This window comes from Polypterus senegalus, chromosome 17 (genome assembly GCF_016835505.1).
Source record: "Polypterus senegalus isolate Bchr_013 chromosome 17, ASM1683550v1, whole genome shotgun sequence".
Taxonomy (NCBI): Eukaryota; Metazoa; Chordata; class Cladistia; order Polypteriformes; family Polypteridae; genus Polypterus; species Polypterus senegalus.
Window position 1 is genome coordinate 96,128,509 of NC_053170.1, and position 247,229 is coordinate 96,375,737.

Genomic DNA, 247,229 nt, shown 5'->3' on the forward strand with positions numbered 1-247,229 from the left:
TCAAACACTCTGGGCGTTTGGGGAGGGCAGACTGACTTTTCAATGCTACAGGATACACAAGTACAGATTAAAGGTATCCTTACATTTGTTATTGTAATGTCTGCCAGCAGACTGCCTTTGAGAGGGAACCAGGAGAAACGACAAGAGCCAAAAGCAGATCACTAGGAGGAGATCAACATGTATGAGCATCAAAGCCAAAACGGGAGACAAAAATAACGTGGCCAAGAAGTCGAGAGATAAAAAAATCTTTAGCAAAAAAGTGAATAGAAATAGTAACACATACAAATAAAGCAAAAAAGTACAACAAAGAATCAAAACAAGCATTTGAACCCCAGCCTGGGACGGAACCCTGGCTGAAAATTAACACTTAATATGGCATTCGTAAAAGCAGGCTTAATGCTTGTGATGCGCCATCTGTTGGAATGACAGAGAAATTGCAACCAGACGAATGCACAGACTCTTACCCTTTAATTAAGGTGGACGGCTGTGCTATCCGTCTAAGATGAGTTAAAACTGGGAAATGACGACATCCCTGCTAAAGTAGGGGAAATGCAGCCAACCCCGTTCAATGAAGTCTCAAACGTATAATAATTCATAGCAGCACGCTGTTGTTATAACACGCATGAGAGAATAATTCAGAGGCAACCATAACAAAGTATTTTGGTTTGCAGTGAGTATCGATATATAAGAACTGGGTCAAATAAACAAAGGATGTGCCAGGATGAAAGGTTGATGTAATACCCAAAATGTACTGAAAGAACACTAAGAGACGACTAAGAAATCAGCAGATGTCCCGTAGACAACTAAAAGGGGCAGGTGTTACATACACAGAAATTTCAACGTTGGTGGCTCAACCCGAAGGGTGAGAGAAGAGAGCGAAGGTTAGTGATACAGTGCATTGTCGTACCCACCACACTATGACCCACCTCAGGATCCCCAGATTAGGACCCGAGCGCAGCCACGCAGCAGGTGACACCTCAGCACCACACCACTGCAAATGAAGTGGAACAGTGGAAGTTGCTGTTTTTATTCCCAATGCCTGGAGTGCCAATCCTGCCACCAACAGCCAAGTTCTCCCTGCGAGTTGGACGACCTGCTTGCACACTGGATGCAGATTATCGTCATACCCAGGACGGAGCCAATTGCAGGTTAAGGGCGTTGCTCTAGGACCCAATGGAGTGAAATCACTTCTGGCGGGTTACAGGATTCGAAATTAGCAGAATAAGAATAACATAAAATAGACTTATATGAGTCATTTGGGTGTAAACCAATAAACCAGCCAGAGTTAAACGTATGCATTGATTGACACTGTATGTAAATTCAGTAGCTTATAAAATTAATGTCTGTCCTTTGTTTCTCCAACCGTTGTCATCATGCCGTAATGGACTGCTGTGAGAGATGCTCCCTCCTCAGCACAGTGCTGCAGGTGAAACTAAATGACACAGATGAATAAACTAATCTACTGCCTGATTAGCGACTCAAAAATGTTTTATCAGACTTGTCCTGTTAGAGGATCAGTTTCTTTCTTCAATTAATATCTTTGGTTTCTTCCACACATGACAAACATATTACACCCTCAAATTGCTGAATATGATGTAGAGGCTGTATTACAGATCCACTTTAAGGGGGCTGATTCTGCGTATTTGCATTGAAGAACTTTTTTTGGTTATTTGTCAGTTTATATCTGCAACCTGTCATCAGGTCAGGGATATCTCAGCCAAGCTTCACTCCGTCATGCCTGCTGTGCTGGAAGCCATTACCCGACCAGAGAGGCACTACACCCAGTTTTCGTATGGTGTGGTTGTACATACTGTGGACCAGCTCCCCAAACCCGGACACAGACAGGCACAGAGACACAAGTCCAAGGCAACACATGTTTATTTCTAATGGGGCAACACTTTTCTGTGCTCCCCACTACAAAAGCACCAGCAGTAATGCTCAGTCAGTCCTTCTTCCTCCCTCCTCCCTCTTCCTCCTAGCAAGCTTTGTCCTCCACCACCCGACTTTGGCTCCCAGCGTGGCGGGAGGTGGCTCCTTTTATTCTGCACCTGGGAGTGGGCCAGGTGGTTCATCAGGATTACCTGGAATCTCTCCCAGGTGTGGTGGAAGTCCATGATAGGGATCTGCAGCTCCCCCGGCTGCCTCCATGGAATCCAACAGGGCTGCACCAAACTCCCAACTCCCAGTGTACCCAGTGAGAATCCCTGGTGCCACAGCCACCCTATAGCGTCCCAGGGGAGGTACTTCCTCAGCGATCCGCTCTCCCCTTGGTCCTTCCATTCCATTGACATCCCAGCCAGGTAATGGCTGTCACCGCCAGTCACAACACATAAAACATAACATGATTTTTTCCAAAATAAAAAGGCAATTTGCAGCTGGGTCCTGGTCTCCTAACATAATCGGAACAATTGACTGCACTGATATTGCAATAAGGGCACCAAGCAACAATGAAGCAGATTTTGTTAACTGTGAGCAGTGACATTGCATTAAGGCACAATTCACCTGTGATGCCAAGATGGCAATGACAAACGCTGTGTCTCAGTCCCCTGGGTCAACCTGTGATTCATTGATTTTGAGGCAAAGTAGCTTTGGCAGACATGGTGGCTGGCTTGTTGATGAGGTAACTCAGTGATCCATCAGTGTTTCATGTGGCCTCTATCATTTATCGAAACATCAATCACATCACTCTGAGACTCTGGTGCCTTTCCTTGACCCCCAGAACTAAGAGGAGAGGCACTATAGTGGGACGCATGATCTTGCCATCTCAGTAGTGGGAGTGTAGACAGACACTCTTGAATGCACATGACGGGGTCTAGATAAGTCAGGTGGGAGGCTGCTCTACCAGCCGGTGACATTCATCACGACTGCATATGTATGAGGCTGATTAGCATGCTCCATATATGGATGTTTCAGAGCAGCATTTGGGGTGTATTCACATGTGCACATTTACAAGAGGATTGTGGTTTTTAACAGTAAATTGTATAGAAAGGTGTGTACACCAGGATTTATAAATTGGATTCTTTTCTAGCATACACATTTTCCCGTTTTTTTTTTTTTGGCTCAAGCATATTTTCATGCTCTGATCCATGCAGGTCAGTGTGCTTCTATCTAAAAGCTAGTAGGTTTACAACTGGCCTCCTACCAGGCATTACTAGGAAACGTATGCTGCCCCCTACTGGTCAACACTCTTCACTGATGTTGAAACAAAAAGGTCATAGTGGGGTAACTGAAGAGGATTGTTGTCCTTTAGACTCTACAGCCCCCATCTTCACGTTCAGATATTTGTTGTTTATTTGGTTTCCAGCCTTTTGGTTGACAGCTTCACATCTGATCTGTATCAGTCCCCCAGGCATCAGCATCACACAGCACAGTGACAGACACGATGATCGACAGAAGTCTGCATTGCTGGGAAAACCAAAAGTAGCCCGACACCACATTTTCACCTTTACAGTTCATCTTCGTCACAGGGGAGTTTGTTTCACGAGTTACTTCCTCTTGATTGGACTTCATTTAAGTGGCCGTCTGTATTTTACACTTCCAGTGTGAATTGATATGCAGTACAGCCCGGGGCTTGATGCCGCAGAAATGTCAGATCTCCACCAAAGCACACAAGGGGTGATCCATGTCAGCCTCCTCTAGCAATCAGACATCAGCAATTAAAGTGAAGGGAAAACTGAAATGACAGCTCTGCACCACATAGTCCTGGAGCCATAAAGTGAAGAGGCTGAAGGAAGCATTTTCAAAAAAGGGACATTCTGGGATTGGCTGAGAGCCTGCAATCTTTTTTAGGTTATTCTTCCATATCTCTGCTGAATCTACTGGTATATGGATTCACCTTAATAAAAGGACAAGTGTTTGTGTGTCTGTCATGTTGCTATGTGACTGCCATTCCAACAGATGGTGCATTACAAATATTGACACTGCCTTTACGAATCCCATACCAAATTGCATATAACAGATATATGCATAACATTTGTCATTCCAACAGATGGTGCATCACAAACATTAACACTGCTTTGACAAACCCCATACCAAATGGTATATAATAGAGACAACTCCAAGAAATCACCTGCACAGTTTAGAGTCAGCATTATGTCAAGGCACAGACTGATTTAACGAAAGCTGCAAAAACATTTTCACAGCACTGAAGGTTCACCAAGCACTATGGTCTACATAATTCTTAAATAGAAGATGTTTGGAACAACCACAACTTTTCCTAGAGCTGGTCATCCAGCCAAACTGAACAATCTGGAGTGAAGGGTCTTGGTAAGAGACGTGAACAAGAACCAATGGTCACACTGGCTGAGCTCCAGAGAATCTGCATGGAGATGGGGGAATCTTCCAGAAAAACAACCACCACTGCAACACTCTGGGCTTCATGACAGAGCAACCGGACAGAAGCCTCTCCTTGGTGAGAGGATACATGGAAATTGGAAAAATGTAACTGAAGGACACTCAGAAACTCTCAGAAAGGAAGATTCTCTGGTGTGATGAAACCAAGATTACCATCATTTTTGGAGGATACCAGGCAGCAATCAGTAACCAATAATGACCATAAAACCTGTTTGCAGATTCATAATAATCAAAAACTGAAATCTCTCATTATTCGAAGTATTCAGTCAAAATAAATAAATAAAAAGACAGCATAATTTAAAAAAATCTCTTCACCTCTCTACACCCCACTTCACAAATGCATACATTCCACACCCATTCAGTTGGCCCTTTCTGTACAATGGAAACTCAATTGCAGATTAGTCCTCTTCATCACCCTCACGCTATGAAGGCACCCATTCCTGAATAATTAAACACAATTTTTGGGTCTGCCCCTTAATGCATTTTTGTTCAAAGATGGCACTTAACCGTCCAGACGCATTTTTCCGTTCGTCCTGATCCAACCTAATTATTTCCAGCTCTTCATGTCCGTGCAGGCACTTACAGCTTAAAGCTTTTTTGTGAACCTGAAGTGTTAGGACAGCGTGTCATGGGCAGAGCATTGGTTTGCAGCGCTTCAAATGCTAAGCAACACTCCTGGTCCATTTTTTTAAAATAATTGCCATGTCCGCTTAATTTGACACTTTGCGTAATGTAATATTCTATGCCGGTTCATCAGTAAGTTATAGCGGTCGCCATGGCGCTCAAGTTCTCACGGTTTTTAAACTGGGATTTGTTTATTTGATTTTTTTGAGCGCACCCAGCCTTGACATGGCTGGCACACTCCCACACAGAGACACATAAAAAGCCACAAATGAATCGGTGAAAGTATAAACTTAAAAAAAAAAAAAAACAGCTACTAAATAATCAAACCCTATGCAAAAGCATTCCCAGATTCAAACTCTGCACAAATGAAACGAACGATACTCGAGGCACTAGATGATAAACAATCAACACAAAACACAGTCCAGCAGGTTCGGATGATGGCGAGAATAAACCGAGAGGCCAAGTGAACAGTTATATGAATGTTACGAAATTTTTGTCCTACCTTGTTCCATTTGTTGTGTGAGGATCTGTGGAAGGTCCCTTGGAGAGTTTTAAAAACTCAGACGAAACCGCACGAACAAGCAGGCAAATTGCTAACACATAAAACCAGAAAGAAACTGTAATCCAGCGGTGATCTTACTCCAGATGTTGGAGCGCGACGCGTAAAAACGAAAAAAAAAAAAACACGGATAATCGTGATTTCCCCACCGCGTGTTTTCGGCGTCCATTTTCCAAAAAGAGCGGCAAAATATCCATATTCCCAGCAACCCTCGCGCCACTCAGAAGTTGGGCAATGATGTAATACAACAGAGGCTGTTGGGATTTGTATGCCATTTAAGTAGCGCGGCTTAAGCAGGTGAATTTAGTTATTATGTAAGCAGGAGTTAATGTCGGGAAGTTTTAATAAAGTTTATTGGTGGATTATTTAAGGGAGGAGAAATTCGGTGGGTGGAGTACAGACAAAAAAAAAAAAAGAAGTGTTTTTGGGGTAGCTCTTTGCTGTATCTCCACCGTTGTGTTATAAATGAAATAAAAATACAATTGTCAAATAGTCCACAAACTGCGGTGACCATCTCTGTGTGCCTTTCCACACATCGAGGACTCAGTCTACTACGCTTCCGAGGACGCCAGCAAGCCAAAATGAACAGACGCCGAATTCTGGTAAGAAGTGTAGCGGACTCTCAACACCCGCTCTTACAATTAGACTGGTTATGTTGAGCATTTTTGTAAATCGCTTTAGATAAAAGCGTCTGCTTAATTAAATACATGTAGACTGTCTGGAGTTGGGCTGTTTAAACTCCAGAGAGAACACGCTAATTACAAATACACCCGAAAAACACGATTTAAATTTCAAGTACAAATGCATTGTTACAGTATGTTTGAATAGCACACTGGAATTCTTATTTGTGCCCGTGCCCGTGCCCGTGCCACATACAACACAAAACTCCGCCATTAACGCAACGGCACACAACAGATAGAAATGAGTGAAACAGGCAAGCTTTCATTCGCTTCAATAGACTCCGTCAAGGTTGTCGCTTTATATTTCACGTCATACATGAGAACACCTGGGGCCAGGGGCGGACTGGCCATTAGGGCATTTGGGCAATGCCTGTTGGGCCGCGGACTCTGGTCTGGTCATGAGCCAGCCGTTTCATTAAATACATTTTATGTACTGGTTACTGTTTGACATTAAAATTAATTTTCTAAACCACTGATCTTCTAAACATTATCGGTCCGGTACTGCGATTTCTATAGTCCTATATAATATACCGTATTACGTCATCAAGTTGTTTTAGTTGTCAGTACACAACGTTGCAGCGAAAGATTTGGTCAGAACTGCCTTTTGCCGATTCCTGTTTCGATACCGCTACATTTCAGTTAGCATAAACATTATTGCAATTTATTTTATCTCATATCTAGTATTTAAATTGTTCCGTACTAATAATTAGTTTAGATTATGTATTATGCATTTAATTGTTCTCTGGTTTTCAGCTGCGATTATTAGTTTGATGAAATAAAGTTATAGGCTAAAACACATACATTTTATTTCTAAGCATGTTGTCAAATTTTAAGTTGTGTCTAAACAACAGTGTAAAGATTAAGTTTTGCAACAGTTTAGATAGAGTTCATATCATAGGCGCATAGCAAGCAGCGAGCCGCGTACTCGTCACAAATTTTAAGAAAATTACAATGAATAATGGACCGAGTGGGTCGACCTCTTCACCTCACTCATTGAAGGATGCCCACTCTGCTCCTGCCTGGGGCCTCATGTATGAACTAAAAATGTTACATACATCCGCTTCCACGCACACACTTCGCGATATATAAAAACACAACCTGGCGTAAAGCCACGCACATTTTCACGCCAGCTCAATCCATTGCCTTCGCAAGTTTCCGGCTCGCTTTTGCAGACTGGCGGCACCCAGTGTCTGAGCAGTGCTACTGTTTCTGTGTGGTTTCCTTTTATTTTTTGTGCTCCCTTCCGTGATGCGGATTTATCAAATACACTGAAATTAACCGTTGTGATAAAGGCGCTATATAGCGCCCGACCCGGCACAGAATACGCAGAGGCACGTGTTCACACTCACAGGTATTTATTTTGTTGCTCTTCAGCTGTGGGCACACGTCTTCCCCGTGTCCCACCGGCCCAACACAGTCCCAAGCACCAAACCTCCACAAACCCACACTTTCCTGCTCCACCACTCCTCCCAGGCAACCTCGTCCTCTTCCTCCCGATTCTGGCCTCGAGTGGAGGTGGCTGGCCCTTTTTATACCCCACCCGGAAGAGTTCCAGGTGGCTGACCACCTGGTCCTAATTGCCCTTCCAGGTGGGGCTGAGAATTCAAGCAGCTGGGCTGCGGAGTCCATACAGCTCCCCCTAGCTGCCACCCAAACCCCCAACCAGGCTGTGGAGGACTCCATCTCCCATGGAGCCCTGCGGGTGGTTGGGGAATCACTGTCCGCCATGTAGGCTGCCACCAAGCGCCCCAGGGAAGGTACTGAGGTGTCCATGGTGGCTCCCCCGGAATATACACAGCAGGGGCGTCCCGGCCGGGCATGGGACCCGGCTGTCCGTCACACCGTATATCGTTTATTAGCTCAACCTGTAACAATATAATGGTCCACGGAATGGCCAAACTATTCCAAATTCCACAGCTGCTTTAGCGTTGTTACTCTCCGTGCACCACTCAGAGTATTTCAGCCCACTGTATCTGAATGTGGAATTACAGCTCAACAGCAGCTGATCGGAAAGAGAATTATCGGTATACAGCGTCAAGCACATGCTGCCTCAGCCATGCACACAGTCTGTTTGAACATCTCTGATATGGCAAACGCCTCAGAGCCTTTCCTGTAGGGACCTCGCGGTTCAGAAACAGTTTCATCCTAAGAGCTCTAAACGCACTCAATCAGTCCATCAACTGCTCCCGTTAGAACTGTTTGTACGTACTTATAAGTACAATGACCTCACTGTAAACTTGCACTACAGTTATAATATTGCACAACCTGAGACGCTTTATGATCCATTTGCACGGTCTACACTATGCATATATGTATATTGTACTTATGCTTTCATATTGTATATTATTATTATTGTTATCATTTTATATATAAAAAGTTTATGGAGGATTTGCATATTGAATTTCATTGTACCATACAATAACAATAAACGAATTCAGTTCCGTAGAAGAGAGCGCATATTTACAGATGATGACGACTGGCTTCTAAGTTGACTTAGATTTCTAAGCGCTAACTTCTTGGGGCTCTTGATATCATTTTGAAGATGAAATGCAGTAAAGTATGTATATTACATTATACAGATACATTTTTAACTTCATTTAAATAATGTATACTGTTAATAATTAAACCTGTGGGCACAGTGGCGCAGCAGTAGCAATGAGCTAGCACCCCGTTCAGGGATTATTCCTGCCTTGCACTGTATGCTTGCTGCTACTGGCGTGACCCTGCCATATACCTTTTCCTGAAGAGTGAGTTTAATGCTACTTGACCATGAACGCCCAATTGATGGAGTGCTGCCGGGATGGTCATCCTTCAGACAGGTTGTCCTGCGTCAGCAGAGGACTGAAGGTGTGTGACCATTGGGTTCATAACTTTAAGGCCCCTTTTTGCCTGGTTACTCATTTCTTCCATTTCACAGTTCTTGAGGTCACTGAGCTCTTGGGTACACTCAAAGCTTTCCCATTGTCCTGATCTATGCCTCACCATAATGTGATCATGGAGGACTACAGGGAAGTCTTTGGACTTCATGGCTTGGGTTTGGCCCAGACATGCAGTGTGAACTGTTGGACCTTCTACACACAGCAGGTCCAAATAACTTGTTGTGGACTCCAATCAAGATCTAGAAACATCTCAAGGAGGAGCAAAGCAAGCAGGACCCACCTGAGCACAATTTGGAGGGACTCACTGCCAAGGGTCTAAGAAAGAAGCAGTGCTACCCGCCTAAGACGGGCTCAAATCTAAGTAATCAGCGATAACATTTGCAGTGTGCCATCTGTTGGATTGTGTTTTGTCACACGCTGCATTCATCATTACAGCAGGTGGTGCATCATAAACATTGGAACTAATAAAATACTTATATGACTATATGAGAAATTTCAGTTTTTGATTTTTAAGAAAATTGCAAACCTTTCTGAACACACCTTTTCACTTTGAATGTAGATGGATGGGCCAAAAACGTCAAATGTAACCATTACAACACAACAAAGTGGGCAGAAAGTGAAGGGGTCTGAGGGCTTTCTCAATCCACAGGGATGTTTAGAACACCATCATTTTATTTATGTATTTATTTATTTATTACAAACAGTAAGCTCATCGTGAAGATGACTGGATTTCTTTATTTTTTGTTGCTCCACCGCAGCTGCCTTTTAAGGCAAATGCCAGATGTTATTTATGACCTTTTCTGTCCTGTGATGCCATGAAAAGGTCACACACACTCCGGGAGTGGCTCTCCTGCTACAGCCAGCCTTTCATCTCTGGCTCAGGTCTCTTTTCTTTGTGTGTCTTTCTTTTTATTGTTCTTTGCCGTTTCCTTTGTAAATGAAGTTTTTGTCTTCCTCTTTCGTGTAGCTTAATGTTCTTTAAGGGGTACGTCGGCTATTTCGGTGTAGGTATTCATTAAGTTTTTCGGTGCAGTCGATGTTGTACTGTTTATGTTGAGCTTGGGGGCGGGACTCCCCTGAGGTGGCAGCTGCAGGCCCCACCCCCAATTCTAATGAAGCGCCGACGGACCGCAAGATGGCTGCTGTGGCTGTGACGATTGTTTACGGTGGATTCAATGCAGATCCCCTCAATTTCATTTCAAAAAAATACATTTGCCATTTTTGTCTGCTAATCTGCACTCAATAAATCATCGGGACTAAATGACGGCTACGGTGGTGCAGACCTCCTTCACGTTCTGTACACTGTATCGTGTTGAAATGGATACATTTGCCATTTTTGTCTATTGATCTACGCTCGGTGGCCCATTACGACAAAGCGAAAACTCGTTTTTGAAAAGTTTGCTGTCTCCTTCATACTTGAAAACACACACACACACAAAAAGTTCTCGACACAAACTAAATGTGACTCTTAAGCATAATGACACAACTCAGACTTGATGCTGGAGTAGGTAGTCGGTTTTACTGTTTCCTTAACATAACATTGCATTTCAGGACATTTTGTTAATTAGGTTCACCAGTACTTTGAAAATTTTGTCAAGGCGATGGACAGAAACGTCGATGCGTTTCAGCATTTAAGAAATAAGTTTGGTCTCGAGAAAAGTGAAGCCAAAATTAATGAAGGTGTTTTTGTTGGTGCTGAAATCCGTGAATTGATGCTTGACGATGAGTTCAAAAGGAAACTGAAACCCACCGAATCGGCAGCCTGGGCATTCGTGCAGGTTGTCCAGAATTTTCTTGGCATGCAGTCACAGAGCAGAGAGTTATGCTGAGCTTGTGGAGAACATCCTGGTATCGTCTTCTGGTTTGTTTTCAGAATTAACACATCAAAACAATTTTGGTGGGATAAACTCCAGATATTATCTTGATATATTGATATTCAAACGTGTCAAAACGTCAATGATGTGTACTGTATCTCAAAAAACTGACGTGCTAGCTTAATTCCGATTTCACATATGAAATCAGTGTAAAAACTTAAGAAAGAGCTGGTCAGAAGTTCCCAGTAGCAAACACAAAATATTTTTTTGTTGACCAGTATTATTGATGTGCGCTTTTGGATTTTGATTTGAGGACGTTGAGTTTCCAGATTTCCGTCTGGTTTAGTCTCTTTAATATTCCCCCCCTTTTTAAAATCCCTGTTGCTTCTGTTCTTTCCTTCCATCGACCTGCTAAAGTGGGGACGTCGGGGAACTTGTTTGTTTTTTTTTTTTTTATCCAGTTGGCATTGCACCACTTATGGAAATGTCTAAAGTTTGTCATTTAGAAATGAGATTAAAAGCATCGGCATATAAATCTCCTGTACTGTGTGCTCCATTAACTGCATTAAATTGTAAGAAATCGTCTCACACACACAGCCAGGTCATACAGTACGTTAAAGCACTGGTAGTCTGTTCAGGCTACTTCTCGACTGACACATCTCAATAATTAACCAGGGATGTAAAATGACCACCGTATAAGAGATGATGGACTTGGCCTCCTCCCAAGCTACTTAACACTTGGCACATCTGGAGAATTATTCACCCTCATGGTGCTGTTGTTTATAAAAGTCAATGAAGTTTTCCACTTTGCCCAGGTTAGTGCCACCCTGATGCATCTGAGAAAGTATTCACCTGTAGGGGATACTGCTACTTAGGGAAACAGAAACGTTAAAATCACCACCATTTGGGTAAGCTGTTCTTCTATAGTGGGCACTACTAGATAAGACAATGGACCGGTGCCACCTCTATGCGTGGGCACCATAACAACCAGAAAAGGTACAGTGACCACCATAGATGAGACGATGGAGAAGCACTCCTTGCCCAGGCTACTTCACACTTGGTGTATCTGGAGAATTAGTCACTTACAGGGTGCATTGTTTATAATTTAACACTTCACCCAGGTTAGTGCCAGCTTGATGCATTTGAGAAATGATTCACCTGTAGGGGGCAGTGCAGCTCAGGGAAACAGAAATGTTAAAATCACCACCATGTGGATAAGCTGTTCTTGGATAGTGGGCACTACATAGATAAGACAGTGGACTGGTGCCACCTCTATGTCTGCCCCAGCCTGTGACTTAGAGATAATTAACTCACCTGTAGTGGGCACTGCAGCTCAGGGAAACAGAAACGTGAAAATCACCACTGTGTGGGTAAGCTGTTCTTGTATAGTGGGTACTGCATATTTAAGAGAATGGACCGGTGCCATCTCTTGGTGTGTTCCAGCTGAGAGATTATTATTCACCTGTAGGGGGCACCATAACAGCCAGAAAAGTTACAATGAACACCACATAGGAGATGATGGATTGGCACTCCTCCCAGGCTAGTCCACACTTGGATGAATATTCACTTACAGCGGGCATTGTTTAGAACCTTAGCACGTTAGCCAGGCTAGTGCCTACATGCTGCATCTGAGAAGGTATTCACCTGTAGGGGGCACTGCTCCCCAGGCAATCAGACAAGTTAAAATCACTACTATGTTGATAAGCTGTTCTTGGATAGTGAGCACTACATAGATGCAACAATGGATTGATGCCACCTTTTGGTCTACCCCAGCCTGTGACTTGGAGATAATTACTCACCTGTAGGGGTCACTGTTTATAAAATAAACAGTAGATGATCACCTTTTATAAGTTGGTTTCTGCTTTGCGTTTTGGATAACTATTCACCTATAGTGGGCACTTCTTATCAAGGAAATATCAACCAAACAAAGGAACAGACAATAGACTGGCACCACATCCAGGGTAGCTCCTGCATGCCACTTACTGTACATAAGGCACTATTTATTAAAGACATGAGGCCTGCTCCTCCTTCAGGTTGATCCCTGGCTTGATATATTTGAGTAATTATTCACCTGTAGGGGGTGCTGTTTCAGAATAATGAAACCAGAAAAGGTAGAAGGAGGTTAATGGACTCACAGCCCCTCCATGTTGGCACACTTTAATAAAGACTCACCTATAAAGGGCACTGTTAATAGGAAGCTAGAAAAGGTAAAAAGACCACCACCTTATAGATAATGAGCTGGCAAGCCAAACACCCATAAAGGGTAGTCCCTTCATGGCACATCATGAATAATTATTCACTGTTCATCAAGGAAGTAATGACCCAAGAAGATCAAATGACCACCATATAAAAGGCAGTGGACTGGTGCCCCCTCAGGTTAGGTCCTGCTTTCCATTTAGATATAATTATTTACTTGTAGAGGGCACCATTCTTTAAATATGATGGACTTAATGATAATAATACATTTTATGTGTATGTCACCATTCTTGTGCCATCTCCAGCCTTGGTGCCAAGTTGGAAACTTTTTAAGCTGTAAGGGGCACTATTTCTCAGAACAAAAGACAAAAAGAATGGACTGGCATCTCCCTCAGGCTAAGGGGCAACTTCAGGGCTTGTGCAAGGTAAGAAATACCATTCCGAGCTGAGAGGGGGCGCCGTTGCTAACATATATTCCCACATAATAATTATTCCCCTGTAGAGGGCACTCTTAATTGGGGGAATAAAACAAAATGAAACATGATTAAAGACCAGCATATTAAGGAGAATGGACAGGCAGCCCCTACTTGCCACTTTGGGGTAGTAACTGACTCACTTCCAAGAAGGCACTCTTTAGCTAGGTAGGCAGAGAGACAAAACTTTACTGACCCCATTAACGACAATGCACTTGCACCTCCTCCATGCCGATTCCTGCTTGGCACACTTGAATAATGACTCACCTGTAGGGGGCACTGGCAATAAGGAAAGTAATAACTAGAAAAGGTAAAAGGACCACCATATAAATAAGAATGGACCTGCATCTTGTCCAGGCTGGTTCCTGTTTGTCACTTTGAAGAATAATTAACCTGTAGGGGGCACTGTCTTTACCACAGAAAAGGTAAAAAGACCACCATTATCAAAGAAAATGAACATGCTCTCCCTGCTGGCCACTTTTTATTAAAGACAATGAGCTCCCAGCTTCTCCAGGCTAGCCTGACTTGGTGTATTTAAATTATTTATAATTGTAGCCTGTAGGGGGTGCTGTTGATCAGAAAAATAACAACTAGAAAGGATATAAAGACCACCATATAAATAAGAATGAACTTGCATCTTGTCCAGGCTGATTCCTGCTTGGCACACTTGAATATGATTCATCTGTAGGGGGCACTGTTTTTACCAAAAAAAACACCATATTAAAGAGAATGAACAGGTGCCCCCGCCAGGATGGTTTCTGCTTGGCACATCTGAATAACTTTTGCCTATGGATCCACCAGAGAAGGTGACAAGACCACCATATTAAAGAGAATGAATAGGTGCCCCCCTCCAGGATGGTTCCTGCTTGGCACATCTGAATAACTTTTGCCTATGGATCCACCAGAGAAGGTGACAAGACCACCATATTAAAGAGAATGAATAGGCACCCCCTCCAGGATGGTTCCTGCTTGGTACATCTGAATAGCTTTTGCCTATGGATCCACCAAAGAAGGTGACAAGACCACCATATAAAGATCAAACTTCCAACAGACTGCTTCCTTCTTGATGCCCGTTATTGTCTGCAGTGTCCACCTAACCTTGTCGAAGAAAAGGTGGGTTTAAAAACACTGACAAAGAAGGGCACAAACAGGAAAAAAACCTTGCAGGTGATTTCCAGATTCTGGGTGAACAAGTGACTGGACCCCCATGCTGTGTACGGCCGCCCGGTAGAAAAAGGGGGCTAAGAAAGAAGAATCTGAGAAGCAGCTTTATTGCAAAATGAAAAGGTCAGGGGGTACAACAGACAAAACAGAACAATCCAGTTTCAGTGGGACGCCACACACACACACACACACACACACACACACACACACGTATGTACATTCTGCATATGCAGTACAGACAGACGACATTTTTATTCACGTTGTGGAAACACAGACATGTCATTACACCAGCTCAAGTCGAACAACATGCCAAGTCCAGGTTGTTTTGCACAAATGGTCATCGGTCCCCTGCTGATGTCCTCTCTTGAGGACGCTGATATGCTTGGCATGCTGATGCGCACAAATGACAGAGGCAGCCGCGGCACACATGCAACTGCACAGCAGGAGGGGCATTGCCGCCCCCCTCTGGTGCATTTTGGCAATTCTGCCCAATACATAAAAACATGCTATTTTACATCCAGCTGCAATGTGAGGAAACTAAAATGAAATAACCTGTGCAACGAACATAAAAATGGAGACCCCTCCTCCCACCGTGTAATGCCCCTAATCCTGAATCGTGCTCCCCACCCCATGTGCTTGTGTTACAGTAGGGCAAGCGTCGTGAAGAAGACAGAATTCAATACAAATAAATTAAAAACTGCAGGACAAAGCCATCTGGTCGTGGTGTACACTAAAGTGACGTAACGATAAAGCGCCACAGCTTCCAGTAAACGTCTCGAAACGGCAGAGCCCAAAAACGTGAAGACTAGAGAGTTTTGTTCAAGGAGATCGTTTTGACTTCTGCTGTTTCTAAAAAGGGTTCTAAAGGGAAGCGCCTTGCTGCTGGTGTACCTCCATGAGTTCAACATTTCACAGCATCCATCATGTGGGCGGAGTTAAACGCCTGACTCCACCCATAAAAGTAGACGCCTGTCTTGCTCACTCTGTCAGGACAGCAGAAATCACACAGGCAGGCAGTGGCATAAGCTGATTTTCTGGCCTAGCAATCGTTTGCCACTCAGTAATGTTATGTTTACATTCCTTAACTTTTTCATTTATTTTTATGTTTAGATTATTTATTATATCTGTTATTTAATTAATATATTTAATGCCTAGTTTCTTAAAATGTGGGTCACAAAATGCCGCCTATTGGGCCGTGACGGTTGTAATTAATGGGAAAGGGTCATGTAAGGTTTGTGAAGTGTCACACAATGGGTCACCACGGGCAGTGCTCTGTAATGGCTGTCGGTGACAAATCTCTAAGGGGGGGTCCACCAATCTCTGTCCCCAGCTATGAATGTCAGCAGTGTTTCTCCAAAGGGACCCCACCGTGCTATGACTGTCAAGGGCGATTCTCCAAGGGAGACCCTCTCGCAAGATCTGATGTTCATCACGCGTCTCGAAGAAGCAAAGAAGGGTAAGATTGGGCCACAAGAAAAAAAAATTAAGGAACACTGGGTCAATGTATTCTTGTTTTTGTTATGTTTAAGAATATTTATTTGACTAGAGTATTGGAGGCAGAAAACCAAGAGGCAAGGCCACCCTATCCATCACTGCTAAGTTACTAACCCGCCCCATAAAAGGAAGGCTGAGATGCAAAGTTCCCACAGTTCATCAAATGCATGTTGGTGGAGTGTGTGGTGTTTCTGTGAGTACCGCGTTGTTTCTTCTGAATTCACTGCCCTCGTCAGCTCTTTTTTGGCCTTTGAGTGCGGATTTCGTTTAACAAATTTGTATTGGGACTTTGCTTTTGGATTGCCTGGTTGGCATCTCTTTTTTGCCTCTTGATTGCTCTTTGCAGCATTTTGTTTAAATTTATTTTCTTACTTTTTACAAAAATTCTTTTGTCTTGCCTCTCTGAAGAAGCCGGGGGTTTATGGTAATTTGCTCCCTGCTAATATATGCTGATAACAGCACGCTGCTGCACCCACCACACAGATTGAGATCTGAGTACATCCATGCAACAGGTGACACCTCAACACCACACTTAATAGTGTGAGGTTTTTTTAAAGTGGCTGCAACCTCCTCCTCATATATATATATATATATATATATATATATATATATATATATATATATATATAGGTGGAGTGGTGTCTCAAAGGCTAAGGATCTGCGCTGGTATCCCGAAGGTTCCCGGTTCGAATCCCTATCACTGCCAAAAGAGATCCTACTCTGCTGGGCCCTTGAGCAAGTCCCTTAACCTCCAATTGCTCCAGTGGAGCTGTACAATGGCTGACCCTGCGCTCTGACCCCAAGGGGTATGCAAAAACTAACAAATTTCTAATACGAGAAATTTAATAAGATAAAATAAAGAACAATATATATATATATAGTGGTCAAGTGCAGGCATGACAGCTCAGGACTATGGCAAGAACCAACCAGGTTGTCCCTTTTACTTTTCTGAAGACAAGAAAATTAAAGAAAAAGAACTGGAATTCCATTTGTTGGCACGCGTCCCATTAAGGGTAATTCAAAACAAAGAAAGAATGGAGCTTTCACCATCCTTAGTTGAACTCCTTCCCACAGGTTTCTCTGGCTAAAAGTGACGCCTCCATCCAGGACAGCCAAGAAATTTATGTTGGTGGGACCAGAAGAGGCGGGGCTAAATGCCTTCACTAGGCATCTTCATGGCAGTGTAGGGAAAGAAGGAGATGACAGCATTAGGGTCAGTGCCCCTTTCACCTTGGTGGGTTATTACATACTGTACCTCAACTGAGCCTATGAGGATGTCCTCCGACACGCATGCGTGACAATACTATATATATATATATATATATACACAATACACACAATATATAGGCTCAGTAAAAAATATATATATTCTTTATATATGTATAAGTATATAGGTGTATATATATATATATTTTTTTTTTAATTTGAACATTTGGATTGGCGTAGGCCGAAGTCAAAGTATTTATTGCATAGGAAGGTAGTTTATGGAGAAAGGCCGAGCTGTTGAATAGACAATCAGATTGCATGTTTACATCACATGGGTTACATAGGGGACCCTCCAATGACAGTCTGCTTGATAGTGCTGCTACCCGACAGGCAGTCCCACGACATGCATGCTACAAGACCCCTGATAGCCATCTGGTCATGTTCCCACAATCCTAATCCTTCCCATAGTATAAGGATGTTTTATGAGAATGAAGTGCAAGGTACAACTTGAAGTGAACATGCTGAGAAATAAATAAATAAGTCAAGTGTTGGGTAATATTACGGACCTATAATGGATGCAAAGGCCACTAAATGTCACCGGATGTGAACAATGATTGGCTCCTTGGGATTAATAAAATATCTATCTATCTATCTATCTATCTATCTATCTATCTATCTATCTATTTAATGGAGCGGAGCACTGGAGGTCTGCAGTAAGATTCTATTGAGTTGAAGCCATTGCCGGTGTGTATCTGACCTCTGATGTGCAATTCCTGCTTGAATGTGTGGGTAGAACAAAACATGTGGCATCTGCAAATTTTAGGCGGAGTGAAACCAACTCCACCCATGTAACATTACTGACATTTGATACAAAGGCCACTAAACAACATCAGATGTGTGGAATTTGATTGGCTCCTCAATGGACCATAGTTGTGGAGGTCTGCAGCAAGACACCATTGAGTTTATGCTATTGTCGGTGAGTACCTGATCTCAGATGTGCTTGAATGTGTGGTTGGGGCAAAAACTCTGACATCTACACATTTATGGGTGGAGTTAAACTTTGAACCCCACCCACATTTAAGCTCATCCCATTCCATCAGCTTGGCTCTAAGTGAAATACACTCCAGGAATGACAGAAGAGGACATCTTGGAGACCTTGTATGCTGGAGAAACTGTCCTCTAGTCTGAGACCTATTTGGTTCCTCAACTGTTGCTCGTACGCTTCAGATGTCTACTGCAGCACCACTGCCCGTGTAAAAAGGCACAAATGTGAAAATTCAAAAATTTGATTGTGCTTTCATGCAACACATAGAAGGTGCAGCCCAGAAAATAAACAAAGACACACAGAGATGGATGAGCAAGCTGGCCATTGAGCACATCTCAATTCATCTATTTGCTGTGCTTTCATTTGCTTTGTGCTACTCATCACTCTCTCTCTCTTTTTAGGTTTGTTTTTGCAGTTTGCTTAGCTTTCTTTCCTGATACAGTGAACTATCAGTGCTTTAAGGACACCTATATACAAAACGGCAACTCTTAAGGACAGACCATCTTGATTCGCGATTTCAACTGTAAATTCATCAAGATTTGGCACTTCGACTGTTCAACCCACGATGAGCAACTTTAAAAATGAACTCATTTTGCCAAGTCACATGTTACTTGTGAACATCATGAAAAACTGTAAAGAACAATTGGCCTACAGTACCTTAAACATGAGTGGGTTGTGGTGATGAGTGTTGATATTTTACACAAAGTCCTGTCACGCAGACGCATCGGAGGATCACCCCAGAGATACCACCCCAAGGCAAAAGGGGGCACAGTTGCTAACATTGTTGTCTCTTTTGTCACCCAAGGCAGTGAGAAGACGCCCACTGAGAACAACTGGACTCCACTGCTGCTGGCCAGAGGACTATAAAAGAGCGGACACCACCATGGAGTCTCATATCAGACCCAAACTGCAAACAGCACAGATCTCCCGAGGATGACCTGCTCTATCGAGCGAAATACCATTAAAAGAACGTCATGAAGACTGCTTTTTTTTGTTTTAAATTGCCTGTAACGCCATCAAGCATTCATTTTGATTAAAAGGGGTGACCAGCCAGGTACCCCAACACTTCCTTGATATCTTCAAGTGTCCCGTCAAACATCCACAGTTCATTCTATTTGAAATATCGGGAGGTTTTAAGTAGTGGTGGAGAGTTCAGAACTCCTTTTATGAAGGCGCCAAGTATCGCGTTTTTCTATTAAGAGTGAGCCCCTCTATTAGTCAGAAGTCAAGTTACTGCAAGCAATTCGGTAATCTGGCGACATGTCTCCATGTTCTTCTCACTAATTTGAATCCAATTTTATGGAGCTAAAGGAACGCGGCAGGAGCCCAGGCATCCTCTATTGATATTCTTGGAGATAAGTTTGCAACATTCCCTGCGTGGCTTTTGCAATAAACCAACTCCTTAACTCTGTTACATTCAGGTATATGAAATTCAGAAATGATGTCCTTATTCTGTCCTACCGTTTTGTCTTGATTTTTTTTCTCCGTTCTGCATTGGAGACATCGTGGCCATTGCAACTACAACGCTAATGTCAGGAATACGTTTGGGGACCTTCAGTTTAGGGTTTTTACATCGTCATTCTTATGGTTGTTTCAGTAAAGATGTTGCAGTTGCATTTCTGGTTGTTTTTCCCCTTCAACATTGTCTACCGGGGCAGCACGGTGTCAGTGCAATTTACCAATGTGATGAAGTGTGATGTTATCTTGTCAACATTATATAATATGGCAGCGTGCATTACTTGGTGTTCAGGCATTGGATTTGCTTAAAAACGATTAACGGTTTATTAGAATAGGGAGAGGAAATTCGGTTATCATCAGGATCTTTTCCTTTTTTCGCTTCAAATTTTAACGCTCGGTTTCCCATCATATTTGGCTCTTGACTTTTACTCCTGGATTAGCTCTTTCAGTACTGGCATCATCTCCCAGTGATTTCATGCTGATATCTACGACCGCGGGACTTACACATTTGCATCTTGGCTACGATAACTATGTGAACCACGCTCAACGTCACGTGTGTATCACGTCCTGGTGGCTATCGTATTTAAGATCCAGCCTATTTATAAGATGACGCCCAAACTTTGTTAACAGCAAAGGAGAAGAACCTCAACGAGAAAACTCACTCTGGAAAAAAAGAAGACTTTTCATTCTGTTATTTTCTGTAGATCTCGTTTGGGTCTATATTTTAGGGTTTTGTTATTCATTTTTAACGTTATTTTGTTTACAATTTGGCTGCCATTTTAGTGGTCATTTTTTTGTGTGCTGCCATTCTGGTTGCTCCTCGGTTGCTGTCATCTGGTTCCTGAGAGTGCAATAAGTAATATTGCCATACTGACAGTACTAAACATGGCAGCATCCTCTCCTCCATGTCCGAAATTCCGGATTTAAAAAAAAATACATAAATTGTAGTGTATTCTAGGTATTTCAAAAGATCATTTGGGAATGATACGGAAGCCTCCTGGATGCCTCCCTGGGGAGGTCTTACAGGCAGGACCAGATTGGAGGAGACCCCAGGGAAGACTCCAGGGCTCATAGGGAGGGCCTGGGAACACCATGGGATTCCACAGTACGAGTTAGCAAGTGTGGCTGGGGAAAGGGACGTGTGGGCCTCACTGCTAAGACTGTTACCTTCTTGACCCGGTTTCGGATAAGCGATGGAAAATGAATGAATTTGGGAATGAGGGCTTTGTGCATTTTTCCACTTTGTGTACTGGGCTTTTCTATTTAATTTTCTGTCTCATGGTTTCGCCTTGGCCTGCTTTGAATTTCTGTCTCTGTCTCTCTCTCTCTCATCTCCTGATCTTGTCATTTTGTGGTCTTCCATTTCTACCGGGGTAGTTCACTTTCTGTTTTTTTCTAAACAACTGTTTACAATTTGAAATTTATTTTTGTGGTGAGAACAATCTCTGATCTGTAAAGTTTTGAACTTTTTGTTTCTGTCAGTTTATCGGTAAATCTCCGCTGCTCACATTCCGCTTCCTTCTCGATCAGTTATTCAAAGAGCGAAAAGTCACGACAGAAATCGGAAAAACATCCTCATGCTCATGACAATATTACGATTGGTTCGGAGACTGAAGAAAGCTGGCGGTCTCCTCGGAGGTCCAAAAGCACACTGACATACGGAAACTATTTCAGAGAGTAGTTCTATTTGGAGGTCTGAAGGTGTACATTTTTTGGACAGTGAGGATGAACACTTTCCCACTCGGAGATCCAAAAGCTGATATTCAGAAAATAATTCAGACAGAGCAGGAAGTTTGGAAGGTATGCTGTGTCGTGCATGTGCGTCTGGGGATCACCTTCCTGGTTCTGCTGAGATACACGGTACCACGATGGGACAAGAGGGGGCAGTCATGCTACTGATTTCTCCCTTTCAACCTGCAACTCCAAGAAGCCACCAGCAGTGGGCAACTGACCCGACCACGGTACCCATAGCTGGCATATCCTTTCGGTAGGGGTTATATAAAAACTCAACGATCCCTACAGGAGGTCATCCCTTGGGATTAATAAAGTATCTATCTATCTATCTATCTATCTATCTATCTATCTATCTATCTATCTATCTATCTATCTGCATTCTGGACCCCAACTCAGGTTGGAGAAGGCTCCTATGTGACTCCTGAACCTGCCTATGAGGAACTCTTCTCTTTTAAACTGGCCAACGCACCGTAATTTCCTTTCTTGGTGACATCTGGCACGGTATCTACTTGTTGTTTTGTGCTAAATAAATGGAGTCTCCAGGTTAGTGAAACACAATTTGAAGTGGCTAATGCAATTCTGTCCACCCGGATTTTTTCGGAGCGCGGGTACATAAACTAATTTGGAAAGATTGCTGATCTTCCCCCTTGAAGGCATGCTGATATTCAGAAACCTCTTGGAAGTGGAAAAGCTTGTTGAAAGGTGTATGGAGTGGTAGTGGAGTGCAGTGTTGGCACATGCTGGAAAACTGAAATTGCTGGTACTCCTAAGGGCAGAATGAGGAAGTGTCGGTATGAAGTCTTGGTGGGTGCCAGCCTACTTCAAGCTATCGGAAATTGTTTGCTTTGCAAAATACAAAGCCATCAAATCCAAAGCCGAGTGGGTTGTGAATGTAACCGGTGTAAATGAACACCATCATGCCCTCATGAAAGTGGGCTGCTCAGCTGACGTATGTAGTACCACCTCCAAAGCAAGAGAGGGTGCTGTCGCTAACCTTCTCACCTGTTTCTAACCCCATAGTCCCCAGAAGATGCTCAGTGAGAGCAACTGACTCCACCCCTTCCAAGCCAGGTCCTCTAAAGCTGGGCATCCCCAGAAGGAGGTGTCTCACTTTGAGTCGAGCTACCCTGGAGGACGCAGCTCAACGAGAAGCAGGAACCCACACAACCGAGCCGTGGCACTGTTAAAGACAAGCCTACATCCCGTGTGCCCTGTTGTGCCTTTCCGTCTTCTTACAGAGGACAAATCAAGCGTTAGGAGGAATCCCGACTACCTGAACAATAAGAGTTAGCTTGATGTCGTGAAGATTGAAAATCTCCAAGATTGTAACCCAAACCCTAATCCTAACCCTTTGGTATTTCTATGCAACTGAATGCTTGGCCAAGACGTTGGCCATGACAGGTGCTTAATACTGTATGTGTTGCCTTAGGGTGTGGCGGCTCATTCCGTTTTATGCCCAATGACGTCCTCCTTTCAAGAATCCTAATGGACGGAAGAGCAGAACTGTCTAAAACTGTCACGCCGCTGCTCGTTTTCCCCGTTGCTGGCCTTACTAGGCCGTGGATTATGAACGAGGAATGCAGTGCGCCGTCTCCAGGCCAAAAAGCCTCGCCTGTCTATCATCCGAGTGTTGCAGATCTCGCCCTCATTTCTAAAAGCTTTGTAACCCGAGCCGGTGGACACTCAGTGAGGACCAGACATCAACAGCACACCAACGGACATAAAAAAAAAAACAACGGAGAGCAGTGGCTGCTCGAGTACGTCAATGCACCACCATATTTGTTCACAGTAAGCAAAATGAATGCTGCAAGTGATTTTTAAAATTTTTTTTTAAAGAAATAGTTTCTATGTAAAAAAAAAACGTGAACCTCTTTTTTTTTCTGAAAAGACAAAGCTGCTGCCAAGCATATGACTGCCATAGCTTACAAACCATGGAAGAGTCACCATTACGGAAGCTGTGATGGTTGCAGATGGACTGTGCAGCACTTTCACTTGCGACATCGACAACAGTTGCTGCAATTCTGCACGGCGTCTGCAGGCGGACAGGAGGTCCGCCCCTAGTTGGGGGGGGGGGGTAGAGGGCGGGTGTCCAGGACTCTCGCCAGCCTCTCAGAAGCTGCTCTCAGACGTCTCCTGTGGAAACTCATAGCAGTGCATCTGCGCACTGAGGTTCATCGGCTCAGTGCCTTGAGAGCAGCCGCTTTCGGGGCAGCTGGGAAAAGTCTGCGGGGCAGCCGGCTGCAGGCTGCTGTCTTTCCTCCCTGAGCCGTTCTGGTAGCTGCCGACGAGCTTGTGCTTCTCGAAATACGGAGTCATCGTGCTGCTCCCGGTTTTGCCATGCCCGCTCTGACTGTTTGTGTGCCGGTACTCCTCATCGATGTCTTTGCCCAGTTTCCAGCGCTTCCAGCGCTTCACAAGCTCAGACTGTACCTGTAAATGGAAGGCAAAGAAAAAGAGATCATGGCTGGCTGCCCGATCTGTACTTTAAAATTCCACACAACACTCCCTGTGAGCTCTCTGGTGACATTTTGGTCCATGTGGCAACCTGTGAGGTCCACGGATGAGGGCCCAGATCTCAAGCTGGTCATTTTCCGTGTGACATTTATCCATTCTCTTCTTATACAGATTAAGGCGTTACCCAGCATGCTTTGCTTTGTGACAGGTTTTTCAGTTCCATTTATTAGCTTAGAAGAGAAATAAAATTGAGGGTCTTGTCTGTCTGTGGTCATAAAAGATCCCCGGGCATCCTTCTTAAAGAGTAAGGTGTATCTCAATGTCCAGCCTAAATTGTCCTCCATGGCCGAGTCATTCTGGCCCCTAATCATCCCCGGTCTCTAATTAGTAATAATTTAATCTAATCAATAATAATAATAAATTCTATTTATATAGCACCTTTCCCATGTTAATTGGCTCTCTCTCTTACCACTTCAACACCTAACAGCTCACATGCGGTGAGCATACTGGTGTAAAAATGGCCACTGTCCAGGTGGATGCTGCGCATCAGTGGTTGTTGAAATGGCTCCCCTATCAATACATAAAGCGCTATATAAATGTAAAGAATTATTATTATTATTTGATCCAAGGCGACTTACAAAAGACGTCAATATAATCAAGTAACATCTGTCTGGGGGTCTGTTTTTGAATAGGTGTGTCAGGACAGGTTATTAAAGTTAATCATTACAAGTAAAGAGCTATAAAGCCTTCCAGGCTCATCACAGCAATGCAATACCCTGCCGGAAAGACAGGGGCGCTGTCGCTAACAGTCCCGTCTTTTTCTCTCCGCCACAACAAGAAGACAAGACCACCCCACTGAGGGAAACTGACCCCGCCTCCTTCCAGCAAAAATTGTATAAAAGTGCGACTCCCCCAAATATCCAATAGACCACCACAGTGCCGCTCCACCGTGGAGGATGTCGCTTTTTATTGTAAGCTTCATCAGGGATCAGCTGGTGTCCCCCCGATCAGGTCAAGAACTGATGTCTTCCCAGTGAGGGAGGCCAGAAGGATGAAGGGATAAGAGGAGTTAGCCTTCCTGGAGCCTATACTTGCCCCAATACACTACAGAGGGCAGCATTCTTGTGTTGCTGCCCCCTTTTTTTTCAGCCCACAGGTATGCTGGGAACTGTAGTCACGCTGTGCAGCCCTGTTGTGTGCCATGGGGAGCTGCAGACAGGGACCATCCCTGCCTTCTAGAAACTTCCGTCTGACCAGGAAGTACTCCCGGGATCTGGTTTAAAGAGACCCACCCCACCCTGCCCTGCCATGCCTCAGGGAGTCGGAGTCGGGAGGCAGAGGACAACACTCGGTGAGAGGAAAAGGAGTTGGGAGAAAAGAAATGGAAGGATTTGCCACCCATTTACATTCTTTATTGCTTAAAAGGTATTTGGAGGAAAAAGATCCAATGTTTCAACCCGTGACTGTTTGCGCGTCATTTGTGTCATGCTGGTTTGGGGCTCGATAGCGCCCTCTGTCTTCCACCATATTATACATCAGTGATAACACCTTATTACACTGTAGTTAAGATAAGGGTTTGGGGATTCATCTGATTCAAGTCAAGTGAGGAAAAATCTGCAATCCAATTGGCTGTCTAGCGGAGCTACTGAATGGTGGGAGTCTGCAGCTGGACCCAGACTTGCCAAAAATAATGAAGTTCCCTATGAATGACCCACTCTTAACAGTGAAACCAGAAGCCTGGAATGCTCATGTTTCTTGTTTTGAACCCCCTTGTGCACCTAATTAAAAGGGGCGACCCTGGTACTTCTGAGCCGCCACCCCATATTTATTCCACCTGCCCACCCCATTTAACCTTATACAGCATGTCTTTAAGGATAGGGGAGAAAACCCACAAAGACTCAAGGAGAACGTGCCAACTCCACACAGACAATAACCAAGCTGAGGGTCTTTGAAGCCAGGATGGTGGAGCCCGCAGTTATGCCCATTCCTGTTGTGTTGTATCCACACAGCATATAAAACACATTTATTTAACGCAAAAGTAACCTGGAAGTTATCACAACAAAGATAAGAGTGGAAGTTGACTTTAATATATTTTACTGACCTCTTTATTGACAAAACAGTACAAAATCGAAACCAGCAAACCCTAGAAAGACAAAGACCAAAAAAAAAAAATTCAATTAGTTTTTCAAATGACGCGGTTATTATCCCATTTCAATTTTACAGCTCAATGAGCTGCCTGAAAAATGATAATGTGGTATGAAAAGAACAAGGCGGCCGCTGCCACCACATAATCTCCCTGCAACCCTTGGTGATGAATGGCTTCAGTGTAGAGACAATGCGAGGCCTTAAGCGAGTGGTTGTAAAGCGACGTGACTCGGCCCGCGTGCTTTGCTCCATCCGGCTGGGGTCTTAGGGGCCATTTTAAAAGTGCTAAGCCGTGTCCTCTCATGTACAGAGTAGAGTGAAGTTGTTACTTGTGCATCCAATTGATATTCAGCAGGTCGCTCCTCTTCCGACGCCATGATAAATGAGAACATAGTAACCTCCTTGGCGTCACATGTTTACACCCGGACCACAAGACAAAACCTTATTACATGTAACAGAAACATGTAAATACCAAATTGTCAACATAAATCCAGTAGGAAAGGCACGTCTGGGGACAAATAAAGCCCCCCAACCAACCCTTAGGTGCACTATGAACACTGAGGGTACCATTTTGGTAAGTCAAAGGGCATACTCTGGACACCGAAAGGGACCCTCGCTGGGTACTCGAAGTCTAATAATACTGAATGTGTGCAGTATACACCAAGGAACACCATGTAACTCAAGCAAGGTGGGCCCCAGACCTTTATGAACCCCTCCCAACATCCCCCACTCCTCCATATAGGCTTTGACTGGCAATGATTGTCTCTTTTAAGGAGTGACATAAACTCATTCAGATGGAAGAACAGCAGGACTCGGAAGCTGCCCGACTCGACACCCTGCTCTTAATGACTTTTAGACAGTCCCACCTGATGTCACGTCTTGGCCTAGGGTTCCTTCCCTGGGTGGGGGTTGAAATTCAAATTTAATGTCTGTTTTTGATTCTTTGATTCCTTTTAATGTTCCTTTTTTGCTTATGTGTATTATGCATCATTTTTGTTATGGAAATGGCCTGTGTTATGTTCCATGTGTTTGGCAGATGCTTCCTCAGGAGGCGGGGCCACTCACCGCCACTGCCCTATAAATTCCAGGTCTTCCACAGTTCCTGGGGGTTTATTTTGAACGTGACTGGGAGTCAGTGAGTTGATTTGTGCTTACTTGTTTCATTGAATTTCAGGATTTTCAACCCTCTGCTCCATATATTAATGATTCTTTAAATATTTGCATTGGGTTTGTTTTGGATTGCCTTTGGTGTTACAGGCATCTCCTTTATTTTTTGCCTTTTTGTGCCTCTACAGAGGTTCATACTTGTCACAAGCGGGAAGATTTATGAGGACTCTGTGTTTGCCCTTATGACTACCCGGGGTTTGATGGTGATATCCCCCTCTAGTGGCCAATTTTTGGAAGTGTTTTTTGGACTCTGACACAGTCTCTCTCAAGAGCCCCAATCAGAGCCTCCATTGACTCTGTGAAGATCACAGCATCGTCAACAAAGTCAAAATCAGTGAACATTTCTTCATAAACAGATGCCCCACAGCCGCTGGACCAAGACCCATGCCTTTAATGACCTCTTGGACACATATGTCAGCAGTGTGTCTGTCTGCAGAGGGAGAGTCAACCTCGTCGAGAGGGTTACTTACCATTCAGGTCTCTGGTGACTTTTCCTATGGAGTCAGTCAAATAATTGGGGGAGCATGAGGTCGCTGGAAAGGGGTGCGTGGCGCTCCTGATATCTTTGCAAAAGGACGAAGGTCCAAGTCTTTAGAGTCCTGGTGCTTCCTGTTTGTGAGACATGGACACTATCCAGTGACCTGAGACGAGGACTGGACTCCTTTAGTCTCTTCAGAGAATCCTTGGATTCTGCTGGTTTGACTTTGCATTGCTGACAGAGTCCCGAATGATGCACATGACCTGCATTAAGAGGGAGCGTCAGTTACGGCACTATGGCCATGTGGCATGATTCCACTAGGGTGATTTGGCTCACAGGATCCTCATTGTTGAGGACCTGAGCAAATGGACCAGGCCAATGGGATGCCCACGTAACAATTGGCTGCAGCGGATAGATTTCTGGAGGGTGGGACTGGACCACATGTCTGCCTGGGGGGTTGCCAACCAGAATCCCGAGCTGTTTCATCGTGTGGTGGGTGGATCAACGTGCTGTACCAGTGCATGCCCCCAAGCTGACCAGACCTGACCTTTTTGGGCTCCTAGTTCACGACACCCAGCTGGATCATACTGTATATTCTACTGCACATGCCATTGCCAACGACTGAATTTATTAATTGTTACTTGTCTTTTTGTTGACAGAATAACCTGACGTCACCGGAGCAGAAGGCCACATGCTTAACTTCACAAAGGCTGATTAAATCTGACGGCAAACCTCACCTGAATTGAGTTGAAGAAAAGCAGGTAAAACATTCTGATGTAGCGCAAGGTGCCATGGGCATTTTCATCGGTCACGGCAATAAACACAACTTTGTGCATCCCCAGCAGCGGAATGAGGGTCAGAGTGGACTTGGCTAACCTGAAGGAGAAAGCAAATGGAAAAATCACTCCATAAAAAACTCAGAGGAGTCGCCCACCCTGGGCTCCATGATAAGCCTGTTTCATTCATTTATTTGTCCATTTTAGAAGAACTGAATTTCAGATCCAGTTATTTGTCATTTTAGGTAAGTCAATAAACAAATAAAAAGGCTTACCGAAATTTGTAATCTGTGTATCCCATCTGGTGAGCTCTCAGCTTGGACACAAGTATCATTATAACACGGGAAAAAATAAAAAAATTTATCTGAAAGAGATGGAGGTGAGACAAACGTTTAAAACGCCAGGAATCCCTGAGCCACTCTGCACTTTAACTTATCGAGATCAGGAGATGATGAGAAAGCTAGCCAGGTTCCTGACCACGAGTCACACCAAATCATTTACACACACAAAAGCACACACACTGTCCCCAATAATGAACACACAGTAAGAGATCCAAACATTTAATTAGAATGCACAATGTAAGGAAAGCAATTTAATATGGTAATGCATGTGTTATGTTTCAGCCAGGATTCCTCCTGTGTTCATCTGGTTGCTATGTCTTTGTCATTTCAACAGATGATGCATCACACACATCTGTAGTAATAAAACGCATTGCAGTTGTCATTCCAACAGAAGGTGCACCACCACCGTTAAAACTGCTTTTACAAATCCGATACCAATCACTCATAACAGAGACTGTGTGAGTTGGGGGTACACCCCTTGGAGTTTTGAGCATCGTGATACACTAACATTTGAGTGACGAGTCGGGTGGGGCTGAGGTCCCACTTGGAGTGTCGGGCACCATAACAAACTAACAATCGAAGAACGAAGTGGGAGGTTTGGGGGGCCCCCTTGAAGTTTCCAGTCCCACAATGCATCAACATTTGATTGACAAGTCAGGGGATCGCCCTTTTTGTTAACTTTGAGCACCACAAAACATTCACACTTGATCAACGAGAAGGGGGGTTTAGATATGTATGATACATGCCGGTTCACTTGAAAAAACTACCAGCATGCAACTACTAAAAACAGAGAAGTGCCAGTACTTCTTACTGGTGCATACCGGCCCATATACCGGCACACTGTATGGAACGATCCGCTAAACAAAATAGACAAAAAAATAAATGTAAACATTAGCCTGGCCGAAACATAACAGCATGCAAATGAAGTGCATCTTTGAAAAAAAAGACTTATTTCACACTCACAGTTGGAGGCCAATGTCTCTTTCAAATATAAGTTACAAGAACTTCAAAGAATAATCGCACAGGGAAATGCAGTTACATTACGAGTTCTTTATTATATTTAATTTACAGACTAAATCTAATTGTTCTACTAAATACATTGAAAAATGCTTCATACTGCATAGTCGAACTTACCACGATGGCGAGAACGATTGGGACGCGAATGATCCACCAGTATGCCATATTTTCATTTCTTCCCCAGCATCTGTTTATCAAGATATAAATTGGAATCTAGATTTTTAGAGTCCAAATAAAATCCTTTTGTTCGTGATCAGATGTTGCATTAACATTAAACGAGAATCAGGAACAAGGAGATTAACGTGCAGTTAATGGAATCATTGATGCTTTGGCATACATGGGAGAGACACGAGACAAATGCGGGATGGCAAATGACACTTTAGATTCAGTTGTGCTTCGCATGGAGACAACCTGCAGGCCAAGGTGCCAAGGGTATGAGATGGTTACAATAGCTTGGGGTTTGGGGGGCTCAGCCTCTGTAATGCTTTGATTTTGGGTGCTTGCAGGTGAAACTAAACTATGTGATTTATAACAAAGGGACATGGACAGAACTCAGACTTGGGCAAATTTGGGGCAGATGAAATTTCACAGGAAGGAAAATAGTTTGCTTTGAACACACAATGGAAGGAAAGGTAGCCGTCTGAGTTGCAATGGACATTTGAATTCAATGTACCGCTTCCATTGTTTTTCAAAACACAAGGTTGAGATATTGATCAGCACACTGAAAATACATAAAATTTGTTCCTGGAGTGTGATTTTAACATCCGAGGGGAAATCAAAAAAGTAAAGGCAATTTGAAAATTAAGCGAGAGGGGTCTGGGGCCCCCTTTGGAGCTTCGAGTGCCACAACACTCTAATATTCAAGCACTAAGCGGGATACCCTTTCTGTCAGATTTGATTGACAAGCAGGGGTTCCCCTTTTGATTTGATTGACAAGGTGGTTGGAGATTTGGGGTTCCCCTTAAAGATTTGACCACATTGTGCCCTTTTTTGTTTCTTCACCACAGAGCATCATCCAGGGGATCCAATCCCCCTGGTAGTCCCGTTTGTGGCAGTTTCTAGTTGCCCTCAACCACCCATCGCAAGGCATTTCGCCAACGTTTAATGCCCTTCCCCAATTGTGATTCACGACAAGCTCCGACATTAGGTGGCCCATCATTTAAGAAGCACCAGTCAAGATGAAGCCAAGGTCAGATGATGTCGAACCAATGCATCGCAGTGAAATCTCTTTGGGCAGAGGGAGTGTAGGCTGAAGGCAGTTGGCCTGTGCAGATTAGTAAGCTTTTTGGATACCTATCTTGTACAAACGTTACGGTAGCCTCAAGTCATCACGTGTGCAGATCCATAGCTGATACCCAAATGTGGACAACGTGATCCGTCGGTCCTCTAAGATGAAGACATTCCCCATGTCGATTTGGGTTTGTATGCGCAATGCTGATGGTCGAGCAGCTCCAACTTCATCGCTTACACTTATTCTTCCCCACTATAAACCTTCCTACTCATTCATAAACTTTTTGTGATGTCCTGCTGTTTTCACTTTCATCGTGAGCCAACATTCTTCAGGAAATTCCAGCAGGTTTCATTCCCTCCGGCCAAAGAAATCTCTCCATGGCTTGTTGGTCAACGATGGTGTGATCCCCTTAGCGGAGCGCCCACGTTCATTTGACCTTGGCTTCCACTGGACATGCGGCACTGTGCGCATTCAGACTACCCATAAGCCATTGCAAATCCGCTGCATCGGCTTCTATCTGTTACTGCATATTTTTCAAGTTGCCTCTATTTTTGTTTTACCCCCATACTAATTAAATAAAAGATGATGTTTTGGTACTTACTCTTTATTTTCGTAGAGGTACTTGACTATCACCCATGGTACTGTAAAGAGAAGTGGAGCTCCTGTACAAACAGAGACAAAACATGAAAGAGTCAGTCATTAAACTATTCAGCTGTCACAACTCGCCATGACATTCTGCTTCCAAGAAGTTTAGAAGGGCAACACTTCTGGGACACCAGGGATATCTCTGAATGTGGGAGGTGTGGTGACACGACGGGTCGTGGCGACGCCTCTTAGCTCCAAATCCAGGTCTCGTCACTGCGGAGTTTAGTATTTGTGGATTTTCTTCTACATCCCAAAAGACATCCACATTAGGCCGACTCAGTATGAAGAGCTGTGCGGTGTGCCGTCCTGCCTAGGTTGACGTCCTGCTTGATACCAATATAGTACATGCTAACATGTTTAATTGTTCATTTTGAATCATTATTTCTGTGTATTTTTCCATTAAAGGACCTGATAGTCCTTGTGCTTTGTGAGTGGAGCCTCAGGAGGCGGGACCACCCTTGACTTCCCCACTCCAGATCCCTCCCCTCTTGCTATTTAACCTACAGCAGAAAGCTCAGTTTGTGAAGGAGTTTTCTGTGGATTTCCCGATTCTCACAATTGACAGTAAATCCTCACTGCGCATGGATTCCGATCCCACGGATTTATTTTCCCGCTATTACAAACGCGTAAGTCATTTTGCAACACCCGCAGTTTACTCATGCCTATTTGTGGCCCGAAAAATATTGAGAGAGTCCCTCGTGTGCAGCAGCAAAACGTGAGATTGAGCAACAACAGGTCTGTGATGCTCTTAGATGTTCAGGACTTCATGCGCTACACTGAATATGAATACATGCCGGTGAGAGGTATGGGTAAGCCGTGGAAGCCCACTCGTGATGGAGACCGGTGCTTGGCAACTGTTCACCATGAACGAAGATGTCCCAGTAAGTACAGCATCATAAACTCGCACTGTTATTAATCTGGAGAGTTCCCAAGCCAACATCCAGGAAAACTTCCAAAAGTGCCCACTAGAGGCAGTAGAGAATCAGGACCAGAAGGGGAAATAAGAACAAAGCGGAGTATGTGCTCGGGGTTCAAAACCAAAGAGACCAGCTGATCTTTCGCCAACACCAATTAAATCACATCCTCAAATCGTCTTACTGCGGTTTGGGATGACAGGGTTTACCCCAGCAGCACGGGGTGCAAGGCAGACAGGGGATAAAGTCCATAGTCCAGAGTCATTTGTCACCAGTTTGCCTAAACAGCACATCTTTTCGACTGAAGACATGAGGACGACATGCAAACGCCACACATCTGGATGTGAGATTCGAACCCAAGACTCCAAATGTGTGAGGCAGCACGGCATGGAATGTATTATGCTTATCAAAACGAAAATGAAAAGTCAGCAATTAAACCTTTTGGTGGGGGATATGGGTAGATTTGGGGGGTCCTAGAACTTTAAAATTATAACTCAAAGCACTGAAGGTTATTGAAATCTTACCTCTGCTAGGAGTTGAATCCATTAATGTTGAATAAACCCCCTACTTCTTAAGCAATTACTTCATTTATTTATTTATTTATTTGTTAATGTATCTCATTTTTCTTCCACAACAGCTACTACTTTACCATCCAGCGAGAATAATCAGACTTTATGGTCACAAAATACTTAAAATGACATACCATGAATATACTCAGAGTACACTAAAGAAAGTGAAACATGAAGCAGTCAGTGACTCCGTCCTCTCCTTCCTGCATATATTTGTGGGAAGTTAATTAAAGTAAACATTTCATTAAAATTATTTTAAAAGATTTACTGTACATCTTCACTAATTAAAAATCCGTAACCCTTGGGCAGTCACAGCGTCGCTCTCTTTTATTGCTTGATTTACTCTAAGAGTGAATGTGCATCACAGAGCAGCGAGAGAAGCCCTCGTCTGGAAATCAGACCAACCGAGCCCACTGGCTTAAAATCCGCATCGGTCCAGAGATGGACTGGAGAGACTCAGAGAACAGTCAAAAAGTGGCTGTTGATTCAGGACATTTAAAAATGGAGTCCTTCTCTGAACGTGAGGGTTTCTGTGTCAGTTACTGAGTTAGGCGCAGGGAGCGGACCCTTGGCTTCTTCCTTTCGGCCGCTGATGAATGTGGCACAGGCAGCTTACTTCTTGGAGTAACAAATTGAAGGGAGGTGGTACTCCACCCCTGAAGGGGGATAAAACTTTATTGGGGCACCAGGGCACACAAATATTTTGTCTGGGGTCAACTATGGCCCACCTGCAATGCTGCCATGGCAACTTTGTTGGGAAACACTGATGTACAGTAGATTCTCATTTCTTTCTTATGTCTTTTCATCATAGTACGCAGGATAAGGTACTGTAGACAGATACAATAGATAGATAGATAGATAGATAGATAGATAGATAGATAGATAGATAGATAGATAGATAGATATTTTAGTATAGTTGGCAGGATCACATAGATAGATGTGCAGATGCCACAGGGGCTGGAAGGGCATCCCGGCCAGAAAAGGGGATGGTTCTGTACCTGTATGGGAAGCTCCTAACAGACAGAGAAGTAGATCAGACCTGGAAGGAAGGACTAGAAGGGATGGACAGACAGCCCACTGGAAAGGAAATATGGTGCTGGGGGCTTTTAACTCCCCCACCACACTAGATGGCAGCAGCCCTGGATATCAGTGCCCAGTGGGAAGCCAGCAGGGCATGCCGGTAAATGTAGTCTGGCAGAACAACCCTGCTTGGATCACTGGGTGTCGCAAGAGGGCGCTGCAGGGAGACAAGCTCCCTGTTATAATGGACTTTCTCGTGACCCAGAAGTGCTTCCATCGTTGACCTTAATAAAAGGGACCGCACTCCCTTGGCCAGGCGAGTTGGAGCTGGGAGAATGTAGGGCAACACTCAACTGGAGGAGGGCAGTGAGGTGGTAAGAAGAAGAAGAAGAAGAGAGTTACTGTGAGGAGAGCGAAACCTGGGTATTTGTGCTTTTGTGACTTTATGGAGGTGAATTTAATTAATTCTTCCATTATTTGAACCTGGGACTCTTGTTGTGATCATGTTTAGGGGTTTGGGGTCCACTGGCACGATAGATAGATAGATAGATAGATAGATAGATAGATAGATAGATAGATAGATAGATAGATAGATAGATAGATAGAACTTTATTTATCCCCAGGGGGAAATTTGTCTTTTTACTGATGCTCTTTAAATAAACAAAGAGACAGACAGATAGATAGGTATGAAAGGCACTATACAAAGAAATTAATAGAAAATAATAATAAATATGCAACAAGAAGAAGAGGAATAACTAATAGAATTCAACATAACTTAAATTATCATTTACTATACGCAACTTTCAAGCCTCTGGTAGTTCTAATGGTGACTATTAGAAGTTATTAGTGCTTTAAAAATTTCAGTTGGCATTCCGACAGATTAAAAAGGTGCCGGTCACTTACCCCAGCCAATACACAGGTACATTTTAAAATAACTTTTCTCCGTGAACACAGTCAGCACAAGCAGGTTGAGAAGGTAGAGGCCCTCGACCAGCAGCCAGTTGAAGCTGGATATCATACTGTAGTGGATTAACACCATGGCGATCTTACAGCCGATGTAACTCTGGAAATGGAGACCGAAAGATGCAAGATGTGAGTGAAAGGTGTACACACAAAAGGAGTGCTTAATAAAGTAAATTTTTGAACCGGTTGGAATACATAATTAAATATACAATTTACAACAATCTCATTCTGCCTATAGAGGACCAGGCATCCCCAAAAAATGGTGCTTCAAAGAAGGGAAAACATCATAAAATCTTGAATCAGACGAGTCTTTATACTTTTACTACTGATACTCAAAGCATACTGAGACGATGGCTGATGTGTTATTACAGTGGGCTCACACTGTCACACAGCATTGGAGTATTACAGTGAAACTCGAGCATTGGTAAATGACAGGACGTTTTTCTCTCTGTTGTTCCATACCCAACGGCGAACCTCCTCATATACTATGACTGGCCCAAGTATACCACACCTCATAGCAATGCATGATTACAGTGCGCAGTAGACACACAGGCCGCCGCGCAGTCTAACTGTGTACACGCAAATGGCAAGTGACCACGTCAACTATCAGTAGGTGTCTGTAAAATCAAAAAGAAAGGGTGGGAGTGCAAATTTAGACAATCAAGGCACTGAGAATGCTGTTCATTAGAAGATCAGATTAAAAAGGCAAAAATTTCACCTAGAGTTCAATCTCTGCCTCAACAAAAGCGATTATTTAATTTTTTCATTAAATTATTTTTTTTTAATAAAGTTGTGTAGTCTTTTGGTATCCACTGTACGTATAGAAAGATACAGTCTGATAGATAGATAGATAGATAGATAGATAGATAGATAGATAGATAGATAGATAGATAGATAGATAGATAGATAGATAGATTTTTAGCATCGTTGGCAAGATTAGATAGATAGATATTAAAGACAATGAATAATAATCCACAATAGGAACTCATTACTCCAATTCAAAAAAGTTGCTTTTACAATAACTGGCTCTTTCTATGTGAGTGATTTGTCATTTTCCTCACTGGCATTTTTGGAGATCATGCAAGACACCCTGCTAGTGTTAAACATGTCAGCATGGCAGCACCACTCCAACACATAACAGAGATGCTAATTCAAGGGACTCCAACTGTAATTCTGCTTCTTGGTGTGACTGTCATCATGAAGGCCTGAATTTAATTCTCAGCAGCATAGCCAGGAGCAATTCACGAATTCTTCCTGCTGGTTTTCTCTGGTTTTTATTGGTAAAGTGGAAAGTTATGTATTTACATAAAGTAATTATTATAAATTGTTCTGAAAATTATCTGTTTTGTACAAGGGGAAGCCTCTTTAATTGTGAAAACGCTGAGAAGTGATACTCTTCCAAGGATCTCTTGTGAGTGCCATAGGTTTACCAATGTGTGTTACACTGAACTTCCACATCTAAATATCTATTTATTATATAGTGCCTTTCACATCTATCCATCTATCTATCTATCATATAGTATCTATCTATCTATCTATCTATCATATGGTGCCTTTCTATCTATCTATCTATCTATCATATAGTGCCTATCTATCTATCATATAGTGCCTATCTATCTATCTATCTATCATATAGTGCCTATCTATCTATCTATCTATCTATCATATAGTGCCTATCTATCTATCTATCATATAGTGCCTATCTATCTATCTATCATATAGTGCCTATCTATCTATCTATCTATCTATCTATCATATAGTGCCTATCTATCTATCTTTCCATGATATAGCACCTTTGTCATCCATTGATCTGCTTCTTTTTTCTAAATACTTATTGAAGCTTTGATATCAGATTGCGCTAAAATAACAAATTATGGCCACCAGTGGATAATCAGCTCGCCTCCCACAGACGCCTTTAACAGAATAAACGTGAATCATTAATACTTTAGCTGCCCCTGCAAGTACAGAAGCCATTTGAAAGATGGTTGCTTAGCAGCGCACCAGCCGAGAGAGCCAAAGCAGAGTAATTAGAAATGGCCGAGCCACGCAAATGTTTTCTAGGAAAAGAGGAAGACGAGCAGCCTGTCAAGTGTCTGTCATTGTTTGACTGTGCGATTATTTCTGATTAGCCTGCCAGGAAGTTACTAGAGGTGTCGTTTATCCAACTTTCCAAACTGAAGTTATGTTCTTTTTCTTTTACATTTTTTTCATCTGAATGTACTGTACTTCTTTATGAAATAATAGTCATTTACTTTATTTGTATTATTTTTGTTTACTTTGGTTTGGTTAATAATAGCATTGGGTTGCCTGTGCGGTGTAACTCCATTTCATCCCATGTAGCGTAGTCTTCTGTATTTGTATATTAAAGTCAAACATAGTAAACGTCAAAAACAGAACAAAAGGTCAAAAAACCCAGAAAATTCACAAGAAAGCACAAAAATCACAAGCAGACGCTCACCAACACCAGCACATTCAATGAACCGCAAGGGACTGTGGGTTTCCCTCCTCCTTTATAGGACTGAGGGTGGTCTCCGGATATTGATTGGCAGGTGGCCCCGCTTCTTGGGGTACCACCCGCAAAACACCTGATGCATTAAAGAAGGCTCTTAGACTTATATAAAGAAACTAAACAATTGACACTGCTAACATAACAACTGACCAAAACAGACATTTGGTCCCCAGCCAGCTGAAACATAACACCGTGAAGCATCAAAGTGAACCAATAGATCAATAAAGACGGTGAGAGTCACTCACTCAACCCAACTGAACTCATCAACTTGTGTAACCCCAGGGCTGCTAACTTGCTGGGCTGATGGTACCACCCATCCCTCCTTTAGTCGTCTAGACCGCTAGTCTGCTTCACGTTTATGATTCCATATCGCTGTAATTCTTAACGCATCAAATGAATTTTCTATCCATCGATGTAGCACCCACCATTCATCATGTATCCCCTCATTAAACATTTCACACTTCAACACGTTCCATCGAGTCGGTCTTCTTCTCACTTAGCAGTGCCCTACCTCATTGGCGGCATTCAGCTGGGCCGGGATGTCCTTCTGCCGATCAAACACGCCGATGTTCATTAAAGCGTCTTTGATCAAGATGGAGACGGCCCGTAAGATGAAAGATGCAAAGAGGTTCATGTGGATGTAATTCCTCATACAGTGCAGCTTCCTGAATGAAAACGAGAAGAGAAAATAAATGAGCTACTGTCAACACAGAATCCATTCAACAAAATGTGCAGTGATTTATTTTCATATTCACAATCAGCGATGAGTGAAACAGTTCACCCGAAATTGAATGTGCAGACTTTGGGAAACAAATGATGTTCTGCCACTTGTGAAATCCGCAGCCTTAGCACATGTCATTTCAAACTTTCATCCTATGAATTCTGTTGCAGCCCAGAAAAAGATAAGAACCACACATCTCCACTTATAAACAACAGAATATGATCACACCAAGTGCTCCAGCATCGTGCATTCCGCCTGTGCGCAGGACGATTTCTGTCTCGACTTTAGTGCTTTAGGGTTGATGATTTATATTAAAGATGCAATATTCTTGAACCGGCTTAATCAAGTTTAGATTTGTGTTTAGGTAAAAATCCAATATATCAGTTACATGAAAAGCAAACATGAAATATGCAAATGTCACACACCTGTGCTTGATACGAACCCCACCCCTTACTTGTGCTTACTGTTTGCCAGTAGCTCCTCCCACCTGTTCTTACTACTCCACCCCCAGCCCTCCTTTGTACTTGCTATTTGCCACTGGCCCCACCCCACCTGTACTTGATACTCCGCCCCCATATTTTTAGGAAGTCACTGTGTACTGGAGAGATTCAGAAGGACTGGAAAATGGCAAATATCATCCCATTATATAAAAAGGGTGACAGGGCAGATCAGAGCAACTACAGGCCAGTAAGCTTAACATGCATCACAGGAAAATTAATGGAAGGAATTATTAAGGACTAGCAAAATACCCGCGCTTCGCAGCGGACAAGTAGTGTGTTAAAGAAGTTATGAAAAAGAAAAAGAAAACATTTTTAAAATAACGTAACACGATTGTCAATGTAATTGTTTTGTGAGTGTTATGAGTGTTGCTGTCATCAAGGATTTGATTCTCATTATTTCTTTCAATCAGGTTCGTATTTGGAGGACGTGTTGTGTTCAAGTTACATTCCGTGTTTGTCAATCGTTGTAAAGATAACAGGTTTCATTCATCGAAGTGTTCACTACCCAAATCACTACTCGTGAATCTAAGATGTTTAGCAGGCATTCCCGGTATTAAGTTGTGGATTTGCCTGTGAATATTTAGCGGCAGCGTGTCTATGAACGTAATTTAAACCTAAGCTTTACACCGTGCTTTCCTATTGATGTGTGTACAAAGGCTTGTTCAGATTCAGAGGGTTGTTCCTCTCTTACTGCATCAATAAACAGCTCGTCTTCCTCTTTATCTGAGACATCACACACCGCATGCACGGCTTTACCTTTCCCAGTTCTGCAAACTTTAGCGAAGTGGTTTAATTGGTTTAATTTACCACATTTTTTCCACTGTCTTCCTTTAGCTGGACACCACCGTGTGCTTTGTTTCCGCAGTAGCTGCACTTATGAATATGCTTGCATGCGTCACTCGCTTCATATTCTTTTGCTGCCTTCTCAATTGTGTAATGCGTTTTTTGTTCAGCGCTCTTTGGAGCTCTTGCTTGTTGTCTGCGTACTGCGTTCACAGTCAGTTCACGTGAGCCGCTCGCAGTACATGCATCGAAGGTTCTTAGCTGTGCTTGTGCTATCTCATGCGATCTTGCGATGTCCACGGCTTTATTTAATGTTAGCTCAGACCCGGCACTTAAAAGTTTCTCTCGCACTTTCGCTGAGTTTGTGCCAAACACTAGTCTATCCCTGACCATCTCATCTTCGTTTGCAGAAGCACAGTCCTTCACCAGCAATTTTAACTCTGTTACAAAGTGATCAAAAGTCTCGTTTATACCCTGCGTCTTCTCATTAAACTTGTATCTCGCGAATATCGTATTCGTCTTAGGCATGACAAACGCCTCAAAACGGTCATAATAAGTTTTCAGTACCTTGGCTTCCTCCTGGGTGAGAGTCCATGTGTTAAAATGTCTCTTCCTTTTTCCCCAGTCCACAGGAGCAGGTAGCTGCATTTCTCACTCTCGTCCTTGCCTTTTAGTGGGCCAGAAAACATCCGCTCCACGTGCTGTCGGAACTTTTTCCATTCTCCCGGCAGGTTAAGAGAATCCCAGTCAATTTGTGGCGAGGGAACTCCAACAAAATCCATGACTGTCCTCCATTCTGACACCATGTCTTGTTTTCACAAATTGTGAAAAATGAAATGATGGCGTAAAGTATGCAGGGGAATTTTATTTATTACAGCTTCTTACATTCACGGCATCCGTGCTCTAAATTACCTTCCATAATAGTATCCTTGAGGTCCCTTTTTCTGGTGCCTTCCTGATGACATAGGTGCCTAAACCATGCCTGATAATAATACATTTCAATGACATATAAATATTACACTGATCACCTCGATAGAAATCTCATCACCCAAATCGTTACTCGTGAATCTAAGATGTTTAACAGGCATTCCCGGTATTAACTTTTTGATTTGCCTGCGAATACTCTATTGGATTGATGCTGACGGACGGCCTTATATGGGCAGGCACTCAATTACGTGGGAGGCGTGGATATGGGGGACGCAACTCCGCCTCACACTGCGACCGAGCTGCAGGCTATGGCCGTATATATGTACGTAAGTAGGATTCAGTTATGACTATTACGCATAGAATTCCGAAATATATATATATATAACTTTTGAGAATGCAACGTATAGTTTTGTCCAGGAGGAAAGCAATGTTGCCTCAAATCAATGGCAACCTTTTGTAGGGTGTGTCCCTGAGACTTCTTAATTGTCATCGCGAAGCAGAGCCTTACTGGAAATTTGAGGCATTTCAATTCAAATGGGAGATCAGAGGGTATAACGGTGATGCCAGCAATACATTCAGAGTGTGGCGCTCTGCTTTTTCTGTGTAGCTGCCTTCACACAGCCTCTCCGCTGCTTTATAAACGAACGCCATAGAAAGCCATCACCTTGTCAATTGTGTAATGCATTTTTTGAACAGGTTTGATGCATGGAAGTGATCACTCGTACTGCGTTCAGTAAGTTCTCGTGAGCTGCTATCTTGTGTGATGTTGCCATGTCTACGGCTTAATTTAATGTTATCTAAGACCCGGTACTTAAAAGTTTCTGGCTGCACTCTGGTTGTAATATGACGAAGCTGCGAGCTCACTTTTGAGAATGCAAGTATAGTTGTCCAGGAGAAAAAGCAATCTTGCCTGAAATCAATGGCATCGTTTTGTAGGGTCTGTCCTTGAGACTTATTACTTGTCATCGCGCAGCAGAGCCTTACAGGAAATTGGAGGTATCTGAATTGAAATGGGAGATTAGAGGGTATAAAGGGGGCGCGAGGAATACATTGAGTGTGGAGAAACTCTAGAGACACCGTGTGTATTAACTTGTGGATTTTTCTGTGAGTATTTGGTGGGACTGTGACGAAGTTGCTTCGGAAGACGCCGTTAGCCGCGGAGCTCAGCTCAGAGCGAAATGAGGTAAATGGGAGGGGTGATGATGACGTGACTCCCCCAACCGCGTTAACTGTCAATCCCCCACAAACACAGTCTCTCGGAATTTGCATAAGCACACCCCTTCACCTGAAATTTTAACTTAGTTACAAAGTGATCAAAACTCTCATTTATATCCTGCGTCCTCTCATTAAACTTGTATCCCGCATTACCCGTGGGCATGAGAAACACCAGCGGCACCCTGTCTATTAACTTAATTTAAAGTTTAGGTTTACACCTTTCTTTCCGAAGTAGCAGCACTCATTAATATGGTAGTATATGTCACTCGCTCGCTTCTTATTGTTGCGCTGCCTTCACAATTATATAATGCATGTTTTTATAATGCATGTTTTCTTCAGCGCGTTTTGGAGCTCTTCCTGGTTTTCTACGTAGTGCGTTGACAGTCAGTTCACGTGATTACGTGGGAGGCGTGATGATGTCACGTGAAACTCCGCCCCCCCACGGAACTGGCTGAACTCCATTACAGTATATGTAGAAAAATACCTTCCAGTTATGACCATTACGCGTAGAATTTCGAAATGAAACCTGCCCAACTTTTGTAAGTAAGCTGTAAGGAATGAGCCTGCCAACTGTCAGCCTTCTACCTACACGGGAAGTTGGAGAATTAGTGACGAGTCAGTGAGTGAGTGAGACAGTCAGTCAATCAGTCAGTGAGTCAGTGAGGGCTTTGCCTTTTATTAGTAAAGATAAGATGGAGTAACCCATGGCAAGGTCAGGAGTTATTAGGAACAGTCAGAGTGGGGTCAGAAGAGGGAGGTCATGTTTTACTAACATATTGGAATTCTATGAGGAAGCAACAAAAGGATCTGATCAACATGGAGCAGATGAGATTATGTATCTGGACTTTCAGAAAACATTTGATAAGGTGCCACATGAGAGGGTGGGCATCAAACTAAAAGAAGTGGGAGTTCAGGGTGATGTTTTTAGATGGGTGCAGAATTGGCTCAGACACAGGAAGCAGAGGGTGATGGTGTGAGGAACCTCATCAGAATTGGCAGATGTTAAGAGTGGTGACCAGCAGAGGGCAGTGCTGAGGCTGCTGCTATTTTTAATATCAATAAATGATTTACGGCGGCACAGTGGCGCAGTGGTAGCGCTGCTGCCTCGCAGTAAGGAGACTCGGGTTCGCTTCCTGGGTCCTCCCTGCATGGAGTTTGCATGTTCTCCCCGTGTCTGTGTGGGTTTCCTCCCACAGTCCAAAGACATGCCGGTTAGGTGGATTGGCGATTCTAAATTGGCCCTAGTGTGTGCTTGGTGTGTGGGTGTGTTTGTGTGTGTCCTGCGGTGGGTTGGCACCCTGCCCGGGATTGGTTCCTGCCTTGTGCCCTGTGTTGGCTGGGATTGGCTCCAGCAGACCCCCGTGATCCTGTGTTCGGATTCAGCAGGTTGGAAAATGGATGGATGGATGGATAAATAATTTAGATAGGAATACAAATAACAAGCTGGTTAAGTTTGCAGATGATACCAAGATAGGTGGATTAGCTGATAATTTGGAATCCATTATATCATCACAGAAGGACTTGGACAGCATACAGAATTAGGCAGATTTGTGGCAGATGAAATTTAATGTCAGTAAATGTAAAGAATTACACATAGGAAGTAAAACTGTGAGGTTTGAATACACAATGGGCGGTCGAAAAATCGAGAGTCCACCTTATGAGAAGGATTTAGGAGTCATAGTGGACTCTAAGCTATCGACTTCCAGACAGTGTTCAGAAGCCATTAAGAAGGTTAACAGAATGTCAGGTTATAAAGCGCCTTGACGTGTGGAGGACAAGTCACAGGAGGTTCTGCTCAACCTTTATAACACACTGGTGAGGCTTCATCTGGAGTCCTGTATGCAGTTTTGGTCTCCAGGATATAAAAAGGACATAACAGCACTGGAAAAGGACCAGAGAAGAGCGACTAAGGCTGATTCAGGGCTACAGGGGATGAGTTATGAGGGAAGATGAAAAGAGCTGAGCCTTTACAGTTTAAACAAAAGAAGATTAAGAGGAGACACGAGTGAAGTGTTTAAAATGATGAATTGAATTAGTCCAGTGGATCAGATGGTGACTTTAAAATGAGTTCATCAAGAACACAGGGATACTTGTGAACACAGGTTGGAAACTTGTGAAGGGTAAATTTCGCACAAACATTAGGAAGTTTTTCTTTACACAAAGAATGATAGACACTTGGAATAAGCGACCAAGTAGTGTGGTAGACAGTAAGACTTTAGGGACTTTCAGAACTCGACTTGATGTTTTTTTGGAAGAAATAAGTGGACAGGACTGGTGAGCTTTGTTGGGCTGAATGGCCTGCTCTCGTCTAGAGTGTTCTAATGTTCTATGCCAGCTCCGGAGGCACAGGGACTCTGACTCAGCCTATGGTTTCCTTTAGCGTCCTTCACGTGTCGCATTCGCTCCTTTTAGTTTCAGGTTTCATGTCACCTGTTCAGCAGTACAACAAGATGCTTACTTGCATGTCACCTCACAGTCACAGAAAGGTAAACCGTCAAATGAAATATTACAGACAGTTAAGACCCTCTGCCAGCCCTTAATATTAACAGTATCCATAAATCCATTGCTAAAGTATACGCAATGTACCCCCTTTGCCATGTGTTTCAACTGCAGACAATAACACGGTGGGCCCCTAGTGTCACAGAGTCCAGTGAAATTCTTCGTTGCGCGTGCTAATGAACGTCACGTCATCTCTCTTCTGCGTCACGATCACCTCAAAACTTCCTTACCTGAAACCTCTCAGCAGACCATTTACAATGCAATATTCTCAAACCGGCTTAACCGAGTTTAGATTTGTGAGGGGACCAGCACTTATCCTGGATACATCAAAGTAAAGCAGGAACCAAGCCCCGGGCTAAATATGAACATTGGTTCTGGAGTCAGCAGCGCACGCCATGAGAAAGTTAAATTTACTCTGTTTGTTGCTGGGAAGTGTTGACTTAAGTGTGTGTGCCCAGTGTTATGGCTCAGAGTCCCAAAATGCATTAAGTCTCAAAAACCTAAAATGCCCACATTGTGAATTTCCTGCCAAACCCTGGCTAGATATAAGGGAAAATCCAGCATTTAACAGAATACCCTAAAGCTCCGAAGAGCACAAAAGGCATAAAGAGTTTCCAGCAACACAAGGCAATCCAATGAACAAAGTCGCAACGCAGAATCCAAGATGGAGTCAAAACACAACAGGGCACGGGTTCGAAATATCCAAATAAAAATGACAACGCACCATTCAACAATTAGGAAACTCACCAACTCCCTAGAGCATTCTTAATGAACCACCAGGAACCGTGGGAGACCCCTCTGGATTGATAGGGCAGATTGAGGGGAGTTACTGGTGGTGATTGGCAGGTGGCCCCGCCTCTTGGAGGACCAACCCACAAAACCAGCTCTGCACATAATCAACATACAGAATGAGCAAAAGAAACAGAAAACATGAATCTGAAATCTGAGGAACTCTGGCTGAGACACATCATCTGGTACTCATTTGATTTGAATTCATTTTGATTTTATTAACCAAAGGGATGCTATTCGGAAAATCAGGTTTTATTCGGTCCTTGGACTTGAGTTTGTGCTTTGGGTCAGGCCGGAATGTTCTTGGGCTGTGTTCGGGTTGGATTCAAAATGTCCATCCTGCTTAAATCTCTATTTGTGTCTGTGTGTGTGTGTGTGCCACTGAGTTTTACCTGAAGCCAATGAGAATCGCCAGAGCCAAACTAAGCACTGCCAATGACAGAGAGTAGCCGACAGTATACACAATGTTCAGCGTGGTCAGTGTCCTCCCAATCTTCTCCTGCAGAGACACAAGAAGCACACACAAGGATTTGTCATTTCCATAAGAGAAGAGCTAAACTTTCTACTCTGTCTTACATGGGGTCACTACGTCTCTTCTGGACATTTCCGAGGTGACCTATTGACAGAATACGTATAAGGACCAAAAATCACTAAAAGTCCCTGTATAGACTTCCATCTGCACATCTACAAACACGGATAGCCTACGGGTCCCATTGTTAGTTGAGTAGCTTCTGAGTTTCGAGTGTGGAGCCATTCCTGGTTCTGATGCTCATCCACCATGGGACACACCACCTCACACCAGGCCAGGGGAATGGTCAATCGACTGAATGTGGAAGAGTCTGAGATGTGAGAAGGAACCTTAATACCCAAGAGGCATGGAGAGAACGTGCAAACTGCACACACAAGGTGGCTGGACTGGCAACCAAAGCCAGGAATCTGGAGGTGTGAGACAGCAGCCGGTGTGTCACCAGAAACAGTTTAGTGATCTGGAAATTTGCTCTTCATTTTCATGGGTTTGGGAAGGACTGAGGGAAATAGCGCCCACCAGCTGAAGCAGCTGAATAATACAAGGCCAGAATTCAGAACAGTCACTTCATGTACAACAGAAGATTCTCAATCTTCTGTCTACTGCTATAGTACCCATGATGCAGATCAAAAGAAATGACCATGGAAGTGGTCTACGATCTCAACAGGCCCCACCAAAATGGCCACTGGTTACAAAAAAAGTCCCAAAATTCTCAAAGGAGCTTGAGAGCCACTGCTCTGACTCAAAGGCCCTTCTGGACATCCTAAGAAGTGATAACCCGGAGAACATTTTCTGATGACTTAACAATCAGCCATGTCCCGTTACCTGCTCTTGGTCGTAAACCTCACACTGGCTGGCGTTCTTCAGTAGCAGCCCTTTGTCGCCTTTAAGCCACGTCCCGTTGGCCTCGCATTTCAGGAACACAAGTCCATCTTTGACTGTGGAGAAAGAATATTCAAAGAAAACATTTTAACCCGAATTATACACACACAAACACACACATTCATATATATATATATATTGTGATGGACGGCCGACACATCCAGGCCTGGCATCTCCCCTGCAGCATAGAAGTGCCCAGGATAGTTCCTGAGCCCTGGAGGACAGCACGTCCGCCACAACAGGAAATGCTGCCAGAAGACCATCACCAAGCACCTGGAGCACATCTAGGGCGTGATAAAAGGGACCGCCTCACTCCCTTCGGGGAGCCGGAGTCAGGAGGAGGAAGAAGGAGCTTGTGAGGCGGCCGAAGAGAGAATTAAAGGACGGAGGAATAGTGTGTGCGTGGGTGGAACCAAATTGTAAATATTATTGTAAATAAACCCGTGTGTTTTGGACATTGGTGTCCTGTCTGTCTGTGGCCGGGCTATCTGTTACAAGATATTATATGATATTGTATCAAATATTAGTTTATCAATATGTTTATATTTATATATATAAATGTATGTATATATACATGTGTGTATATATATATATATATATATATATATATATATATATATATATATATATATATATATATATATATATATATATATATATGGAAGCAAAGGTCTGTGATACGGTTTGTATATTTGTAGCTAGAGAACGACAAAGCTAAGCTTTCGACAACCTACCAGGTGTCATCATCAGAGGAAAATGATTAGACATTCAGGAATCAAAGGCAATATACAGCTGGTGAAGGGTCGGGGTTGTAAGGGGGTTGGGGGTGGATTAGTAAGGTGGGGTCCGGAAGGTATTGGTTATAAAGTCTCTTGAATTACTTACACTCTATGAACATATATTCATAAGTATTATGTAATTACATAATTTATATTAATATGCATATATTGTGTGAACGTGACCCGGGCACAGACAGGCAGACATGTTGTAATCCACCACCACACGTTTATTTATCACACAACTATTTACAAAATTCAGTACACACAAACCCCAAAGTCCAGGCCTCTCTCACTCTTGCCTCTCTTCTTCGGCCGCCTCCACTCTCGCTCCTCTTGCTTTGTCCTTCTTCCACCCGACTCCTGCCTGGAATGAAGGGAGGTGGCCCCTTTTATCCTCACCCGGATATGCTCCAGGTGCTCCCCGGCAATCACCCGTCGACACGCCAGTGCTGGTTGTACTCCCGGCAGCATTCCGGGTGTCCCTGCTACTCTTCCCCGCAGCACTTCCTGGTGTGGCGGAAGTACTGAGGTCCAGGGTTCCCAAGGCATTGGGGCACCCCCTGGCGGTGACCACGGGCCCCTACAGGGTTGGGCTTCCATGCCCTCAACCCATGGCCCCCAAAGCAACCAGGGTGGCGGCCCCCACGTGATCCAAGGCGGGCGCACGCCCTCTTCCGGTCCTTTATGGCGTCCCGGCCAGGTCGTCGGCCCGGCACCTCTGACAATTGTCACTTATGCACATCAGAGGGTGGCCCTCCTAGGTATGTAGTTCTACCCCACAATGAGAGGGGGTGCTGCCACTAACTGTGTTGTCTTCTTTTTCCTCCACCGTCCCGAGTAACCATCCAGTGAGGGCAACTGACTCCGCCCTTTCCTATCCCTGGGCCATAAAAGCACGACTGCCTGGAAGGAGGCGTCACTCATGACCGAGCGACTGGAGAGACGGAGCTCCTCTGTCACTTGACAGACCCTCTAAATGGCTTTGCCACGCGTTAACTGGAGGCTGTTATTTGTTATATTTTGACTCCATTGTGCGTTTGTTTTCTTTTGTTCCAACTGCTGTTAATGGCGATGGCTGGGTTGGCACCCAGCACATTTCTTTTGTCGAGACTGTCATTCTCTCTCATATATACAGTCTGTATAATCCTATACAAGGTGACTTTTCTCATTACCTACCTTTGTCGTGCCATGGGAGATAATCAGGACAGGAGACATTAACAATGGTATTTGGCAGACCGTCAGGCCAACAAGCATATCTGTCAAATGTTCTGTTGCACACCAGACCTGATTAGCAAGATAAAAATGCAACAAGTCAGTTACATGAAAAGCAAATATGAAATAAGTAAAGGTAACACACAAAAACTAAGCTGAGGAGCTGCAAAAGAGAAATGTCAGGTCCATTTTCAATACCCTTGACATCTTTGTACAGCCGATTTCTGCACACAGGAGCTTATTGTTGAGCCTTTTCTTTTGCCTGTTGTTTGCTCCTGGCTTCTCTTATCTGAATTTGGTGTCCCTCCCCATTCCTTGCTTTTGTACTTTATTTTCTCTTGACCCCTCCCACTAAATTTGGCTTGCTATTTTACCTCATATTTCCCTGGACCAATCATATTAGTTTGTGGAGTTATGCCTTCCCAACCCTCCTTTGTTGCCTACTTTTTGCCACTGGACCTTCCCACCTGTACTTGAAACTCTGCCCCAGTCCTCCATTGTGCATAATTGCCAATGGCCCCTCCCACTTGTGCTTGATAGTCCGCCCCAGTCCACCATTGTGCCTGCTATTTGCCAGTGACTCCTCCCACCTGTGCTTGATACTCTGCACCAGCCCTCCTTTGTACTTGCTGTTTGCCAGTGGCTCCACCCCACCTGTAGTTGATACTTCACCCCTGTCCTTCATTGTGCCTGCTATTTGCCAGTGGCTCCTCCCACCTGTTCTTGATACTCCGCCCCTGTCCTCCCTTGTGCCTGCTATTTGTCACTGGTGCTTCCCTCATGTGCTTGACACTCCTCCCCCAGTCCTTAGTTGTGCCTGCTATTTGCCAGTGGCCCCTCCCACCCTCTGCTTGATACTCCGCCCCCAGCCGCTTATGTGTCCCACGATGTCTTTTAGAGTTATATGGTAAACAGGCTAATGTCAGCAGCATACGTATGTCGGTCTTCTACGTTGCCAGGTTGACACAAGTTGAAGTCTTTAACTACTTGTGAGGTGATCAGCACTTTTCAGTTTCCACCATGACAGTTCAGCACACCCCTACGTTTCCTGCAGCCAGCAGTTATGGTTATGGGTGCCCAGATCCTTATCTGCCATACTATGTTGGAGTTTTGCTTTATATTTTCTTATGCCAGCTCCGGAGGGACAGGGACTCTGACTCCTTTAGTGTCCTTCACGTGTCGCATTCGCTCCTTTTAGTTTTAGGTTTCATGTCACCTGTTCAGCAGTACAACGAGATGCTTACTTGCATGTCACCTCACAGTCACAGAAAGATAAACCGTCAAATGAAATATTACGAACAGTTAAGACCCTCTTCCCGCCCCTAATATTAACAGTACCCATAGATCCCTTACTAAACACAATGTACCCCTATTGCCATGTTTGTAACTCTAAATCATAACATACTTGGTCCCTAGTGTCACAGAATCCAGTTGCATGTGCTAATGAACCCCTCCGGTGTCACGGTCACCTCGAAACTTCCTTAACCTGAAAACGCTCAGCAGACCATTTACAACGCCGTCCGCCATTTGATGACGTTTTAATTCGAACGCTGATGCCACTAAGTGGAACTTATCGATAAGCCGGGTTAGCACATCTTCAGGGCCCACAATTTCATGAGGACTTCAATTAACAAAGGTAGGCAGAAGCGTTCAACCAAGAAAGTGCCGCTGGCATTGGGCCAACTGTACATTGAGAATGAGTACAGGGTTTGGAGCTTGGTCCGCATTGCCGGTAATAAGTCGGACTCGTTTCCTGTTGAGGTTGGACTCCGCCAGGGCTGCCCTTTGTCACCGATTCCGTTCATAAGTTTTATGGACAGAATTTCTAGGCGCACCCAAGGAGCGGAGAAGGTCTGGTTCGGTGACCTCAGAATTTGCGGATGACGTGGTTCTGTTGGCTTCATCGGACAGTGACCTCCAGCTCTCACTGGAGCGGTCCGCAGCCGAGCGTGAAGCGGCAGGGATGACAGTCAGCACCTCTAAATCCGAGGCCATGGTTCTCAGCCGGACAAGGGTGAAATGCTCTCTCTGGGTTGGGAACACATTCCTGCCTCGAGTGGAGGAGTTCAAGTATCTCGGGGTCTTGTTCATGAGTGAGGGAAGAATGGAGCGGGAGGTTGACAGACGAATCGGTAATGTAATTCGGGCTCTGCAACGGTCCGTCGTGGTGAAGAGAGAGCTGAGCCAAAAGGCAAGGCTGTCGATTTACCAGTCGATCTACATTCCTACCCTCACCTATGGCCATGAGCTTTGGGTAGTGACCGAAAGAGCAAGATCGCGGATACAAGTGGCCGAAATGAGTTTTCTCCGCAGGGTGGCTGGACCTTCCCTTACAGACAGGGTGAGGAGTTCAGTTATCCGGGAGAGACTCGGAGTAGAGTCGCTTCTCGTCCGCATTAAGAGGAGTCAGTTGAAGTGGTTCGGGCATCTGGTCAGGATGCCCCCTGGATGCCTCCCTTGGTTGTTCCAGGCATGTCCCACTTGGAGAAGGCCACGGGGCAGACATGCTGCAGGGATTATATCTCCCGGCTGGCCTGGGAACGCCTCGGGGTCCTCCCAGAGGAGCTGGAGGAGGTGGCCGGGGAGAGGGAGTTCTGGGCTTCTCTGCTTAGGCTGCTGCCCCCACGACCCGACCTCGGATAAGCGGTGGATGATGGATGGATGGATGTATGGATGGATACGGGGTTTGTGCTGAGATGTTCAACAACACTCAGAGCGTCTCCCCCTTATTGAATCGAAAACAAGAAAGATCATTTAGCAGCGAGTTCATCTAAAGCCCAGAAAGAAATGTCTGCTATTGGAAAAACAATGAAAAACCAACCGCGTGGCAGCTGGCCGGCCATGAAACTGCTATTACGGTTGATGGGCATTTAACCCACCGGCAATCAGTGACTCCGTGTTCCGGAACGAACTTAATGGAAAGTAGTCGGTAGGGGAGGTGGGAGATCTGAAGTAGCTGAACGGGAACATCTGAAATATCCGACTCGTTTAACCCTTTAAAGTCAGGCCCGTTGTTTTGGACCAAACAATAACGGTAATTTTGACTAGAGCCATTTATTTGCTCCTTTCTATAATTAAAGTGCAGCATTTTGCCATTAAAACGCTGCATTGCGTTACCCCCAATACCCAATACTTTTCTCTCTTCTCTCAAAGATGGCTGAATTGCCGTACGCACAGCAACACCTGACCCTGGGCTTTCTTTTACAGTGTTTGGAAATTTACTGCGACACATATGGAAATAAGAATATAACATTCCAGGTGCGTTTCTTGGTCGAAATGTTTCCGTATTTTGCAATTTATTCTGTGGTAACAATAACTAATTCTCAAGGTGTAAGAATTTCCAAAAGCAACTCGCGTCTAACCTTTATTTTGAGAGGCGGAACAGGAATACAGTCGACTCCACTTAAGTGCACGTCGGTTAAGCGCATGCTTAACGTGACTTGCACGGTCTCTGTATAACGTCACGGGCAATAACTTCAGATAAGTGCACAATCCGCTTAAGCGCACGTACATTATCAGTCCCACTGCTATTCTCTCCAGCCAAATCCACTCCGGCTAACTGCACGGCCTCTTCACATCCACTAGACCAGGGGTTACGAGCTCCAGTCCTGGAGGTTTTCATTCTAACCATCTTCTTCATTAGTGACCAGTTTTGGGTGCTACTTAACTTCTTTTGCCTTTGTTTTAATTGACGTGACTCAGAGCCCCTTAGTTCTTTCTTTTTCCTTAATGAGGAGCCAAACAATAATGAGACACAAAACAAGCCACCACATCACCAGCTAACCACGTTATCTGAACATAAAGAAAGGTGGAGGTCTCAGTAAGGCTGCTCTCTCAGGTCACCAAAACATCTTGATGGTGTTCTTAGAAAAAAAAGAACATCAACAGTTTTGGAAATGTCTGCTGTGGCAGAATGAGAAGCAACAACAAGCCGTGGAATTAAGTAATTGCTTTAATTAACAGCAAGAATCGGCTTCTCATTAAGGAACTGGTTGGAGTGAAATTGGCAGGAGTATGAAGCCCCAGTTTAGCTGGTCATCTGTTGGCTTGTTTCACATCTCATTTCTGTTTGGCTGCCATTTAATGAAGAAAAGAATCAATTCAGAGCACTGGATCCTTAAAAACAGGGCTATTAAAATGAAGTTAATTAGCAGTAAAAACTGGTCCCTGATTAGGGAAACGGGTCAGAATGAAAACCTGCAGCCACCGCGGCCCACCAGGCCCAGAGTTCGACCCCCATGCACTAGACCAGGGGTCTCCAACTCCGGTCCTGGAGGGCCCCAGTGGCTGCCGGGTTTTCATTCTGACCCTTTTCTTAATTAGTTACCTGTTAACGTCTTTTGAATTCATTTTAATTGACTTGCTCTTGAAGACTCAGACTCTTAATTAGCAGCCAAAAAATAAGGAGATACAAAATGAGCCAAAATATGACCAGCAAACTGTGTCGATCGTGCAATATCTAAAAATAAAGGGCTCAGGAAAGCTAATCTGCTCAGGTCCTCAAAACATTTTAAAAGCGCTCTTAGAGAAGAGAAAATCAACTATTTTGGAAATGTCTGCTATTTCACAATGTAAGCATGGAATTAAAGAATGGGTTTAATTAACAACAACAGTCAGAGTCTAATTAAGCAACTGATTGGGGTGAAATTAGTTAGGCCCTGACTTAGTTGGTCTTCTGTTGGCTCACACGCTTCCCATTTCATTTCTGTTTGGGTGCCATTTAAGGAAAGAAATTACCTTCAGGGGAACAAACCTTAAAAGACAAGTCAGTTAAAATTAATTCAAAAGAAGTTAATTAGCAGCAAAAACAGGTCACTAATTAAGAAAAGGGTGAGAATGAAAACCTGCAGCCACTGCGGCCCACCAGGCCTGGAGTTTGACACCCATGCACTAGACCAGGGGTCTCCAACTCCGGTCCTGGAGGGCCCCAGGCCAATGACGTCATCAATGTAAGTAGCCCGGCTCTTGTGATCGCTCGGGTGCTGATGTCCAATCCCGCTACCGTCCTGAGGCCTAACACTTCACAGTGCAGTCACTAGGTGGACACCGTAGTCCGTTTAGCAGCGTCTTGTTGTGCACGTGTAAATGTCGTCTTACTTCCAACACGTTAAACGAAAGTCTGTTAGCAACGAATGACATTACGGATTAGCCCTACAACTCCAGCTGTGATGAGTTAGCTGTCGTGACTTGTGACTATGGCGTCGACTCCGTCGTCCCATGCGCAGAAATCATTGTCTCTGGCTGAAGGTGTCGAAGTCTTAAACAGACTTGACAACAAGGAGAGTCAGGTCTCTGTTGCGAAACATTACGCCGTTCATCCTAGCCAGATTTCTCGGATTTACAAGAATAAGGAATCGATACCGCAAGACTAGCAGAACAACGGCAATCCGGATGGAAAATGAAAAAGAACAGGAAAGGCTGAAGATGTACAGATACCGCACATGTATATCGGAACAGTTAATGTGTAGGTATGTATGTATGTATTATACACGTATCCACTCTATTCTTCACCGTAGTCTACTTTAATGAATGTTTTATTGCGTTTGACCGGGCTAGTAGGTGGGGTAACTGAATGGTCAACTTTCAGGACTGACATGTTGCACTCCTAATTAAGCGCATGTGGCGACCTTGTCCGGAGGCCGTACACTTAAATGGAGTCGAAAGATGACGAAGCCATAGCCACTTAAATCAAAGTAGCAGAAAATGGCCAAAAATGAGGCAGTGCTTAAAGGGTTAATCCAATTTATGATCCTTCCACCCCCAAACCTTTTAAGGGGGGGTGGCGGAAGGGCTCTAGTGATTGTAATTCTGCTGCCGCTCCAGAGGCTGGCGCTGTGCCCTAATGCCTTTTTCTCTTCCTCCCTCTGCAGACTGGAAGATTGACAGCTGCCACGCCTCTGATGTCACTTCTAGTGTCCGCCCACCAGGACCCGCCTCTTCCTGCTGGGAGGACTTGAGCCGCTTCTAAGGCTCCATCCAGTTTGCTATCTATTTTATTTTTTATTATACTTTTCTCCTATTGGTATTATTATACTTCACTACATTGTTTTTACTTTGTCTTTATATTGTAGCGACGGGTGGCACTGAATTCCCAGGAGACTCTGTGGCGCTGCAGCTAAAATTAAACAGTGTCACAGGCAGCCAGGGTTCTTGTCCGGCTGGGATGCATATTCACTGTATGGACTTGGGGAACATGCCTGGTCAGATCAGTACCTCAACCGGGGCGCTAGATGGCAGCCCCCCTGGGTGGCAGTGGTGCCTCGGATTCCCGCAGCGCCTCCAGGGGAGATGGAGTTCTCTACAACCCTGTTGGGATCTGGGGGTGTCAGCAGAGGGCGCTGTAGTTGTTCCTGAGCCTGTGTGGGTGGTTCCTCCAAAACACACGGAAGTGCAGCCGGAAATGGGTCATCAAACACCTGGAGCACTTCCGGGTGGGCTATGAAAGGAGGCAGCAGCTACCACTCCGGGAGGAGAGAGGAGTGGTGAAGACTGAGAGTGAAGAAGAGAAGTATTGAGACTGAGATTTGTGCTTTGGACTGTGTTGTGGGCTCGTGGGGACGGGGAAGACGTTCCACACGAGCGAAGAAAAAAGACAAGCACTCTGTTTTAGTAGTGTGCCCCCTGTGTCTGTCTGTGTCGGGTTCAGCGCTGGTATAGCGCCATCTACTGTCACAACACTTAATTATGATTTCATTTATGCTGCATTTTAAAATGGTTCTTGTGTTTAATGTTAGGTTTACGGTAACGGGAGCGTTTTATTAAAGTTTAATGGGGAGGTTGGAGTTTGCCCACCACTACTGGTGTATGAGTCCGGGTTTCGGGACTAAAGAGGTGTGCTGAAGTGGAGTATTGGCGTTTCGTGGCACTCGCGTTACGTGAATGTACAACTCCATGTGTTTTTTCATCCATTGACTGTGTCTATGTGTCACAAAATCTTAAGTTATTAATCAATAATAATACGTTTTATTTATATAGCGCCTTTCCAATGATTGAAGTAGGTATCAGGGCACCTGGATTGCTGATTTCTTGCCAACGGGTCATCAAGGCTGAGAGGTGGCACCTCAATAGAAGAACAAGTGCGGGTGGAGTAAGACGCCCCCATTAGGGTGGTACGTGGCACATAACCAAAGGGGTGTTGAGCCATCGTGCGCCTCATTGACACAAACCGGTATGTGTGTTAGTGCTGTGGGGAGTAACTGAGGGGGGTGGCATCACTCTTAGGGGGTCCAACTTGGAAGAGTGTGGAGTGACTGGCAATTGGGCATCAATCAAGTCATTGTCTGGCTAGGACCACTGGTGTTTGGTTCAGGAGTAGACCACCCCAGTGACCGGACTTGGCAAGCCTCGCAGATCTTCATGATCTGATGTATTGGAGTGTTGAGCGGTGGTCCCGAAGAGGCCGTGTTGGTCCCAATGCAGCGAACAAGAAGCTCCGATCCCGACGTCTCAAGGTTTGGTGTCACTGTACTCTCTACATGTGCCAGTCTCCGAGCGGACCTCCGTTAACATACAGCTGAGGACGTTCACTCTCTCCGGGCCCACATTAGCCCCCCCCCGTCCCAACGTCTGATCGCTCATCGGTGGTGTTTACTACCACAGAGTGTCCTGAGACCCCCCAACAGCGCCACGGTCTTCACAGCTCTCTCTCTAACCTGCAGATGGAGGGTCCGTTTTCATTTTATGTTCGCACTGCTGACTGTAGGCTTTCCAATTCTCCAGCAGATGCTCCATAATTTCAGCCGATAATCTCTAGGAAAAGAAAACATTTGTGCCGTTAGAAATCGCGAAATGAGCAGCGAGTACTGAGTTCAAATTAGGAGTTCAAATAAGCGCAGTGTCGCAAAGAAAAGGTCACAAAGTGACATTTGGTGGCTTTAATGCTGCATAATACAAATAATATCACATTTCACGGATTTCAGAGAAATAAAATAAATGGAATGGTGAGGGAATATATGAGGGAGGACCCAAAATTTCTGGAAATTGTTGAAAGAGGCTTTGAGGTGCCATGCACTTGTTCCATATTCCTGTTAACATTTCCTGCACTGTGTCCCGAGCCTCTAGCGATTTTTCCTGGATTTCTTCAATGGCAAACCAGAGTCAATTTTAAGTCACAAGGTGTGAGATCGGGTCGAATACCCGGGTGTTGGGGACGGGGATTGGTGTAAAGCAACAACCATGTTGTCTTCAGCCAAATGCTCTTCAATTGATGATGCGGTGGGTGCAGGTGCATTGTCACGGTGCAAAATCCAGTTGTGGGTGCGTCACTTCTCCAGAAGTTCTTTTTCCGGGTGCCTTCCCATAGACGTCTCAGCAGTTTAGTGTAATGTTGCTCCTTAACGCTTAGTCCACGGAGAACAAATTCTCTACAAACAAGTCGGTTGATGTCGAAAACACCTCCTTCTTTGGCTCTTGAAAGTCTGCTATGGTTGCATAAAAAGTCACCTGCACGATTGTTGAATTACGCACTCGATCAACTCAGCGGACTGATTAACCAGAATTGTAGGCAGGGCCGGATTTAGACTTGATAAGGCCCTAAGCTATTTGAGACATGGGGCCCTTTATAAGTCCAGATATTCTATGTAAGTGCCAAATATGATTTGTTTTGGGTGTAGCTTGTGTAGCTTATACGTAAATCCTGCACGGATTGTAGGCATATGACACCTAGTGGCCAAATCAAGAACTGCACCCTACTGCCATGCTACTGACCAGTTCCAGGAATTTGTGGGTCCCTCCTCATATACTGGTGATGGAGCTCAGGGCTTGAATTGGCACAAAATAAAAGGGCATCCCAGATAGGGAGGCCAGCATTAACCTGTCCCAGCAGGGATGTAAAGGGAAGAAAGACAATAGAGTTAAATGTCAGGAATTATGCACTCACTGCGGTGAGTTGGCACCCTGCCCAGGATTGGTTCCTGCCTTGTGCCCTGTGTTGGCTGGGATTGGCTCCAGCGGACCCCCGTGACCCTGTATTCGGATTCAGCGGGTTAGAAAATGGATGGATGGATGGAATTATGCACTCAATCAACTCATCATGATGCCACCTGGTATATGACACCTAGTGGCCAAATCAAGAATTGCACCCTACTCCTATGCTACTGACCAATTCCAGGACGTTTTGAGTCCCTCCTCATATACTGGTGATGGTACTGAATTGGCAGAAAAGAAAAAAGGGCACCCTGGAAATGGAGGCCAACATCAACCTGCTGTGGCAGGGATGTGAAAAGAACAGCATGAATTGATTTATATGATAAAAATAAAGGAAAGCGGAGTACAGTGCCCACCTGTGTCAAGACCCTTGCAGTGTAACCTCTCTCTTTTATTATAAATTTATAATTATTTATTTAGTATAAATGGGCTGGGAGGGACCCTTGGGTCCACCAGTGGGGAGCATTGGGAATATAAGGCCAGGGTATTAAGAGGGCTGCAGCTGGCCAAGAAATACTGCAAGTTCAAGTTCAGCATCAGGTGTACTCAGTACAACAAATTTCTTCAAAAGATTCAACAACTCTCTGCAGGATAGTGCCCATTATATCATATTAAAAATATGAACTATTAAAAAACAAAATAACATACATACAGTTGAATCAGAAACATTCAGACTCCTTCATTCTCTGCACACTTTACAATGTTCTAAATTTCATTTTAAATTTAAATTTGCCATTTCTTCCCATCCGACTACACTCAGAAACGCATAATGACAAAGTGAACTCTTGTTTTCAGAAAGGCCCACAAACTTCTTAAAAATCAAAGACTGAAATCTCTCGTATTCACCTTAAAGGATTGGCGTCCGTGTGCCTGTGTGTTCTTCTGTGTCTCAGTCATTCCAACAGATCATAAACATTAACCCTTCTTTTACAAATCCCATACCAAATGGAAAATAACAGACACATATGAATTGCGCTTTTCATTCCAGCAGATGGTGCATCACAAACATTAACACTGCTTTTATGAATCCCATACCAACTGGCAAACAACAGAGATACATGCGTTGCATTTGTCAATCCAACAGATGGCACAAACAACTGTAGTATAATATACACTGCATTTAACATTCCAACAGATGGTGCATCACAAACATTAACACTGATTTTACAAATTCCATACCAAATGGCAAATAACAGACACACATGCATTGCATGTCTCATTCCAACAGATGGCACATCACAAACATTTGCCGTATAAAATGCATTGTATCCAACATTCCAACAGAGGGGGGCATCACAGACATTTGTAATAATTCATTTTGTTTCTAAAAATGATTCTGATGTGCCATCTGTTGGAATGACAAATGCAGTGTATTTTATTACAACATGCATTAGAAAATACATTCCAGTAGTTGGTGCACAACAAATGTTAATGAAGAGGTTTACATCGATTACTTAGATTTCAACCCATCTTAGACAGGTAGCATGGCTAGTCCACCTTTAAAAATGACAAGTGTCCGTGTATCTGTTTGTCAGTCTGGTTGCTATAGCTCTATCTTTCCAACATATGGTACATAACAATCAATTGTAATAATAAAATGTATTGCATTTGTTATTCCAACATATGGTGCACCACAAACATTTGTAATAATAAAATGCATTGCATTTGTCATTTCAACAGATGGTGCATCACAAACATAAACACTTTTTGCAAATCCCATCCCAAATAGCATATAACAGAGGCATATGCATTGTAATTGTCATTCCAACACATGGCGATTCAGAAACATTTACAGTAATGCTTATTATTACTACAAATCCTAAAGCATATGGCCAAGAGAGCACTGGTATGGCTTCTGGAAAAGTCTCTTGAGTATCCTTGAGCAGCCCAGCCAAAGCTACATAGAGCATGTGTGGAGAGACCTGAAGATGGCAGCTTACAGACGCGTCTCATCCAATCTAACAGAACTTCAGAGAGTCTGCCAGGAAGAATGAGATAAACTGCCCAAATCTAGGAGTGCAAAGCTTGTAGAAGACCAAGATAACTCAAAGCTGGAATTGCTGCTCAAGGGGCTTCTACAAAGTGCTGAATTAAGAATCTGAATACTTATATTTTTAATAAATCTGCAACCCTTTTTGAACGCATGTGCTCCCTTTGTCATTACGGGTTGTTGAGTGTAGACTGATGGGCAAAAATGGCAACTGTATCTATTTAAAATGAAATCTACAAGACAATAAAGTGTGCAGGACGTGAAGGAGTCTGAATGCTTTCTGAGTACTGTACATAGAATGAGACACAAACAGATATACAAGATGAAGAAGTACAGAGCTGTTACTGTGGCTGTCATTATGTTATTGTTATTATGGCTGCTCAGTCACCTTCTGACCTGCTGACAGAAACTGTCCCTGAATCCACTGCTGTGAGTGCCAATGGCCCCAGAGGGAGAAGTGAGAGACGCGTCCGTGCAGGATGGCCGGGGTCTTTAATTATCCTGTTTGTCTTTCTAAGGCAGCGAGTGTTGTGTGTGTCCGGAACAGAGGGCAGCTGGGGGGCCGGTAATGTCCTTCAGCACCATCTCACGAGCAGATGGCCATGCCAGGATGTTAACGCAGACAGCGAGGATGGGCTCTGCTGGGCCCCTGTAGAAGAGCTGAATGGCGAGATCTGAGCCGCATTCAGACATTAGAGGACGTAAAGGTGCTTGCTGAGCCTTCTGGACATGAGCCGTAACGTGCTGTGCCCACGTCAGTTCACCAGTGACGGTTTAAAGCTATAGTACATGCCCACAACGTAGATGGGAGAGCAGTCCGTGTTCTGAAGCCTCTGACCAGCTTCTTGATTTTAGCTGAGATTGTTTCCAAAAATCGAACTGAATGGAGTTTGTATCCGGAGAGCTCGATAACAACGCTGAGTTTTCGGTTTTGAATGAGACACAAACTCAGACGGCAGAGGAGTGCATGACGCTGACATTTATATCTTTACACCCGAGACGTGAGCGATGCATGTCCATCACGGCCAATACTTTAGGCCTTTCCAGTATTAACCAGTCCACCGGTGATCCCAAGGACTTCAGACCAGTTGCTCTTCCTTCACACATCATGAAGACCTCTGAGTGGTCCTAAAACAGCTCTGACCCCCGGTGTCAGAACATCTGGATCCTCTGTAGTGTGCCTATCAGTGTGCAGGATACTCTCATCTCGACGCTCCACTTTGGGCAAAGCTGACACCACAGTCAGGCTCATGGTCCTCAATTTCTCCAGTGCTTTAAAGACCGATCTGCCTCACCAACTGGAGAAGAAGCTCAAGGCTTTGAATCTTGATGCATGGATCATGGACCAGCTAACCAACAGACACCAGTTTGTGAGGCTGAGGGGCTCAGCGTCAGACATGATGGTGTGAAACACTGGGGCACCTCAGGGGTCTGTCCTGTCCTCTACACCACAGACTACCAGCACTTGCCATCTACAGAAACGTTCAGAGGACTCGTCTATCGTAGGCTGTGTTAATAATGGAGATGAGTCAGCGCTCAGGAAGGTCACAGAGGACTTTATCTCCAACAACATGACATCAGCAAGACAAAAGAGCTGCTGGTGGACCTCCAAGACGCCTCTGAGACTAGTCATTATTCCATGGAACTGGTGCAGAGCAACAAGTACCGCCAAACTGGACTGAGCAGACTGGACTTGCTAAGGAAACCCCAATCTTAGGATGTGTGCTGGAAATGTTCTACCAGTCCATAGTTGCCAGTGTGGTGCTCTACGCTGCTGCACCCTGGAGTAGCAAATGGAGCTGAAAAGAAGCAGGAAGGCCTACTCCATCACGGGGCCATCCCTGGACACACTGTGACAGAAAAGGGGACAGTGGCAAAATTGGATGCCATCACAACAAATGTCCTCACTCTCTCTTGTAACACTATTAGCCACAGGCTCATTCCTCCACCATGGTGTGCTAAGAAGCACCTCTGGGGGTCTTTCCTGCCCACTGCTATCAGGCAATTCAATGTGCTCATTCATTTGATTATTGATTGATTGATTGGCTATATTATTGACTTCCAATACAACTCGGAGTCCTGCCACGTGCAAAAGTTCACTGACGACACTGCTATGGTGGGCTGCATCAGGAGTGGGCAGGAGGAGGAGTATAGGAAGCTGATCAAAGACTTTGTGAAATGGTGCGACTCAAACCACTTACACCTGAATACCAGCAAGACCAAGGAGCTGGTGGTGGATTTTAGGAGGCCCAGGCCCCTCATGGACCCTGTGATCATCAGAGGTGACTGTGCAGAGGGTACAGACCTACAAATACCTGGGAGTGCAGTTGGATGATAAACTGGACTGGACTACCAATACTGATGATCTGTACAAGAGAAGACAGAGCCGACTATACTTCATTAGAAGACTGGCGTCCTTCAACATCTGCAATAAGATGCTGCTGATGTTCTACCAGACGGTTGTGGTGAGCGCCATCTTCTACACGTTGGTGTGCTGGGGAGGCAGCATAAAGAAGAGGGACGCCTCACGCCTGGACAAACTGGTAAGGAAGGCAGGCTCTGTTGTAGGCACGGAGCTGAACAGTTTGACATCCATGGCAGAGCGACGGGCGCTGAGCAGACTCCTGTCAATCATGGAGAATCCACTCCATTCACTGAACAGGATCATCTTCAGACAGAGGAGCAGCTTCAGCGACAGACTGCTGTCACCATCCTGCTCCACTGACAGACTGAGGAGACCCCACACTATGCGACTCGGGGGGTAAACGTTAACATTATACAAAGTTATTGTCTGTTATACCTGCATTGTTATCACTCTTAAATTTAATATTGTTCTTTATCGGTATGCTGCTGCTGGAGTATGGGAATTTCCCCTTGGGATTAATAAAGTATCTATCTATCTATCTATCTATCTATCTATCTATCTATCTATCTATCTATCATATAGTGCCTTTCCTATCTATCTATCTATCATATAGTGCCTTTCATAGCTATCTATCTATTATCTGTCCTGTGAGTTTGTATTCTTGTTTTTTGTTTCCGCTGCTGTGTGCATCTGAATTTCTCCATGAGATTAATAAAGTTTTATCTCATCTAATCTTAAAGGAACCTTAGAGGTGCTTTCATGGACACCACAGAACTGGAGATGTTGGCCACAATCCGGATTTATTTGCATTTGCTCCATCTTGCTCACATTGATTTTGTAGGTCAGCCAGAGTAGCGACTTACTGAGTTCCCTCACGTCGCTGCTGCTGCGTTCTTTCCTGGTTGACTCCCATAAATGTTCAACCGTCGGCCTGATCCAAGTCATTTCACCGTTATTCAGTGTTCCCTTGCCATCCCGAAGTTGAATAATGAAGCTCTGCTGAGTGGCACTTTTACATAAGCGAATAGGAATGCAGCCAGTATGTCACCTTGGAGGACTTCTGCTCTACTGCGGTGGTCATCTGACAGTGGTCTGCAGTTAAGAACTTTGCTGTTCAAGTTCTCATGGAAGGCTCATGTTGCTTGCACCAAGTTTTTTGTGAAATTCCATAACGTGGGAGAATTGCAAACGTGACGTCCCGTTGCCTCCAGTTGTGAGTAACGCCGCTGCTCCCTTCCGCTAACTTGAGATCTCAACGTGAGTGAATGTCAGGGTCTTGCGTATCGTTTTATTAAAATGTTCAGACATGTCTGTATTGTCAATTTTGATGTGTGCGTGATGAGGGAGTGCCGATTGTAGATTGCGAATTGGGCACAGGGTCTTGTGTTTCCACCTGTCTCCTTTTGAGGCAGCGCCATCGGTTTCTGCCATGTGACCCAGCTGTAGCAGGACAAGATCTGCTCACCACAGCCATAAACTGGACAAAACCGGCCCACGGAATAAACGAATGAACGTCTTGATAGCAGAAATGGCTCCCATTCCAACACCCCGACTCACCACATTTGCTTACCTGAATGTTGACTGAGAAAGCTAGAAGGGTAAGAACAAAGACCTGAGACATCCTGCTGGCGTCCTGGATCGGATTAAACGCCCCCAAGTGCTCCTCACGTTCATAGAGGACCTTTGCGAGAGATTACTGAAAAGCCTGAAAGCAAAACAAGGAGGGAGTTTAGGGACGTGGAGCATTCAGGATCAGTCATTGAACACCCACGGTGGCCCAGCAGGATGAGATGCTCTCCATACAAAACCAAACCCATCCTCGGCCGCCTTTCTATCTTTCGGACAGACTTACCTTGCATGCTTTTGTCGATGAAGGCGACGTCGGAGAACGGAACGAAATCTGAAACGTTTCTGCAAAAAACACCTTTACCATGGAAACATTTTTGGCTAAAACGTTTCAAATTCCATTCTGTTCCAGTCTTGAAAACCTCAGCCTAGATGAAAATCTCCACAAATGTATATTTTTGACTTAATTCGTTATGGGGGGATGGTATAAAAAGCTACACACTTTTACATAATTGGATGAACATATTGGTAATAGTTGCTTCACTTTGTGCGTCTTTGTAAAACAGAATGGGCTGACCAGCAGTTTCAACTGAGCCACCCTGCCTTTCTACCGTGTGGATAGATTGCTGAAAAAGACATTGGTGTCAAATTATGTATAATTCATGATCGAAAAGGCTAATTGTCCACTGAGATGCCCAGTAAAGAGAAATGAGATGGGGGCTTAATAAGAATTTAACACATGTGTAACTGTCTCAGTCTCTGACCCTAACCTGATAGTGGCAGAACTGGGAACCTGCAAGGATTTACCTCAATCACTGGATCCCACAAAGGTTAGGTGTGAGTGCCTGCCTGCAATATCCTAGTTCCTAGCAATACAGATCCCACATAAGTCCATTTATACTTACTTGAATGGGCCATTACGTGGAGACCATAAGACCCTGTTTTGAAAGACTGATGTAAGTGCCTGCCTGCCACACGCTGGTTCCTAGCAATCCATGATCTCATATAAATCCCTGTACATTTACTTGAGCTTGGATCCCATACACCAATGTTTTGAAAGTCAGATGTGAGTGCCTGCCTAAAACACACTTGTTACTAGCTATTCATGACCCAATGTGCGTCCCTTTACACTTATTTGACAGTACCCTTACTTGCCTCCAATTCCTAACATTACGGATCCCATATAAGCCCCTTTACATTTACTTGAAAGTGTTATTACGTGGAGCCCATAAGACCCTGTTTTGAAAATCAGATATGAGCGCCTGCCTACCACACGCTAGTTACTAGCAATTCAGGATCCCATAGAAGTCCCTTTGCACTTATTGTGATAGTGGCCTTACTTGTTTTGAAAGTCAGGTATGAGTGCCTGCCTACAATATCCTAGTCCCTAGTAATCCATGATCCCACATAATTCCCTTTATACTTGAAAGTGCCATTACGTGGAGCCCATAAGACCCGGTTTTGAAAATCAGATGTGAGCGCCTGCCTACCACACACTAGTTACTAGCAATCCATGATCCCATATAAATCCCTTTACATTTACTTGAGCTTGGATCCCATACACCTTGTTTTAAAAGTCAGATGTGAGTGGCTGCCTACCACACACTAGTTACTAGTAATTTATGATCCCACAGAAGTCCCTTTGCACTTATTTGACAGTACCCTTACTGCCCTCCAATTACTAGCAATACGGGTCCCATATAAGTCCCTTTACATTAAGTTGAAAATGCCACCATGTGCAGCCCATAAGACCATGTTTTGAAAATCAGGTGTGAGTGCCTGCCTACCACACACTAGTTCCTAGCAATCCATGATCCCATATACTGTAAATCCCTCTACATTTACTTGGACTTGGATCCCATACACCATGTTTTGAAAATCAGATACAATTGCCTGCCTAAAACACACTAGTTCCCGATGTGCAGGTAAAGGTGAGTTAGTGTGCTTGCTGACCTTATCAGAGGATGGTTTAAGTCAATTCTGGAGGCTTTGAGATGTGAGTAAAAGGAACAAGATTGTTTAGCTGCTCATTGTAAAGTGGTCATAAGGAAGGAGGTGAGGATGTAGTCAAAGTATCAAGACTTGAAATATGAGGGTAAGTTAATAATTACCCATTGTGCTAATTTTCTTGGCATTGGCTGTAAAGCTTTCCCCACACAGATCTGGACACATGCCATGACTGTGGTCACAGTGGTCAGGTTTCACACTTGATCAGTCCATTTTTCTTGTTGTGTCTTTGGAGTAAATATAGCAGCTTCTCTCAGTTCTTGCTGTTTTTTTATGGGATGAGGATGTTCCAGGGGCCAACATCCTTAGCGTTTTGTCAGAACCATGGCATGGTCTTGTTCAAATGTTGTTGCCAGTAGTAGATGTGGACTGGCTTCCCATTCCTTCATGTCTGACCATTTTTGAACTTCTCAATTCATTTGTAAACAATCCACCATGATGAAACACAGCCTCCAAATCGTGAAGAAAGCCTTGCAAAGATCTGGGCCACCCGTGTACCTTCAACCCATAGATAGCAGATCACTGCTCACGGCTTGTGGTGCAAATGGTCCATGCTGACTCATAGATAACAACAAGAGAAACTCACTGAACAAGGTCAAACATTTACCACTGTGCTCATAGGCACACCATGTTTATACACGTCCACGTGCATGTTCTCCCCGTGTCTGCGTGGATTTCCACCAACAGTCCAAAGACATGCAGGTTAGGTGCATTGGCGATTCTAAACTTTCCCTTGTGTGTGTGTGTGTGTGTGTGTGTGCACCCTGAGGTGGGCTGGCGCCCCGCCTGGGATTTGTTTCCTGCCTTGCGCCCTGTGCTGGCTGGGATTGGCTCCAGCAGACCCCAGTGACCCTGTAGTAAGGATATAGCGGGTTGGATAATGGATGGATGGATGGATATGAAAGGAACATCCGGCCGATCTTTAATCCTGTCACTCCAATTACCCGCTGGTCACAACCCTAGGAGCCAGTCTTCCCCGTGTCCCATTGGCCCTACACAGTTCCCAAAACATACAGAAAAGAAAAACACCTCAAAAATTCACTCTTCTTCCTCCTCCACTCCTCCTAGGCAGCTTTGTCCTCCTCCTCCCGACTCCAGCTCCCTGAATGGAGTGAGGTGGCGGCCCCTTTTATAATGCACCCGGATGTGCTTCAGGTGCTCCCCGATAATCTCCCTGCAGCACTTCCAAGGCTCTTTAGTCCTTTGGGCACCCCTTGGCGGTGGCCATGGATCCCCACAGGGTTAAGCCTTCCAGTTCCGTGGCTGCCAGACAATCCAGGATGGCTGCTCTCTTGCGGACTAGGGGAAGGAATTGCCCCTCTCACGGTCCCCTGCTTCTCCAGGCCTCCCAGTGGGGCAAGGTTCCCGGCCGTGCAGGAAAAATCCGCAAAACAACAAATGCACGCCCATTCAAAGTGTCACCTCGCCTTCCCTGCCAGGTCGTATTTTTGCCAGGTCAAAACTATCTTCTAAGTGGCTCAGCCGGTGGGCGGTTTATTTCTACTTTGAATAGTTGCTGCAGAAATTAATTTAGAGGATACTTTACAAAAATGATAAAAAAATGGTTCCCCTGCACATTAAAATGTTTGCGCCTTAGGTTTTTTATTCTGTCATGATGTGTCCACTTGTTGAAAAGGCAAAATATTATTCATGTGTTGTATCCCTTTAATTAGTTGTCCTTGATTTATTAGTTATTGTGATTGGCCTGCGCTGAGCTGGAACTTGGCCAATCACAGGGCTTCACGTTGAACCTTATAGATTAGTTTGGTGGCGTCTGAGCAGTAGAGTAGAAGCTTCATTTGTTAAATGTGAAAGTTTGCTTAATTATTTATAAAGTAAGTGGAATTTAACTGTTTGTCCTTAAAGTATATTGTTTATGTGTTTAAATTTGTAATTTGGATATATATATTGTTGCGGATGCCAGGGGCGACGACCCGGCCGGGACACCTTGGAGGACCGGAAGTGGGCGTGTGCCCATCTGGGATGACGTGGGGGCCGCCTTCCTGGTTGCTTTGGGGGCTACGGGTTCAGGGCATGGAAGCCCCACCCTGTAGGGGCCCGTGGTCACCGCCAGGAGGCGCCCCAATGCCTTGGGAACTTGTGACCTCAGCACTTCCACCACACCAGGAAGTGCTGGGGGGAAGATTTAGATGGATACCCGGAGAGCTGCCGGGGGAACATCCGGCACTTCCGCCACGTTGGGGCGTGGCCAACGAGGGAATGCCGGGAACCACCTGGAGCTCATCCGGGAGCGTATAAAAGGGGCCGTCTCCCTTCACTCAGGGCTGGAGTCGGGTGGAAGCAGGACAAGGCACGTGAGGAGTGTGGAGGCGGCCCGAAGAGAGGCATTTGTGAGGCCAGGACTGTGTGTTGGGGTTTGTGCACATTGAACTGGGTCTGAGTGACCATTATTTGTAAATATTGTATATAATAAATACGTGTGGTGGTGAAGAACAACATGTCCGCCTGTCTGTGTCCGGGTCGGCTCCACAATATATATTTTAGTACAGTTTCTAAATATAGACATTTGAGGAAACTAAAGTATAGTTGAGCAGACGCTAATTGGAGTTTCACACTGTGACTGGGGCTTGGCGCCCTTACCTAGCCGGGACGCCCCTACACACTATATTCAGGGGGAACAGCCATGGACGTTGCAATACCTCCCCCTGAACGCTAGTTGGGTGAAACAGTATATCGGGTTCCCGCAGGGCATCCTGGGAATTGGAGTTGGGTGCAGCCCTGTTGGGTCCAGCAGGTACCACCAGGGGGCGCTATATTTGGGACTCCTGAGCCCATGAGGGCAGCCAATCCATTATACCCAGAAGCGAAGTAGGAAATGAGGGATGAAGCACCTGGAGCACTTCCGGGTTAATTATAAAAGGAGCCAGCGACCACCACTCAGTGGCCAGAGTCGGGTGGAAGGAGGACGAAGCTTGGTGAGGAGCGGTGGAGTGAGAAGAGGAAAGTGTATTGTGTGCTTGGGACTGTGTTGGGCTAGTGAGACACGGGGAAGATGTGTCTCACAGCTGAAGAAAAATAAAAATGTATTTAATTTTATACGCGCCTCCTGTGTCCAATCTGTGTCGGGTCGGGCGCTATATAGCGCCTTTCTTACAACACATATTGTTTGTTATACAATTACAGTATTACGGTTTCCTCATGTATAATATGTATATATGTTAAGAATAATTACTTATTTAAGTTGAGGAAATGCTTCATGGTTTAACATTCTAGTAATTTCCTGATATTGATGTTATCTTGACTGTAGCATGCCATCTACTGGATAAATAAAGTACCTGTTAATGACTAATGTTAACATTGGCAAACTTAAGAGAAAGAAACTGGGATAGCTAATTTATGTTTATTATTTATTAAGATGATACCTTCACATTTGTATAAGTTTGGAAGAAATTAATAAATAGAATTTGGACCGGATGTGTGTAGTGGTTGTAATTTAAACCTGAACCGATTTAATTCTTCACTTCACCACTGCTTTTGAAGAGCTTGTGGATACTCAGAGCCCAGAGCTAGAGATGTCCAAATCGAGATAAGTTAATAAGGACGTATGGACAGGTGCAACTTTTAGACATTTTTTCACAAAACATCCATCTATTATCCCACCCGCAATATCCTAACTACAGGGTCACGGGGGTCTGCTGGAGCCAATCCCAGCCAACACAGGGCGCAAGGCAGTAAAACAAACCCTGGGCAGGGTGCCAGCCCACCACAGGGCACACATACACGGGACAATTTAGGATCGCTAATGCTCCTGACCTGCATGTCTTTGGACTGTGGGAGGAAAGCCACGCAGACACGGGGAGAACAGGCAACACTAGAACCCGGTCTCCTAACTGCGAGGCAGCAGCGCCACCCACTGCGCCACCGTGCCACCCTTCACAAAACATGACATTATCAATTCCACAGTAGAGTTACGAATTTATTTACATGGTTTTGTGTTTTCTCCTGTTTGATGTACGGTGTCGGTCCTTGCATGATATGTTTCCTTTTACCATTTTTATTACTTTTTTTTTTTTTTTTGAAAAAAGAAAACAATGTCATTCCAAATATATAAAACTACTGTTCCAGTGATAAAATCACAAATCATAAGAGGCTTATATATCATAATTAAAGATACATTGATGCATTCTGTATAGGTAGAGGAGAAATTATTACCAAGATGAGTTCACCTTACCTTAAATGTTTAAACATTATTGAGCGCATTTGTCACTGTATGCCTTTCTCTCTTCATAAGAGTTTCAAAATCAAATCAAAATATCAAAACTTGATATAAAAAAACCCAGGGATGAGACGAGACTTTTTCAGAGAGATAATTTCAAGTCCCGTGAGACGATACTTTATGCCAGGAGATTTAACCAGGCTCACGGTCCACTCAACCTCTCATTCGTGTGAATGCTATCGTCTGACACGGGTCCTGTGCTCTCCGCTCTTATACATTTTTATGTTTTCCTCATTTTAATACAAGACATACATGTGGTATAGCGGGGTCCACAGCTCATGTCAAAGGGCCATTTTTAAAATAAATAATCTTCACGCTCGCGGCTTAGCAAGGGGGCATGGTGGTTGTGTGGCTGAAGCGGTTGTTTCCTTGTAGCTCCCTAGTTGGAATAAGTTCTTTTGTAATTGCAGCATTTTAAATAACCGAAAACTATATAAATATGATATTAAAAGGCAATATCCCTCCCATAGTGATACGGCAGCAAAAATCACATAAGAGAAAATAACTCAGCTTTCTTTACTGACGATTTACGCGGCATTACAGATGAGAAGCCTATAGCAAGACAATACCAAGGTGGCATCTTGATCTACACAGTCTGCCATCTTTAGTTGCTGCGCTGGAAGGCTTTTCAGGGCGAATGACGTTATCACCGATCCGTCCATCGGCTTTGAAGTCTTTTTATACTGTCTTCTCCACGTGCAGGACCTTACAGTTGTGCTTGAAAGTTTGTGAACCTTTTAGAATTTTCTATATTTCTGCATAAATATGACCTAAAACATCATCAGATCTTCACTCAAGTCCTAAAAGCAGATAAAGAGAAACCAGTTAAACAAATGAGACAAAAATATTATACTTGGTCATTTATTTATTAAGGAAAATGATCGAATATCACATATTTGTGAGTGGCAAAAGTATGTGAACCTTTGCTTTCAGTATCTGCTGTGACCCCCAATAACTACAACTAAACGTTTCCGGTAACTTTTGCTCATTCCTGCACACCGGCTTGGAGGAATTTTCGCCCACTCCTCCGTACAGAACAGCTTCAACTCTGGGATGTTGGTGGGTTTCCTCACATGAACTGCTCTCTTCAGGTCCTTCCACAACATTTCCATTGGATTAAGGTCAGGACTTTGACTTGGCCATTCCAGAACATTCACTTTATTCTTCTTTAACCATTCTTTGGTAGAACGACTTGTGTGCTTAGGGTCGTTGTCTTGCTGCATGACCCACCTTCTCTTGAGATTCAGTTCATGGACAGATGTCCTGACATTTTCCTTTAGAATTCTCTGATATAATTCAGAATTCATTGTTCCATCAATGAAGGCAAGCCGTCCTGGCCCAGATGCAGCACAACAGGCCCAAACCGTGATACCACCACCATGTTTCACAGATGGGAGAAGGTTCTTATGCTGGAATGCAGTGTTTTCCTTTCTCCAAACATAACGCTTGTCATTTAAACCAAAAAGTTCTATTTTGGTCTCATCCGTCCACAAAACATTCTTCCAACAGCCTTCTGGTTTGTCCACGTGATCTTTAGCAAACTGCAGATGAGCATTAATGTTGTTTTTGGAGAGCAGTGGCTTTCTCCTTGCAACCCTGCCATGTACACCATTGTTGTTCAGTGTTCTCCTGATGGTGGACTCATGAATGTGAACATTAGCCAATGTGAGAGAGGCCTTCAGTCGCTTAGAAGTTACCTTGGGGTCCATTGTGACCTCGCCGACTATTACATGCCTTGCTCTTGGTGTGATCTTTGTTGGTCGACCAACAATGGTCTTGAATTTCCTCCATTTGTACACAATCTGTCTGACTGTGGATTGGTGGAGTCCAAACTCTTTAGAGATGGTTTTGTAACCTTTTCTGGCCTGATGAGCATCAACAACTCTTCTTGTGAGGTCCTCAGAAATCTCCTTTGTTCGTGCCATGATACACTTCCACAAACATGTGTTGTGAAGAGCAGACTTTGATAGATTCTGTTCTTTAAATAACACAGGGTGCCCACTCACACCTGATTGGCATCCCATTGACTCGAATTTCACCATCAAACTAACTGATCATCCGTGAGGTTCACATACTTTTGCCACTCACAAATATGTAATATTTGATCGTTTTCCTTAATAAATAAATGACCAAGTATAATATTTTTGTCTCATTTGTTTAACTGGTTTCTCTTTATCTACTTTTAGGACTTGAGTGAAGATCTGATGATGTTTTAGGTCATATTTATGCAGAAATATAGAAAATTCTAAAGGGTTCACAAACTTTCAAGCACCACTGTAGGTTCCAAACAAGGGAAGGAGAGGATTCCATTTCATCTCTAACATACAGAAATAGTCCAAGGCCCATTCTCATAGTTGTACCTTCTCTCTTCAAATGCTTGCCTAGCAGTTCTGAATGCTGAGAGCCCCTGAGTGCTAACTTTGGCCTGTACATGTGAGTGGATTTATAAAATAATTTTTGCACAGAGCACAGTGACATTAAACTTACATTCTTATTACAGCGGCTCCTTGGGAGCTAGTGATGTGGGCATTTCTCACCCACTGTAGGTGCACAGGTGGGAAATCGTCCACATCTGAAATTGTTCCCGGGAGCTGCTGATTTGCCACAGCTGCCACGTCCTCTTCATAAACAGAAGCGCAAGGCGGCCAGGGGAGGAGAAAAAAAAGGAAGGAAAAAGAAAGATGGAGGTTGCAGGAAAGCAGGAAGCAGCGTGGAGAGACGGCCGGTGTGAGCGAACGAGTGAGTGAGCGAGAGAAGGATCGCAGGCAGGCAGCTGGACAGTTGAGCCCTAGCAGGGGTGTTTGGCCACCAACTAGGGCAGCTGGAAGTGGTCGCTCCCACTGAGCATTTTATGGAGGAACAGGAGTGACCGGCAGTAGGATGGCTGGCCGCGTAAGGCCGAGAAGGCAGCAGGAGTCGAGAGGCTTGGGTGGTGAATTCCCTGATGTGAGCATCCTGGTTGTTAGGGAAGCCAAGTCTAGATCTGAAGAGTGCTAGACCGAAGCCAGGGATCGGGAAGCCTCCAGACCAATTGAGTAGTAAGTATTGAGTAAGGGCAACTCCCCTGTTGAGAAGCCAGACGGGAGCGTGAAGCGAACCCACATCATCACAATACAATCTATTCGTTTCCTTTTAATGTAGTCCTTTTCTGGACAATAATTTTATACGTTCTAGATGAAACGTCGACTAAGCGAAGAAGAAAGGGCAGCGCATCGATAAGAGGCCCAAAAAGCGGTGGAGAGAAAAGAATTCTAAAAAGAACAAAAATTAAACTTTTAAAAGTGCAAATTCGGAAAATAAGGAAAGTTCTAATCAGCCCGGACCAAGTGGAATTGAAAGCCTAACAGGTCCAAGCAGGGGTGGAAATAAAAGACAAAATAGAACGTCGAAAAAAATTCAAAAACATTGGCGTGATATGCATGAAGAACAGGTCAGAGATTATGAAAGGACCAAAATTCTAAAGTCTCAAAAAACTAATAGTAAAGATCGCATTAGCGCTAACAAACAGAAATAATTACTCAGTGGAATAACAGAACAGCGAAAAGAGATTGAATATATAGTGGCGAGTGGCTGAGGGTGGTACCCCGCCGAGACACCCAGAAGGACCGGAGGAGGGCTTACGCCTCCTCCAGACCACGAGGGGGTGACCACCCTGGTGGATTTGGAGACCACAGGAACAGAGCTTAGAAACTCAACCCTATAGGGGCCTGTGGTCACCACCAAGGGGGCGCCCGGATGCCTGAGGAGCCCTGGCCCTCAACACTTCTGCCACACCCGGAAGTGCTGGGGGGAAGAAGACCAGGGACACACGGAGTGCTTCCGGGTGCACAGCCGGCACTTCCGCCACACCTGGGAGTGCTGGCAGAAGGTTATCGGGAGACACCTGGAGCTCGTCTGGGTGAGGATAAAAGGGGCTGCCTCCCTCCGTTCGATGGCTGGAGTCGGGAGCGGAGTAGACAAAGTCTTAGAGGAGAGGAACGGAGGCGGGCCTGAAGAACAGAGAGGCATTGTGGGGCCTGAACTTTGGGGGAGTACTGGGGTTGTGTGTGCCTCACTTTGTATTGTATTGTACATAGTGTAAATACACGTGTGTTGGGTGATCTAACGATGTCTGCCTGTCTGTCTGTGTACGGGCCAGCTTCCACAATATGGATATGGGTGATATGACAGTATGTAGATATTGTTTGGCTTTAAAGTTTCAATCGGAGACATGTAGATCATCTAATTAGTGTTTCCATCAGGGAAAAGAAGTGATTCTTCCCAATGAAGAGGCGTACCCACGAGAATTAAAAAGATTTGTTATTTGGTGAAAGTGAAATCCACAAACACTACAGGCCAAATATTCGCATCTACAATAATCTGTTTGCGTTCGCACCATTCAATGCTCAAAACGTACATTTACACGATTCAGGACCATACGCTAGGAGAATCTGTGGTCCCGCAACAATTAAAGCTACGACAAGTTTAATTTCAAAGAAACCACAATTCGGCCAGGTGTATATTAATGATCACGGAGAAGCAATGCAACATAGAATCGAACAAGTTAAACGATCGGACGTTTTAGAAATTCTACAGCCAATAATGGATACAAATCCATACGTCCAAATGTATCGCACTGTACACAAAATTTATCTGAAAAACACGGACAAAGAAGTTTTCTTGGATTTCTATATGAATCCGAAACATCACACTCACATAAATAATAAATCAACATGAGAAAAATTCATACAGGCGTCTGTCATAATACAGGGTGAAGTAAGCTGACCTCGGACAATTTCCTGTTTAGGAACGCGTCTGTCACACACAGGAAGGAGGACCTTTCCTTCATTAGGGCCTCATCTGACACATACACAAAACAGAAACGGTTGGCCGATTCACTGAATATAAGATGAAATGCTTAGATAAACGATATTATGCTTATTGATAAGTAAGGGGAATGGAGGAGAAAATAATATAAGCTGACTAGAAAGGGGAATCTGCGCTCTTGTGCCTTGCAATGTATGAATCCAAGTACTCATCTGTGACTGAATAAAAAGCTGATTAATTGAGCTATTTCAATTACTACCACACAGCCAACGCGGGTTTAGCGGTAATCTACGCCCTTTACTTCTTTCTTTTTTCCATTCTGTTAAAGTATGTAAAATATAAGACACCAGACAGAGGAGCTTCTCTTCTGTTCGTGAGGTTCAAAACACACGTGTTTTTTATTCCTCGTCACCACATCCTCTGAATGAGCATTCATCGGCCCACCGACAACATTTTGGCTTGGTGGCTTTTTGTGTCTGTCAAGTCACTCGTCTGTATTTTCAAATTTCGGCCTACCAGCATTTACATTGTTTGGGGCAAATGCCTCAGTTTGGTTTTATTTATTTCTAGCCCAGCGCCAAGGGTGCACCCATTTGAAATGAATTTTCATGAGAGCCAAGCCAAGTATACAGGGAGGCCGATACGTCTCTTTAAGGTTGACTAGAAGGTTTTCACTTTTCTAAGCCTGCCGCTTTCAACGGAGCCTCAATGGCGCGCCGCTCTGCTTAGTTCAATTGTGCTGAAGGCTGCAGTCACTCGTGGCGCCGGTGAGGACACTCTTGAGCTTATGTAACACGACTCGCCTGGTCTGCTGCTCTCGCGTTTTTGTGTGTTGAAGCGCTCAGCCAGTTGCAGACCAGTTGGTCTCAGTTGTTGGGTTTGTCACATTAGACAACCGAACATCACGGGAGTGCACTGCTTATGTAAATAAAGGGGACAGCTAACTGAAAATCGCTGGAAAAGTCTGTAGCGGTGCTACTGGGGATTGAAACTTCACCTCCCAGCAGTCCCTGCAGTGGCTGTTATTGATCATCTTCTGAGGGAGCAGGGGATGTTGGGTACAAGGAGGCCAGTGCAACATTTAAAAGGGGGCCAGTGATACCAAAGAGGAGAGAGAAGTATTTTGTGTTTCGTCTCTGAAGTTCCTTCCGTTCGGATACCTTTGGATTCTTGTTTTTGTCCTCAATCGTCTCTTGTCTTGGGCTATGGTCTCTCTGGGGTCTTCCTGCACATGAGGACTGTCCGTGGATTTGTTGTCATCTTGTGAAGAAAGAAGCGCTCCTGATCCCATTCATCCATCTTTATTTTATCAGGAAATACCAGTAGGGCTATCTTTACATTCCCATTCAACGTGCTGATCTCTGGACTTTCTACCTTTATCATTGCATTTCATCCGTTGCCGTTTTCCATGGACTTAATAGTGAGGTTTGTTTTCGTGTTTATTGTGCATCGCCGTAAAGGGACTGGGGTGGGATCGTTGTTTACATCACATTCTTTATTTGCTGTTTAGCAGTTGCTTTTGTGTCTAAGCTTGTGAGTGTGTACGGGTCGAGCCAAGGCTGGGTGTGTACCTGGAATCTCCACCATAAAAATCAATAAATCACCGTCTCCTCGAGGGTGTGAATCTTTGCGGCACTGGACCATGTGGTGTACGGCTGGGACGCCCCTTTGACACTGGGGTTCGGGGTACACTTCGTCCCCCAAAACATGTGGTGGCAGCCCTCCTGGGTTACATCGGGCCACAGGCCTGGGACTTCAGGGCTCAGCCCTGTTGGGCTCCGTGGCCACCACCGAGAGGAGCTGCACGACCTAATGAGCCCGAATTAGGTTAATTATCACCTGAAGCCCTTCCGGGTGGGCTATAAGACGAGCCTGCAGCCATGACTCGAGGTGCCAGGAGTCAGGAGGAGGAAGAGGACGAAGCTGCCTGGGAGGAGTGGTGGAAGAAGAGTGCGAGTTTTGGGTGTTTTCTTTTCTGTGTGTTTTGGGGACTGTGTAGGGCCTGTGGGACACGGGGAAGATGTGTCCCATGGCTGAAGAATACAAAAATAGACATTTTTGTTTAATTTCAGGGTGGCACGGTGGCACAGTGGGTAGCGCTGCTGCCTCGCTGTTAGAAGACCCGGGTTAGCTTCCAAGGTCCTCCCTGCATGGAGTTTGCATGTTCTCCCTGTGTCTGTGTGGGTTTCCTCCCACAGTCCAAAGACATGCAGGTTAGGTGCGTTGGCAATTCTAAATTGTCCCTAGAGTGTGGTTGGTGTGTGTGTGCGCCCAGCGGTGGGCTGGCACCCTGCCCGGGGTTTGTTCCTTGCCTTGTTGGCTGGGATTGGCTCCAGCAGACCCCCGTGACCCTGTAGTAGGATATAGCGGGTTGGACAATGGATAGATGGATGGATTTTTAATTTCACCTGTGCCTCCATTGTCAGTCTGTGTCGGGTTGGCACCAACAGAGCGCTTATTCCACAATCTCTGCAAGTCGTCCAATGTGACATGCGCTTAACCTGAGTGTGCAGGTTCTCCCACATATTCCGGCTCTTCTCCCTCATTCCGAAGAGGAGTTGATGTCATAACCAGCATTTGTGCCTTGCAACGTGCTGGCATCCCGTCCGCAGTTGGCGCTGCTCTTCAATCACACCATTTGAACTGTTTGGATGGGTTTGCTTTATCATCTTCATAGCACACCTCATCTTCCACCTGCTGTTTGTTAAATTGCGATTACATTTCATCGAGGGGCTCCATCTCTGGCAATTCACACCTCCCCTTTCTCTAAGAACGGCTTGCCAAGGCAAGAATCTAAACACGGAAGAGTTAACTCCTGTTACTTACGCTCCTCTTGTTACTCAGCAGACGGATTCCTGGCTGACCTTTCCCTGTCACATGCGGTTGATTTCTCTCCTGTCAGAGAACAGTTTCATTCTACGCTCGCACGCGGAGAGAGACTGCTGCCTCGGCGGGGTTGAGCCTTCGAAAGCTGACGGAGCGGATCTCGCAGATGAACGCCGTGCTCAGCTTTGCTCGAAATATGTAAATTACGGTGTTAGGGTGTAAGATAATTTAGGAAGGAGAAAGTGGCGGCGAAGAAAAGTGATGCTGATCCAGGTGGAGCAGTTGGAAAAGCAGAAAACAGACTTTTTGGTGGTTCAGGCAATGGCATGTGATCGGCGAAAACGTGTGGGAAGGTAATGGGGTCGGGGGGGATGTCCGGCAGTCAGAGCGGGCTGATTATCTTAACATGGATATCGTTGGAGTTACGACAAACTCCAGACACACAGGCGGCAGTGGCCGGGGTGGCATTCAAGTCTGTGAGTCACCAGCCCTAAATACTGTGAAAATGTAAGCACACCCCATTTTTAACCCCTTGGGACCTATCAAGATTCGATCTTCATTTCAACGGTAGCCTTAGATTAAGGTGATGAAATTGAAAAAATAATAATAATGAAAATTTGAGTTTGCAATAATATATGCAACAAAAAATGAATAGAAATGCTGTTTACGCCTGTGGGAAAAAGTAAGTGCCCCCCTTGGCTCTAAGTAGCTGGTGTTGCCCCCTCATGGAGCTGTACAGCAGTTTCAAGGAGAAAGTTCTTCCCACTCCTCCTTCACGGAGATTTCTTTCCGCAGAGTGATGTTTGAGGGGGGACTGTCTTGTGTGCACAGCTTGTTTCAAATCCACCCTGCCCACATTGCATATCTCAGATCGTTTTATGGCCTTTTCCTCTGTTTTTCTTTTTGTTTTGGACCCTGCGTTTTGGACTCTGTATTGGGAGGCGTTTGAAGGATTCTCAGAAGAAAACGTCCAGTGTGTGCAGAAAGGGGCATTTCAGCAATCCCAAGGACTTCAAACCAGTTGTTTTTTCTTCATATATCATGAAGACCTTTGAGAGGCCTTGATAGGAGCCGTAATGTGTTGTGTGCCCACGTCAGTTCACTGGTGACGGTCGCTCCAAGAACCCTCTTAAGAACATGCCCTCCAAAGTAGATGGGAGAGCAGCCCGCGTTCTGAAGTCTCTGACCAGCTCTTCGATTTTAGCTGAGATTGTTTCCAAAAATCGAAGAATTGAATGGAATTTGTAGCCGGAGAGATCGATAACAACGCTGAGTTTTAGGTTTTGAATGAGACACAAACTTGGACGGTAGACGAGTGCATGACGCTGACATTCATATCTTTACACTTGAGATGTGAGCAATGTACATCGATCATGACCAATACTTTAGGACTTTCCAGTATTAACCAGTCCACCGGTGATCCCAGTTGCTCTTCCTTCATACATCATGAAGACCTCTGAGTGGTCCTAAAACAGCTCTGACCCCCGGTGTCAGAACATCTGGATCCTCTGTAGTGTGCCTATCAGTGTGTAAGATGCCCTCATCTCCCCGCTCCACTGAGTCTATGCCCACTTGTACAAAACCGGCACCACAGTCAGGCTCACAGATTTCTCCAGTGCTTTTATCACCAATCTGCTTCACCGTCTTGGGAAGAAGCTCAAGGCTTTGAATCTTGATGCCTCCACGATCTCCTGGACCACCTGACCAAAAGACAGCATATTTTGAGGCTGAGGGGCTGCGTATCAGACATGGTGGTGTGTAACACTGGGGCACCTCAGGGGTCTGACCTGTCCCCCTTCCTGTTCACTCCTCTACACCCCAGACTTTCAGCACAACACCAGCGCTTCCAGTCTACAGAAATGTTCAGCTGACTCGTCCATCATAGGCTGCATTATTAATGGAGAGGAGTCGGAGCTCAGGAAAGTCATGGAGGACTTGTGCAGGAAAAACCACCTGCAACTCAACATCAGCAAGAGAAAGAAGCTGCTGGTGGGCTTCTGATGTGCCTAGAAGTCTCCAAGACCTCCCACCATTCACGGGGAGGACATGGTGGTGGTGCAGAGCTACAAGTACCAGCAAACTGGACTTGCTAAGGAGACCCCGGTCTTTTGATGTGCTACCCAAAATGTTTTACCAGTGTCCATAGTAGCCAGTGTGGTGTTTGCCTTTGTGGTCTCCTGGGGAACCAACTGGAGGTCAAAATAAGACAACTTATCAGGAAGGCCTGCTCTATCACCGGGCCCACCCTGGACACACTGGAGGCTGTGGTAGAAAAGAGGATGGTGGCAAAATTGAATGCCACCCCTAACCCACAGGCTCATTCCTCCACCACAGTGTGCTAAGAAGCACCCCTGGCGGTCATTCCTGCCCACTGCTATCAGGCAATTCAATGCTTCCACCTGATGTGCTCATTAAGTTTATTGGTATTTATTGATCGATCGATTGATTGATTGGTAGCGTTATTTACCCTGTGAATCTGTCTCCTTTTGTCTTTTTTTACATTTTTACTGCTGTATGCATCTCAGTTTCCCCATAGAATTAATAAATCTTGTCTAATCTAATCTGGATTAACTTTGTGCTCCACAGAGCTTCATTTTGCTTGGAATACATCTTGAGAAGAATCATTCTTTTATTTCATAAAGACTGGCCGCTTGGCCTTATCACTAGCCGGGGTTTGACAGTGGGTTTCCCCCTCTAGTTAACATTCCAAGAAGTGCCTGGAACACTTGGGCCTGCTAGATCATGACACGGTCTGCCCCATTATATGCTGTCCTCCATAAAGATGTGAGCCAAGGATTCAATAAGTACGCATTTGATATCCATTTCTTGAACCGGTTTCCCCACCCTTGGCTTGTTATTTATTTACTTATTTAATTTTTCGACCTGTGATTTTTAGATCTCGGCTTTGTCTCCAGGTTCTCCATTAATGGGCTTGTTTAGATGGCGTCACGCATGTGTGTTCCGAGGATCTCCTTGCTGGCTCATTTAAAGTAAACGGTAACCCACCAGGGACGAGAGGGGTTCTGTTTCCTTCTCTACCCACCAGCTCCCAGAAAGCTCCTAATGAGGGAAATTAGCTCCGCCTCCATCTCTGGAAAAAGGCCGGGTGCCTCCACTGACTCCACGTCCGACAAGTGAGAGCCATTGTTCCGACAGCTTTTGTATTGTACCCTGCACCCTCATGTTCAGTATTGCCAGAAGCCACCTGTTTAAATTTCTAGAAAAATATTGGGGAATTAAAAGGGATTTACCCGGCTGCTGTCCCAAATACAGTGGTATGAAAAACTATTTGCCCCCTTCCTGATTTCTTATTCTTTTGCATGTTTGTCACACAAAATGTTTCTGATAATCAAACACATTTAACCATTAGTCAAATATAACACAAGTAAACACAAAATGCAGTTTTTAAATGATGGTTTTTATTATTTAGGGAGAAAAAAAAATCCAAACCTACATGGCCCTGTGTGAAAAAGTAATTGCCCCCTGAACCTAATAACTGGTTGGGCCACCCTTAGCAGCAATAACTGCAATCAAGCGTTTGCGATAACTTGCAATGAGTCTTTTACAGCGCTCTGGAGGAATTTGGCCCACTCATCTTTGCAGAATTGTTGTAATTCAGCTTTATTTGAGGGTTTTCTAGCATGAACCGCCTTTTTAAGGTCATGCCATAGCATCTCAATTGGATTCAGGTCAGGACTTTGACTAGGCCACTCCAAAGTCTTCATTTTGTTTTTCTTCAGCCATTCAGAGGTGGATTTGCTGGTGTGTTTTGGGTCATTGTCCTGTTGCAGCACCCAAGATCGCTTCAGCTTGAGTTGACGAACAGATGGCGGACATTCTCCTTCAGGATTTTTGGTAGACAGTAGAATTCATGGTTCCATCTATCACAGCAAGCCTTCCAGGTCCTGAAGCAGCAAAACAACCCCAGACCATCACACTACCACCACCATATTTTACTGTTGGTATGATGTTCTTTTCTGAAATGCTGTGTTCCTTTTACGCCAGATGTAACGGACATTTGCCTTCCAAAAAGTTCAACTTTTGTCTTATCAGTCCACAAGGTATTTTCCCAAAAGTCTTGGCAATCATTGAGATGTTTCTTAGCAAAATTGAGACGAGCCCTAATGTTCTTTTTGCTTAACAGTGGTTTGCGTCTTGGAAATCTGCCATGCAGGCCATTTTTGCCCAGTGTCTTTCTTATGGTGGAGTCGTGAACACTGACCTTAATTGAGGCAAGTGAGGCCTGCAGTTCTTTGGACGTTGTCCTGGGGTCTTTTGTGATCTCTCGGATGAGTTGTCTCTGCGCTCTTGGGGTAATTTTGGTCGGCCAGCCACTCCTGGGAAGGTTCACCACTGTTCCATGTTTTTGCCATTTGTGGATAATGGCTCTCACTGTGGTTCGCTGGAGTCCCAAAGCTTTAGAAATGGCTTTATAACCTTAACCAGACTAATAGATCTCAATTACTTCTATTCTCATTTGTTCCTGAATTTCTTTGGATCTTGGCATGATGTCTAGCTTTTGAGGTGCTTTTGGTCTACTTCTCTGTGTCAGGCAGCTCCTATTTAAGTGATTTCTTGATTGAAACAGGTGTGGCAGTAATCAGGCCTGGGGGTGGCTACGGAAATTGAACTCAGGTGTGATACACCACAGTTAGGTGATTTTTTAACAAGGAGGCAATTACTTTTTCACACAGGGCCATGTAGGTTTGGATTTTTTTTTCTCCCTAAATAATAAAAACCATCATTTAAAAACTGCATTTTGTGTTTACTTGTGTTATATTTGACTAATGGTTAAATGTGTTTGATGATCAAAAACATTTTGTGTGACAAACATGCAAAAGAATAAGAAATCACGAAGGGGGCAAATAGTTTTTCACATCACTGTATTTGTGATTTGTTGAGCTGTTCTTCCTGCTGCCCGGTTAGGCTCCCGCTCCCTGCAGCCTTGAACTAGAGACACACAAATGGACAGATATCGGAAATGTCTGCTAATCTTGTGAACTCCTTTGTCTCTTTGTCCGCGCGGAACGCCGTTTCATCACTGCATGTTTTAATGCCACTCCTTCAGTGTGAATTTCAACCGGTCAGGAGACCCAGGGGGCTCGTTCTTTCATGCAACATTACAGAAATATTTTTAAAAAGTCGATTGCGTTTCACTTTGAAAGTACCAGAGGAGATTACTCGTGCAAGGCCGGACAATTTAATTTAATGTAATAACTTTTATTGAGCTTTTACTCTTCTAGGGAAGATTGCACCGTGGAATATTTCAGACAAAATTACCTATTGATAATCAGCCGCTAATGACAATCGGCTAAAGCTACGAGAACGCCAAAAAACCGGCAGAAAGGCGACAGTTAAAACCATCCATCCGTGGAGTTTCTCGTTCATTTTGAAGTTTGCGGATCGTTGCGCTTAGCTGCTCGGTATTCCGCCATGTCTTCGTTTCATTACGCCTGGCCGTCCTGTCATTTGTTCTCAGAGGCAGACATACCGGAGTAATAATGCTGATGTCGACTTTCACCTACAAATCCCATTACATTCCACGCCATGGCATAAATAAAATTGGGTTTATTGAACCTTGGGCCCCCACCCCAGCACAAGATAGATTTCCCCTGTAGCCAAGACGGATTTAAACTGAGGGACATGGCGCTATCTGTCATTTGGTTCTTTATGGCCCACTGAGCAGCGGTGGCTAAAATAATATATAGCGACCTTTGTGATTTATACCGCTTCCTGCGGAAAAAAATAAATGCGTAAGACGGCTGTCGATGAGACAAAATCTCATCGTGAAGACAGGGCAGCACGGCGGTGCAGAGGTTGGCGTAGCTGCCCGTTTTAACCTTCTTTCGCACCACATTTTCTTTTCACCCGGGACCCGCCGGTGACGTCCTGTATGACTGCATTTGGTTTCTGCTATACAGCAGTGGTGCAGAGCTTCTTCAATATAGCAGAAACCTGATGACATCACTTAGTGTGTCACCACTGGTCACATGATGGCAGCGATAAACCAGATGCTAAACCATAATCCGTGCCTGCCCTGGAAAAATAGAGCTGATGTTGCAGAAAACCTTAAGAAGTAATAGATAATTCATAAGTGGGCAGTGGGATGGCGTAGTCGGCAGGATGTCAAAGCTCCAGGTTGCATTTCTAGCTCTGGATTCCTGGGTGGACCTGAAGCAGCCGCTTCCACTACCGTGGATTTGTTTTTATTCGCTTCTCCCGTCTGATAGATCTGCGTAAGCTCTGCAACTCTTTTTGTTCTAACAACCTACAGGTGTCGCCCCAATGCGTTCCTCATGCTCATCGCACGATGACGTCAATAGCCTGCAGCTTTATAATATGGTGGCATGCGCCACTCAGCATCCAATGGGCACCATTTAAATGTGTTGTGGTGTTCGTTAGCCTGCTTCGCTCTCTCTCTCGGTCTCGATTGAGACTTCTGGCTCTCAGGTCGGGTTTGACGTTTTGATCCTGTCATGAGATTTTTTTTTTTAACATTTTGGGATACCCAGTTGCCAGAACAATTGAAGAAATTTGTGAAAGAGTAGATAGAAGAATAAACCATTTGTTAATGAGAGCTGGTGGTTGAAGGGATACCGTACTATATATACTCGCGTATAGGTCAGGTTTTGAAACCCGAAAAATTGATCATAAAATCAGACCCCGACTTATACGTCCGTTCAAAAATACGACACATTTTTTTTTACATCTTCTTGCCTCCTCCAATCTCACTCCAGTTTCTCAGATGCATCGAATTTTGTGGCTGCAGCGCAGCTACCAATTTTGTTTCGCCATCTCAACGACTTTTAATTTCAAATCAGCTTCATATTTTCTTCTGCTCGAACGCTCCATTGTTGAGAAGGGATGCTCTTACGATAAAGGAGTATGAGGGTGTGAGATACAAAAAACACAAATCAGTGTAAACGTCACTTCAGAATAGTTTGGGTATCACGGTGTGGTCACGCATTCACAATACATAGAAATAAAAGGGCAGTGCGCTCCGTGGTTACCCTCTCAAGTAGGCGTCAGCATATCGTAATCTCTTGGACCAATAGCGGGATTTTTCCTCATTCAACTTATATTATATTATAAAACACCAGAAATTATACGGTAAAATCGAGTCTCGACTTATTTGAGGGAGAACTTAAATGCGTGAATATATGGTAGGTGACCTTTTGTCTTCTTCAGTTTTGGTCCCCCTTGTAAAATTATAAGCTAGGAGACTTATGGGAAGCGCTCTGTCTGCTCAATGTTGTTATGTCCGCGTACCGACAAGGATGTTCGAGTAAACCAGGAGATGGAGGTCTACTAGTGAGCAAAGGTCACAACTGGGTGATCTAAACACACAGGCATCAAAACCAAACTGAGCGACAAAACCTTTATAACACACTGGTGAGGCCTCATCTGGAGTCATCTGGGTCTCCAGGCTACAAAAAGGACATAACAGCACTTGAGGTGGTCCAGGGAAGAGCAACTAGGCTGATTTAGGGCTACAGTGGGTGAGTTATGAGGAAAGATTAAAAGAGCTGAGCCTTTACAGTTTAAGATAAAGAAGATTAAGAGGAGACCTGACTGAAGTGTTTAAAATTATGACGAGAATTAGTCCAGTGGATCGAGAAAATGAGTTCATCAAGAACACGGGGACACAGTTGGAAACTTGTGAAGGTTGAATTTCGCACAAACATTAGGAAGTTTTTCTTTACACAAAGAACGATAGACAATTGGAATAAGCAACCAGGTAGTGTGGTGGACAGTAAGACGTTAGGAACTTTCAAAGCTTGAGTTGATGTGTTCTTGGAAGAAATAAGTGGTGTGGCAGGCAGCTGGGACGCCCCTTCTACTTATGTTCCGGGGGAGCAGCCATGGGCTCCTCATTACCTCCCCTGGGGCGCTTGGTGGCAGCCTCCCTGGTTCACGATGGTGCCTCAGTTTCCTGCAGGGTTTTAATGGGAGATGGAGTTCTCCCCAACCCTGTGGGGATCAGGGGTGGCCGCCAGGGGTTGCTGCATGAATCCCGGAGCCAACCCGGACACCTCTACAGCCCCGCCCGGGTGGGCTATAAAAAGGGCCAGCATCCACCACTCAGGAGCCGGAATCGGGAGGAAGAGGACGAGGTTGCCTGGGAGGAGTGGTGGTGCCAGAGGAGAAGTGTTTTGTGTTGCCTTTAGTGATTTTGGGACTGTGTTGTGGCTGGAGGGAGTACAGGGAAGACGTGTCCTCCAGCTGAAGAAAAATAAAGTCTGTGTGCTTTTACGCGTGGGTCAGTCTGTGACAGGCCAGGCGCAATATGGCGCCTTTTATCACAGTGGATAGGACTGGCGAGCTTTGTTGGGCTGAATGTTCTAATAAAAGTCAGAGTCCAAAAATTCTGTTGCAAAAGTCAAACACTGTATAAAAAAATAAAAGGGGGTTGTTATCCATAGCTCAGACGAGAAAGTGAAAACCTGGTCATGACCTTTTAACCTCTCGCATCATGATGAAAAGGTCATGACCTCCAAGGACACAACCCTGACAACACAAAGCGCCAGCCTGATGATGGGAATCCAAAACAGAGCAGTCAAAATGAGCCAAAAGATCAACGACAAGTAAATAATAAACTTGAGACCCGAAAGCAAGTGCCAGATCTCAGAAAATAATACAGATAAAGACAATTCACAACAGATATACTTTTCAGTCTCTCCATTTTGACCCTTTTTGCCTGGCACTAACACTGATTGGTGGTTGGTCTTTCTGTTTCTCTCACAATAATCCTGGAGGTTCGTTTGATCTCTTCGTTTTCAGACTCGGCTTTTGACTGTGACATCTCTTTCATCTGCTGGTTCTCCTCATAAATAAATACCGTGGTGTCCTTCCAACGAGCGCAGTTCATAATCCATTCATGTCTGGCCTGGTGAAATTGAGCTTAAAGTACAGAAAATCTTAAGAATCAATGGCTAATTAAAGATGGCAGCCGGTACGGTGTAGTCGGTAGGATGTCAGATGTTCACATATTATGATGCGTTCACATGCTCTTCGACAGACAATACTACGACTACTACTACTACTAATAATAATAATAATGATAATAATAATAGTAATAATAATAATAATAATAATAGTAATAATAATAATGATATTGTCAAAGTGCAGGTACAGCGAAATGGGCTTATTGCATACCCCTTGGGTTAGAGGGCAGGGTTAGGGTGAAGGGCCCAACAGAGTAGAAGCCCTTCCGGCAGTAACAGGATTCAAACCAGCAACCTTTCAGATACCAGCACAGATCCTTACCCTCAGAGCCATAGGTCAGGTCAGGTTGGTGGGCACAGACTGGTACAGCGCAGTGCCACACTCACCACACGATGAAACAGCTCTGGATCCTGGTTGGCAACCCCCCAGGAAGACACGCGGTCCAGTCCCACCCTCCGGAAATGACCCTCTATCTGCCACAGTCGGGTGTTACATGGGCGTCCACTTGGCCTGGTCCAGCTACTCAGGTACTCAGCAATGAGCCGGATCACCCTCAGGGAATTGCGCCACATGGCCGCAGTGCCGTAGCTGACGCTCCCTCACAACGCAGGTCATGTGTTTCATTCGGGACTCCATGAGCAACGCAAAGTCAAACCAACGGGACCCAAGGATTCTCCAAAGAGACACAACATGAAGGAGTCGAGTCTTCAATCTCAGGTCACTGGATAGCGTCCATGTCTCACAAACAGGGAGCACCAGGACTCTAAAGACTTGGACCTTCGTCTTTTTGCAGAAATATCAGGAGCGCCACACACCCCTTTCCAGCAACCTCATGACCCCCATGTACTCCCGATCCATCTACTGGCTTCCTAGGAGGAGTCACCAGAGTCACATGAATGTCACCGCTGGGGTCATTAAACCTCTCGAGGAGATCGACACGCTCTCCACAATTTGAGTTGCTGAGACAGAAATTCCACGTGAATGCTCTACCAACTCGAAAATACAAATTGAACAATTTGGACAAAACAAAAGCTACTTGAACTGTCCAAGTTGTAATTTAACACTGACATTGCACCTTAGTGAATTGTTTAGATAGATAGATAGATAGATAGATAGATAGATAGATAGATAGATAGATAGATAGATAGATAGATAGATAGATAGATAGATAGATAGAAATGAAAAGCACTATATAATAGATAGATAGATAGATAGATACTTTATTAATCCCAAGGGGAAATTCACATAGTCCAGCAGCAGCATACTGGTTTAAAATAAAACATAAAACCTGATCGGCCTGAAACGCCATTTTTGTAGTTGAATTGCATTTGTCACGTATTTTTTCGCTCTTCATTTCCACAAAACAATGGCGTTTATCTTTAATTGCTTTTTTTTTTTTGGCAGACTGAGTAACAAATCAACAGCGACTTCACGTTTCTCTGAGTAGTTCCTGAATGCACTTAAGTGGGAAGGTGAAGCGTCACAACTCAGAGCTCCAAAAGTTCCTATCTCCGGATTCTTGAGTGAACCTCAAGCAGCCATAGTTTTATTGCCTTTGAGTGCCATAGATTTAAAAATATATAATTCTGACCAAGTGGAAGGTAGATATGCTCCAATGTCAAACGTTGGCACTGTATCTGATCGTGTTCAGCTCTGACAGAAGAGCGTCCCCCACGTGGGGAGAAGAGCACGTGACTGTGATATCTCTGCCTATCAGCAGCTACCCTCTAAAACACACATAGCCCTGATCTCTCTCTCAAAAACGTGAAACGTTACTCCTTAATAATCTCTAGATGGTAATGTCTGTTGAACAAACAGGTATCGCTAGCTAAGCGGAGGCGAGGTGCACTCCAACACGTGGCGAGAGGTAGAGAGACTCGAAACAAAGCTGCCATGTGAGTGAGGAGGGCCCTGCTCAGCTCCCCACTCCTGAGGTCCCACCTCCCCCTGCCCGGCACCCCACAGTCTGTCTCTGGGATTCACAGAAATAAATTGGCACCGCAATCGAACTACAATACTTGGCATGATGAGAGAAGTTGCAAAATCAACCATAATGTTCAAGCAAATTATAGAAAACAGACTCGATCTAAATATGTTAAGTAGTTCTCCCATTAAAAGCGGACAGACAGACGTTGGATTTTATATATATATATATATATATATATATATATATATATATATATATATATAGTATAGAGATGTGTGTATTTTGGCTGGAAAAGTATTTGTTGAAAATAAAAATGTGCTTATTTAAACCCAGAATTGTGTCTGCGGTTTGGGGCTCAGTGGTGCCCCCTAGTTGTGCCACTGGATATATGGATGAATATATAGAAACAATTGCTGTGACTCCTTAAATTGTATCCTGTTCTCCATAAAGATGTCAGCCAAAATTTCAATAAGCACTCAATATTCATTATTCATTACACCACCCTTGGCTTGTATTTTTTTATTTTGACTGTGATTTTCGTCTCTCGTTTCGGTTCTGAAGTGAGATTTTTGATCTCTGGTCATTAACCCCATTCCTCCCTTTCTGACTATGTCTGATCTCCTGGTCCTACTCCACAAAATCATTGCCGGCGTAACTTCAGCTCTGGTCTTGCTGTGATTTTTGGTAACGAAGGTGAAGGCCTTTCTGCGGTGGGCTGGCGCCCTGCCCAGGGTTTGTTTCCTGCCTTACGCCCTGTGTTGGCTGGGATTGGCTCCAGCAGAACCCTGTGACCCTGTAGTTAGGATATAGCGGGTTGGATAATGGATGGATGCATGATGGCCTTTATTTTACATTGAAGGTTCCTTTCCTTTTACCACTTTATCTGCCTTCCAGGAAATGACTGAACGCCTCGCAAATTCCAAAGTCATGCGTGTTAGGTAAGATGGCTGCCAGTGACTGTCCGTGTGTGTGTGTATGACTTCAGATGGACTGATGCCCCATTCAGGGTGGGTTTTTGCCTAATACTGCCAGGATACCAGCCCCCCTGACAGACGCCGCCTGATCGTTTTAATTTTCAGGCGGTCAAACAAGCAGCTTTGTGCCGCTGATCCTGATGGTGACAGCGCTGTAACCCCGTAAGGCACGTAACGCACTAAAGCCATCCTTGCGTGACCTTTTTGCTCATTTTCAGATACTAAATAGAAGACAATGCGTGGAAGCCTGTGAGAGTGCACTGTTTACACTGAGCTCAAGTGCTGGGGGCTGGGCGTGCGTGGAGGGGGGCTGCGTGCCAACTCATCTGCTGTACTGCTGAAAATAAAACTAAGTGAGGACTTCTGTCGACTTGAAGTCACACAGCTTGGAAGGTAATGGTATATAGTGCCTGTATCTATCTATCTATCATATAGTGCCTTTCATATCAATCTGTCTATCTATCTATCTATCTATCTATCTATCTATCTATCTATCTATCTATCTATCTATCATATAGTGCCTTTCCTATCTATCTATCTATTTATTATATAGTGCATTTCCTATCTATCTTTCTATTAATTATATAGTGCCTTTCCTATCTATCTATCTATTTATTATATAGTGCCTTTCAAATCTATCTATCTTACTGTATATATTGCTTTTTAGATCAATTTATCTATCATTCTATTACATATAGTGCCTTTCATGTCTACCCATCTACTGACCTGACCTGCTGGCAGTTATGCGGCCCACCCAGTCTTACGTTCGGTAGCCCACGTGTTCATCTTGCATTCAGATGATTGTTTCGTGGGATTCACACTTTGAATGTTAACCTCCCTTTCACTAAGTTGTCTTGCTCGATTGTTTTCCTCTACAAAAATTGTACTTTAGTACCTGATTCTGATCATATTTGTGTCGTGACTCTTTACTTTGGGTTAATAACTCAAACATGACACCCTGCACACAACCACAGAGGGCACTGTGCCTTTCTCCTTATGACATGAGGGAGTGCAAACCGCATGTGACGCCGGTAATTGTGCTGCTCTCGGAGGACGGGGCGCCTTTGTCTGAGTTTATTGGTGACTTTGTCGTTTCTCACAACTTCCCGCTATGCCATTTTCAGGTGGCGCAGCTTGCTGGCCGCTGGTTCCACTTCAGCTCTGTTTGATGCAAAATGCCAGACGGTCTGAGGTCCAGTCTCCTTTATCATCAGCAAATGGAAAACATAAAAATCATAAATTTGCTGAAATGCACAGAAACAGATGTTCCGAGGATTCTTTACTTTCATAAATCTCTGAAGAGGATTTCGAGGTAGCAGCGAGCTATTCTGTATTATTTATGGAAATTCCCTCCAGAGTCACACACTCGGATAGATAAAGACGGAATCGGCCTCAAGCTGTTATTTAGTTATACGAAGGGGAAAAGATAAAGAAAAAAATAAGAAAAAAACGTAACAAACATAACCGTTTAGGCGAGCAATAAAAGAGTTCTTGAATACAAAATTGTGTTCGCTGCAAATCAAACTGATGCGCTGGGTTATTTACATTTAAATGTATTCCTGCAGTGTGCAAACTAGAGGACCGTGCGCTGCTTTATCTTACTGTCATCGCGCATTAAACACCTCAGCAGTCCTCGAGACGGCGGGTCAGGAAAGTGAAGGGCGAAAAAGAAAAAAAAAAAAACTTCCAGTCATAATTCGGGAACACCGAATATGAAAGAAACGAAAATCTCTCATATGTCTCTATTTATGTCTCTCTCTCTCTCTTTCTCTCTATATATATATATATATATATATATATATATATATATATATATATATATATATATATATATATATATATGTTTGTATATGCATGCATGTTCGTATACCTATATATACAGCATATATGTATATTTATATCTAAGCCAGCCGCCCTCAGAGTAGTGAAACAGGACAGTGAGGAGGGTCCAGCCCAGCTCTCTACTCCCGACGTCCCCTCGGCCTGCATCCTCTGTCTTGAATTAGCGTGAATATATCTCTCCTGCAAGTGAACTCTGATTCTCAGCGCGATGACAGAAGTCTCAAAATCAACCGGCACGGTGGCGCAGTGGGTAGCACTGCTGCCTCGCAGTTAGGAAACCTGAGTTTGCTTCCCAGGTCCTCCCTGTGTGGAGTTTGCATGTTCTCCCCGTGTCTGTGTGGGTTTCCTCTCACAGTCCAAAGACATGCAGGTGAGGTGCATTGGCGATCCTAAATTGTGCTCGGTGTGTGTGTCTGTGTGTGCCCTGCGATAGGCTGGTGCCCTGTCTGGGGTTTGTTTCCTGCCTTGCGCCCTGTGTTGGCTGGGATTGGCTCCAGCTGACCCCCATGACCCTGTAGTTAGGATATATCGGGTTGGATAATGGAAGGATGGATTATTATTATTATTTAATAATTGCCATTATTAGTGCATAAATGGATATAAATAATTGCATTTAAATGATTCACCAAAATCTATTGTATGTAAATGATACTGTTTTAAACGTTATTGTTTTTTCATCAGAAAACCCGGTTTCCATGTCTACCTGTATTAGTTTAAATGGCACTTTTGCCACTCGCGATATGGCGGACATGCTGACTTATCGTGTCAACTGGGCAACACAGTGAATGCAGCAGCTACCTATATATGTGTATGGGTAAGGGGGTAAGGGTATCAGTTATCCAGTCTGCAGAGGGAGGAGGAGAAGGGGCATTAAGTATACAGCGCCACCCTGTGGATCGGAGGGGAATTACCATCGCCAGAGCCTTTGTGTTGTCCCCAAAGCACATACTCTACATGTGACTATACAGATAGCTTTCAAGTGTCATAGCAAAGGGACCAAATCGTCGTGCCAGTGGGATATTTTAGCTTTCTATGTTTAATAAATTTGCAAAAAATTTTAAAATCCTGTTTTCAATTCATCATTCTGGGGGATTGAGTGTTGCGTAATGAGGGAAAAAAATGAAATGAAATGATTTTAGTAAGAAGGGACCCCTGTGACAAAATGAGAAGCCAAAACACTTACTGAAGGTACTCAATGCATATCCGCAAAGTATATATGCTGTATACTCTGTATATACAGTATCTATCAAATACTATATAATAAAACACTAAGCTCTGCGTGTCCAGTCCATCTGAGCAATCTGATTGGTCAGTTTAGCTTTGGAGACACAAGTGAAAACAGAAGTGCGAGTGTGAGACGCCTGCTGAGGAAGCCCCCTTCAAAGACGGTAACTATACAAGCAGACAGGCACCTTGAAAATAAGGACCGAGCCTGAGAAACAGGATTCATGGGAGCGAGAGAGGAGATGAAGAGACGTTCAGACACATGAAAATACCGAGGAAAAGAGCTGAAGTGAACGTAGGGCGAGAGGTGGGAAAGGGTTTTTATACAATTACCTGTCTTGGACAAGTACCAGGGCTATATATATACACACAAATATATATATATATATATATATACATATATACACATATATACACATATATATATATATATATATATATATATATATATATATACACAGTGCATCCGGAAAGTATTCACAGCGCATCACTTTTTCCACATTTTGTTATGTTACAGCCTTTATCCAAAATGTATTTTTTTCCTCAGAATTCTACACACAACACCCCATAATGACAACGTGAAAAAAGTTTACTTGAGATTTTTGCAAATTTATTAAAAATAAAAAAACTGAGAAATCACATGTACATTAGTATTCACAGCCTTTGCCATGAAGCTCCAAATTGAGCTCAGGTCCATCCTGTTTCCCCTGATCATCCTTGAGATGTTTCTGCAGCTTCATTGGAGTCCACCTGTGGTCAATTCAGTTGACTGGACATGATTTGGAAAGACACACACCTGTCTATAGAAGGTCCCACAGTTGACCGTTCATGTCAGAGCACAAACCAAGCATGAAGTCAAAGGAATTGTCTGTAGACCCCCGAGACAGGATTGTCTCGAGGCACAAATCTGGGGAAGGTTACAGAAAAATGTCTGCTGCTTTGAAGGTCCCAATGAGCACAGTGGCTTCCATCATCCGTAAGTGGAAGAAGTTCGAAACCACCAGGACTCTTCCTAGAGCTGGCCGGCCATCTAAACTGAGCGATCGGGGGAGAAGGGCCTTAGTCAGGGAGGTTACCAAGAACCCAATGGTCACTCTGTCTATCTCTGGTCTGATGAGACAAAGATTGAACTCTTTGGTGTGAATGCCAGGCGTCACGTTTGGAGGAAACCAGTCACCGCTCATCACCAGGCCAATACCATCCCTACAGTGAAGCATGGTGGTAGCAGCATCATGCTGTGGGGATGGAACTGGGAGACTAGTCAGAATAAAGGGAAAGATGACTGCAGCAACGTACAGAGACATCCTGGATGAAAATCTGCTCCAGAGCGCTCTTGACCTCAGACTGGGGCGACGGTTCATCTTTCGCAGGACAACGACCCTAAGCACACAGCCAAGATATCAAAGGAGTGGCTTCAGGACAACTCTGTGAATGTCCTTGAGTGGCCCAGCCAGAGCAGAGCCAGACTTGAATCCGATTGAACATCTCTGGAGAGATCTTAAAATGGCTGTGCACCGATGCTTACCATCCAACCTGATGGAGCTTGAGAGGTGCTGCAAAGAGGAATGGGCGAAACTGGCCAAGGATAGGTGTGCCAAGCTTGTAGCATCATATTAAAAAAGACTTGAGGCTGGAATTGCTGCCAAAGGTGCATCGACAAAGTATTGAGCAAAGGCTGTGAATACTTATGTACATGGGATTTCTCAGTTTTTATATTTTTAATAAATTTGCAAAAACCTCAAGTAAACTTTTTTCACGTTGTCATTATGGGGTGTTGTGTGCAGAATTCTGAGGAAAAAAATGAATTTAATCCATTTTGGAATAAGGCTGTAAGATAACAAAATGTGGACGAAGTGATGCGCTGTGAATACTTTACAGATGCGCTGTATAAATATATAGATGTTATCACACACATGCGGTTGGGAGGCAGGTGAAGGGCCTAAATGATAGCAATTCCACGCCAGACAGACCAGGGGGTGGCGGGGTACGCTCACTGTCTCTCTCAGTCTCTTGCAGACCATCCATGGGAAATCCCGCAGGGTACTGGTGCCACCAATGATGTCACTTCCCGGTCCTGATGACGTCACTTTTGTTTTTCGGTGCCCGATGATGACCTCACTTCTGGCTCTGGCCCAGATGACGTCATTTCCATCACTGGCCTTTAGAGGCGCCATCTTACCTCAATAACATCAGTTCTATTTTGGACTCGAATCTGCGAACACCTCTGTTCAATTTACCTCAATTTTGGAACAATATACGGGTGGTTGCCTCAAACCTTCAAGATGTCTGTGGCTCATTCTTCTGACAATATATATACATTATGGTGGACGGCCGGGTCCCTTACCCGTCCAGGATGCCCCAGCAATAGAAGGATCTGGGGAGAGAGCTTTTTCAGGACATTTTCTCCCCCCTGGACCAATAGAGGGCAGCCCCCTTGGCTTGCAGCGGGGCCACGGATTTGCGGCTGGGGCCCATGGCAGCCACCACCAGGGGGCGCCTGGACGTTTGCTGGGCCCTGATTGGCACTACTTCAGTGCTGCCGAAAGAAGAAGGTTGTTGGACACCTGGAGTCCTTCTGAGTGTCCGATAAAAGGGGGCCAGCTGCCACTATTCAATGGCCAGAGTCGGGAGGAAGAAGGACAAAGCCTGTGTGGAGGACTGGAGGTGGAAGGACTGTGCTGTCATTGTGCACATCATTTGTATATTGCTAGGAATTAGCAGCTGCAGAATAAAGGTGTGTTGTGTGATGAACCTGCCTGTCTGTGTCAGGTTGGTGAGGCTGTACACGCCCGGGCATCACAATATGTACTGTACATATAAACTTATACTACCATCCATTCCTCCATCTTATTTCATTTCGGGTCACAGGTGAGTCTCTCCATCGTTTTCCTAAACTGCACATCTGTTTCGGTGTCACAGTGCCAAAGCCTTATTGGAAACATTGGGCACAAAGCCTGTGGTGGGCTGGCGCTCTGCCCGGGGTTTGTTTCATGCCTTGCACCCTGTGTTGGCTAGGATTGGCTCCAGCAGACCCCCGTGACCCTGTAGTTAGGATATAGCAGGTTGGATAATGGATGGATGGATGGATGGATGGGCACAAAGAAGGTGCCAACCCAGCACAGGACATGCTGAAGCCAACGTTCACATCCTGAGCCAATGCAGAGTTGCCAGTTCATCTAACAGGATCATTGAGGAGGACCCAGACAGACACGGGGAGAACATGCAAAGTCCATACAGAGAGTGGAGATTTGAAGCCAGGACGCCAAATCTGTGAGGGAGCAACGCAGGCCAGAGCCCCACCATGCAGCCCTCAAGCGCTAATGCAACAAACAATCACTGAACATACATAGATACTGAACATATTTCTATTCCTTCGTGACCCTTATGTTCGCAGCTTTTTTATTCAGGTGATTTGGCACAAACATTCACCCAGCACTGGATTCCCAGGATCCTCCTCCTCCTCTCCTGGATTCCCTCAAGTCAGCTGTAATATGAATTCCAGGATCTGCTCTGCTCTTTCTGACTGCCTTCAAAGTCTGTTGGCGGCACGGTGGAAGGCAGAGGAGCGAGATGTCAGGTGCCAAGGGCCCGGGCACGTCTGCTCTTTCTGCCCAGCACGGTGGACGTGGCAGGTTAGTCAGAAGGACCTCGGCTTGTCAGCATCTGGATTTACAGGCAGAGCTTTTATGCCATCGCCCAAGAATTCAACGTTAATGGAGGGAAAATGGGTCTTTGTTGCTTTCCTTGTGCAATAAATCCCATTGTAGAGCAAACAAACGTATTCTGCTATTTTTGTAACCAAATAAATAAAAGGGATGTGATTACTAACAAACAAAAAGTGATAAACATGGGATTTCCGGCACACTGAGAGCATATTGAGTGTGTGTGTGTGTGTGCGTGTGTGTGCGTGTGTGTGCGCCTGTGACTATGCAGACAGGAAGACGTCTTCATGTCCGACTCCTGCCTTCAGATCTGCTGGACCCGAGAAATCAAGTCGAGCTCCTTGAAGGAGAGTCCAGGGTTAAAGTTATGGGAAAAGAAAATACCCAGCATAGACTGATGAGCTGATTATTGATCTATCTATCTATTATATAGCGCCTTTCATTATCTATCTATCTATTATATAGCGCCTTTCATTATCTATCTATTATATAGCGCCTTTCATTATCTATCTATCATATAGTGCCTTTCACATCTGTCTATCTATCTATTATATAGTGCCTTTCACATCTGTCTATCTATCTATTATATAGCGCCTTTCATTATATATCTATCATATAGTGCCTTTCACATCTGTCTATCTATCTATTATATAGCGCCTTTAATCATCTATCTATCTATTATATAGTGCAGGGGTGCCCAATGCGTAGATCGGAAAGGTAATGCAAGTAGATCGCGTTGCATTAAAAAAAAATTTTTTAAATGTTAGTCTATCTTTACGTTGCGCCACGGCGTGTGGTTCGTTCATTTGACAGCATGTAGATCGGGGTAATTACATTCATGGCATTCGTACTCTGAATCACAATATGATTGTATGGGTGGTTGCCTACCAGGTAACGCTTGTGGTTGGTCTGCAAGTCGGCCAACATCCGCCACGGTGCCCTCTTTCAGTTGGGAGACCAACCACAAACGTTACCTGGTAGGTAACCACCCATAGAAGCAGAAGCAGGTAAGCAGAAGATGTCGACTTAATTCCAACCACATCTCTCTAAACTCCCTACTTAACAGCAGCTGACATAACCGCAGCCGGCAAGGAGCCGATCTGATGGCACTGTGATTGAGGAGCTCCTTTGCTCTGGTTGCTTGGGTGAGAAGAAAGCAGGATGTGTTGTGGGGGGTCCCTCTCCTACCAACCCCCATTGTGCTTTTTGGCCTCAGCCCTCCTCAGCTGTGGAATTTGTACCATGCCGCACTCTCGCCGTGGTCTTCTCAGCAGGTGAAGAATGTGGAGCTCAATTTTTCATTGAAACTCTGAATGTAAAGACAGCCCTGATGCCAGGCTGCAGACGTCCTGCCAATGACTTCCCACACACTGCAGCTTAACTTATGAGGGCAAAAGAAAGGAATCTGGATAAGAAACTGGGACAGCCTGGTGATCTGCTAAACTAACCAGCTTGACGGACTAAATCTGCTTCTTAAGTTCTTATGACAGATAGTCTTAATGGCATTAGATGGACGTGCACGGCTGGCAGACAGTTTTTTTTCAAATTCATCATCTCTTACTGAAAAATTTCATTGTCATTTTTTGAGTCCTGTGTTGATCTGGAGTCCAATTCAATTTTGACACCAGGTGCCTGGAACCCCAAAACAGCCTGCGTGTCCGGGCAGCATGGCGTCTGTCAGTGGTTAAGAGGTGTGCCTCAGGTTTGTATCCTGTCTGTGTGGACTTTGCATGTTCTCCTTGTTATTCTCAAGATAGATAGATAGATAGAAAGGCACTATATGATAGATAGATAGATAGATAGATAGATAGATAGATAGATAGATAGATAGATAGATAGATAGATAGATAGATAGATAGATAGATAGATAGATAGATTTTAATTTTAGCATAGATAGATAGAATTTGGTATAGTACGGGACACCTGGATGGTCCACGAGAGGGCAGCCACCCGGGTCTGCTTGGGGACCACTGGAACAGAGCTGGGAAGCTCATCCCTGTGGGAAGACGTGGCCACTGCCAGGGGGCACCTGGACGGTTATGGAAGTGCTGCCAAAGGAAATTCCAGGGGCACTCGGAGTGCTTCCGGGTGCTCTCCTGACACTTCCGCCACACCAGGAAGTGTTGTTACACTAAGCACCTGGAGCCCATCCGGGTCATTATTAAAGGGGCCGCCTCCCACCAGTAGAGGAGCCGGAGTTGGGAGGAAGGAAACGGAGCTTGTGAGGAGGGGAGTGGAGATCAAAGAGAAAGAGACAAAACTGTTGGTGACAAGGCATTGTGGTGCTTAAAGTAATAAAGGAATGTGACATTCTGATGTCTGTCTGTCTGTGTCCAGGAGCTGGCTTTTCCACAATAGATATGTAGATAGATTGAATTTGCTATAGTAGGCAGGATTAGATAGATAGATAGATAGATAGATAGATAGATAGATAGATAGATAGATAGATAGATAGATAGATAGATAGATAGATATTTAGGACGCAGCCTACGTTACTGTTGTTTGAATGTTTCTTTTGCATTTTGCAGAACGGGCAGGTGAAGTGACTTGTCAAATGCCACAGTGATGGCTGATTTATACTTCTGCGTCAAGTCTATGCCATTTCTATGGCGACATTGTGTTGAGCATCTCTTCAGAAATGTCATTACGTGTCGACGCTGACCCTACACAGTCCCCTTCAACTCTGATTGGTCAGTTTGCCAATTCTGTATTCCCTGATACGTTCGTCTTCCACTATTCTGAAGTAAATATGGAACAGATCAAGAAAAGACTTATGCATATATCCTAACTTCTTCGATATTTAGATGACACCTCATCACAGCACTGCAGGGACAATTAGATGGCAGAGAATTTGTGGTTTGAAATGTTGTCAAACATCGGATTGGAAGTCGGTGAATGTATGAAAAAACAAAAAAAGTTAGGGACAAATACGTTTGCCTACGGAAGAAAACAAGGTGTAGCAAAGGGGAGCGGAGATCTTGGAAGTGTTTTACTGGATCTTTTGCTTTTCTTGCACACTCAAATACCACCAACTAGTGTTCAGGGATGTGCGTGCAGCACAGAGTGACACAGAAGTATAAACTGCTTTTAACGGAGACTTGGAAAAGGACTCGGAATATTGTCGACGCAGAGCCTGCCTGAGGGTGACACGGTGGCTCAGTGGCCAGCTCAGGTCCCATTTTCGACCACAGTAATCGGTCCCACGGCGCTGGCAGACAGCAGAGACTCACGGCACAGTCCGTTTCTTGAGATCTCCACTGGACACCTATATGGAAGTACATTTCGCCATCTCTTTGATCCCTTGGGGTTCATGAAGTGCACTTTTATAGCACACAAAGGATTAGAATTACAAAGCACTCCAGCTGGGAAGCAGAACGCTCCCTCTGCTGCGCCTTTATTATCGTCATTAGTCACTCTCGTCTCATCAGGGTGGCCTAATTTTCTGTAAACAACTGAACTGGAGAAGAAAAACGGGCCGCCCTGCAGTGTAAACAGCGAATAATCCGTTTGGAATTAATTGGAAAGCGCTGGACATCAGGGCAGCTTGGAAAGGAGCAAACCCTGGCGTGAAGTTAAACTCCTCTAACTCAATGTATAGCCACGCCGGCGGTGCAAAAGGGGCTGCCTGGTGTCTCAGCAGTTAGCATGGACTGCCACTGTCTGTGAGGGGAAAAATTTCAAAAATAATCTGCAAATAAACATTAGAAGCCGGAAATGGTGCTGAAACTTTAATAACCCATAATGCACTAATAACTGAAAATGTACCGAAGTCGCTTCTCTTAATAAACAGCAGACAAAAAGAATATCAAATGTAGACATTTATGTCTGAAGACACACACAGACACTCTTGGGGGGCACTATACCCCCTTTAGGGAATTTGATGTATTTATCTCGGGACTCTGAAGGAGACTTGCATCTTGGGATTGTCGGGTACTGGGAGTCCCAAAGCACAGAAGACCCAATAAGCTGCAAAAGCACTTCCAGTAATGGCCACTAGAGGGGGATATCACCATGAAACCCTAGGTTAGTAATAAGGGCAAGGGACAAATCTTTAATAAAAATAAAACAGCTTTGTGCACAAAAAGATCTGTAAATATGTGATGCTCCGTAAAGCAAAGAAGGTAAAAAGGAGTTACCAGCAAGGACATTCAGGTAGCCTTTTCCTTTTAGAGAAGCCATTTGTGTACCGTTGTCAGGGTTACGTCCCGCGTTTCTAGGGGCGTGGTCTCCAGGGTCACAACCTTGACTTAATCAGCCAATGCCATAAACGTTCAGCCTTTTGCTCTGAGGCTTATCCGATCTGCAGATAAAATCCGTATTGTCATTTTGACTTTACGCCCGATTACTTTTCTTGTCTTGCCTCGTTTTCGACTTATTTGACTTTGAATTTTGCCTCTCGTCTGGGTTTCGGTCGTTTCGGTTTATTTTTATATTCCTTTGTTTTGCCTTTCACTCGCTTCGTTATCTGTTTTTTCCTGCCGAGTCAGGACAAATCCAAAGTAAAGAAGTCCAAACACACAGTCCAATCGCAAAGTCAAAAAATGGAGCGGATAGTCGATCTGAAAAAGCACAGAACTAAACTAATTAACCGTGACGTTCCCGAGCAAATTCAAAATGAACCGCCAGGAACTGGGGATTTATAGGGTGGAGGGCGGGGCCTGGTGGTGAGTGACAGGTGGCCCCGCCTCCAGGGGGAACCACCCACAAAACACATAATAAAGGCCAAATCTGAAAACAAGGAACAATACAAATAATTAAAGAAAAGTGAAAATGAAGACAAAGGAAGTTTCTTTAGGGAAACGTCACGGTGATTGCAGGGTGAAGCTGGAGCAGATGCGCTCACAAGTTCAGGTTTAAAGTGTTTAACGACTAACAAGTTCATCCCAACATTAAGAAGCAGTAAGAGGTGCATAAATAAGGAGCTAAAAGTGACGTGATAAAGAAAAAAAAAAAAGGCGTAAATTAATTACCGTGAGAACCGGAAAGTATATCAGATTAATGCTGAGAATATAGGAAAGCTAAAAGGCAGCTGGAGAGACACGATGACCCAAGGGCAGATGCAAGTAACTGTAGGCCAGTAAGTTTAATAATGTGCATCGCATCTTTATCTTTTAATGACATTCAGAAATATTAAACTTTGTCAAAACGAGCAAAAACCAGACTTCAGACTTCAAAATAATGACAAAAAAAAAAGTATAAAATGGGTACTTTTTTAGTACCGGTATCCCACCCAACACCAGCCTCTAGTGCAAAGTACTGTGCCACCATGCCACCTGCTGATCTGTAGTGGATATGCATTTGAAAGACTTGGATTTGACTGACAAGCCCAACGTCTAACCCACACGCTTCATGTTTAGGCTCCGCCCACATGGACTGTTCCCGTACAGGTGTAGGAGGGGCTAAAGATTTCAAAATGGAGACGCTTGGGCACGGCCACAGCTTCACCTGAAACACAAGGTGCTCACATTCCACATTTGGGCATAAACACAACTCAGCCCCCCGTACCGCCGGAGCAGGAACTTGGTTTGCTTTGCCGGCTTGTTCCGGGTGGGTGTGAAACTCCACCAGGGTTGCTTTTGAAGCCCATATGGAGATTCCTAGGTGGGAGGGAGTAGCGCACGCATTACCAAAAATGGCCCCCCTCAGTGTCTGTAATGAGGTGGGTGAGGCAGAAAGGTCCATAAACGGTGTTACAGAAATGGTGCCCTTCAGCTTTGCTAGATTTTGAGGACCACCCCCCTTTGTGTCCGGAACACTTGACTTCCCCAAAACAGCCCACCTCAATGTCCAAAGCGTGGATTAAGGTGGGGGCAGTGCCATGGTCCAGAACACACGCTACAAAGGCCCACTTCAGTGCCCATACATTACAGTCAGCGTTATTAAACGTTACATACGGACCACCACCCCCTTTGAGTCCCAGAGCACACCCTCTTTGAGTTTCCAACAACAGCCCACCTCAGTGTCCAAAGTATGGATTTACAGTAGGGGAGGTGCCAAGGTCCAGAACACACGCTGCCCGAGTTACACAAACGGCGCCCCTCGGTGTCCAGAGCGCACAGTCAGCATTTTTAGATTTTGAGGACCACCCTCTTTGAGTCCCAGAGTACACGCTCCTTGAGTCCCCGAAAAATGGTACGAAGGGAGCATGCCAAGTGAGTTACATAAATGGTGCCCCTCACTGAGCAGACTGTGCACCCTTTAACTTTCAGAAACGGTGCCCCTTGGGTGTCGGTGCCCTAGGTGGTCACGTCGATCCTTTTCATAATTTTAAAGGACAGAATTTTTAGATGCAGCCAAGGGGGTTTAAGGGGTCCGGTTTGGTAACCTTTGGGGCCTAAAAGCAGTGACAAAAAGGTAAACACAGTGCCACCTTTGGCTGTGGTTGGTACTTAACAGTTAGCAACGTTATCTGACGAGACCACTGCTGAAAACCACAAACGTGTTCATAACAGTCTGAATGTCCCGAGGATGGCTTCATGAGGCACATCGGGTCGTGTGGCGTGGTCCAAACTGCTCTACCCCGACAACAATGACCATGTAAAGGAACGACTTGACTTAAATATTTAAAAACGTTCTCCAAATGCTTATTAGACGTATCGGGCTCTGTTTATACTACTCCCGCGGTGAGAGCCCATATCCATCAACGCTTTTATGAAGTTATTGGCCTCGTTTGCGCCGCTTCAAGCCCAGTGGGACGGCTCCTTGATTTGTGTGAATTGTAGCGAAACAGTCGAGTGATTTATGGAGCGAATCTGCGCCCTGGCAGTACTTTGGCACTTATAGCGATTTAATGTTGGGTCATTTGACATCCCCCAGAGGTGCATTCACTTGATATGAGGCAGAAGCTTTTCACTACAAGCAGAAATGGAAGATGATGATTTATGCAGTCAGCGTTTATTGTCCGCTTTGCGCTGAACTGAGTGCTCCTGATTTACTTCTCCGGAACGGCACAGGAGACGGGATTTGGGCGAAGGCTTTAAAGGTAAATTGGGGGAAATCTGCCGACAGTTGTGCTCGTAGCTGGCTGTGATATTTAAGCCCAGTGTTGCCTTTCCGCCGTGTCACCTGAGCTGATATGGTAGTGGAGCAATGGAAGATGTCAGCTGCACTTTGCTTCAGTTAAGATGTAAGAAGCCCACCGTGTGATGACAGGCCCCCTCAGGGAGAAACTATAAGCCTTGCTCTTGTAAGAGCCGCACTGTTCAGGCTATAGGCTGTCAATCTGCAAAGCAATTTAGTCATTCTCCATTTAATATAGCGCCTTTTACCGCACGCACCAACATAAAACACTTTATTAGTAAGGACAGTCACCGACACGTTCCCCAAAATGATCCCCCTGTCTCACTATCCTAAGTGCCATGCCACTGTCCATATTCACTTTTTGGACTGGCTCAGTTTCTCAACCACCAATCAGGAAAGTGATCACCCATTCTGGAAATTATATAGCGCCTTCCATCACGCGGACCATCACAAAACACTTTACGATTGATACGCGGCACAAATTTCTAAAAGACCCCCTACCTCACATTACTAAGGGTTGTGTCGCTGTCCATATTCACATTTTGGACAAACTCAGTCTCTCAGCCATCAGGTTGGAAAGTGATCATCCATTCTGGATTTTGTATAGTGCCTTTCACTGCACACGCCATCATTAAAAACACTAAGGATGATCATCAGCATATTCTCCAAAATGACCCCCTGCTTCACTATGCTAAGAGGGACACGCCGTCATCCACATTCACATTCTGGACAGACTCAACCGTCAATCAGGAAAGTGATCGATCCATCCTGGATATTTTATAGCGCCTTTCATCATGTGGACCATCACAAAGCACTTCATTATTTACTAGAAGCAATGCACTTCTCAAAGACCCCCGCCTCATATTACTAAAGGCTGTGTCACTGTCCATATTCACATTCCCTCAACCATCAATCAGGAGATCGATCCTCCATCCTAGAGTGTATATAGCGCCTTTCATCACGAGCCACTTAACTACTAATGTTCATCAGTAGACCCCCCTTTCCCAAAAAAAAACTGCTTCCTCATTTTCCTAAGGGCTGTGCTATTTTTCATAATCAGATTTTGGACAAGGGTAGTCTATCAAATTTATTCTTAAAGGCGTTGTCTAGGATTTATTTACTTGGCGCTTCTCAACATGAACACTCTCTCCCTAAACACTTGATTATTAGCGGTCAACAGGAAACCTCCACCCACTCATTTCTTTATTTACATTAATGTCCACGTTCACATCTTGTACAAGTTAAGTCTGATGGTCATCAAATTCTGAAGAATTAATACAACCTTCAGGTTAGCAATAGGCATACTGCCTATCCAGCTAAAGTCAGCAAAGCAATCAGTCATTCCAGATTCTGTATATAGCGCCTTTCACGCTCTCACAGAACGCTTTACCAATGGTCAGCAGCCCACTCCAAGAACACAGCCACTGTCTCGATCCCCAAAGGGATGTGCCGTTGCCCAAATTCTGATTTTTTTCCATTTGCATCTTTACAAGGTATATGGTACTCCATTGGGGAAATTCCCCTTACTTTACCCCACCCTTGGGGTCCTTCAATTTCATTTGAGACAGTAATTTTGCACAAGGCTATGTGAGGTTTTGGTATCTGCAGATCGTATAAGGAAATGACTTCCCACATGACTAGGCAGAGATCTGAGGCCATGCCCCTTAGAAACACGGGGGGAAAGCGGACCTAAAGTCGGGGATTACAAAATGGCGGCAGTCGAAGACCTAAAATGGCGTCCAGCACATTGCAAAACAAAACACAAAATGTGAATAATTACGAAATACAAGGACGTAATAAAAGGTACAGAAGCCTTGACCTCAACAGCCCCCCAATCAGGCTGGGGAATGCAGCCACTGTGAGACAGGTTGTGGGGGGTGGATTGGGGGGTTAATTATATATTATTCACTTCTGAGTCAATTTTGGTACTAGAGTCGAGGTGCAAAAACTAGTATTGACACCAAAATGAAAATTTTACAACTTTGTGCGGACAAGATCGTGTTTTTGTTTTAGAATTAAAGTGTAGTGTTGTGGATCCGTCTCAGTCTCTTTTCAGACAAAAGGACGAGCCGTCTGGCCAACTGCTGAGCCGCCTGCCCTCCTAGTATACAGCGTCACATGATAATAATAATAATAATACATTTTATTTATATAGCACCTTTACCATGCTCAAGGCGCTTGCCTTCAATCACAGAGCTCTTTAACCCTTTGAACCCTGCCCTTCCTTAGCATTTCGGCACTACCACCCTAACCTCTGTGGCAATTTTTTTTAACAATTCTGAAAACCAAAACTTTCGATCTATAAAATTAAAATCTCATTACATGATGCCAATACGATGATAATCCACAATGTTATAACAGCAGATTGATTCAACAGAACAAGCCGTGTCTTTACAGCCTCACACTTCTCCTCAACCAATCAGAGTGGGATTTTCATTCTCTTGGGTTCTGATTGGCTGCTGCTAACGTGGTGTAATCTCGCAAGAGCAGCGAGCGAGGGTCCCTGACATATCTCAGCTTCTCAACTTCTACCTTGCTTGTGGTCCAATTGTTGTGAGAAAATGTTTTGCTCCTTTGGAACCATATGGGGGTAGGCAGGACCTCTCCTCTCACTGCCTATTCTCTAGGTTTTTACCTGCTCTGCGCTCTTTTAACTCCTGGTGGTCTCGCACTAGTTTGTCCCCCTCTGAAGAAGAAAGAGAGGAATGCGAGACAAGAAGTTCTGGAAAATTCCCCAAAAAAAAATTTCGGAAGTGAGCGTCAGTAGGCTTTGTGTCCCTGGAACCAAGTGACCCAAACTCTTCTCTAACATTTCAGGAGTTATTTACTGCTCTGATGCTGATCTTTCCAAACGTAAAATTGGCCGTTATGATAGCAATGGACGAGAAGAGTTCATAATTAATTACAGAATTATGGTATCTGAGGGTTTCTTTAGAGCGAGGGTTCTTAACCTGAGGTCTGTGGACCTCTAGGGGGTCCTGAATGAACATTTATATTCACTCTACAGCCCAGTACTGTTGATTTTGAGTAGATGTAGTAGTATTAATAGAAATATAGTAGTAGTAGATCTGTTTTAATTTACACAAGAGGATTGTATTTCATAATTATAATGAGTGGTCATTACGTTTTGTATAAAAAGGAGTGTTTTCTTTAGATAGTGTGATAAAGGTGCTATATAGCGCCCGACCCAGCACAGACTGACGCAGAGGCACGTGTAAAATTTTCTCTTCAGCCGTGGGGCACGTCTTCCCCGTGTCCCACAGGCCCAACACAGTCCCAAAATCACTTTAAACACAAACACACCAACAACTCTCCATCTTGCACCACCACTCGTCCCAGGCAACCTCGTCCTCTTCCTCCCGATTCTGGCCCTTGAGTGGTGGAGGTTGGCCCGTTTTATAGCCCACCCGGAAGTTTTCCAGGTGCTTGACCACCTGGTCCCAATTGCACCTCCTGGTGGGGCTGATGACTCATCCAGCCGGGTTCTTGAGTCTCGGCAGCACCCCCTAGCGGCCACCCCAGCTCCCAACCCGGCTGTGGAGGACTCCATGTCCCATGGAGCCACGCGGGAGACTGGGAATCAACATCAGCCAGGGAGGCTGCCACCAAGCGTCCCGGGGGAGGTATTGAGCTGTCCATGGTGGCTCCCCTGGAACATATGCAGCAGGGGCGTCCCGGCCAGGCATGGGACCCGGCTGTCCTTCACAATAGTTTAATAATACTTTGTGTATGTCATATACAGTCAAAGTAAAAAGTATGTGAACCCTTTGGAATGATCTGGTTTACTGCACGAATTGGTCGTATAAAGTGATGTGATCTTCATCTAAGTCCCAGGTCCTGATATACACGATGAGCTTCAACCAATGACACACAAACAACTCTACTCTTTCATGTCTTTGTTGTACAAACAACGTTCACAGTGGTAGTGGAGAAAGTAAGTGAACTTTGGGATTGGCTGTTGTGATGTGGGATTTTGACTTGATAAATGTTTTGTATGTCTTTATTTATAATTTAGGCAAACCAACGTAATTTAGTGTTACTTTGGTGAGAGGCGTTCGTGTTTGCCCCCCCCCCTTTCACGACTATATCTTTGTAATTTTATGACAGGATTTGGGGGGGGGATGTGTCTTAAACCAGTCTGAAGAGTATTTCTCTGCTAAAGTCTTTGAACCCCCTGCAAGGAAGCCAGGATGTTTAACATATGGTTTTGGGGCAGGAGATCAGATGATCTGTTCCACCCATTGGTCTGAGATATGGCTGTCTGGATTGGCTGGAGGGGTTGGACAGAAATCCTATAAATTGTCTTGCTCAACCACATTCTCTCTCTCTAACCAACATATGATGAAGAAGCATCTCTCTTGCTAACCTGTGATGATGAAGACAACACAATGAAGAGCACAGCTCAGCAGCCATATTGAACAGACATGCAGCTGAAAGCTGAGCACCAACGATGCCTTAACTCGAGACATTTGAAGTAACTGCAAGTCTGTGTGCCACCTGAATTACACACCACCATTTTATCAGGTTGTATGGCTGCCAATATTCAAATGTACTTTGCATTTTGTTACTATTTATGAATATTATCAGAAATACATTATTTTATGTGTAACTTAACTCCTGCTTGTCTTTTTTACTACATCTAATTGCCTGAGTTTATAGATATCGAGGGGAAGGTGGGGTTAAGTTATATAGAATAATACCTTATAAACAGTGGTCAGTCTGTGAGATTAGGTATTCTAAGGCTACATATTAATAATACAATAGGGGACAGTAGAGCAATACATATACAGTGGTGTGAAAAACTATTTGCCCCCTTCCTGATTTCTTATTCTTTTGCATGTTTGTCACACAAAATGTTTCTGATCATCAAACACATTCAACCATTAGTCAAATATAACACAAGTAAACACAAAATGCAGTTTTTAAATGATGGTTTTATTATTTAGGGAAAAAAATCCAAACCTACATGGCCCTGTGTGAAAAAGTAATTGCCCCTGAACCTAATAACTGGTTGGGCCACCCTTAGCAGCAATAACTGCAATCAAGCGTTTGTGATAACTTGCAATGAGTCTTTTCAGCGCTCTGGAGGAATTTTGGCCCACTCATCTTTGCAGAATTGTTGTAATTCAGCTTTATTTGAGGGTTTTCTAGCATGAACCGCCTTTTTAAGGTCATGCCATAGCATCTCAATTGGATTCAGGTCAGGACTTTGACTAGGCCACTCCAAAGTCTTCATTTTGTTTTTCTTCAGCCATTCAGAGGTGGATTTGCTGGTGTGTTTTGGGTCATTGTCCTGTTGCAGCACCCAAGATCGCTTCAGCTTGAGTTGATGAACAGATGGCCGGACATTCTCCTTCAGGATTTTTGGTAGACAGTAGAATTCATGGTTCCATCTATCACAGCAAGCCTTCCAGGTCCTGAAGCAGCAAAACAACCCCAGACCATCACACTACCACCACCATATTTTACTGTTGGTATGATGTTCTTTTCTGAAATGCTGTGTTCCTTTTACGCCAGATGTAACGGGACATTTGCCTTCCAAAAGTTCAACTTTTGTCTCATCAGTCCACAAGGTATTTTCCCAAAAGTCTTGGCAATCATTGAGATGTTTCTTAGCAAAATTGAGACGAGCCCTAATGTTCTTTTTGCTTAACAGTGGTTTGCGTCTTGGAAATCTGCCATGCAGGCCGTTTTTGCCCAGTCTCTTTCTTATGGTGGAGTCGTGAACACTGACCTTAATTGAGGCAAGTGAGGCCTGCAGTTCTTTAGACGTTGTCCTGGGGTCTTTTGTGACCTCTCGGATGAGTCGTCTCTGCAGTCTTGGGGTAATTTTGGTCGGCCGGCCACTCCTGGGAAGGTTCACCACTGTTCCATGTTTTTGCCATTTGTGGATAATGGCTCTCACTGTGGTTGCTGGAGTCCCAAAGCTTTAGAAATGGCTTTATAACCTTTACCAGACTGATAGATCTCAATTACTTCTGTTCTCATTTGTTCCTGAATTTCTTTGGATCTTGGCATGATGTCTAGCTTTTGAGGTGCTTTTGGTCTACTTCTCTGTGTCAGGCAGCTCCTATTTAAGGGATTTCTTGATTGAAACAGGTGTGGCAGTAATCTGGCCTGGGGGTGGCTACGGAAATTGAACTCAGGTGTGATACACCACAGGTAGGTTATATTTTAACAAGGGGGCAATTACTTTTTCACACAGGGCCATGTAGGTTTGGATTTTTTCTTCCTAAATAATAAAAACCATCATTTAAAAACTGCATTTTGTGTTTACTTGTGTTATATTTGACTAATGGTTAAATGTGTTTGATGATCAGAAACATTTTGTGTGACAAACATGCAAAAGAATAAGAAATCAGGAAGGGGGCAAATAGTTTTTCACACCACTGTATATGTATTGCTCTACTTTCCTCTATTGTATTATTAATATGTAGCCTTAGAATGCCTAATCTCACAGACTGACCACTGTTTATAAGGTATTATTCTATATAACTTAACCCCACCTTCCCCTCGATATCTATAACCTCAGGCAATTAGATGTAGTAAAAAAGACAAGCAGGAGTTAAGTTAGGGGGCAAATAGTTTTTCACACCACTGTATTACTCTACCAAGATAAAATACTGTCTGACCCTCCTTTGGCAGCAATGACCTCAACCAGGCGCTTCCTGTAACTGCAGATCAGACCTGCACGTCATGCGGGGAGCCCATTCTGCCCTTCAGAACTGTCTGAACTCTTCCATATTCTTTGGTTGTCTTCGGTGTGTGGCTCTCTCCCTTCAAGTCATTCCAATAGGGTTGAGGTCTGGGCTCTGACTGGGCCGCCCCACAAGGCAGAGTTTGTTCTTCTGAAGCCATTGTGCTGTGGATTTGCTGAGATGTTTGGGCTCGTTGTCCTGTTGCATCACCCAGCCTCTTCTGAGCTTACGGTAAGTTGACGGACAGACACCCTCGCATTATCCTGATAAACTTGTGAATTCGTTTTTCCCCCTCAATGATGGCCCTGATGCAGCACAGCAGGCCCAAATCGTGACGTTCCCTCCACCATACTTTACTGTAGGGATGATGTTTTGATGTTGATGTTCAGTGCCCTTTTAACGCCAAATGAAGTTCTGTTTGTTCCTCCCAAATAGTTCAATTTTAGTTTCATCACTCCACAAGACATTTTCCCAGTACCGTTGCGGAGTGTCCAAGTGCTCGTTCAGCAATGTTTTGATAGCAGTGGCTTCCTTCTTGGTGTCCTGCCATGGACTCCTTTCTTGTTCAATGTTTTGCGTATAGTTGACTCGTGAACAGAGATGTCAGCCACTTCTAATGACTTCTTCAAGTCCTTTGCCGTCACTCTAGGGTTCTTCTGTACCTCATTGCTGACTTTGCGTTGTGCTCTTGGGGTCATCTTGGCAGGACGCCCACTATATAATACCAGACGGTCTCCATTTATAGACAACTTGCCTAACAGTAGACTGATGAAGATCTCAGACCTTTGAGAGGACTTTGTCACCCTTTCCAGCCTTCTGTAGATGAGCAATTCTCGACCGTAGCTCTTCAGACAGCTCTTTTGTGCGAGGCTTCATTCCCATCTGGATATGCTTCTTGTCAAAAGCTCAAACTCAAACTTTTAGAGTGTTTGTGATCAATCCAAGTCATTCTGGGCCGCACCTCTGAACTCGTCTCATTAAATGGACTCCATGTGTGCTAAATTCGAACTGCAATGAGCTTTTTAAAAAGTCTTTAGCTTAGGGTTCGCTTACTTTTTCCAACCTTCAGTTTCACAGTTTGAATGATTTATTCAATATGGTCAAAAATTCTCTGAAACTCTGTGTATGTTTAGTTATAGGAGACTGTGTGCGTTCATTATTGTGACCGACCAGGTTTTATATGGGAATTAGACATAAATAGAGAGAATTCCCAGGGGTTCACATACTTCTTACTTTGACTGTATGTATGAGACAATCAAATCTCGATAAATAAAGTATATTATATTCATTGCATGCAAAGTTGTGTTCATGTGAATATTTCTGGGGAAGGAGGGGGGGTCCATAGCGTTCATCAAATTCTCATAGGGGTCCGCGACTCAAAGAAGGTTAAGAATCGCTGGCCTAGAGGGCCTCATTCTCTTGGCTCAAAAACTAATCAGCACGTCGTCGTCTCATGCCAGGCTTCTGTTTTTCGAGTTTGGTATTTTCCCGGCCCGCCGTTTTAGCTCCAGACTGACCTCGTGAAACTGTGACACCCATCATGGAGATATCAATGTTTTTCGGTATAAGGGGGCCCTAAAATGTCGAGAACCGTGGAAAACCGAAGTTTTTGGCGAATCTAAAGCTTTTGCTTCTTCCCCCTTAGATAATAGGTTATGGTGTCACAAAGTGAAAACATCCAAATGAATAAATAATGCAACAAACACACACACAAAAAAAAAGAATATTAGCCGTGTGCCAAATGAGCGTGACAAATGTACAGCAGGCAGCCTGGGGTGAGCGGTGCTCATAATCTGGCAATTAAGCAAAACATAGATTGTAGAAAATTAAAACAAATAGCAGAAAAAAAGGGCATGTAAGTAGAAAAACAAGAAGGATTCAGCGATGGGGCAATAAAGAGATGAAATCATATTATCTGCAAGAATGTGTTTGAAAATCTTGTTCTCAGTGGCTAAAAATAAAAACGCAGGCAAATAAGACGCAAGATGGAATAGCGGAGAGGCAACGGCAACTGCCAGGAGGTGCGAGGGCGGCGAAAAGGGAGGTAGATGCCTGATTTTTGTTATTATATCTCTGTGTATGACATGGGGTGGCACTGCTTAGGGACGTCACCGCACGGTTCAGCGGACTCAACGGTTTTCGAGTGTGGATTAACGGGCACAAACGACACATTTCTCCGTTTGAAATGAAGTGTGCAGAAAGTGACGGGGGTCCTGAGAGTGCATAGCGGTATGCCCCTGTGAGGGACTGGCACCCCGTCTAGAAACTGAATCCATCCTGCCCAGTGCTGCCCAGTCAGTATCTGACCACGAGAGGGCTTGTGTTGGAAGAAGAGGGAATGAAATATTCAGGCGTTTTCAGTGCCCGTTCATGGAGTTTCATTTCTTTGGGTTATAGAAACACACCATTGAAAGGACGGCAATTTATTTATTTTTGTGGCGGGGATTCCAGGAACGCACCCAGCCTTAGCCCGACCCGCACTTACTCCCAGACATGAATTAACAGTCAATACCATAATGTCAGTCAGTCAGTCATTATCCAACCCGCCATATCCTAACACAGGGTCACGGGGGTCTGCTGGAGCCAATCCCAGCCAGCACAGAGCGCAAGGCAGGAAACAAAACACGGGTAGGGTGCCAGCTCACCGCAGGGCACACACACACACACACACACTAGGGACAATTTATGATCGCCAATGCCGCTAACCTGCATGTCTTTGGACTGTGGGAGGCACGGGGAGAACATGCAAACTCCACGCAGGGAGGACCTGGGAAGCGAACCCCTGACTGTGAGGCAGCAGCACTACCCACTGCGCCACCGTGCCTCCCTACAATAATGTTATACACTAAATGAAACAAATAAGTAACCCTCCCTTTTCACCACAAAGATATTAAATACTAAGACACGGCAATAAACACCTAACCAAAAACACTCACCACAAAGTCCTTAACGCAGTCCCAATGCAGCAATAACAAAAGAAATGGTTATGGAGTAAAAGATGATGATCCCAGGAGCAGCCATATATCCTTACAGGTTCACGACTCGGGGTATAAATGACATGTCACAGGGGTATTGCAGACGAGACAAATGGGTGACGCTTTTTTCTGTGTTGAGCCGGGGCCCCTTTTAAAGTTCCCGCCGGCCCTTCTTGTACCCAGCAACCCCTGCGCCCATTGCAGATGTCCAATCATGGCAATACACTCGTGGGCAGCTGGGAAATGGAGTCCATTAAGTTGTAGCACTGTCACCAATGATTCCATTTTTTATTTTTTTTCCTGTGGTGCCGGGCAGATGTGCCATATGGAGATATGACAAAACTGGAGTACATTTGCCAGTTAGATTGTACGGGCACACTCTGTACTAGCAATTACTGGGTTTGTCCTGGATAAGCAGTTTAAGAAATGGATGAATGGTGTCACACATGCGGCACACAGAGGACTTGTTACTTCAACTCCAAGTCGAGGGACGGCTCTGTCACTTACTGCTTCTCCTTTTCTCTTACTCTCAGACCAGAAGATTGAGGGCGTGAAGACCCCCTGATGTCACTTCCGGCTCTGGTGACCTTGAACCCACCCCTTCCTGCGCGGCCATCTTAAATAGGACTTCAGCACCAGAACTCCTCAGTCGCGATTTGGACTCGTGTCTGAGACTGCCAGCTATGTTGTCAACCATCTCTTTGAAATTCTACAAAGTTCACCATCCGGTGTGCCAACCTTTCATCTTTCAAACTTGTTTGTATTTACAATGGCTAAATAAATACTTGCAAATATATGTCACTTGTAGACAGTCTATATATACTATATGCCCCAAGCCACAGTATTTGTGTGTATATGTGAGTTTCTTTTGTGCTATGAACACATGAACTTCAACTGAAATGACGCCAATTCAGGACCACAAATTAATGCCACACACTAGAAACTGGCACAGAAAGCGGTGAGCACAACATGTGCCATTCAGCGCAGGACGTCTTCTAAATTCACATTCTAAATTAAACATTCATTCATTCATTTTGCAGAATCGATCATTACCGTACAGAGCAGTGATTGATTGATTGATTGATTGATTAATTAAAGCTGAATAAATCCAAACATTTGTTATCTTTTTGAATTTCTTCAGGGAGGGCACATGTGACACAAGTGGCTAAGCAGTATAACAAGGGGACCACAACCGACCGATCTGCTGACCTGTTTCACTCCCACCCCCATTGTGTCTTATGGGGGGTCTGCACCATCACCCCCAGTACTTTGGTTTCTTTCCACTATCATCAAAGGGGTTGTCACCCAAATGACTGTCTGTACCATTATTGTGCTGAGATCACCTTGGCCATTCGCGCCCTTAATAGTCGGAATTAGCGCGCCACGTCAAGGCTGGTTTATTATACTTGAAGCGCGCGCGGCGAAAATGACGTCAGACACAGAGGCACGCCCCCGCGCCTGGCTCGCGCTCACTAAGCTTTCGGGGCGCCCGGAATTTCTTTTAACTACGCTGCTATGTGGACGTGGCGACTTTTACCCAAAGTGGCGAATTTCGAGGACAGGCAGGAACGATGCATGAAGGGCTGAATATGACTCAACGGGCCATCAAAGTGCAAGACAGACTTGCCAAAACACGTGAAGTGCATCTGTTCATCAGGCTGCCCCCAACGAGAATATTTATACTCCTCCTTCCATTACCACTTTTGGTCACTCCACCTTCTCTTTTTTTCCTCATAAAGCCAGTCATAACAGGCACAACTCTTTCTCCATTAGCGGAGTCTAACATCCTCTGCTGTGACATTGCTGGGTATGCGACATCGACCAAGAACTGTCACCTACTGACTAGGAGAGTATCAGCGCACTGACTGAACTGACTGCGACGCTATTGAGCGTTGATCGCGCGCGCGCGCGCTTGCTTTGCTGTACAGTCTGCGCGCCTGCTTCACGCAGTAAAAGTCCGCGCGCCGTACGGATGAACTCTCGGGTAGAGGAGCTCAGTTCATCGCGTCACATAAGGGCCTGGGGTGGGGGGTTCATCCGGCCTTGGTTACCCCACTGAGCAGGAGCGGACTGGGTCTCAAAAACGGCCCGGGAATCCTTCAACGAGTGAGGTAACGAGGTCGACCCACTCGGCCCATTATTCGTTGTCATTTTCTTAATTTGTGATGAGTACGCGGCTCACTGCTTGCTATGCGCCTATGATATGAACTTTGTCTAAACTGCTGCAAAACGTAACCTTTAGACAGTTGTTTCGACACAACTTAAAATTTGACGACATATTTAGAAATAAAATCCATCCATCGATCCATTTTCTAACCCGCTGAATCCGAATACAGGGTCACGGGGTCTGCTGGAGCCAATCCCAGCCAACACAGGGCACAAGGCAGGAACCAATCCCGGGCAGGGTGCCAACCCACCGCACTAGAAATAAAATGTAATGAAAAATAAAAATGTAGTAACACGGCTTACACGTTATTAGAGTACATGTCAAATGTCAATGTCACGTCCAAGTGCCAGTACCCCAGTAGGCGTAGCTGCTCATTTACAATGAAATAAATGATAACCGAGGTTATCATGAAAACCTCACATGATTGAAATGTTCCATTAACTTAATGATAAACTAGAAATGTTCCGTCCTATTATGAAAAATTCCTATCCTGCAGCTTTATAACTTTATTTCATCGTACTAATAATCGCAGCTGAAAACCACTAATCATCACTCACGCCGACGACCAGAGAACAATAAGATGCATAATGCATAATCTAAACCAATTATTAGTACCGAAGAATTGAAATATTAGATATGAGATAAAATAAATTGCAATGATGTGTATTCTAACCGAAACATAGCGGTATCGAAACAGAAATCGGCAAAAGGCAGTTTTGACCAAATTTTTCGGGGCAACATTGTGTACTGACAACTAAAAGAACTTGATGACTTAATACGGTATATCATACAGGACTATAGAGATCGCAGTACCGGTATACGGAAGCATATTAGGGCCATGTTTAGTAGTTTAGAAAATTAATTTTAATGTCAAACAGTAACCAGTACACAAAATGTATTTCATGAAACGGCCGGCCCATGACCAGATCAGAGTCCGCCGCCTACCGGGCATTGCCCAAATGCCCTGATGGCCAGTCCGCCCCTGGCACTGAGTGGCACCAACCCGGCACTATACACTCCCACAAGGCCCTGATGGCGGGCTCGGTTCTCTAGCATTTGGTTTTCTCAGATGGATTATTTATGATTCATCGGCGGCGGTTATTTCTGTCGAAAGTCACTGACACAAATGGCATGGGCATCTTTTGAAAAAGCCCCCTACTTGTTTGCGACGCTCGCAGTCTTGTTTTTGTTTCCGACGCGCCGTCATGCGTGTGAAATCCACGCTGAGCTTCCTCGTTGCATGTGAGGTACGCCCGCGGCGCTCAGGCAGATTCATGGACTTCGATTCGTCACTTGAGATGTTTGACTAAGTGAAGACAGAGAATCATTAGATTATGATTTCTCAGGAGGATTGCAATTTGAAATTTATTGAGCCAAGTATAATGATCACAACTGCTGAATCACAAAGCTAAATCACTGCAATTTACTCAATAAAAAGTGGCAACTCATTTCAAACACAGCCAGGCCGATGGAGGATCCCCCGCGTGTCTCAAACTTGTCGTTTTATAACTATTAATTTTAATTTTTTTCTTACGAAGTTCGCCGGCTGCGTTTTTCACGTAATGCATGGAATTCTGAGGTTCAAATATACACGAGTTCTGCATAAGGGAACAGCGCAGCTCAGCCGGGAATTCTAGGGGAAGAAACGGACCGGGGGCGATAATCCAGGAATATTCAGACTGACAGCCCTTCGCCCAAACGACCCCCCAGAGGAAAGCCGTTGTGTTAAGGCCCACCATAAAACAGTAGCGCCTGGACCGAACACTTAATGGAACTCCGTGGGAACCCCACGAGTGAAATGGATCAGATTACGGCAACACAAAGTGTAAAGGCGCTATATAGCATACAGATATATTGGGTTGGAGTGAAGCGATCATTAAAAGAAATCCTTAACGAGTGATAACCTGAAAGGCGACCCAGTGTTAAGGCGCTATATAACATACTGATATCTTGAAACGGGGTGAACCGAGCATTACACGACGTCCAAAGTAAAATGAATGAAAACTTAATGAAAGAAACACGTAGCACAAAGGGGTAAGGCGCTATATAAAAGACTGATATCTTGAAAGGGGGCAAATTAAATATTAAATGACATTAAATCAATGAGTGATAAGCAACACGAAATGTTAAGGAGCTATATAAATTCTGGATATCTTGAAGTGGGGGTGTACTGAGCATTCAAAGGAATCCAAAGTAAACCCAAGGAGTGAGTTGTATCGTGTAAATGCAACAGGCAGTATAAGGCGCTATATAAAGCACTGATATCATGAAATGGATTGAATTGAGCGGTAAATGAAACTCATTGGAAACTTAATGCAAACCTAAGGAGTAATAAAAGAAGTAATAATAATAATAATAATAATAATAATACGATGATGATGATGATGATGAAGAACAGATTTTGTTTATACAGCACCTTTCCCATGTACAAAGTGTAAAGGTGCTATATAAAAATATGGATTTATTGGGATGGGGTGAACTGATTTATAAAAGAAACTCAAAATTAATAAATTAAATGAGTCTGATAAAAGCAGCACAGTGTAAGGCGCTATATACAACACTGATCTCATGAAATGGATTGAATTGAGCGGTAAATGAAACTCATTGTAAACTTAATGCAAACCTAAGGAGTAATAAAAGAAATAATAATAATAAGAAGAAGAAGAAGATGATGATGATGATGATGATGACGATGATGATGATGAAGAACAGATGTTATTTATACAGCATCTTTCCCATGTACAAAGTGTAAAGGTGCTATATAAAAATATGGATTTATTGGGATGGGGTGAACTGATTATTAAAAGAAACTCACAGTTAATAAATGAGATGAGTCTGATAAAATCAATACAGTGTTAAGGCGCTATATAAAACACTGATCTCATGAAATGGGGTGAACCGGGCAATACGAAAAAGTTCAAAGTAAAATGGAATGAAAACTTCACAAAAGAAATGCATCCGATTAAAGTACCAAAAAGGGGCAAGGCACTATATAAAGTAACTGATATCAAGAGAAGGGATAAACTAAACATTAAGTGAAATTCAATCAATAAGTAAAATAAAAGCAACACAAAGTGTTAAGGCGCTCAATAATATCTTCATATAATGAAGTGGTTGTGGACTGAACATATCATACTCAAGTCTGGAAATGGATATAACTGAGCGTGAAACGAAATTCAGAGTAAACGCTGTGAACATAATAAGCGAGACGTATTTGATATAAGCAACACAAAGTGTAAAGGCGCTATATAAAATCCTGATATCTGGGGATGGATTGAATTGAGCGCTACATGAAACTCAAAGTAAAACTGAAAGCTTAGTGAGTGAGATGTGTCTGATATAAGCAGCACACCCTGTAAAGGCGCTATATAAAATACTAATCTCTTAAAATTGATTGGACTGAGCGTTAAACGAAATTCAAAGTAAACGTAACGAAAATGTAATGAATGAGATGGTTCGGATAATCATTAGCGCAAAGTGTAAAGGAGCCGTATAAAATCCTGACATACTGAAAAAGGCTCAATGGAGCGTTACACGAAACTCAAAGTAAGCTTAATGAAAATGAGTGAGATGCAAAAGATAATCATTATCACAACGTGTAAAGGCGCTATATAAAATACTGAAATCCTCGGATTGACTGAATTGAGCGCTAAATGAAATTCAAAGGAAACTCAACAAATCAATAAGTGACATGTAAGCAGCGCAAAGTTTAAAGGCGCTATACTGCTCTCCTAAAATGGGATGAAATAAGCCTTAAACCAAATTCTAAATAAATGTACAGAGAACTTAACGACTGAGACGATTCGGATATACATTAACATAAAGCGTAATGGCGCTAAATAAGATACGGGTATCGTGGAATGAGGTCAATTGAGCTTTACATGACGCTGAATGTAAATTTAATGAGTAATCGATACCACATAAAGGCAGTACAAAGTGTAAAGGCGCTATACAAACACTGATGTCTTGAAATAGGATGAACTGCGCATTACATTAAATCAGCGTTTCTCAACCTTTAAGTATTTGCGACCCGAGTTTTCATAACAGTTTTAATTGCGCCCCCCTAACGTTTTTTTGAAAGGAGCCCACTAATACCAATTTGTTCTTTTTTAATTAATGATATATCATAGATGCATATTTTATTATACCAGCTTAACTTTTATCGACATCTATCTAACTCTATATTTATCAAGTATCAGAATGTAGTTTAAGTTCATTTGTTTTGGTTTCAATAGATGGATTTTTAATATTTTTGATTCTTGTTTTCTTTTTTTCACATCTTCGCGCCCCCTAAGGAGCCCATAGATTGAGAACCACTGCGTTAAATTTAAAAATTAAACATATGAGTAAAATGTACCAGATGAATACAGTACAGATTATTATGGCACCATACCAGATACTGACGTCTCGGTGGGGTGATGTGGTCATGAAAACAAATTAAAAGTGTAAAATGTATGTGATAAGAGCCGTACAGTGTCAAGGCGCTATATAATATACTGATATCTTGAAATGCGGTGAGCTGGACATTATATGAAAGTAAAATTAATACAAACGTAATAACTGAAAAGCACCAGCAGCTCAGAGGGGTAAGGCGCTAAATAAAACACATGACAATCAATTAACGAGTGAAATATGGCACATTAAAGCAACACGAAATGTTAAGGCGCTCTGATGCAAGGAACGGAGTGTGGACTGAGCAGTTAATGAAATTCAAAGTAAAATGAATGGAAACTCAATAAATGAAAGTCATCAGATACAAGCAGCACAAAGGGGTACGACGCTATATAAGGCCTTATTATACTAAAAGGAGGTGAACTGAACATTAGATTAAATTCAGCGCCTACAATCTGCACGGCGGGTAAAGGCGCTATAAAGGCACTTAAACGGGAAGATCTGAGCATTACATGAAATGACAAAAGTAGACGCAGTGAGTAAAATGGTTCACAGAAACGCAACTGCAAGTGTTTCCCATTTTCGGTGTCGGCCCCACTGCAGTTTCTCACGCTGATAAATCCATGATCTCTGGCTGGCCATCATTTTTAATGACCGCGGGTTTTTTCTTTTTCTTTCACTTCGCTCTTTTTCCCTTTTTAGTTTATCAGCGCTTTGCCTAATTTAGATAAAATCTGACATCGTTCATTCTGTCGGGATTTATCGGCGGGCACCACTTTTTACATTTTTTTCCCGTTATCTTTGATCCTTGAAGTTTCCATAGTTTTTATAACGAATGTGTTTCGAAATAAAACTCAGGAAGCCGAAAGGCGCTCAGTTCACAGGTCACGTCAAGCCTCGAGAAGACGCTCCGCAGCCCGGCGACATTTGGCGTCTGCTGAGGTCGCGCAGCCAGAGATGAAGCCCCGGCAGGACGGCCACGGATCGAAATTGCCGGTCGGTACTCAAAGCCAACTACATATATGGAATGAAAGTTTTTTTTTTTTTTTTGTCGTTTAAGTTACTTGTGTTAAAAAAAGAAAGAAAGAAGCAGATAGAACAGATGACTGAAGGCTGGCACCGCATCAGACGGCAAATAGAAACGCTGGCTGGAAATGAAGAAGCGCCGGCCAGGAGATTACAGCAGCGGGACGATAAAGTGAAAAAATGAAAAAAAAAAAAAGAAGAAAAAGAAAGAAATCGTAACGCGGCTGAACATCAAGGATGACCATACGAGGTGTTCAAGAGTGTGAGGGCTGGAATCTGTTGAAGGATTCGTTAAATGTGAAGAGAAAAAAACAAAAAAGCTCGAAAAGTTCGTTCACAGTAGACCTTCTTCTGCTTTCGGCTGCTCCTTTTAAGGGTCGCCACAGCGGATCATCTTCTTCCATATCTTCCTGTCCTCTGCATCTTGCTCTGTCACACCCATCACACATCAGCATGTCCTCTCTCACCACATCCATAAACCCTCTCTTAGGCCTTCCACTTCTCTTACCTCACAGCTCTATCCTTAGTACCCTTCTCCCAGTATACCCAGCATCTGTCCTCTGCACGTGTCCAAACCAACGCAATCTCGCCTCTCTGACTTTGTCTCCCAACAGTCCCACCTGAGCTGACCCTCTAATGTCCTCATTTCTAATCCTGTCCATCCTTGTCACACCCAATGCAAATCTTAACATCTTTAACTCTGCCACCTCCAACTCTGTCTCCTGTGCCACTGTCTCCAGCTCTTATAACACAGCTGGTCTCACTACCGTCCTGTAGACCTTCCCTGTCACTCTTGCTGATATCCGTCTGTCACAAATCACTCCTGACACTCTTCTCCACCCTGCCTGCACTCTCTTCTTCATCTCTCTTCCACAATCCCCATTACTCTGTACTGTTGATCCCAAGTATTTAAACTCCTCCACCTTTGCCAACTCTACTCCATGCATCCTCACCATTCCTCTGACCTCTTTCTCAATTACACACATATTGTCCTTACTGACCTTCATTCCTCTCCTCTCCTCTCATATCTCCACCTCTCCAGGGCCTCCTTAACCTCCTCCCTACTCTCACTACAGATCACAATGTCATCAGCAAACGTCACAGTCCACAGGGACTCCTGTCTGATCTCGTCTGTCAGCCTGTCCATCACCATTGCAAATAAGAAAGGGCTCAGAGTCGATCCCTGATGTAATCCCACCTCCGTCACTCCTACAGCAGTCCTCACTGCGGTCACACTTCCCTCGTGCATATCCTGTACAACTCTTACGTACTTCTCTGCCACTCCCAACGTCCTCACACAACACTGAAAAAAGTATAACATTGATGTTGTTCATTCAACGCAAATTTTCTCTTTCAGACAATTTAAGATTAGTCATTTAGTGTTGTAGCTTGAAATATTTGGTTTTACCAAAGTAAGTTATGGTGGAGGGAATAAACGTAAACATCCTATTTCAGTTAGCCTAATATTTTAGGTAGATAGATAGATAGATAGATAGATAGATAGATAGATAGATAGATAGATAGATAGATAGCGTAGTTGGCAGGATTAGATAGATAGACAGACAGACAAACAGAAAGACAAAGACAGAAAGACAGACAGACAGACAGACAGATAGATAGATAGATAGATAGATAGATAGACAGACAGACAGATAGATAGATAGATAGATAGATAGATAGTAGATAGATAGATAGATAGATAGATAGATAGATAGATAGATAGATAGATAGATAGATAGCGTAGTTGGCAGGATTAGATAGATAGATAGATAGATAGATACTTTATTAATCCCAAGGGGATATTCACAAGGAAAATCCATGTCAAGTAGTAAAAGTAGTAAAAAGTGTCCAGGGAGCGATTCCACATAAAAGAAAGTGGTAGAAGTGATCAGTGAAATAGAGAATAACAGAAAAAAAAGGTAAAAAGATAAAGTCATACCCGGAGCTGCTGGAATGGCTGCCACTCTCGGCGCCGGATGTATATTGTGAACAACAGGTTGTTCGTGTGCTGTGAGCGAGCGGCCGTTTGTATGTTCTTCCGGTTGAACTTCCAGCGTGAACACTTTCCCGAGTGGAGTGGACGTGGCTGTACAGGTCTGGTCATTTTCAGCAACAGACTTTTATAACGGAGGATTTGTGGTAAGTAACCCTGTTTCTCAACTGTTAATTTTAAATATAAGAACTCGTAATAAAACATACTTTCAAGAAAACCGTAGAAACGTTTAATAATTGTTTGTTATATATTTAAGATTTACACTGCAAAATGCTTGTGTATTTGCACGAGATTTTTAAATACATGTAAAAAGTACAGCATTGGAATTGTGTTAGGTTCATAATATTTCTAATAGTATAAAAACAGGTTACGACCAAAAAAAACATTTTAAATTGTAACATAAAAAAATAGATTGACTTCAGTATAAAACAAGTGAATTGCACCCTAAATGATTTGCCTCAACTTAAAAATTGTGGGTTCAATAAGATAAAAAGAACTATTGAAAATATTAAGCGTGAATCATTACCTTAATTATTTTAAGTTGAATGGAGGTTATACTTTTCTCAGTGAATACCACAGCTCCTCTCAGTCACCCTGTCATTTGCTTTCTCCGGGTCCAAAAAGACGCAATGCAACTCCTTCTGGCCTTCTCTCTACTTCTCCATCAATAATCTCAGAGCAAACATCTCATCTGTGGTGATCCTTCCTGGCATGAAACCACACTGCTGCTCGCTAAAACGAACACGGCCGGATTAAGGTGGGTGCTATTGATGCTGCAGCATTAGGCCCACTCCTGAAATAGGCCCAGATGAAAACAGACGAGAATTTTCCGGAAGCTGATCAGTTTTCCTTTGCTATATTAACCTCAAAATAATTCTTAGAATGAAATTTGGACTCCGACTTTCGGACGCCTAGACACAGCGTTACTTATTATACAGTTACTATTGTTCTTTGCGCTGTGACGTAACTATAACGTCGTTGTGTTTATTGTTAACCGAAGATTTCAAATTAATGCTATCAATTTTACGCTAAATTAGTAATTTAGCTGCATTTTTTGCAATATCTTGGGGATTCTTGCCACTTTATTATTGTTCGGTAAGTGCCACGTAGTACATTTTTCACCTTAAGTTGTACAGTAAAAATCGACGGCTATTTAAATGGTTATCTGTAAAGGTAAAACTAAAAGCTGGCCTGCGGGCCCAGCATGGATGTTTATCCATCCATTTTCCAACCCGTTGAATCCAAACACAGGGTCACGGGGGTCTGCTGGTTGCCAATCCCAGCCAACGCAGGCAGGAACCAATCCCGGGCAGGGCGCCAGCCCACCGCAGGACATACACACACACACACCAAGCACACAATTTAGGATCACCAATCCACCTAACCTGTATGTCTTTGGACTGTTGGAGGAAACCCACGCAGACACGGGGAGAACATGCAAACTCCACGCAGGGAGGACCTGGGTAGTGAACCTGGGTCTCCTAAATGCGAGGCAGCAGCGCTACCCACTGCACCATCGTGCCGCCCAGCATGGATGTTTAGAATTTTTTAAATCCTCGACAGGATTCTGGTCTAATATGAAATTTAAATTGTGGCCGAATTTTTACCCTCGAGAGCCTGAACTGAGTCACTTTGACCCATCGTCTCTGCAAATTCATTTTTTCTTAGTCTGTTTTCGTAAGAGAATTGCGATATTTTGTGTATTTCATTGTTCGGTTTTCTGCATTAAGTGCACTTTTCAGACAATCGCTATTGAATGTCGATGTTAGATAGTTTGATGTTAATCTCGAGTTGTTACGATACTACGTCGTTATTATTATTCGTGTTCAATAAAGGCTGGCTGGTTGCGTCACAAGTAATTAAGGCTCCTTGGTCGGTGTGAGTGCGCGTGTACGGTGAGTGTCGAATGCACAGGCGCCAATGCCGAGAAGAAATAGGCCTTTTTAACACTGCAGCATCAGGCCCAATTTCGTCGTAATCCGGCCCTGAAAATGAGCAACGAGGGTTCAAAATCTTAACGTGCGAGACAACGAAAATGAAGCAGAAGAGTCACTTGAGCAATCAGTGCTTCTTATTAAGCAATTGGGTTGGAACAAGGAACGACTTTGCCCACCCCTGGACCACAGGGTAAGCGCCCCCTGCTGCCCCCTCTTCCAGCAGCAACCCAGGCTTTTCCAAGATGGTCTCCCATCTAAGCACTGGCCAGGAATGAACGTGCTGAGCTCTACTAAATTGCAGGTGGCATGGCTGCTGAAGGACATTAATGGCAGAAGAACTGCAGAATCTAATCAGTTAAGACGAGGCACGGCAAAGAATAGAAAGGAGCCACCAAGAAGGACTTAAACAAGCAGCAGAATACCAAACCCCTTCCCGGTCCTGCGAAGAGGGCAGCTAATAAGAGAAAGAGCAGACATGGAAAAGTGAAAGTCACTCAACAACCGCCAACTTCTCTTCTGCCCGCTCTTTAAAAAAACAACAAAAAAAGGGAGGGAAGTTCAAGAGGAAGGACAGCCAGCCTGTCAAAAGGTCGAGACGTCCGCAGTAAACACACAGCGTGCCGCATCACTCATCCCGCTCCAGTGCAGCTGTTCGAGATTGGGGGACACATGACATGGGGTTTAAAACCTCGTATAACAGCCAAGCCGTCCTCACGTTTGCCAAGATGCGGTAGCGCCCGGGTGAGGCGGGTCCAAACAGAACCTTGGGGGCTTCGTCTCCACCGTCGTGATGCAACGGGAGGAATTGTCATTAAAAACGAGAGGGCAGATGAGAGCCGACCTTTCGATTAACCGTCAGCGAGTCTTTGGACACCTTCACGTTTCACACGTTTATGCTAAAGGGGGTTTCAAATTCAATTTATCCCTTCAGCAGGGCAACACCCGCCACCCCCAGAATGACAGAACACAAGCAGGACTCTCATATGGACACAAGTATTCGGTCCCTTTGCGATGACACTGAACAATTTGGCTCGTTCCATAATTTGGTGCTGTCACCTCACGACTGAATTGGCCCACAGCAGTCCATGGAAGGAAAGGTCCCACAGCTGAGGTTGAAGGAACTTTCTGCTGAGCTTTGTGACAGGATTGTGGAGAAGTGCAGATCCATGGAAGGAGTCAAGAGAACTGTGGCCCTCCACGATTCTTAAACAGAGGAAGTTTAGAACAACCACGACTTTACAGAGAGCTGGCCAAAGTGAACCTTGGTAAGATCAAGAACTGAATGTGGAAATAGGAGGAACTTCCAGAAGGACAATCACTGCTGCCACACTACCAACAATTTATGGACTTTGTCAGAAGCCTTCATTCAGTACAAGATGCATGGAACCCCACTTAGAGTCTTCAGACGGTGAGAAGATTCCCTATATCTGAAGAAACCAAGATTAGCATAATGTCTGGAGGACACCACCAGTCCAACAGTCAGGCATGCTGGCGGCAGCAGCAGCATCAGGGACCGGGAGACGAGGACGGAGCAAAGTCCAGAGGTACCCGTAATGAAAACCTGCTTCCGAGTGCTGTGGGGCGCAGACTGGGTCGGAGGTTCACCTTCCAAAAGATGACACAGGAGTGGCTTAGGGTCAACTCTGAGAATGTTCTGGAGTGGCCCAGCCAGAGGCCCGCACTTGAACCCAGTCCAGCATCCCCTGGAGAGACCTGAAGACCCCTTGTCCACTGACGGTCTTCATCCAACCTCACAGAGACTGAGAGGGTCAACTGAGGAGAACGGCAGATAATCCCCAAATCCAGGGGTATGAAGCTTGTCACGTCAGACCCAAGAAGACTCCGGGCGGGAATGGCTTCATCTGAGCGCTCGGTGAAGGGTCCGAAGACTTGTGTCATGTGTTCTTATCATTTTTAATAAATTTGCACAGATTCCCAAAATTCTGTTTGACATTCTGGGGTAGACCGCTGCCTGGCCAAGGGAGAAAATGAATTTCAACGACTTTAGCAGGAGGCCGGAAACGGAACCAAATGTGAAGGACGTGGAAGGATCTGAGGCCATTGTGAAGACGATTATTCATCAATTAAACTGAGCAAACCTTCCACCATATTTGGTGAACTCCGTGAGCATCCGGCCGCTTTATCGAGGACGATGGGGCTCGCTGGTCGAGGCCGCAGCACAAGTCACTCATCTCTTGTGTCTGTGACCCCAGCTAAGCCTTCATGGTCTACCGGCCTGTAAAACTCTGAGCCCGCGGTTAACCGAGCAGATGAGGACTTTGTGTCGACGGAGACTCGCCGCCATCCCGAAGCGACTGACTAAACCGGGACTTTCCCACACTCTGCCTGTTTCTTTGATGGCTTACTTGTCCTGGTCCCACAACAGCTGGAGCTTCTGGATATAAAAAAAAAGGGAGATGAAGAGGGAGATGAAGAGGGAGAATTGTGAGACGTGGTCGGAGACAGGAAGGAGGTCAAATGTCACGAAACAAAATGAGCCAACCGTCAAAGGCCAAACACTAAGTGCTGTATTTTTAGAGCTTCCTAAATTAGGAATATTATGAATATCCATAATCAATCTTAGTTCTTTCTTATGAAAAAGACGTCCTGCGCATTACTTTCATTTAAATATTTAATCATGTCGGGTTGTTGGTCACATGAGCAATGGCCGAGATGGGGGATGCAAATCGTTTAACAGCCAGCATTTCTGAGCCTCTTTGAGGAAAAAAACTCCCACAAAATGACAGTTATGGCGGTCAGGGCTTTGCTTTAAACTTCTGCCTGCAGGGTCTTGGTGAACGTCTTCACTTTTGGAGACTGATTTTTTTGGGCTTGACAATCATAAATGAAACGCCCAGCGGAAATAACCTTCACTCAATAACGCATGAAATAAACGAACAAAGGAAGGAAAAGACGCAAAAGCAAAGCAAAAATTCTTAACCTTCAGTCAAACAAGAAGGAGCGCAAACTAAATAAGTAAGTCTGTCTGTTACCTCTGTAACTGTCCGATAAGGCATACGACCCATGCGCTGGCTTACTAATGCTTGGTGGGCACTATTCATAGGCTGGCAGACTTGTCCCTAAAAGAATACTGGGGTGCTCCTCGGAGGAAGCGGGGTGTAATAATAATAATAATAATAATAATAATAATAACTAGTACTATTAATATGATCAAAAATAATAATAAGAGGAAGAAGAAGAAAAATAACAACTAGTATTATTAATATGATCAATAATAATAATAATAACTATTATTATTAATATGATCAATAATAATAATAACAACTTATTATTAATATGACCAATAATAATAATAATAATAATAATTAAAGATAAAAACCATATTTTTGCAGAACAAAAGTAGCAACAATGCCCATGTTGCCCCCATTCAACTCTCTGCTGCCTATCGCTGTTTACAATGCAGAAGTACACTGGCACCAGAGAAAAGGGGTGTTAAGTTACTAAGTTATTCATAATAATAACTAGTATTATTAATGTAATCAATAATAATAACTAGTATTATTAATATGATCAATAATAATAATTATAATAATAAAAACCACATTTTTGCAGAACAAAAGTAGCAACAACGCCCATGTTGCCCCCATTGAACTCTCTGCTGCCTGTCGCTCTTTACAATGCAGAAGTACACTGGCACCGGAGAAAAGGGGTGTCATAAAATAACATTTTTCTAACAGCTTTCAACCAAATGACTAAAAACTAATAAAATAATTACGGCCACTCAGACTCTCACTTCCAAATGAGATGCCCACTCAAGCCCAAGAATATCACGACCTTTGAAGTTCAATTCTGTGATTTTAGGAGCGTCAGTACGCACTCAGTGAAGAGCGTCCTCAGCCACTGAATTATAAAGACCACATTACAACTTTGAATGAGGGGAAATGCACAAGTGGTCATCGAGAGCCGTGTTTATTTTAGGGTTATTATCTTATCTGCGCTAAGTAAAGTTGCAACTGCCAAGCAGAGAAGGCTTCTGGAGGAAGAGAAAATGGCAAGTCGAGAAGAGCATATAAACCTTTAAAAATGTATAAAACACAAAAGACGATTCACTTTCTTAGACACTCTGAACTCCCACTTTCAAACTAAACTCGGATAAATTTAAAATATAACACCCGTATCAGAAAAAGTTGGGAGAGTATGGAAAATGCAAATGCAAAAAACAAAGCCAGCAGTGATTCTCGATATAAAAGCGCACTTGCTTTGTTATCTGTGTCTTTTGTTCAAGTGTTTATTTAATTTTTGAACTTCAGCCTTCACACACTATACACTTCATGTCAAAATTTTGTCATTAATACTATAACTTGAAAAAAGTTTCTGTTTTAGCTATGTGTTCAACATTTCTCACATTTCCTGTCGTCCTACATTTCCACAGATTGTTGTAGAAACGGAACACGTATGAAATGCATGTGCTCCAAATAACAATATATTATCGACCCCATACAGTTCCAGGCACCTCACACCACGATGAAGAGCCTTGAGCTGGGAGAACTTTTTCCCTGAGTGGAGCTGCGGTGGTGGGATAGCAGGCTGCTTGGTGCTCGTGCTGATCAACACATTTGCAAAACAAAAGACGCTGATGGAGACATGCAAAGGAATTTAAGGTGGCCCGGGATAACGAGTTTTTTCGTTGGGATTCTGGTGTTATATGGGACAGATGAACGTGTACAATAAAAGGACGGATAGCATATCTGAAAAAATCGAATCCCTGAAATGTAGCGGGCAACACCGCATTGCAAAACGTAAGGTGAGTTGTCATTAAATGTCATCTTCTAGCCTACAGAACTGTTGTTTAGGTGTTATCAATGAAGAAAATGAAGTCTGCAAAACTTGCGTTCACATTGTGCACCGGGTCAAATATCAGACTCTAAATTCATGCAACTATCACAAGCAGACACAAATTAAGAGTGGAAACCTCCAAACATACCAAGGGTGCCTGCAGAAAAATAACAAAAGAGCTTCAAAGAAGTAAAAAGATTGACAAAGCCAGAAGGAGAGGCAAAACCAGAACAGAGTTGTGAACCAATTATTTGGGATTCCTTCTCAGTCCAGAGTCCACAGTCCCTACGTTGACACAAACTAAAATGACCAAAGCCTCACAGAGTACATTTTCATTTGTTTTAGTCTCTTTTTTAACTTTTGAACTGCTGTAACGAAGTGGACAAACAGAGTTTCAGCGACCCTGTGAACACCCGTGTCATGTTTCAGCCAGCATGTTCCACCCGGCCGGGGTTCAAAGTGGTGTTTCTTGTTCGTTTCGTGTTATCGTATGCCGTTTATTTCTATTAATGTTCATCATGTACACTTTTCTTGGTGTTCGTCTATAAGTGAATTGAGGCTTTGATTATGTCCCTTGTGCTGTGTGGGTGGCTCCCCAAGGGGGTGGGGCCACCTGCCCATCACCACCAGGTAATGCCCCTCCATCCTATTTAAGGCTGGGCCCCTCACAGTTCCTGGCAGTCGTGTATTTCGACTTTGTCTCCTGTTTCCGGTGAGTTTCTGTTTCCTGGTATTTCGACCCTGTGCTCCACTTTTGACTTCGCCTCTTGAATTTTTTTTTTTTTTATTGATATTTTTGAACCTCTTCTCCGTTTTTCGACTATGATTTATGGATTCTAGATCGGGACTTTCTTGACTGTGACATCTCTTTGGAGCTTTGTGAAAATAAGCCTTTTATTTTAATCAAGAGTCATCTTGGCCCATTTTCTTTCTAGGTGGGGTATTTTACCAGTATGCCTGCCCCCTCCACTCCCCACCTCTAATGGGCAACACTTACCTTACCCTGTTGGGCCGATACGCCATCTTTTTATTTTGTTGGTGCACCATTTTTGTTTGATTGGGTTTATTAAACCGGGGACCCCCAGCTGGTGCCCCCCGACAATCTGAAGGGGCTTGGGTCATTAATTTATCATTCTGTCCCGTGTCTTCACGTCACCTGCATTTTCGTTTAGCAGGAGCAGTGCCTCGGCCCCCCCATCGCCGACTTTTCCTTTTGTTCTCGAGTAGACGGGTGAAATTGCGCTTTTAAGGCAGACATCGACGCACTTGACATTTCTCTTCCACTAACCCTCAGTACCTGCTTTCTCAATTCTGCCATTCATTCTCTCATTTTGATTTTTTTTTCCTTGGTATATTCATAAAAAGCACTTTGTTCTTCTCTTTCATGATTGTAACGGTGGTACAGTAAGTGTCCTGATTAAAATCTATTGATTCTCGGCGTCAAGAGGCAGCAGTTCACACTTCTCTTTTGGCACCCATTGAAGGCTCTGCGTCAACGCTGGCTCACTGCTGACTTTCGAGTGTAAAATTGTTTTATCGGCCCATAGACTGGCAGCGTTGAGACTGTCACCGTCCATTCACACCTCCGCGTCCTAAACCTGATTGATACAACAACCCCACTTCCAAAAACGTTTGGGACGTGGTGAGAAAAAGATAATAAAAACTGTGGACGGGTGGAAGGAGCACAGGGTGACTCCACAAAGTGTTGGGGTGCCAGCCGAGATGCCATCTTTTCACTGTAGTGGCAGAATAAAAAACAAAAAAACTGGCGCATGAAGGCACAGAATTTTTTATCTTTTCCTCACTGGCGTTTCTAGGGTTTGAATTTTATGTTCCCTTGTCAAACATGAATGTCAGAGGACCACCTTGCAGGCTCAGTTGAGGTACGTAACAACCCACCGGGATGAGGGGTGTAATCAGAATATAAGTTTAATATGTCACTGTGCTCTGTGCAAATATTTTAAATCAACTTTTCTTTTCTTCTCACATGTACAGCTAACACAAAACCAGATTTAGTACATAGGGGCCCAGCATTTAGAACTGCTAGGCAAGCATCTTAAGACAATAACAACTATTATTATTAATATGGTCAATAATAATAATAACTTATTTTTAATATGATTAATAATAATAACTAGTATTATTAATGTAATCAATAATAATAACTAGTATTATTAATATGATCAATAATAATAATAATAATAATAAAAACCACATTTTTGCAGAACAAAAGTAGCAACAACGCCCATGTTGCCCCCATTCAACTCTCTGCTGCCTACCGCTGTTTACAATGCAGAAGTACACTGGCCCCGGAGAAAAGGTGTGTTAAGTAAAATACATGATCCATATTAAATAACATTTTGCTAACATCTTAAGCATCTTAAGACAAGACAACTGTAAACTGGCAACATGCCCTATTTCTGTGTGTCAGAGTCAGCATGAAATTGTATCCTCTCTTTCCTCTCAGATGGCCATGTTAGTGGCAGCATCCCCCTCTATCCAGCAGGGGGCGCTAGCTCCCTTGTTGGAATAAGGGAACAAATCCCTGGGCAGGGTGCCAGCCCACCGCAGGGCACACACACCAAGCACACACTAGGCACAATTTAGGATCGCCAGGATATAGCGAGTTGGAAGATGACTGACTGACTGACCTTTGAAGCCGACGGATGGATGGGAGATGCCATCATCTGAGCCTGAAAATCTTTCCAGAGCAGCAACAAAAATGGCAGACCGTATACATCGAGCTCCCACTTCAGTGAAAAGTCTTGTCATTGGCTTCCTCACCTGTTATGCCTCGTAAATCGTCATTAAGTTATTTCTCCTATGTGATTTCTTACCACCGTACCGCTAAGGGAGGGATATCGCCTCTTAATATTATATCTATATAGTTTCGGGTTATGTAACATGCCACAATTACAAAAGAAATTATTCCAACCAAGGAGCTGCCACTAACATTGCCATCTTATTCTTCCTTCCCCATAGCGCCGAGACGCTGCCCGGTAAAGGCATTTAGCCCCGTCCCTTCCGGGTCTGTATTATCGTAGTATTTCCCTCTATTTACCCTATACCTGTTTTCCCTCAAGGGTAAGTGTACTCGTTAAGTTCGTTATCGGGTTGGTCTACTGTTGCACTTTAAGATGAGCACACACATACACAGCTATACGCATACACACAGACCCTAACCACAACAGTGCCCCATGAATGACACACACACTCTGATAAACCACACAAGTGCTTTAGGAATAACACACAGCCTGTCACTCAGCACTTCAAGAGACTTACTTATTATCGGCACAAACAACATACGATGTTTTAATGATATCTCAGACCTAAATATTACTCTTGGTCTACAATAATACATTTAAACATACAAAGACTCAGCACTCTTGACTATAGGCCATTTATCAGCCAAGAATACCTTCTTTACGTCCTGTTCCCTGCTATTGAGTGGAGCTCTCACCCTCAGCCTTAATAAACCTCGCAGCACAGAGGTAATGGTAGATCTCCGCCTGCGCTAGGTGCTCAAAAAAAATCTAACTTACTACTTCAATCACTCTAGACATTAAGATAAAGCATAGAAAGTTAAAAGCAGCATGGTATTTATTACAAGAATAATAATAACTAGCTGATGCCCACCGTAGCATACGGCGGTGTAAGAATAGGAACGGAAAACGGCGAGAAAGGAATTCAGAAATCAAGAAGAAAGAAATACTTCTTAAAAGATACAGTTGTGAATAGGTGTTTTGCTGGAGACGACAGATAATGAGTCGAAAGATCTAACCGTAGACCATACGTTGTTATTTTCAGCCTTTGCTTGCAGTATGTCTGATAGTCCTTTGTATTGTTCCACGCGCAGATCTTGTTGATGTAATCTGAGATAGTTGAGATGCACGCCCCCTGTTTTAACATACACATCTATGACGTGCTGTTGGAATAGTTTGCCGCTGGAGTGCAAAATACTAAATGTATTACACATTGACAATCTGTACGCATAAAATTAGCATTGAGCAAGCCTGATTCGTTTAGCAGTTCTTTTATCGGGAACATGTTGTAAATCTTTGTGCCAGCCAATGTCTCCGTAAGGGAATAAAAGTGGGTAAACCATTGGATCGCAATTCATATTGAGAAATCTGTTTATAGGAGTTTCCTCTGGGATAGATGCAAATGTCCCTTTCGGCAGGGGGTTCGCCATCTTCTCTGATGAAAATCGCTGCAAGATCGGTGTGACATGTCGGGGAATTGTATCGTCGTAAATCCTGCTCAGGGTTTTCCTTGAAAACCATTCATACAGAAGCTGTTGGATTGTACTGAGCGATTTCATGCATGTGTTTGTATGATTTAGCGAAGGGGTTGATGGTTCTGAGCATGGAATCTAGCTGGAGAAGTCAATTTTCGCTGCATGCAGAGTTTGCTTTATTTTGAAAGCGTACTTCAGTAGGTTGCGCTGTGTCAAAAACGTACAACTGTCCATATGCTGGAGAGGTAGAAGTGTTAGCGTATAGTGGAGAGATTTGGTGATAAATTTGCCTGTGTATTTTAAAACAGTATGGTCCGTGGCCAGGAGGTTGAGTTATCTGAGGAAGAGGACGAATAGGAATCGAGAAATGCCGTGTCAGCTGCGTGTGGGTGGGACCGGTTTTGAAGTGAAAGCAGGACGAACCAGAAGAGAAATATATATAAGAGATACCACTGGAACAAAGAATAATAGAAAATAGGTAGGATAGAATAGGAGTATAAGTCTGAATATATATAGTGTTTAGAAAAAGCTTACGAAAAAGTTACAGATGACAAGGATGAATGTCCCAGGGCGGCGTTTCATTTAACAATCGATGCTCATGATGCTTTCCTGACGACCCGTGACATCTTCGTCCGTTCCTCTTCTTCTTCTTCTTTACTTTCTTCTGACATTGCTTTCAAAATGAGGCATATTTATTATGAAATGTCATACCGTGGCTTCACAACACATGCACCTGATTGGCTGGCTGTCAATATGATTGATGAATTTTGCTCAAACTCTTTAATCTATCTTTTCCCAGATAATAAAGGTTTTTGATGTTGCCTAAAACATCGCTATGTCCATCTGTCCCATGCTGTAAGCCAAATTGTTGTCCCAGATGTCCATCCATAAAGTAATCAATAGCCTAAGGTACTGGCTCAGCATCCTTTACCAGACTGGAAAACCATTTTAGCACTATGCTATGAACACGTCAAGTCAAGTCGCATTGTGGAGCAGGCACTGGTACAGAGCGTTGTCGCACCCACTACACGGCGAAACAACTTGGGATCCTGGTTGGCATCCCCCCAGGCAGACACGCGGTCCAATCCTACCCTCCGGAAATGACCCTCCATCTGCCGCAGCCAGGTGTTACATTCCCCAACAATGAGGATCTTATAAGCCGGATCGTCCTCGGGTAATCACGCCACATGGCCATAGTGCCATAACTGACGCTTCCTCACAATGCAGGTAATGTGTTCATTCGGGACTACTTAAGCAACATGAAGTCAAACCAACGATACCCAAGGATTTTCCGGAGAGACACAGTACCAAAGGAGTCCAGTCTTTGTCTCAGGTCACTGGATAGCGTCCATGTCTCACAACCATATAGTAAGACAGGAAGCACCAGGACTCTAAAGACTTGGACCTTCGTCCTTTTACAGATATCAGGAGCGCCACACACCCCTTTCCAGCGACCTCATGACCCCCCATGCTCTCCCAATCCGTCTACTGAGTTCACAGGAAGAGTCACCGAAGACATGAATGTCACTTCCAATGTAAGTAAACCTCTCAATGCGGTCGACACTCTCTCCGCAGACAGACACACTGCTGATGGCCGTGCCCAAGAGGTCATTAAATGCCTGGATCTTGGTTTTTATCAGGACCCTCACAAGCCCAGACACTCAAACCCCTCACTCAGTCTCTCAAGCGCCCTGACCAGAGCCTCCATTGACTCCGTGAAGATCACAGTATCGTCAGCAAAGTCGATGAAGGCATCTAAGCATTTCCTAAATCTTTCGTATTTGTCCGCTCCATTTGGATGGAGGTTTCTGGGAGAGGGAAGGAAGGCAAGGCACAGTACGGGTTATCTATGGAAGCCAATCACAAATCGACCAGAAACAACATGTTCATGATCCTCCATCCCTCAAAAGATGCCCCTCATTGCCACATGTCCTCGTTCCTGGGGGCCATCCATCTCCTATCATGTCCTGATTGGCGCAGCAGCAACGGGACAAGCTGTACCCTCAAGAGCCGGGGTGGGCATGCATTTTACATTCTTACGAGTCCTGCTATTTTTAATTGAATGGGCGTCGAGAAGAGACGACAGTCGCTTGCAGTTCAATAGTTTGAATGAAGAGGGGGGCGTTTTGCACGTTTCTGATTTTTAATAGAGCAGTTGAGGGTCTGCCACATGGTCGCATAGCACAATCTGAACTCATCTAAAGTGGAGGAAGAACAAAGAAGTTGTTTCAATTCTACGAGATATAACACTAGTGAGGGGGCGCGCAGCGTCCCCTGTGACAGAATGAACATTTCCATGGAAAACGTTTTTTGGCTTAAAGTCTGTGATGGCGCCATAGCAGAATTGTCAAGGATTCTGTAATGTCCGGTCATCTCTTGGGAGTGACTAGCGAAACATGCAAAGTTCACACGCCTTCACGTTACAATCAGATGATTGGGTGTTGGCGCCTGGTGGGCCTCGATTGGCACCCCGTCATTGTTGTCCTCATCTGGTAAAATGCAGATTTAGAGACTTAAATGCGGAGGACAGCCATCGCTGGGACACTCCACTGATCTGGGCTTTATGGCAGAGTGTCCAGACATCAGTAAAAGAGACCTGAAGGCTCACTTCGGGGTTTGGAAAATAAAAATCACCTAAAGGACTTAGACTTGGAGAAGCCAAAATTCTCTGGTCTGAAGAAAACACGTCTGGTGGACAGCAGGTGGCGCTCATCACCTGAGCAGCACCAGTCCAATCAGAAAGCATGGTGGTGGCAGCATCAGGGGCTACAAGACTAGGCAGGGTTGGCAGAGAGCTGAACAGAACAAAGTCCAGAGACATCCTTAACGAAAACCTGCTCAGAGTGCCCTGGACCAGAGACTGGGCCACAGATTCACCTGACAACGGGACTCGAAGTAAAGACAACGCAGGAGTGGCTTAGGGACAACTGTGAGAAGGTCTTTGGGTGGGCAAGCCAGAGCCTGGACTTGAACCCAATCCAGCATCTCTGGAGAGACCTGACAATGGCCGTCCTCTGATCTTCTCCATCTAACTGGACAAAGCTAAAGAGGATCTACAGAGAAAGCAGGCAGAAAATCCACAAAACCAGGTGTGTGAAGCTTATCACACCAGAGCCAAGAAGAATCCGGGCTGGAATCTCCGCCAAAGGGGCTTTAACTAAGCACTAAGTAAAGGGTCTGAATACATGCATCAGTGAGATATTTCTGTTTTGTATTTGTAAAAAGAGTCCTCAATGCATTTTATTACTACAAATATTTGTGATGCACCGTCTGTTGAAATGACAGATGTAATGCCTATGCCTCTGTTATATGTCATTTGATTTGGGATTTGTAAAAGCAGTGTTAAAGTTTGTGATGTGCCATCTGTTGAAATGACAAACGCAATGCATTTTATTACTACGCATATTTTTGATGCTCCAACTGCTGAAATGAAATATGCAATGCAGTTTATTACTACAAATATTTGTGACGTGCCATCTGTTGGAATGACAAATGTAATGTACATGCCTCTGTTATATGCCACTTGATTTGGGATTTGTAAAAGTAGTGTTAATGTTTGTGATGCACCATCTGTTGGAATGAAAAATGTAATTTATTTTATTACTACAAATATTTGTGATGCACCATCCGTTGGAATTAAACATGCAATGCATTGTATTACTACAAATATTTGTGACGTGCCATCTGTTGGAATGACAAATGTAATATACATGCCTCTGTTATATGCCATTTGATTTGGGATTTGTAAAAGTAGTGTTAATGTTTGTGATGCACCATCTGTTGGAATGAAAAATGTAATTTATTTTATCACTACAAATATTTGTGATGCACCATCTGTTGGAATTAAACATGCAATGCATTTTATTACTACAAATATTTGTGAAGTGCCTTTTTTTTGGAATGACAGAGACATAGCAGCCAGATAGACACATGTTGTACATGTAAGGAAGATTTGCAATAAATGAAGACCACTTTACTTAGATCTGTTTTCACTATGACATTAAAAAGTTGTTTTTTCTCCTTTTTTTTTCTCTTTGCTCTGTGTCAAAACAGTCAAATACATTGGGATTCAATGTTGCAGAACAATAAAAGACTTCCCATGCAGTGAGTACGTTTTACAGGCGCTGTATTTTTGACAGCCTTTGTGCCTGATTCTGTTGTTGCTTTCTATAATTAGGTCAGTAACTGCCTGATCTGAATCTCCTAATGCATAAATCCTCACGTGTTAGCTAAATTGTCTCGCTCTCAGACAACAGCCCAACGTGTGTTACGACAACAAGCATCTGAGTCCTGAGCGCGGATTAAACTCTGCCAGCACTGTGGAGAATGGGTGAAGTGTGCACAGATGAGATTTCTGCAAATGGCCCCCTTGTTCACACTAAGCTCTTTAACCTCTTTGTTTTGTTTAGTAAATGATTTATTTATAGCGGGCAGCACACGTGCCTTTGATTTATGGATTACAGTAATTAATCTTGCCCTGGCAATTCTCTGAATGGATCGCCAGGGTAAAGGCTGAGTGCTGCCAGAGATGAGAACTAGGATGCTGGGTGAGAGAGGAATGGTGGCGCAGTGGTTTGTCACTCTATGGAGTTCAAGGGTCAAACTCCAGCCTGTGGAGTGTGCCTGTCCTCCCAGTGCCTGTGCGGCTTTCTCTCTTACTAGCTGTGCTGACCTGTCTAAAATGGGCTGGAATTTAAATAGTCAACATGGACCTCAGCGTTAACATTTGCAATGCACTGTCTATTGAAATGTCCTGCGGTGGGTTGGCACCCTGCCCAGGATTGGTTCCTGCCTTGTGCCCTGTGTTGGCTGGGATTGGCTCCAGCAGACCCCCCGTGACCCTGTGTTCGGATTCAGCGGGTTAGAAAATGGATGGATGGATAGATGTCTATTGAAATGTGCAGTATTTTGAAATGAATGTAGTAATAAAATGCATTGCATGTGTCATTCCAACAGATGGTGCATCACAAACATTTGTAGTAATAAAATGCACCATCTGAAATCACAAACGCAAAGCATTTTATTACTAGAAATGTTTGTGATACATCATCTCTTGGAATGACAAATGCAATGCATATGTTTCTGTTATATGCCATTTGGTATGGGATTCATAAAAGCAGGGTTAATATTTATTATGCATCAACTGTTGGAATGACAAATGTAATGTGTTTTATTACTAGAAATGTTTGTGATACACCATCTGTTGGAATGACAAATGCAATGCATATGTTTCTGTTATATACCATTTACTACGGGATGCGTAAAAGCAGTGTTAATGCTTATGATGTGCCAATAGTTGGAATGACAAATGCAATGCATATGTCTCTTTTATATGCCATTTGGTATGGGATTCATGAAAGCAGTGTTAATGCCTGTGTTGTGCCAACAATTGGAATGACAAATGCAATGCATATGTCTCTTTTATATGCCATTTGGTATGGGATTCATAAATGTAGTGTTAATGTTTGTGATGCACCACCTGTTGGAATGACAAATGCAATGCATTTTATTACTACAGATGTGTGTTATACACCATGTGTTGGAATGGCAGAGACATAGCAACTAGAGTGGAATACAGATGCACAGATCCTTTTGTTAGGAGGGACTAGCTTTGCTGACTTTGTAAGACGAGTTGAAATCTAAATAATCAACATGGAACTTAGCATTAACGGTTACAGTGCACCATTTATTGGAATGCATTTTGTAATGCATATACAGTAGTTATAAAATGCATTACTACAAATGTTTGTAATGTGCCATCTGTTGGAATGACAGAGACACACACAGATAATACAGACACTTATACTTTTGTTAAGGTGGAGATATTCCAAAGATCTCTGTGTGCCAGTTTGAATGGCTGACTCTCGACTGGCATGTATGAGTTAAGTGTGCACCATGATAGCATCCTGTGACCAGGATAAGCAGCTTGAAGATTTACGGAGGGATGGATTATTTTGATCAGCTTCAATGCAGAGCGATACCTGATCCAATATTTATTCTGTGATGCAAATATTACATTTACTGTATATGTGTTTGCATAACACATGTTTGACAGCATTTCACCAGAACAGAAATGCTGATACTAATCAGCATGATGATGGACATGTCCTGCCTTGGGGTTGCTTTGCTCAATCAGGGTCCTCAGGGGTCCTCAGAATTATCGACTCAACTATGAATTCTGCATGATGTCATAGTGTGCCTGAAAATTGAAGTTGAAATGGAAATGGATCGACCCTTCAACACGACAGTTATCTGATGCACACTAGCAAATCCACCCAGAAAGAAGAAACGGAGGGTTATGGACCGGCCGAGTCAAAGCCTTATATTTGAATCTCATTGAAGTGTTGAAACCGGCAGGACATGCAAGGAAACCCAGCAACACCTTGCAACTGAATTAATTTTGCATGGATGAATGGTCCAAAATCTCACCGATTCGAGACTGGTAGCCAGTTATGGAAAATCCTATGCAAGAAGTCAATTCTGCAACACCAGCTTCTGAGACCAAGGGTGGGCTTAACTATCTCCCCAGCAGACCACTCCATCCATTTTATATTTTTGTTCAAAGGTCTGACAAATTGGACTGAACTGCCAATATACATCAATCATGAAGAATCCACTGCATCCACTTAACAGGATCATCTCCAGGCAGAGGAGTAGCTTCAGTGACAGACTTTTGTCACCGTCCTGCTCCACTGACAGACTGAGGAGACCCCACACTATGTGACTCTTCAATTCGACCCGGGGGAGTAAATGCGAACATTAGTGAATTTCCTCTTGGGATTAATAAAGTATCTATCTATCTATCTATCTATACTGATGCTCTGTGTAAGAAAGGTCAGAGCCGACTATACTTTCTTAGAAGGTTGGCGTCCTTCAACATCTGCAATAAGATGCTGCAGATGTTCTACCAGACGGTTGTGGCGAGCGCCCTCTTCTACACAGTGGTGTATTGCGGAGGCAGCATAAAGAAGAAAGACGCCTCACGCCTGGACAAACTTGTTAAGAAGGCAGGCTCTATTGTAGGAGTAAAGCTGGACAGTTTAGCATCCGTGGCAGAGTGACGGGCACTGAGCAAACTCCTGTGAATCATGAAGAATCCACTGCATCCACTGAACAGTGTCATCTCCAGACAGAGGAGCAGCTTCAGTGACAGACTGAGGAGACCCCACACTATGTGACTCTTCAATTCCACCCGGGAGAGCAAATGCTAACATTACTCAAAGTTATTGTCTGCTTTTACATGCATTTTTATTACTATTTAATATAATATTGATTCTTTGTATCAGTATACTGCTGCTGGATTATGTGAATTTCCCCTTGGGATTAATAAAATATCTATCTATCTATCTATCTATCTAATGCTCGTTGTGTTTTAGTAGATCACCTTCACCTGAAGGCATGCAGGGTTCGCATGGAGACCTGCTGTTTGCTCTTCACGGATGTTGAAATAAGTCAAGCACGTCCTGGGGGGCACTTACTTTTGCACATTGCCGTGCTCCTTGGGAAGTTCACGCTTCCTTTGACGTCAGAAGCCTTAGCTCTAGATGAAAATCAATGTAGAATGAGTTTTTTTCTGTTCCATTTCATGACCCCCCCATTGAAGCACTGAAGTTGATTAAATTTGAAGGTTTTTTTCTTTGATGGCCTCTTGCACGATCAAAGAAAACGCGGACGGAATTGATTCCTGAGGAGAGATGCGGGCTTCCGAATAACGCCTGCGGTCATAAGAACAAGAAACGAGGCCTTTGCTTAGTGGAAGTCAATCAAGATGAAGCCCCCGGAGGATACGCCGGTCAGAAAAAAAAAAAAGAAAATTAATAACTACGTCGGAATCGGAAAACACATTTAATAAGCAGGAATCTGCGAATCATTAGGGTTTCTTCATGCAGCTGGCATCTAGCACCTGTTTGGCCAGCCCGTAATTTGTTCGACATATTGCTTGACATGCAGAACGCCAGTCATGTTTTATTCAGCTTCCCACCCAAAGGAAATGACGCCTTCTTTTTGTCATTCGGGGACAAAAAAGAAACGAGACGCCAATGAGGAGGTGCGCGTCGGCCGGACACGTTCATCAGTAAAGATGGCCAAATTAGCCCGCCTTGATGATTTCATTTATTTCATCCAACGGTGAAGATCGCGCTAAACGGCAGGTGTCTTGTCCTCCCTGGGGTGTCGGCGAGCATTACGGCGGCTTTCGATTGATCTGGAAGATAGCGCTCAATTAAGAAATTCTCATTATGCCAACGCTTTCAGTGTTTGTTTTATTTAAATCGCACGGGAGCGATTCGCGTTCGGCAGCTAAAGACCCTCATCTCTCATTTTCCTGGTGAGGGTCAACGTGGTTGAAGCAGGCCAAGCACATCAACCCAGAATTCCCTGTACCCTGATTCCAAGCTCTTCCTGGGGAATTCTCAAGCATTCCCATGCAGCTGAGAGATACAATATAATCCTTTCCAGCATGTCCTGGGTCTGCTGCAGGGTCTCCACCCAGTGTTCTAGAGGAGGCACACAAGGGGACCTCCTTATGACACGGCCAAGCCACCTCTCGATTCTACTCCGAGGCTGCCCCCAAATCGCTGAGCTTGTCACCCCGTCACCTTGCGATGAGACCTCATTTCTGCTGCTTGTACTCGGTCATTAACCACAGCTTATGGCCAGCGGTGAGGACAGAGAAGTCGATCGACCGGTAAGCCAAGACTCGCGTTTTTAGACTCAACGGCGCTAAGAGAGAAACTTGTAATTCATTAGCAAGGGTAGCGCCGATCGTCCAGGGGGTCTGACGTCCGTCGCTGTATGTTGAGAGCCCCAGCGCCACCTAGGTGTGTTTGAATCCCCCAGCATGGCACGAGCATGCAGTCATTAGGCTGGCAATCAATCGCGCAAGCAGGCTCTGCCGTCGGCAGCCGCTCAGCTGAGCCCCCCGAGGTCAGAATGTACCGTCGCAGGCTCTTGTTTGTGTTTGCCGTGTTGCTAGCGATTCACAGCACCAGCATGAACTGGTTAATTTTTAAGCAGCAAACCAGATTCCACCAGCACAGTAGCTAATATTTAAGTATAAATCCAAACCGGGCCAGCCGGGCATTTAAATCAAAATACCTGCGCGTGTGCTGATGTGTTAGGAGCTGCACGGGCCATTAAACTTGGGCTTTAAGGAATCAGTATTCCCTTACTTAACCCATGTAATCTTGACAGAGTTTCCCATGAATAAAGTTGAATTTATTAGATAAATGGTTACTTTTTCTTGGAATACCATAAATGAGGTGGGATTGTCCATCCATCTATCAATCCATCCACCCAACTTTCAAACCTGCTCATCCAGAACAGGGCCGTGGACGGCTGGAGCCAACCCAAACAGCATTGGAACAATCCCTGGATGGGGTACAAGATAGATAGGAACAATCCCTGGATGGGGTGCCAGTCTAATGTAGGATAGTGATAGATAGTGAGGTAATGATAGCGTAGTTAGGATTAGATAGATAGATAGATAGATAGATAGATGAAAGGCACTGTATAGCAGATAGATAGATAGATAGATAGATAGATAGATAGATAGATAGATAGATAGATAGATAGATAGATAGATAGATAGATAGGCACTATATGATAGATAGATAGATAGATAGATAGATAGATAGATAGATAGATAGATAGATAGATAGATAGATAGATAGATAGATAGATAGATAGATGAAAGGCACTGTATAGCAGATAGATAGATAGATAGATAGATAGATAGATAGATAGATAGATAGAAATGTGCCTATTCTTGGCCTTCAGATTTCTATCCATGGGTTGGCACCTTAGTACAATGTTCCAGTTTTAACACAATGCCAGTTTATATATTTATATTATCTATTTAATCTGATTATGACTTATTTGGCTGATGACTTTATCCATCATCTGAGATACAGCTGGTTGCATTTCTTTTTCTTTTTCCAGCTGGCGCTCAGGCTGGCGAAGTGTGCCGCTCGTAGTCATGCACTGGTGTCAGTAGTGGGATTTGAACCCTCTCCCTTACCCGCTACGGTACACTGACAGTGCCACAGGTTCATGCTGAGTCGGGTTGCAAACAGGTTACTGGATCCTGTGCAACAGACGGCAGCTTCAGTAAGAGCCGTGATTTTGTTTTTCTTTTCACTGCTTCCATCACTGTCTGGGAAAAAGACATCTTTAGGAATGTGAAATAAAGTCGTTGGGTTCCATAGGGATAGATTGACCTCGGATAACCAGCCCAGTGGCTGGGTGCTTCATCTATACCATTTCTGATGAGCTTTTCTTGGCTGCTCTTTGGTTCGTGTGTGGGATTTTCTTTTTCTTTTTTTTTATTATTTGAATGTGAGGAAGTTAACGTTTCCTTTTTTATTTTTCCCATTTTATATGCAGTGCCTATCAAAAGTATTCACCTACTTGGAAGGGGGACTTGACTTGTCCTTTTTTTTTTTGATGCTGATCAGCACAAAAACACTTTAATTTCAAACACGTCCCGTGCCAGTGAAAGCGAAAAGTGTAAGTGATGACGTAAGGCATGGCGGGGTTCTGTTGTTAGACGGCAGAGTGTTTTTTAACGAGGCTGATCAGGAAGAAAGCCGAGGTCAGGGCGTAGCGTAAAAGTCATAAAACGGGAGATCAAAACCAAGACGTTAGAGAAAAATTTCAAGAAAATGGTTAGGGGTGGGACATTGGACATGGAGGCTGTGAAGGCTGCATGGCTTTAATGAAGAACAATGGGCCGAAGCTTCATTACCGCGCCTTGAACGTCACCGACTGCTTCAAAGCTTCAGGCTGCCCCTCATTCTATAAAAGAGAATGTGCTTACATGCCATCGTCCTTTATATGAGCAGCTTGAGTGCCAGCTGCAGGGGTGCCCAGAAAAACATCAAACCTTCCAAAGTCACATAAAAATTAAAACAACTGTGGCAACAGAGCTAGGAGTTCCAAAGCACTTCCAGAAATGCCCACTAGAGGGGGAAACCCTGTTAAAAACCCCAGCCAGTTAGTAAAGAACCTCTTAGAATCTTCATGAAATAAAAAGGTTTACTCTTAATAAAAATGCCCTGACATAACATGAAGCCTCTGTCACACATGTGCACCTTGGGGACATCTTAAAGGCACTGGTGGTGGTGGTAATTCCTCACCAATCCACAGGGTGGCACTGTGTTTTAATGCCTCTTCTCTCCCTCCCTCTACAGACCGGATGATTGACAACCTCACCACCTCTGACATCACTTCCAGTGTCTGCCCACCAGGATCCGCCTCTTCCTGCCTGACTGGCATTTAACTGGAAGAGTCGCCATCTTGGATCTGAGACTCGCGTCCCTGTAGACATTCTTTTGGCTGAAAAGCTGCATTTATTGTTTTGTCTTTATAATATATGAGGTTGTGGTGTCGCCCCAAATGTTTATTTTTGTCTTGTCCTCTTTTACACCCCAGAGAGTTCAAAGACATAAAAGAGTCGCCTAAAAGAAAGGCAATCCAAAGTAAACAAAGCCCCAGCAGAGAATCCAGAAACAGAGCAATGAAGACAAACAGTCCAGTAATTCGTAAAAGCCAAGCACAACAAACTCACAAACTCCCTACGGCATTCAAAATGAACCACCAGGGACTGTGGGGGACCCTCCAGATTTGGGGAGTGGAGGTTCAGTTACTGGTGTTGATTGACAGGTGGCCCCGCCCCTTGGGGAACCACCCTCAAAACACACAGAAACCTGCTGACATTTAAAGACACAGTAAAAATATACATATAAGACAAATAATCACTCACAACTAATCAAAACTACAAATACTCGACCAAACAAATATCCTGTATTCACCAGGTGACCTTCTTTGACAAATATGCCCCTGTGGTCGCTATTTTTTTTTCCTACCGTCCCACAATGCTTTGCAAGGCCAGTATAACATCACAGAGCTGAACTTTCATGCATGTGTACCTGTAAGATGGTGGTGGAGCTGCTTTAGATCATGTGTGGTTACTCCAGACTTTCATCAGAGGATGTCACACACGTGCGTATGGGAGGCAGTCAGGGGGTAGCGGTGTGCACTGACCCTTTCTCTTTTTTTCTCCTGCAGAGCAGTTACGGAAAATTCTTCCTGACCCCGATGACCCCACTCCGTGGTTCTGCCACTGATAATGTCACTTCCGGTTCTGCCCCCGATGGCCCCACTTTCCTGGTTCCGCCACTGATGACATACTTCCGGTCCCAGCCCCCGATGACCCTACTTCCAAGTCTGCCTCTGATGACCTAATTTCCAGTTATGGCTCTGATGACATCACTTCCTCCGCCAGACTTTAAAACCGCTATTTTATCCCACATGCATCAGCTCTGTCTTGAACTCAGTTTTTTGAAATTTGATTTTTTTTGCTTCTTCCAGCAACCAAACGACAATATACGGGGTGGCTACCCCAAACCTTTTTTGTGGCTTTCTGTCCTTTATTTTGACAAAGTTTACATCAGCTGACCATAATGCAAATATTAAGAGTACTGACACCAGCACAAACCCTATGGGCTGGCAGCGGCACGTGGCTAATTCGTACACACAAGTAGCCATGCACTGGAATTACAGTCCAAAGCAAGCCCTTCCCTGAGAAAGAAAATACACGTGACCCTATGTAATAATAATCCATCCATCCATTATCCAAACTGCTATATGCTAACTACAGGGTCACGGGGGTCTGCTGGAGCCAATCCCAGCCAACACAGGGCACAAGACAGGAAACAAACCCCAGGCAGGATGGCAGCTCACCGCAGTGTAATAATAATAATAATGATAATAAAAGATTGATTTATTGCGGTTTACAAGGCTTTCTGTCTTCTTCATGGAAGAAAAGACATCTGCACTAGGATCAGAAATAAAACATTAAAAAAAGTTCCAGCTGGTCATGGAGCCGCGACTTCAAATGCTGCAATTCACCAGTCTCAGGCTAAAAGCTTTGTCACATGTCACATTAGCACAATGACATATATATATATATATGACCTGCGGTGGGCTGGCACCCTGCCCGGGGTTTGTTTCCTGCCTTGCGCCCTGTGTTGGCTGGGATTGGCTCCAGCAGACCCCCATGACCCTGTCATTAGGACATAGCGGGTTGGATAATGGATGAATGGAACCCTAGGGGGCGTTCCAGCCACCCAACCCGACACAGACAGACGGTGGAGGCTCACTTATAAAAACAAAAGACATTTTTATTTTTCTTCACCATGTGGGAAATGCCACCCAACTCTGGCTCTTGGAGTGGTGGCTGCTGGCTCCTTTTATAGCCCAGCCAGAAGTGCTCCAGGTGTTTGATGACCTGGGTGTGGCAGAAGAACCACCCAGCTGGGCTCAGGAACCACTGCAGTGCCTCATGGCAGCAGCCCCGGAACCCAACAGGTTTGTAGAGAACTCCATCTCCCATGGAGTCCTGCAGGAATCCGAGGCACCACTGCCACCCAGGGGGCCTGCCATCTAGAGTCCCGGGAGAGGTACTGCTAAGTCCATGCCTGTTCCCCCGGACCATATAAAGAAGAGGCGTCCCGGCAAGCAAGGGCCACAGCCATCCGCCACACTATATATTGTGGTGGATTGCCGGCATTTTACTCCGGCCCTCACCCCCAGGCCGCCAGGAGGAGCTCTCCCGACAGCATGATCATGCCCCAAGTTCCAGCAGGGCATCATGGACTATGTAGTGTTTGTACACAGCCCTGCTGGATACCTTGGGGGCCACCAGGAGTCGCTGTAAGGGGGCTCGTAGGCTCTTATGTGCCCTATGACCCAGGAGTGCGTCACGGTCACGTGACAGGAAGAAACGACGTGCTCCCGGGTTGAAGAAAAGGACTATTTACTCTGACCCGGAAGGAATAAGGACTTGTGGACTGTTGGGCAGGAACACCTCCGGGTCAGGGAGTATAAAAGGACTGTGGGAGCTCCCAGACAATGAGCTGAGTTGGGAGGCAGGGTGGCTAAGCGTCTGGGAGTGGAGGATTGGTTTATTGTTTGTTATTGAGTATTGTGGAGAGGAGCGTGCTTTGTGCACATAATTATTATAATAAATAATTATTTGGACTTTTATCTGGTGTCTGACGTGTGGCCTGAGGGTACAAGGGTGCGAGAAAACCTGTAATCTGCCACAATATATATGTATTATATATTTTAAAAGGGAACACAAAAACAAGAAAAAGGTTTGGGGTCCACCCCGTATCTTGTCAGAAATTTTGGAGTTGTCTCAAAAGACTGAGTTCTGAATGGAAATGACTGGGGAGGGCCAGTGACTGCTTTTATAGGCGGTGGAAAGGAAGAGGAAGTGAGGTCAGCAGGAGGGTGTGGTCTAGAGGAGGAAGTGGAAATGGGTTGGACTGCAGTCAGTCTTCTCTTGTGTGGTTGTGCAGAGGAGGGAGAGGAGACGTTAGTGCACTTTATCAGTTTTACCCTTAGGTAAGCCCATAGACCACATCCCATGCGCACGTGTGTGACAGTATATATATATACACATATACACACACAGTGGGTACGGAAAGTATTCAGACCCCCTTCAATTTTTCACTCTTTGTTATATTGCAGCCATTTGCTAAAATCATTTCAATTCATTTTTTTCCTCATTAATGTACACACAGCACCCCATATTGACAGACAATGGATGGTAAACGTTGGTGGACAGCCATTTTTAGGTCTCTCCAGAGATGCTCAATTGGGTTTAAGTCTGGGCTCTGGCTGGGCCATTCAAGAACAGTCACAGAGTTGTTGTGAAGCCACTCCTTTGTTATTTTAGCTGTGTGCTTAGGGTCATTGTCTTGTTGGAAGGTAAACCTTCGGCCCAGTCTGAGGTCCTTAGCACTCTGGAGAAGGTTTTTGTCCAGGATATCCCTGTACTTGGCCGCATTCATCTTTCCCTCGATTGCAACCAGTCGTCCTGTCCCTGCAGCTTAAAAACACCCCCACAGCATGATGCTGCCACCGCCATGCTTCACTGTGGGGACAGTATTGGACAAGTGATGAGCAGTGCCTGGTTGTCTCCACACACTGAGGAGAGGCAAGACACATGACAGCCCGCATGGAGTTTGCTAAAAGACACCTGAAGGACTCTGAGATGGTGAGAAATAAGATTCTCTGGTCTGATGAGACCAAGATAGAACTTTTTGGCCTTAATTCTAAGCGGTATGTGTGGAGACAACCAGGCACTGCTCATCACTTGCCCCAAAATGATCCAAAACGTGGTTGACAATAGATGGATGGCGCAATAAACACTCAAGTGAACCAGATATTACAATTGGATGCAACGTAGAACGTGCTAACCTCGAATTTATATGGTAAAGACAGGCCTGCGCTCGGCTGATAAGACGTAGGCATGAGCGATTAACGTGCAGGTGAAAAGAACAAATTAATTCAATCAAGAGAAATTACCTGCTGCCAGCCAGCGGATTCTGGGCACCCATTAAGCACCTTTGTGATTTCTAAAGAACGCAGTCCTCCTGTCACCCAGTGGAGTAACATAATGAATTCACGAGCAATGAGTCCTCCTTATTAATTTGTGAAGACAAGGAGAGGCGCTGGAGCTGTGATGTGATGAACATCGAACACCACTTATTCTTATTGTGTTACACGATTAGGTGTTATAAAGAAGAGAGTAATGGATTTAACACAATAATAATAATACATTATATTTATATAGCGCCTTTCCATGAATGCTTTAGTACAGGAAATGTGCTCCCTTCTCTCCAGGCTGACTGCCAGCCTTCCAACTGATCTCATCAAGAAGAAAATCTCGAATGATACAATATGACGTTCTGAAAGCCGCTTTATATGAATCGGATATAGGGGGTCCTGGGTGGGCTATCCTGGCAGTAGTGGGCACCACGTACTGCAAAACAGTCTGCAGTTTTTCCCCTTGCGCCACCTACGGTTTCTTTCACAACTACCTAGCAGCGTTTAATTGTTAATTTTATGATATTTTGCGAGTGCTCCCCCTTATGAAAACTTTACAAGCAGTAACTTGCACTTTAGATTAAAAATCACTCCTCACCGTGCTGTTGGGCGCCATTGTTGAACAGAAACACACCGATGTTATGCAAAATGGGTAACATCTGCACTCAAACACCCATAATGACCCATAAGCCAAAATGTTGTTTACAGAAAGGTTTGCAAATTTATTAGAAATTTAAAAAATGAAATCTGAGGATGGACGATTCAAAGGCACGACAACTTAGTAGCCGACGGGCAGTGCCAGTCGAAGCTCATATGGCGCCCTAGGAGTGGGGTGGGGAATCCTCCTCAGTGTCTGTTAGCGCTAGTCTCTAGTGCAAAACAAATGGCGCCCCTCAGTGTTTGTGGTGCACAGTCAGTTTATTGGCACATCAAGGACTTGGGGGGGGGGGTCCCCCTACTGGGCACTATTATAACATAAATAGTACCCCTCTCAATTCACTTGGGGGCCCCCCTTTATTGTCTGGGCACTGGCTACCCCCCTAAGAGTAACATAAACAAACATCCCTCAGTGTTCATGGCGCTCACTCAGTTCATTGACATATCGAGGACTGGGGGGGGTCCCCCTTATTGTCTGAGGCTCTTGCCACAAGTATCCTTCTATATAAAAGCGGTCGGGATTGTCCTTCCGTCCCGTGAGTGCTACGCAGGTGCGGAGTTTCACACACGCCCTGTCCATTTTGCAATGCATGATGGGATTTGTAGTTTCGTTTTTCCAGGTAAAAGATGATTTTCTACTCCAGACTGTGCGATATCTTCTTCTTCTTTCTTACTATATAAAAGCGGTCGGGATTGTCCTTCCGTCCCGTGAGTGGAGAGCGTAGCGGTATTCCGCTTATCACAGACTTACTACTTGCAGCTTGCGGTACGAGCGACATGATGTGAGCAGAGTTCTGGTGCTCCCATCGTTCCCTTGCTTTTGTGCGCGATGCGCTGGAAAAATAGACAAAATTATGTCTCTGGAAATAATTAATGTTGATGGAGTACAAATGCCTCACCGCGTAGTAAATATCAGGGGGGTTCAAAAGGGCGACCTCAATATAGAAAAAAAGTTAAAATTTCATCACAAAAATAACAGAAACTACGAGTATTAAAGTAATACCGCTCAAATGCAATATAACCAAATTAATGAGTTTGTATAAAATTCAAATTGATGTACATATTGAATTGCCTTAAGAAGTGGTCAACTTAAAAGTCGGTCGCCTTACAAGGCGGGTCAGCCTAGTAAGGTAAATAAATGGCACCCCCTGGCATTTGTGGCATGCGGTCAGTTCATTGACACATCGGGGACTTGGGGGTCCCCCTTATTGTCTGGGGCACTGAAGTATCATAAACAAACATCCCTCGGTGTTCGTGACGCACAGCCAGTTCATTCAAACATTGAGGAGTTGGGGAGGGTCCCCCTACTGGGCACTAGTATAACATAAATGGTACCCCTCGCAATTCGTGGCACTCACTCAGTTCATTGACACATCAAGGACTTGAGGGGGGGTCCCCCTTATTGTCCAAGTATAAGATAAATAAATGGCACCCCCTGGCATTTGTGGCATGTGGTCAGTTCATTGAGACATCAACGACTGGGTTGGGCTGTGTGGTGGGATTGCGTCTACAGTAGGGGTCCCCAACTCCAGTCCTGGAGCGCTACTGTGGCTGCAGGTTGTCATTCTAACTCTTTTCTTAATTAGTGACCAGTTTTGGCTGCTAATTAATTCTTTCCCTTTATTTTAATTGACTTTTCTTGAGACTCTGACTGCTGAATTGATTCTTTTTTTCCTTTAATGGCACCTAAACATAAATTTGCTGTGAAGCGAGCCAACAGATGACCCACTAAGTTGGGGCCTCAAACTCCAAACAACTTCACTTCATTCAGTTTCTTAATCTGAAGGCCAATTCTCGCTGCTAATTAAACCCGTTATTTAATTCCATGGCGCTCATTCTGCCATGCCAGGCAGACATTTCCAAAACTGTTGATTTTCTTTTTTAAGAGCGCTGGCGGTCAAAAATGTTTGGTGGACCTGAGCGGATCAGCATCACTGAGGGCTTCACCTTTCTTCATTTTCAGTTATTGTGTGATGGACGCAGGGTGTTGTTGATGTGTTAGGTTCAGTGCTTTTGTGGCAACCTCCAGATATTATACCTTGACTTAATATTGTTTGGTTGCTAATTAAAGAAAAAAAGAAATAATTAAGGGGGGCTGAGTCTTAAGATGTGCATCAATTAAAAAAGTTAATTAGCAGCAATCTCTGGTCACTGATTAAGGAAAGGGTTAGAATGCACGTGCGCCAATGCCGAGAATGCGCTGCAGCATCAGGTCCAATTTCATCTTAATCCGGCCCTGGATGAAAACCTGTAGCCACCACGGCTCTCCAGGCCTGACATCGCCCACCCCAGGACTGGACTAATGGCAGAGCCCTGCGCAGTTCGCGTGTCAATTACCCATAAGCCCTTGCGAACGTGTTCGCCTGGCATCGGCTTCTGTCCTTAGCGGCTGTCGCGACATTTTCAGATTGCTTCTACTTTTTGTTTTCCCCTTCGGTCATAAACTCTGAAATGCCCCCGATGTCCTTGGCCCCCCGGTTTTCTGAAGCTCTTTTCCTCCGAGCGCTGCTTGCTGCCCTGTTTAAACTGAGCTGGCGCTCTGCCCGGCCCGGCCGCGCTGTTCATGCGGTGCTTTGCGCGTCTCTCCGCTGCAGCGCAGGTAATAAAATGAACAATCAGCCATCAAGTCTAATGAGTTACTGGTGGCCTTGGAGATTAGATGACTGGTCTTAACTAACTCTTTAGATTCCATCTTCAGACTACCGAAGGACACCCCGCATTCTCACCGCACTCACTTCTCGTTTATGACTCTCAAAAGGTTCAAATGCTTGGATTTCGTTTTGTGTCCTCGATGAGGTTTGTTGATTTTTATGTCAATCAAAGACTTTTGTAAGGAAGAAATTCAAATCATGAAATAAAACATGTCGGTGTCCTTTTTTTTTGCCATTGACTTACTGTGCCCTTGTCCCTGATTGGGACCCCCAAAGAACACAAATGTGACGGGTCACAAACAGGAAGGGCTGGTGGAGCTGACGGGGGATCCTGCATCTCATTATTTAGAAGCGGGCGAGCCTAACAGATGGACTCTACAGATGAACCCAAGAAAAAGAGAAGGGAAGAGAGACCAGCTGGCTTCAGCACTTATTGGGGGCTTCAGCACTTATTGGGGGCTCAGCCCCCCCTTCAGAGTTCTAGGGCTGTCGACCTGGAGTTTTCACATTGATGGCAGCCATGATCAGAACAGTAAATTGGAGAAACCCTTATAGAAGATCAGGGGGCTACATGCCTGAGATCAAAGGCTAAGCCCCCAATAATGACACCAAAGGTCGATGACCAGCTGGCCTAATGAAGAAGACTAGTGAGCACCGGTGGACCCACCAGCCAAGCTCTGAAAAGATAAGAAGGCCTCTACAAAGGGAGATCATGCAAAGTCCACAGGGACCGTGTCAGCACTGCGACTTGATTATGCCAGTTATTATTATTATTGGGCAGTGCTGCAAACCTCTGTGCCACCCTGGCACCACAGCATCTGTCAATGTAACAAAAAAGGATATCCTCAACAGAAAATAGGAACAAGTTACAAGTGAAAATATGGAAATACATTACGATGAAATCACTTAGAACGGGGACAGAGACAATGCAGGGCTGGATAGTAGATCTGTGTGACGTCAAATCCCACCGCTGCCTCTCAGTGTCTCTGCACATCATTTATTATTAAAAAAGAAAAAAAAAATAATAATAATCTCTATTTAACACAACAGACGTTAATGCCAAGTGTTTCCCATGCTCAGAATTTTAGGTAAAAACTGTTAACTCTGAGTTAGACTTGCAGTAACCCGGCTTGATTTCATAAATCGCATTAAGCCTCATAACACCATGCTGCAAAAAAATAAATACATAAATAATTTTTCTATGCATGCTGCTGCTCTGTGGCAACTTATTAATCTTCATATGCGGGGCAGACCCTCCAACCAAAAAAATCATAACTTCATGTAAAAATGAAAATCTGAAAATGAACCTTTAGCTGAATCGAGTGATCGTGACGATAATGAGAATTGGTCACCGGACCCCAAGAGACGTGTTGCTCATTCTTATCCCCAATAATAATTCTTCTGTTGTTATATAATTATACTTTAATAAATGATCAATTTTTTTTTACTTTGTCTTTATATCCTGAGTGACTGAAATAGATATCAGGGTGCCTGGTGTGGGAGGATTGCTGCTTTTGTGCCCGCAGGGCTATCAAGGCCAGGAGGTGGCACCTCAATACGAGAACAAGTGTGGTAGATGAAAGACCCCATTGGGCTGGTAAGTGGCATAAAACCAAAAGGGGGTTGAAATGTCGCGTGTTTCAGGGACATCCGTTTGTTTGTTTGTTAGTGGTGGTGCTAGTGAGTCACTATGTGCAGGACTGAGGGGTGACAGGCTTGTGGCATCACTCAAAAGTACTTATGTGGATGGGGTTCTGTGACTGGCAGTAGGGCATCACGTTTGCGTAATTATGTGACTAGTATGTGTGTGTGTGTGCGCGTGTGTGTGTGTGTGTTTGCTGAGCCTTTGTGTGTCTCGGGGACACTCGTATGTTAGTTAGCATTTATAACAGTGAGTCACTATGTGGAGTACCGAGGGATGGCATCACTCTTACCTACTTATGTGGATGGGGTCCTCTGACTGGCAGTAGGGCATCACTCATACCTAGTCGTGTAAGCAGGATCCCTGAGTGTGTGTGTGCTGAGTATTTGTGTGTCTTGAGGACACCCGTATGTATGTTAATGGTGGTGATAGTGAGTCACTATGTGGAGTACATAGGGGTTGCAGACTTGTGCCATCACTGTTACATACTTATGTAGATAGGCTCCTATGACTGGCAGTAGGGCATCACCTTTGTGTAGATGTGTGACTAGCATCTTTGTTTCTGTGTGGGTGCTGAGCCTTTGTGTGTCTCAGAAACACCAGTATGTTTGTTAGTGCGATGTGGAGTACAAGGGCTTGTGGCATCACACTTATATAACTTATGTGGATGGGGTTCTGTGACTGGCAGTAGGGCATCACATTTGCAAAATTATGTGACGTGTATGTTTGCTGAGCCTTTATGTGTCTCGGGGACACCCGTATGTTAGTTAGCATTAATTACAGTTGAGTCACTATGTGGAGTATTGAGGGGTGGCAAGCTTGTGGCATCACTCTTACCTACTTATGTGGATGGGGTCCTCAGACTGACAGTAGGGCATCACGTTTGCGTAATTATGTGACTAGTATGTGTGTGTGTGCTGAGCCTTTGTGTGTCTCGGGACACCTGTATGTATGTTAGTGGTGGTGATAGTGAGTCACTGTGTGGAATACCAAGGGGTTGCAGACTTGTGCCATCACTGTTACATACTTATGTAGATAGGCTCCTATGACTGGCAGTAGGGCATCACCTTTGTGTAGATGTGTGACTAGCATCTTTGTTTCTGTGTGGGTGCTGAGCCTTTGTGTGTCTCAGAAACACCAGTATGTTTGTTAGTGCGATGTGGAGTACAAGCGCTTGTGGCATCACACTTATATAACTTATGTGGATGGGGTTCTGTGACTGGCAGTAGGGCATCACGTTTGTAATTATGTGACTAGTATGTGTGTGTGTGTGCGTGTGTGTGTGTGTGTTTGCTGAGCCTTTGTGTGTCTGTATGTTAGTTAGCATTTATAACAGTGAGTCACTATGTGGAGTACCGAGGGATGGCATCACTCTTACCTACTTATGTGGATGGGATCCTCTGACTGGCAGTAGGGCATTGCTCATACCTGGTTGAGTAAGCAGGATCCCCAAGTGTGTGTGTGTGTGTTGAGCCTTTGTGTGTCAACCCATATGTTTGTCAGTGACAGTGAGTCACTATGTGGAGTACCGAGGGATGGCATCACTCTTACCTACTTATGTGGATGGGATCCTCTGACTGGCAGTAGGGCATCGCTCATACCTAGTTGTGTAAACAGGATCCCCGAGTGTGTGTGTGTCTGTGTGTGTTAATCTTAAAGTGTGGGAGTAGACGAGCCGAGTAACGGAGTAAGTCTCACAAATCCCACGATATTTCAGTCGGGTAAGTAAAGTATTAAACAAACGTCACGTGAAGGTGGAGTTTTCCTTTAAGAACTTGGAGCTGCCAGTGGAGGTCGGAGCTTTTATGGCCGCCAATTAGCCGTAAAGCCTCCACAGCCAACAATTAGCAACAGCACATCAATCGATGCAATTTTGACATCACTTGAGTTGGACTCTGCCGTCTATGAAAGCAATTTCAGCCCCCACAAGCCTATTTGGGCTCCATTTTTAACTCCATGGTCTCGTCAAGTGTTATTAAAACGACTTCCTTTACGTCCTCTGCTAATGCAAGTAATTAGATCCTGTTATCGCTGTTAATTTTGAATATGACTCACTGGTGCAAAAAAAAAATATTTCAACAAAAACGTGATAACCGAATCTTTGATTACATACAACTAAAAAAAAAAATATGTAAACGGCTCCGACATTGAGTAGAGTTGGCCAAGTCCCCAAATGCCCCCCGAAGGTTTCTCCGTGGGGACCTTTTCTGACTTGTTTGCTTTGATTTTTGTTTTTTTTTTTTTCTTTTTCCAAAAGCAGGCCACAGATCCCACCGCCCGGTCCATTTATTCGCTGTGACTCCCCAGTTACGCCCTCAATTGATAAAGATTTAATTTCATTTCGAGTGGCGTCTGGAGGGCATTAACAAGACGCACGCAAGAGCCGTGGTGTGGGTGGCTGCTCACCGCTCTCCATCTTGATAATAAGCAGGCACACACTTTGGGGCTCTCATTTTCTCTGATCTTGACTATTTGGTCAAACTGTTTTTCCATTTCAGAAGTGATGGAAAATGTGGAGCTGGATAGAATAACAATATGCAAGTGCGTTCAGCTAGCCTCAGGCTTTAAAATTAGAAATCGGGGTTGGTGCATGAGAGCAAGCAAAGAGCCTCTGCGATAGAAGATGAGACTTCAGATTCGGGCGCAGGGGTGCAGGTCCCGTCCTGGCCGTGAACAACGGACCACAGGTGTGAGAGGGTCAGGGGAGACTGTGCCAGCCATCTACAGCATTGTGTGTGTCTGATAGACTTTGAGCAGGCCTGTGACCCTATGGTGTCTGGTCAGCCTTGGAATCACACCACAGTCCGTCCCAGTGTGTTCATTTGCACAGTGCCAGTGGCCAGTTGTGAATCCACAAAATTTGGACTGTAAGGCCCTCGGAAGCAACTTTTCTCCATTCTAAATAATAGGCGATATTCCTCGTGCCTCCCGACCACCGTGAAAATGCTCAAACCAGGACAGATCGTGGCATGATTTTACGTCAAAACACTTGGCATAGTCAGCAGGATCTGCACTATGGACGGGGTGGAGTGAATTGTAGTGGCAGTGGCTGCACAAAAGGCGATAGCTCAGCCAACTTCAGCAGAAAGAGCTCTGCTTGCAGTGCTTAGAGGAAGTTCCTGTGTGCGGGGGTGTAGGAGAGCTCCTATTGCTCACCACGTAGGAAAGGGAACTGCTTCTGAGGGGCTTTGAAATCCAGACACCACCAGCAGTTCCTCAGTGCAAGCAAGCATCCCGACTCTGGAGGATCATGGTGCGACTCCACGACAAAACATTTGGCGTAGTCAGCAGGATCTGCACTATGGACGGGGTGGAGTGAAGTGTAGTGGCAGTGGCTGCACAAAAAAAGCGATAGCTCAGCCAATTTCAGCAGAAAGAGCTCTGCTTGCAGTGCTTAGAGGAAGTTCCTGTGTGCGGGGGTGTAGGAGAGCTCCTATTGCTCACCACGTAGGAAAGGGAACTGCTTCTGAGGGGCTCTGTAATCTAGACACCACACGGTCACAGCTGGCCACCAGCAGTTCCTCAGTGCAGGCAAGCATCCGGACTCTGGAAGATCACGGTGCGACTCCACTACAAAACAATTGGCGTAGTCAGCATGATCTGCACTATGGACCAGTGAAGTGTAGTGGCAGTGGCTGCACAAAAGGTGATAGCTCAGCCAACATCAGCAGAAAGAGCTCTGCTTGCAGTGCTTAGAGGAAGTTCCTGTGTGCGGGGGTGTAGGAGAGCTCCTATTGCTCACCACGTAGGAAAGGGAACTGCTTCTGAGGGGCTCTGTAATCTAGACACCACACGGTCACAGCTGGCCACCAGCAGTTCCTCAGTGCAAGCAAGCATCCCGACTCTGAAGGATCACGGTGCGACTCCACGACAAAACACTTGGCATAGTTGGCAGGATCTGCACTATGGACAAGTGAAGTGTAGTGGCAGTGGCTGCACAAAAGTTGAGAGCTCAGCCAACATCAGCAGGAAGAACACTGCTTGCAGTGCTTAGAGGAAGTTCCTGTGTGCTGGGATGTAGGAGAACTCCTATTGCTCATCACATAGGAAAGGGAACTGCTTCTGAGGGGCTCTGTAATCCAGACACCACCAGCAGTTCCTCAGTGCAAGCAAGCATCCCGACTCTGGAGGATCACGGTGCGACTCCACTACAAAACAATTGGCATAGTCGGCAGGATCTGCACTATGGACAAGTGAAGTGTAGTGGCAGTGGCTGCACAAAGACTATAGCTCAGCCAACATCAGCAGGAAGAGTTCTGCTTTCAGTTCTTAGAGGAAGTTCCTGTGTGCTGGGATGTAGGAGAAGTCCTATTGCTCACCACGCAGGAAAAGGGAACTGCTTCTGAGGGGCTCTGTAATCCAGACACCACACGGTCACAGCTGGCCACCAGCAGTTCCTCAGTGCAAGCAAGCATCCAAACTCTGGAGGATCACGGTGCGACTCCACAATAAAATAACTTGGCGAAGTCAGCAGGATTTCTACTGTGGAAAGGTGGAAAAACGCAAAGGGTGGGAAGCTGGGTGAGAGTAAGAAAGAGACAGAGATCGACCAGCACCACCAGAGCGTGCTCCACTTGCCGCCTCTGTGCACACGAGGGTAGGGGAAACTCTTATTGCACAACACGTAGAAAAGGGAACTGCTTCTGAGGGGCTCCATAACCCAGACGTCACAGGTTCACAACTGCCCACCAGCAGTTCCTCAGTGCAGGCAAGCATCCCAACTCTGGAGGAACATGGTGTGTGACTCTATGATAAAATAACTTGGCGAAGTCGGCAGGATTTCAAGTGGGGAAAGGTGGAAAAACACAAAGAGTGGGAAGCTGAGTGGGAAAGAGAAATCGACCAACACCACCAGAGCGCGTTCCACTTGCCATCTCTCCTCACACAAGGGTAGGGGAAACTCTTACTGCGCACCACATAGAAAAGAGAGCGGCCTCTGAGGGGCTTTGTAACTCAGACGTCACAGGTTAACAGCTGCCGGGTCCACCGTGCACGTGTCTGAACTAGGAAGGATATGGTGTGATTCCACAACAAAACATATGTGACATTGATATGTGACACGAGTGTAGGGTTTGAGAGTGGGCTGAAATATCAAAATGGTTGAGAAGCAACTGACTTAGACAACAGAGTGGTTTGATCATTTTTTTCTGATTATGTTTCTTCTCCTGATTCATCTTGCTTTTCAGTAGTCTGTCTCAAAAACAAAGTCCTCAGATGAGGCCTACCAGTCAGTCGACACCTCCATCCTCACCGGGTGGTCACAAACTCTGGGTCCTGACTACCAGCTGCCAAAATGAAGTTCTGGTACAAGACTGCTGGGCTCGTTCTCTGTGACTTTGGAGGACCTCACAGTTGACCCACTGATTCTCCAGTTTAGGTGATTTGGACGTGTAGCTCAGATGCCCCTGACTGTGGGCTTCTCGAGAAAGACCCATGGGAACACCCCAGATACCCTGGAGGATTATATCTGACCTGGGAACATCTTAGAATTCCTTAGGAATAACTGAAGCCTGTTATTTATAGAGACGGTTAGCTGATCCATCCAGCTTGGCACATCACCATCGAAGATGGAGACTGAGTGAGTAACTCTTCATTCAAGGTCTTCTATGAGTCAAATATTTCCGGTGGGCGTATAAATTTCATATTTGTCTCAGGTGCCTGATCATTTATCATTTAACTACAAGCCAAAATAAGTCACCTCTCACAGTACGGGTATCTTTTGTCTGAATTTTCTGGAAATCTCTCTTGGTTTTTCTAGAGTCGCGTTTACTTCATGCATTCTGAAAGATGTTGCATTAAATGAAATTGCTTGATCAAACAGAACACAATATTGAACACTGCAATGTTCATGAGCATCCAAATGTACCCTGCTGGGATCTTTTAAATGTAGGAATTGCTCCAGTAGCATCCAAACAGTAGGACTTTTTAAGAAAACCGAGAGCAAAGGCGAACAGAGGGGTGAGATGTACGGCACGGCTTCAAAGCAGAAACGAGGAGCAGTAATCAAAGTCAAAATTTCAACACCAAAAGGAAATTTAGGAGAGAGAATTGGTAAAAACAAATCACAAAATCGAGCACCGAAAAGGCTTCAGGAAATCCGCAAACTCGGATTGGGTGACCTTTCGACCCGTCGCGTCGTTACTAATGGGCCACGCCTCCTGAGGCCACACCTTAACTGTCCAAACGATGGAAACAAAAATGGCGGCAATTGATTAAACACAATATGTTAAAGAAACACAAAGCTTTTAATTGGAAAAACTTTTAAAGAAACTGAAGAAGCCCCCAAAACGAGTGCAGGAACACGCAAATTGAAGAGAAACATAAAAATACATAATTAATTAATAAACCCATACATACCGGGAATGAATAAAGAAAGAGCAGACCAGAGCGAGGGCGCCATTTGCAGTGCCCACGCTGCAATTAAAATCTGGCACTATTTTCGTACGCTGATAACTATTGTTTATTGTTATATAAGCAACATTTTTTTGGAATGAAAGATTTTGAAATGCAATAAATTTCAGGTCACAGGGGTCTGCTGGAGCCAATCCCAGCCAGCATAGAGTGCAAGGCAGGGCGCCAACCCACCACAGGACACATACACCAAGCACACACTAGGGACAATTTCGGATCGCCAATGCCCCTAACCTGCATGTCTTTGGACTGTTGGAGGAAACCCACACAGACACGGGGAGAACATGCAAACTCCACGCAGGGAGGACCCGGGAAGCGAACCCGAGTCTCCTAACTGTGAGGCAGCAGCGCTACCCACTGCGCCACCGTGCCACCCATTTCTGTTCAATTTACCTCAATTTTGCAGCCTTGGACCAATATACGGGTGGCTGCCCCAAACCTTCATGATGTCTGTGACTCATTCTTGTGACAATATATATATATATATATATATATATATATATATATATATACACATTGTGTGCGGACAGCCGGGGCGCCCTGACAATGGAAGGACCGGGAGAGAAAGCTTTTTCAGGACATTATCTCTCCCAGACCAATAGAGGGCAGCCTCCTTGGCTTGCAGCGGGGTCTTGGGTTATGAGCATGGGAGCTCAACCCTGTTGGCCACCACCAGGGGGCGCATGGACCTTTCCAGGGTTTTATTTGGTCACGCCTCTGCCACACCCGGAAGTGTGGCCAGTAAGGAAGCTCGTTAGGCACCTGTGGGGCACGAAGTAACAAAAAGGGGGCGCGAAAACGTGAAAAATACATCTATTGAAACCAAAACAAATTCTGATACTAGAAAAATAAATATATTCATCCATTTTCTAACCCGCTGAATCCGAATAGGGTCACGGGGGTCTGCTGGAGCCAATCCCAGCCAACACAGGGCACAAGGCAGGAACCAATCCTGGGCAGGGTGCCAACCCACCGCAGGACACACACAAACACACCAAGCACACACCAGGGTCAATTTAGAAACACCAATCCACCCAACATGCATGTCTTTGGATTGTGGGAGGAAACCGGAGCGCCCGGAGGAAACCCAAGCAGACACGGGGAGAACATGCAAACTCCACGCAGGGAGGACCCGGGAAGCGAACCCGGGTCTCCTAACTGCGAGGCAGCAGCGCTACCACTGCGCCACCGTGCCGCCCTTGCTTTAGAGTCAGACCCCCTAATTAGTAAATAATGGATTAATTAAACAATTAGAACACCTAGAAAAGTTGAATGAAAATCAAGATGAAAATACTGTTAAAAAGAAAAACTAATACATTATTCCTATATAACTGCTTGGTACATTTTAATGAACTTGAGAAACATCAGTTCTCTTAATTAGCCCAGGAGTTCAATAAAAAACAGAAGCTGGTTGGAACAAAAACCTGCAGCGACAGGGGGTCCCCAGAACCGACGTTGAGAACCCCTGTTGTAAATAGAGCCGGGTGTTGTGTTGAACTTGTGTCCTGCCTGTGTGTGTCCGGGGAAGGGCGGCCATTTGCTCTTGTTGTCACAAGCCGCACACCTCATTGATGGCTACACAGCTGTCTCTCCTCGATGTGGACATAACCGTGCAGATGCCCGCCGATGCAGACCCTCGTTAACTCCACTAATTAATACACGACTGACCGCTTACACCTAACTGTCCGGAGATGATTTGATGCTTTCTAAGAAATGGCCACTCCTAGAAACTCCACAAGCTCCAAGTGGGCTCATCATAGTCATCAGACCAAAAGCCACCTGCTATTGAAATAAGACGTCAATGTGAGCCCGAGGGACCTTCAATATAGTTGAATGCCCTCCATCACTAATTAATAGTCAGTAACCACCCGTTTGCAGAACTTTGTTTCAAACGTTACCGCCGATCATGGGTTACAATGGAGGTCTACACTCACAATGGAGGTCTACACTCACAATGGCCTGTCATGTCAGTAACCCTTTGTCACCTTAATTACGGTGGAGGACTGCAACATGACAACGCGCTCACATGTGAACATGGCAACCGCGGCGCCTCAGTGGCACTTCTGCGAGTTCCTCCTCTGTACACTTCAGTCGCGGCATCGCTGACGACCATCGAGTCCATCCCAGGCAGGAAACTAGGCCATCACGGGGGTACCTGCCAGCAAACCCAATCAGAAGGACCGAGGAGAACGTGTAAACTCTGCACAGACAGCAATTAGCTACGTCAAACTCGAGGAGCTAAAAGCTCGGAGGTGGCAGCGATGCCCACGGGGACACCAGGCTGTTCATTGCTCAACACGCATTTAACAATCTAATTAGTACTGACTGGCACCCCGTCCAGAAAGTCACCCATAATGCACCTTGTACTGTCCGGACAGGATCAAAAAGAATTAAAAATGCACACATGTAGTATGGACACGTCACCCAAGGTGGACCCTAACGTGTTGGTCATCTCTTTTGTGTGGACGGAAGGTTGAGCTTGTGGTCAGAGCCATGCTTAGTTTATACGTCTACTGGGCATTAATTATGCCAAGATAAGCAGATGACCACAATTCGGCTGTGTGTCTTTGTCCATCCATCCATCTTCTCCAGCCCTATCATCCAGGACAGCTTTGTGGGACAGCTGGAGCCTATCCTAGAAGTCACCAGACTTTACAAAGCAAGAACAATCCATCAGAAGGTGTCAGATATGGCAAATAAATGAATTTGAACTCAATCGTCTGGGTTCGTTTTTAACATCCTGAGACACACGGACTCGTATTTTATGGGATTTATTAATTTGCAATTTTTATAGAGCTTTTCATGGGACTTCACTGTCTACACAATTTGTACACTTTTTATTGTCATATGTTTAATAAAATCTGCCCTGAGTCTCGCTTGTCTGCCTGGTCCATCCTCATTTCATGATTACCAATTCCAGGGAGGGCCGGCACGGTGGCCCAGGTTCGCTTCCCGGGTCCTGGAGTTTGCATGTTCTCCCTGTGTCTGCGTGGGTTTCTTCTGGGTACTCTGGTTTCCTTCCACAATGCAAAGACATGCAGGTTAGGTGGATTGGCGATTCTAACTTGTCCCTATTGTGTGCTTGGTGTGTGTGTGTGTGTGTGTGCACCCTGTGGTGGGCTGGCGCACTGCCTGGGGTTTGTTTCCTGCTTTGTGCCCTGTGTTGACTGGGATTGGCCCCAGCAGACCCCCGTGACCCTATAGTTAGGATATAACGAGTTGGATAATGGATGGATGGATGGATGATTCCAGGGAGTCCATGACGATTGATGCCCCCCCAATGCCAGGGAGGCGACAGTGGCTGTGGGTCTGGGACACCACCATCGGGCACTGGTTCATGACGAGCTCACGGAGCGTTGACCAGCCTGCTATGAGTGTAGCATTACGACGGATGTGCGCCCCGTGTTGTTGGCACACCCTGCACTTGCCATCTCGAGAACGTTCTTCTGATGGTGGCACGTGGAAAGTGCCTGATCCTAAGCTGCAATGCCTGGCCCTTCAAGCCCAGAGGTCAGTTTCTTGTCAGTAGAAGTGACCGCCGAGTGTTTTCGATAAGAGGTGGCCGATATTTAAATGGACCTCCAGACTAGATGCTATTTTTCCAGGGTCGGGTTGGCGAATATCAGGCTAGAAGTATCTTCGCCGATTTCGACAAGAGGGCGCTTCCTCCTCTGTTGTTCACGTTTCAGTACGAGTCGGGCTCATTTCCCAAGCTTGATGTATTCGCTAAGGTAGACAATCACGCTGTTGTGTGTGCCCTCCACCTCAATGTGTCCATGGTCGCCACTTCTTCTGGGATGGGCATTTGGTTATTTTTATAATATTACTAGCTGTCCACCGTGGCTATGCCCACGTAGTAGTGTAACAGGACAAATTTTCAAAAAATGTAATTTGTATCGAGTAGAATTTATATATTGGTAACTTTTGTATCCGAGGGCCTTTTGATATACAGTACTGTTGGTTTTGCTATCAGGGTCGTGGATATCGAGGTTTCTTAGGAGAAAGCGACGTAAAGCTGACCCCTGCCAACTTGAGTGTCTGTCCCTGGGCCTTGTTAATTGACATCACAAAGCAAAGCTTCACCGGGAACTGGGATGTCTTGAATTGAAAGAGCATGTCGGTCGCGATTAGAAGAATGCGAGGGATTGAAACCCTCACGCCAATGCCACATCAGAGCGACTACGAACAGAGGCTGGCATGTGAGCAAGGGAGGCCCCCTCCCCTCGGACCGCAGCCTCTCTCTCGGATTCGCGCAACAGACAGACAGACGTTGGAGTTTATGTATATAGAGAGAGATGTATAATAAGAATAATCATAATAAGCGTTTTGTTTTTAAGAACAGACATGTAAAGCTCCCTGAATAAAAGAACTTTGCAGCCTCTGATCATTCTTGGGCCGCTTCTCCTTCTTTCTTAATAATGTGATTTATTTCTGGGACTTGCGCGGCTCTCTTGCTCATCAGCCTTCTCTTCAAAGGCTTCAGTCATTTCCACAATTACTGCCCTATCATCTGAGACCTGGCAGGCCCTTCAGTGGGTGCCTCGCACTCCTGCTGTTGGCTTACAACGACTCAGACGCGGAAGCCGCTCTTGTATTTGTTTCACTCAATCGTGTCACTCAGGGATGTTTGGCTATTGGTGATTGTGGCTGTGGCACCAAACCCACTTAGGGATAGGGTTTTACTTAAAGTGGTTATGTTATCTGTTTTAATCTTTGTAGTTGAAATAAGGCCTTGCAGGTCCCGCAGGAAGCGACCAGACCACTTGCTTACTTGTGAAATTTCGGCCTGACTGTGAAACATTTAGAGGTCACTCCATCTTATTAAAAGGGTGAGTGTCTGTCCAGTTGCAATGTCTCTGTCATTCCAAAAGGTGACGAGCGGCAAACATTTTTAGAGATCAAATGCATTGCATCTTGCATTCCAACAGATGGCATATCACAAACCTTAACACTGCTTTTACGAATCCCATACCAAATGGCATATAACAGAGACAGATGTTAACGCTGAGTCATTTAACCTGTGCACATTCTAGCATTGAGGAGTTTCTACAACATTCTAGTATGAAGTAGAACTCCTAGTAAAATTTAGGAGCCTCCGGGACATTCTAGTAATACATATGAGATTCTAGAACATTCTAGTAATAAGTGTGAGCTACCAGAACATTATAGTATTAAGGAGTTTCTAGAACATTCTAGTAATATGTGCGAGCTACCAGAACATTCTAGTATTAAGTAGGAGTTTCCAGAACATTCCAGTGTTAAGGAGGAGTTTCCAGAACATTCTAGTATTAAGGAGTTTCTAGAACATTCTAGTAATATGTGAGCTACCAGAACATTCTAGTATTAAGTAGGAGTTTCCAGAACATTCCAGTGTTAAGGAGGAGTTTCCAGAACATTCCAGTGTTGAGGAGGAGTTTCTCGAACATTCTAGTAATAAGAAGGGACTTCCAGGACATTCTAGTATTAAGTAGGAGTTTCTACAACATTCTAGTATTAAGTGGAGCCCCCTTGTGGTCACAAGGTATTAACACGCATACACTGTCTCTGAATAGCATCCTCACTAGCTTGTGATGAGACGTCCGTTAACTCCGGTTATATACAATGATATACAGTATATGAGGTAACGTATACTGAATGATCGACTTACAGTGGTTATGTTATCTGTTTTAATCTTTGTAGTTGAAATAAGGCCTTGCAGGTCCCGCAGGAAGCGACCAGACCACTTGTTTACTTGTGAAATTTTGGCCTGACTGTGAAACAATTAGAGGTCACTCCATCTTATTAAAAGGGTGAGTGTCTGTCCAGTTGCAATGTCTCTGTCATTCCAAAAGGTGACGAGCGGCAAACATTTTTAGAGATCAAATGCATTGCATTTTGCATTCCAACGGACGGCGTATCACAAACCTTGACACTGCTTTTACGAATCCCATACCAAATGGCATATAACAGAGACATTGATTATTTAAACATTTAACCCGTGTTACTTACAGTGGTTATGTTATCCGCCCTATCTGTTTTAATCTTTGTGGTTGAAATAAGGCCTTGCAGGCAGGAAGTAGTGGGGTGCAACCCGGTAGTCCCCGCTTTAAAAAGGTCCAACAAGTGAAACAGAAAAGGGCCGCTATGCGCACCTCTGCAACTAAAAATGAATCAATACAAATAAGCCAAATGTTCTTTAGGCCTTTGGGAGTTTGTCCAATGGCTCAGAACTGAACTCCTCTCTCCGGCAGCGGTGGCTTTAAAGACGAGAGATTGGAAGGGGAGGAGTCAATTGCCCTCACCCATGGGGTGAGAAATGAAGAGGAGAAGGTTAGCGTGTGTGCCCCCTCTTGGCTCAGAGTGGAATCACGGGTGATCCCCAGAAGGATTCTGGATCAGGACCTCAATGGAGACAGAGCTCCCTCTGAAGCGCCATACTGTAGGCTGACGGAGACTAAATTAGGGGAGCGTTGAGGACACCAAACTTTTTTTTTTTATTTTCTTGAATGTTCATTAAACAGGGTTGCCCGAGTGGCAGCCCCCAAACTTTCTTGGGCATCCTCAGTCTGTTTGTTTCTTCACCATATATTTACACCGGCTGTGCTACCCGTCTAAGATCTAAGCAGCTAATGCAGACCTCGGCTTGCAGTGCACCATCTATTGGAATTTATTTTGTAATGCAATGTGGGAGTAAACTGCATTTGCATTAATCATTCCAACAGATGGCACATCATAAAATACATTACTGTACTGCAAATGGTTGTGAGGCGCCATCTGTTGGAAGGACACAGACATTGCGACTGGACGAACACACCAACACTTGTCCTTCTACATAAGTATACAGTAAATACACACACGGGTACAACTGACGCCATTATCCAAGGCTCTTTATAAGGTCAGGTTGGGTCTCAGGTGTTATTTGGAGCACAGGCAGGTTAAGAGGGTCACACAGGAAGTGAACCTGCAGCCTCATGGGGTCTCGTCCGGCGCCATCGCCACTGTGCCATACTGGCGCATGCTTAGTCTTTTTGTGTTCTGCGATTGAAGTTTGTGTCCAGCAGGAGGCGCACCTGAGCAGGCCTCCCTGTTCATCTTATAACTAAACCTTATCACTTATAGGCTGTGTTTTCTTGTTCTTTTTTTAGTGTGTAATCCATGGCGTCTTTTGTTGCCGTGAATTAAGTGAAGTACGAAGATCAGTGGCATCCGCTGTCGTCTCTTCACAAGGACTCACCTCGCGGCAGACGCGCTTGGTTCAGTTTCACATGGAAGCTGCCAGGCTCGTATTGTCTTTTATTTTTCTGGGGCTTTTCAAACTCTTCGTCTCGCTGAGATTTATCCTCCCTAATTATTTTTGTCCTCTTCTTGTAAAGCTCTTTATGTTTGTTGACTTTTAATTATCTACTCAGCCAGTGAGAAAAACAAAAAAAAAAAGCAGATTGTCAGATGTATTGAGAAGCCGCGAGTCGGGGGGCTCCAGAATGCTACGTTAGGTTTACGTTACAATGGCACTACTGTATATGTATGCAGGGCCAATGGAAATATTTATATTTAATACAAGTAAAAACTTGAAAAATAGCTGTTAATAGCTGTAGCTGTTAACCAGGCAATATAAAATAAAGATTAACTAATTACTTATCTGTGGGGGGGTTAGATTCCTGAAAAACCCAGTGGAAATGGAAAATGTGGAATACTGAAGAATTGATGGATCCTATTGGAAAACATGGAGCTAGGCTGCAGTGGGATGTCAATGTGTGGGGGGGCACTGATGGTGGGGTTGGCATGTCGGCCCACTAATGATCCTTCACACAGGAGGGTCACCGACTGAAACTTCATTCCCATTTTTACTTCCTGGATAGCCGAGCTCTGTTGTCTTTTAGGGGCCACGAAAGCCAATCTGGGGACCTCATAAAGCATCAAGTCGGTGGTAGTGACGGCCAGTGTGTACAAAAGACTGGGACTTGACCAGTGTGAGCTTACGACCCGCACTTACTTGGAATTCCTTATTCATGGGAAACAATCAGCAAATGCCGGGCCCCCTCATGAATGGGTTTCAATGGCTTTGCCCATGCCACTTGGCACCAAGTAGACACACGCTGATCCATTCGGTGCAGCACCCGCGCATCCCAAGCCATCTATGGGCATCACAGTTTGCTGCTGAGGGATACGAATCTCAGAATTGTTTTTCTGCTGCGCATGACGGCAAAAAGAACCCCCGGATGACCCTCGGCACCCCATCCCATGGCCTGCAGTGTGGACCACAGCCTGTGAAATGTCAGCCTGACTGTGAGACGTTTAGAGGTCACTCCATCTTCATAAAAGGGTGAGTGTCTGTATGTCTGTCTGTGTGTCCGTCCACTTGCGATGTCTCTGTCATTCCAAAAGGTGATGCAGGACAAATATTTTTAGTGATCAAATGCATTCCACAAGATGGCGCATCACAAACCTTAACACTGCTTTTACGAATCCCATACCAAGTGGCACATAACAGAGACACACGCATTGCATGGTGCACAGCAAATGTTAACGCTGAGGTCTGCGTTGATTATTTAGACATTTAGCCCATGTTAGATGGGAAGCACGGCTTAGTTTCATTCATGTTGTTACAACGTACACGCTCTTCAATGGGGGTCTGAACTGGCCAAGCGATTAGTAAACAATAAAAGAAAATGAAACGGAACATTCTAGCATTGGGTGGGACCTTACAGAACCTTCTAGAATTAAGTAGGAATGTCCAGAACATTCTAGTATTAAGGAGTTTCCAGAACATTCTAGTACTATGTAGGATTTTCCAGAACATTCTAGTATCAAGGAGTTTCTAAAATATTCTAGTATTAAGTAGGAGCTTCCAGGACCTTCTAGTATAAAGCAGGAGTTTCCAGAACATTCTAGTAATACGTATGAGATTCCGTAACATTCTAGCATTAAGTAGGAGTTTTCAGAACATTCTAGTAAAACTTAGGAGCCTCTGGGGCATTCTAGTAATATATATGAGTTTCTAGAGCATTCTAGTATTAAGTAGTTTCTAGAACATTCTATTATTAAGCAGGTATTTCCAGAACATTCTAGTATTAAGTAGTTTCTAGAACATTTTAGTATTAAGCAGGAGCTTCCAAGACATTCTAGTAATACGTATGAGATTCCAAAACATTCTAGTAATACGTAGGAGCTTCCAGAACATTCTAGTATTAAGGAGTTTCTAGAACATTCTAGTAATATGTGTGAGCTACCAGAACATTCTAGTAATACGTAGGAGCTTCCAGAACATTCTAGTATTAAGGAGGAGTTTCCAGAACATTCTAGTGATAAGTAGGAGCTTCCAGGACATTCTAGTATTAAGTAAGAGCTTCCAGAACATTCTAGTATTAAGGAGTTTCTAGAACATTCTAGTAATATGTGTGAGCTACCAGAACATTCTAGTATTAAGTAGGAGTTTCCAGAAAATTCCAATGTTAAGGAGGAGTTTCCAGAACATTCTAGTGATAAGTAGGAGCTTCCAGGACATTCTAGTATTAAGTGGAGCCCCCTTGTGGTCACAAAGTATTAACACGCATACACTGTCTCTGAATAGCATCCTCACTAGCTTGTGATGAGACGTCCGTTAACTCCGGTTATATACAATGATATACAGTATATGAGGTAACGTATTCTGAATGATCGACTTCTTATTTAAATACAGAGTTAATGGCACCACCTAAATTAAAGACTCTTTGTGTCTGACAGATGAACCCCCGTGTTCTCACCTACTGAAGAGGGCGTGCAGTGCAGGTGGAGCCGTCTCTTCACGAATGACAGATCATATTTAAAACAATGGTGGTCATGTGTTAAGAACAAACACCGTCAGCTGTAGGACTAGGCATGGCGTCTCCCGCCCTGGTACAAAATCCAGCAGGTCTGCTCAGAGGACGACGCGCTGCCTGTAATCAGGGGGACGTGACCACCGCACGGCTGACGGTTTCCTACCGCCGGCTCCGCTTCACACCACAAGATTTTATTCCACTGCTTGAAATTGAAGGCGCTGGAGGTTTTCTCAGAAAGATAAACCCTTGAAATCCTGATGAGCTGGTCACACGCAGGTCTTGTGTCACCTCTGCGCCTGCTGCTGCTGTGACAGTGGAGGAAGTGGTTTCCATCCAGCAGAGGCGTAAATTCAAAACAAAAGTTCACAACAAAGTTCAAAAAGCCAAACCGGAGAGGAGTCAATGTAATGGAATAGCACCGAGCCGCGAGGAACAGATATGAAGGGACACCAGAGGGGCCGCGATCCACTAGGGGGGCACTCTGATTGGCACTCGAGCTGCTGGTCAGTCCGATCGTCCAATCAGGCTTTAGCATCGTCAGCATAACACTTGGAACTGTCACTTGCAGTCAATGACAAAGCTGCTTTGGTTTCACACTTTATGGCGCCTGTCTGTGTGAGGTAGACCTTCACGGGTGGGCAGCATCACAGCTCAGGGGATGTCTGAGGGTGACTCTGAGCAAATAATGTCACATCAATGCAGGTGAGCCACTTTGACACACGTGACAAACACAAATTGACAGTTAAATACGTTCATCGATCAAATTTTAGATCATTGCGTTTGCCGGGGCTGCGCGTTACGAAAGCAGAGCGTGCGATCGAGATGAACTGGTTCACGAATGGCATCACTGGGAAGTGTGCAGTATCAGTTAATAGCATCAGGCTTTGTTCATTTTTAGTGACGAGCGAAACCCCCCCATTGAATTTGCTTCGCAGAAATCGCAGAACTTCACTGAACTCCGCCAACGCCATTGAAGTCAACTGAACTGCTGCAGTTTTGAGTGGACTGTAACTGTCCATGGGTCCTTAATGGTAGCAAAAAGACTGCCAACTATGCTGGACCAATTATTGACTCCCAATAGGTGATCCGAGTTGAAAGGCGGCAGTGCCAACCACCGCGCCACCGTGCCTCAGACAACAAAAAGACGCAGACGGAACGAACGCCGGAAACAAAACACAACAAACAGCCACAGACTTAGCAATACATAAATAAAGTGAAGATCACGGCGCTCACAGGGTTCTGAGCTTGGGGCACACATGGGTAGTGCCACAAGGTGGCGGCGCGGGACGTCCTTCTGTGTTGCCTCGTGAAGAGTAAGAGATCCATTTCTTTTGATTATGTCGTGTTTCCTGACCGAGGGAGGGTGTGGCATCTTTAGGGCTTGTTTTGAGGCACATGGCTAATCTGCATGCATAATTAGCCACGCGGTGCTGCCAGCGCACAGGAATCATGGATATGTGGCTGGTGGCAGTAGTCGTAAGGCTGCAAGTTTCAGGAGAATTCTTTTTAAAATCACGCAGGATGGAACTCTGGCAGAATCTGGGGTCTTCAAGACCCATTCTTACCCTTTCAAGTTTATTCACGACCCACGTACAGCAGCCAAAATGTGTTTGAAACAACCGGGAGTTCAAGAAATCGGTGCAGTTAGAGACAGGGTGCAGTATCACAGCACTGTCAAGTGTTTTCAGAGTGATGGGGTACACGCAGTCTTTGTGACCCCAACTACAGCCAACATCGGTGACAGTCTTTACAGGAGGCATGCGTGAAGATTCAAAGCCTGGCTGCTACAACTCTGTGATGTCACACCGGCCTCGCAAAGCATCATGGGGTGCTTGGAAAAAATAAAATTCCCAGGAAAATATTTGGCGAAGATGGTGATCGGCGAACACAGCGTATTCATTACGAAAAACGCGTTGGTGAATTTTGCCATTCATTATGAAAGTGCTGCGTCGGTTAATAATACAGAAATGAATGAACTGCTAAACCGTGTGGCAGCGTAAGTCCATACTGGCATGCACTGCCAGTTATAAAGGTGCTATAAATTCATTTATGAATGCATGTATTGGTAAATCGTATCGTACTGTAACTGCCAATGTTGGAGTGCGTTGTGCGTTACCAAGGAGCTCTATAAATGAAATATAAAAATTGTAACGGATTCATTTGTTAGGTGTAAGTCAATATTGTCAGGCTTTGTCTGTTATAAAAGGTGCCATATAAATGAAATATATTAATATTGATGAATGCATGTATTATTAAATTGTATTGTATTGTTACTGTTAATATTGTTGTGCGCTGCCCATTATGAAGGTGCCATATAATATAAATATAAAGCATTAATCAGTAAATTGTATTTTATTGCAATTCAGTATTGTCACTCACGCTGTACACATTTTAATGCACTCATTTTGTAAAATGTACCATACACTGTATTTTTGTATTCATTTTATTAAAAAAAAAATAACATTCCATACAATCAAGTCCAACTTAACAAAACAGAATTCAACATCCACCCAAATAATGCACCGAATTGCAACTTCCAGTATTCATTGTCTATTATGAAGGCGCCATTTAAATGACGTGGTACACTTGGATTGAATTGTCACTTTCAATATGGTCACACACTGTTCATTGGTGCTTTACAAATGAAATACGCCTTCTTTTAATGAATTCATATGTAAATTGTAACTCAATGCTGTCACTCGTCGCTTATCATAAAGGTGCTGTTTAAATGAAATACAAATTCATTTATGTAGGCATTGCAACGAGTGCAGAATGCAGCTGCTAGAATCCTAACTAGGAAAAGAAAATCCGAACACATTTCTCCAGTTTTGATGTCACTACACTGGTTACCTGTGTCATTCAGGATTGACTTTAAAATACTGCTTATGGTTTATAAAGCCTTAAATAATCTCGCCCCATCTTATATATCGGAATGTCTGACACGTTATATTCCAAATCGTAACCTTAGATCTTCAAATGAGTGTCTCCTTAGAATTCCAAAAGCTAAACTTAAAAGAAGTGGTGAGGCGGGCAGGCGGCCTTCTGCTGCTATGCACCTCAAATCTGGAATAGCCTGCCAATAGGAATTCACCAGGCTGATACAGTAGAGCAGTTTAAAACACTGCTGAAAACACATTACTTTAACATGGCCTTCTCATAACTTCACTGTAATTTAATCCTGATACTCTGTATGTTCAATTTCCTTATAATAACTACTCATGGTGGCTCTAAAATCGGTACTGACCCCAACTCTCTTTTCTGTTTCTTTTTCCGGTTTCTTTGTGGTGGTGGCCTGCGCCACCTCCACCTACTCAAAGCATCATGATGCTCCAACAACGATGGAAGGATTTAAAGGCAGAAGTCTACGTGACCATCATCATCATCAAGCCCTTCCATGAGAACCCTAAATCCAAAGAGGACTGTTTCATTTATGTTAGGTAGAATGCCCAGAGGGGACTGGGTGGTCTCATGGTCTGGAATCCCTACAGATTTTATTTTTTCTCCAGCCGTCTGGAGTTTTTTTTTGTTTTTTTCTGTCCCCCCTGGCCATTGAACCTTACTCTTATTCGATGTTAATTAATGTTGATTTATTTTGTTTTCTTATTGTGTCTTTTATTTTTCTGTTCTTTATTATGTAAAGCACTTGAGCTACTGTTTGTATGAAAATGTGCTATAGAAATAAATGTTGTTGTTGTTGTTGTTGTTGTTGTTGGTCACGTGGTATTGTATTGTTACCGTCAGCACTGACCTGCTGCTCTGTGTCATTTCCGTTGTATTTCAAGCCCTGTATCTGCAGTATCTTTTAATGTTCTTGTTGTCCTTTGTGGGTGGAGCCTGAGGAGGCGGGCCCACCCTGACATCACGGCTATTGGATCCTCCGCCGACTATAAAAGGCTGACAGCTGTAGTGGTGCACTGAGGTTGCCTGAAGTCGATCAAACTGTAAACAAGGCGGTGCGCGGACCCCCGGCCGTGTGGTAAATCCTTGTATTAGTGGATCGATTCATCAAGGGGACAGGGAGTCCCCTCTCTGGGAAATTCAACCCAAACATTTTATGGGCAGCCTTTTGATTGGGGTAAACTGCACCCCTTAATGACACCACTAATTTATTTATTGATTAATGTATTCATTGGTAAATCTCAAAGAGTTGTGATGCAGTATTCATTATGAAGGCGCCGCATATAATAATATTCATTCATAAATTAGATGATCAATGCCCTGTTCTTTATGATGGCACGACATAAATTAAATGTGAATTCACTGCTCGATATACCAATTAATAAAATCTACTAATTGCATTATGATAGCACCGTTTAAAACAAAGAGCAATTCTGTAATTCATTCATTGATAAATTGGAGAGCAATCCATCAGTAAGCTGAAAACACTGTGTGATGGACAACCAGTGTTTCAGTCCAGCCGGGACGTCCCTCTACAGAGGAAACCGGTCGTTTCAGGACATTACAGCCCCCGGGACGCTAGATGGCCGCTCCCCTGGATGGAAATGGTTCCTCTGATTCCCACAGGGCAGCATGGGACATGGTGTCCATGTCTTCAGCCTTGTTGGGTGCCGTGGGTGCCGCCAGGGGGAGCTCACCAAGAACCGGTGGTCACCAGTGGTCTGGGTCACGAGGATGGAAGCCCGCAGTACTTACAGGGCACTTGACCAAAGAAGATGTGGTATTGACCTGGAGAAGAAATACTTCCGGGTCATCAATCAATCAATCAATCAACATTTATTTATATAGCACATATTCATACAAAAAAATGTAGCTCAAAGTGCTTTACAAAATTAATAGAAAAATAAAAAATAAACATAAGTCAACATTAATTAACATAGAATAAGTAAGGTCCAATGGCCAGGGTGGACAGAAAAAACAAAAAAAAAAAAATTCAAAAGAGCTGGAGAAAAAAAATAAAATCTGTAAGGGTTCCAGACCAAGAGACCGCCCAGTCCCCTCTGGGCAATCTACCTAACATAAGTCAAACAGTCCTCTTTGTATTTAGGGTTTTCATGGAAGGACCTGATGATGATGGTCACGTAGACTTCTGGCTTTCAGTCCATCAATGTTGGTGCATCATGATGCTTTGAGTAGGTGGTGGTGGCGCAGGCCGCCACCACAAAGAAACCGGAAAAAGAAACAGAAGAGAGAGTAGGGGTCTTTGAAAGGACTCTGGGAAGCCCCAGCAGATTGAGCCGGAGTTGGGAGGAAGTGTGATGGAGCTGCTGGGTGGAGTGGAGGATTTATTATTGTAATATTGAGTATAGTGGAGGTGGAGGTGCTTGGTGCATACTTTTGCTATAATAAATTTATTTCTTGGACTTTTACCTGGTGTCCCGACGTGTGGTCTGAGGCTTCAAGGGGACAACAGTGCCCCCTATCTGTCACAGCTGATAAAGGGAGTGGAAAAACAGTGCTGATGTTTCTGTTGCACCATCTGTTGGAATGACAAATGCAAGGCATTTTAGTACTACAAATGTTTGTGATACACCATCTGTTGGAACAACAGAGACATAGCAAGCAGATGGACACACAGACACTTGTCCTTATATAAAATAAAGAGCGGACAATGGCGCTGTGTGCCCGCCTAATAATTACAGATGCAGTACCACATCGGCAGACAAAGCCCTCCAGGTACATCAACAGGAAAGGAATTCATCTCCTACCACTCAGGGCCAGAGGGACAGGCCACGAAGAGCTGAAGGATCTATGCCGTTTGTTCTGCCAGCGCCATCGGACCGCATCAATCCAAACAATTGGAAAACCAAACTTGGCAGGTGACTCTGACTGTGCCTGAAGACCACTGCACTTTGTTTTGCGTACTTGTCTTCCAGGGGAAAAGAAACAACAACTGATTTATCCGCAGAACACGGAGTCAAGCTTCCTGCCAGGACCATGGAGAGGAGATTCACATTCAGCAGATTTAAAGTGACATTAAGTGACGAAGCTGCAAAAATTTTCTCTTCTGTCGATTAACCTACAGCGGAGTACTGCTTGGAAGAGTTTCACACGATAAGAACCCTTCATTTACTGGCAAACATGGGGGCACACTTTTTGTGTCAGGAGTTTGGGGAGCTGCGGCGCCCCCTACAGGTCAGAATATACATACATACATACTGTATATGCACATTTACATAGATACTGTGGCGAGTGGCTGGGTGTTGGTATGACCGCCCTGGTGGCTTTGGGGACCACGGGAACAGAGCTTGGTCACTGCCAGGGGGCTCCCCAATGCCTGAGGAGCCCTGGCTCTCAGCACTTCAGCCACACGGGAGTGCTTCCAGGTGTGCAGCCGGTACTTCCGCCACACTGGGGTGTGCCGGCCGAAGATTACCGGGAGGCACCTGGAGCACATCTGGGTGACTATAAAGGGGGCCGCCTCCCTCCGTTCAGGGGCTTGAGTCGGGAGCGGAGAAGGACGGAGCTCGGGAGGAGTGGAAAGGAGGCGGCCTGAAGAGAGAAAGGCATTGTGTGAGGCCTGGACTTTGGGGGAGTTTTTGGGGGTTGTGTGCATTTTATTGTTGTAAATAATGAATAATAAACGTGTGTTGGGTGAACCATCACTGTCCGCCTGTCTGTGTCCGGGCCATGTTTCATAATACATATATACACATATACATCCATCCATCCATTTTCCAACCTGTTGAAACCGAACACAGGGTCACGGGGGTCTGCTGGAGCCAAACCCAAGCCAACATAGGGTGCAAGGCAGGAACCAATCCCAGGCAGGGCGCCAACCCACCGCAGTATACATATACATACAAATATATACATATACTGTGTATATATATATATATATTGTGGCCTTGAACCCGGACACACACAGACGGACATCGCTGTTTCTCACCACACACTCTTCATTTACAATATATTTACAGTTTAATGTGTACTCCCCAGTGCCTCTTGCACCGATTCCCCCAATGTCCAGGCCTCACAGTCCTTATGCCTTCCTGGCCGCCTCCCGTCCTCTCTCCAGCTCTGTCCTCTTCCACCCGACATCCACCAATGACTGGAGGGAGGCGGCCCCTTAAATAGGAACCCGGATGGGCTCCAGCTGCTTCCCGGCACTCCTCCGCAGACACGCTCCAGTGTGACGGAAGTGCCGGCTGCGCACCCGGAAGCCGTCCGGGTGTCCCCAGTCGTCTTCCCCCCAGCACTTGCTCCAGGGATATCCAGGCACCGGGGTGCCGCCTGGCGGTGGCCACGGGTCCCTACAGGGCTGGGCTTCCAGGCCCTTCACCCGAGGCCCCCAACATAACCAGGGCGGATGCCCCCTCACGGTCTGGAGGAGGCACAAGCCTATATAGTGATATTTGGGCACAGACTGACCCAGAGGCACGTGTCAACACACAAGACTTTTTATTTTTCTTCACCTGTGGGGCACGTCTTCACCATGAACCCCACAGGCAATACACAGTCCCAAAAGCGCTTATTCCACACCAACAAGTCTCCAACTTGCACCACCACTCCTCCCAGGCAACCTCGTCCTCTTCCTCCCGATTCTGGCTATCGAATAGAGGGAGGCAGTCCCTTTTTATAGCCCTCCCGGAAGTGCTCCGGGTGTGGGTTCAGCTGGAGCTGATTGCACCACTGGCCAGGGCTGTAGAGGTGTCCAGATTGGCTCCAGGATCCCTGCAGCCCCCCCTGGCAGCCACCCCAGATCCCCACAAGGTTGGGGAGAACTCCAATTCCCATGAAACCCTGCGGGAAGCTGAGGCACCATCATGAACCAGGGAGGCTGCAGGACCGTGGAGCTCGGTTGGCATTTGCCATAGAATACCAGAATTGGCAGGTCCACCACTGGTGGGTGCCCTGTGCTTTTCACAGATGAGGGCAGGTTCACCCTGAGCACATGTGACAGACAAGAAAGGGTCTGGAGAAGCTGTGGAGAACGTTATGCTGCCTGTAACATCGTTCAGCATGAGCGGTTTGGTGGGGGGGGGGTCAGTGATGGTCAGTCTGGGGAGGCCATGGAGGGACACACAGACCTCTACAGGCTAGACAACAGCACCGCAGGACTGCCATTAGGTATCAGGATGAAATCCTTGGACCCATTGTCAGACCCTATGCTGGTTCCTCCTGGTACCTGAGAATTCCCGGCTTCATGTGGCGAGAGGATGAAGGAATTGATACCATTGACTGACAAACCCCACCACGCTCACTCACCTGACCTCAATCCAATAGGACACCTCTGGGTGGGACATTATGTATCGGTCCATTCGACGGCTCAGCCAGTCCAGGAGCTCAGTGATGCCCTGGTCCAGATCTGGGAGGAGATCCCCCAGGACACCATCCGTCGTCTCATTAGGACGTGGTCAAGTATATTCATACAAACTACTGGGTACGATTTGGAGTTGCTGCAATGAAATTTTGGCAAAATGGACCCGCCTGCCACAGCGTCATTTTTTCTCTTTGATTTTCAGGGTGTCTATATATAATATATATCAAAATAATGAACAAATTATTATATATTAGTGATGTAATTAGGAGAGAACAGACACACCCCCATCGACTTCCCACATATCCCAGACTGAATCAGAAGATATTCACTTAAACGTGTAGTTCACTCTGTAAACTGAATCTGAACGCCCATCACTACCAACGAGTGCCAAAACCAGCGCCAAAAATGCCCGCCGGAGAGGATTTAACCGTCAAATTCCAGCTAAACTAGTAAGAAGGTGGCGAGTACTGACACCAGGAAATGAAATCAGGTCAGAAAAACAAAACGAAATTCGTTACCAGGAGGACAGCGAGATCGAAGGTGACAAACCAAAGGTGCAAAACAAACGTGACATTTAAGGGAGACGCCAGAAAAGTTGTTACCTGCAAAACAGAATAAAGAAGCTCGACACGAATCAAAGGTTGTTTCTGTGTTTATCCAAACATAGATAACGAGATGAGCGTCGTGTCGATATCAAACAGGTCACACCGATAATGTCACGATGTATGAAGGCACCAGAGCAACGTCTAGACAACCGGCAACCACAAGGGTGTGGCCCGCATCAAGCAACTAAATAGCGGCGTACACAAAACTATCATTAAGGTATAATCACAAGAGATATACGGACAAATGCAAGACCTTAATAAAACATAGGATACATCTGACACTGTGAAGTGTCAAAAAAGAAAAGACAATCCAAGGTAAGGTCAAAACTGCACCATTAGCACTCAGGATGACCCACCAGGGATGGAGGGAATCCTCCACCTTTAAAGAGCAGTGGGCAGTCCCTGGCAGTGATTGACAGGAGGCCCCGCCTCTTAGGGATCCACCCACAAGGCACATAAAGCAGGTGTAGAAAACAAAGCCGTTGATGAACAGAAGTAACATTAGCATAAATAAAATAAATAAACGACACAAACATGAAGACAAAGGATATTAAACAAGGAACTGAAGCCCAGCCAGGGGACGAACCCTGACTGAAACATAACAGTTTCTACATCTAATTAATAAATGATCATTTTGCATTCAGCCGGAAAAGGGTGGAGTGCCCACTCCGGGCTGGAAGCGAGATCCTGCCCCAAGTGGAGGAGTTCAAGTATCTCGGAGGTCTTGTTCACGAGTGAGGGAAGAATGGACCGTGAGATCGACACGACATCTGCATCGGTCTGTCGTGGTGAAAAAGGAGTTGAGCCGTAAGGCAAAGCTCTCAATTTACCAGTTGATCTACGTTCCTACCCTCACCTATGGTCATGAGCTATGGGTAGTGACCGAAAGAACAAGATCACGAATACAAGCGGCTGAAATGAGTTTCCTCCGCAGGGTGTCTGGGCTTTCCCTTTAAGATAGGGTGGGAAGCTCAGTCATCCGGGAGGGGCTCAGAGTAGAGAGGCGTCAGATGAGGTGGCTCGGGCATCTGATCAGGATGCCTCCCTGGTGAGATGTTCCGGGCACGTCTAACCGGGAGGAGGCCCTGGAGAAGACCCAGGACACGCTGGAGGGACTATGTCTCCCGGTTGGCCTGGGAAAACCTCGGGATTCCCCCGGAAGGGCTAGAAGAAGTGGCCGGGGAGAGGAAAGTCTGGGCATCTCTGCTGAAGCTGCTGCCCCTGCGACCCGATGGATGGATGGATTATTTTGTATTCATTCATCGCTGACTTTAACAGATAACTTTAATCTTTATTACCTCAGTGCTATAAATGAGGTGAGCGGCAGTGGGGGGGCTTAATGGATGATTTCATTCCGAAAGGGCAGAATTTCAGTTTTTTTTGCGGCTAACTTTGAAGCCCAGCCCAGTCAAGGCCATTATTTTTTTCAGAAAGCGCCCGCCGCATGAAGGACCCTTAAGGGGGGCGGTGAGTTGTGCAGGCAGGTCGATAATCCCGAGCCCACCCCTTTCATGTCGCTCTCCTCCGGTTCATCACTTCAAATCGCCCCATCGGAGCCTCTTCATTTGGAACCCTGCCGATGGCACTGTCACATTGTCACTTTGCAGCCTTCTGTCAGAGCACTCGAGCTGTGGTGACCGTCCGCCACTAAGTGATGTGAGTGTGTCGGCTCCTTTTCATGTCACTCCCTCGCTCCGGTGGCTGGACGTCAGAGTCAGAGGGCGGCCGCCCCATCTCGCTCTGTCAAAAAGAGCTAAAGCTCCTGGCGAGAATGTCAGGCCCCCCCACACACTTGATGGGATACCGGCCCACCCATTACAGAGTGCACTCACTCATACTGTGACATCATGCCAATTCAGGGTCACCAAGGACATCTTTGCAAATGAAAAAATAGAGTGCAAAGTATCCAGAAACAGCCCACTTGGGCATGATGGGGGTGGCACAGAGTCTCCAAAGGCCCAGTGAAGACGTTCAGCTGCTTCATGTTCATCCACAGCTTGCGAGAGTTTAGGGGGATGTACCGTATATGTTGTGAGTAAATTCTTCGGACCACCATACCAATACTGGGTGGGGTCTGCTTTTCCTCTCCAATCTTCTTCTCCTCTCCAGTCTTCGTGGCATGGACTCCACAAGATGTCCAAAGACTTTCCTTTGAGGTTGCGCTCCACGTTGAGGTGACTGCAGATTTGTGAGATGCTGCACATCTGCCGTTCCAACGGATGGTGCATCACAAACAATTGTAGTACTAAAATGCCTGGAATTTGTCATTCCAACCATGTTCTGGGACGGCCACTGAAGACCACTGAACCCCATGTCATGTTCACGATGTGCTTTGTTATCATGCTGGCAGTAGCCATTAGAAGATGTGTCCAGCTGTGGCCATGTTGGGATGCAGGTGGTCTACAATGGCACTCTGCTAGATCGGGGCATTCAAGTGATGCTTGATTACTGTTAATGGGCCCTAAAGTGTGCCAGGAAAACATTCGGTATGGCATTAGACCTCCGTCGCCAACCTGAAGGCAGGTTAGATGAATGGATTCCCGTTGTTTTGGTCGTCCCATCTACATGCTTCAGGAGAAATCGAGACTTCATCACACCAGGCTGCACTTTTCCAGCCTTGAGCCATCCAGTTTTGGACATCCTGTGTCTACTGCAGCCTCAGCTTCCTGTTTTTGTTTGACAGGATTGGAACCTGACGTGGTCTTCAGCCTCGGAGATGTTTTTTCTGCCCCACAGTTGTCCAGAGTGCTTTATCTGAGTGTCAGTTCTGACTAGCCTGGCCATTCTCCTACGACCCCTCTCATCGACAAGGTGTTTCTGTCCACTGGATGTTGGGGTTTTTTTGCACCCTTCTGAATAAACTCTGAAGACTGTTGTGGGTGGAAATTGCAGGAGACCAGCAGTTCCAGAAATACTCAAAGCAGCCCGTCTGGCACCAACAGTTGCAATGACTGAGATACCCACTCTGGTGTTTGATGTGAACATTAACTGAATCTCCTGACCCACACCTGCAGGATACTGTGCATTGTGCTGCTGCCACGTGATAGGCTGATTGAGTCATTGCCTGGATTGGCAGATGCACAGGCGTTCCTAATAATCTGTCCAGTGAGCGTACGTCACAGATTGGACGCTGAGCAAGTCCAGTCTGACGTTGTAAAGTCTGGAGAGGGCCAACATGGTACATGCTAGGGTTTCACTGCACTCAATACTGCCATTACTATTACTACTGCTACAAATGGTGACCGGATCAGAGACTGAACTCAAGACCCTGGAACTGCAAAGAAGCCAATGTGCCAGTGTGCCACCTCTTGTGGTATTTCAAAAGGCATCTGGGCCATCGATTATCAGCCCTGCTAAATCCAATTTATGGTCACAAGGGGACCTTCTCAACAGCACTGGCGCAAGAAAAGAGAGGATGTTATGAAAGATGACAATCCAGAAAGGTAGGAAATCCGCTCTATTTTTGATAAAAAATATTTGGAGGTTAGATCTTTCACATGGTGGCTTTTGCATGCAACAGCATAACGCTTACTGATGCAAAACCACTGAATCAGCAGTCGCCTAAAGCAGCAGACGCAGCCACAGCAGTGCATTTACAGTCTGCAGGTACAGTACGGGTGGCACAGCGGATGGCGCGCATGGCGCAGCCCAGCAAGTGACAGACTCAAGTTATTCTCCACAACATGGGTGCTGTTCCAAAACTACTGAGGTGTCAACCCAAAGAAATGCACGTTAGGTGAGGTTATCCACATGAGATAACCTCTTCTTGTCTCTTTTATTCGCTTTTGGAGTGAAAGATTTGTTGTGAATAAAATAAAATCTTTGAAATAAAGAGGTTTTTGCTTTGTTATTGGGGACCAGGGGCTTCCCCTCTTGCTTTTGGGTAAGTTTGATTCCTAGTTGGTATGCAGGATGGAAAAAAAAACTGCTTTTTGAGTTTTGAAAGTGAGGCCTTCTATGCAGATCACAACAGGCATACAGAAGGGCAAGGCGCTATATCATAGATAGATTTTGGCATAGTAGGCAGGATTCAATAGACAGATAGATTTTGGCATAGTGGGCAGGATTCGATCGATAGATAGATAGATAGATAGATAGAATTTGGTGTAGTAGGCAGGATTAGATAGATAGATAGATAGATAGATAGATAGATAGATAGATAGATAGATAGATAGATAGATAGATAGATAGTTTTGTGATGGAGCAGCACACTAAACACTAAACTAAATGATCCACATAACCAAGCCAGGACCTTCTGTAGTCTGACCACAATATGCTTCACCTTGGACAGCCTAGCCTCTAACTCCACAGGCAGGCTTCGGGCCTTTCCCAGAATCAGAAAAGGAGAACAGGCTTTTAAAGTCTGCATTACTTTGAATGTCCCAAAATAATGTTAAAATGCCTCACAAACAAAAGGAAAATGGTTTAAAAAACACTTGGCATGAAAAATTAGTCTTTACAAAAGAGAAAATAAAAAGTAGAATAAAATAATGCTGCGGTGGGCTGGTGTCCTGCCCAGGGTATGTTTCCTGCCTTGCGCCCCTCTGTGTTGGCTGGGATTGGCTCCAGCAGACCCCCGTGACCCTGTGTTAGGATATAGCAGGTTGGATGATGGATGGATGGATAAAATATGGCAAAAACGCAAAGGACTTCCCAAAAAGGCAATTCAAGATGAACAAATCCAAGTACGAAATCCTAAACCAAAACCACAGAACAGAAGCAAAAATCCAGAAACATAAAACTCAACACTTTCAAAAGAACAGAACTCTCCAATCGTCAGTGAACCACTGAAGGATCTCCTCCCACCTTTAAACAATAAAGGCTGTGGGCGGTCCTTGTGCAGTGACATCAGAGTGACTCCGCCTCTTGGGGCTCCATCCACAAAGTACAAAAAAACTCAAGAGAGCATTGAAGCACAACACATAGATAGTAAATAATAAACAAACAGAAGAATATTAAGAAAAAAAAGACATATCTAAAACATATGTTAAAATATATAATTAAAATAGACACATGAAAAATAATGCTTTAAAATAAACAAAGAAGTCACAAAAAAGGAAAATAAATATAAACCAGGCAAGAACCCTGGCTTAACATTTTAGATAGATAGATATTTCAGTGTAGTTGGCAGGATTACATAGATAGATAGATTTGAATTGGCATAAATGAGGCCTGGCGCCCCCTACCTGCCTGCACCTTACATTGCACACAATTCTGATTATGCTCTGCTCCCCGTGGTCAGGATCAGGATGGACAGGTGGAAGAACATGTCAATAAAACAGCCTAAAACCCAACAGCTGACTAACATTTTTACAAATGCGGTTTAGACTTGGGGGGGCACAGGTCACCACTGAATGCAAAGACGCAGACCTCGACCGATCAGTAATCGTGCGCCTACTCAAAGTGTCAGCGGTTAACAGGACTTAAATCCGCATCAGTCGCAGTGACTGTGTCTGCAGGGATGACAACAAGACTTTATCACTGAGATAACGGCTTGGACAGCAGAAAGGCTTAATAACGTGGAGCTGATATGCAGAGCTATTTTTAAGCATTTCGGTCTTCATCGCACTTACCGTATAGATGGCAGCCCAGAAACTAAATATGGCCTGTAACCATCTTGAGGGTCAATGCTCCAGCCAGGGAGGCCGCGTCATTGAAACAGGAGTAAGTGTGACAGGCGGTGCTCTTCAGAAGGCTGTCATGATGTCTAGGACTCTAGACAGTCACTAGACGGCACATGTCCGGTCAGAGTGTAGACACGAGTCCATCTCAAATGCCTGTGGGCTAAGCCCCACCCACATTTCCCACTTTGCATTTGGAAGATAAACTGCGACATGTGACACATGACTCATATTTTCTGATCACTGGCAGAGCCCAGGCTGCTTGGCCTTTGCTCGTTCGATAGGATTAAGCCCTGATACATATACATAAATATTGTCATGCAAAACAGTTGAGCACGGGTTCAAAGGTTGGAGCACTTAGCGTGTAATCCCTTTTAGTTGTCAAAAGCAAAGTAAAATGTGCCAGTAAACATAAACAATTGGTAATCGCGGTTCCCGACAAGAAAGGAGCCGAGGCTGAGGACACTTGACTGGTGGCAGCGTTTCCCCCTCTGTAGTGCTGATCAAAATTTAAATGGAGCCTCTCCCAGGAGGGGCGGGGCTTGTGAAGCAGGGAGGCGGTTCCTAGCAAATGCACTTCGGGGCCTGCAAGCCTCTGGTTAGAAAAGCAATACCATTCTCAGCCAAGAGGGGGCGCTGTCGCTAATGCAATCTCACTTTTCATCTGCAGTACTGAAGGACGTCACTTGAGGACGAAAGACACTTGAATGCACGTCCTCTCCAGTTGAGAAAGTCCAGCACCACTCTATATAAGCGAGCCATCCACCGGAAGCAGGTGTTCATTTTTGGACCCGTGTCTGAGGGAGAAGGAGCACCTGCTCAGTAGTGACTTTACTTAAGCACTTTATGACCCACGGCAGCCACCTTGATTCCGATTTTGTTTTGTTCCTTTTCATTATTCTTTCAGTCACTTAAAAGGGGTTTACCAGGGTGGGTCTATCTATCTTATCTCTCTAAATCAGGCTGCTTTGTTTCTTGCCGTTACAAAATATACATAAATATACACTGTGAAAATAATGAAAGCTAGACGACCCAAAGAGGGGTACCATCTTGGGAAAACTGTTTAATGGTGAAACAAACAAAAATATGAAAATGAAGACCACAATGAGTGTGCGAGACGCTGGCCTCTGCCTTAACGTGAACAGGGTTTCACAAGACAAGAATCGCTTCAGAGTGGGAGCTCCGTCTTCCTCAGATGCGGGTACAAACTGAACTCCCACTTCTGGAGGCCATCAAGGTTTTATGGTGGTCTACCAAGCATCCTGGACTGGTAAGAAAGTGAGGTTTACTCATTTTCTAGATGACGTCCCTCTGAACTGAGGACAGGAAAAGGTAACTCTCAACTCTGCATTGTTGAAAACATTGTAGATGGCCACTAAGCACATGTGCCTGACAATATATATATACACATGCCAGCTGCGCTACTTGTCTAAGATGGGTTGAAAACTAAGTACTCAATGAAGATCCCTCCACATTAACGTTTGCTGTGCACCATGTGTTGGAATGCATTTTGTAATGCATGTAGTAATAAAGTGTATTGCATTTGACATTCCAACAGATGGTGCATCACAAACATTTGTAGTAATAAAATGCATCGCATTAGATTCTGCAACAGATGACTCATTACAAACATTTACAGTAAACAGAAGCATTGCACTTGTCATTCCAACACATGGCATAAACATTTGTAGTAATAAAACGCATTGCATTTGTCATTTCAACAGATGGCACATCACAAAAAAACTAGAGTAATAAAGTGAGCTGCATTTGTTATTTCAGCAGATGGTGCATGACGAACATTGGCAGTAATAAAATGTATTGCATTAGAGTTTTCAACAGACGGCTTATTACAAACATTTGCCGTATTTAAAAGCATTGCATTTGCCATTTCAACAGTGCGTGCATCACAAATATTTGTAGTAATAAAATGCATTTGTCATTCCAACACATGGCACATCACATAAATTTCACTGCTATTATGAATCCCATACCAAATTGCATATAACAGGGACAAATTATCCAGATGAATGGACACTGAGACCCACACTTGTCATTTTATTAAGGCGGATATCTCACATACTGGCAGAGTCAGAGGTCCTTTTCAGAAGCCTAATACTCGATTGCTCCAACCAATTCCATTTTACAGGAGATCAGTGGGAGTACCTGTGATGTTTTTGGGCGCATCCCTCTGCCACCTTGAAGGTGACCTTCTTGAATTCAGTTGAATAGTTTTAAATGGTAAGCAGATCATGTGACCACTCTAATATGTTTAAAATTTCAAAAGAAATTCAATGGCGCCATTGAGGTTTTGCTGTTTATAGCCGAGTGTCTGTAATTCTGTCTCTTCTGTCCTTCTGCTGTGACTTTGACATGACCATGTACACCGTATACTGTATATGTACCCCACTATACACGTGCTGTCTTGTACATTTTCTTACACACTCCAGCCTTGTCTTCACCTGATAGTTTACACTGCACAGGCCTGATGAAAGCCACTGTTTAGACAAGCCTTCACTGCTTGCCTAAGATAGCCATTTCTTATCAGAGGAAAATGGCGGTATATGGCATTCCAGGACTATTTCAAACACTGCCTGGAATATGGCCAAAATGTTTGCAACATCTGCTTGAGAGGACAAAAACATGAAAACATGTACAAAGTACCTGTGCCACGACTTGGGGGGGCTGGCCGGACAGTAATGTGGAGGAGGTGGAGGTGTTGTTGGATCGCTTCTTTTGTATTCACGTCTTGCTTAGTCACTAAAAAGAATCAAAAACGATTGACTCAGCCAAGCAAACAATGAAATTCCACGGGTCGATCGATGAGGTCTTTTTGTTCTTTAGTTTATTTAATTGAATGATTAATGTGGCGCGATGGTGTAGTGGTAGCACAGCTGTATTGCACCACAGAGAACAGAGTTCATGTCCTGGGTGCTCCCCCTGTGGAGTTTGCATGACCTCCCCGTGTTCATGTGGATCTCCTCCAAAAGTCCTCCTTTGATTCCACAGCCCAGAGACATGCAGGCTTAGGTGGGCAGCTGAGGCTAAATTGTGTGTGAGAGAGTGTCTGTGTGTGTGTGTCTGGGTGTGTGTGTCTGTGTGTGAGTCTGTCTGTGTGTGTGAGTGTGTCTGTGTATGAGTGTGTGTGTGTGTGTGTGAGTGTGTCTGTGTGTGTGTGTGTGTGTGTGTGTGTGTGTGTGTGTGTGTGTGTGTGTGTGTGTGTCTGTGTGTGTGTGTGTCTGTGTGTGAGTCTGTGTGTGTGTGTGTGTCTGTGTGTGTCTGTCTGTGTGTGTGTGAGTCTGTGTGTGTGTGTGTGTCTGTCTGTGTGTGTGTTCATGTAGCAGGTGTTGGCCCTGCCTTGCTCCTGATGCATGCTGGGACAGACTCCAGTCTCCCCTGTGACTCTGCTCTGAATAAAGCAGGTTTAAAAAATGGATGGGTGGATGGGACAAGTGACTTCATTCATTCATTGGCTGCTGTTGTATTGTTGTATTATTTAACTGAGTTGTCTGCCTGGTAATTTGTTCTGGTGTAGCACCATAGGATAGTAGCCCATCCAGCTGGGGCGTCTTCTGTGCAGGGTCCGCCTTTCTCCCAGTGTGTGTGTCTTTCAAGGACTTCCACATTCTAAACACATGACATGCCTCAATCAGCCTGGATGCGGGTGACAGTTGAAGAGCCCATGTCATGACTTACCAGGGTCACCAAACTCAGAAGCAGGGATTTAAGCAGGATTTAAGCGGACCCTCGCAAGCCTTGACAACCAAATCTGCTCTAAAAGGTGAGGTGTCTGTCAAAAATCTACCACTCTAATAGACACCTAAGGAGAAAAATGAGATAGAAGAGCGAGCGGGAGAAGACCCGAGGTCAGTAAACGTGTTAGGTCTCCGTCAGTGGGGTCCTGCCGTCTTTATCATTCATTATTAATTCTTGTGTTTGCGTTATTATTTGTGATTATTACACTAACATTATTGTTTGGATCTGATGTTGTCTACGAACGTATCTCTGTGTTGCATGCCGTGTGCTTTGTGGGTGGTTCCCTAAGAGGCAGGGCCACCTGCCCATCACCTCAAGGTACCACCCACAGCCCTATAAAGGCGGAGGGTATCTCACAGTCCCTTGTGGTTCATTATTGTAAATATGCTGTGGAGTTAGTGAGTTCTCGTGTCTTTTCTTGTGCTTTGTTTTCCTTCTATTTTTGCTTTTTTGTCCACTCCATTGTTTTATCGTGTTAAGAATTTGTTGCATTTGGATGGCCTTTGGTACTGGCAACTCCATGTTGTGCTCTACGGAGCTTTCTTTGGTGACAGAGCATTAAAAAAAAATTAATTTATAAAAATCCTGTGTTTGTCTTTGTATCTGGCTGGGATTTTATAGTAAATCCCCACTCTAGTGGGCTTTTGGGATTCCAAGTCATAACAGACCCTCCTAAAGAGACAGACGGGTCCAAATCACAAAAGCTAGAAACGTAAAACCAAAAAATCGTAATTGCGCTGCCACAAGATGACACTTGGCAGGAATGACTGTAAAAGTAAAGGACCAGAAGTTGAAAAGCAGGCAACAAGTGGGGGGGAGGGGTAGAGTACGTGTTCGGACTACCCATAAGCCACTGCAAACGTGTTGTAGTGTGTCAGCTTCTATCCATGGCGGTTTGGCGCGTAATTTTCAAATTGCCTTCATTTTTTGATGTACCCTCGTACTTCCAGTCATTGGTTGTCAGCTCCCCCCCGCACCCAGAGCCCACCCCTATTTTGTTGTAGGGAGTCATAGGGGATCCCAAACGAGATGACTGCCACCAACTCAATCTATAACGGAAAATCGCTGGAAACATCTTCTAACGTGAACTTCGGCAGAGCAGCCTACTGGCATTTTGAGAACTTCTGTCTTCTGCCATTTCCTGATGACAGGACACCCCAATGCCTTCCAGATGTACCCTCTCAGGAGACACAGCGCTTGGTCCACTTTCTGTGCATTCCCACAAAGTTCATCTGGGTAGAACGTGGCAACCTGAAGTGAGCTGGGCACATGAGCCTGGCAAAAGTCCTGAAAGGCAGCTGGCAAGGCAGTAAAAGAAACTTGTTATCTGTGTGCCCTGCAGAAGTACCAGTGGCCATAAAGGACTTTGTGAAAGGAGGCCCAGCCCACCAAATGAGAGCCAAGAGCCTCTCTCGAAAGACCGCGCCCACCAACTTGACCTCCCCTAAGGATCAAAATCAAAGTGAGCGTGTGCCAAGCAGGCAGCTGGATTCAAACTCCAAAGAGAAACTGGCAAAGGTTCAACCGAAATCATTTGTCACTCAGAATGATCCTGGCAGTGACAGAGAGAGCGACAGCAGACGGGAAGAGCCTGGCAGTGCAAAGGAACTCCCGGGTGGAAAAGGAGATGTGGATGGGCGGACGTGCGTGCCCCTCAGCTTCAGCTCGCACTCGGGGAGGCTTACCTCCTGTCTAGAGTATAACGGTGTGTGTTTTCAAATGGATTATCACAGACGGGCACAAGCTTAAACAAAGGAAAACATCCGAGGAGAAAAGGGAGGCTGTTACAAAAATGGCACTGACAGGACTGGGGGCTGGCGGGCTCGGCTCTATGTGTCAGTGGGGGGGTTCAGTGACAGGTCAGTAACATTTTCCTTCCATCCATCCATCCATTAATTAATTCATCTGTCCCTCCTTTCATCCATCCATTCATCTCATCAATCCATCCATCCTTTCATCCGTCCATGTATTGATTAACTCATCCCGTTTCTGAACTGCAGCCTCTCTTAGTGACACTCCTGGTAAATTACCGAGACACAAATTCCAGTCCTATACTGTGTGGACGTTTCACGTTCTCCCCAAGTCTGTCGAGGTTTCCAATGAGTAAAATGGCAGCCTTCTCCTACATCCCAAAGATATGCCCGTCCACTACAAGGCGTACGGCGGACTCGTGAGTGTTCATCTGTTCCAATGAGTCCCCTCACGCTCTTATCTGCTACTCGCGGGTTCTTTTTGGATCTCCTTTGAGCCTTCTGTGTCATGGCTGGAGAGCACCAATGGTACAAAATCGCCCCCACGTTTATGTGTGGTTTTCTCTAAAGCCAATGCCATGCGATGCCACTTTCTGTTGTGGGGTATGTCAGATTCACTGCAGCACATCATATTAAATGACTAGAAAGTCACATTTACCGACCACACAGTTGTGCCCGCCCCTTTTTCTACGAGCCAAAAGCATGCTGGCGGCAGAATCGGTAAACCATGGCAGTGGCGGTGGGAAATGTGGGTGGGGCTTAGCCCACGGGCATTTGAGTTCAGCAGCAATCTTTGCCCTTTATTACTTTCTGGTATGGTATGTGACATACAGGACACCAGAAAGACGTACTGCTCTTCTGTTTTTGTGAGGTCCACGGCCCTCCATGCTGCCTGACGGAGCCGGCGCCGTGCGAAGGGTTAATAGCTGCAGTGCATTCGGCCCCCATCTCTGCCCTTTGGTTTTTTTATCTTCCCATGATGCTTTGCGACATAAAACACACGATTATCAGACCAACAAGCTTCTCCTCTGTTTGCGAGGCACAAATCGTGCATGTTGCTTATCTGTCATTCATTGTTGTCGGCCCTCCTGCATATACCGACACACAAGAGGCAGGTTCGATGTTCTCGTAGCCCGTCACCAACTAGTTGGTCTCAGTCGTCGGGATTGTATTCACGGAAGCGCACTGACTACCGCCTCTGACCGGCTAAGATGATGTAAATCACTGGAGAAGTCGTCTAATGCGACAAGGCCTGGTGAACACCAGCACCCATTTTAATGGCTTTGTCACCGTTTTCAGCGTCACGCAAATCAACGATTCTTGATCTTCGCAGATCTCCTAGAATGTCCTTTCCGGAAAGTTGGGATTCTTAACAGCGAATGGCAAACTCAAAATGTCCGATTCCTTTTTATATTGGTCAAAGTATCTCTAAGCCACACCTCCAATCGCATGCCATTGGTCTTCTCCAGGTTTGCCACCTCCTGGCTTTGGTTGGCTTTTGGTGAAATTATCGTCCGACTTTGTCTAACCGGCACTGCGACTGATTGGACCTCAAGATGTACAAGAATGATGCAAGAAATTGTACTTTATCAGTTAGAATGGATTGTGTCTGCGCGTTATTATACGTGAAATCGCTAAAAGTATTGGGACGCCTGCCTTTACGCACACATGGACTTTAATGACATCCCATTCTTAATACATTGACTTTAATATGGAGTTGGCCCACCCTTTGCAGCTATGACACCTTCAGCTCTTCTGGGAAGGCTTTTCACAAGGTGTGTAGGAGTGTGTTGATGACCAGGAGAGCATTGCTGAGGTCAGGCCCTCACGTTGGACGAGAAGGTCTGGCTCGCTCGCCATCTCCGCTCAAATTCATCCCAAAGGTGGTGGTCTATCAGGTCAGGGCTCTCTGTGCAGGCCTCCACACCAAACCCGCTCCTCCATTTTTTCTGGTGAGTGCGCAGACATGTTGCCATCCCCAAACTGAAATTGTCCAAAATGGCTTTGTATGCTGAAGCATTAAGAGTTCCTTTCGCTGGAACTAAGGGGCCACACCATAATCTCCCAAACCCAACTTTCCACTTGGCACAATGCAGTCAGGCGAGTCCCGTTCTTCTGGCCATCGGATTGCGAGGACACATCAGCTCTGCTCTCGAGAGTCCAGTGGCGGGCGGTGGGCTTTACACCACAGCATCCGACATTCTCCATTGCACCTGGTGATGTCAGGCTTGGCTGCAGCTGCTCGTCCATGAAGCTCTCTCTCTACACTGCACTGTTCTTGAACTTTTGGAGGTCCCACTGTGCCCCTCAGCATGCATTGCCCCCCGCTCTGTGATTTGACGTGGCCCACCACTTTGTGGCTGAGTCGCTGTTTCCACTTTGTTGTAATACCACTAACAGGTGACCATGGAATATTAGCGATGACATTTCACGGATGGCACAGGTGGCATCCTATCACGGTGCCACGCTTGAATTCACGGAGCTCCTGAGAGCGGCCCATTCTTTCAGTCTGCATGCCGAGGTGCTCGAGTTTATACACCTGTGGCCGTGGAAGTGACTGGAACACCTGAACTCCATGATTTGGAGGGAGGGGGGGTCCCAATAGAGTGTAGCTTAGATGAAGATCAGGCCACATTTGAAGACAAACTTACACACAAACGCCGTTACTTCCAAAGGGCTCTTGCCACCCCACCACATCTCTGACCTCAAATGGATTTCTCGACTCCCCCAACGTTTTCTCTGATGAACAAACCAAAGCAGGGGTGCACACTGGGAAGCCCCAGCCGTTACAAGAAGCGCCAAGGAGAAAGCGAGGGGATGCCATGTGTTCTAATCTGACCAGGGATCAGTACCCCCCACCCCCCCCCCCCCCGCGCTCTTCGACTGAGCGATAAGAGACGAAGATGAAGGTTTGAGTCACCGGCGCAGCGCTACAGCATTACAGGAGGAAATCCGGTTTTGCGATTTGAGAAAATCCCACCCATCAATCTCATTAGAAACTTCCAAATGCACAGCGGATTTTGGTGGGGGCGGGGTGACTCAGATCCCACCCAAACCAATAAGTCACATCCAAACTGGCTGAAGGATGCGCTGAGCTGGCCGATTTGGACGTAAACATCTTGACGGCTTAAGGCTGACGGGATTACAGAGTCTGATCCCGTTAGCGGCGGGTACGGTGAGCCAGCGCACTTCACTCCAGTCGCCACACAACCCGCTCTATAAAGTCATTTTTAATAAACTTCAGCCAGGCCAGACTACAAAACTGGCATCCCAGTGTGGAAATCGGTAGATCTGACAAATGAGGGTGGTACTCCCGGCGAAACGGAAACCTTTGCATTTTTAATAAAATATATCAGAAATAATACAGCAGGAATAAAAAACCCCGGGGGGGCTGAGATATTTCAGAGGGATAGAATAGACCATCATCATCATCATCATGGCTGTCTGTCGAGTCGTCGTTGACACTGTAAGTCCATTAATAGACGTGCTGTGTGTATGCTGGTGGGAGAGCAGGCTACATTGAGAAAGGTTGACCTGGGGGCACGATGGGCAAGAGAACTGAAGGAGCAAGTGGGATGGTCTCAAAGGTGATACCTCTTCTCCTCTTCCTGATGGGTTCATCGTTGTTCAAAGTGATCGACTCCATTCAGTTATTGCCCGTCTCCAACGCAAGTATCTCAAGCTGCGTAGGTGGAACAGAGCATCAAGTGGTCCTTCCCGGCATTTCTTGGGCCCACCTTGAGGTCAAGATCCTTCAGCGAGTTCACCATACAGGACCATCGGCGTGTACCATCACACAAGGAGGGATCGTGCTCGGATTGAATGAGGCTGGCCAACAGAAGAAGACCCTTTAATATCAAAGTGACAAGCAGGTCCTCTGCAAAGTGGTCCACATTAATGAAACATGAAATCGATCACTAAGTGTTGAGACCAGGTTCATATTGGGGGGGAGGCATGCACTGGTACAGCATCTTGCCACACCCACCACACAACGAAACAACTGGTTGGCAATCCCCCAAGGCAGATACACGGTCCAGTGCCACCCTCTGGAAATGGCCCTCTATCTGCCGCAGCCAGGTGTTACGTGGGCGACCCCTTGGCCTGAGGGTGATCAACAATGAGGGTCCTGTGAGCTAATCACCTTCGGGGTAATCGCACCACATGGTCGTAGTGCCATAATTGACGCTCCATCACAATGCAAGACATGTGCCTCATTCAGGACTCTGTGAGCAACACAAAGTCAAACCAGCGGTCTGAAGAGACACACATGAAGGAGTCCAGTCCTCATCTCAGGTCGCTGATGGCGTCCATGTCTCTCAAACAGGGAGCCCCAGGAGTCTAAGGACTTGGACCTTCGTCCTTTTGCAGATATCAGGAGCGCCACACACCCCTTTCCAGAGACCTCATGACCCCCATAGGAGGAGTCACCAGTGTCACATGAATGTCAAGTAAACTTCTCGACGAGGTCAACACTCTCTGCAGACAGACACACTGCTCATGTGCCCAACAGGTCATTAAAGGCCTGGCTCTCTCACAAGCCCAGACCCTCAGACCCTTCACTCAGACTCTCGAGAGCCCCCATCAGAGCCTCCATTGACACTAACCTGTTGTTCGCACTCCTGTACGTTCTTCACCATTGGGGAAGTTGTGTGATGCTTTATCGCTCTGAAATATCTCAGAGGGGGGACCGCCCCCCTTGGGCTACAATGGTATGCACCTAACTCTCTGGTTCCTCCTCAGGGCTCCAGCTGTGGTGTTCTTCATTTTTTTTTTTTCAAGCTGAGGGGGCTCACCCAAAAGGAGGCCCCTGTGTGGGCCCACCTGTCCAGCAGCATTGCGGCTCGTCAATGTGCATTTTAGGCAATTCCAGTCTGAGTTTTTTTTTTGTTTTTTAACAGTGGTCTACTTCCTGTCACTCGGTGTGATCAGACACGGATGGACCTCAACTTTAGATTTCAGCTCACATCTCTTTTGGACGTTGTCACTTGGCTTTTTTTTTGTCCGCCATCCTCACTCTCCTTCTGCTCATCCCGGGGTCGATATTTTGTTTTGTCCAGGGAGGTTGGCTGCAGTCCCATGGACCTTCAAGTTCTTCATGATGCTTCAAGATACATCAAAGACTGTGGGAGATGGTGGTGGTCTTCTTAGCCTTTGCCGTGCTGGTCTATCGCTTTCTCTCTGATCTCCACTGGTTGTGGGGACACACGATGACACCAAACAGCAGGGTGGCGACTTTTCTAATCTCGACTGGAGACACACGTGGCACGAATTCAAGGAAGTCACTCGAATCCAAGGATGGAGGATCTTCTCGTGTCCAGAATGGCTTTGGAGGGCCGGATTTCTTGTCCCACTTGCTTTGCTCTACTCGATGACATCTCACAGGGGACAATGGCCTTCTATTTCATCACTTGAGCACTCGTGGGTACCAACATGTTTGCCCACATCCATCATGGCACCTCAACCCCCGCTGCCATTCAGGAGGTACGTTTTACAAGTAAATGTCTCAAGTCGGCCCGTAAGTAGTACGCCTTACAGACAATCGCTTGTGACAGCCGAGTCCTCACCGTGCATTAAAGCTAAAAGCCTGGACTGGTACGCCACCGATGGGCCTAAAGGATTAAACCGCGTCGGCTGGCGTAGACCCCAGCCACGTGTTCTTCTGCTGCAGTGCATTAACAAGGAGGACGATCTCCACATTAGCCTGTTTTCTGTGGCGTATACAGCATAATGCCATTAGGCTCATGTTAACGTGCCGCGTCCTGAATGATTTAATGCCCGCTTGTATCAGGTTGAGACACATTAAGCAAAAATCAGTGATAGGGAACCCACAAGCAGATATGGCAGCCACCGCAGGCTGGTGCCGTCCAATTGTAGGAACGGGGACATTGCGCCCCCCATCGGTCACAAAGAACGGCTTCAGTTCTTTACACGAAATGTAAACGACACGTAAAGGGAATCAGAGGAAAGGGGTCACGCCAACTCTAAATCGCTGCTTAACGTACAGTGGATTTGAAGAGGATTGGGACCCCGTTACACTTTACGGTGTTGTAGGTCTCATCTGAATTGGAGACATTTGCCATTTTGGCCCGTCGGTCTCCACTCACCACTCCATTATGACAAAGTGAGGCGTTCAGAAAGGTTCGCCAGTTCAATCAAAATTTTAAAAAGCGTCTTTGTCTATCTGTCTGCTTTAATGTTTCTTCTATCCGTCTATCCATCAATCTACTATATAGCACCTTTAGCCAACCCATCTGTCCTACAAAGGTCATCTTTCTATCTCTCCATCTTAGTATAGTGTCTTTCTTCTGTCTATCTAGTGGTGTCTTTTACATGTGTGTGTTTGTGGATATGTATGCCGTGGCACAGCAATAATCCAACAATCAGTTATGGATACACAAGGTCCTCTATGCTTATAAAAGTCCACACCGGTCTGCTCATCAGATCTGCTATAAAAGGTGATAATAAGACAGCGTCGGCTCACAGTGACCTTGAGGGCTTATTCTCTTCCCTTAAATTACCCAGAATGCCGTGAGAACACATTTATGAGGGACACAACCGATTGGGTGAGTTTGACTGCGACCGAGTCACTGCTCCTTCATGAGAGCGGATGGTCAGTCGGATGTCAGGTGGCACATGCCAGCCATTCAAACAGAGCAGAGGGACGGCAAAGGTGTCAGGAAGATCCGCATGTTTTTCATTTTATATAGCGTCCCTTCATAATCAATGCAATCTTAAGGTTCTTTAACAGAACTCCGTGACTGGGGTTGACATTCTCAGAGTCACGTATATAGAGAGAGAGAGACAGAAAGGAAAGTCGCGATAGATAGATAGATAGATAGATAGATAGATAGATAGATAGATAGATAGATAGATAGATAGATTTTTAGCGTAGTTGGCAAGATTAGCTAGATAGATAGATAATTAGACGTGAAAGGCACTATATGATAGACATCACTTTGTCTTTTCCGAAGCTCATACACTCATATTGCCTGATTAGCATATTCTAATTTTCCAAAATTTAATATGATTTTTTTTTTTTTTTAAGTTCCTTTGATCTCTGATCATTCAAGCACGCGCTCGGACCCCATTTTGACCCTAGATGTCCAGTCCTCTCTGAATGTCACATTTCAAATGGACACCTTGGCACTAAAATAAAGAAAACTGAAATATGACGAATGCTTCAGGAAACTTCACCTCGAAGTAAAACTGAAATCGTTTGCCCCCTAAAGCCCCCACCCCACCCTAATTTCCAGCGAGGTGTGACTCGGACGTTTTAAGCACTCCGGCTCAGGTTGTGCGTGTCAATGGTGAAGCTGATGGCTCTGTGAATCTTTAGGTGGCCTGGCATAGTCCCAATGGGAAAATTTGGTAATTGTAAGAATTAAAATCAATAAAATTTAGAAATGTAGCTATTTGGCTTTGAATAACACAATTACCAAGAAGTTGGGATTGAGCCTTGTGATTTTATATAGTGCTTTTTCATAATAAATACAATCTTAAGGTTTTTTACAGTAACCCCATAATGTGAGGGGGTGAAATGGATAGATAGATAGATAGATAGATAGATAGATAGATAGATAGATAGATAGATAGATAGATATGAAAGTCACTATATAATACACATATAATACACTATCCATATCTGGATCTAACAATGCAATTTATGACATCAGTAAGAATGTGTTATTTTTTTTTTTCCTTCTTGTTTTACTTTTCTACGGTTTCTTTTTTCTATTCGATGCCGGATGAACGGAGTCTGTCACGGCGCCGCTGCTCCTCCGTTTGAAGCCGCCTGCGTGTTTTTGCTTCTTGTCTTAAGATGGATTCGCACGTCTTGACTTCGGGGTCTTCTTTTTGTGTCCGCATATACGCTGCAGTAGCCCACCGGTAGCCCCACACGCGAGTCGCTAATCATCGCGCACGCCCCGGGCTTTTCTTTTCAGTTCAGTTCAGTTCACTTGTTCATAGCGCCTTTCGCCGAGTGCAGGCGCAGGGCGCTGTGACAATGAACTTCTCAGATAAGATGCAGTTCTAAAGTTTTACAATCCCATAATGGGCACATAAGGACCCATCGGGTCCTGTCGGGCGATGTCTTCCCCTTGTGATCGGGTGTCGCGTTGACGGCTGATGGCTTGTCACGCCGAGTCCTGTCGTATGTGTTCATTCAGTGGAGTCACTTTACACCCCGCGCTTTGAGATTTCTGGTACTTGGTGGACAAGGCGACTTTTTTATGTCAAAAAAGTGCGTGTTTCTGGAGATGGGTATTTCTGGATAGGTTTCTGTCACATATTTCTGGAGTTTGGAGGCGAAAGAACTTGCCTGCGAAACCTTCAGAGTCCCACGACTCGGGTTACTCGTTTCGTTTCATGTACCGGAGCAGGCTAGAAGCGTTCCAAAAAGTAAATAAAAAGTCATAAAAAAAAAACAAACTGGGGCAGCAAGTCGTCGTCGCTTCCACGGGTGAGCTGAGCAAGTCAAGGAGCCGCGCGACTATCAGATGGGAACTTCTCAGCCTACTTTAGCGCTTTCGTTGCGATCGTATCAGCCGTTTACAGTTCACGAAAAAGGAAGCGACCTTTAACTTGGGAGGCACCGCAAACCGCCATGTGAGTCGTCAAAATGATCATCCGCCCCCAACCCCCCTCCCGCCGCCAGCCCACAACTTCCCTCCAAACTGCAAAGCAGTGGCTTAGAAAAAGCAGGGCAGTCTCTGAGAATCAGCCGTGAGACAAATGATAAGCGCCGAGTGGGGACATTTGTATCACAGCTCAGCTCCTCGGACCCCCGGTTCAGGTCAATGGCCGGCCACTGAGCATGTAGATCAGGAGTGTCCAGCTCTGGTCCTGGAGGGCCGCAGTGGCTGCAGGTTTTCATTCTAACCATCGTCTTCATTAGTAAGCCGTTTTTGCTGCTGAGTCACTTGTTTTGCGTTCGTTTGAATTGACGTGACTCAGAGCCCCTTAGTTGTTTCTTTTTCCTTAATGAGCAACCAAACAATAATGAGACACAAAACAAGACCAGCTAACCTGAAAATAAAGAAAGGTGAAGGTCTCGGTCATGTTGGTCTGCTCAGGTCACCAAAACATCTGGACGGTGGTCTTGGAAAAAAACAGAAAATCAACAGTCTGCTGTGGCAGAACGAGAGCAGCAACAAGTCCTGATATTCAATAACGGGTTGTAAATAATGTCAAGAATTGGCTTCTTATTAAGAAACTGGTTGGAATGAAATTGGCTGGAATCTGATGTTCCAAGTTAGCTGGTCGTATGTCAGCTCGTTTCACGTCTCGCTTCTGTTTGGCTGCCATTTAATGAAGAAACAAATCAATTCGGAGGACTGAATCCTTAAAAACGGGGCTATTAGAATGAAGGGAAAAGGAGTTCGTTAGCAGTGAAAACTCATTAGGAAAAGTGTTAGAATGAAAACCTGCAGCCACTGCTGCCCACCAGGACGTCCCTGGTGTAGAGTTTGCATGTTCTCTTTGTGCGTTTCCTTCAGGGAGCCCACCGCCGAGATGTGATCGCACTGAGCAGGTGCCCCCTGATGGACTGACCTGCTGCCCGCTTTCAGCAGTAGGCACAGACCATATAAGCAGGTCCATAGGTGTTGAGGGTTGGGGGGGGTCGGGCCGCTTTACTGGATACGTGAATTTTCTCCATCAGTTCAAAGAGGTTGACTTTCAGTCACCAGAAGTTCACAATCTGCAGAGGAATCGTTGGAGGGACAGACAAAGGGACAGACAGGTGACTATAACTGGAAGGATAAGGAACAGACGAGCAGACAGACTGGTGGGTGTATGGAGAGGGGCAGACATGACAACAGCAGAAATGGATGGGCAGGCGAACATACAGAGGTTTGGAATGAATGGGGGTCCGGGTATAGACAGATGGATGGTTGAGCACAAAGATGGCTTGAAGGATTCATGAATGGGTACCTGGGACAGCTGGATTAAAGAATGAGTGCGTGTGAATGGATGGGGGAGCTGGAAAGAGAGATAGAGAGAGATGGAAGGGTGGAGAGAGGGAGAGAAATAAGAAATGGATGAATGGACAAACTGATGACTGTGCATAAACACGGAGGGGCATGCGAGTGGGCAGGCGAGCAGGCGGCTGCAGGGGACATCAGATTCGTGAATGAATGGTGGGAGGCGGAAAAACCTGCAGAGGGAAGGACGGCTGAGCAGATGGACTGGTGGCTGATGAGTGGGTAAGCAGATGAAAGGATGGATGGATTGAAGTGTGGAAAACAGGAGAGGATGGGCAGATGGAAAGACAGAAAGAGGCAGGGGGGTGGACAGAATGAGGGCCGTGTGCATTATGTATACATGAATGGTGGTTAGTGACAGACAGACGGACATGTGAAAGGTTGAGCCGCTCAGTTGGATGGATGGATGGATGGAGAAACTGATGAGTATCTATAGACGAATAATGAACAGATGATGGGGCAGGTGAGCAGACAGTTGTAGGGGAATTCAGGTTTATAAATGAATGGTAGGAACACAAATGACCTGCTAGACAGACAGACAGACAGACTGGTCCATGGATGAATGAATGGGTAGATGAGAGAATAAGCAGATGAAAGGATAGACAGATGGACTGAAGGAGGGTAACATGAATGGATGGCAGGGTGGACAGAGAGAGAGATGGATGGATGGATGGATGGACAGACTGATGACTATGTTCATTATTTATGCATTAATGGTGGGTAAGCAGATGAACTGGCAGACAGATAGACAGACATGTGGATGGCTGAGCTGAGCGATTGGATGGGTGAATGGGCAAACTGACGCCTGTGTATAAACATGGAGGGGCATGCGAGTGGGCAGGCAAGTGGGCAGATGAGTAGACAGCTGAAGGGAAATTCAGATGTATAAATGAACAGTAGGAACACAAATGAACTGCTAGACAGACAGACAGACTGACTGGTCCATGGATGAATGAATGAAAGGGTAGATGAGAGAATAAGCAGATGAAAGGATAGACAGATGGACTGGAGCGAGAGATGGATGGATGGATGGATGGATGGACAGACTGATGACTAGATTCACTATTTATACATGAATGGTGGTTTGGCAGATGAACTGGCAGGCAGATAGGCAGACATGTGGATGGCTGAGCTGGGCAATTGGATGGGTGAATGGAGAAAGTGATGAGTATCTATAGACGAATAATGACCAGATGATGGGGCAGGTGAGCAGACAGTTGTAGGGGAATTCAGGTTTATAAATGAATGGTAGGAACACAAATGAACGGCTAGACAGACAGACGGACAGATGGAAAGAGAGAGAATATGGGCCGATGGATGGACAGACTGATGGCTATTTCCATTATTTATTCAGGAGGGTAACATGAGTGGATGGCAGGGTGAAAAAAGAGAGGGAGAGGGAAAGGGAGAGAGGTGGATGGAAGGAATTAATAAATGGGTGAGTCATGACTGGGTGGCACGATGGCACAGTACGGAGACCAGGGTTCGCTTCCCGGGTCCTCCCTGCGTGGAGTTTGCATGTTCTCCCCGTGTCTGCGCGGGTTTCCTCCTAAATTCCTAAATTGTCCCTGGTGTGTGCTTGGTGTGTGGGTGTGTGTGCCCTGCAGTGGGCTGGCACCCTGCCCAGGGTTTGTTTCCTGCCTTGTGCCCTGTGCTGGCTGGGATTGGCTCCAGCAGACCCTTGTGACTCTGTGTTAGGATATAATGGGTCGGTCAATGACTTAGTGAGTGCTGACTAGATATAAATGGATGGCGTGAAGGTGATCAGACAGTCGGAAGTATGGAGTGACAGAGACACCAAGGATCAATCAGACAGGCAGGCGAGCGGACAAATGTCAGGGAGCTGAGATTTCTACAAAACTGATGGTTAGGCAGACGGACAGATGGCTGGTGGAGCAGACAAACCAGTAGATGGTCTAGTGAGTGAGTGAGTGAGTGAGTGGAGGAAAGGAGAGATGGATAGACTGTAAGATCTGAATATGAGAGAGTGAGATAGAGAGAGATGGACGGACAGACTTCATGAATGGATGAAGGTGCAGACTCACAACTCCGTATAGAGGGCTGATGAACAAATGAGCGGAGGGGCCGTCCCACCAAGCGATAAACGAATGGGCAGAGGAGCAGGCAGACGTTGCAGAATCCAGACGGGTAAATGAATGGCGACAAAGCAAGTGAGCTGGCAGACCGACAGACAGACAGACAGACAGGTGGTGGAGCAGACAGACTGACAGATGGTCTCATGAACGGGCAAGTGGGCGAGCAGGCAGATGGACTGAATGGGAATATGAAAGGAAAGGAGGGGTAGAAGATGAATGGGAAGAGTGATGAAGACGAATCAGTAGGATGACAAGTCAATGGCTTACTGGATGGATGGATGGATAGATGGGCAGGCTGAAGGATGAATCTGTGGACCCCTTGCGGTCACTGGATTTTGTGAAGGATACATTTTTTCCAAATGAATGCAGAATTTAGGGAGTGAGGGTGTCCATAACGAGGCAGACACCATTCATACGCTTCTCATGACAAGTGAGATGACGGACTAACGACACGCAGTCTGCTATGGAGGCACATCTTCATTCACGGACCCCTGCCAGCCACAGGTACTACCACTCGCTTAATTTCACTCCCAGCGTCCACTCATTTTGGGTTCGTAACGTCGTGTTGAAGTCCCCCAACAGAGGAATGTGCCAGACCCACCACAACCACCTAAGAGACGGGCTATAGGAGGGGGGCCGGGGTCACTTATAGTAAATTTAACATAATGGCCAGCAAGCCCACTCAGTCTATTTCTTCTTGGAGGGGGTCCGGGTGTGAATCCACCCCTAGCAGCATGGAGTACAAAGCAGGGACCCCAGACCAGTCCATCACACTGGCCTAACGCTGTGACCCACTCCCTCCAGTTAGCCGGATATGAAAGACTCAGGGGACGTAGGAGGGAATTAAAAAATAAAAACTAAAAGACAAAGACGGGGGGGAAGGTGTAGAACCTTCTGGCATTCAAATTCCACGCGGCCCCCTACCCCCGCCCGCCCATCCAGCACACCACAGAGATTACGATTTGCAAATCGGCGCTCATTTTCATGGTTATCGGCCACGAAGCAGGAACTCCCTCGCGCTCAGCTATCTCGATCAAACCTGCGGCTGCTCTACTTTCCTCGCTCAGTCAACAGCTGCGTGTCACGTAAACGGGAATTTGTGACCCAATCAGGCGCGGCGCTATAGATTTATTAAAATAACATGAGTGATAACATGCTAATGGGTCCCTGAAGAATTCCGCAGGTAAACATTACACAACTGGCCAGCCATGAAATGCGGTGAGCGACACGGACCTGCTCAGGGACTGCCGGCCCGTCCTAAATCATCGGCCCCCTCGGAAGACCTGCTGTTGGCCTCCTAACAAAATGGCCGACTGTTCCTCCATAGGGTGGGCCCGGAGCTGAAAGTGAAGGAAAGAGGACAAGACAGGACAGTGAAAGGACACTCTGGGGGATGTTGAGTAACCTGGAGGAGGGCAGACTCGTGTGTCTCATCCTTCTCGTGAACCTTTACCTTCACGCAATCGTTAAATAAGAATGCGAAACTCAATACGGTGAATACATCGATAAAGAGGAGCGAGCAGTGCGAGCGCACAGACGAGTGCAAGAAAGCAAAGGACGAGCAAAACCTGAACCACAGCCCCCCCGGTGGCACCAGCATGAACTCCCTGAAGTACCTCAGCCCCCCGGTGGTCCCGCATGTGGAATCTGATCGCCGTGAAGACGACCACACGCCGCGTCTCCGCTTATTTCTTACGTGCGGGGGCCTTTGGCACCTCCTGCAAGGGGAGAAAGAATTTTCCATCTTATCTGTGTACAGAAATAGAAACTTAAAAAGTAAATCAATCGATCAAAACAGGTCTGGACGCCGTTTGTTTTGTCTGTCCGACACAGCGCTGTGCCGTTCCACCGTTTCGCCAGCAGATCGAGATGGCAGGACGGAGCTTGTCGGTGTCACGGCGCAGGTGATGAGCCTCGGAATGGGGCCAACGAAAGGAGGGGGGGGGGGGTGCAACAAAACTGAAGGACGCCTTATACACACTATGGGGGGTCGGGATGGGGGGGATTTAAACAAAGCAACATCCGTCCATCTTCAAATAAAATAATATTTAGGCAGGTCCAAGTCGGGGGTCCTTCAAGAGCTCATTAAATTGGTGCGCTTTGTTCAGAGAGCCAACCCCACACAAGGCATCCCTCCTGGGGTCCCAGAGTGAAAACTTGGGGTCCCACTCTGCACAGCACAGGAGGCAGCGGTCTTAGAAGGTCAAGAAAAAAAAAAAGTGACAAACCGGGCTCCTCACTGCAAGGGGGTCCCTCCTTCGATTGGGTGGCTGTGACTGCGACCGAGTCACTGGTCCTTCATGAGACCGGGTGGTCAGTCAGACGTAAGGTGGCACATATCGGCCATACGAACGGAGCAGTGGGATGGCAAAGGTGTCAGGAAGATTCTTCAGAATGCGATTCACTCAGGATCAAACGGTCGGTGGGTCTGAGCCTTGTGATTTTAAACAGGATATCATCTTAAGGTTCTTTACAATACCCCACCTGATACGGGGCAGGGGTGACTACCTCAGATTCACATACCCACTGAATAGATAGATAGATAGATAGATAGATAGATAGATAGATAGATAGATAGATAGATAGATAGATAGATAGATAGATAGATAGATAGATAGATTTTAATGTTAGCATAGTCGGCAGGAAGAGATAGATAGATAGATAGACAGATAGACAGATAGACAGATAGATAGATAGATAGATAGATAGATAGATAGATAGATAGATAGATAGATAGATAGATAGATAGATAGATAGATAGATAGATAGATAGATAGATTTTTAGCGTAGTTGGCAAGATTAGCTAGATAGATAGATAATTAGACGTGAAAGGCACCATATGATAGACATCACTTTGTCTTTTCCGAAGCTCATACACTCATATTGTGCCTGATTAGCATATTCTAATTTTCCAAAATTTCATGTTTTTTTTTTTTTTTTTAAGTTCCTTTGATCTCCGATCATTCAAGCACGCGCTCGGACCCCATTTTGACCCTAGATGTCCAGTCCTCTCTGAACGTCACATTTCAAACGGACACCTTGGCACTAAAATAAAGAAAACTGAAAAATGACGAATACTTTAGGAAACTTCACCTCGAAGTAAAACTGAAATCGTTTGCCCCCTAAAGCCCCCACCCCACCCTAATTTCCAGCGAGGTGTGACTCTGGTGAGACTCGGACGTTTTAAGCACTCCGGCTCAGGTCGTGCGTGTCAATGGTGAAGCTGATGGCTCTGTGAATCTTTAGGTGGCCTGGCATGGTGGCGTGGCGTGTTCGGACCCCGAGAGCGCACACAATGGACCGTACACTTTTCGTCGGTTACTCCTGATGCCACTGCTTTGCAATGCAAATCTTATCAGGTGTTTATCTTGCAAAGTATATTTGAGTATTTTGACATTTCATTTGTGGCGGACCGGATTTCCGCGAGTAAATCAGATGTTTTGTGCGCTCAGAGAGAAGGTCATAAAGTTGTCGAGGTCCCACCTATAGTTCATCAGGTGTCATAACAGGGGGGCTGCGGGGGGGCCACACTTGCCCATAACCAGGTTGCATTTCAAAAGATTTACGACAAGCAAGGGATTTTGATTTTTTTTTTTTGTAACACAGAACCTGTCATTTCAATCGACCTGTTTTCCTGTGGAGTTCTAATTCTAATAAATAAGAAATGAAATAATGAATAAATAATTATTACAAAAGCTATTTGAATGCCCTCGGGGTGATTACCCAGTCCACCTCATTGCTGCGTTATGTCACCAAAGTCTATTTATAAAAAGGCAGTTCACTACAGTCACGTCTCAACCGGCTGTACGCGTCGCTTCAGCACAGCACACAGGATTTACTTCTTGCAGGGTTCACCCCGTATGACCCCCAAAGATCTGGAGATCCTCCACCAGCCACCTTCTAGCAGTTCATCAGCCTCACTCTGCACGTCTTTGAGCCCCCCAAACTCTCAATCTTCAGGCTGATTTTATTTTTATTTTTTTTTTTTTTGTCACTGCATCAGCACCAACCTTGGGAGAGGGAGTGACGCTCCGCCCCTTTTTTGTGACACACATGACAGCTGACATGCAAACAAACAGAAACATCTCGTGGCTCCTGTGCGGCTCCGCCGCTGCTCTGCCCGTCGCTTTTGCTCTTTTCCGTTCACGTTTATTGCGCTCTTTCTCTTTTCATTGCATGTTTATTGCTATGTCAAAAGTTACAAACCAGAAGATGAATCCAGACATTAAAATATGGTTAAAATATTGTCAACTTAAAGAACGATCGAGTATCAAACCCAAAAATGTGAAGTCAAAAAGATCAAAGCAAAGAGTCTGGATCTGCTTCACCCACAACCATACAGCAGTGCCGACCAGAGGACTACAACTCCCATCAGGCATCAGGACTGTGCTGTGGCTGATGGGAGGCTGCCTGATCAGCCTGACCATGTTGGATCAACACATAAAATCTGAACTGGAAGACCACCAGGAGTTATTATTATTATTTTTTGGACTTTGTCCAATTCCATCGCCTCGCTGGATTACGGCTTCTGTCACGTTTTTGTCTCGTGGTGGGTCGTCATCTTTAGCCAAACTGTAATTCCAAAATAAAATCCACTCCTCTGTTTCTTTGTAATCTGAAAACTTTTCTGAGAACTCGACAGATTCACACAGGGTGTGCGGCGTTACTAAACCCCAGCGTTTTCATTCGTTCCACTTTCCAAAAGGAACCAGGGAAAAAAAATTATCGTTTTTGGGGAGATTTGTGACGAAAAAAAAATCATATGTAAAATGAATTACAACATTCAAAACGTGCCGACGGGTCGCAAAAAAGTTGGGGTCGCCCCTCCTTAATTCTCAGACAAGACACAAACTCAAAATCAGTGCTCGGGGGCACAAAATGGAAACAATAAATAAAGCCACCTTCCTGGCTTCAACAAAACTCTTGAGAGCGGGACGCTCCGTTCCTTCCAGAGTCCAAATGAGACGCTGGCCGGCGACCCCCACGGCTGGAAGAGGTGGGTCTATTTTTCCCCCTCAAGTGGGTCTTTTCCTGCTGCTGCTGCTGCAGAGGAGAAGAAAAAAATAAATAAAAAAGATGAGGCTCTTGGCGACAGCGCCCCCTCTCGCCACCCTGGGGTACTGCATGCCTGTGAGGAGCCGGGAAGGAGCTCCCCTGACGTCAATGTGTGACAAGCGTTTGAAAGATTTAGACGAGGACAGGCCTTTTGGCCCAACAACGGTTGCCAGTCCTCACCTAAAATATCATCAAGTCGAGTTCTGAAGGACCCTAAACACCTCCTGTCTGTCCTGGTCACTGATTCCACCTGTCTACGGTTCTCTGTGTGAAGAACAAATTTTCCCTTAAGTTTCCAGCCGTCATCCCCACGTTCTTTTTGAGCTCATTTTAAAGTATGCCAGTAAGCAGGATCAATTTCGGGAAAATCTGGTGGATCCCAACCCGGGCTCTAATGGAGTCAGCGGTACCGCTTCTGGACTACAGGGGCCACTGTTGCTGAGTGCATCTCATCTTCCCTCTGCACAAGTAGGATGCCTAGCCCCACCCACATTTCCCAGACCAGGCTCCGCCCCTTCCACTTCAGGCGGCGTCTCACTTTGGACCGTGTGCTCGACGAGAACGGAGCTCCCACTAACGGGACCACTTCGTTAGCAAGGCTGATGACAGGCGATCCTAATTTTGCACCCAGAGTGCTGGGTTCTTATGTGGCGATTAAACGGGGGTCCCAGCTTGCACCCCAACATTCCCTCTGCCTGTCACATCAGTTGCTGTTATATGTTGTGATGTCATATTGTACACACGTCACGGCTCTCACCAGGAAAACAAGATGAGACGTTTCACATAACTGTGTGCAATGTCGGGCAAGAGCAGCGGTGGCACAGGGCCACTTGGCCTTGCCAACAAGTAGATTGTCACCATAGCTGCATTTGTCGGGGGTCTCAAAACAGTTCAAAACAGTTCAAATACAGCTATCAGCAAAGCACCGAATCTTTATAAAATAAAAGACTGATTCTTCACAAAACCACAAGGAAGCTCCGTGGAGCACAAAGGGCACAATGGAATTCCACACAAGAAGAAGGAGTCCCAAAACAGAATGTAAGTTATGGTAAAAATTCCAAACTACACAAAGGGACCAAAAAAAAAAAAGCACAACAACTCACCAACCCAGGAGCCGCGAGGAACTGTGTGAAGACCCTCCCGATTTATGGGGTGGTGATTGGCAGGTGGCTCCGCCTCTTGGGGGTACCACACTTACAAACTACCCACAACATAACAAAGGCAGCTTATATACATAAATCGACACAATCGAAAATAAAGAATGATGTGCATAATCAATCAAAATGAATAAAAAGACGTAAAACACGAATTTGAACCCAAGCCAGGAGACGAACCCCGGCAGAGACCCGACACTGGGACTGTCTGTCCAGGAATTTACTGTTGAACTACAATGAAGGGAGGGAAACAAAACCTCCAGTCGGCAACATCAATACAATCAGTTAGAAAAGACAAAGTCCAAGCCAAAATGGTCCTGGTGGCCTACCCTTCCTGGACGCTCTACAGTGGAGTGGGTGCTGACCGTCTAACCTGACAGCTGCCCTCTTCTGTTGGGCAGCGACCCCCCTCAGGACGTCCAGCGTGGTGCAATAGATTCTCCCCCTTCTTGAGCAGCGAGACGAGTGACAGAAAATCAAAAAGCATTAGCACCAAATTCTACAAGCAGAGGCGGAGCGGCTCCCTTTCACTCCCCCGTCGTTACAGTCAACCAATAAGTTAACACCTTCAGCAAAACAAAACAACTTTCAAGGGCAAACCGTTTTGTTTTTTTAAACGTGTCGACTTTAACGTTACATAACATTTTTGAATTGCGTGAAAGCTCTAAAACAGGCAACCTGCTTCACCCCGACTCAGTACTGCCCCCTGTCTGTGTATCCGGTGACAGCCCTCTCCAAGGTTAGCACCCACCTTGTGTTATGCCACACAGCCAGTTTAAATTCCTTTTCCGTTTGTGTTTTATCCTCTAAATAATATTGTTTAAGTTTATATCGTTATTTATATCTATTATTTGTATAATTGTGCATTATTTGTCGGTTTTGATTACTGTTTTGTTCCTACCCCTGAGAGTCTGTTCTACCTTGTTCTTTGTATTTTGCATGTACTTCCCCAAGAGGTGTGGCCAGCTGTCAATCACTGCTGATCGACTGCTCCCAGCCCCATAAAGGCTCATGGGAAATGCAGTCCCTCATGGTGCACCACACTGTATGCACTTGGGGTCAGTGAATTCTCCTTTTCTCCCATACAAAGTATAGCAAAAGTATTGTAATCGTCCAAAGATTCGATGTTGAGATTTTGATGAATCTCAACGTTTTAAACCTCCCTGAGTCCGAAAATACCATTTTTGGAATTTGTGTGTGTGCCTGTCGGTGTGTGTGTGTGTGTGTAAGCACAATAACTTGAGTACGCATTCATTTAGGTCAACCAAATTTTTACAATTATTGTTTCTCAGGATTTTCTGGTTATTTTATTTAGCCCTGCTTTAGCACGTTGACTGCCGATTAACTTTATTGGTACTTGGTTACTGTGGATTGCCTCTTTTACACGGCTCCTTTGTGCCTCACTATATTTACCCTTTTATTGTATAAAGATTCTTCATTGCTGGATTCCATGATCCAGCCGGAGGTTTACGGGAGACCCTCCTCTTTATTCTGGTGATATTTAGAATTGTTTTGCTGACTCCCGATTAGCAATGGAATGAAAACTGTCGTCACAACTCAAGACAATTCAGGTAGCATTTTGTCTGAATCGTCCACGTGAAATTTCCAACTCTGATTTACGCAGAGAGCACATGAACACAGCGACTGTTCACCGATGTTTAAAGATGCACCTCTGCAGCCCACAGCCTAACCCCTGGAATCACGAATAGGTGGACTTGACACAAAATGGACATCCAATAGAGTCCAGCCGCAGACCACCTCCACTGAAGAGGTGCCCGCTTTAAATGCTACATCAGTGACGTCACTGCTGCAGTCACGTGCCCTCCGACGGACGGTAATTATGAGTGGCCGAGTCGGAAATAGCAAAACGCGGAATTACAACTCACATAATTCAGACATAAATAAGCTACACGAATTTTCCGATCTGTAACTTAACGCTGACGCTTCCCATTAGTTTGGTGTTTAAAATAAAGCATATAACCTGGTCAGCCTGAAATAGCGTTTCTGGAGTGTAATTCGTTGATTTTGCTTTTTACTTCCACAGAAAAAAGTGTTCTTTATCTCTAATTGTGTTTTTTCGTAGACCAAACAACCAGTCAAGCTCTCATTTTTACCAATATGAACAGACCTAGGGTACGTGAACGCAGTACAGTATTCGCTTACGATCTACGCTGTGGGAGGAGTTAACGAATAATGACGACTGTCGTGTAAAACCATGTGACATAAGCGTGCGATCCAATTGGCTGTTCAGGGCGCTCCAGCGGTCTGCACTCGGAGGATTCTCAGTGGGTCCTCCAACCTTCTTGAGGCTCACGGTGGGGTACAGAGATAATTTCTCCCAAAATTGGCCACACGGCAATTTTTCAAGCAAATGAGTTCGCTGCCAGCATGGAGCGCCGTGTTATGAAACTCAACGCGTCTTCTTCTTCATCATCTTCGGCAATCCCACCAAATGGCGGACGCATCCTGCTCTACATTCTTGGGCTGTTAGTAGGAATAAAATGAATGAAAAATCAACTTTTCTGCCATTCTATGGAGCTCTTCTCGTGGCTTTTCGAGGGGCCCACAATTCGCAATTACTACACGCATAGAATCTGAAACAAAGCAGCGCGCTTTGACCCCCCAACCACCCCAATAAAACCCGCATTGTTATCAGCTCAGTGAATATATCGCGTATTCATGGCATGGTGTTGACACGTTCAATCCGTTTTTATATAAATAACGGATGGGCAGCAAATGAGCGCGCAAATTGGCTTCACTCCACCCAGCAGTGAGGGGCTTACTTGGCTGACTTTTGGCTGTTTTAGCGTTCCCTCGAAATATAAGCATATAGTGTCAGGCGATTCAGATTATTCACATTTCTGCTAGTAGTAGTAATAACTTTATTATAAATGATGTGCTAATTTCACGCTGGCGCGAGAGTGCTAAGAATAGCAGATGAGCCCCTCATTCCTGGGCCGCGGACTCAGCGCCCACCGTGCCCAGGCACATTAACTGCAGCGGCACGCACGCTTCTGTGGAGGAGAAGCTGACATTTCATTCACTTTCCCCTCCTTATTACGTAAATATTGAGTCGTTTTATAATCCTGCAGCAGTGAGGAGTGGAAAGCACAGAAGGAGCGCGGAGCCTTTGGAGCGCACGGCACGCTTTGGGTTTATTTGAGTAACAGCGGGTTTTGAAATGCAGAGATTTGGACGCACTTTTGAAAGTGGCTTAGAGATGGTCGTTATATAACATTATATTATTATTATTATTAGTGTACGGCTCATGCTTAGTCTCTGTTTTAATACTATGCTTTTACTATATCATCCTGAAAATAAGAATGCGAATCATTCAAATTCAGATATTACCTGAAAGAATAAATCATCGACTGCTGTTCTTCTTTCATACTACCGTACAGAACACATCCATCCGTTTTTAAGGCAGCTTCTCCGGGGGGCAGCTGGAGCCCATCTTAGCAACATACAACGCAAGGCGGGAACAACACCTGGGCGGGCACGCGCACACACACACACACACACACACACTGGACAGCTCATTTGAATACTATTAAAAAAAAAAAGTGTCAAAATCCCAAAATAATTACAAAGCATCGATGACTGACAGCCACAAATATATTATATATATTTATATATATATATATGACCATCAATTGTATTCTGGAAGAAAAAAAGTGGAACAGCTGTTTGTGTCGGTGAACAGAACGACACCGAAACGACTCGAGTGCCCGTCAGCAGAGCTCAGAACGCGAGCGGCCGGTGAGGAGAAACGCGTTAAACTCGGCGAAGCCAAAGCAAAGCGTCTGACTTTCAGCGGCTACACAGATCAGGGAAAAAACCGCAACTGCCAGCAGCCCCTCACGCCCACCCGAAGTGACAATTCACACAGCAGATATACCCGGGGCTGCACCCTTAAAAAATGCCGATGCTAAAAGAAATGGCCCGGTACTGGCTGGTGTGGTTCCTCGTAGATCAATTGCTTGACTAAACCATTTCATAATTTGAAGGGTCCTCTGCATATAACTTCGGCTTTTTGGGCTTTGAAAGTCGTCCTTACATGTAGACAAACAGAAATGTCAAATGTCTACTAATAGGCTCGGAGGACACAAACCTGAACTGAGCCCGTGTGACTGGGTGAGAAAAGAAACCTCGGTGGCATCTGAGTGACGTGATCCGTTTACGGTTATTTAAACATCTAAAAAATGAAAAGCTCTTTCTGGAACCTTCATGTGGATGGTGCTTTAGGGAACCAAAAATGGGGTTAGTGTGGCATCGCCCTGAAAAACCAAAGGGGCGCCTTTATTTCTAGGAGTGTATTTATCTATTATATAGCGCCTTTCACTTCTACCTACCTATCCATTAAATAGCGCCTTTCAAATCTATTTATCCATTACATAGTGTCTTTCACGTCGATCTATTATGCAGTGCCTTTCATAACTATTTATATATTTATTATATTGTGTTTTTCATAATCTACCTATTCATGCAGCTATTATATAGCGCCTTTCTTAACCATCCAATCATGTTACGTCTTCATTACATAACGCGTATATGTATTGATTATATGCCACAGTTTATATTAAGAGTGTACATCTATGTGTTATATAGTGCCTTATCTGTCTTTCTTACAGAGCGCCTTTCAGTATCTATCTATGCAAACAAAATATATTGAAAAGTATATCGAAAATTATTTAAAACACACTATAAGTATCGATTATATATCTCAGTCTGTCTTAAACGGAGCCTTACAATATCTATCTGCCTATATAGTGCCTTTCATATCTATCTATTAATCTATCTTATATGGCGCCTTTCAATAACTATTTATCTCTCTGTTTCTCGAAAAATGTCATATCTCTCTAAAAATACATTTTAAAATATATTGAAAAATATATTTAAAATAGATTACATAAAGCGCACTTTATATGTGTTGCATATTGCCGCATGTCATATTTTTAAAAATGTGTCTATCTGATGTGGAGCGTTCCAATATCTATCATATAGTGCCTTTCAAAAGCCATCCGTTTAAAATGTTACATCTTTTTAAGAATACATTTTAAAAAATATTGAAAAATGTATTTAAACCACAGCGCCATGTACATGTATTGATTGTATGCTGCATTTCATATTTAAGAATATATCTCCCTGTTTTCTATGCTGCCTTCAACATGTTTCTATCCACATACTAATATTAATGATGGCGCATTGTGTTTATATAGCGCCTTTCGCATGCTCAGCGCTTCACAAATATCCGAAAAGGGTACAAAAGAAACAGCACAAAAATAAAATTATTAACAGAACCAAATCACAGGCTGCTACAAGAAACACAAAGCTCTGAATTAGAATAAGAAACGACAAGCAGGGGAAACAAAACACAAATACAAGACCACCTGCCCGTAATAGCCGAGAACCCCGAGCAGGCGACGCCATTCGCGTGAGGTGACACGTACAGATATCATCGCGCGACGTGGTTTTGCTGACCTCCCAGTGTTGTGGAGCAGACCCCTCACAAACATACCCGGGTCTCCGCTCCAATACATTCCACCCCGTCTGTGGCTAAGCGTTTTGGGGGGATTGGGGGACGGGAGTGTGAAAGAAAAAGCAGGGAAGCCCCCGCACTAGACTCTGAGTTGACGGACCTCCTATAATTCCTGCGGTCTGAAGCGGTTCGCCCACCGCTGTGAGTCGACGGCAATGCGATAAACTCAAGTGCGATTTGAGTTTAAAATCCGGAGCAGTCAACCGTAAGAAAATGTCAAGCGCTTAATCCACATCAGGGGTTGCAGCCGCAGCCTAATCCTAATCTGGGATGGGGAGCGCGTAAAGAAAAGTAAAGTAAAAAGAAAATGGCAAATTCCCCTTCAGCACAAAAGAGGATCAGATTATTCATGAAGTGTCTGCCACTTTGAGGACGATTTTCTTTAATAAATTAAATTGTACAAAATATAAATGAGCGCGAGAGCGCCGCGAACAGGGTGTCTTTCAGTCCGGGTAGTGCGCGTTCACGCGTGTGCGCCGCCCGTCATTCCACCTTCAAGCATTCAATGGCGTTCTGCACACCTGCGGCTGTGACGTTTAGAAGGTGCGCTCCTGCGGTACGTAATCCAAGATTATAAAGACAGACCGACCTAAATATGAACAAAGGGGCATTTGTCAGAAAACTGAAAGGTGATTGTTTTAATGTAATTAAATGTATGCAATTGTTAATATTTAAGAATTGCCGTTCACCCACATATTTTCCGAAACCCCTCTTCACCCGTCTATTCCGTCTATTAGTCCTACTGATAGTTCAAGGGGAAAACTCGGCTTCGGAATGTAAACTGTCAGTGGATGAATGAGTTTCGAAAAATGGATGGAATGAGACGATTGCGCCCCAAATAAAAACTCAACGTTAGCACAGCAGTTCAGGTTATTCTAAGCCCTGACTTTTTGCTGTTTAATTTACCGCATGAATGTAAATCATCCTGAACGCGCACCAAACCTTTAAGCCGTCGTGTCCGTCAGCGGTTTATCTGATCGACTAGTTGAAGGATTGCATTCGAATATTTTCTGCGGTGGTCTCAACCAAAGGCGGTACAATAAAGTAAGTCTGATTTATTGAGTTGCGTTCGTTAATCGGGCGCCCCGCACCAAGTTGTTTAAAGTCAAACAGGAGAGCGGCGGACGGGCAGCACGGTGGTGCAGTCTGAGGCGGCCGGGGTTTCCGTTCCCCTTTTTCCCCATTTTTCCAAAAGACAATCACATTTGGTGGACTTGCGATGCTTAATGTGTGCTGGCGGGTGGATGAGTTGGAGCCCACCATGCACAAAGACCCGTACAAATAACAGCGCTGGTTCCTTAATAGCATTTTACTGGGCGGTGTGGATTAAACCCTCTCTTGACAATGTACTATTTAAGGGGGGCTTTGCATATGGAAATTGGATGTTTGGGTTCAGAAAAGATTCCTATGTGGACAAAACAGAAATATCTAAAGTCTTGTAGACCACCTAGCCGGATACTGAGGGACCGTGAAAACCTGATCTTGAACTTTTAACAAACATGGAGCGAGTGGACTTGTCACAAATATGTTCTCATCTGTCCAGTTATGGAGTCTCTCGGAGGATCAAAATAAATTCAAGTTCTTTCTGAAGCCTTCAAGTGAATGGTTCTTTTGGGAGCTGCAAATGGTAGACACACCCAGTGAGGAACCATCTTAGCACTTTTATTTTTAAGAGTGTGCAGTAGAGTATCCTGCCTTGTGCCCGATGTTTGCAAAGATGGGGTCCAGCTACCCAGCAATGTTGCTCTGGATAAGCAGCTTAGGATGATGGATGAAGTAGTGAAAGATGGATGAATGGATGGATTGAGTATTCCTTGTGCATAGGTGTGTGTTCACCCTGCAAACGACTGGCACCTTGGCAAAGGATTTTTCCTGGCTTGCCCTCAATGGGCTCTAGATATACCTGCAGTGTTGCCCTGGATGATGGATGAATGGATAGATTGAGATGTCCCCATGCATAACTGTGTCTTCACCCTGCAATGGGCCGGTGTCCTGTCCAGGGGGTTGTTCCCATGCCTTGCACTTGAAGCTTACTGAGATACGCTCCAGCTACCCCATAATATTGCTCAATATAGGTGGGCTAAGAAGATGGATGGATGAAAAGATGGAGAAGACCCATACGAGTGTGTGTTGTTTACACCTTGAAATGGGCCGGTGTCTTGTTCAGGGACTGTTCCTGTTTTTGCACCCGATTCTTGTTGAGATGGGCTTCAGCTGTCCCACTCTGGATAAGTAGGTTAGGAGATGGATGGAGTTGTCCCCATGTATAAGTGTGTCTTCACCCTGCAGAAGACTTGCGTCCAGTCCAGGGGTTGATCCCATGCCTTGCACTTGATGCTTAGCTCCAGCTATACCCCATAATGTTAATCTAAATAATTGGGCTAGGAAGATGGATGGGTTAATGGAGATGATCCCATGTGTGTGTGTGTTCACCCTGCAATGGGATGGTGTCCCGTTCAGGGACTGTTCCTGCTTTGCACACAATTCTTGTTGAGATGGGCTCTGGCCACCCTTCTATGTTGCTTTGGATAAGCAGATTGGAGAAGATGGATGGATGGAGTTGTCCCCACGCATATATATGTGTGTGTGTGTGATTCAGACTGTAAAGACCCAGTGCCCCGTTTAGGGATTGTCCCTGCTTTTCACCCATAGTTTGCTGAGATGGGCTCCAGCTGCCATACACTGTTGCTCTAAATAGGTGGGTTAGCAACTGACCCCATATGTGTGTATGTTCACCCTATAAAGGGCTGACGTCCTGTCCAGGGATTGTTCCTGCCGTGCACTTAACGCTTGCTCCAAGATTGGCTCCAGCTGCCCCGCGACCCTGCTCTTCCATAAGCGGGTTTGAATGATGAATGGATGGATATAAAAAAACGAGTGAAATACTCAATGATAGAAAAGAATCGAAACACTTTAACAATAGCATGAAGAAAAAAAAAAAGAAAGGAGTGGAAGATCGGCTTCTATGCGACAGACGTCTTCATTTACGAGGCTAGGGGGGCTGCACGGGGGCTCGCTTGACTAGCCGGCCGCTGGTTCGACTCCAGTTCACACCTTCACATCTCGTGGCTATGCGCCACCGCAGCCTTACACCGGGAAAGATTTTGTTTTATTTATTTGTTCATTTATTAGGGTGGCACAGTGGTAGCTCTAGGAGACCCGGGTTCGCTTCCCGGGTCCTCCCTATGTGTGGAGTTTGCATGTTCTCCCCGTGTTGGATAATGAATGGATGGATGGATGTCCCTTTATTTATTTATTTATTTGCATAAAAGGAATGGGCTGTAAGAGCGCAGACCGCAAAGCTCAAGCCCGAAATGACAGACGGGACGGTCACAAGTGGAGGCTCTGAAACTTTTTCTTCCTGATCCACGAAACGTCCAACAGCGCAGAGCGACACCCGCGCCACTCTTGTCATTTTCAGCCTAATAACTTTTCACCTTAATATCGTAAATGAGCACAAAAGCAAAATGAAATACCAAAAAAGGGTCGCGATTTACAGGGAAACACAAGTTACAAATTAACTCGGTCAGCAGGTTGCTTCGAATGCCAACTGTGCAAAAGCAGTTTGAGAGTGCAAGGAAAAGATAGAAGTCGGTGCTCGTACCTTGTAGACCTCCAGGTCGACGGACGTCCGCGACATCTGAAAGGTGCATCTTCTTCTCCATTCACCGCCAAGACTGAGGAGCTCTCAGGTAAATCCGTCCCGAGCCACGGAGGAGTCGTAATCCAACGCCAGCGCAGATTAGACGTAAATGTGTACCGGAAAAAAAAAAAAAAGCGAAAGGGGTGGAGTTTCGTCACAGGCAACTCAAACGGGGACCGAGCGAGCCCCCCGCCACTGCCGCGATGTCCATTGAGAAAGAAAGAAAAAAAAGAAAAGAAAAACGCGCGCGGCGAGGAAGAGCGCAGTCGGAGTTGAAGCTTCAGCCGTCTGCAGCCGGACTGGACTGTGCCGTCGAGGGTGGGGGGATGGGGGGTATGCAGAGGGACGGGATTGCCAGTGACGTCACGCAGCCCGCGCAGCCAGATGCGTGAAAAAAAAAAACCGACTAGAGGAGTTGATGTGCCAAGAATCTCGCGGGAGGAGAGTGAACTCTAGTGGTCAATGAACGGCACCTGGAGGCTGAAGGTCACGGGTTCAAAGACCTGGAACACTCGCTTTGGGCGAAATGTCAATTCTGTCGCACAATTTTCTTTTTTCTAATATAAGAAACTCTGCCTGCAGCTTATTATATTTTTTTCTTCCTTTTTTTTTTACTTAGCCAAAAAAAAAAGAAAAGGGAAGTCACTCTGGGTGTCAAACTTAAACCACCAGGGGGTGACATGTCAAGGAGCGTTGCATAGCACGGGACAGCCTGGTGGCGGAGAGGTTAGAACTGCCGCTGCATAGATCTACAGTCTGGAGCTTGAACCCTGTGTTTCCCTAATGAGGAAAAAAATAAAAATCATGGAGAAACTCTTTCTGTTACACTCCGACGTTTAAGACCACCTAGAGCATCACTAGTTTTAGCACTTATTGGGGGCTTAGCACCCCCTATGTTAATGCTTGGACTGGAGTGGGGGTTCTGTAATTGAAGAATGGGGGTCCCATTATGGCAGGAAGGGAAGCTGACGTCTGGAAGACCACTGGAGATCATGACATGGGGGGGTGATGCCCTCAAAGATTGTGGGCTGGACGTCTAAGATTGGGGGCTAAAACTCTGGCAGCCCCCATGAATGACATCACTGGAATCCACTTGTGTGGGTGTTTTTCCAATAATAATATGAGTACATTTTCTTTATCTAGCGCCTTTCCAAACCAGCCCTGACCTGTCGAGGCATGGACTCCACCAGACCCCTGAAGTGGGCATCAAGATGTTAGCAGCAGACCCTTGAAGTCCTGCAAGTTGTGTTTATATCAGGCATACCTCAATCCCCCATCATCAGATGCTCGATAAGATTGAGGTCTGAGGAGTTTGAAAGGCAAGTCCACGTCTTGGAAGTCTTTGTCATGTTCTTCAAGCCATTCCAGAATCATCGTTTCAGTGTGGCAGGGCGCATGATCTTACTGAAAGAGGGCGTATGTGGTCTGCCACCATCTTGAGGTTGGTAGAACATGTCGAAGCAACACCCGCACGGATGGCAGGTCCCAAAGTCTCCCAGGAGAACGTCACAGTCCCCCCGCTAGCTTGTCTTCTTCCCATAGTGATCTAAAAGAAAATGGGATTCACCTGACCAGGCCACCCCCTTCCATTGCTCTGAGGTCCAGTTCTGTGGCACTTTCATTGGTGGACAGGGGGTCAGCGTGGCCACTCTGACTGGTCTGCAGCCACGTCTGTGTGTTTGGACACCATGACGTTTTTCATCAATTTGTGCTATGGAAGCTCAGAGCAGATAGGAAAACCTTCACGCCCCACACACATCAATGAGCGCTGGGTGCCCGTGACCCTGATGCCAGTTCACCGGTTGTCCCTCCTTGGACCTGCCATGCTGGAGATGCTCTGACCTGACCATCGGTGGCCCTGGTGAAAGTCACTCAGATCCTTACACATCCTCTTCATGGACGGACTGTTCACTTGCTGCCTAATTGATGCCCCCCATGATGGGTGCCATTGTGAGGAGACCATCAACGCTCTTCACTTCATCTGGCAGTGCTCTTGATGTTCCAGCTGATCAGCGTATAGCGCCTTTAATCACAATAGCTTCACATGTATGGTCAGCAATCCACAGTTTATTTTGTATGCCACCTTTTTCCGAGAGCTCTGCCACCACACTGTGTTGGTTTAGGTAGCATACCTGAGACAGCACAAAGAGCGGGCATCATATAAACAGATTTAGTTACACCTCGTCACCCGACCTGAAGAGGCGGATTGTTTGGGATCAAACAAAAAGTCACAAGAGGGATTTAAACTCAGCACAGCAGTTGGAGGTCCGGCCCACCAAATCTTAGATTATACCACCTCTGCAGCAACCGAGTGCCCGCCTGACTTCTCTCCACACCTAGAAAAATGCCAAGGGAGCCAACAAAGTGTTTACAGTATAAACACAGGAGGGGTCAACACAAAATACAAAGAGGAGTAAAAATAGAAATAAATAAACAAAACAAAATTCCTGTCAGTTTGTGCTCCAGGGAGTCAAGCACCCCCCCATGTCACATACTGAAGCACCCTGACCACCGCAGGACCCCCCCGTCTTTACCTCCCACCATTGAACCTTTGCCACAATTCCCCCAAATTTAGGCAAATGGAGACAATCTTGGGGGTGGGAATATGGATGGATGGATGGATTAGAGCAGGGGACCCCAGCTGCTGTTTTAAAAGAAAACTTTCAACAAGAACGGCTGGTGACTTGCTACGGGCAGATGTCACCGAAATGACCCAAATGGCACAACAAACCAACTGAACACAAAAAGCTTCAGAGTGGGGGGATCATGCAGTGAAGAAAAGTGAAAATAGGGGCTTCACGTGGGCTGCAGGAACGTCAACTATAAACACAAGCTGGGAACTTGTAACCTCTGAAAAGGACTGAGGGGGCCGGGCAGCTATTGTGCCCATCTAACACGGGTTCAAATCAAACTAATCAACGCAGACCTTGCGTTTTTCATTTGACACATGGCATGGGCTCTGGTATAAAAACACACAGCCGTCCCCTTGTGTCGGTCCCCCCTTGTGTGTGTGCGGCCTTTTCCTTTTCAGACAGAGCCACGCATTTTTTGTAGCTTCTTCACGGTGTCACTCGCCGAACTGACCGCCCTTACAGCTGACTTGTTTGGCTGGGAAGACGCAGTGGTGGTCACAACTGCATTGAGCTGGTTTAGCGACTCGAGCCCGGTCATGTTGGAGCTGTGGTTCCTCGATGTGTGTGTCAAGTTTATTGTTATTCTCACTCATCCACTGGCCACCGCATGAGTATATCAGGCATTAGCATTACAGCTGTAAATCTCGTTCACGTGGCCCGAGTGCAGGAGAGCCGCCACCACGCTGATGGCACAGGCGTATAACATCAGACATAACTATAGGCTGATGAGTCCATTTTTCTTATTTTTAGACCCTTATTTGGTGTTTTCATTGTCAATGGTTTTTTCAACCCTTTTTCTCCATGTTTTGCCTATTTTAATTTTTTTTTCTCACTCTAGAAACTGGAAAAATACACAGATGCACAGACACATTGTAATGCACCAGCTATTGGAATGTATTTTGCAATGCATTTAGGAATAAAATGCATTGCGTTTGTCATTCCAACAGATGGCACACCACAAACATTTGTAGTAATAAAATTCATTGCAGTTTCCATTCCAACACAAACATCTGCAGTAATAATATGAATTGAATTTATGATTCCATCAGATGGCGTATATTAAATATTGGTAGCAATAAAATGCATTACAGTTTCCACTCCAGCAGATGCAGCATCGCAAATATTTGCATTAATAATATTAATTGCATTTGTCATTCCAACAGATTGTGCATCACAAACATTTGTAGTAATAAAATTAATTGCATTTGTCATTCCAACACATGGTGTATCACAAACATTTGTATTAATAAAATGCATTGTATTTGTCATTCCAACAGATGGCGCATCACAAACATTTGTAGTCATAAAATGCATTACAGTTTCCATTCCAACAGATGGCGCATCACAAACATTTGCAGTAATAAACTGCATTGCATTTGTCATTCCAACAGATGGCACATCACAAACATTTGCAGGAGTAAAATTCATTGCATTTGTCATTCCAACAGAGGGTGCATCACAAACATAAGGACTACTTTTACAAATCCCATCCTAATTGGCATACGAAATATTGTGGATTCGGAGTAGTCCAGTTTCTCTTTCTCCATTGATTTCAATTCATTTCGCAGAGTTTGCAAAATTCTGTAAAAATGTCACTGTTTTCACTGAAGTCAAGGTAAAGTGAATTCAGCCAGTTTTCCTCATCACTTTTCTCCTTCTTCTTCTTCCTGTCTCAGTGTGGACCTCTTACACTCATCATCAACATCATCTGTAAAGACCATGCAGGCTGGCTGACATTTTAAATTTAGAGAATGTCCATGACTAAGAAGGACCAAGGAAATGTAATCTACTTGGACTGCACCACTGAAAGGTGCCCTGAACGTGAAGAAGCAGGACAGGACCAGGATTAGGCCCTCACATGCTGCTACCTGTGGTCCACCTGCTGATCACCATGGGCACCACTAGAGGGCAGCACTCCTCCAGGTTCCCCAGGGGGTTGCCTTGAAGATGGCGTCAGGTTTCTTCTTCATTATGCTAAGGACCACCTCCTCTTTGTGAGATGCATTATTCACTCGGCCGAGGCTCCTCTCATGCCGCACATGCTCACTCATTTAGAAGTTTGTCACAAACCACAGATGATGTCGACACAGCCGCGTGGCTCTGAGAGCAGAGCAGAGCAGATCTCACTTTCTTGCTTTCGACACCGGTGCTCTCTCTTGATTGACCTTTTGAGAGTCTGTGTGACTTGTGCACTGCACAACAGCTGCGGTTAGCCTTTTTGTTGTCACCCTGGGTTGCAGGCCTATGGGCAGATGACCAAGCAGGCTCAACGTGTGTGAGTGTGGAGGCTGGAAAGCCACAAGAAAACCTGCAGATACAAATGCAAAGCAACTCCTACAAATGCAATGCATTTTATTACTACAAATGTTTGCGATGTGCCACCTGTTGGAGTGACAGAGACATAGCAACTGGACAGACAAAGAGATAGACATACAGACACTTATACTTTATCACCCATGCTACCCATCATAGACGGGTTTAAATCTGAATAATCAACGTAGACCTCAGCATTAATGTTTGCAGTGGACTATCTATTAGAATGTATTTTGTAATGCACGTTAAAAATGTCATTCCAACAGATGGTGCATCACAAACATTTGGAGAATAAAATGCATTGCTACAAATGTTTGTGATGCACCATTTGTTGGAATGACAAATACAATGCATATGTTTCTGTTTCATGCCATTTCATTTTGGATTCGTAAGTGCAGCATTAATATATGCAATGCACCATCTGCTGGAATGACAAATGCAATTAATTTAAAGTTTGTGATGTGCCATCTGTTGGAATGGAAACTGCGATGCATTTTATTACTACAAATGTTTGTGATGCGCCATCTAATGAAATGATAGGGACATAACAGCCAGACAGACTCACGTGGACACTTATCCTTTTACTAGTCGTGCTACCCATCTAAGAGGGGTTGACATCTCAGTAATCAACAGACACTTCAGCATTAATGTTTGCAGTGCCCCATCGATCAGAATGTCTTTTGTAATGCATGCAGTAATAAAACTCATTGCAGTCCTCACTACAACAGATGGTGCATCACAAACATGTATAGTAATAAAATGCATTGCATGTTTCTTTTCAACAGATGGTGCATCACAAGCATTTCTACAAATAAAATGCATTACTACAGACACAATTCATATGTTAGAATGACAAATTTAATGTATATGCCTCTGTTGTATGCCATTTGTTCTAGGATTCATGCAAGGGGCTTTGATGTTTTGGATGCACCATCTGTTGGAATGATAAATGCAATGTATATGACACTGTTTTAATGCCATTTGGTATGGTAAATCTCCATCTGTTGCAATGCATTTTATTATTACAAATGTTTGTGCTGCACCGTCTGTTGGAATGGCAGAGAAATACCAACCAGACAGGCACAAACACACTTATCCCTTTATTAAGGTGGCTATTTCGTGAAATACATTTCTCACTCCTACTGTATATAATGTCATTTACTGTATATTTTGTGTTCTTTAATTTTATTTACCTTGTTATGTATATGGAGGGAACACCAAGAGGCACTTCTACCAAGTGTGTTGTCGGGCAAAAGAGTTAAAGTTCAGGTTCATACATAACAATTTTAAGGCTGCCATGAATGTGAAGTTCTTTGCTTTTTAAAGTAATTTTTATTCAATCAAATAACATGACATATAAAACGTCAGTATATTCAGTTACATATGTATATAATAAAAGATGCATTTATAACAATATAAACCTATACATACCAATATATACATAAACATACGCAGAGTACGTATCTGTATGCTACCTACATTCTTCTGTTCCTCAATTCCATAAGCCACGCCTCTTAGCGCGCCATACGGCACGTGATTAATCATCAACACTACTAGCCAACTACTCGCCAAATACTCCGCATATAAATAAACAAAAATTGATAACGAACGGACATTATCAATGTATGACCCCAGAGTGTTGTCTTTACTCCCCCTGCATTCTGAACATGTTGCACTTCAAGTCGGGCTCCTGAGAAGAGCGCGGTTCTCGTCCCACACCCCTCACTTTGCCCAACTTCTTCACATCGCTCATCGAGTTCTACCAGGTGGTCTTCAGTATCGCCGGTCGCCATGAAGCTTCTTCTCTCTTTGTCTTTTCTTGTTCTTCGCTGCATTTTGAACCCAAGGCGGTGCCTTCCGCGTGGAGCCGCGCGCGTGTCCGTCGTGTGCGCGCGGCTCTCCCGACTGAAGTCCAAAGACGCGCAGCGAGGCCGAGCGGCGAGCCTGTGGTGAGATGGCGCCCTCTGTAGACGGCACAGTGCATTGCACCCGCTCAGCCCTTGGCGAGTGAAAACTTCGTGCGGAAAAGAAGAGAGGATTTATGACCTGCTCAGGTATATATGGGAAATATAATACGAAATGTAATCATTTGGGAAAAGTTTCACATAATAACAGTGAACTGAGAGCTATAATAATATGCAACTCTCATGAATCTAAAGTGCTTTTCGCTTTGCAAGGAAGAAAAAGGTCGTTTTGTAATAAAACTAAATGAGCAAAAAACGAAAGTCTATTAATTTTTATGTCTCCTCATTAAGTCGTATATTTCTTTTATTTACTGTGTCTTCGTACCATCGAATACATGAACTGCACATAGACGTCTGCCCACTTTCAGTGCCCGCTGGGAATCATCAGCACCTTTGTGTTTTTCAGCCGCCCCCCACAAGGGGAAGAAGGCGCGAGCGGCGGGTTGATTTAGGAGCGATGATTGGTCGTGGCGCTCCTGCTGGCGCGGGCATCTGCAGACTGGCAGCGCCCGCTAAATGAGGTGAAGCCGATGTGGATTTGTCTCCACAGGCAGAGCGGGTCCTCTCAAGAGGCAGCACTGTCAAGTCTGAAGGTCTACTTAAAGGTGTAGCAATTCGAAAACAGACCCAGGCTTCCGCTTATGTAGCGCCTTTCCATAGTGAGACCCTTTCTAAGGTGTAGTGCAGTGGTGAAAGCGCTGGACTGGAGACCCTAAGGTTGTGGTTTCAAATCCCACTGCTGACGCCACATGACCACGACCGAGTCACTGCACCTGCTTGACCTCAGGCAAAAGAAATGGAGTCTGCTGAGATGGTTGTCCTAGCGCCAGGGTCTGCTAGTTCAGCAGGGGACTTCTGAAGCTCTGTAAGAGTGACCACAAGGGGTCTTGATCACCTTCATGACCAAAGCACTTCTTTCCCAGTTCCCCAGTTTAGCCAGATGGTCAACTCTAGGAAGTGACTGGGTGGTCACAAGTAATTTGTTGAATGCAGGCCAGGAACATCCTGCCAACTGCACCAATTGTGACCACTAGGGGGCACGCATCAACGTCGACACGAGACCCAGGTTCAAGAAGACCTCTCATGAGACAGAACAGAACTTTACAATCAGCAGCACAGGTGTCCTCCTCTCCCTCCACTCTCGTCCCGACTCTGACTGCCTTTCCTAGGTGGAGCGGCGTCTTTCACGCGGGGTGTCATAGTGTTGGAAGATGGCAGCACTTCTGGGTCAACCGGAGGTCCCATAAAACAGGAAGGTCTTCCCCCGGCAGCACCCTTCTGAACTAGAGGTCTCAGGCACATGTGGGCCCAATCTGGGACCACGCCAGAGGAACACTGCCATCTGTCACATTGGGGGGAGAAATTGTGCCCGACCTTCAGAGTAACCCCAGTCCTTCCATTTTGGCTTCTCCCTGACTGGGATTGGAAGGGCTGCACCTCCATTAATTATGGTAAGATTTTGCACTGCCATCCCAGTCCTATGTGACACAGCATAATAAAGTCACTCAAGAAGTGTTTGAAGGTGTCGGTGTCGGCCATCTTCTGCAGTAGAAAATGATGGACGGCGGTCACTTTTTATGTGCTTATGGAAAGATGGCACCATTGTGGTCACGAAGGCACCTGAGGTGACGATGAAATGATCTCAGCACGTCGCAGATCATTTCAGGACACACGTAAGGCTCATTTGGGACGATCGCAGCACATTATCTTCCTAACGTTCCTCTCCTGCTAAATCCAAACTCTATCCAGTGGAGATCACCGCCAATCCCTTCCCTCTCCCTCCTGAGGCGTCATCAGCACTCAACACTCGCCAAAGAATCCTGGAGGTAAACGTTTGCTCCGCGCAGTTTAACCGTTTCGAGTGCGGGGGCAAACTTCAAAGCTGGCAACACGTTATGGAGTCCCATCAAAGAGTTGGGTGACAGTAGCTCCACACTGGAGCCGAGCGAGTGTTTCTTATGATCTTCTGTGCGGGGTCGTGATGCAGACTTAACGTGGAGTGGTGCTTTACGCGAGCCCACCTTGTCTGATGACGACCATCAAGCCAGGAGCGTCTCTCTCTCTCTCTCTCTCTCTCTCTCTCCCCACCGCACACGTTTGCTTTTTTCAAGCCCCCCAGGAATTCAAGAACGATTACAGGATTACTAAACAATCTGCTGGAAACCGGAGCAGCACACCACCAAATGAAACGTTCCCATGGGGATCACATGACTCGGGACTTCTTCAGAAGTGCAGACTTCAAAGTGAAGGAGTTCGGACTGCAAGCGGGTGCCAGCGACACGACTATACCCATGTTCTGCCCGCCAGCTGTGTCGTGTGCCCACACCACATAGACAAGGCAAAGGTCTGAAATGTGCCAAAACGTTCACAGACGAGAAAGCTGAAAAAAAAACACAGTGCAGCCCCCAATCCCACCTCATTACTGATTTAATAGACCCTTTCATTAAACTGGATTTTCAACAGTCGTCTTGGGTTTTAGTTGGTGTTAGCAGTGGGATTTCCTTCACTGCAGCTGATAATATTAATATATTAAATAATATTGCTGTGGTGGGCTGGCACCCTGCCCGGGGTTTGTTTCCTGCCTTGCACCCAGTGTTGGCTGGGATTGGCTCCAGCAGATCCCCGTGGCCCTGTAGTTAGGATATAGCGGGTTGGATAATGGATGGATGGATGGATAGATAGATAGATATTATTAATGGGTAAAGCAGTAAATGAATCAGGGGGTATCTGTTGTGGACCACCAGGGAGCCCCAAAGCCCAGACACCACTCAAATCAAACTGCCTTATTTTCACAGTTCCCTTCCACTAAGGTACCAAAGCCACCATCAGCCCAACTCGTCCCCAATTCCTCTCTCCCAGGTGAGCTTTGTCCACTTCCTCCCGATTCCGACTCGCGTGGATGAGCTCAAGTGGCATCTTTTAACTTAGATCCGGTCAGTGCCAGGGCATAGCCCGATGGTAGTACTTTCCGGTCAATCAGAAGTCCCAAAGTATAGGGAATGTTAACTCCTTCAGCGCCCCCTGGCAGACTCCTCAGAACACCACAGGGTGGTATCAAGGAATTACAGCTTCCAGCCTGCCCTGTGGGAGTCCGTGTGGGAATTTTAATCCAAGGAGGTTGCCACCTACCATCCTAGTTAGGGTTGGGGTGGGGGTCAATGTATTACCCCAGTCCTTCCATTATACAGGCCTCCCAGCTGGGTATTGTTCTTAGATCTAACCCAGCTGGGGACACCAGTGTATGCATTCTGACATCGGCCTCCCGTGCCCATTTTCTGGGCAGGACAGGATTTTCTTTGCCCCATTTCTTGGAGTGGCATAGGGATGGCTTCCTGTCCGTTTAAGGAACCACCCACCTTCCCGAGGAGGATCGCCACCCATGCATATCGTCCATCACATCTTCATTTTATATAAAGAACACCAAAACTGAAGTACTTTTCAGGTCCAGAGATGTAGCCCACCAGTAACAAACAGCTGCAGCAAAGGCAAGTTGGGTGTCTCCCTCAGATCAGAACTTTAGAATCCATTTAGTTATCCACCGCCGGACTGTCCATCCATCCGTTTATGGATTTCTAATCTGCTTCTCCAGTTTAGTGTCTCAGAGGTGGGAGTCCATCCTAGGAGCATCAGTGTAATGATTAGGGGGCTCTGAAAGGCGCTATACTCACTTTGTAATTTGGAATAAAATAACGGAGATCATCCGAGTACCCCTTCAATAAATGCGATCCAAAGAAAAGGAAAATTTAAGCAACACACGGGACGTCTCGGGTCCTTGCAAGACAGAAACACAAAATGTCAGCTTCCTGCTGGTCACCGTGGCATGACGCATCTCCAGAGGTGCCAAAGTGCCAGTTGCGGGGTGGTCAGCGGTCACTGACATGTCGAGGAGATGGAGCAGCAGCAGCAGAGACCTCTCCCTACTGCCATACCAGGTTCTTAGGACCCTTGTCTTCCCCACACTATCTTAGCCAATGAGCCAGCAGCTCCTTTGTTGTGCCCATTGTGCCAACTCACTGATTGCCTTCCTTATCCTTAGTCTGGTAACTCCAAGGGACTTCAGCAGACCATAAGTGGAGATTCGGATGAAGCCTCTGCAACCGATTACCAGGATAGATGGCTAAACCCCCCCATTTAACCATCACCGGTGTCTTTACGGAGGTGGACCACAGGACAATGTGTGGACGTGACAAGGTTGTGAAGGTGTGAAGGTCCACTCCCATGTGCCACTCGGAATCAGGATTAACGTCCATTTTCTAGGAGACACTCGGTGTCCAGTGTGTAAGTCTAGAATGGCTTCTCCATTGTGGAGTTTGATACGCTATGCAAGTATAGTCCAGATGGGTGACAACTTCTAGGTGGTGGAGCTGGTGTTGGGTCCATGGTGGTCTCTTGGATTCCCACAAATCTTTGTGTAATGAAATGCTTCCTAGATTCAGTCCTAAATGCATGTCCCCTTAGTTTTCAGTGGTGGATTCACCCTGTAGATGGAGGATTTCTGCTGGATCTGCTTTATCAATGTCATTGAGAATTGCAGTCTTCTCGGCTCGACGCTAAACAGGGAGTCTGTCGCAGTATGACATGTCCTAAAGTCCCATGATGCTCTTACTCACATCAGCCCTCTCCATGTCTCTGTTTTTTTCTCTCCTCTTCAGGTCCATCTCCGAGTGAAACCTCCAGGATGTTGATGCCACCCATTGAAACTCGGGTGGTCCTAAGGGGACAGGATGAGGCTTCAACTACATTGCTGAGTTTACACCACAAGCGGGCAGTAAGACATCCACAATGGGGTCCCCTACAGGAGAGGCTGGTCACAGCAGTAAGACCACTGATTTAGGGCCCGGCCCATTAGGAGTCCCCTTTACCAAAGCCCCCCACTGAGATCTTGAATGACCACATGTGCTGCATCTTCACGTTAGACTGTTATTATTTAATTTGGTACTCCAGTGTGCGTCCATGTTGTCAACCCAAGACTCAGGTGACTTCATCTTGTAGCTCAAAGAGTTCCATTGTGTTTTGGCAACAGTGTGCAAAATATTAATTACAAAGACAGGCGGGTTTCATCCAGTTCTGCTGCGGGACAGTTGGCAACTTTTCAAAATGTTTAAACCAAAAAGCTTGTGAAGACGACACGGAGGTCTACTTTGGTGTTTGGATGGGTAGCACAGCTGGTAAAAGGAGAAGAGTTTGTGTGTTCATGTATCTGTGTGTCTGTCCGGTTGCTATGTCTCTGTCATTCTAACAGATGGCACATCACAAACATTAACACTGCTTTTATGAATACTATAACAAATGCATGTAACAGAGACACATGCATTGAACGTGTCTTTCCAACAGATGGTACAGCACACACATTACCACTGATTTTATGAATCCCATACCAATTGGCACATAACCGAGACATATGCATTGGCTGTGGTACCCATTGAAGACGTGAGGAAGTAATCAATGCTGACCTCCATGTTAACGTCGGAATGTATTTTGTAATGTGTGTAGTAATAAAATGCATTTCATTTGTCATTCCAACAGGTGGCACATCACAAACATGAACACTGCTTTTATGAATCCTATACCAAATGGCACATAACAGAGACACATGCATTGCATTTGTAATTCCAACAGATGGTGCAGCACACACATTAACACTTCTTTTATGATTCCCATACCCAATGACATATAACTGAGACACATGCATTGCATTTGTAATTCCAACAGATGGTGCAGCACACACATTAACACTTTTTTTATGATTCCCATACCAAACGACATATAACAGAGATACATGCATTGCATTTGTAATTCCAACAGATGGCACACCAAGAACGTTAACGCTGTGTTTATGATTCCCATACCAAATGGCCCAGAGACACATGCATTGACTGTGTTACCCATCAAAGGTTCAAGTACTCAATGCAACAATAACAACAATAACAATATTTATTTCTAGAGACACATTTTCATACAAATGATGGAGCTCAAAGTGCTTTACAGGATGAAGAAAGAGAAAAAAGACAAAATATAAAAATAAAATTAGGCAATACTATTTAACATAGAATAAAAAGTAAGGTCTGATGGCCAAGGAGGATAGAAAGAAATAAAATAAAATCTGCAGGGGTTCCGAGGTCACGAGACCACCCAGCCCCCTCTAGGCATTCTACCTAACATCAGTGATCTCAATCAGTCTTTGTGGTTTTCAGGCTTCACATGGAAGAACTTGATGATGACAGTCATGTGGACCTCTGGCCTTCCATCCTTCAATGCAGACCTCCACGTTAACATTTTGTAATGCATGTAGTAACAAAATGCATTTAATTTGTCATTCCAACAGATGGTGCATCAGACATTTGATATTATTAAATGTAATGCATATAATGGAGCTACAACCTCACCATTTGAGGAGGGGTGTGTCTGTCTGATGCCGCAGGTTTTGCAAACTGCAATAAAATAGGAAAAATATGGCCGAGCATGTGGCTAAACTCGGCGAACCGGTAAAACCTTCGCACGGGTTATTAGATGTCAGAAAAAGTGGGGAACTCACGATATTTGGGTGATGAAATTACTGTCCCGGAAAAATTGTCACGCAGCCATTTAAGTTGACATACCTTGTGATTGATTGCTAGGCAAGTCATGTGACATGCTCAGATGACGACAGTCATTATGTTTGACGTCACCCGCGTCATATAATGTGACAAAGGCCAGCAACTCATCCTGACAAAACCGTAGGGACGGGGTCTGCGACTCTGCGTACGCGAGAGCTGACGACCAACGATGAATAAGGAATGCTGGCGTTGTGGACCTCGCAAAGCGACGAGAGGCTCACTGGTCAGAGGTCTCGTCTTTTACGTAACGACAACACGATGGAAAACAGAAAACAAAGAAGAGCCGAGATCGCATCTGAACTCCTCGAACTTGTAAAGCCTTCAGCGGGTTAGGCTTAGGGTGAGGGTTTGACACAACGTTACTGTCTTTTACAAAGAGGGTCAATTATGCAATACTTCGGAATCGTGAGACTGTGCTGGAAAGCCCCCAGAGAGTCGTTTAACTTGACATACCCCTGAGGTCCAGCCGTGTAAGGAGACACTGCCCTCAGATGATGACATCAGCAACGGCAGTCGTCAAGTTGGACACCCATGAGCAGAAGTCGTGTATTGGGACGCCGGCTATAAAAGCAGCTCCTGAGAGCGTGGAGGCCCCTTTGGCTTATGGAGGACCACACATCAGCTGCTACCAACCGTCGGGAGGTTTGAAGAAATCGGCACACGTATTACAAACTCAAGTGAAGAAACTGTCTGGAAACTTCTCACAGACAGCAGGAGGGCCACTCGAACCGCTGAGCCACCGTGTCATCCGCAGCTTCTTCAAACTTTCAGTTCCTCTCTCTCTGTCTTTAATTTCGAGAATCCGTTAACAGGCTTGTCCTTTGATTGGGATGCAATCTTGTAACCTTTGCCAGCTTAAAAGAATGTGGAATGTTCAAAAAAAATATAATACACAGAAGTCGTGTGTTTAGCATTCACTGCAGACCACCATAACCTGAAGCCGAAGCGAAGCCCGAGGGGAGAAGAACAAGAAGAGCCTCCTCTTAGCCCGAGGCCGTCGAGGAGCAGTCAGGCAACCGCTGTGAAGAAATCGATCAGAGGACGTGTAACATTCTCGACTAAAATGGCAAAAACTCATCCAAGGGAGTTTGTTTTACTTCCGCTTGTCGTCACACGAAGAAAAGGTTTAAAAAAACAAAAACAGAACAAAGAGAAAACGCTTCTCGGTGGACCCCCACGGAGTTGGGCTGCCTTGGCACTGGGACGAGGTCAGGCCGACAGACAAAGTGGCAGCCAACGAGAAGAATGCCAAACGGGCGCACGCCGGGAAAAGACAAGGTGTCCTCATCTGGCAAAATTAAAGGTCAGCTGTGTGTGGCTGGTGGTCTCGAGCTCGTCAGTTTCAGCAAAAGAGGGGAAAGACAAAGGAAGACCCTGAATAGCCCAAGTGTGGGCGGGTGGCAGTGTAAACTTTTTTAACGAGCGGTGCCAAACATTGGCCTACGATGAGCTCCTCTGCATCATGGGTGGGCAGGGGGGCAACCAACAGATTGTCTTTTTGAGTGCAGTGACGAGGACACAACGAGACTGAAGAAGGGACAACCAGTGCTTGAAGTGTGCTGGCACATCCTGCAGTTTCTATTGTCACACGCGTGCGTTTGGGGGAATGTTACAGGCTTAGTTGATGCCAATATTACCCCGGGCCACCAGAGGGCACACTAACGGAGTAGCTCTTCTTTTTCTTTCCCATCTGTAGAAAGGAAGGCTGAGGTTCCACCATCCATGACGTCACTTCCAGATTCTCCTCCTCCCAGAAACCATCATATCCGGAGCCACTGCCAGCTTGGAGCAGACTCGATCTCCACACGGGACTAGTCCCAGTTTAAGCGCTTTACCACGCGTGCCTTCAATATACGGGGTTTGCCTTCGGGGGCCCGAGACCTTTTATGAGCTTCTTTTGTGTTTTCTCTAACACCATGTAGAGGACTGGCACCTTTATTTAGGGTCCCGCCATGGCCGCTGAAGCTTCCTGGCCCCCTGCCCTCACACCGTAGTCAAATTTTGATGCAATCCTCATGGGGAACAAAGCAAAGCCCCCCACCACCAGTCTTTGAGCGAATGTTGGCGTATTGTGATGATCCAAGTTTCATGGGAGACCCACCAAGAGTAGCACCCCCTTTTCTTAGCATTGCCACTGCGTCACTCAGAGCTTCATGGGACCCCCCAACCTTGTATTGAATGCTGATGTATTCCAACGCTCAAAGGTTCATGGAGCCCCCCCAATGCTCTTCGATCAGATGTCGGTGTATCGCAATAACCGAAGGATCACGAGGGACCTGCCAGGAGTACACGTGTTACTGTTCTAACGAAACATCCTACCCATCGAAATGATCTACTCACTGAAACTACGCATGTGCAGACCGAAATTACGCAACTTAGCCTTACAACATTAATGCATTTATTACAGTTTACTGCATAGGTATTTAATGTCAACATTTTATAACTTGTATATTTTGCACGTGCGACTTTCAATCTTGTACAGGCCATTGTATCCATGCACGAGTAACGGCCGTCTTGTGAAATCTTTGCATCAGGCTGTGTCTCTTTCGGGCATTAAATGATGCATATAGAATAAATTGAGAAATGTTAACATTTCCATAAATTTGATAAGATGACTTCTAAATACAACATGTTAAATGATGACATGGTATAACGTTATACGTTTAATGTTACGACTTACAATAAACTACGGTAGGATACTTTGACAAAGTAGGACAAATCGTCAGAACACCGGCACCTTTTCTTAGTGTGCCATCATGGCGGTCGAATCTTTACGGGGGGTCCGCAGAGCTTCACAGAGAAAATTAAATGCTGATGTACCTCCACGCTCGATGGTTCCATTGGACCCCGGACCCTGCCCCAAGTCCATGTATCACAATGACCAAAGGTTCACGAAGGACCTGCCTAGAGTACCAGCACCTTTTCTTAGGGTACCGTTGCAATGCTCGAAGTCTCATGGGGGTCCGCCCTGCTCCTTAATCAGATGTGTTCCTTCAAGTGCTCAGCATTTCACATGGAGGGGGTTTGGATCAAATGTTCGTGTATCGTGACGATTTCACGGGGGGCCTAAGCAGAACATCGTCTCCTTTGTTTAGTGTACCGCTGTGTTGTCGAGAGCTTCACAGAGAAAATTGAATGCTGACGTACCTCCACGCTCGATGGTTCCATTGGACCCCGGACCCTGCCCCAAGTCCATGTATCACAATGACCAAAGGTTCACAAAGGACCTGCCTAGAGTACCAGCACCTTTTCTTAGGGTACCGTTGCAATGCTCGAAGTCTCACGGGGTCCGCTCTGCTCCTTAGTCAGATGTTAGTATATCAGAGGGCTTGACGTTTCACAGGGAGGGGTTTGTATCGAATGTGAGGGTATTGTGACGATCAGAGTTTCATGGTACCAGCACACCTTTTCTTGGCATACCTCTGTGTCACTCAGAGCTTTAAGGGACCGCCCCCCCTTACCCCCAATCAAATGCTGATGTGTCCTGATGCCCAGTGGTCAACCCATCTCTCTCTGATTAAACATCGGTATATCACAACGACCAAAGGTTCATGGGGGACCAATGTAGTGACAGGGAGTACTGGCATAGGATGGATAGATAGATAGATAGATAGATAGATAGATAGATAGATAGATAGATAGATAGATAGATAGATAGATAGATAGATAGATAGATAGATAGATAGATAGATAGATAGATACTTTATCAGTATGCTGCTGCTGGAGTATGTGCATTTCCTCTTGGGATTAATGAAGACCAATATTAAATTAAATAGTAAATATTAAAATCATCTTAGGACACGGCGATTGGAAGCCCACACACTCCATAAACAGAGAGCACCGCCAGTAAGAGACGATTCTATTTAAATGAAAAGAGAAGCGAAGGAGCAGCCGCTCGCCAGATGGGTTTGATGGAGTGGACAGGACGGCCAGCATCGGCTCCGCCGAGTTACTTTGGTGCAGGGAGCAGGACCGAGGGCTGCCGTGGCCATCCATGTCCGAGTCTGCCGACCTGAGGGAGGACCACAGGAACATACAACAGACTGGAGGATCCGCAATGTGGCGGGCAAACAGCCGGGTGACAGGGTGGGCCGGTTTTTGACTCCAGTCTGTCCCTACTACGTTCAGATCTCAAATCCGGAATGGCGCCCCCCTACCCTTCTACTTATAATCTATTTGTTTATTTCGCCCGGACCCCGTGTTTACTACGTTTCCTAGTAACGGATGCCGCCTGTCATTTCAGGTGACATTTTCACTTCTTCACGCGCGCCTTCTGCCTTCGCGATTTTCTCCGCATTAAGACAAATAAAAGTTTGCTGACCCTCGTAAATAGGAAACGGCGACTTAACTTTCATTACAGATGAGTTACAGCGAGGCTGACATTTCCAGACAATGCAAACTCAAATGACGACTCGGAGAAAATAACAGGGTTACGGCGAGAAAGCGGGGAGGTGTAAGGAGAAGTCTTGGAAAGTTACGAGAGCGGCACATCGTAATAACACCTGCCTTTTATGCCCCATTTCCATTTTAATTGCCTGCGTCGCTGATAATGGCCGTCATTAATTATCGTATAACACCTTCAGGAGCTAAGAGCCGACCGGGAAAAAAAAAAAATAAAATAACGGACAAAGCTGAATGGCGAGCACACAGGAGGAGGAAGGGAGGATCTATTTTTCTCGTTATGTCGAAGGGGCCTGAAGCCGCTGACCCTGGATTTGGGGGAGTTCACCCCAGGTTACTTTTAGGCAAATATTAGGAAAGAGCCGGCGATTAAGGCAAAAAATTGTATTAAAAAATGCCATTTCGTCCTCAGCAAAACCCAAGAAGATTTCTATATAGTGGATCTAAAAAAATTTCCCCCTAGAATTTCATCTCAGCGGAAACCTTACGGCAGTGCTGACACAAGGACTACAATTCCCATCAGGTAGCAGGGGCGTACTGGGGCTGATGGGAGCTCGGCTTGTTCAGGGCCACTGTTGCCCGGTCTGTGGTTCAATTGGTGATAAAAATGAGCTTTCGTGGGTAGCTTTTTTTATCCCCCCCCAATACCACATGGGGTTTTGGGCTATTTTTCTAAACCCCCGCCTCCTCCGCTCAATTAGCTTGCTTGCTTTTTACTTATTGCCGACCCCGTCCTCGGCTCTTTGGGACTTTTATGTGCATTTTACTGCTCTCAAATCTCCCCCTTGCTCTTTGATGATATATGCCAATTCTACCATTCTCAGATCTCTGAGATTTTGTTGGTATGTACCCAATTTGTCATCGTTCTCGAATCTCCCCGCCCATCTGTTTCCGGTTCGTCACTTTGCATCCGTCACATATTGGGGTAGTTTCTTGTGCCACCAATACAATACAATACATCCATCCATTATCCAACCCGTTATATCCTAACTACAGGGTCACGGGGGTCTGCTGGAGCCAAACCCAGCCAGCAGAGGGCGCAAGGCAGTAAACAAACCCTGGGCAGGGCGCCAGCCCACCACAGGGCGCACACACACACACACACACACACACACACCCACGAGGGACAATTTAAAATCACCAATGCACCTAACCTGCATGTCTTTGGACTGTGGGAGGAAACCGCACTTTCGACGTGGAGCTGAATCTTTATGGGCGGACGAGAACTCTGATGATTGTCTCGTTCATCGCGCACATACTGTACAATACGGCCCCAACACCTTTATAATCCTCCTTGAAGAATCAACGGCAACGTTCATATCAGGGGTGGGAGGTTCGCCCCTCGGAGATCCGCCAGCAACAGCCATAGCGGAGCAACGTGAATTACTTAATCTGCCCGCCGCATCCTGTCACAAGACGTGCTCAATGAATAAAATGGCGAGTCGCGACCGATATTACGTAACCAATACAGTAAATGGGACACATACTACACAACAGATAAATAAGATGGGCACTAGATATTAAAGACACGATATTAGATAGATAGGAAGGACACCATATAATAGACCTGAAAAGCACAATATTAAAAAGACATGAAGGGCAGTACATTAGGAGACACAATATATTAGACGGACATTCAACCAGGGCACCATACGATAGATCTGCAGACAAAAAGTGAGCCGTGAAAGCAGTCCCAATGCCAACTCCTCCAAAGTGTTGAAAGTTTTCTCGGCAAAAGTCTCTGAGACACTCGGTGCCTTTTTTTCCCCTAGGAGATGGCGTAGTCGGTAGGATATTCTGGGATTAGGTGAACTCTATAAAGGATTATGTGGAGTCTTTTGTGCCTCAGTGCCTTCTCAATTTGATACGTTTGTGCGCATTAGGATGAGGGGGTAACATATTGTAAGTTATTATGGGATGCATACAAAAACATTTCCTTTTGAGAGAGAGGGAGAGAGAGAGAGAGAGAGAGACATCTTAGAAGAAGAGTGGGCTAAAAGTGACTAAGCATGCAGAGAGAAGCCATACATGCAGAACTGAGTAGTGGCCTGATGTCCTCCTGGTCCTTACAGTTGGATCCCAGACACTGCAGGGTAGTGGGCTCGTTTTCCTTGTGACTGCACAGAGCTGCAGTTCCATCTTCTCTTTGCAGCGGTTCAACTTGACGTCCGTCCTGTGTGAGACGGAGAGGCTGTCATTTAGGAGTGTCACTTAGCGACTTCCTGAACCCACGTAGGTTTTCAAGGGACGACCCCCTCCTCTGGCTTAAGCCTTTTGTGGCCAACCGTGTGCTGACCTGGAGGGGAAAATTGACAAAGCGACTTTTTCTGCCGTTGTGTCATCGTGTCACTGCAGCCACCCATTAACTGATGGCACGGATGTCAGCCAAGGCAGAGGAAGTGCACAGCTAATTACACAGACATTTTATGCAACTCTCAAAGTCGTCTTAATTGTTTATGAGGGCACAATACGAGGTGGGCCCGCAACTTTTATTTGCAAAGGTTGAAAAAAGAAATCCCATTATTGTTTCTTAAATCGCCTAATGACATGTGGGGTCACTGAAAAAGGTGACACCGTCTCCTGCTGTATAATTTACAAGAATGGATGCAAGCAGCCTGGAAGAAGAGCTTTGAAGAAGTTCACAGACTGAAGGCTAACTGCTGTAATCTGGCAGAAAGTCACGGCCCCAAGTGCCACAATGGTGGAGTAGAAAGAAAGAAAGATGAGTAAAGTGAGAAGTGTAAGAAAGAAAGAAAGAAAGAAAGAAAGAAAATATCCAAGACCTGACATACAAATAGCCACACAATCCATAAACTTGCTGCCATTCCTTCATTTATATTTCAGAACAAGATGATACCTACCTGGAGAAAGTGGTCCAAAGCTGGCAAACACAAGAGAAGAATGATTTTTCAAAGCCCAAAAATCGATTGGGTGACAGTGGTACTGCACTATGGGGGGGGATTGTGTAGATGGATTAGTGGCACAAGTGGCCACAGCTGCTCTGCCAGGGCTGTTTGCCCAGAACATGCTACTCTGGCTCAGTCTTAGCCGAGTGATGGTGTCGATGGAGTCAGGTGTCAGTTATCATCAGGCATCTTTTAGTCGTAAAAACGGACATCAGGTAGTCAGTCGGGTCAGGTCAGCACGTTGCCGCACCCACCACATGATGAAACAGCTTGGGATCCCGATTGGCAACCTCCACCAGGCAGACACGCAGTCCAGTGCCCACCCTCCGGAAATGACCCTCTATCTGCTGCAGCCAAGTGTTACGTAGGTGTCCCCTTGGCCTGGTCCAGCCACTCGGGTCCTCAACAACGAGCCGGATCACCCTCGGGTAATCATGCCACATGGCTGTAGTGCACAATGCAGGTCATGTGCCTCATTTGGGACTCCATGAGCAACGCAAAGTCAAACCAACGGGACCCAAGGATTCTCTGAAGAGACACAACATGAAGGAGCCGAGTCTTCATCTCAGTTCACTGAGCACCAGGACTCTAAAGACTTGGACCTTCGTCCTTTTATTAAGATATCAGGAGCGCCACACACCCCTTTCCAGTGACCTCAGGACCCCCCAAGCTATCCCAGTCCGTCTACTGACCTCATAGGATGAGCCACCAGAGACTTGATAATCACTGCCGAGATTAGTGAACCTCTCGACACACCATGAGTGGCAGGATCTCCTCGATAGCATCCTAACACAGCCAGTCCCCCCCACTAGCCAGCTGCAGACGTAACCTTCTTCCACTGGTCCTGGCAGCACACACTGCGCCGGCAGAATGCACTTATTGTACCGCAGTCCACTCCGTCGTAACGTGCAGATCCGAGTGGGAATTCCCATTAGAGTCAAATGCAAGATCTCCGTTAGGAGAGCCACGATCCAATAGAAGTGAAAAGGTGCGATTAGTGGGGGTTTCACTCTTGGTCTTTCAGGTTCGAGCTTGTGTGGAGTTTCCAGAAAGACAAACAGTTCTGGGCAATTGAGTTTACAATGTTAGCTCACTGGAGTTAATTAGGATTAGGATGATCTCATGAAGTTGGGCCGGAATCCACTTATCTTGGATTGATTGCAACTGTGATCTCGTTAACTAGGGTTAATCAGGGCTGAAATCCCAGTTAAGGTGGGCTAATCAGAATTGGGTTTTGGATCCTGGTAATTAGAGATCATTAGAGCCGGACCCATTAACAAGGGTTCGTTAAACATGGTGGAAGTTCAGTTTACCGGGACTCATCAGGGTTGGATCGAGCAAACAGAGAGGAACAGAGACTGTGATCTTGTTAACTTGGGTTAATCACGTTTGTTAACTTAACATTGCGATTCTGTTAACTTGATTTGAGCCGTCATTAATTAACTGGGGATAATTAGGGCTGTGATGGTTGGAATCCAACTGGAGTTTGGATAAAGTTAACTCTGGGTGTAATCTTATTAATTAATTATAGTTATCATCTGGATTCAGTTCGTTTAGTTAACCAGGATTATGATTCTGCTAAGCAGGTTTACTCAGAGATGTTATCACACTAACGAGGGTTAATAATTAGGCTTTGAATCAAGTTAATTGGGATTCTGATTCCATCAATCTGGGTTAATCAGAGCAGCAATCACAGTCGATATTATGCTGATTAGAGCCACATTAGCATTAATGAGGGTTAATTAGGGCTCGGCCATACTTACCTAGGGATGTGATTCTGTTCACTGGGATTACTTACTGATTTGATCTAGAAAGCTAATTAGTGGTAGGATTCCATTCATTTTGCTTAATTAACATCACATTAATTGGTGTTGATCGCAGTCTGGACGTTTTAACTGGAGTAGTAATCATATTAATTAGATGTGGAGTTATTACGATTGTAATTCTGTTCACAATTCTAATTAACTCACTCTAGTCACCACATTAATTAGACTGACAGCTAATTAGGGCCATGATCCCATTAGCCAGGGTTAATTAGGCGTACCCTGATGTCCTGGCTAAATTGCCCAGCACAGTCTGCGCATTCATCCCTGATCTCTAATTGGCTCTCTCTGTCTCAGCACCTAACAGCTAAGGTGAGGTGAGCGCACTGGCGCAAAAATGGCTGCCGTCACATCATCCAGGGGGTGCCACACATTGGAGGTGGTTGAAGTGGCTCCCCTCTGTCTACGTAAAGTGCTTTGAGTACCCCTATATAAAAGTAATTAACCCCTATACCCCCTATATAAATGTAATTAATTAGTATTACAGCTGGTGTGTTTCCATTAACCAGAGTCAATTAGAATTGTAATCACATTAATTAAATCCAAAGCTAATTAGAGTCAGGCTTACATTGACTAGAGTTAATTAGATGTATCAGAATTATTAGTGTTAACCAGAGTTTGGAAAGTTAACTAGAGTTAAGTAGGGGTGTTAGTCTGTTGAGTAGAGGTTGCTAGACTTATAAGAACGGTTATCAGATCGAGTTAATTAGGGTCACGATTCCATTAATTAGATTTAGCACACTAATTAGTGTTAAGAGTTTTAAAGTTAGCTAGAGTTAATTAGGAATGTAATTTGGTTAACTTGAGTTAGTTGGAGAGGTAATTAGGGTCATGAGTCCGTTAACTAGTGTTGGATTAAACACACTAATTAGTGTTAACCAGAGTTTGGAAAGTTAACTAGTGTTAAGTAGGGGTGTTAGTCTGTTGAGAAGTAGTTGTTAGAGTTATAAGAACGGTTATCAGATCGAGTTAATTAGGGTCACGATTCCATTAATTAGATGTATTACATGAATTAGTGTTAAGAGTTTTAAAGTTAGCTAGAGTTAATTAGGGATGTAATTTGGTTAACTTGAGTTAGAGGTAATTAGGGTTAGTAATCCATTAATTAGATTTATCAAACTAATTAGCTGAAGCACTAATTGGGGTCATGAGTCCGTTAACTGGTGTTGGATTAAACACACTAATTAGTGTTCACCAGAGTTTGGAAAGATAACTAGAGTTAATTAGGGGTGTTAGTCTGTTGAGTAGTGGTTGTTAGATTTATAAGAACGGTACTCAGATCGAGTTAATTAGGGTCACGATTCCGTTAATTAGATTTATCACACTAATTAGTGGTAACCAGAGTTTGGAAAGTTAACTAGAGTTAATTAGGGGTATAATTTGGTTAACTTGAGTTAGTTGGAGAGGTAATTAGGGTGATGGGTCATGGATTAACCACACTAATTAGTGTTAATGAGAATTTGGAAAGTAGAGTTAATCCAGATTGTGATTCTGTGAAGTAGAGTTAACTAGAGTTGTAATCACCCTAATCGAATTTGGAGTTCATTAGGGTCAGGATGGCAGTAATTCGGGTTAATTACATCAATTGGGCTTAATCAGAGCTTGGAGGGTAATTGGTGTTTATTTGGGTTCGCTCTGCTTAATTCGAGGCCCCTCGGTGAAGGAGCTCCTGACCCAAATGCCCACTCCACGTCCCTCACGTTCACCAGCCCCTGTCCACCCAAGTGAGGACACCTCAGCTAGGCCGCCGTAGCAGCTTATCCAGGTTGCGTTTCGGGAATTTTCAAATGCGCTCCTTTCATTGTTAATGCGTCAAAGACAAAGAATATCAATGAGCAGTCTGCATCAGTCGAGGGATGGAATAATAAATCTTACAGAAAACATTTGGATAGCAAATTAATGACACTTTATTATTTTAGGCTAACATTATAAGAAGCAACTGCACAAAAATATTAAAAGTAAAAAGTCTGGAATGCTCTGAGGAGTCAAACCAGGGGTGACTAAAGCACACATGATGTCTCATTATGGATCAAAGCTTGGAATGATTCATCAAATAATTGCTACAATAAAATTCAAAGTTAAAACGACGATGAACAAAAATGTCAAGGATGTCATTTTTTTTTTTTTTTGACTCACAGGCGTCACACAGAAACAATATTTTCCATTTAACATTAAGTTTTAAATCTTTGGACAAGAGGAACATCACTGGATTTTAATGAGCCGTAATCAGGCAGCCCACTGAAGGGCGCTCCTGTTAATCAACTGTGCCAATCATTTATAGCGCCTTTCACAGTAAGTACCATCACAAGGAGACAAAGCAGCACAAGATAACTGAACAATACAATGAATGATGGACGGGACTACAGAAAGTGCTCTGTGAGCCTCCTGCTGGCCTTCAATGCGGTTTTGGTTGACCAGTTCCCATAAATGGGATGATTTGGTTCAATTTCAACATCCATCCATCAATTATCCAACCTGCTATATCCTAACTACAGGGTCATGGGGGTCTGCTGGAGCCAATCCCAGCCAACAGAGTCGATTTCAACATTTTTCCTCAAAATTCCCAACTTTTTCCTTATTTAGTTTAGTTTTAGTTTCTGAATGCATTTTTGTTCTGATTTCAACCAAATTTTAAAGAAGTTAAAAATAAATTGCATCTTTTCAGACACCATTTTGTTTTCCCGTTAGCGCTGCAATGCGAGACGACCAGAAGTCTGTGACACTTCCATCACAACAGTAAAAATGTTAGTGTTGTGAATTTTCTGGTTGTCCGAGATTACGGATTCCACAAAAAGATGATATGTTTTCGTAGTGTTAGCTTCACGGTAACTTCCTGCTTTTGACGACGATTTTGGTTTGGTGTTTTGAGTTGGCTATGTGGTGTATTTGACTTCGGATCTTGGCCTGCTATTATCGCTAAATTTTGCCCTCTGGTCCTAATGCAATCCCAAAATGTCTTCTGCTCACTCTATGCAGTTCAAGAAAGAGTTCTTATCACAGAGAATAAGCACCAGCTTTTAAAACTGACATCACACTTGAAATAAAAAAACCCTACGAGCAAAAAAAAGTCAAATCTGTCAATGGCAAGAGGATAGCTGGTATCGAAAAGATGGCAAATACATACAGGGTGAGCCAGAAGGAAGTACCACATTTCAAACATTACAGGGGATGCACAAACCAGTATGCTTCTTCGTGTCGGTCTCAAGCCCGGATAAATGGGGAGGGTTACGTCAGGAAGGGCATCTGGTGGAAGATTTTGCCAAATCAATATGTGGACAACAATTTTTTAGATGATCCGCTGTGGCAACCCCTAACAGGAGCAGCCGGAAGAAGAAGAAGAAGAAGATTCTACAAAAAGGCTAGAAGATAAAATAAATTTCATTACGACAACGGGATACAAAATAGATTTTTTTTTCACTGTGTTTTAAAAATTATGCCATCAAGATGGTGGCCATCATTGGCAATACACTCTTCAAGACGATTTCTGAACGCTCGTATGACTCTTTTGGTCATTTCAAGGGGAATAGCGGCAATTTTTGTGGCAAATAGCATCCTTGAGGGCTTCAAGGTGTTGAGGTTGGTGTGTGTGTGTGTATATACCTTCAACTTGAGATAGAAATCGCACGGAGCGAGATCAGGTGAACGTGAAGGCCACCCAACATTGCCACACAGGGAGATCAGCTTCGCCGGAAACATCTCCAGCAGAACTTGCTTGGATCTAATTAGAGTCATGAGTCTGTTAACTAGTGTTGGATTAAACACACTAATTAGTGTTCACCAGAGTTTGGAAAGTTAACTAGAGTTAATTAGGGGTGTTAGTCTGTTGAGTAGAGGTTGTTAGAGTTATAAGAACGGTACTCAGATCGGAGTTAAATAGGGTCACTATTCCATTAATTAGATTTATCACATGAATTAGTGTTAGGAGTTTTAAAGTTAGCTAGAGTTAATTAGGGATGTAATTCGGTGGCCATCGTTGGCGATACACTCTTCAAGACGATTTCTGAATGCTCGTATGACTCTTTTGGTCATTTCAAGGGGAATAGCAGCAATTTTGTGGCAAATAGCGTCCTTGAGGGCTTCAAGGTGTTGAGGTTGGTGTGTGTGTGTGTATACCTTCAACTTGAGATGGAAATCACACGGAGCGAGATCAGGTGAACGTGAAGGCCACCCAACATCGCCACGCAGGGAGATCGGAAACATCTCCCGCAAAACTTGCACGGATCTCTGCGCCATGTGAGCTGTCGCTCCATCCTGTTGACACCAGGCATCCACCACATCCATTTCTTCCAGTTCTCTAGCATTTCAATGCAACGTTCTGAAGTGACGGCGACCATCGCTCCCCCCTTCTCAACAAAGTAAGGGTTGACAACACCAAATTCTACAACGGTGCACCAAAACGTAACACGCTCACTGTGCACGGGTTTGTTTCAGCCCAATAGCGAACGTTTTGCTTATTTACGCCACCATTCAAATGGAAATGGGCCTCGTCGCTGCATTCCGATTTGCGACGTCACCGTTAGTGCATTTGGAAGGCGCGTTGCGTAGTGATTATGATTCATTGTTTTTGAAGAACGCGACGACACCGGCTTGTTGCCGACTGAAAACTACACGGGATCGCCAATCAAAGGACCCCCAACCCCAACCCACTTGGCAGCCTCTACCTCACGCAATGACCTTAAGAAATGAGGTACTTCATTTTGACTCACCCTGTATAAAACGAGATGGTGTCCTGCAGAAGGTGCAAGTCCATGGGTTAAAATAAATCCATTATCAAACGAGGGTGATTTAATGACCAACTGAATTTTTCTTGTACGCTACAAACTTCTTTTTATTGTTATTTAAGAAGCCACCTTTCCAAATCAGTCATTAGTAACGTTTTTCAGCGATTCCAGAGTCTCATCTGTTTAATTTCCGCTCATTATGACCAATCTTTATTTCTATTCTACATTTTACAGGGCACACCTCACAAAGGCTTAACAAAGCAAAAAGGAGTAGAACTTCAAGTCAAACGGCACACGTGGACTCAAGGATTCAATTTAGCACGTTTCCATGCGTTTTAATAACCCGGTTCTTCACAGAAACCCAGTTTCAATCACGGCATGTATACCCTTATTCCAGTTACACTCACCAGAATATGAGGCTCTGAGAAAACGGTTTAACACAAGTAGAGTTCTCGTCGAGTAACCCGGTTCTGCGGCCATGTAAACCCTTAACTGGGTTGCAGTTAAGAAATGTTGTATTCCGTGCTGTCGCAGACGTGCAAAGGGCTCAAATCGGGGCACCGAGACGCAAGACCAGGGGTTGCCGTTGAGTATTAATGCTTTTTCTCCTCTCTCTACAAAACTCCGGAAGAAAAGACCACATAAACCAATCACTTCTGGCCCCCGCTGATGACATCAGTACCGGCAACTTCAGATGACCTCACACCACTTCCTTGCAACAAACATGCCCTTCCTCTTCCTCTGCTATAAAAGCCGGTGCTGTGTTCACTTGCCATCAGTGCCAGTTTTAGAGATCCAAGAACATTATATGGAGATCAGTCTCTATAGACTACTCTTTCATACTGAACAATACACCAGGTGGATCCCCAACTCTTTTCAATTTTGTCGCGTGCTCTATTACAGCGCATGTCCGTTGTACTCCGTTAAACTGAGTACATCTTTGCTTTGCACACACATCCACATGTAGGAAAAGGCGGATAAAATTCCTGAGGCAAATACTCGGGTGATCACATTATTCCATCTCCCACCATATTTCAGAAATTGATAAACTTATGTTGATGACCGAGGCGGCATGGTGGCACAGTGGGCAGCACTGCTGCCTCGCAGTTAGGAGACCCAGGTTCGTTTCCCTGGTCCTCCCTGAGTGGAGTTTGCATGTTCTCCCCGTGTCAGCGTGGGTTTCCTCCGGGCGCTCCGGTTTCCTCCCACAGTCCAAAGACATGCAGGTTAGGTGGATTGGTGATCCTAAATTGTCGCTAGTGTGTGTGCGCCCTGCAAGGGGTTTGCTTCTTGCCTTGCGCCCTGTGTTGCCTGGGATTGGCTCCAGCAGACCCCTGTGACCCTGTAGTTGGGATATAGCGGGTTGGATAATGGATGGACGGATGTTGATGACCTGATAATAGAGCGTTAAGTTCGGCAGCACAATCTTGGGAGACACAGGCCCCCATGCCTCGTTTCGGGTTCATGGCAGCCATTGATGTTGACTAATTATTTTTTTTTCTTTTAGAGTGTTTTCCCATAATTGGACTTGCACATGTAAATAGGGGTGTTTAAGACACCAGGTTTCTGCCTTAACCAGGTTACTAACCTTATCCCGGTTCTGCATGTGCATGTAAAATGAACTCATCAGCTGTGCTCAACATTTGGTTTTGATTGCACATCTCAATCATCTGAAGTGGTTTATTTTTTTTTGGCTTATACCCATATTTGAATTTCCCTGCGGGATTAATAAAGTCCATTTAATCTAATCTAATGAAACATTAAGGCCCAGAGAGAGAGAAGCCATCTGGCTTCGGTACTAGAGCTGCATACTGAATGATCAAGTAAAGAACGTGAGATGAATGGGATAAAAATTAGCCTTTCAGATGCAGGTAATGAGTGCTCAGTGACAGCTATAAGTCCACAGGCACTCACTCACTCCTTTGGTATTACTTTACCTCCCATACGAGCCAACATTGTTTCTTTTGATGAAATAAAACTGTAAACCGTCAAACACTGTGTTACGAGTCTCTAAAACTCAAACCAGCTCCTCGTCAGACAAAACACAACCATACAGCTGATAGAAAAATACTCCTCACATTTTATAAAAAGCCACAAGAACAGCGTCAGACATTTATATCCAAAATTTGAAGGGGTAAAACCATGCCAGGATTAGAAAGAGAATACAACAGGATCTGAATGGCCTACCACAGGCTCTAATTTACTGGAAGGGTTGAAGGCCCCCTAAGAGAGAGTTCCTTGTTAAGGATGACAGATGAAGAGCAGTAAGTGAGACGTGGTGCGGAGGTTACAGGAGAAACAGACCAAGCGGCCTGATTAGCCGAAGAGTTGCACCGAGATGGAAGTGGAGTGGACGAGGCCTCGAGGAGGACCAAAGGAGACGTCGATGGAGGAGGTACCAGATGATAAGAAAAGAATGGAACTAACAACTAAAGGATGTCCAAAATGATGAAGAGTGGAGGAGAAAAGGTTTGGGTGCAACTGTCTGTAACAGTCCAGGCGTGCATATGAGCAGGCACCCTGAGGGGGAACAGCTGAACCGGATACTAGAAACACGGAAATGAGCCGGGACACAACTCAGAAGCTGCCCCATTCACAGAACAGGGGGAGATGTCCTGGTCCTCTCCGCAACACT

At 44.9% G+C, this 247,229-nt stretch overlaps 1 protein-coding gene across 1 annotated transcript; it reads right to left on the minus strand.

Moving 5' to 3' along the window:
• Positions 1-18,459: 18,459 nt before the first annotated feature.
• On the minus strand, positions 18,460-217,553 carry LOC120517762 (glucagon receptor-like). Its single transcript, XM_039740234.1, has 14 exons — positions 217,199-217,553; positions 63,592-63,726; positions 56,394-56,490; positions 48,706-48,813; positions 46,694-46,806; positions 45,735-45,841; positions 38,420-38,573; positions 35,340-35,499; positions 31,890-31,950; positions 30,175-30,244; positions 28,975-29,063; positions 28,661-28,799; positions 26,235-26,276; positions 18,460-24,109 (listed from the first exon to the last, which is right to left on the minus strand). Exons 2-14 carry the CDS (start codon positions 63,640-63,642, stop codon positions 23,789-23,791), a joined length of 1,512 nt encoding a protein of 503 aa, XP_039596168.1. The 5' UTR covers positions 63,643-63,726; positions 217,199-217,553; the 3' UTR covers positions 18,460-23,788.
• Between the last annotated feature and the right edge of the window lie 29,676 nt (positions 217,554-247,229).

Coding starts and splice junctions, on each gene's coding strand:
- LOC120517762 (XM_039740234.1), bottom strand. CDS start 63,642: ATGTCTCAGGTCTTTGTTCTTACCCTTCTAGCTTTCTCAGTCAACATT. Junction 29,064..30,174: donor CAATCGTTCTCGCCATCGTG/GTAAGTTCGACT, acceptor CATCTCTTTCAG/ATAAATTTTTTTATTTTTTC. Junction 26,277..28,660: donor TTTTCTTCAACTCAATTCAG/GTGAGGTTTGCC, acceptor TTGTCTTTCTAG/GGTTTGCTGGTTTCGATTTT.